At 38.3% G+C, this 288,358-nt stretch overlaps 1 protein-coding gene across 2 annotated transcripts; it reads right to left on the bottom strand.

The window, feature by feature from the left end:
- Window positions 1-98,024: 98,024 nt before the first annotated feature.
- Window positions 98,025-277,052, bottom strand: Ar (androgen receptor). 2 transcript variants are annotated; one of them, XM_070040231.1, is made up of 8 exons: window positions 274,360-277,052; window positions 179,887-180,038; window positions 142,710-142,826; window positions 117,925-118,212; window positions 111,358-111,502; window positions 106,761-106,891; window positions 105,734-105,891; window positions 98,025-104,921 (listed from the first exon to the last, which is right to left on the bottom strand). In XM_070040231.1, exons 1-8 carry the CDS (start codon window positions 275,886-275,888, stop codon window positions 104,766-104,768), a joined length of 2,676 nt encoding a protein of 891 aa, XP_069896332.1. In that variant the 5' UTR covers window positions 275,889-277,052; the 3' UTR covers window positions 98,025-104,765. The 2 variants fall into 2 exon arrangements, with proteins under 2 accessions (XP_069896332.1, XP_069896333.1); XM_070040232.1 differs by lacking the exon at window positions 105,734-105,891.
- Window positions 277,053-288,358: the final 11,306 nt, after the last annotated feature.

The following is a 288,358-nucleotide window of genomic DNA, read 5'->3' as shown; positions in this document are numbered from 1 at the left end:
GTTAAATTCACTCTTTCCTTTTACCTCTTTACATCCCTCTAATACTATTTTTCCCCACAATTCTCCCTAAAACTATTAGTTTCTGGTCTGCTGAATCTCTCTTTGATATTCTTAGCCCATCAATCCATAGTTGTTTGATGTTGAATAGATTGTATCTGTTGAACTAGATTTATCTGCAGCCATTTTGATTGTGCAACTACAGGACTCTGGTTGATGCTTGCCTAAAATAGTGTTCTAGCGCATAATTGGTGTGCAGAACAAGCCAGAGAAACACAAGAAAAATGGCAAATTCAGGTATATCAACTCCCACTTATGATAATCATGTGACAGAACAGTTAATGAATAACCCAGAGGAGAATTTCAAAAAACTTCAACAAATGCTACTGGCAAACAGTGAATGAAAACATTGAAAACCTACAAAGGACTCAATGTGAGCATGATAGGGAGCGAGAGGAGGCTAGCAAAAGATTAATACAGGAACTTCATGTGCATGATGAGGCTAACCAAAAATTAATACAGGAATCTCATGAGCTTGAGGAAGCTGATCAAAGATTATTACAGAAATTGTGTGAGCAGGCTGAGAATATTCAAACAATAATACAGGAATTGCATTAGCAGGCTGAGAACAGTCAAACAGAAATACAGGAATTGTGTGTGTGTGTGAGGAAGCTAATAAAAAAGTAATACAGGAATTGCGTGAGCAGGATGACAACAGACAAAGATCAATAGAGGCATTCATGGAATCCATAAACAGACAGTTAAAGGAATCCAGGGAGACCACAAAGGGAATGCTGAATATAGTCCATTAGAAGGAAAAGGTGTCCAAGGAAAATATAACCAATAACTAAGTGATTTGAAAATAAACACTGAACACCAAATTAAGGAAGTAAGTAAGTCCATACAAGATCTAAATCAATACTCTAACAAAGAATTTGAAGCCATCAAAGCCGACCAATTACAAGGAAAAGAAATGAAAAACAAAGTAGAAAGATTAGACAGTAGGATAGACCATTCAGAAGATGGAATCTCTGGGATTGCAGACAGCCTACATATTATAGAGAAAGAACATACAACTATCCAAGACAAATCCAACAAATATGATAGATCTATTCATCATTTGGAAGATACCATGAGAAGGCCTAATCTGAGGATAATGGGTGTAGAGGAGCACCTAGAGACATAGGTTAATGGTTTAGGAAATTTATTTGCCAGGATCTTAGCAGAGAACTTCCAAAACATGCAAAAAGATAAGCCTATTCGGATACAAGAAGCTTTTAGAACCCCAAATAGACCAGACCAGAACAGGGCATCCCACAGTCACATTATAACCTGCATAGGAACAATTCAGAATAAACAAAGGATCCTTAAAGCTATCCAGGATAAAAGATAAACCACCTATGGAGGGAAGCTAATTAGAATAACCTTAGATTTCTCAGCAGAGACAATTAAAGCAAGTAGAGCCTGGAATAATGTATGCCCACTCTAAAGACAAACAACTATCAACCAAGAATACTGTACCCAGCTAAACTCTCCTTCATGATGGAAGGTCAAATAAAAAACTTCCATAACAAAGAAAAAAATGAAACAATACATCTCCATCAAACCAGCCCTGAAAATGATACTTAAAGATGTCCTACATATAGAAAACCAACAAGAGCATAATAAAGGCCAAAACACAGCAACCAACCTGAGAATCCAAGAAATAGTGAGAACCCAGTGGTTGCAGCCCCCAAGAAGGTGGATAACATGGCAGGAACTACTAACTCTCAATATTAATGGACTTAACTCTCCAATTAAGTGACATAAACTGTCTAGTTGGATTAAAAAGCAAGATCCTTCTAATTGTTGCCTTCAAGAGTCACACCTTGCCCATAAAAACAAACATATTCTGAAAGTAAAAGGTTGAATAAAATCTACCAAGCAAACGGCCCCCATAAACAGACGGAAGTTGCAATCCTAATATCAGATAAAATAGTGAGAAGAGATAAAGAAGGTCGCTACATACTAATTAAGGGATCTCTCTTTCAGGAAGATATTAAAATTCTAAATATCTTTTCAACAAACAATGGACAAGCCAAATTTATCCAAGAAACACTACTTTCCTTCAAATCTCACATAGATCCAAAAACATTAATTGTTGGGGTCTTTAACACACCACTTTCCCCACTACATAGCTAAACTCAGTAAAAACTCACCAGAGAAATCACAGATCTAAACAACTGCATAGATCAACTAGATTGAACAGACATCTACCAAATATTTCCCCAGGCAGCATCAGAATACACGTTCTTCTCAGCAGCACACAGAACTTTCTCCAAAATAGACCACATTTCAGGTCACAAAGCAAACTTGTCCAAATTCAGAAACATTGAAGTTATGCCTTGCATTTTCTCAGACCACAAGGGAATAAAATTAGAACTCAACACCAAAAGCCACCAAAGAAAGTCCTGTAACACATGGAGGCTGAACAACACACTGCTGAATCATGAGTGGGTCATGGAAGAGATTAGAAAGGAAATTCAAATATTCATGATATTCAACAAAAATGAACACACAAATTACCAGCTCCTCTGGGATACAGCAAAGGCAGTACTCAGAAGCAAGTTTATAGCTCTGAGTTCCTACATCAACAAATTGGAGACATCTGAAACCAACAATTTAATGAGATATCTGAGCCTCCTTGAAAAAGAGCAGCAAGATAAACCCCAATCCAGTAGATGGAAAGAAATAATTAAAAGTAAATCAGAATTAAATGAATTAGAATCCAAAAAAATCATAGAAAGAATCAACAAAACAAAGAGTTGGTTCTTTGAAAAAATTAACAAAATTGACAGACCCTTAGCAAATCTTATCAGAAAAAGAAGAGAACACACCCAAATAAACTCAGAGATGAGAATGGAAACATCACCACAGAAAAAACCAAGATTCAGAACATTATAAGGGAATACTTCTCAAACCTTTATGCTAATAAGTTTGAGAACCTGGCAGAAATGGACCTTTTCCTAGCAAATATCGACATGCCAAAACTAAACCAAGATGAGTTAAATCATCTTAACAGGCCCATATCAAGCATTGATATAGAAACAGCAATAAGAGACCTCCCATCTAAGAAAAGCCCAGGACCAGATGGTTTTACAGTGGAATTCTACAATGCCTTCAAAGCAGAGTTCACACCAATAGTCCTCCAACTCTTCAATGAACTTGAAAGAGAAAGTTCACTACCAAACTCATTCTATGAAGCCATCATAACCCTCATCCCCAAACCAGGCAGGGACTCATCAAAGAAAGAAAACTATAGACCCATTTCTTTGATGAACATTGATGCAAAACTTCTCAACAAAATTTTGGCCAATCGACTTCAGCAATTCATCCAAAAAAATCATACACCACGATCAAACAGGATTCATTTCAGGGATGCAAAGCTGGTTCAATATATGGAAATCAATTAATATAATTCATCACATCAACAAGAGCAAGGATAAGAACCACATGGTTATCTCAATAGATGCAGAAAAAGCATTTGACAAGATCCAACACTCCTTTTCTTTTTTTTCTTTTTTTTTGCGGGGGGTCCAGTTTTGGGGCCTGAACTCTGGGCCTGGGCGCTGTCCCTCAGCTCTTCAGCTCAAGGCTAGCACTCTACGACTTGAGCCACAGCACCACTTCCGGCTTTTTTCTTTTTGCTTATGTGGTGCTGAGGAATCGAACCCAGGGCCTCAGGCATGCAAGGCAAGCACTCTACCACTGAGCCACCTTCCCAGCCCTCAACACTCCTTTATGATGAAGGTTCTGGAAAAATTAGGAATCCATGGAACATTCCTTAATACAATAAAGGCTGTATATGACAAACTTACAGACAGCATTATACTTAATGGTGAAAAACTAAAGCCATTTCCTCAACTCAGGAATGAGACAAGGCTGTCCACTCTCTCCACTGCTCTTCAATCTAGTATTAAAATGCCTAGCTACAGCAATAAGACAAGATGCAAACATAAAGGGGATCCAAATAGGGAAAGAAGAAGTAAAACTCTCCCTCTTTGCAGATGACATGATCTTGTATTTAAAGAATCCCACAGACTCCACTCCCAAATTACTGAAGCTGATTCAAAACTTTGGCAAAGTAGCAGAGTATAAAATTAACCCCCCAAATCAATGGCTTTTCTGTATGCCAACAATGAGAAAAGCGTGGCTGAAATTAGGAAAGCAACTTCATTTGTAATAGCCCCACAAAAAATAAAATACCTAGGAAATAACTTAACCAAAGAAATGAAGGACCTCTATGATGAAAACTTAGAAACTTGAAAATAAAATCAAAGCAGAACTTAGAAAGTGTCAAACCCTCCCATGCTCCTGGATTGGAAGGATCAACATCATGAAAATGGCAATACTTCCCAAGGGTATCTACAAATTCAATGCGATGCCTATTAAAATTCCAACCTCAGTCTTCAAAGGAATAGAAGAGGCAATACAAAAATTCATATGGAACAATAAAAGACCCCAAATAGCAAAAACAAACCTCAACAGAAAGAACAGTGCTGGAGGAATATCAATACCAAATTTCAAACTCTACTATAAAGCCATAGTAATCAAAACAGCTTGGTACTGACACAAGAACAGACCTCAGGACCAATGAAATAGAATTGAAAACCCAGAAATGAACCTACAGACCTATAGCCATCTAATCTTCGATAAGGGAGCTAAAAATATAGAACAGAAGAAAGACAGCCTCTTCAGTAAATGGTGCTCACAAAATTGGTTAACTACTTGCAGAAAACTAAAGCTAGATCCTTATATCTCACCCTGCACCAGAATCAACTCCAAGTGGATCAAAGACCTCGGAGTCAAAGTAGACACTCTGAACACATTACAGGATGGAATAGGAGAAACCCTAGGTCTACTTGGCACAGGTTGAAATTTTCTTTATAGACACTCAGAAACACAACAAATCAAAGAAAAGTTGGACAAATGGGATTGCATGAAATTGCAGAGCTTCTGCATGGCAAAGGACATAGCCAGCAAGATCAATAGAAAGCCCATGTATTGGGAGAAGATCTTCACTAGCCATACAATGGACAAGGGTCTCATATCTAAAATATACTTGTAACTCAAAAAATTAAATCCCCCAAAAACAAATCCTCAAAAAACAACTGCCCGATAATTAAGTGGGCTAAAGACTTAGAGACTTCTAGGAAGAGGAAATAAGAATATCCTTTTGACACATGAAGAAATGCTCAACATCTCTAGCCAAAAAAGAAATGCATATTAAAACAACAATGAGATTCCACCTCACCCTAGTTAGAATGGCTATAATCAAGAAATCTAATAACAACAGATGCTGGAGGGGATGTAGACAGAAGGAATCCCTACTGCATTGTTGGTGGGAGTGTAAATTTGTTCAACCACTTTGGAAAGCAGTATGGAGTTTCCTCAAAATTCTCCAAATAGAGCTTGCCTATTTCCCACCAGTTCTACTTTTGGGCATTTACGCAGATGATCACAAACAAGACCATACTAAAGTTACTAGCACAACTATGTTTATTGCAGCATTATTTACCATAGCTAACATATGAAACCAACCCAGATGCCTCTCCTCAGTAGATTAACGTATCAAGAACATGTGATATATATATATATATATATATATATATATATAGATAGATAGATAGATAGATAGATAGATAGATAGATAGATAGATAGATAGATAGATAGATAATGAAATTCTATGCCCCCTTCAGAAAGAATGACCTTGCCCTATTTGTTAGGAAATGGAAAGACTTGGGAAAAAATATATTAGGGGAAGTAAGCCAGGCCCAGAGAAACATAGGTCCCATGGTTTCCCTTATTTGCCATAACTAGTATATGTCTGGGACAAGCAGAAAAGGTAAAAAGCTATGTACATATTACCAGATAAGATGATGTTAAGTGAAATGAACCCCAAGATAGGGACACAAGTGATTTTTTTCTTGCTATTGTTTGTAACATATTTATAATGTACCATGTGAATTTTTGTTGCTTTTTATGTTCTTCCCCCATGGTATAACCCCTGTTTTCACTGTATTTGATGTCATTCTAATTTGGGGAGACGAAGGGAAACAACAAAATGTTTAAATAGGGATACATGTTGACCCACTGTAACAATGAGATGTGCAAGACACTATGTTGAAAAATGAACTTTACAGTTTAGTTGGGGGGCGGGGACGGGAGTGTAGTTGTGGTGGTGGGAGGGAAGAGATGGTAGGGGAAAAACAAAGGGTGAGGCAACAATGCTTGATAGGAAATGTACTCATTACCTTACTTATGTAACTGTAACCCATCTGTATAGTATTTTTACAATAAAATTTTATTTTATTTTTAAAAAGTCAAGTATTGAGTACATTTCTTTTTATACAGTGTCATCCCCTTCCTAATTTTCTCCCAATTGTCCCCTTTCCCCAAAGTTTTATAGTTTTTTTCCAACATAGTGTCTAGTGAGTATCACTGCTGAATTGGTTTACCCTTTGTCCCATCATTTGTGTGCCTCCCCTTCCCCTCCTCAAATCAGATAAACTTACATACTATACAAAGTGTAAAGAAATAAAAAAACAGTGATAAAGGGAATAAACTGAAGAAAAGTACTGTATGCAGTAAAATCGAAAAAAAATCTGTCCGTTTTTTGGAGTTCATTTCTATGAGCACCATTTTTTTATTTAATTTTATTTTATTTGAGAACATACTGTACAGAGGGGCTACAATTACATGGGCAGGATAATGCATACATTTCTTACCAAGCATTGCAGCCTCTATGAGCACCATTTTATATGATAATAGGCACATAGCTATTGAACCCTTGCGATCCACTCCTAAACATATCCTTCTTTGTTCTCATTGTGTGAATGTGTAGAGTGCTGTTTAATTAATCATGCCCTAGTATAATTATTTGTTTTTATTATCCATTGGTTTTACTTGTAAATTTATAGTCAAATTCTAATGATTACAAGTGAGGGATATGATACAACTTATGTTTCTTTGGTTCTGGCTTAGTTTCCTTAATATAATTTTTCCAAGTTATTCTATTTCCTTATAAATGGCACAATGTCATTCTTTCTGATAAAGCATAGAGTTCCATTGCGTATTCATCCACTGAGGGTCATCTGGGTTGGTTTCACATCTTGGTAATAGTAAACAATGCTGCACCAAACATGTTTGTGTTGCTCATTTTGGTGTGGTTTAGTTTGTGTTCATTTGGATATATGCCCTGGAGTGTATTGCTGGATCATAAGGGAGCTCTATGTTTAGTTCTTTGAGGAACCTCCATACTTCTCTCTAGAGTGATTGAACAAGTTTACGCTCCTACCAACAGTGGGAGCATTCCCTTTTGGCCAAATCTCCACCAGCATCTGCTATTGTTAATTTTCTCAATAATGGCCATTCTATCTGGAGTGAGGTAGAATCTCAATGTTCTTTTGATTTGCCTTTCTTTTATGGCTAGAGATGTTGAACATCTTTTCATGTGTCTATTGGCCATTCTTATTTCTTATTCAGAGAAGTCTCTCTTTAAGTCTTTGGCCCACTTATTAATGGAGTGGTTGTTTCTTTGAGGATTTGTTTTTTTGGGGGGTTAATTTTTTGAGCTCTTAGTATATTTTAAGTATGAGTCTCTTTTCTCATGTATAGCTAGTAAAGATCTTCTCCCATCCTTGGGCTTTCTATTTATCTTGCTAGCTATGTCCTTTGCCATGCAAAAACTCTTCAGTTTGATGCAATCTCATTCATCCAGTCTTTCTTTGATTTGTTGTGATTCTGGATCTTTATGCATGACGTTTTAACCCATAACTTGGAGTGCTAATGTTTCCCCTGTTCCTTCCTGTAATATTTTCAAGGTATGTGGTCTTACATTGAGGTCTTTGATCCATTTGGAATTTATTCTGGTGCAGAGTGATATATGAGGTTCTAGCTTCAGTTTTCTGCACGTGCATAAAAGCAAATTCTGCCAGCACCATTTATTGAAAAGGCTGTCTTTCTTCTTTCCTGTGTTTTTGGCTCCCTTATCAAATATTAGGTGGCCATAGATCTGTGGGTTCACTTCTGTGTCTTCTATTCCATTGATCCTCAGGCCTATTCTTGTGCCAGTACTAAGCTGTTTTTATTACTATGGCTTTGTTTATCAGTATTTTCTAGTAGATCACTGGACTTAACTTCTTTGAGACAGGATCACAGTATGTGACCTTGGCTGACCTTGAACTTGCAATCCTTTGCTTCAGGCTTCTAAATGCTAGAATGATGGTGTGTCCTGTTCTTCAATAAGCTTTTTGAAGACAATTAGTTTGAATTGCTAGGAAGTTCATAATATTCAGTTTTATAGCTAGTGATGCTGTATGTTGTTCCCTTATTGGTGTCATATTTCCTTGATATTCATTACTCATGTCCCTATATATTTGGGTCTGTACATTAGAAAATTTAAGCTTATGTTCCCATGTTTACATACTGGCTTTGGTCATAAAAACCATTCACCATTTAACTGGGCTAGGGTTTCTGTGTATACCATGCTACTGAGTCCATATGCTGGCTTTCTGTCAAAGTTTGTGAATATTTTCCTTGTCCCTGGGTCACCAATGTTATTGAGCATGGTATCTGGGCTTACATGGTTATGCCTTTGGTCTGCATCCATTGGGATGATCCTGGTGCTAGGAGCTACTGAGAAGATTCTAAATTATGAGCTCTTGGGGACTAGCCTCAAGCCTAGGTTTCCACATAGACTTGATGTCTATGCTACTCAGTTCCTTGAGTATGCAAAGACAGGCTTATACCTTGGGTCAACTGTGGCTATCTTGAAATCTGAAGGGAAAGTCTTGGAATCTGGGTATACAGGCGTCTACCTGGCATCAAGCTATAGGAGTGAGCATGGATTCTGAGTCTATTAGGTCTGAAAGCCAGGAAAACCATCCTAGAGACGGTGTCAAATTTTTACAGTGAGGAAAACCTGGATTTGAGGTATTCAGGGTCAGTTTAGGAGTATGGGTTCATAGATGTCAATCTGGTGTTTAGATCCACAGGGGCTGGCTTGGAGTTTGATTCTATGGGGACCACCTAAAGGCTATGTCTATGGGTGCTGGCATCAGGATAGGTCCCAAGCATCATACTGTAGCCTTGGTCCATGAAGGTAAGCCTGGAATATTGGAATTGCACAGATGGTAACCTTGTTCTGGGTCAAAAATAGAAGTTAGGTCTGCTGGTGGTATCCTAGAATTCAGGACTTCATTGCCTGTCTTGATGATGGATTGAACCAGATGTTTGATACCAGAAGAGATAGTCTTGTGCTGGGATAGCGTTGAAACCCTGGGCCTATGAGATACTGTTTGGGACCTGGAACAATGGGAAATGGCATAGTTTCTGGGGCAATGTAGGGTAGCCTGACTCTAAGCTGGGTCTGAAGCCTCGGGCTATGGAATATCCTATAGTCCAAGGTTACAGGAAATGACTTTAAGAATGGTTTTGTGAGGCTATCCCAGATAGAGATTTATAGGGATGGTCTGACATTAGGGCAATGAGTAGAGACTGGGCTGTCTATTTCATTGGGTGGTATGACTATCTTTGTGCCAATACTACATGTGAAAATGTCACAATAAAACTTTCTGTGTACAAAATAATGTATTCTAATAAACATATAAGAAATAAATTAAAAAAAACATTTAAAAAAGTTTGGAAATTTGATAATAAATTCTAACAGGAAATTTGGGAGTTTTAAATTTCTGAATATACAGGACATTGGGATTTTGATAAGAATTGTACTACTTGGTAAATCATACTGCAGGTATTTGTTACCATATGTCCATCCCTAAATATTTTATTATTTTGGATGGTATTATAAAATTATTTTTTAGTTCATTATCAAAAATTTTCTTGTTAGTGTAAAGAAAATGTACTGATTTTGTATTCTGTAAGTTCACTAAATTCATTTGAATTAATCAGCACAGGCTTTCATAACAACAACAAAAACACAGAGAGAGTGGATTACACAACAAATTTATTTTATCATTGTCTCAAAATCTAAGATCAAGATTCCAGATTAATTTCTTTCTGGTAAGGTTCTCTTCCTGGCTGGAGGATACCTTTCTTCTTGTGTGTCCTTACATGGCCTTTTCCCAATGCCTGTTCAGGGGTGGGGACTTGTGGAAGAAGGAAAGGAAGAGGCAGAGGGAGAGGAGAGGAAAACAGAAAGAGAGAGTGAGAGAGAGAGAGAAAGAGAGAGAGAGAGAGAGAGAGAGAGAGAGAGAGAGAGAGAGAGAGAGAGAGAGAGAGAGAGAGAGAGAGAGAGAGAACACTGTCAGGTGTGTCTCATCTTTTCATAAGAACATTAATCCTTTCAGATCAATGATCCACCATTAAGAACTCAATTTTTTTCTCTTCCTATTTGCTGATATTATTTGTACAGAAGGGATTATTGTGATATTTCTATACATGTACACAATGTACTTATTATTCTTTCCTGTCCTCTTCTTCTAAAACACCCATTTTAAACAATTTTAATGAGTTTCATTATGTTGTTTTTGTGCATGCATATAATGTACTTCAATCTTTAAATGCAGCCACACTGGTAATTAGGTCTTCAACATATGAATGGGAAGGAATAGGCACATGATTCAGTCACATCATTCATTACTTAGAACAGTTTTTAAAGGAAAGATTAGAGTTTTGTACACAAAATCACATCATGTTCAAATAGAGATAATTTTACTACTTCCTTTACAAATCTGATGCCTTGTTACCCCTTGCCTAATTACATTGCCTAGGACTTCCAGTACTATGTTGAAAAGAAGTGATGAAAACAGGAATCCTTGACTTCTTCCTTATGTTAGAAGGAGAAACTTCAGTCTTTGGCCATTTAACATGATATTAGCTGTGTCGTTTTTCACATATGGTGTTTATCACATTGAGCGAGTGCCCTTTGGTTCCTGCTCCTTAAGTATTTTTTTTGGCAGTTGTGGGGCTTGAACTCTGGGCCTGGGCGCTGTCCCTCAGCTCATCAGGTCAAGGCTGGTGCTCTACCACTTGAGCCACAGCACCACTTGTGGTTCCTGGTGGTTTATTGGAGATAAGAGTCTCACAGACTTTCCTGCCCAAGCTGGCTTTGAACCATGATCCTCAGATCTCAGTCTCCTGAGCACCTAGGATTATAGGTATGAGCCACTGGTACCCGGCTCCTTTAGTATTTTTACCATGAAAGGCTATTGAATTTTATCCTGTACTGTGTCTATTGAAATAATAAAGTATTTTCCCTCTTTATTATTTTACTCTAATTTTTTACATTGGCTGGTTTTAAATTATCATTATTAATGCATGTTAATTATATAAATTAATGGGCTTTACTGTAACATTATCATACATGTATATTTCATGTTTTTGATCATGTACTCCCTCCTTTCTACCCTCTCTTACCCTCCCATCTCTTCAGCCTCCCCCAGTTTTCTTACATTATAGTATCTCTTTTATTTTCAAATCATCTTTTTCATGAGTTTCCGCATAATAGAGAATATATGCAATAATAATCTTTTTATATATAGCTTGTTCCATTTAACTTTTTCCTCTACTTCCATTAAGTTTCCTTTGAATAACATAATTTCACTCATCTTTATGGCTAATATTCCATTGCATATATGTGCCATATATTCACCAATCATCTGTTGGTAGTCACTTTGACTTATTCTGTAGTTTGACTATTGTGTCTAGTGCAAGAGTAACATGTATGCAGGTATCTTATTATATCGTGACCTTGATTCCTTTAGAATATATACAGGAATGAAATATTAGAATCATAGCATAGCACCTTTTTAAGTTTTGGAGGATCCTTTATACTAATTTCCTTTATGGCTAGACTAATTTATAAGAATTCTTCCTGCTTCACATCCTTGGCAATGTTTGCTAGTGGTTTTTTTCTGTACTTTTTTTTATTGTAAAAATGCTGTACAGAGGGCTTACAGTTACATGAGCAAGGTGATGAGTACATGTCTTATTGAGCATTGTTGCCTCCTCCTTTGTTTTCCCCTTATCATCCCTTCCTTCCCACCTCCACAATGACCCCCCCCACCAAAGTTGTAAAGTCTGTTTTCAACATAGTGTTTTGTATTGCTAGTGCTTTTCTATTTCATTGAATCATGCATTATTTGGGTATTTGATTTATGAAAATCTCTATATATTCTGGATATGAATCCAGACTCATATGAATAACTATCCCTGTGGAAGATGACATGATAATATACAGAAAATTGTTGAAATAGGTAGCAAATTTTATAACATTTCAACATAGGCCAGGCATCAATGGCTCACACATGTAATCCTAGCAAGTCACGAGGATAAGCTCTGAGGATTGTGCTTAGAAGTCAGCCTGGGCTGGAAAGTCTGTGAGACTATTATCTCCAATAAACTACCAAAAAAGTGGGAAGTGGGATTGTGGCTCAAGTGGTAGAGAGCCAGCCTTGAGCAAAAAAGCTCACGGACAGCACCCAGGCCCGGAGTTCAAACCCCAGGACTGTTACAAAATAAGAAAAAAGACATTTCAGGACAAATGATCAATCTACATGGACAATGAACAAAAAATAAATCAAGAAAATTATTGAATTTGCCTTAGCTATAAAAAATAGAATGAGTTTAAGCAAGTAGGTAAGAGACCTCTACAATGAAAACTATAACATATGAAGGAAAAAATTGATTTGTAACCTTTTGAACATCATCCAGTGTGTTTACTTGTAGATTTGTAGGCACAGTCTAGCTACCACAAATGAGAGAAACCATGCAACCTTGTTTCTCTGTTTAGCTTACTCCAGTTAATATAATTTTTTCTAAGTCTTTCTATTTCCATATGAATGTTACAATATCATTCTTTCTAATGGATGAGTAAAATCCCATTGTAAAATCCCATTTACCACATTTTATTGATCCATTTGTCCATTTAGGGACATCTGGGATGATTCCATGTCTTCACTATGGTAAATAGTGCTGCAGTGAATATGGTTGTGCTACTTGCTTTAGTGTGTCTTTATTTGTGTTCTGTTGTACTCATGCCCAGGAGTGGAATTGCTGGGTCATAGGGTAGTTTTATGTTTAGTTTTTGAGGAATGTCCATAATGCATTCCAGAGTGATTAAACAAGCTTACATTCCCACTAACAGTACATTAGAGTTCTCTCTTGGCCACATCTTCACCAACATTTGTTGTTTGTTTTCTTGATGATGGACATTCTAATTGGGTAAAGTGAAATCTCAGTGTTTTGATTTCCATTTCCTGTATGTCCAGAGATGTTAAGCCTTTTAATGTGACTCTTGGCCATTTTTAGTTCTTCTTCTGAAAAGTCTCTCTTTAATTCATTAGCTCATTTATTAATTGGGCTGTGGTTTCTTTGAGGGTTTGATTTTTGAGTTCTAAGTATATTCTCGATACTAGGCCCCTGTCCAATATGTATCTGGTAAAAATCTTCTCCAAGTCTGTGAGCTATTTAGCTTGTTAGCTATGGAGAGGTCAAATAATATTATCTTTTAGAAAGACTAGGAGAAAGTCTAATAACATCAACCACCAGGAAATGGGTATATCCAAGATTGAGGGTGGGGCCAAGGAGAGAGGGGAAGATAAATGAAAAGGGGGAAGAGAGGGATAATGCAGTCTAGAGTTCATTATATATACCATGAAACTAAGAAAAGTAAGGGCAGGAAGTTGAAAGGGGGGGTAAGATTATTGAAATGGTAACACTGATCAAGATGCATTTTATTCATAAACTGCTTTGTTATATGGCACTTCCTTTGTACAACTACCTAAAGATAATTTAAAAATAAATAAAAGAAAAATAAAAAAATTGAACAACGCATTAAAACAGAAGATTACATGTTCTTGGACTGGAGGAATGAATATTATTAATGCATCTGTATTACCCTAAACAGTTTACAGATTCAATACAATCCCAATTAAAATATGAATGACATATAAGTTATGTGGTACTATGAAGGACCTAAATAGAAAAAGAAACTCTTAGGAAAAACAATCAAGTGGGAGGCATTGTGTTACCCAACTTCAAAACATACTACAACACTAGAGTAACACAATGGCATGGAACTGGCATAAATACAGAAATAGTATCCAATGAAACAGCAGGAAAAAAACAAAATCAATCCTCTAATTTACAATTGACTGAATTTTTATATTATTATGAATAATATATGCTGGAGAAAGGACAGTCTTTATAATAAGTGGTTCAACTGGGCATCTATTACAGAACATGAAACTAGTCTCACTATATACAAGAATCAATCCAAAATGAATGTATGACCCTAAATGTAATACCTAAAGTTATGGAATTACCTAAAGAGAATATACAAACTGCTATGGACCGAGACTTTGGATATGATTCCAAAAGTACCAGACAACAGAAGAAAAAAATCTACAAACCAGAAGCAACACACACAGTACTATGTATCAACAGAGTATGCACCATGGAGGAAAATATTTTCAAACTATAAATATGACAAGGGATTAATGTATACAGCACTTAAGGAACTTAAACTAAAACCAAACCAAGACAAAACAAAACAAAAAAAACCTGAGCCTCAAATAATTTAATTAATAATGGGCTAATTACCTTAATATGTATTTCTCAAAAGACAAGAATAACAAACAGGTATATAACAATAATACTCATTATTACTAATATCAGGGAAATACAAAGCAAAACCATAATAAGCTATCTTATCTAAGTAACAAAATTATCTAAAAGAGAAAAACAAAACAAAACAAAACAAAACCAAATTAAAAATATAAGAAAACAAATAACAATAATAACAAAATATAGGTCCTTTAGTAATCAACTACTTAGTATATATTAAAAAGAAACGAAATCAGCATGTCAATGATTTTGGTAGGCCCATGGATATTGATGCCCTTTTTACAATTGCCACATATAGAATCACGTATCCATCTGTGGATGAATGCATAAAGAACATATAGCATAAATACACAAAATAATTCAAAGGTAAAAAAGTTAATAAAAATTATTTTCAAAATATTTGTAGTAGCATAGATGAGTGTGGATAGCAAAAATGTTCACTGAAATAGCTCAAGCACAAAAAGATAAATCTCATCTGTCTTTATTGAAGGAGTTAAAAAAAAGTTGATCTCATAGGCATAGAGAGTATATAGTGAGGGTTATCAGAAAAAAGGCAGTGGGAAGCAGGGATGAAGAAACTATTTTTAATAGATAATGAGCACAGTGAAACAAATAATACCTAATGACCCACAATACAGTAACTATAATGAGTAAAATTGCTTGTATATTCCAAATAGCTGGGAGAGATAATATTGAATGTTCCAAATACAAATAAATGAAAATGCTTGAGGTAATATGCCAATTACATGGATTTGATCATTATATATTGTATATATTTATTAAACTATACCCAATAAAATGTTGAATAATTACATGTTGAGTAAAAGTAAGCAATACACTAAAACAAATAATTATGATAAGAAATTGTTTACCATAACATTCCTTTAGGGCTCAAGTCATTTAATTAATGCTTTATTTTCTCTAACTTATTTTAGTGAATAGTATTTTCCTTTAGAAGTTAATTATAATAAATGGATTTCATTGTGACATTTTCATACATGCATACAACCTACTTCAACCATACTTACCCTCCAAGACCCTCTCTAATCTCTCTTCCTTTCTCACTTGTTCCCCCTAAATAGTTCCCTTTTGACTTTTATATGTTGAGTCTGTAGGTGGAAGATCTAGGATTTTCTAACTAAATTGCAGCACTACTATATAGAAATATTTAAAAACCCTAAATATGAAGCCACAGATAACTTGCCTTCTTTCTCATGTTTATCACTTTCATTTCATTTTGCTCTGGCAACTTGTCTGCTGATGACAGAGTTTATGTCATTTTTATTCTGATAACGTTTTTATTTCATTTTCTTTGTTGAAAGCTAATTTCACTGGGTATAGGTTTCTCTATTTAGTTTGGTACTTAAATAAACCATACCATTTTTTCTTAGTTTCCATGATTTCAGATGAAAACTCTGCTGTCATTTCTATTTCACTCGTCAATTGATAGGGGATTGTTTCTTCATGCTCTTAAATTTTGTTCTTTATTTTTATCTTGAAAAAATGAAATCATATTGTGTATCATAATTCTTTTTTTCTTATTTGAATTGTTCAGCTTTATTGGAATTTTTAAAAAGAAGTTTGCTCATTGTTTGAATATTTTTTTTCTGGTGCACCTACTTATGAGCTTCTCCTTATGAGCTTCTGGATGTTTCTTTTCTTTTTTTGGGGGGGAGGGGGTCCGGTCGTGGGGCCTGAACGCTGTCCCTCAGCTCTTCAGCTCAAGGCTAGCACTCTACCACTTGTGCATCAGTGCCACTTCCGGCTTTTTTCTTTTTGCTTATGTGGTGCATGCAAGGCAAGCGCTCTAAAACTGAGCCACCTTCCCAACCCCCTCCTTATGAGCTTCTAATGATATAGAAGTTAGATCTGCTGTAGCCTCATATATCTCTCCAACTCTGTTCACTATCAGTTCAGTATTTTTTCTGTTGGAAAGTGTCTGATATCAATTTTCCATTTCACTGATTATTTCCTTCTCTTTCTCATGTAACGTGTGTCTTCTCTTTCATCATGTAATATGAGGAAATGTCTGAGATACAATTCCATTCCTTCTACATTACTTTATCTAAGATTGAATCTGAGCTTTTTTAATGTTCTTTATTTTGTCATTTAAATCTCTTTATTGATGCATATTAGGAGCATTTAAATTAATCCAGTCATTGTGGAAATCAGTAGGATGTTTCCCCAAAAATTAAAAATAGAACTAATATATGCTTTAGTCATACCACTTCTGCCTATATAACCAAAACAATCAAAATCGGCTGGATATAGAGGTATCTACATACTCATGTTTATTATGGTACTATTCATAAGGACCAAATTATGGAACCAGAATAAGTGTCTATCAACACATAACAAAATAAAGAAAATGTAATGTGTATGGACTTTACCCTGTTCTTTCCTATGAGTGGATGACATAATAAATGAAAATTAGGCTTTTTTTTAGATATTACTCTGATTTATGAAGGCACAACCCCAAACTGCACAGTTTCAACACTACCTGCCTTTTCAGGAACACATTTTTAGGAGAGTGAAGGAAAACTCCCTTACTGTTTAGTATTTCTAGACCTACATAATGTTCATTAACTTTCCTTGGAAGGAGAAATGGCCACATATATGATTGCTCATTGGATATGGACAATAGTTTAGCTAGATGACCAGGGCCTGGTTAGAAATTGATAACAAGGAAAATGGTAAAGCAAATATGAAGGTATTTGTGATCCATGTGGATGCTTTCAAAGGGTAGCTACAAATGAGAATTTTAATAAGTGGCTAGGCTGACTCAAATTTGTGGTTAGACCCTTGTCTTGTAGCAAGAAGATGGCATATTTTCCATTATGAAATGAACAGTATTTTTCTTCTTGAGTAGATATTTACTCTAGATATAGATTGTTTTCCATACTTAGAGTGCTTCTCCTAAAATTATCATACAATGGCTTATCTATTATTATGGTATTTTTATTGTCATCTCTGGTTGTTATAACAAAACATTTTATGTTGGTTGTCTTCAATAATATAATTTCTCATGATTCTGAGGACTGCTAGGTTCAGTTTTTAATTAGGGGTTTTCTCTGGGCTTGTAAGTGGTTATCACCTCACTGTGTGCTATTCATCGTGTGCAAGTGAAAGACAGAGAGCTATGGATGGTTTCCTATAAAGACATTAATTGTATCAGATTAGAGCTCTATCTTTACGATGTTGTTTAACTTAATTACTTTATTATTCCAAATATAGGCATATTGGACTTTGGGGGCATCAATGTATTAATTAGGAGAGGTACAGTTAAGCCTAGAGCACTATTCTAAAGATTTTAATTAAAGAATTCACTTCAAAAAAAGGATGTTCAGCAATGCCTCAATGCTTGGGAAATTTACTATTATTTTCCACACTCTATTTACCAAATAAGGAAACAGTCTTTTAGAGAAATTCAGCATCCTTTATAGTTAACCTTTTTCTTGTAGCCAAGATTTGTGGGTTCAGGAATAAACACGTGGGAATTGAACAGATACCACTCACTATTACCCTTTGGGGTGGGGTAGGAAAGAAAAGGGAATAAAAGGGAAAGTTTGCTTCCTATCTCTGCATCTTTATGCATTACTGGTATAGAATCTAGTCTTAGTTTCAAGGTAAGGAATGGTTCTAGAGGAGATACAATTATAATTTCATTTGATTGGACAACCACTTCGCCTAAGAATCCTTAGACAGGGATGTGAGTTACTGTACTGGATGGGATCACTGATTTTGATTACCAAGGTAAAATTCTATCAGGTAAACAACCACTACCAGCTGTGTTTGGGAATGAAGATGAGCTAGTTAAGTAGTTAAAAATACCAGCTATGACCACAGTGATCAGTTATAGAGAATACAATAGCAATTTCTTCTTTAGGTAGATGTATAGAGATGCTAAGTCAACTCTGATTTTTTTAAATGGCCAGCTCAGCTAGATTATGATGCCAAGTCATTTGGTCAAACATCTGTCTAGATGGGACTATGAAGGAATTTTAAAATATTATGATTAACATTTAATCAGAAGATTGACCCCGTATGTGTAGTTCTCATTTAATAGCCTTAAAAGAGATGATTAAGTTATTCTGAGGACTAAGGCATTTTGTGTTAAGTTTATCTTCAGATTTGAGACTCTACCATCAGCCTAACAGCTTGTTTGCAATGTTTAAACTTACCTTCCCCCATGAGGACATGAGTCAATTATTTAATATAAAAATCTAGAGGTTTGACTATATCTGTGTGCATGTATAAATATATACATATATTATACACTATACTACAACATACTACTACATATGTACATATACTTTTGTAAGGAAACTCAGTCATGAGAAACAAAGAAGCCACTACTGAAGAAGCCAAATGGTGATCATGGAGAGAAGGAAGATGGCAGAAGAGAAGCTGGAGGTTAAACAAGCTCTCGCTTGGAAACAAGTTTTAGTGTTCCATTGAAAATTCCAAGGCAAGCAAATCACACCAAATTTGCCATCATAGTACAGAGACTTGGGCCAGAGAGGAAAAATTCAGGGAGTTTGGTTCAGGAGGCAGATTTGAGTACTCACCGGTGTCTGCGGTGGCTGTGGTGGTGGCAGCTACCAGGGCTGCCAATAGAGAGAGCCTGGGACTAAGGCACCAGAGGTGGTGTGCAAGCAGATTCTACTCACTGCCAGCAAGAACTGACAAGGAGTAGAAATCTTCATCCTGTTGACCAAGACAGTCAAAGACTGTGGATGGCCCAGGGAAAGGTGTGAGTACCCCCAAGCCATCATCACTACTTCTCACGGAGCAGCAGAGGGAAGGTAGCTCCTTCCCTACCACCAGAAAAGAACTCCATCTTTGACACTGACATTGACTGGGCCAGAGAGGCTAATACCTAACTCAGGCCTTGGAAGAATACAATAGGAGCCATTTAACAGGTAAAAGGAACCAGACCTGTGAGGCTGAACCCCACCCAGGGGAAAGTTGCCTTTCCAAGGCAGAGGAACCTCCATCAACAGAGGAGTGACTCTCTTCACTGGGTAAACAGAGCCAGGAGCTTCCCCTCAACACTGCAGCACAAGCAGCAGATTCAGCTGAAAGAAGGGTAGAAGAAAAACAATTGGAAACTGAGTAAACATAAATCTTGAGAATGGCTCAAGGCTGGGTTAGCCCCTCAGGAGTTAGCCCCTCAGTGAAAAGCTACTATCCACAACCTAGACCCATTACAGCAACTCCAAGCTAGAGAAAACAGCCAACTCTCTCTTCTGTGATACTGAAAGCAGATCTCCCTCCCACTGGACTAGCCTGGGAGGAGGGTCATAAAGTCCCTGGTAAGGGAGAACTTCATTCTCCCTGCTCAAAAAAAAAAAAAAAAGATTTAAGAAACCAATTAAGCCAAAGGAAAAACAAACACCACAAGCAAACCAGAAATTCCACCAAGAGACTGCTTACAGACAGAGGGGAGACACAAGACCCCCTCCCCCCAAAAAAATATAATTTGAAGAACTCTTTTTTCTACCTAATTAAAAAAATTGTTTTCTATTTTTTCATCATTTTTATTTTAGGTGTGTGTGTGTGTGTGTGTGTGTGTGTGTGTGTGTGTGTGTGTGTGTGTGTGTGTGTTTAATTCTCTTTTTGTTCTTTTCCCTTTTGGTCTTTTCAGGTTTTTTTTTTTTTTTTTTTTTTTTTTTTTTTTTTGCATTACTTAACTTATGTTCTGTTCATCTCCACATATATACCCGTCTTCAATCATTATACTTTCTCCTTCATTGTGTGCATACTTAATTCAGATATTGTTTACCCAATTCACAAATTCAGCTTTAACTCCTTTAATAATATTATTATTTCTTTATACTTGTATAGTTTTTAAACAAAGCTCCAACAAGGAATTTGGAGCCATCAAATCTGACCTATTAGAAGGAAAAAAAGTAAAATCAAAGTAGAAAGTCTTGACAGTAGGTTAGGATCAAATTTCTGTGACTGAAGACAGCCTAGATTCTATAGAGAAAGAACATACAAGTATTCAAGACAAATCCAAGATATATGATAGATCTATTCAATATTTAGAAGACATCATGAGAAGGCCTAATTTAAGGCTAATTGGGTGGAGAAGAAGGCCTAAAGAAAGAAGTTAAAGGTCTAGGAAATTTATTTAACAGGATCTTAGGAGAGAACTTCCCAAATATGCAAAAAGATAGGCCCATTCAGATACAAGAAGCCTTTAGAACCTCAAATAGACCAGACCAGAATAGGGCATCCCACCTTCACATTGTAATCGGCACAGGATCAAATGAGACCACGGAAAGGATTCTTAAAGCTATCAGGGAGAAAATATCAATCACCTATAAAAGGAAACCAATCAAAATAACTTCCCATTTCTCTGCAGAGACAATGAAAGCGAGAAGAGCCTGGAATGATATATGCCACATCCTAAAGCCAAACAACTATCAATCAAGAATATTGGACCCAGGTAAACTCTCCTTCATAATGGAAGGACAAATTAAAATCTTCCACAGCAAAGAAAAATTGAAACAATATATCTTCACCAAATCAGCCCTTCAAATAATACTTAAAGATGTATTACACATAGAAAACCATCAAGAACACAATAAAGGCCAAGAAACTGCACCCAAACACAGAACCCAAGAATCATAAGAAGAACCGAGTTGGCACAGCCCCCAAGAAAGTGGATAACAGGAAAGGAACTACCAAGCACCTCTCAGTCCTAACTCTCAATATTAGTGGACTTAACTTTCAATTAAGCAACATAGATTGTTTAGTTGGATCAAAAAGCAAGATCCTTCTGCCTGTTGCTTTCAAGAGACACACCTTGCCCACAAAAACAAACATACTTTGAAAGTGAAAGGCTGGAATAAAATCTACCAAGCAAACGGCCCCCATAAACAGGCAGGAGTTGAAATCCTAATATCAGATAAAATAGACTTCAAATTAAAATTAGCGAGAAGAGATTAAGAAGTTCACTACATACAAATTAAGGGATGTGTCCAATAGGCGGATATTATACTTCTAAATATCTATTCATCAAACAACAGAACACCCAAATTCCTCCTAGAAGCACTACTTTCTCTAAAATATCACATAGGTTCAAAGACATTAATTGTTGGGGACTTTAACACACCACTATACCCTTTGGATAGATCAACCTGGCCAAAAAACAATGGAGAAACCTCGGATCTAAACAACTGCATAAATCAACTAGACTTAACAGACATCTACAGAATATTTCACCCAGAAACATCAGAATACACGTTCTTAGCAGCATATGGAAAATTCTATAAAATAGAGCACATTTTAGGTCACAAAGCAAAATTGTCCAAATTCAGAAACATTGAAATTATGCCCTGCATTTTCTCAGACCACAAGGGAATAAAATTAGAACTCAACACCAAAAGCCACCAAAGAAAATCCTGTAACAAATGGAGGCTGAACCACACACTGTTGAACCACTAGTGGGTCACAGAAGAAATTAGAAAGGAAATTCAGATGTTCATGATATATAACAAAAATGAACACACAAATTACCAGCTCCTCTGGGACACAGTAAAGGCAGTACTCAGAGGCAAGTTTATAGCTTTGAGTTCCTACATCAACAAGTTGGAAAAATCTGATGAGGCACCAGAAACTCCTTGAAAAAGAGCAGCAAGCTAAACCCCAATCCAGTAGATGTAAATAAATAATTTAAATTAAATAAGAATTAAATGACTTACAGTCCAAAAAATAGAAAGAATCAACAAAACAAAGAGTTGGCTTTTCATAAAATTCAACAAATCTTAGCAAGTCTTGGCAGGAAAAGAAGAGCACACACCCAAATAAACAAACTCTGAGATGAGAATGGAAACATCACCACAGAAACATCCAAGATTCAGAATATTATAAGGGCATATTTCTAAAACGTTTACACCAATAAGTCTGAAAATTTGAAAGAAATGGACACATTTCTAGCAAATGTTGACATGCCTAAGCTAAACCAAGATGATTTAGACAACTTAAGAGACCCACATCAAGCATCAAAATAGAAACAGCAGTAAGAGAACTCCCACTCCATCAGTCCAGGACCTGATGAATTTACAGCTGAATTCTACAAGGTCTTCAAAGCAGAACTCACACCAATACTCCACCAACTCTTCAATGAAATTGAAAGTGAAAGTTCACTGCCAAACTCTTCCTATGAAGCCATCATAACCCTTATCCCCAAGCCAGGCAGGGACTCATCAAAGAAAGAGAACTATAGACCCATTTCTTTGATGAACATCGATACAAAACTTCTCAACAAAATTTTGGCCAATTGACTTCAACAAATCATTAAAAAAGTTATACACCATGATCAAACAGGATTCATTTTAGGGGTACAAAGCTGGCTCAGTATACACAAATCAATATAAATCATCACATCAACTAGAGGAAGGATAAGAACCATGTTTATCTCAATAGATGCAGAAAAAGCACTTGACAAGATCCAAAACTGCTTTATAATGAAAGCTGTGGAATAACTAGGAATCCCTGGAGCATTCCTCAATATAATAAAGGCTGTGTATGACAAACCTACAGCCAGCATTATACTTAAAGGAGAAAAGCTAAAGCCATTTCCTCTAAATTTAGGAAGGAGACAAGGATGTCCACTCTTTCCACTTCTCTTAAATTTAATATTAAAATGCCTAGCTACAGCAAGAAGACAAGATGCAAATATAAAGGGGATCCAAATAGGGAAAGATGAAGTAAAACTCTTCTTCTTTGCAGATGACATGATCTTCTATTTAAAGAACCCCATGGACTGCACTCCCAACTTACTCGAGGTGACCTGAAACTCTGGCCAAGTAGCAGGGTATAAAATTAACCCGCAAAAATCAATGGCTTTTCTGTATGCCAACAATGAGAAGAGCACGGCTGAAATCAGAAAAGCAACTCCGTTTGTAATAGCCCCACAAAATATAAAATACCTAGGAATTAACTAAAGAAGTGAAGGACCTCTCTGATGAAACCTTGAGAAACCTGAAAAAGGAAATTAAATCAGAACTAAGAAAGTGGAAAAACTACACATGGTCCTGGATTGGGAGGATTAACATTGTGAAACTGGCAATACTTCCCAAGGCTATCTACAAATTCGATACCTATCAATATTCCAACCTCATTCTTCAAGGAAATAGAAGAGGCAATCCAAAAATTCATATGGAACAATAAAAGACCCCATAGCAAAAACAATCCTTAATAGAAAGAACAGTGCTGGAGGACTATCAATACCAAACTTCAAACTCTACTACAAAGCCATAGTTATCAAAACAGCTTGGTACTGGCACAAGAACAGAACTGAGGACCAATGAAATAGAACTGAAGACCCAGAAATGAGCCCACAGACCTATTGCAACCTAATCTTTGACAAGGGAGCTATAAAGATAGAATGGAAGAAAGACAGCCTCTTCGGTAAATGGTGCTGGCAAAATTGGTTAATCACCTGTAGAAAACTAAAGCTAGATCTCCATATATCACCCTGCACCTAAATCAACTCCAAATGGATCAAAGACCTCGAAGTCAAAGCAGACACCCCAAAAACATTACAGGATGGAACAGGAGAAACTCTAGGGCTCCTTGGCACAGGCTGATATTTTCTTAATAAAGACCCAGAAGCACAACAAATCAAAGAAAGTTTGGACAAATGGGATTGCATGAAACTGCAGAGCTTCTGCATGGCAAAGGACATAGCTAGCAAGATCAATATAAAGCCCATGGATTAGGGGAAGATCTTCACTAGCCATACAACGGATAAGGGTCTCATATCTAAGATATACTTAGAACTCAAAAAATTAAATCCCCCAACAACAAATCCTCAAAGAAACAACTGCCCAGTAAGTAAGTGGGCTAAAGACTTAGAGACTTCTCTGAAGAGGAAATAAGAATGTCCATTAGACACATGAAGAAATGTTCAACATCTCTAGCCATAAAAGAAATACATATTAAAACAACAATGAGATTTCACCTCACCCCAGTTAGAATGGTTATAATCAAGAAATCTAATAACAACAGATGCTGGAGGGGATGTGGCCAGAAGGGAACCTTACTGCATTGTTGGTGGGAGTATAAACTTGTTCAACTACTCTGGAAAGAAGTATGGAGTTTCCTTAAATGACTCCACATAGAGCTCCCCTATGACCCAGCAATCCCATTTTTGGGCATTTGCCCAAATGATCCCAAACAAAACCATACTAAAGCTACCAGCACAACTATGTTTATTGCAGCATTATTTACCATAGCTAAGATATGGAACCAACCCAGATGCCCCTCAGTAGATCAAGAAAATGTGATAGATAGATAGATAGATAGATAGATAGATAGATAGATAGATAGATAGATAGATAGAGGAATTCTGTGTCTCCATCAGAAAGAATGATACCTCCCCATTTGTTAGGAAATGGAAAGACTTGGAAAAAATTAAAATAAGTGAAGTAAGCCAGACCTAAAGAAACATAGGTTCCATGGTTTTCCTTATCTGCAATAACTAGTATATGTCTTGGACAAGCAGAAAAGGTCAGAAGATATGTAGATGTGACCATATAAGATGATGCTAAGTGAAAGAGCCTCAAGATAGGGACACAAGAGGCTTTACCTTTGTTGCCGTTGTTTCTAATATATTTATAATGTGCTATGTGATTTATTTTGTTTCTTTTGTATGCTTTTTCCTCCTGTTTTCATTGTATTTGATTCTGGTGCCCTGCATCTTGTATATACATATTTCTAATTTGGAGATGGGAAGGGAAATAACAAAATGCTGTAGCAATGATACAGGATGACCGATTGTAAAAATGAGATGTACAAGACACTATGTTGCAAACAAACTTTACAACCTCCCGGGGTAGGGGGGAGGGAGGAGTTGGGGAGGTGGTGTGGGAAGGGATGTTAGGAGAAAACCAAAGGAGGAGCTAACAATATTCGACAGGAAATGTACTCATTACCTTACTCATGTAACTGTGACCTCTCTGTACAGTGTCTTTACAAAAAAATATATATATACTAAAAAAATAAACTAAATGATGAGTATTTTAGAGCTGAAGGACTGCTAGTAGACTCTTAACTCAAAGACCAGCAGCCCTGAATGCAAATAGAATGCAAATAAGGTCTGTGGAATAAACCTAACAAAAGTGTTATACATATGCAAAGCAAACCAGATGAGTACACTTAAACCTAACAGAAGTATTAAAAAAAACCCATCTAGGGAAACAATCCGGGGAAATTAAGGACCAATTATCTAGGGAAAGCATAGACCCAGTCTCCTCACTTCAGTACAAATCATATATATTTTTGTATATAATTTAGTGTAATACATATATATATACTGTACATTACTACATTTTATTTATATATAATATATCTAAAATACAGTGTAACAGACATATTACTATACTACTACATATGTGCACACATACATAATACATTAATTTGTGTTCCCCCCCGAGAATCAATATTAATACAAAAACGTCAATGTAAGCTCATATTTTTCTGTATTTTTTAACTGGAGTAGCTGATTGTTATCTAAAAACTCCTGTCTTGCTAGGATGCTCTTTTTCTGGTCTTTTGATAAGAGTCAGCAATTTTTTAATACAACCATTTTTTGTTGTATTTGCTCATGGGTATTTCTGAGTTAATGGCTGCTTCTTGGAATATATGAGCAGTGAATGAAAGGAAAACATAGGAAAATCATTCTGATGTTTTCTTCAGTTTCCATTTAGGATTTTCTCTGCATTTCAGTCTTTTTTATTTGTTTTATATACAACTTCTAGGGTTAGGCTGGGACTGTAGCTCAGCAATAGCGTTCTTGCCTATCATGAAAAAATACTCAGGTTAGATTCCCGACATTGAGCAAACATAGAAAGTAAACAAAAATATTCAGGATTATTGTCTTTACCATGATGAATGGAGGAAAATATTTTAAATATTTTCTTCACTTGTCAAAATACAGTGAAACAACCCATCCCCTTTTGAAGCATGTGTCCTAAAGACAACTCTTTTAAACATTAGTAAAAACAGAGGGGAAAACCAGGGCTAGATATCAGGAAAAGTGAGTGTTAGTTGTAGTTTGACTACTGTATAAATTTGGAAGTATTATTAATTTCCTTCAGTCTCTATTACTTCATATCATAGATAAGAATATTAACAGCTTGATTATGTCTCAGGGTTATGAGATAAATATATGAAAAGAATATAAAATGCTATACACATATTCATAATGGTTAGAAATCCAAGGGGGAATAGCAATATATACTTTTTGCAAGGGATATTTTGCTTAGGAACTCCTGGGGATATCAAAAAAAGGTAGAGAAGAGGTTAAGTGAGGTGGTACACATCTGTGATGACAAGACTCAGGAGGCTGAGGTAAGAAGATGATGAGTTTGAGGCTAGCCTGGGTTACAAAGTGAAACCTTGACTCTAAACAAAACAAACAGAAGGAGTGGAAAAGAGTGTGGAAGAATGTGATATTTAAAATACTAGGTTCAAAGAAAACCTCCACGGGGAAAAGACAATGGCATTAGTTCTATATGCAGGCTTTATATGGTGCTTTGCTTTTTTGTCAAGTATAGAGAATTTATTTTAAACCTTGTGCCCAGGAACCCTGGAAAAGAAACCATCTAATACTCAATTTTTTTTTTTTACCAAAAGGAACCATGACCAGGATGCTGGTGGCTCTGGTCTGCAGGAGGCTGAGATCTGAGGATCGTGGTTTGAAGTCAGCCCAGGCCGGACAGTCTGTGAGATTCTTTTCTTCAATTAACCACCAGAAAACCAAAAGCGGCACTGTGGCTCAAAGTGATAGAGTGCTACCCTTGAGCAAAAAAACCCCCAAAACTCAGGGACAGTGCCCAGGCCCCAAGTTCAAGCCCTATGAGTGAAAAATAGAACCGTGAAAAAAGAAACATCTGATACTCAGTAATTTTGTTTAAAGGACCAAAAAATGGATTAAAGAAGTTCCAGGGACATTAGCAAGGGTATGACTCCTCACCCTTTGGGTTTTCCGCAAGTGGAACTCAGCTTTACTATAATTTATCTTGTTTTGTCATAAGCCAATTTCATCTCCCATTTCTCTGTCTTCTTGCTTCTGTTTATTTGTGGTTCTGTTTCCACATAGCATAGGCTTAAAACAAGTTTAACAGGGTTGTCTTTGCTTCTTTTTATCTGATAACCTTTCAGATCCCAGTCCTATTGAAATTACCTCTGCTATTTCTTAGTTTTGATTTTCAAGCATTGGAATTTCTCCAGTACATTTTTTTTTCTGAAACAGATAATGTTATAGCTGACTGTCGAGTCTATGGCTAGGTGAACATTTCAGTAAGTTTACACCCCCAGTGTAATTGCTCTCTGCACAAGAGCTAAATCACATGTTCCTTTAGAACGATCTGAAGGGGTGGCCAGCTTTTTAAAGGAAACCACAGGTGGTCAGGCAACAGAATTGACATTTAGTATACAGTTAATAAGGTAGAGATCAAGGTATATAAATTATTAGTTAGTATTTCATAATATGAAGTCAGAAGATATTTGGAGAGAAGGCAACGTCAAACACTCAGCAGTTAAGAACAAAAAGAGAATAACCCATTTTGTCTCCTAGAAAATAAGTACAGCCTTGAGTCACTCTTCTTTCTGGGCTTCTTTATGACTAAGTGCCTGGGCTTAATCCATGGGATCTGGGATTTGTGCCCTCTCAGTCCTTGTCCTGCTGGCTCAATAAGTGACTCCTTTATGGCCATGCTTGATATTTTACTGTTTGTTATTATCCAAGTGTCATCTTCTATTTTTCCTTGCTAACGATCAAGCTGAGTAATGAGCTTTGTCTCTCAAGTAGTTTTGAGCTAACATTAATTTCATGCCTCATTATTAATGAGTTGATTTTGTCTAGAGCAATTTTTTTTCCTTGAGCTATCCAGAGAAAGCTGTTAACCCCTTTTGCCAAATGCTTTTTCCTGCCTGTCACCAGCTTGCCTTCCTCTTTCAGTATATTCAGTATATTCGATTATGTTAATATCCTACTTTCTTCATCCTAGTGTCTGTACATGAACTCACAGCTAAGAAGTCTTTCAGATAAACTAATAACTATTCAGTCAGACATTTGCACATTCAGTCATCTTTGTCTATCAGTCAGCCTGAAGACCATCAGTTGGAAACAGAGCTGTTAGCCATCATGACTATCAGCCAGAATGTCAGTCAGGCAGACTGATGGAGTCACAAAACCTATCCATCATTCAATCAGTCCATCATATAGCATAGCAATCATTTATAAGATAGAAAACAGTAACTACACATTCAGCTTGCCTGTCCACTAATCAGACAGATAAGCAGAAAGCCTTTCCAATAGATCAGTAATAAATCAGTCAGCCAAACATTCAAGAAGAGAATCAGCCTACTGATTCTCAAACTGCCTAAGACAGTTTGTCTCTCATGCTGTCGGTTTGTAAGCCAGCAAACCAGAAATCTAGTTATTTCACCAGCTGGCCAGAAAATCAGTAACCCTCAGCAACCAAACTTTTTAATCAGCCAACCAGCCAGCCTACTCACATAGGGAAAAAGTAATATATGGATTGATTTTTTTTAACCTTAAGATGCTTACTACAGGCAAAATGAGACAGACCTATAATATCACAACTCAGGTCACTTCTCACATCTTGATTATTACTTTCAAAGAGAGTAGGGCATTGCCAGATCATATCGTGCATTTTTGTAAATTGTAAAATTGTATCTTTTCCACTCAAGATAATCTGTAAAAAGGAGAAATTTCAGGGATTGATAACAAAAAGACACTCCATTTTCTGACACAGCCTTATGCCAGGCCCAAGTCTTGGCTATCTGTCTGGGATAAATTTCAGGCCCTCTGTTCCTGAGCTGAGTGCCTTTGTAATACAACTATTAATGAAGATGTTTTTTTTTTTTGTTGTTGTTGGTGGTGTGGGGCTTGAACTCTGGGCTTGGGCACTATCCCTCAGCTCTTCAGCTCAAGGCTAGCCCTCTATCACTTGAACCACAGCACCACTTCCAGTTTTCTGAATGGTTTATTGGAGATAAGAGTCTCACAGACTTTCCTGCCAGGGCTGGCTCTGAACCATGATCATCATATCTCAGTCTCCTGAGTATCTAGGATTACAGGCATGAGCCACCGGTGCCCAGCAAGAATTACCTTTATCTCTTTTTTTTTTGGTCAATTGCGGGGGGGGGGGTGGGAGGGCCTTGAACTCTGGGCCTGGGTGCTGTCGCTCAACTCTTCAGCTCAAGGCTAGCGCTCTACCACTTGAGCCACAGCACCACTTGCAGCCTTTTCTGTTTATGTGGTGCGGAGGAACAAACCCAGGGCCTCATGCATAGGAGGCAAGCACTGGAGTGATCTTCCCAGCCCTGATGAAGTTCTTATTAGAAAAAAGTTTCATGCCCAAAGTGGGATTGCTGGGTCATAGGGGAGCCCTATGTGGAGGCTTTTGAGGAACTTCCATACTACTTTCCAAGTGGTTGAACAAGTTTACACTCCCACCAACAATGCAGTAAGGTTCCCTTCTGTCCACATCCCCTCCAGCATCTGTTGTTATTAGAGTTCTTGATGATAGCCATTCTAACTGGGGTGAGGTGCTATCTCAGTGTTGTTTTGATTTGCATTTTTTTGTGGCTAGGGAGGGTGAGAATTTCTATTGGCCATCCTTCTTTCCTCTTCAGAGAAGTTTCTTTGTAAGGCTTTAGCCCACTTATTTTTTGGGCAGTTGTTTCTTTGGGGATCCCACTTTTGGGCATTTACCCAAATGATGACAAACAAGACCATACTAACGTTACCAGCACAACTATGTTTATTGCAACATTATTTACCATAGCTAAGATATGGAACTAACCCAGATGCCCCTCAGTAGATGAATGGATCAAGAATATGTGGTGTATATACACAATGGAATTCTATGCCTCCATCAGAAAGAATGACATGGCCTCATTTGTTTGGAAATGGAAAAAATTATATTAAGTGAAGTAAGCCAGGCCCAAAGAAACGTAGGCCCCATGGTTTCCCTTATTTGCAGTAACTAGTATATGTCTGAGACAAGCAGCAACGGTCAGATAATTTGATGTTAGGTAAAATGAACCCCAAGATAAGAACTCAAATGGTTTTTCTTTCTTGCTATTGTTTCTAACATATTTATAAGAGGATTTTTTTTGTTGCTTTGTATGTCCCTCACCCACAACATAACCCCTGTTTTCCCTGTATTTGATGTTGGTATAATTTATGGAGGAGAAGGGAAAAAATTGTTTAAATAGGGATACATGTGGACCCATTGCAGCAATTAAATATACAAGACATTATGTTGAAAAACGAACTTTACAACTTTGGCGGGGGGTGGTGGCAGGGGGAAGGGACGGGAGGGGGAGGGGAGGGGAAAAGATGGGAAGGGGAAACAAAGGAGGAGGCAACAAATGTACACATTACCTTGCTCATGTAATTGTAACTCCTTTGTATGGTACTTTCACAATTAAAAAAAACTTATCAATAAAAAAAGAAAAAAAGAAAGAAAAAAAGAAGTTTTATGACATAGCCGAAATTAATTCCTAGCATTCTGGATTATCTCTGTTACTTCAGTAGTACCAAATTCAAATTTATTGAAATCTCTTTCTTTTGGTTTTAACTTTATGTTAACGTTTTCTAACAAGAAGCAATCACATGAAATTTGGACAAAGACATTGTTCTGTGAAGGCAATTGTATTCAGACACACAGGGAAGTGTGAGATTTCCAGTACCTTTCCCATGAGTACTTTAGATCTACTTGTGTTATTGAGACAACATTATAGATGGGAACTTCCCAAAGATCTAGAGAATTATAGCAGCTCCCTCATGAGCTTGGGATACCACCCACATCTGTACTTCAGAAGAAAACCAAACCATTGTTAGAAGCCTACATTTCTTATGCTCCCCCAGTTTATATGACAGTTGTATTTCCCTTAATGCTTATATTAAAACTCTTCATTCTTGGAGTACTATTTGCCTTTGCATAGCTGTGACAAAATTGTATAATAGAACAACTTATGAGAAGAGATTTAGTTTGGCTCATGATCATTTTGCCCCATGCCCTTGGGCAGAGCATCATGGCAGCCATAGTATATGGTGGAGGATTGATGTTTATCTTACATGAAACAGGAAGGAGAGAAAGATAAAGGAGTGGCCAGAGATGATACCTCTAATGACCCACTCTAGTGATTTGCTTCCCCCAGCTAGGTGTTACTTCTTGAAGTTTCCAGAAGCTTCATATATAGTGTCCACAGCTGAGCACCAAGCCTATCATGAATATTTCATATTCAAATCATAACATTTGGAAGGCATGGCACTGTCTTTCTTTTCTTGACCAAATATTAATTGATAACCTCAAGCATATCAATTATATATCCACCATGCACTTATTTACTATTAACTAATCATTCCTTCTTTATTTTCAGTTCACCTATCAGAATTACACTTTTAAGAAAATAAGGATCTTGTTTATTTTCTACAGCATAGAATCCTCTATAACAGAATAGATTCCCAAAGAATATGGTCCCAATAAATGTTTTGAATGACTGAATGAATAATAGATAAGTCTAGAAAACAATTTCTTACCATTTTTACATTTTATTTTATTTTGTGCCAGTACTGAGGCTAGTACTCAGGACTTCACACTCTCCCTCAGCTTTTCTACTCAGGGATAGCACTCTATTACTTAAGCCACAACTCTTACTTCCAGCTTTTTTCTGGTTAATTGGAGATGAGAGTCTCATGAACTTTCTTGTCTGGGCTGGCTTCAAACCATGATACTCAGATCTCAACCTCCTGAGTAGCTATTACAGACATGAGTCACTGGTGTTCAGCTAATTATATATATATATATATATATATATATATATATATATATATATATATATATATATACGTGCATGATATACAGATACTATAATATTATATATATATATATATATATATATATATATATTGCATTAGACGTCATTATCTTCAATGCAATTTCTTCCAGTTGTCTGATTTCATCCATCCAATAGTTCTATGAGGTAAGCAATGATTCCTATCATCATTTTATAGGTGGGACAATAAATCTTTGCAATGTTTTCTCTAAACAGTTTCTTTATGGTATGGAAATTAGACACAGACTTCCTGAATCCTATTCAAGTCTTCCTTTTCCAAATAAAAAGAAATACTTGTTGCTCAAATGAGGTTTCATTGTGGTATTTCACACATGCACATATAACCCATTAATCACATTGACCCCTTACTCTTACTTTCCCCACCTCACTACAGCATTGTTCCACAACTGCCAGTGAGACTGACTATCTTCATTTACTGATGCAATGAATTGGTATGATTCACCATATAACATTCTTTTCCTTTCCCTACAATCCCCTCAACTAGTTCCACAAATCTATCTATCTATGTATCTATGTATCTATGTATCTATGTATCTATGTATCTATGTATCTATGTATCTATGTATCTATCTATCTATCTATCTATCTATCTATCTATCTATCTATCTATCTATGGATTATTTCAATTAACATGATGATCTCCAATGTGTGGAATACAACAGTGAAACCTCTTTGAACAATTAGCATACACTAAAAAACTGAATGACAGGAATGTAAAATAGGCCCTATGAGGGGTATGGGTACTAGTTCCATGGGGCAGGATGAACAGAGGCAGAATGAACAGAAGGAGAATGTATATGGTCGAAGTACTTTGTGTACAGGTGTAAAAATGGAACAACGAAGCCGGGTGCCAGTGGCTCACGTCGGTAATCCTAGCTACTCAAGAGGCTGAGATCTGAGGATCGTGGTTTAAATACAGGCGGGGCAGGAAAGTCCGTGAGTCTCTTATCTCCAATAAACCGTTAGAAAACCAGAAGTGGTGCTGTGGCTCAAGTGGTAGAGTGCTCGCCTTGAGCTGAAGAGCTGAGGGACAGTGCCCAGGCCGGAGTTCAAGCCCCACGACCGACACCCCCCTCCAAAAAAAAGGAACAACATAGTGTGTTGAGATTTGTTTGGAAAGCAGAGAACGATGGGTGAGAATGATGGAGGGATTGGATTGTAAGAGGAAACAAAAAAGTTGTTTTTGCTAGGCCCATGAACCTACCTAAAAGTATGAGGTTTCTCCTCATACTTGTATCTGTCGCTTTTTACCTTAGCCATTCCTTTGTGCAGTCACTTGAGATCCAGGAAAAACAGTATTCCTTATTACCATCTTGGGACAAAGGCAACCTGCCTCCCAAGACAGGCAAATGTCTTTGTTTTTTTTTTTTTTTTAGTGTGGGGGGGGGGTCCGGTCGTGGGGTCTGAACTCTGGGCGTGGGCGCTGTCCCTCAGCTCTTCAGCTCAAGGCTAGCGCTCTACCACTTGAGCCACAGCACCACTTCCGGCTTTTTTCTTTTTGTTTATGTGGTGCTGAGGAAGTGAACCCAGGGCCTCAGGCATGCAAGGCAAGTGCTCTACCACTGAGCCACCTTCCTAGCCCAATGTCTTTGTCTTATCTGTGGCAAAAGGCAATACTGTCCCAAAGGAAGAGAACAGCCAAAAGCTACAGATCACCTTCTAGGCTTCCAGAAACAAAGATGGAGTTAATGGCCAGCCATGCTACACTTGTGACTGTCAACTGTTACAACTATACATATCTTCCTCATTCCCTTCCCCCATTTCTCTCTAATCTAAGAAATGTGTATACTCCTGAAGACAGCTGAAGATGGCTGAAAATGAACAAAAGTACTGTCTTTCCATGACTGGCCATATAATTAATGTCTTTTCTCCACCTTTCACCATGTCTCTTTATTTGGTGCATAGGGGAGAAGAGCCAAGTATAACATATAAAGAAAATTCCTTGAGTTGGGGCTTAATGTCTATAATCCAGTTATGGGATAAGTCTGATTAAGGCACATTATATGTACATACGGATATGTCAAAATAAAACCCTTTTGTACAACTAATTGATGCTAATAAAAGTGTGCCATCCTAAAAAGAAACAAATCTCTTAAAACATTTGTAGAGGTGAAGGGAAAAAAATACCAATCATAATAAAAGGAAGAAGAGTGAGGCAAAGCTTTGTTAGTAGATCTGAAGTAAGGAGGTCAGGCCTGGCAAGCACCATATTGGGCACATGGCAGATGGTAGGGTCTGACATCTGTCTTCATGCTGGAGGAAGGAAATGTCCCTGCCTCCCAGATGATGGGTATGCCTAGACCCCTAGAAGCAGGGGCAGGCACTTGGCTGATAGTTTACTGAACCTGTCAGTACAGTGCCTGGGACTAGGAATTTCCTGTGGATCTGTCCCCTGCCCTGACCCTATTTAGGCTCAGACAAGCACTGGCGCCATGGTACCATGCCATGTGTCTCCTGTGATCATGTCCTGTGTCCTGTGTCCTGGCTTATCTCTAGTCATCATGGTGTCCCATTTCAGCTCTTCATCCACTGGAGCTGAATTGGTTTGTTGATATTGTTTTTGTTCTTTTCTCTCTGGCCTGTTTCCTAGCTGTGTTGTGTTTTGGGGAGCTGTAGTCCTTTGTAACAATGGACTGCATGCACACTGATGTGCAATAAAGACTCCAAAATTCCATCTTCCAAAACGTGGTTTCTTTTATAATTTACCTTATAACATATTGAAGAGCAGGATAAAAGACCTGGGTCTGAGAAACATTCTGGGGCTCCTATGTCCTCAAATTGGCCCAAAGTAAGACTTCAAGTGGATTCAGCTGGTCCATTCAGAAGCAGGAGAATAATGTAGATGGTATTCTATATTGTCCTTTTGGGTTCCTTGTAGTCAACATTTGCCTCAACCATAGGTTGCTTGCCTCTAAAGAGCTATTTTAGGCTTGAATTTCCCATTCTCTGCTTCCACCTAGTCATAGTTGCCCTACTCCATTCTTCCAGGAACACCTGCTAGCTCATATTTTCCATTGTGCTGACATGTAAAGAGCTTTGTGAGATCAAAGTGTTATCCACCCCAAGGTGGTATGTTGTTGTTAACCCAGAAACAATGCTCAAGAGACTAAGCTGACTGGTTACATTGCAGAAACTGTTCTAGACTACTAGAAAATAAACTTCAAATGTGAGTTTTTATTCTCTCTCATAGTGTTTAGGAATTTATGAGCACTTTACCAATTCCTTAAGAATTGACATGTAGGCAGATATCATGTCAGAGACTTTCAGTCTGGGCCTGGAGCTCTTTAATATCCCCCATTGGGTCAGATTGACTTGAACTTTGTCTATCAACTACACCATCAGACTCAAAAGTTAATTCCTCATATTTATTGAACATGTCTTATATGCTAAATTGACCTTATGTCTAAACCCTTTCACGTACACAGTAATGATGGATGCTGCAAGTTGTCTGATCTCTATCTATTGTTTCTTCTTTATATAATTCTGATTTTGTTTGGGGAAAAATGTACTGACTTAAAATTCCTCTGCAGACTTTTGACAACCACAAGTGGCTATGAAACTTATTGTGGTGAATGAAGTAAAAGTGGGGTTTCTAGGCCTTTTATCTCTTTCTCTTCATGTTTAGAATGTGATGCCATAAAAAAGGAATATACACATGAAGCAGGATGGTGGAGCAAAATCACAACTGGATGAGATTTGTAATCCTACCTACTCAAGCAGCTGAGATCTGAGGATCCCAATTTGAAGCTAGACTGGGTAGGAAAATCTGTGAGATTCATCTCCAATTAACCACTAAAAGCAAAATGTGGAGATATGGTTCAAGTAGTAGAGTACCAGTCTTGAAGGGAAAGAGCTGAGAGATTGGGTTCAAGCCAAGTACTGACACAAACAAACAAACAAACACAAAAACCTCAACCCACACTTGTTTCATGATGTTTTGGTGGGACCACTGTCTCAGTTTTTTGTTTTTGTTGGTCATGAGGCCTGAACTCTGGGCCTGGGCAATGTCCCTCAGCTCTTCAGCTCAAGGCTAGCGCTCTACCACTTGAGCCACAGTGACACTTCTGGCATTTTTTTTGTTTGCTTATGTGGTGCTGAGGTATCTACCCCAGGGCCTCACGAATGCCAGTAAGCCACATTCCCAGCCCCACTGTCTCTTTGATGGTCTCTTTCCAGGTCTTTTGTTAATGATACAGATAAAAATCTCATATGTTTAAGTCACTGGAGCTGAATTTCTTTTAAACAAAAGCAACATAATCTTACCCAATAATGTGATGTCTTTTAATCTTCTCAACAGTAATGTGCGGTATTTGTTATTCCCATTAGTCAGATGAGGAAGCAGAAGCTAAAAAAGATTAAGAGATGGGTCTAAGCCATACAGATTGTCAATGCAAGCTTAGATCCAAATCTAGACCTGCCTGACTTAAGTTCTACTAACTTTCTTCTGTACCACGGTGTGCCAACAACGTTCTTATATGAGTTTCTTAGGGAAAGATTGTGTGTGTGTGTGTGTGTGTGTGTGTGTGTGTGTGTGTGAGAGAGAGAGAGAGAGAGAGACAGAGACAGAGACAGAGACAGAGACAGAGACAGAGAGAAAGAGGTAGAGAGACAGGCAGTGACACAGAGAAGAGAGAGTGGGGATGTATATAGGAAGAGACCAGAAAACCATATTCTTTTTATTGTTTTTATTGTTTATTTTTATAAGTAGTTGTACAAAGAAGTTCCCATTTAACAAAGCAGTTTATGAATACAATGCATCTTGATTGATCTTACCCTTTTTGACATTCTCACTCATCCCTCCTAACACACCCTTCCCTCACTTCTCTTAAGGGTATGTATTGATTTTTTTTTTTTACTGCATTCTATCCCTTTTCTCTTCGTTCATCTACCCTTCTCCCCTTGACCCTACTCCACCCCTTTCAAGTACCTGTTTCCTGTCTAGAAAACCTTGTTCCTAACTTACTTTTTGTGTAAGTGGTCCAGTTCTGAATCTTGAACTCAGCTGAAGCTCAGCTTTCATGGCTGGTGCTCTACCACCTGAGCCACACATCTCACTTCTGGCTTGTTGCTTGTTAATTAGAGATAAAACTCTGTTTCCTGCCTTCAAACCTCAACAACTTCAAACTTCAATCCTCAAATCTTAGCCTCTTGACTAGCTAGGAGTATAGGTGTGAGCCACTGTGCCTGGATCTTGGTTTTGCATTCTAAGCATTTCTTGTCTGAGGTCAATATTCCTGCTCTATGCATGTCTCTTCATTCTCACATGGTCAGAACCATTTGTCGTTATTTAGTTGTAACATTTATCTAGATCTATGTACACATGTATATCTCTCTCTATTCACTTAATGAATATTGGGCACATTTTCCCAGCCTGGATCACTAGGAATACATTTTTAGACTGAGCCTAAGACTTAAATTCTAGTTGTGCTACCAGCACTAATTTAATGTAGGTGTTCTAGGTCTTAGTTTCCTCATTAGTACAGAAAGACATTAGACTAGGTGGTCTCTTTGAAATCTTTCACCCTAACAGACTAGTCTCCATTTAATTGACAAAGGTTTTGAAAAAAAGTCTTTTAGGGCCACAGCATAATAAATTTTATAGACCCTGAATGTATTCAGAAATATCAGGATATTTTCTGATAGACAATAAGAAGCTGTGGGAATTGTACACATATATGGAAAGTTCCTCATGAAACCAACATGAAAATCTTACAAGAAAAAAAGCCTCATCCTCTTCCTCCTTTTCCTTCATTGTTCTCCTCCTCCTCCTCCTCCTCCTCCTCCTCCTCCTCCTCCTCCTCCTCCTCCTCCTCCTCCTCCTCCTCCTCCTCCTCCTCCTTCTTCTCCTTCTCCTTCTTCTTCTCCTTCTCCTTCTCCTTCTCTTCCTCCTCCTCTTCCTCTCCTCCTCCTTCTTCTTCCCCTTCTTCCCCTTCCCTTTTCCCTTCCTCTTCCCTAGTTCCTTCCCTTTTCCTTCCCTTTTCGCCTTCCCTTTCCCCTTTCCTCCTCGTCCTCCTCCTCCTCCTCGTCCTCCTCCTCCTCCTCCTCCTCCTCCTCCTCCTCCTCCTCCTCCTCCATCTTATTATTATTATTATATTTTAACATGTTTAAGTAGTATACATAGGAGCTACCATTCAACATGTCAGTTTATAAGCAATGCATCTTGACTGATATCATCCCTTTCATCATTCTTCCCCATTTCTCCCAACCCAAACTTCTTCCCCAGTTTTCCCACTTTGATGGAATAGACATTGAATATGATTGCATTTCCTCATTTCCTCTCTTCATTTGTCTGGTCCCTCTCTCCTTGACTTGTTCCTCCATATCTCAAGTACCAGAGTTCTGCTCTTCATTTTGTTGGACAGTGGATTTATATTTCTAGTAGTTACACCATTTGAATTCTTCTAAGCATATACCACACTTCAGTTAATATGCTTTGTACACTTGCATATGTGTCTACTTGCATGTTTATAAGTTAGATCTAACTTCCACAAACAAGGGAAAACATTTCCCAAGGCTTTAACTCTGTGCCTGAGTGCTGTCCCTTAGCTTTTTCACTGAAGACTCATATACTACCACTTGATCCACAGCTCTGTTTCTGGCTTTCTGATCATTAATTGGAGATAAGAGACTTTCAGACTTTCCTGTTGAGGCTGGCTTTGGACTGTGAGCCTTGGACCTCAGACTCTTAAAGAGCTAGAATTGCAGGCATGAGCCACCAATGCCCAGCTGTACAAAAAATTTTCAAAGAGGCAGCTGGGTGGAAGGGAGATTTAAAGAAAGAAAGCAATACAAGAGTGAATATGATCAAAGTACATTTCATACATTCTAGGCATGTATTGAAATATCACAGAGATCCCATGCTTTGTACACTTAATATACACTAGAAAAAGAAACCATAGAAGCTTTTCTGAAATACACTGGAGTAACCAGAGTTAAATCTGCAGCTGCAGCTTCTTAGTTTGGTGATTTGAGAAAAGTCCTTTAACCTTGCTCAGTCAGTTTCTATCAAATGTGATTACCAGTTGTCCCTATGGCAGAACATTTTTAGTAGGTTTAGTGAAGAATGAACATAAAAAGTCCACATCATAGTGCCTGGGAAATAGAAAATGATTAATCATTTGGGCACTGGTGGCTCACCCCTGGAATCCTTGCTACTCAGGTGGCTAAGATCTGAGGATCATATTTCAAAGCTTGCAGGGGGTAGATAAGTCTAAATCACTCCATCTCAAACATAACCAGCCAAAAGCCAGTCTGGAAGCATGTCACAAGTGGTAAATGCCATCTGAGCAAGCAAGCTAAGTGAGCATGTGAAGGCTTGAGTTCAAGTCACAGCACTGATCCAAGAAAAAAAAACAATTTATGGCAATTAGTACTATTATTTTTAGTAGATTTCTGCCTTCTGCCTTGTAGAGATGGCCTGTTTTCTGGTCAGGTTACTGGACTTGCTCACTTGCTGTGAGACAAAGGAAATGATCTTATTTGTTAAAAGAGGGCCAGTGTTGGCAAAAAAAGAGTTCTTATTTGGATTAAGAACACCTTCTAGCCAGGAAAAATTAAGCCAATGCTAACAGCAACCACTTTTCCTTCCAGTCCTCTCACTCCTTCTGCAATGCCCAGGGCAGGGGCTGTAGGGGAGGTAAAAGGAATTGGGGCTAGACTGGGAGCCAGCCAGTGGAGTGCCCAGGTACCAGTCTCCTCTTTTTGACTTATTGTCAGTGGCATCTGAGACTCACCTCAAGATGGCTACTTGGCCCACATTCATTTCCTGTTGGATGACTTTTAACTTTCATTGTCTTTTCTGTCTGTTTTATTAGCTTCTTACCAGCTGCTTTCCTGAGATCTTCCATTATACAAAAGTGCATTGAACAAGCAACATCCAAATCATTGAGCTAGACCTCTATTTAATATGCTCCATTGATGCCAAGACCTTCACCGAATGTCTACGTTCTTTCTGAAAAACATCATACCTGATTTTGTGATATTTAAACTTTATAAAAATCAAACTGCTCCTGAATCTAGTCGGGCAAAAAGCTTTAGTATATCCTATACAAATTACTTCCAGATCTTTTCAGAAATGAGATGAGAAGGGCTTTTATGCAGCTCGTCTTTTGGCTGTTACTGCCAATGGCTCTAATGAAAATAGAGAAGTTGCAGATGAAGATAATTACAACTGATGACATTAGACTTACACACTGAATCTTTTGACCAGACAGTTTACATAGGGAAGTAAACAAATAGAAATCCAAGAAGGAGGTGAATGATAACAGATACTTAGGATTTTCAACAGCAATAACTGTGATGTCATTAAGGAAGTTTCTCAAAAGTAAAACTGACAGACTGAATACTTTCCAGATTGATGTCATACAGGAAGAGGAATTTTTAAAGTATATATGTACACACATTCCCTTGCTTAAAATGAACTTACATCCTTGTAAACTCATTGCAAATTGAAAGTATTGTGTTGAATGCACTTAGTACACTTAAGCTACAAATACTCTGGCTTATAATATGGTATATGATAGTGTTGGAAGTATCCCTTTGTACTCACATGGCTGAGAGGATTGGGGGCTGCAACTCACTGTCTCTACCCACATCCTGAGAGTATTATACTGATATACCTTCCAGCTTTTACTGATTGAATATTATTTTGATATAAACCTAAAAATGTGTATTGCTTTTGCATGAATTTCAATTTTATTTTATAGGATAGACACCATTTAACAAAGCAGCTTCTGTATGCAATGCATTTATATCATATCCTAAAAAAATTTAGAAACATGAGAAAAGGGATGGGTTGTGGGTAAGACTGTTGGAAGGGATGATATTGATAAAGATGTACTGTATTCATAAACTGCTTTCTAGAATGGCATCTCCTTTGTACAATGACTTAAAGATAATCCAAATACTTTAAAGTTTCAATTTTAAGTTGAAAAAATTGTAAGTAGATACCCAACTGTCCACTAATGGGTACCTCTTGCTTTTGTACTTGATAAAGGAAGAAAATCTTCCTTTAAAATAAAATTTGATTTGCTTGTAAAAGAATGAAGATTAGTCATCAGAGAGAAGCACTGCCAAATGCTAGGGAACTGGAATGTGACTCTGGAAACCACAAGGCCAGTGGTCCAGGAAGTTATTTTCTCTCCCTCTTGATTGTCTAGCATCATTCACTACTCCAGTGTCTTCATTTTCCATTTACTCATGTTCCAGTATTATGAATGAAAGAAGCTATAGTCCCATTGGTAACTACCATCTGTCCTTTGTCAATGCACATCAAAACTGGGTTCTGAGTTATCAGCCACTTCATCTGCCTGATACCTGAGACAGTTAAGGAAGAAAATATTTAATTCTTGATACATATAGATATTTGTATGCCATAAGGGCTTTGTAAGGGCTAATGCATGTGGCTCTGGTCCAATTTGCCTTCTTTTATAGTGCTATTGAATTATATTGCAGCTGTGTGACATTCTCCTATATGTTTATTTATCAAGAGCTCTTTTTGAAAAATTGAGGAAGTTAACTGTATTTTTTCTATGTGAAAGTTTCTGTAGCCATTGTTCAGATTTGGGAATATTTTACCATGGATATTAAGTACTGGGTGATAGTTTATTAAGATCAATCAACTTATACCTCATAGTACAGGCTTGTGCATTGTTCTTGGTATTATGCTATTAAGAACCTATAGGAGGGGCTGGGAAGGTGGCTCAGTGGTAGAGCTCTTGCCTTGCATGCTTGAGGCCCTGGATTTGGTTCCTCAGCACCACATAAGCAAAAAGAAAAAACCCGGAAGTGGCTCTATGGCTCAAGTGGTAGAGCACTAGCCTTGAGCTGAAGAGCTGAGGGACAGCGCCCAGGCCCAGAGTTCAGGCCCCATGACCGGACCTAAAAAAAAAAAAAAGAACCTATAGGAAACAAGTACTTTTCTTATTGAAATAAAATACAAATAATATGTATGTAATATTGCTATATAATTAGCAGTAGTGATCTTTTGCTTATTTAGCCATTTTGATCTTTTTGTTTCATTTTTACTTCTCTTGTGCTGCATAAAATCATTCATAAGAGCACAACCTCAGTTATGCTTTTTAATTTTCTGGTACTGAGGTTTGAAATCAAGGTCTCATACTTGCTCTATTGCTTACTTGGCTTGCTTTATACTACTTGAAGCATTCCTCCAGCCAGTATTCTTGCTTTTAAGAGACAGAGTATCATGAACTTTTCTGAACAGGCTGGCTTTGAGCCACAATCCCTTAGATCTCAGCTTCATAAGTAGCTAGGATTATAAGCATGAGCCATTTGTGCCCAGCTCAGTTTTACAATTTTTATTTTTAAAAGTGGCTATTATTATTTATTTTACTGACTTGCTTGAGTGAGTCTATTTTGTAAGAATCCTGACACTATGCCTGTTATACAGCATGTATTGGCCCCAAACCAGTAGTGTATATTTATAAGTATTATAATAAGAATGTTATTTCATTTTCTAAAATTTCCCAAGTTAGTTCTACCTTCAAAAATACCCTACGTTTGAACTTATCATCATGTAATATTTTCATGTTGGTATACAATTATAAATTACTTCCCATTGAAAGATACTAACAAATCTGTGTGTGTGTGTGTGTGTGTGTGTGTGTGTGTGTGTGTGTGTGTGTGTGTTTCTGTGCCAGTACCAGGGCTTGAACTCAGGGCCATGGTACTTGTTCTTAGTTTTTCGATCAAGGCTGCTTCTCTACCACTTGAGGTAAAACTCCAGTTCTGGCATTTTGGTAGTTAACGAGATAAGTCTCAAGGATTTGTCTTACCAGGCTGGCTTTAAAATGCTATCCTCAGATCTCAGCCATCTGAGTATCTAGGAGTACAGGTGTGAGCCACCAACGCTCTACCTTGTCAACTTATTTTTGATGGTGAAAATTTTCCAGTAAATGCTTTTCTAAAATTTTTAAATTTAACTTTGCAATAAACTCTTAAAAAGAAAAGTTTAGATTTTTCCTGTTAATTCTGGTAGAATTAGTATGTTTCTAAAATTTACATTTATAAATATATTTATATTCAAATTTAAAAATAAAATGGTTTGAATGTTAAACCAGCAAGTTTTTGTTTTGCAATTCTAATGTGCAGCATAGCATTGTGTTCAAATGAATAGTTAATAGTTATTTTAATAGTCAACAATTATTTTAACAGCTATAAACAATAGAGTTTATCTACTCTGAAATGTCTGAAAATAGAAATAATTTATTACTGTCTTCTTCAGGTATTAATTTTTAAATAGGACAAGCATGTTGATTCAAAGTATAAATATTTCTAATAATTTTCAGTGTATGATCTGTTTTCATAAACTCTGTGTGTTTGTCATCCATTTAGCTATATCTGAAATGGTTTGCATGGAAAAATTGTAGCTAAACATTTCATTGTCCTCTGTCTATAAAAGAAGTATAATTCTACCACTTTGTCTTGCTTATCATCATTAAATCATTACATTTGCATACTAAAAAAACTCGACTGGGAACATCTTAGATTTTGCCAGAGAAGAGTTTAAAGCACAGGGATGTGGGAGGGAAGGTACAGCTTGTATTAGATGCCCATATTTTATCTCCTGGGTATCACCCTCCCTTGAAGGCTCTGGTTCTCACTGCCACCCCTTGTAAGGGAACAGCCTTCCTGATTTAATCAGCACACAGAAATTCCCAGGTTTGGACAAAGACAAGCTTAGACATGGAAGGAGATGTTGCCCTCATTTCACCTCTCAGGATCACGTTTCTCAGTGGACTACACAGCCCCACTAATCTTGTGTTCAATTTTTATAGCATAAAATGGATGTGGAAAAGGGCTTCACTTTGATTATTTACAACATGCATGTAATGTAGCTTGAGCGGGTTCACTCCCTATATGCTATTCTATCTTAACCTCTCTCCCTCCTCCCCACTCCTATTGCCACAAATGTATAAGCTCTAGATTCAGAAGTTATGCAAGCCATATTAAATTGAGATCTCGTTTGGCTACATCGAAATCTAGAGGTTTAAAATGTATGGGCTTGGGCGGGGAAGGTGGCTCAGTGGTAGAGTGCTTGCTTTGCATGCGTGAGGCCCTGGGTTCAATTCCTTAGCACCACATAAGCAGAAAAAGCTGGAAGTGGTGCTGTGGTTCTAGTGGTAGAGCGCTAGCTTTGACCTGAGGAGCTCAGGTGCAGTGCCCAGGCCCAGAGTTCAGGCCCCATGACCGACCAAAAAAAAAATGCATGGGCTTCATTTTTGTTCTTTGACCAAAAAAAATGGGGTTAGAGATTCCAGGATCTACTAGGAGTCTAGGCCCTTGGGCCTTCTTTTGTGGTCTGTCATTCTTATCTGTGCTCTAATGTTCATAGTACAACTATTGATGTGTAAGAAAGGCCCTGTAAGTTCAGGAATTCGATTTGCAATGTAAGACTAAAAAAGGGGCCAAAGGAGACACTTTAAAGCACTTCTTTAGAATCCACTTGCAGTCACACTTGCTTCCATCTCATTGGTCAGTTGTAAGTCAGCCGACCAGCTCTCTGCAAGGGAAACTGAGAAGAGCAGTTTCCTCATCAAACAAAATGAATTCTGTGAAGAAGAGATTGGATATTGGGTAAGGAAAAGCAATGCTTGCCATATGCATGTTCTACATCTTTGAAACAGAAGTGAAAGCAGCTACCATTTGAAAAGTGATTTTATTAAATATTACAACAGAACAGACATTAGGAAAATATTTCATGAGAAAAAAATCTTCTTCACAAGGGATCCTCAGCACTTCAGTGATGCTTTCACTATCACCACACCTCAAAAAACCTTATCTCTACCTTCTCAATTTCTTTTTCAACTATAAATTCCATGTCTTTTGGACTTCCCAATCTCTTCAGTACAGTTTGCAGCCTGCCTCATTGATCCAGAGCCCATTGCCTGGGATTGGATAACAAGAATGAGAAGCTGGAGATTTAAAGGCCCTTAATGCTATTTCATTGAACACTATATAACCCTCCGGAATTCTGGTGCAAACTTGGGAAGTAATAGTAATGGCTTATGGGGAGCTGAACAAAGAAAATATTGTATGCAGAATTGAATTTGTGCCTGAGCATCATACTGATGCACAGGTCTTTTGTATTCCAGAGGCTCCATGTTCCTCATATGGACTTTTTTTTGTCGGTTGTGGGACTTGAACGATGGGCCTAGGCACTGTCCCTCAGCTCTTCAGCTCAAAGCTAGCGCTCTACCACTTGAGCCAGAGCACCACTTCCAGCCTTTTCTGTTTATGTGGTGCTGGGGAATCAAACCCAGGGCCCCATGCATGTGAGGCAAGCACTCTACCACAGAGCCACCTTCCCAGCCCCATATGGACTTTTGAAGCTGAGCTTTCCAACTTACTTTTTCTTATGCTTACTTTATAGTACTATCATTCCAACTTCACCTGGCAGGCATTGACATCTGAAAGGGCCACCACTAATGCACTGGTTAATGATTTCAGCTCTGAAGTCCAGCTAGTTGGACACATATATTGTCTTTCCTATTTTCTAGTTAAGATAGTAACTCATTTGACCTCTATGCCCCAATGACCCACCTACAAATCTCATAATATTCAACTTGTCTCATATTGTTGCTGTCACATTCAATGACAATGCAGAAAGTTTCTGGTCATGTGTTAAGTGCTGAGTAAATATGATTTGTTATAATTTAGCCCCTGTCTTTTGATACTGCTCTCTCTCTCTGCTTAGAGCATCCTTTCTCATCACTCTACAGATTCCTATTGTTCCTTCCAAAATCATTTCCAAATCATATTTTTGGGGAAATGTTGCTTGACTCTTCCTAAGAAAAATTAAGGATTCACTTTCATTTCCTTGACATTTTGTACTTAGCCCTGATCTATCACTTATTACTGCATGCTACAATTTTGCATCTATTACTCCCATGAATCTGGGAGCTTTTTGAGGGCAAGGAGCTTTACTCTTTTATCTCAAGCATCTTGCATGGAGCCTGACTCATAGTAGATATGTGGTGGCTGTTTGAGAATGAATAAATTAATGAATATAAAATTCAATAGTGGAGAACATCATATACCTTCTCTAGACTTCCCAAAGATAAGAGTTTTTAAATCCTTGTACATATATATCCTTTTGCAGAATTTAATTTCACAGTGTCTTAAAATGTATCATGACACCTCTGTTTCATTTAGGACAACCTATGGGTGCTAAAATGGGCTAGCACCCATAACTGTCAGTGAAGGAGAGTGGTGGGAAAGACAGGAATTGGGTGAGAGAAAGCTAAACCACCAAGATTTCAAAGGTAGACAGATCACATTCCATGATTTTTCCATTAGGGTATATTATTAGAAGTGTTTCTTGGGAAGAAGTGGATCTCTTTGGAACTACAACAGTTTATATTTGTGGAAAGGATAGGCATTTGCCATTACTTACAGAGAAAATGTCTAAGAGCTTAGCTAGTGAAGTAATAAAAGTATACCAGAAGCTGGTAATGATCTTATGCTGTCTGATAACAATGGTTTCAGGAGAGTGAGGTACAATTGGCTTTGATCCAGGATGAAAGAATACATAGGGTCCTCTATCTGATAGTTACCCTTGTATTCAAAACTTGGTACCTACAAGAACCAAGAATAATGAACTTGGAGACTAGAATATTGAGTGATAAAGAGTGAAGAGAAAGCTGGGCACTTGATGGCTCAGACCTGTAATCATAGCTAGTCAGGAGGCTGAAGCCAGGTGTTGAAGCCAGCTCAGGCAGAAGAATCCACGAGACACTTACCTCTAATTAACCAGCAAAAATCCAGAAGTGGAGTTGTGATTCAAGTGGTAGAGTTCTAGCCTTATGTAAAAAAAGAGAAAGAAAAGCTAAAGGACAGCTCCACGGCTCTTAGTTCAAGCCCTGGTACTATCACCAGAAAAAATAAAAAAGAATGAGGGCAGAGGTATGGAAAATTTGCAAACTCAAACTAAAAATATTATGATTTACTATTGATTCACTATATCACATTGGGCAAGTCTTTTTTTCCTTCTCTTGACCTAAATCTCTGCAACAAAGCAACAACATGATCTCAAAACTTCATACAGCTGTATAAATTCTGGCACTAAAAAGTAGGACGAACAAAGACCTTTGCAACCAGAAATCTCATGGCTGTCTTAGAAAGGCTGCTAATGTGAGGGCAGAAGCTGTCTAGAATGATTCCCGGGAGGGCTCAAACAATCTTTGAATATCTGTGTTTCCAAGGAGGGCTGATGGAGTATGTGTGAGCTCACCCAATTCCTCCAGCCTTGCACTTCTCTGAGTTACACACCCAGGGCAAGGCCTTAGCTTGGAAGAGTCAGAGAGAGGCCCTCGTTAATGTAGGCATTCCTTCCCTGGAGAGACTGAAGTGCTTTTTCCAGCCTGAGAGGGTGATGATTTTCTCACTTAAATCACATCTATCATAAAGTTAAGTAAGGTTTATTTGTATAATTTAGTTTCTTTAGACAACTAAAAACACCCCACAAACCTATCAGCAGTGAGAGACTGCTCTCTATTAGCTCTTTGTAGCTGTATAATGTGGTCAAAAGGGGAACATTCTCCTTACCTCTGGAGCAGGACATGAGAATTTTCATGCTTCTTTTGGGGAGTTATAACAACATCCTTAACCCACAGAAAAAAAATGGATGAAAGGATAATAATGATACAAGAAAACCCTAGAATCTGACTAAGCGAGAATGGCCTATGGTCATCTGGCCTGCATAGTTGTGGAAAGGGCCTTAAGAGAAGAAACTGAAGCTTTAGTGGCACAGATTGTCAAAATTCTTCTACATATAAACATATATAAATATTCCAATGAAACCTGGAGTTCAGCCCTTGTAAAACATCCCTTCCTTATGTTACAAAATGGGAACCACAGGCCAAGGGAGGAGAAACTATCTACCCCACTTCACATTCAGTCAGTAAGCTAGAGTACTGAGATACAGAGAAAGAGACATTTGGAAAATCCTTAAGGTATAACGTTGGGAAGGAAGCAAAGGGTAAGTAGATTTGACTACGGGTTTATCGAACATATCACCTACAAAATATGTGCTCATCTTCCATAAGGGATCGTTGCCTTGGATCATGGATTTCATGTACTAAGATTGCTACAGAATGAAGGCTCATACCCTAAAGGCATCAGAGGTATTGTTATAGTCTCCAGACTTTCTTAATTCCTCTTTTCTCATGTCTTTATGCTTCTCCTGCTCACTCACTCCTATCATCCCTGTACCTTTGGGTTGATTTCTGCCCTGTGCTTTATATTTTGTCATTGTTACCTGTAAGCCTCACCTTAACTGTGTAGGTTGTATATATGCCTAGCTTAGTTGAGTGGTGCACCTCTGAGCTGCAGTATAATGCTACACAGAATTCCTGATCCACAACACAATGCTATTAACTTTATCACAGGGAAACACAAGGAAAGAAGTGATAAGTGTATTATACTTTCAAAGGGAGAACTCAATGGCCTTCTTATTGATGAATAATTATTGATGAATATAACATGTGAAAAGAGGTGAGGGAAGCAATTTGGAGGGGTATAACTACTCTTAATATAACCCCTATCAGATATGTCAATCTATTTAAAGCTAGAGATTCTTTCAGGATAACATTTATTATTGAGCACTTTGTGCCAGGTTCTGTGTTACATAGGAAAAGGGTATGAGAGTGAGAAGAGGATGGTAAAGATTATACAAGAATGTTCACAGGGAGTGGGGCAAGTGACTCCTAAAGAAACTAATTATAACAATGCTAAAGGAAGTGTGAGCTAAACAGTTTCTCACAGAAGCAAAAAGGAGGGACATGATATCTTCTAGCTGGGGAGAAGTGTAGGCAATCAAGAGAGGCTGCAGAATAGAGCTTTATGTGTGTTCTTCCTAGACTGAAAATGATTTTACCCCAAGAAAGAGAGTAAAAGGAACAGAAGGAGGAATAAAAGTTTAGGGGTCTGAAAGCACAGAACATATTTGAGCCTGTAATTGTAGAATACCATGGAGGACAGGCAATATGGTTTTCCAGATACCTGGGGCATAGAAAGGAGGCCTCCTCTTGGCAGATTAAAAGATCTGATATTTTGAGGGTCATTGAAAAGTTTTAAACAGAGTTGTTCCATAATCAGATTCTTTTTTTGGGGGGTGTGTCCGATCGTGGGGTCTGAACTATGGGCCTGGGCACTGTCCCGCAGCTCTTCAGCTCAAGGCTAGCGCTCTACCACTTGAGCCACAGCACCACTTCCAGCTTTTTTCTTTTTTCTTATGTGGTGCTGAGGAATTGAACCCAGGGCCTCAGGCATGCAAGGCAAGCACTCTACCACTGAGCCACCTTCCCAGCCCTCAGATTCTTTTTGACTGTTTAACTTTGTTTCTTCAGATCATAATTATGGAAGCGATGTGAGAACTGGCTGAAATCAGGGGAGAAATCTAAAAATAGAGATATATATGAGAACACTCTGAGGGTCAAAACTCAGTGGAACAGACAGGAAATATATTTTGGCAATAGGATGAAACTAATTTAAGTACTAGTAAATTAAGTGATTTATCAATCAGCTATCAGCATACTAATACTACTCAACAACTATAGAATCTCAAGGCCATGCAGGCTCGCGTGGGTTCTGCTCATATTAAGTTGGGATTGCTATGCATGGTGATAGGGATGAGAGAACACACACACACACACACACACACACACACACACACACTACTTCTCAATATCTAGCACTAAGAATGGATATGCTGTCATTTATTCTAATGGCTGTGGTTTGAATATGGTTCATCTGCTGGGTGCTTGTGGCTCATGCCTGTAATCCTAGCTACTCAGGAGGCTGAGATCTGAGGATCACAGTTCAAAGCCAGCCTGGGCATGAAAGTCTATGAGACTCTGACCTTCAATAAACCATTCAGAAAACCAGAAGTGGCGCTGTGGCTCAAGTGGTAGAGCCCTTGCCTTGAGCTGAAGAGCTGAGGGACAGTGCCCAGGCCCAGAGTTCAAGCCCCATGACCGACCCCACGCATATATATATATATATATATATATATATATATATATATATATATATATATATGATTCATCTTCTTCATAACTCCTCATAAGGCTTGGGCCCCAGTGTAATGGTTTCTACCTTTTCAGGTGCCAATTGTATTATGTCTCCTAAATTATGATAACTAAATATGTCTTTGGATAGCTAAATATGTCTCTTGGGACCCAAATCACTCCTGGTGGAGCATTAATCATGGCAATTTCAATTTTTAAATAAATGTTAGTGGTTGATTATAAGTGTTATAGAATGTTAGACATCCTAAAATCAACATTTGGCTTTCTTTTTAGGAATAAAAAAAACCAGTATTTGGCTGGGCACATTGCTACTAGAGTCTCTTGCCATGAAATGAACCAATCACATGATGTGTGACCAATGAGATTTTAAGTGGAGATGTTGCATGAGATTTCTGAGAAAGCTTCTTCAAATGTACAGGGTTTTTCCAACATCTTTCTTTTTGAATGTATGGGTCACAATTAGAGTGTCAACAACCATCAGGGTCCTGATAAATATGGGAAGTTTCTTAACAATGACAAAGCTGAAGGTTGGAAGGATCTTAAGTCACAGAGGACTTTGTGAAGCTACCATACAATTCCTAGGCTGCCTGCTTCTGGGATTCTATATAAAAACGATCACATTTAGGTCACCTATTTTATTTAGGTCACTTATTTTTTTTCTGCTGTATTGCTGCAGAATCTAATCCTAACCACAAAAGCATAAAGTATATGGTGTAATTCTTACCTGTCATGCATGAGGAGAAGTCATTTGAGAAGCCTCTGGAAGATTATTCTCTCTAAATGTAGTCTGAAAGGAAAGAACTCTTCCTCTTTCAGCTTTTGAGCATTAATGAAAACTTGATGCCAGCCCCTTCAGCAACCATCTTTTCAATGCAAGAGGAGAACTTCATATGCTGAAGGTAATACAGCAAACAGATGTCACTGAGACACGGAGTTGACCAACTATAGAACATAGCATCTCCAGTGTTAAAGACAACTTTTTTTTTTATCATAACTGGATACATTTTTATTAAGTTCTCATTACTTGTTTTTTTTATAATCTTTCAAATGATGAAAAAAGAATGGAAAATCAGATTTGTCAAGGTACTTTGAATTTGAAAAATCTTTAAGACATCCAAGTTTTTGATGTTATGTAGGTAGTAGGCAGAAACAGGTTTAAGATCAAAAGAAGACATAAGATTAATCTCAGTACTGGAGAAAGAAAACTGAAGGCCTAGACCAACTGTAACCTGCCCTTGCAAATTCTTCATGGCTTAATGTATTAGAAGAAACAAAATAAAAGACTTCCACTTCAGGGTCACAGGTTATTAGTGACAGGGAGCTGCAAAAGAGAAGACACAGATCTCCTGAGAATCAGTGATGATGCATATGAGGCTGAAGGCCACAGTTTATTCAGGCTGACCTAAGAATATTTTACAATTTTAAGTTGGAACTCAAGAAGTCTCAGGAAAGATGTTCAGAGGCACTGGACTTTGATGGAAGTTCTCATGCCTTGTTTTTTTCCTTAATTACTCAGTTTCAGTCTTTGTGGAGTATCAAAAACACCTCATAGTCTCAGAGTACCATGTTATGACCCAAGGGAGTTGAAAGCACAGGACAGGGGATATATTTGTATGCTAGATTTCTCCTCCTCTTCCTCTGGAAGAGACAGACAGGTTTTAGATCCACTGCCAGAACATAAAACCATGGTGTCAGAGCTGAAATAACCCTTAAACATCAGGCAATATTCAAATCCTGCAAGACCATGAGTGGTCTGAAATGATACAATAATTTGGAGCTTCTGCATTTGCAGATTTTTTCCAGATTCTCAAAAGTCTAAGATGCCACAAAACTCCAAGAAGAATACAAACCTTTTATGTTACAGATGAGGCTCTGAGAGGAGAAACATTCCCAGGGCTGTCCTAGAGTGAGGCAGGAATAGAGCTGGGACTCAAAATCAGGCCAATGATATTACAGTAGACACTCAACATTTTGCAATAACTTTACAAATTTTGGAGTGAACTATAATTCCATGGGCACATAGAAGAATAAGAACAGAAGAGAATGGCAGAAATTAGGCAGATGTGGCAGTAATTCTCACTCAGAATTCATGTGTATGTGGGGGTCTGGGATAGAAGAGAGGCTAGAAGGAGTGTCATGAAATCCAGAATGACTTCCTTGTGTCTAGCTGAGACTAAACTTTCCTCCTTCTGTCTTCCTCTAGGATTATAGTTGCTTGCTTCTTTTTACAACACGATCACTAAATTGCCTCAGGTTCCACCTCCATATGCCCAAATGGAGTTTAATTGTAGATTTAGACACTATCTCCACAGTTACTGTTTTTTACTTAACACAGATGTGAATCTTGGTGCTACTCATTTCTGGGTTATGGGAAAACCAACCCAGCCACAACAACAATAATGAAATAATTAAGAGAACGTATCATTTTCTAAGTTACCAGCCTGATTCTAGTACTAATATCAGTGACCTGTAGAGCATCAACGTGAGGAAGAGATCTTGGAAACTCCAACAAGTCCAAATTCTGCTTTTAAAAAATTTGAATGGGCTTTTTTTTTATTGTTTTACACATATGTTGGTTATTTTCAATGACATAAAATACATTTGAATTCTAATGAAATGTATGTGGAAATCATCTTTGCTATTATATGTAAGAAATCCATGTTAATATCTTTGCTTTAAAAAGCACATGTTGGAAATGATCTGTACAATGGGGGGCTGGGGAGGAGGGAAAGTGGGAGAAAAATCGAGAGGGGGTAACAAGTTCGACAAGACATGTACTCACTACCTTATGTAACTGTAACCCCTCTATATATCACCTTGACAATACTGTTTTTACAAAAAGCTGGTGCTGTAGTCTTGCAAATCCAAATTTTTGGTCATCGCACAGAATCTAAAGATCTGGAATTGGAGTCCAAGTATATCTGAATCCTAGATCTCTAGCATGATACTCTTCTGAATTACTTTTTGGGCTCAGTTGGTTAGTCCTGGGAAGTCTTTCTGAAGGCTTCCCTGTAGGTAAAGGCCTTAGAACCCTGTGGATTGTTTAGGCTCTACCAGAAACTTCTTTAATCTTGCACCTAAGAGAAGATGCCATTCAAACATGTCAGCAAGCCAACCTCCTTAGTTATGTGTCCCTGGAGGCAATACCAAAAAATGGATTGTTCATCTTTTAATGGAGGACAGTACCCCACTGGACATTCTATTTTGCCAGTTACTTTTGTTTGTTTGAGATAGGATTTTATTCTGAAGCCCAGATTGATCTCAAATTCGTGATTCTCCTGCCTTGGCTTCTGTATAAGTGTTGGGCTTAAAGTCATATGACACCATATCCAGTTCAATGACTATACTTCATTTCCTTTATTAAGGAAATACATAAAGGCCTATGTATTATCTATTTTCTTTATCTTTTCATAGATTTTTTTTAGTTTCTTGCACAGTTCCTACTTCATTTTGCTTATTGTTCTCCTAATTGAAATGTCAGTTCCAGGAGAGTAAGAGCTTTTGTTCCTTTATTGACTCTGGCCTGCCCAGTGATTAGAACAGTGCTTGACCTATAGTGTACATTCATTCATTTCACTAAATTATGAGCAGCTACTGAATGAATGACTGAGGTTTACATAGGTAATGAGTAGGAACATACCCAGAATTTGGTAAACTGTCACCTTGAGAGTTTGCTTGGTCTTCTCATGTGCTAACCCTGGCAAATATATCAGGTGCTGACAAGTGTATCCCTTTGTCAGGCTTCCTTTATACCTCTGATTGTTCCCTGAATCCCATATCAAGGTCAGTTTCTCATGTTCCTAGTTGCAGTATTGGAGCTCATGTCATGAGGCAGGGAGCTCAGGAAGCTGTGTCAGTTTAGATGGTAAGATGTTTGCATGGGTGGTGGTAAGGGCATTCTGTGCTCTCTCTTCCTACAAAACAATTGCCTAAACCCCACAAAGTCTACATGATTTATTTACTGGGCTTCTTGGTGGAATTAATTCAAAAGTAGTTATGGACTCTGAGATATTAAAGGCTACTTAACTGTCAAGTTAATGATGGTGAGAGCTTTGTCACTATAACAAGAATTCAGTGAGTGTATAATTAAAGCAGCCTGGCCTCTTCAGTTCACTTCCCACACCTCTTCTCATCTGCCACCTGCCAGTTGCATGTACATTGTCTGTCTGCCCATCTGCCTGTCTCCAAGATAGCCCCCATGTATTTTTTTCCCAGCCTGCCTTTACTAGGTGACCCGAGCACATCTCTCCCACCCCTTCTCTTTCTGATTTTCAGACCCTAGTCTAAGAAGTTAGCTCTAGAAGACACTCTCAATAATCAGGAGTGACAAAGCAACTTAGTAGGAGAAACAACACACGTTTCTGAGCTCCCAGAGGAATAGCCAAGGGAACACCCAAAAGGCTACCTGAAACAACCCTCGGGTTTTAAATATCTATAAGCTATTATTAGACACTTTTATCTTTGGGATCTTCCCAACTGCACAAAGCCCAGAAACTCAGTTAAGTAGTTAAGAAGCCACCTAGACTTCCTCATGCTCACAAATTGACACATGGTTCTCCTCTGCAATATTTTAGAAAGGCGCTTGCCTAAGCCTTCTCCTACCAACTTCCTATGATAAGGAGCTCACTCCAGGTAGTGACAGTCTGTTCCATCCATATTCCCTTCTATCAGAAAGTTCTCCTTTGTGATAAAATCAGTCTTTTGTGGCTTCCACTCATGGATCTCTGTTCTGCCTCTTGGTGACCACCCCTCATTTGCAATGTTAGTCCCCTGACAGTTCATTAGAAGTCTAAAGACAGGAACAGCACCCAGGCCCTGAGTTCAAGCCCAGGACAGGCACAATTTTTGGGGTTTTTTGTTTTTGTTTTTTGGTCTGGTCGTGGGGACTGGACTCTGGGCCTGGGTGCTGTCCCTCAGCTCTTCAGCTCAAGGCTAGCGCTGTACCACTAGAGCCACAGCGCCACTTCCGGCTTTTTTCTTTTTGCTTATGTAGTGCTGAGGAATCGAACCCAGGGCCTCAGGCATGCAAGGCAAGCGCTCTACCACTGAGCTACCCGTATGAGTCAAGCGGAAAAGGTCAGATAATGTGATGTTAGGAAATGAACCTTTAGATATGTATTTTAATGTTTTTTTCTTTCATGCATGTGTTTCTAACGCATTTATAAGATTATTTCTTTGTTGCTTTGTATGTCCCTCCCCCACAGTATAACCCCCGCTTTCACTATATTTGATGTCAGTATAACTTGTGGAGGAGATGGGGAAAAATAAGTTTTAAGAATTCAGGTGGACCTGTTGCAACAATGAGAAGTACAAATTGTCATGTCAAAAACGAGCTTTACAATGTCGGTGGGGGGGGGAAGGATAGGGTGGGGGGGAGGGGGGAGGCTGGGAAGGTAGGTGAAGGGTAAACAAAGGAGGAGGCTGCAATGCTTGGTAAGAAATGTATGCATTATCCTGCCCATGTAATTGTAACCCCTCTGTACAGTATGTTCACAAATAAAATTAAAAATATTTTTTAAAAAGTCTAAAGACAGATATCACTTCCCCCCCTAAATTTTTTCATGAACAAATTGCCACAGCTTCAAAATTATCAATCTCTTTCCCTGCCTGATCATTTCCTTTTTGACACATCCCATAGATGACCCCTCTTTTTTTTGTGCCTGTCCTGAGGCTTGAACTCAGGCCATGGACACAGTCCTTGAGCTGTTTTCTCATGGCTAGTCCTCTACTACTTGAGCTACAGCTCCATTTCCAACTGTTTGGCCATTCATTAGAGATGAGTCTCATGGACTTTCTGCTAGGGTTGGCTACAAATCAGAATCCTCAGATCTCAGCCTCCTGAGTAGCTACGATTTTAAGCATAAGCCATCACAGCCTGAAGGTGCTTCTTAATATAAGGTACTTGGAACCAAATAGAACTTCTTAGTGATTCCCTAGATCTGGACAATAAAGTCTAAATCCCAATCATATGTTTTGGCTTTAATATAACAGTGATGGTGTTTATTAGGCAAAATGTCAAGTCCATTTTCTATTAACTATGCAGGGCACTCAATTTTAGCCTGTGAACAGCCAGTTGATTTTCTGCATCCAAATGCAGATCTCTCCATTTGTAACTGTCAATCATATAGTCAGTTCCAACCACTTATTTCAGCCTGTTGACATCTTTTGGAAGTCTAACACTATGACCTGAAACATTTCCCTTCTCCTTTTTAGCTTTCAATTTTTAGCAGTAATTGTCCCTTCTTTCTTTTGGTGAGCCCGCTTTGTTATTCTATTAAGACATCCAGTCCCTCCATCTCTTCAGAAAGGTGGGGGCTGCTTTCTCCAAGTGCTTCTGGGGACAATTCTCAAAGTCTGCACTATGAGAATGACCCTGATCAGTGAGCCCCAGCACAGACTTAGCTGAGAAAACTGCTCCAACATCTCTCCTTTAGCCTAACTGGGCCTGTATTAGGGGAAACCTCATACATCGGTGGGTCTTTCAGTTCTGGATAGGGATATCATGGTCAGGTAAGGACAGACCAATACACTGACATGATGTCACCATGGTTCAGGAGTTGTCAGATTCAGTGGACCTATATTCTTTGGCCAGGACCTTTATTGTATCCCAGACAGGCTGGCCTGACTCCACTATCAGTCTGAACACATAGTTTGTTTCTTTCTACTTTTAAGGAGCCTCATTCCTGTTGTACTTAGAGAAAAAACCCAAAGGCCAAAAGGACTGCAGTACTCTCAATACCTTCTCATTTGCTTCATAAATAGCCTATTTCTCATATTAATTCTTTCTTTTCATTTGTTTTGCTGGTACCAAAGTTTGAAATCAGATAGTCAGAACCTCAAACAAGCTAGGCTTGCTTGCTCAGGTGGTATTCTACCACTTGAGTCAAACGTCCAGTCCTGCTTTTATGCTGATTAATTGGAGATGAAATCTTGAAGACTTTTTTGCCCAGTTAGCTTCGAATCATGGTCCTTCAGATCTCAGCCTCCTGACTAGCTAGAACCACACTGTGAGCCACAAAGGTCTAGTTAATTCTTTTAAACATAGTCTTTCACTTATTCTAGTGCTTTTTTTCATTAGCATATTTTGGTTGTACAGAGGCTTTATTTTAAAATAATGTATATACAATGGAAGTCATTAAAAAGAGAAGACCAAGATTATAACCATCCCACAACCTAAACACAGCTCACCATTTGATTATGTTTTGTCAGTTGTGAGGCTTGAAATCCTGAGTGCTGTCCCTGAGTTCTTTTGCTCAAGGTTAGTAGCACTCTACCACTTTGAGCCACAACTCCACTTTCAGTTTTTGAGTGGGTAATTGGAGATAAGAGTCTCATAGGGACTTTTCTGCTCAGGCTGGCTCTGAACTGGGATTCTCAGGTCTCAGCCTCCTGAGTAGATAGGATTACAGGTGTGAGCCACTGGTGCCCAGCTTACTATTTAATATTGTGATAGAAAGTTCCTCAGATACAATAATACACACACACAATCAGTTCCACACAAATAATTTCATACAAAGTAGATCATATTATACAGAACTTACTTTCCCTTTAAAGCAATTTCAAGACCAAGAACTCACAGGCTACTCCTCTCAGGGAATTGGCCAGAGTAGGCCTCTGACACTCAATATTGGAGCTAATCATGACATTAGTGTTAGAACCCCCATGGTGTGCATAGGGAATGGTTCAAGCTTGTTTTTTGCCTGTGGACAGTGGTCAAAATAAGAAAGACTATCTGAGAAAATAACTTTGGCAAGTACATGTAGAATAATTGCATTGATGAATCCATACAGAATTTAGAAAGACAGTAGCCCTTCCAAATGACATCTTCCAAATGACATGTTTGATAGTTTGCCATAGACATTCCTTCCCTGGCCCTGCCTCAGCATTCTTCCCAATACTTTTATCAATTGTTTTGAGGATTAGAGAAACTGGTAATCAAAGTTACAAAAGTCAAGAAGCAAGGAATGAATGCAGCTAAGGGGCATGAGCTCAGGAGGGTGTTCTCATCCGGTAAAAGGTGTGTGTATACTTGGGCCTCGATCCACAGCTGTACCAATTTTGAAGCCTTGCACCTTAGATTCAAAGACCACCTATAAGTCTAATAGATATTGACTCTATGAAAACTCTGTAGGAAGATCCATAATTGGTGGGGAGAGACTTCTGACAAGGAGTTAGAAAATTATTGCCCAGTATAATAACTGATACGATAGGAGTAAATATATGACCTTGTGGGAGTACAGCATTGAGATAGGGAAAACTTCATCTGGATAAGAAAAATAAAAGAATGTTCAGAATATGACCAATGAACAACAAATACTTCTATATTGCTTGTGTTCTGGTATAGGATCACAGGGAGAAAATTCAAAACTAGTACATATTAAATGTTAGGGTAGAAATTAAAGTTCTTGTGCCTAGCAACATTGTGGTGGTGGCTTTCTACTACTGCCATAGTGTAGCACATGTTTTATTCATATGTTTGTGGTGATGATGTTGTAAACAAACCTATTGTGCTTCCAAATGTATAAACATGTAACAACTATGATTAATTATAGTACAGAATACTTGAGAATGATAATAAATGCCTATGGTACCAGTTCATCTATTTATCTGTACTTGTAACTTTAAAAGTAGCAATAGTCTCCAAGTTATTTAAAAAACAGTTTACTACTCACAGCAGCCTCACACATCTTATGTTTATTGAGTATATTAGCATTCCCTCACTGTGACAAAATTCCTGAGATAAACAACTTTAAAAAGAGAAAGGTTTTCATTTTGGCTCATAGTTTCAGAGCTTTCATTCCATTGTTGACTCATTGTCTCTTTTTTGGGGGGGTGAGGAGTCTGAGATCAGGCAGTATATATGGCAGGAGTACATAGCAGAGAAAACTGATTGCCTCATGGCAGCTGGAAAGCAAAGAGATAGGAAGGCAATAGGGTCCCTTTCATATGATTAAAAATTAAAAGAAAAAATACTATGGTAGAATGGAGGTTGACAATGTTAATTCAAATGGACGAAGCAAATTTTATCAGCTGAGGTAGAACTTGGAACATAAACGATAGGGAGTGAAGGTTCAAGTTTCAGAGTCAGGGCACCAAGGCACTGATGTTATGATTTGCTAGAACAAACGATTTCCTTTATGCACCTGGAACTCCGTGATAAGAATCAAATAATAACATTCAGTGAACAGTAGGAGGAATGTAAACTTATTGGTTATTACTCTTCGTTAGGCCAGTGTTACAAATCAGGCATCTGGGATTTGATTAATTTTATTGTCCTCAGAGATTCTGTCTTTGAAAAGTATTGGGAAGGGTGGCAGATTTACTGCCAGAAAGGCCCTGTATTTCCACCAGTGGCCAATGTATCTCCACATGAGGAGACCAAGAAGGGAAATGGCTGCCAATGAACCAGGTCCTGAGTGGATTAGGAACTTCAACAACTAGCTGGTCATTTCTACTTGTGACATGTAGGCAAGGCTTGCAGGCCAGATATTCTTTATTCTTACTTTGTACTCATGTTCCTAGCACTCTGCAACTACTGTAGTGCTGATGAACTCTCCAATGCATAGAACAACAGGGAAAAATCTTGATGTTTTAGGGCTCTCCAGAGACTTCAAGAATATTTCCTTCTGTCCAAGAAATAATAAGAATCCATGGAAAGACCTGTCTGGTGCATACAAACTTTTGGTATGGCACAATGGGCTTAGTGATGCCTACTAGCCCAGTAAACACTGAAGACAAAAGCCCTAGCTCACCAGTCTAAGAAACCCTAGTTGCCCCTTTTCCCTTTAAGGTATAGTTCTGCAAAAAAAAATCCCCTGTATACATTCTATTCTTCAGTCAGGAAGCACAGGACTATCTAAAAACCAACAGAATTGGTGTATAACACTCAGAAGACTCTGCCCATAAAAAGGAGATTGCTGCTTACATTAAAGAATTAATAGTTTCTGAAAGGCCTTGCTCAAAGTTTTCCCCTTACCCCATAATCTGCCTGTCACTCACTATTTATCATCTCATCTGGTACCAGAGTTTGAATCAGGGCCCCATGCTTGCTAGGCAGACTCTCTACCACTGATTCACACCTCTAAATCAAGCATTTTTTTCACTATAACTCATAGTAAAGAATGAATTTTCTAGTATAAACCATTTATGCACACATGTGTATATATTTTCACATATATATATCCCTCTCTATATAAAAATTTTAGTTTTATATATCAAAATTGCTGAATATTGTTCAGCCTATAAAAAGGTTTCCGTACACTATACTTTAGTATTTACTTTATTTATTTATTTGTTTATTTTTGTAGCACTAGGCATTGAACCCAGGGCTTTGAGGTTAGTAGGTGCAATCTCTGTGTTATTTTCTCTATTTTACTGTATTTCATTTTTTAACAGTGCTAGTTATTACCCAGGAAAATGGTTTTGCAGTTTGCCAGTATAAAGTTGTTTTAAGGTATGCCTTTTAAAGCTTTTCTTGAAATACTGGAGTTTTCTCTGGGACAGTTAATGCTATGTGTTGAGGTTAGAAGATCCTGTAGTGACTGTGGAGATGAAAGAAGAGAAGGAGAGAGACATCAGACAGAAATTACTAACATGAAATTGATAAGCCGGGTCAGGATTGTGCAGACACCAAGTAATAGAATTTAGAAGAGTCCAAGTACATACTAAAGGAGTAGATTTTCCACAGTCATGTTTTAGGTACATTACGGTATCACAAATAAAGTCTGAGGATCCTGACATGCAGTATTGGAAGTCTCACATCTTTATTGCCAAGAAGAATTGTGGTAACACCAAACTTATACCAACTGGCATAGTAAACACCCTAAGTGAGAGCTGGCACTAAAGTATCTACCAGGACTTGAGGTTTAGGGGATGGAATGATGGTTACAATTTTTTATCTGCCTTCTGTTGGATAGTGTCCAATCAGCCCTAGCCTATTTGACATGCTTGTCATCAAGAATTTATTCTGCTGCTGACAGCTCCGGCGGGCAAATCTAGTGTCCAGTTACATGCTCAGCTCATCTTAGCTAAACAAGGGTGAGAAGAAGCATGCAACCCATGTGCATAGCTGTTCCACAAGCTGTCTCTCTTGCTTAGACAGGAAGAAGTAGCTTGTGGATTGATAGGAACAGCTATAGAAATAAGGCATTATGGTCTTCTCTTATCAAAGCCTATTTGGATTCCAGATTGCCTCTCAGTAATATCCAGGGCTCCCTGACTTGACCAGCAATACTAACCTTCTGTAGACTAAGGATTTAGCCTCAGTTCCAAATAAGAGTCAATTGAGTTCCCTTTGCTAATGCTGGGGTACCAGCCTGGGGCTGAAATTTGGTCACCTATTTTTTTTGCCTGAGGTATACTTAGTAATTATGTGAGCAGCAGATTTTAAGATCTGGATCTAGGTAAACTGCCTTCATCTCTGAGCAGTTGGATTTCTGAGTTGCAATGAGGTTCTCTTCCCCAGCCACAAAAGGTTGAGGGAGAGTGATAAGAATCAGAGGACTAGTACTGGAACCTTCACAGTAGAGGAACAATTCTTAGAATAAGATTTCAAATCAACAATCTATGTTTAATTTTTCCATAGTTATGTCATGAAAACTTCTCCCTGGTGAAGTCCCTCAACTATTAAAGCTTTTGGTCTTGGGATAAGGACCATATAGATTCTTGAGAAATCATCCATTTGTTTCTAGCCTAAGCAGAGAGCTTGAGGTCCTGTTATTTGTTAGAGAATCTAGGTAGTTTCCCCCAGGAAAGACCAGACTAGGACCCGAGGACCTTCTCTACCTACATCCAACCTCTTTGTAATAGTACTGAAGACCACATGACAAGATTGACTATTTATGTTCTACACCACAAAGATACTCAGCTGAGAGGGCAAGCAAAGACTGAGAGGCAGTTTTGCCCTGTTTGTCCAATGACTGCTCACAGTTTTGAACTCAACACAAGGAAAACCTTTGTGTGTTAATGTACCCATCGAAGGTGTCTCATTCTAATTCACATTGTATAGGCCAGGGTAGCAATGATCAGACTCTTAAGAGCTCCTTTTTTATTATTTATTTTTCTTTTTTTATTGTGAAAATACTGTACAGAGAGGTTACAATTACATGGGCAAGATAATGAGTACATTTCTTATCAAGCATTGTAGCCTCCTCCTTTGTTTGCCTTTCCCATCCCTTCCCATGCCCCACCACCTCCCCCCCCCCCGCCCCGCACCAAAGTTGTAAAGTTTGTTTTTGACATAAGGACTTGTACATCTCATTGTTGCAATGGGTCCACCTGTATCCCTATTTAAATGATTTGTTTTTCCCCTTCCCCTCCACAAATTATACCGACATCAAATACAGTGAAAGCGGGGGTTATACTGTGGGGGAGGGACATACAAAGCAACAAAGAAATCATCTTATAAATGTGTTAGAAACAATCGCATGAAAGAAAAAAAATTGAATACATATCTTAAGGTTCATTTCCCTAACATCACCTTATCGGACCTTTTCTGCTTGACTCAGACATATACTAGATATTGCAAATAAGAGAAACCATGGGACCTATGTTTCTTTGGGCCTGGCTTACCTCACTTAATATAATTTTTTCCAAGTCTTTCCACTTCCTAACAAATGGGGCAATATCATTCTTTCTGATGGAGGCATAGAATTCCATTTTGTATATATACCACATTTTTAAGAGCTCCTTTTTTAAGAGATCCTTAATCCTATAGCTGCTCAGGAGGCTGAGATACAAGGGCTGTGGTTCAGAGCCAGTCTGGACAGAAAAGTCTGCAAGACTCTTATCTCCAATTAACCAGCAAAAAGCCAGAAGTGGAGCTGTGGCTCCGGTGATAGAGTACCATCCTTGCATGAAAAAGCCAGGTGTGAACTATGGAGCCTGGTCTACTTTTGCTTTCTTTTTAAGTGTTCTTTGACTTTTTTTTGAAGAACAAATTCATCCCTGAGGACTTCAGGGTAGAAACAATGATGTCAATGCATTCAACTACCTCCTGGCTTCACAGAGGATGACTGTGATGTCAATGCTCAATAAATGCTTTCTGTTAATGATGTTATCACTATGTTAGTTAAAGAATAATTGAGCACAGAAATGGAGGGACAAAGAGTGAACAAATGCAGCAATGGTACTCACTGGATACTATGTTGAAAATGAGCTATACAACTTGTGGATGGGGATGGGAGGAAAAAACTGGGGGAGAATGAGGGAAAGGGTGATATCGTCCAAAAGAAATGCATTCATTAGCCAACTTACATAACTGTAACCCCCTATGTACATCACCTTTATAAGAACAATGAAAAATTTAAAAAGAATAATAAAAAAGATATCTGAAACACAGTCAAGGCCCCCAAAGAAGGGGCTTCTGAAGATGGTTCCTTCCCTGCTCACTCACTTTAAATATTTTTTAAGTTTGACATCAAGCTTTTACCAAGAATTCAAGCTTTTCTATGTCCATCTGTCCTTAATCTGGTTCTTCATTTCTAACTTCATTCTTTTTTTGTTTTGGTCGGTTGTGGGGCTTGAACTCTGAGCTTGGGCACTTTCCCTGCACTCTTCAGCCCAAGGTTCTGCCACTTGAGCCACAGCATCACTTCCGGTTTTCTAGTGGTTTATTGGAGATAAGAGTCTCACAGATTTTCCTGCCCAAGCTGGTTTTGAACTATGATCCTCAGATCTCAGCCTTCTTAGTAGCTAGGATTACAGGCATGTGCCACCGGCGCCCTGCTCTAACTTCATTCTTTATGGGGCATGTGGGGGGGGAGTGTGTATGCTGCTACAGTGCCTTTTCTACCTACATGGCTTTTTCCCTCAAGGCTGGCACTCTACCACTTTTTGGTGGTTAATTGGAAATAAGAGTCTCATGAACTTTCCTGTTCAAGGTTGTCTTCAAATCATGATCCTCAGATCTCAGCCTCCTGACTAGATAGAATTACAGTGTAAACCACCAGCACCTGGCCTAACTTCACTGCTGAACTCCAGGAAAATATTTTTTTATCTACTATTTTCTTTTTTAATTTTTATTTATTTATTATTGTGAAAATACTGTACAGAGGGGTTACAATTACATGGGCAAGGTAATGAGTACATTTCTTATCAAGCATTGTAGCCTCCTCCTTTGTTTCCCCTTCCCTTCCCTTCCCATCTTCCCCCCCCCCCATTTCTCCATTGCATGTGGGTACCTTCCAAATCTTCCTGCCTGGCTATTTTCTATTTGTCTTACAGATGACCTCTGTACTCTTCTCTGCTTTGCTGAGTTCTATCTTACTCTGAGTTGTGCCTTTTTACTGCACTCCCTGATTCTCTTCCTTGGGGTCAGAATGCCTGCTTTCTTTGTCTTAGTTCTTATAACACTTTGGGTATGAGATGAACAGGTTGTATATGAGTCTTTCCTCCCATAGAAAGTGTTTTTTAGAGGTAAATCAAATGTTGTTTACACTTCTGTAGTCCCAGAGTCTCTCACAGGGCCTACCACACAAGAAGTACTAAAAGAATACAGAATTGAAGCTGCTTTTTTTCTAGATGTGTGTGTGTGTGTGTGTGTGTGTGTGTGTGTGTGTGTGTGTGTGTGTGCGCGCGCGCACGCGTGCACATGTTCATGTGCACACACATGCCTACACATAAAGGTAAAGATGGGGCAATGGAGAGTTAATGCACTGCAGATCACAGGAAATGAGAAGAAGGAATTTGATGCCAATGGTCTGGAATGGAGGGCACTAAGGAAGAAAGAAAAGAGGTAGAAGGACATTGCTATCTGGGGATCACTATTTTATATGCCAATTTTCTCATTCACACAAAGCTATTTCATAACATACCGAAAGACACAGGACAGGTAAGTAGCTAGGACAAAGTTGAAGTGAGTATTAAAGGAGACCAACAGGTTTAGGTGAGCTTTGGAGGGAAGAGACTAGTTAATGGCTAGACTGGTAAAATGGTGTAGTTATAGGGTATGAATGAGCTCATAAAGTGGGCACAAATGAACCATAGAAGCCTGAGAAGTGGTTAGTCATTCCTATTTTTGGATCTTATTTTTTTATTTTTATTTATTTTTTTGAATTTTTAAAAAATATTTTAGTAAGTTTTTTTTATTGTGAAAATACCATACAGAGGGTTTACAATTACATGGACAAGGTAATGAGTACATTTCTTATCAAGTATTGTTGCCGCCTCCTTTGTTTCTCCCTTACCATCGCTGCCCTCCCATCTCCACGACTACACTCCCTTCCCCCTCGCCAAAGTTGTAAAGTTCATTTTTCGACATAGCATCTTGTTCATCTCATTGTTGCAATGGGTCCACCTGTATCCCTATTTAAACAATTAGTTTTTTCCCTTCCCCTCCACAAATTTTACCAACATCAAATACAGTGAAAACAGGGGTTATACTGTTGGGGAGGGACATACAAAGCGACAAAAAAATCACTTTATAAAAATGTTAGAAACAATAGCAAGAAAGAAAAAAAAACACTTGTGTCTTAATCTTGGGGTTCATTTCACCTAACATCAACTTATCTGACCATTTCTGCTGGTCTCAGACATATACTAGTTATTGCAAATAAGGGAAACCATGGGGCCTATGTTTCTTTAGACCTGGCTTATTTCACTTAATATAATTTTTTCCAAGTCTTTCCATTTCCTAACAAATGGGGCAATGACATTCTTTCTGATGAAGGCATAGAATTCCATTGTGTATATACCACATTTTCTTGACCTATTCATCTACTGAGGTGCATTTATTTGGGTTGGTTCCATATCTTAGCTATGGTAAATAATGCTGCAATAAACATAGTTGTGCTGGTAGCTTTAGTATGGTCTTGTTTGTGATCATTTGGGTACATGCCCAAAAGTGGGATTGCTGGGTCATAGGGGAGCTCTATGTGGAGTCTTTTGAGGCACCTCCATACTACTTTCAAAAGTGGTTGAACAAGTTTACACTCCCTCCAGCATCTGTTGTTATTAGAGTTCTTGATGATAGCCATTCTAACTTGGGTGAGGTGGTATCTCAGTGTTGTTTTGATTTGCATTTCTTTTATGGCTAGGGAGTTTGAGCATTTCTTCATGTGTTTATTGGCCATCCTTCTTTCCTCTTCAGAGAAGTTTCTCTTTAAGTCTTTAGCCCACTTATTTATTGGGCAGTTGTTTCTTTGTGGATTTGCTATTGGGGGATTTAATTTTTTGAGTTCCAGGTATATTTTAGATATGAGACCCTTGTCCGTTGAATGACTAGTGAAGATCTTCTCCCAATCCGTGGTCTTTCTATTGATCTTGCTAGCTATGTCCTTTGCCATGCAGAAGCTCTGCAACTTCATGCAATCCCATTTGTTGGACCTTATTTTCTGGTGATTTTGAGTCCGTAGGTGTAGCATTTGGCCATGAACCTAAAGCACCTCACATGCTTCTAATATAGATGATTCTGAACCACACTTTGAGAAACTCTGAATTGAGTAATGGGGTTTACTGAAGACTTTTTGAGTTAAATTACTTAGTAATTGGATCTCAGGGTCAAAAGGGGCAAATATATCCCCTTAAAGGGCAATATAGCACCTATTCTCTCACCACTAGAGCGGGATCATTACCATCTTGTAATATAGTCTAGTTAGTCTGGTATTAGACTGACAATCCAAATTATTTAAAGAATCTATGTTAAATTTAAATTTAACAATAGTTCACTTCTCTGTAGTTCTTACTCCTTTGTCTATAACTCTGCTTTCTGGAGTAATTTGAAATAAGCAAGCTCTATATTACATGGAAGACAGTCTTTCAGAAAGGGACATATTTTTCTGCCCCTACCTCCAAAACCCTGGGCACTTTAGAATCTGACGTGTTTCCTGAGTGTGAGTAGGCAGAGGCGCTTGAAGGAGAAGTGTGGGAAAGAAGGTACTCAGAGGGAACTTTTTAAGAAGAGGTCCTTCTTGATTTTTTTTACCTTCTTGTATTTCCCAGTTATCCCCAAAGAGATCATTTCTATGACCCATGATCACAGCATACTGGGTTAGGCAGTTCCATTTAATGTGAATAATAATGACATAATACTGTGTGTTTTGTATGTACTAAAGGCTTTTTGATAACAGCCAATGATAGTTTACCATCAGCTTGTAGTAATTTGAGTGGTAAAAATTGAATGAGCCTTACAGATTTCCAATGAGGTAAGCAGTATTAATGTCCTCATTTTATGTACAAAGAAACTGAATTTGATGTTACCACAGCTAGGAAGTGTCAGAGCTAAGACTCAAATTTATGAACTCTGATTTTGTCTGAGGACCCAAAGGATTATAATTAAGCCTTAGTTATGCCTGTCCCTGTGTAGCCTTCCACTGTCTTGATCCCAAGTTCCATAATTATAGTAAAATATGTAGCAAAATATGGGCCAAAGACATCAATTAGTCAACTCTTAAAAGTTATCTCAGCTAATTCATTCAGCATGTACAAATATGGTCACTAATTTCAATGTTATGCCTTCTGTGAGGAAGATGACATTTCTTCTTTACAGATTTCCTCATATGGAGATCACCTGCTCTGAATCTGCTGCTGTGTATGTATGTGTATGTATACGTGTATATGTATGCATGCACACATGTATATGTAAGTCCAGAACACACTAGAGTAAAATATGCTTGGTGCACATTCAGCTTACTGACCTGTGCAGGCCTTTTGTGTACTCTCTTTGTCCCATATATGCTTTCCATGATCTTACTGAAAAGATTTCCAAATGGAAACCACAATTGCAGCTCAAATTTTCCAGCCTTAGTGGAAAAATTGCTTCTGTGCAATGGCTAATCATGTGACATCTGTAAACAGTAAATATTACTGAACCAAGTCTCCTAAAAGGGGTCTAGGGAGAAGAAGGTAGCTGGACATCCACTGATGGCACAGCTGGGGATTTTGGCAGGAAGCAACACAAGAAGTGTTGGGGAGGAGAGCTGGAGACAGAAAGAGGTGAGATGCTCTGGAAAGCAGAATGGAGGTTCCTCAAAAGACTCTACATAGAGCTCCCCTATGACCCAGCAATCCCACTTTTGGGCATTTACCCAAATGATTACAAACAAGGACATAATAAAGGTACCAACACAATTATGTTTATCGCAGCATTATTCACCATAGCTAAGATATGGAATCAACCCAGATACCCCTAAATAGATGAATGGATAAAGAAAATGTGATCGATCTCTCTCTCTCTCTCTCTCTCTCTCTCTCTCTCTCTCTCTCTCTCTCTCTCTCTCTCTCTCTCATGGAATTCTATCCTTCCATCAGAAAGAATGACACTGGAAAGACTTGGAAAAAATAATATATATTAAGGGAAGTTACCCAGTCTCAAAGAAATTTAGGTCCCATGGTTTCCCTTATTTGCAATAGCTAGTATACATATAGGATAATCTTATCAAATGAGCTGAAAAGCTAAAAAACCATGCAAAAATGACCATATAAGATGATGCTAAGTGAAATGAACTCCAAGATATGGACACAAGAGGTCTGTCTCCATTGTTACTGTTTTAAATGTAAAGTGTGATTTTATTTTTTTCTTGTTGTTTCCTTTGTATGTTCTTCTCCCTATGGCATATCCCCTGTTGTCACTGTACTTCGTTTTGATTCCCCAGCATCTTGTATATACGTATGTCTAGTCTGGGGAGGGGAAGGGGAATAACAAAACTCTGAAACAAGGACACAGGATGATCCATTGCAACAAGGATACCCACAGGACAGAATATTGGAACTTTACATCTTTGGGTGGTGGAGGTGGGAGCGTAGGGGATGTAGAAGAGGGTGTAGGAGTGTTGGAGGTGGGGTAGGGAAGGGATAGTGGGACAACAACAAGGAAGGGAAGAGGTAATAATGATCGACAAGTAATGTACTCATTGCCTTACTCCTGTAACTGTAAACTCTCTGTACAGCACCTTTACAATAAAATAAAATTTAAAAAAAGAAAGAGGTGAGATGGAAGGGAGGGAGGAAAGGAAAGGATACAGAGGAAGGTTAAGGGGAAAAGAGATGGCTAAGTCTTCCTACCTGGCCTACAGAAACTGACATAATTTATATTTCTTTATAGCCTTTTGGTGTCCCAGGTCTACAGATCTTACGTGACTTGTCTAAGAACACACAATTTAAAGTATCAAAATGAAGGTCTATTTGAGATTTATCACTTCTAAAGTGTGCATGTGTGTGTATGTGCACGCACGCGCACGCACACACACACACACACACACACACACACACACGTGCACGCAGGGAAGAGTTCTTCCTTTTTTTATTGTGAAAATACCGTTCAGAGGGGTTACAATTACATGGACAAGGTAATGAGTACATTTCTTATCAAGCATTGTTGCCTCCTCCTTTGTTTTTCCTTACCATCCCTTCCCATCTCCCCCTCTTCCTCCTTTCCCTCTCCCCTCACCCCCCTGGCCAAAATTGTAAAGTTCGTTTTTTGATATAACGACTTGTACATCTCATTGTTGCAATGGGTCCACCTGTATCCCTATCTAAACAATTTGTTTTTTCCCTTCCCCTCCACAAATTATACCAAGATCAAATACAGTGAAAACAGGGGTTATACTGTGGGGGAGGGACATACAAAGCAACAAAGAAATCATCTTATAAATATGTTAGAAGCAATCACAAGAAAGAAAAAACATTTGAGTCCTTATCTTGCGGTTCATTTCACCTAACATCAACTTATCCTCTGAATACAACGTGCAACTAGGAAGCTTCATTTCATTTCATTTCTATGTGAAAGTCCAGCAATCAGTGTCATCCTATGTGATAGTACTCTCAGGCTCCAGTTAGCTCTCAATTAGCTCTTGCTAGGATGCCTACTGCTAAGTCTCAAACTGTTCTCTAGGACCTTTCCAGAACTATGAAATACTGATGGTGGAGTTCCAAGCGTTGGGTTGGGTGATAGGGAGACATATTCTAAGATCTGCAGTAGTAACTGTATAGTAAACTTGTTACCATTGCCGAATCCTATGGCTGGGTAGAAATACTGTACCTCCTTCTTATTCAGAACTTAGACAGTGCTTCAGAATCATTCTCTAACAATTAATAAGCGTGGAATGAAAACTCTTATCTTTTTGCAATCTCAGTTATGTTTATGGATTATATAAATTAGGCAATTGGCTATTTCATGCATACAATTTCATCATTGAATGCAGCCTTCAGTCTCTAAGGCCTTACTCAGTATTGGCCTTCCTACCAGTCCTGAGCACTTCCTCAGAAAAAAAGCCAAAGCAGGCAGCCCCTAAAGGATCCTTAGAGATCACTTAATATTAATGAAATACTTCCACTGCTTGTTGAACTTTCTAGGTGTTAGAATAAAGAGAAATTATGGAGGTAAATATTACTTTTAAATTTTTATTTATTTTTTATTGTGAAAATTCTGTACAGAGGGGTTACAATTACATGGGCAAGATAATGAGTACATTTCTTATCAAGCATTGTAGCCTCCTCCTTTGTTTCCCCTTCCCAAAAGGGGTTCTTAACATCAATATCAGTTGGTATTCTGTTACTATGAAAAGTCTCTGAGAAAAACAAAAGAGAAAGGATTGATTTGGTCTCATAGTGTCAGAGAATTCAATCCTTGATCATCTGGCTTCATTACTATTGGTTTTTAGTGAGGCAGAACTTAGTAACAAGAGTGTATGACAATGACAGAAGACAGCCACTTAATGGTAGTCAAAGAAGAGAGAAAGAGACAGACACACAGAAAGAAATGCTGAAAGAAACTCAAAAGAAAATGTACCCAGTGATCTCTTTCAACTCGACCTTACTTCTGATGGTTCCCATCACCTCATAATGCTATCAAATTACAAATCTGCCAGTGGATTAAGCCATCAATTAAATTAGAACCTCCAGGATCCCATTACCGATTATATGATTGGATCTATCAGCTGGGGATCAAGCATAAAACACATGAGCCTTTAGAGAGACACTTCATATCCAAATCATAATAAACAACATAGATTCACTTGAATTAAATGGAAAGCCAGTTTATTACACAAAATATTTACTGTATGCTTTAAAATTTTCAGTATAATGTTAGACCCCTTTCTGGATTTGTTTTGTAATATGGATTAAACACAGAGCTACACACTTTTCAGGCAAGTGTCCTACTACTTGAACCACTTTCCAGTTCTCTTGCTTTTAGTGTCCTTTTCCAGATAAGAGCTCTAATTTTTCCCAGGCCAACAATGGATCCAGATCTTTCTCACTCACCTTCTGGGATTATAGGCATGACCCACCATGTTCAGTTTGTCTTTGAGATAGTGTCTTGTTAACTTCTGCCTGGGCTACCCTCAAACTGCAATCTTTAAATCTGTCTACTTAGTATCCAGGATCACCCCATTTGTCATCATGCCTGCCTGTGATAGAAAACTTGACATGAATTACTACCTTTCAACTTGTGGCAACATTTGAGATAAGAATGATTAGCCCACCTGGCTTCAGACAAAATTTCTGTACATTTTGAGCTACATAGTGAGACCTTGCCTCAAATAAAAGGACCTATAGAATGAAATAACAATTCCATTCCACCCATCTATACATATATATGGAGTTCTTTCTGTGTACCAAGTATTGTTTTAGGCTGTCCATATAATAAGACAGATAAATCATGTGCTCATAAAGCTATTGATGTAGAGGCGTAGAAATCCAATGTATGACAGAATAGATTTGCTATAGTCTAGGAGTTTTCAGCTGGAGTCTTTAGTGAAGGGAGTTAAGGAGAACAGCATAACACTACAGGCTGTTAAACATTTTTTCATGCATTTATTGACCAGTTGTGTTTCTTCTTATGTAAACTGTTCAGTTATTTGCCCATTTATTCATTAAATTATTTATTTTGTTGTTAAGTGTTTTTTAAGCTTTTTGTATATCCTAGATATTAATCTGTTATCTGTTGAATAGCAAGTAAAGATTTTCTTCCATCCTGTGGGTTGTCTTTTCATTCTGGTCATTTATTCTTTTGATGTACAGAAACTTTTTCATTTGATACAGTCCAATTTGTTGATTCTTGCTTTAATTTCTGGGCAATTAAATTAAATTCATGAAATAAGTACCTATGTTTATATCTTCCAGTATTTCCCCTATGTTTTCCTGTAGTACTTTCAAAATTCCAGTTGTTACATTAAAGTCTTCTATTTGGGAAGCTGATTTTTGTACAGAAAAAGAGATACAGGTCTATTTCAGTCCTCTGCATGTAGGTAACTGGTTTTGTTAGCATCATTTGTTGAAGAGGACATTTTTTATTGTGTGTGTTTTTCATCCTTTGTCAAAGATCAAAAGATGGCTGTAGCTATGTGGTTTTATCTCTGGGTCTTCTATTCCATTGGTCTTCATTTCTGTTTTTGTGCCAATATCACTGTTTCTGTGACTATAGATCTGAAGTATAATTTGAAATCTGGTGTTATAATACCTGAAGTTTTGAGGAAAAAAACTAAAAATGGACCTATCTTGTGAACCTACCCGTGTGTGTGTGTGTGTGTGTGTGTGTGTGTGTGTGTGAGAGAGAGAGAGAGAGAGAGAGAGAGAGAGAGAGAGAGAGAGAGAGAGAGAGAGAGAGAGAGAGAGAGACAGACAGACAGACAGACAGACAGACAGACAGAGAGAGAGACAGAGAGAGAGAGACAGAGAGAGAGACAGAGATAGAGACAGAGAGAGAGAGAGAGTATAAATCAATATATAAGAAAGATACCTGATTTTTCATGTTTATAGAATCTCTGTCACAATGGCCACACTCTGGAATCAGTCAAGTTTTCTAACAACTGACTGTATAAAGACAATATGGAACATATATACCATGAAGTATTACTCATAAAGAAAAATGAAAATAAGGAGATCATCATGTGTGAGATTAGCCATGCTCAAAAGGCCAAATATAATTTTCATTCATTTGTGGAACACAAATCTAAGATGATGATGATGATGATGATGATGATGATGATGATGATGATGACGATGATGACTACGATGATGATGATAGGACATTAATATAATAGGACTTTTAGAGTGTAAATCAATGAGAAGGGAAAGAAGGAAATGAAAGGACACTGAAGTGCCAGAGAGGATTGAAGTTTTGTGTGTGTGTGTGTGTACAGTATAATGAGATCCACCAAACACTGTCTGGAAAAGAGTAAATGGAAATGTAAAGGAAATGGTAAGCTTCTTCAAAGTATACTGAACACAAAATAAACTCCTTTTTTTGTCTTTTCTTTTTTGGTACTGGATATCGAACCCAGGACATTGCACTTGCTAGGCAAGCACTTTGCCACTGAGTTACATCCCAGCCTTCTCTTGTTTTTTTTAAATGTATGACATTTCAAAATAAAATATAATATTTTAGCTGAATGGAAAACTTGTGTAAAATGCATGTGGTAGAATACCTGAAAAAAAGACCAGCATGAAAGATGTCAGATTAGAAGCTTCTTCCATATGATTCTTTCAGTTAAAAGAGTTATGATAACAGAAGAAAAACTGTATTTTGAAAATAGAAAGAGGAAAAGTATCAGAAACCGCAAAAGAGGTGAGGGGATACTAAAGATCATGGAGAAACAGCAGTGACAGATTAAAGGTAGAAAAGAGTTTGTAGCTTTATCACTGTTTCCTTAGGAATGTAGTACTTTGAAACTACAACTACATGGTAAGCCAGCCAGCTATAGCAACAGACAGCAGGATCAACCCACACTTCTAACTTCAGGATCAACCCACACTTCATGTATGACAGTGACTGGCTCCTGTGTGGCCTGTTAGTTTAGAAGACATTTTGTTGTTCCATGTAGCTTGGAGAGTTATATACAGGTACTATCTTGAGAGGCATCCGATTCTTTGAGACAGCATTCTGGAGACTTGAAAACAAGGAACAATCTTGACTCCGTAAGTCTGGGAACATCTTATCACAGTTCACAGTGTCTTTCTTGGTGGGAGATGGCCACAGAAGTATTAGAAGAGAGGGAATGGATCTAACATGAACTAACTGAGAAGTTTTAGCTGTAGAGTTAGAGGAACAAAGGTCCTGGTTGTCAGTGACTGTGCCTTTCAAAAAGAGGAGGGACTACCATTGTCTGAGGGTTGCTGTGGTAACAGAACTCCAAACCTGTAGCTGGCAGACTGCTTAGCATTTGGGAGCTGCCTCCAGATTCTGTGTGTTTCCTGCAAGGAAGGATTCAGTTTCTAAGACCAGGTCCTATGAATCATACAATTTCCTTAGCCTTTTCCCTTCCACAAGGCTGGGTGGGGTCTGGATGTGTTGAGACTGGCATTCTGGGGCTGCCTTTTGGCTGTATGCTATCTTCTGCCCTTTTTATTGGGTAACACTGAGAGCTCTTAGCACAGGTCCTGTGGATCATGTGATCACCCCAGTCTTCCCATGCTCTTCCTCACACAGGATGACTAACTGCTAGGTGGAAGCTGAAAGCATCAAAGCTAGCAAGGAAAGTGTCGTAGTCTCTGAGTTCTACCTATCAAAGCAGAATTCAGTGGTCTGTTTGCTTTCCCACTTTCTAGAGTCTGCCTTAAACATGGATATATACTGCCTTTGCAGAAAAACCCCAGGAGACTTGTGGAGTAAATTGTGCTACCCTTTTCAGCCACAGGCTGCAAAGCTCCTTGTACATAACACTGATGGCTATTACATAAAGAAGAGATATTTCTAAAATGAAAGCCCCCTAGAAGGAGACAGCTGACCTTGACCAGTCCCACACTCAACTCACATGGAGTCTCAAACTATGCACTAAAAAATACACAAGACTCCTCAAGTATTTTTCATGTTGGTGTATGGTGTTGGTAATCAGGCCAGGTGCTCTGAGCTTATGGTGAATATTAGCTACTAAGCTATAACTATAGTCAAGTGATGGGCTACTACCATCTGAACCCTGCCACAATGTAGTTCTTTCTGAATATTGAAAATATTGCTTCTGAAAGAATGAACTTCCAATAAATGACTTGACCTCAGATGTACAAATCTCAATACAGAAAAACAAGACAGCATTACTCCTCCAAAATTCAACAATTCCACAGTACTGAACTCTAATAATAGCGAACTGGATGAAAAACCAGACAAAGAGTTCAAAATAGTGAGTATAAGAAAGATCAAATAATGAAAGTAGATACGTATAAAAACTTGAATAAATTCAAAAGGAATGCAAATTAATGGTCAAATCAATTCAAAGACAATACAAGTACACAGGTTAATAAAGAAGACAATAAAATAAGGAAGATAAAGGATACAAATTTTAATTCAATAAACAGCAAGACTGAAAAAAAACCTCTCAAACTCTAATTACAGAAATGAAAATTTCATTAAGTTAAAAACTCAGTTGAAAGCCTTTCCATAAACTGGATCAAGTTAAAAACAGAATATCATACCTTGAAGATGAGAGATAAATTAGAATATTTAAATAAGATAAAGAAAAATTTAATGACATAAGCAGGACATCCAAGATACCTGGGATACCATTAAAAGATCTAATCTTTGAATCTGCACTAGATGATGGCTAATTCAACTTGCTATGTTGATTTGCGGTGGAAGCACTGCTTTATTTGCAGACACAAAAAGAGTTGCGAAGAGGAAAAGAAGTAGCTACTAATCATGCATTGCATTATTTCTTAAAGATTCATTGCTGCTGATTGTGTCTGGTGGTTCAATCTTGGCCCCACTGAAGCTGCACTACCTTGGCAGAACCAGAAGTATGTCTTTTTAAATTTATGTTTTATTATTTTTATTTTTTGCCTTCAAAAATTTCTTTTTGATTTTGGAATATTTTATTATCTTTAAATAGTTGTGTCTTTTTAAAGGATAGCTTTATACTTGCACAAACTTTACAGCAATGAAATCATAGAGTGTACATTCTTATATTTCTTTTGTTCAACATTATGGTTATAATATCAATATATATTTTTGCCTCTAAATATATTTCTTTGTTTCTATTGTCATATAGTGTTCCATTTTGCAAATGCACTATGCTGTATCCATTCTATTGTTTATAAATTTTGAAACTTTCAAATTTGGTACAATTATGAATAATACAGATGGTTCTCAAATTGTAACGCAGATAAATGTTGATAAACCCATTATAAGTTGAAAGTTCTTGAAGTTACAATACACTTAATATATCTCCCCTCCCAAACTTCATAGCTTAGCAACACAGAGCTCAGTAGAGTATCAGTTATCTCCACTTGTGATCATTTTGCTGAGAGCTGCAACTTACTGCCACTCTTCAGCATCATGAAATGGTATTATACTGTATATTGCTACTATGGCAAATGATACAAATTCAAAAAATATGTTTTATAGCTGGGTGCCCATTGCACACACCTGTAACCTAGCTACTCAGGAGGCTGACATCTGAGGATTGCAGCTCAAAGCCAGACCTGGCAGGAATATCCATGAGGCTCTTACCTTCAATTAATTAGCAAAAGTCCAGAAGTGGTGTTGTGCCTCAAGTGATAGAGCACTAGCCTTGATCAGAAAAACTGAGAAAGTACCCAGGCTCTGAGTTCAAGCCCCAGGACCAGCACAGAGAGAGAGAGAGAGAGAGAGAGAGAGAGAGAGAGAGAGAGAGAGAGAGAGAGAGAGAGAGAGAGAGAGAGAGAGAGAGAGAGAGAGAGAGAGAGAGAGAGAGAGAGAGAGAGAGAGAGAGAGAGAGAGAGAGAGAGCACCATTGTAAATAAAAAAACAATTGTAAATTGCTGATTACCCATAGTAGGTTTGGTATCATCTGTACCATCACAACCATCCTGGAATGTATTATAGTACACAGATATGCTAGTTTTTAGATCATAAAAATTATTGTGGCATATGTAGTGTACATATATATCTAATTTTAACAGATAACAGACATCTTTAAAAAGTGATTGTATCAATTCATATTGCTACCAGTAATACATGAGAACTCCAACTGATCTATATTTTCACCACCACTTACTTTCATCAGTGTTGTAACTGTTTTCCAGTCCAATGGATATGTTAGATGTGCACTTCTAAAAAGATGTCCTCAGCTATAAAGTGAAGTACACTTTGTGAGGGCAAAGAGTAGAATATACCTTCAGTAGCTATTTTGTGGATGATCTGGAATGCTCTTAGTGTTATCTCAGATTGCTATTACAGAAAAGGCCATGTTGGGAAAATGGAACTAAGGGAAACATATTTCAGCCAGTGAAGGGAGGAATTTATTTCTAATAATGTCCAGGAATCTGTCTTTCCAGAAACGAAGATCAGGTTCCTCCAAGCAAGAACAATAAACTCACAGGGGCATTTTGGATATTTAAAATTTTTTGAGGGAAACACAGTGATACTCAGCATCTTTCAAACATCCCGTAACTTACTAGCTTGAGGTAGTAGTTCACAGTTTCGACATTACATTGTGCTACATTCCTTTTGATAACTGTTGTGATAAAAATCAAGTACTGTGTGAAAAATCCACGTGGCATAAGAAATAAGTATGTCAGTGTCCAATCTGATTCCAAGATCTGAAAAGTTATGTGTTGTCTATTTAAGATATTAATAAAAAAGCTATTGAAGATAAAATAAAAATATTTTTCCTTAGGACAAACCTGTCATTTTCTGGGAAATGGATAGATCTGGAAAAATCATACCAAGTGACATAAGTCAGGCACAGAAAGAAAAAAAGGCCCATATTTTCTCTCATATGTGGATATTCAACCTAAAATACAACCTCCCATGTAAGCTCACACACAGGGGCATATGCATACCTACATAGTTAAGTAAACTAAAGCATAGTATATGCAAGAGTTTTACCATGGAGTATAACTCCATATAAAACAGTTTAACAAAATGAGTATCAGGAAGTTGAAATGAACTTGTAAGACGGCCTAGTAGGAGGGAGTGAATGAATGAAAAGGCAAATGGGACAAATACAATCTATCTATCTATCTTTCTATCTATCTATCTATCTATCTATCTATCTATCTATCTATCTATCTATCTATCTATCTATCTATAGCTATCTATCTATCTATACACACACACACATACTGTGTTTGTGAAAAGAGAAGTGGAAATAAAGTGACTGCTGGAGGAAGGGGTAGGTGAAAGCGGGAGAAAGATGGAAGGGTTGACTCTGATCAAGATGCACTGTACACATAAATGTAACCCCTTTGTAAAACCATTTATATATAAAAATAAATTTAAAAATATTTTCCTTTACCATTAATATGTATATTAATATTCTCTCAATATATACATATGTATATCTCATTTTTAAGTGGCTACTAACTCACTGGGTCATAAATACTGTGTTGTGTGAACTTAATTACTTAATAAAATGGAACTATCAATTTCTTGGCCTATAGATACTGTCAAAAATAATGAGATGGGGGGCTGGGAGGGTGTCTCAAGTGGTAGAGCGCTAGTCTTGAGCTGAAGAGCTGAGGGACAGTGCCCCAGGCCCAGAGTTCAGGCCCCATGACTGGACCCCCCCCCCAAAAAAAAATAATGAGATGGTAAAGGCATTAGCAACCAAGAAAAAATGGAAGTTCTGATATAAACTGATAAACCAAGACAAAACACTAGGGAAAATAATGTAAATGTTTCCCCTCTTACTTATCCCACAGTTCAGCAATAGAGGCTCTAAGTCAAGCCTGGAGTTCTTTTCTAGTATTTATTCCTTATGGCTAGTCTTTCACTCTTAAAAGAGGAGTTGTTAAGGAGGACAAAGTTGGACAAAGATTTGACACCATGAGCTCTCTGCAGAAGAAGAATTATCGTTGACTGGATCCATTGTACTTTCTGATTTGGGGGTGAATTTTTTCATAGATCATAATAAAACTGTTATCTATTGTAGTATTAGTAATAGTTCTTTATTTGAAAGAGATGTTAATTTTCTGTTTCTGATACCAATGGATGAGGTGAACTCATTAACTTACATTTTGAGTTCATTTTTTTTTAAATTTTATTTTATTTTATTTGAGAACATACTGTACAGAGGGGTTACAATTACATTGGCAGGATAATGCATACATTTCTTACCAAGCATTGCAGCCTCCTCCTTTGTTTACCCTTGAGTTCATTTTTTTTTAAAGACAAAAGGGGGCCACAAAGAGAGAGATTCTAAGCAGGAGAGAAATTACCATCTAATTAATTGATCTGAGAACTCTCCTGCACTAAATCCTAGGCAGATAGGTAAGTGGATAAATAGACAGGTATAGATAAGTATAGAATATTATAGTATAGAATAGTAGAGGAAGAGAGCTACATTCCATATAGGGATTTTTAAAGTTTTAAATTTTTATTGTTATTGTGTTGTGCAAAAGGGTTACAGTTACAGAAGTCAGGTAATGAGTACCTTTCTTTTTGGACAATGTCACCCCTTCCCTCACTCCCGATATCGGTTCTAAAGTCAAAATTATCCATTGACAAAAATTAAACTTTTACTTGTTTTCATAAAGTTGGGCAGGAAAACTCTCAGAGGCATAATAATATAAAATAAACAGTTTACCATTCTAGAGTTGTAGGGTATGTAGTGACACCCTGGTTGCATTACACAGGAAGATCCCAGAGATCTGGCTAGATTTTTTTTTTCATGTACTTATACAAAGACGAACTCAGGGCCTCATGAGCTCCCAAAACAAGCTAAGTTTTCTGATTCTCTACTGCTTGTGACATATTTCCATTTCTAATTTTTTGCTGGTTAAGTGGAAATGAGAATCTCTGAGATTTTTCTGCCCAGGTTAACTTTGAACCTTGATCTTCAGATCTCAGCCTCCTGAGTAATTAGGATTGCAGGCATGAGCCTCCAGTAGCCAGCCTGGAATCTTGGCTAGATTTAAACAAAAGGAATTAGGTTGGAGAAACAGTGGCTGCACCAGGGCCTGAGCTCTTGTTTGCTAAGGAACAAGCACATAACAAAAGTTCAAGCATTATTTTCCCGTTGTCACAGTGTCTTGCTTTCATAGTGCCACCACTAAAATCTCTTTATTAATATCTTAGAAACTAAAAAAGTCGTTATTAACAATATATGTATATGTATATGTATATATATATATATATATATATATATATATATATATATATATATATATATATATATTACTTGTAGCCATCTGCCATATCGGGAGAATGTGTTTGGGAAAGTTGAGGAAACGGATGTTTCAGTGACATATGGTCAGGGTTAGAAACTACTGGAAGGCCAAGGCTCTGCCTAGTTTATACTACAGCCCTGCCTCCCAGCACTGTGAGTCAGGAAAGCTATAATCCAAACTGGTTTGCTGACTTTCCCTGGACTAGGAAACTCCTTCAGCTCAGGCAGCTTGGCTCCTTCATTTGGTCTCAGGCCCTGTGCCGAGCATGCAGTGCTGGGAAACTTCCCAAACTGGTCTGAGGCTCTTGGCTTCTCTACCTAAGAGCTCAAGGGAAGGGGGCTGATAAATCCCCTGGGGTAGTTAGGATTTGCAGCCCATCTGGGAGACCTGCTAGAATCGTTGTTCCTAGCTGGCAATGGAAGGAAATAAGGAAGGAAAGATAAAGGAATAAGGGAGGAGGGAAGAGGTAGAGAGGCAGAGAATTGGTTCGTTCAACTGTCTCTCCTCACAGGCACTGGCTAGCACCATTTCGGCTCAGCTCTTTCAGCTTCAGGGAGGCAGAGATCTGAAGATTGCTTGCTGGCGGTGTTTTCTTCCCCCTCCCCTTTTCCTCCTTCTGCTCCTTGGGTTATGGTGACCTGAAACGTCTCTCACAGAGAGTTCTGAGGAAGCAGTGCCTGAGAATAGCTCACAGAGCAGCAGTCTTCCTCCAACCTCTAAAAAGACAGGGGGAAACTGTGGTGTGCGGCTCCACCTTACCCCACCTCTAAGTGAGTTGGGGGATTGAGTGCTGGGGGGTGGGGAAGTCGTGACCTTGTGTTCCTTGATGTTATTTGATGTTGGTTTTGGCTGCATTCAGGGATCTAAGAAGCACATAAAAAATGAAGCTAATAAAACTGCAGGGGTAAAGAATGGGCCAGGCACAAGCTGTGGACTCCCAGAGCAGCTGTGGCTGAGTTTTTGAGCCTGGCTGGCGCATTTTCCTTCCAAGGTGGAGATTTGTACCAGGCCACAGCCAAATGACAAAAATGATCTGATTTTGGTAGTCTAAAAGGGAAGACAGGAAGGGCACTAGAAGTGAACCTTAGGCTACATTTGTGGTTTCTGCAGCTTTAAGACTAATGGTTGATTTCTTTCCAGGAAAAATTTATTCCAAGTAGGAGTTAGGGAGATCAGAGTGCTTCTATAATTTTTGTCTATCAGGAGACTCTGGCCTAAGAATAACATTAGAGCTGGACGTACCAGGGAATTGTAGCATTAGGATGGGAATAAGGAGAAAGAAGTCTTGTCTTTGTCTTGTGGTATGGGCCATGGGATACATAACTCAGATGATGCTGAGAATTCTTAGAGATCCAGACTGTGCATGATAAACAGAGTAATCATTGCCTGTTTTGTCATCTGTGAGTGACAATCAAAAGTATCCTGTGTGAATGTGAGTGAAGGTTGTCTGTAAATAGCTCCTTACCTGTCCCACACATGGTAGTCTATGTATATGAAGCTATAGAGGGGGACTCTGTCATATAGGCCTGATTTAAAGTAGAGGCCAAGGGCCAAGTTAATGACAAGAACATCTGATTTGGGATCAGAAAGGCATAGTCCTGACTGATGCTTCTTAGTTATGTTACACTGAATAACTTTATCCCCTTTTATTCAGCTTCAGTTTTCTCACCCTTAAAGTGGTTATCAGCTCTTTGCTCTGGTTAAATGACAAAACAAAATATAATGTGCATTATGATATGTCCAGAATATATTCAGTAATCCACAAATTACTTGTGCCCCCAAGATTTGTTTTAAAGTTTAAGCTGAAAAGATGAATGAACAGACTGGGAGCCATACATTTGCTCCAACATAGTCATAAATGTTGCTACAGAGCATGGAAATGTGGAAATCCTGACAAAGAAACCTAAAAAAGGTGATTAGTCATTGCTACCAGAGGTAGTAGAGGTAAGCAAAAGGAAGGGGAAAGGAAATGGACAGTGTAGGAATTTGAACCCGAAAATTCAGATCACACAGAAATGACAGCTTTGTCTTTATAGAGGTCAAGGACATGTTTGGTTTTAGTGTTTGAAGTGAGGGAGATAGGCAGCTGGTGATAGGTAACTCATTATCCTGCCTAAAAATAGCCTATTCTGACATACATATTATCTTCAATTTTGTAAAAGTCACTAGACTCTGGCCCCAGTCATCCCACAAAGAAAGCAGTCCACTCAGATGCAAGGGTTAAGTAGTGATTATTGATTAATATTGTCTTCAGTTATCTTACTAAGTTTACAGAAGTGAGAAATGAATCATATAGAGATAAAGTGACTCTCCTACAGCCCCAGATTTGGATCCAGAAGTAGAACTCAGGTATGTAAACTTCAGGGATAGTCACTCAAAAGAAGATTGCATAGCATATCACCATGAAAGGCAAGACAGCCCCAGCATATTACTCCTCAGCACCTAGATTACTAAGCCTTCTGCATGACCTCCTCCTGGCCAGACTTTTTATATACATGGGTGTCTTATGCTGAGAATGTAGAATTTTCTTCTTGTAGTGACCCACATGTATGCCCTCTCTTTGAAAGTTCATGTCAAACTTCTGGCTATAATAGATCAGTCTCAGGCAATTCTGTATCTTCATACCCTCAATTTCTACTCCATTGTTGTGGCAAGCTTAATATTCCTCTAGTGTGCTCAAGGAACATAATTCATTCTGGTAGGTTCTGCTGCCCTCATCAGAGTTCTGGTTTCATCTACTCCTCTGGCAACTCCCTGACTTCTGAATTGGATACTATTTTCTACTGTTGCCAGTGCCCAATTGTTTCTAACAACTCATTTCTTTTCCAGATACAAACACCACACTAGGCCCCAATCCTTTTTCATTTCATTCCTGCTTTAATCAATGTAAGCATTTTCCAGTGACTCAGTCTTTAGCTTTTTTTTTTTTTTTTTGCTAAAGCACTACCCACTGGCTCTCTTGGGATTCCCATTACTCTTTTCTTAACTCTTTTAATACAAAAGTATGTGCTGTGATTGTCAGTCTCTATTTTTTGGCTTCCAGGAAGCCTTTATTCCATCTAAGTGCTAATGATCAAGATGCTTTTGGTAGCCTGCCCTCCAAGGGATTCTGGGCTGGAAATAAGTATCACTAGCTCTATCATATTTGTAAGGATGTTCCTAAGTTTATACTGCAAATATACTAACATACTAAATTTGTAGTCAAATGTCTCCCCCCACACTTGATATAATATAGCAAGGAGATACTCTATAAAACATTGAGGGAGAGAGGAAAGCCTCTTTTGCTTTCTTGGGACCCCAAACAAAGACACAGCAGGGAGTTAGGCCCTCCTGTGGCAGAGTCTCAGATTATGGTACAAGTGTGCAGGTGGCAATTACTGCAGTAAGAGGTGTGGTGTTGGAATCATTATGCTGTGAAATGAAATATTTGTATGACATTTTTTCTCCTATTTCCAATAAAATTAAGAGCTTTGGGGTCTAAATGCTATAACCTTCAAAAGATACAGTATGAGCATGGCAGTGTTTGTCTATGTACCAGAATAAAGCTTATAAATTAGAATCTGTCAGTCAGAGTTCTCCATGGAAAGGTTATGCTGTACCTGAGAAACGTGTACTACCTAATTAATTCTAGTCTGGATTGTAGGTGCAGAAGTAAGATAATGTAATGGGGGAGGAGAAACAGCCTCAAGTCTTTGTTTGAGGTTAAGCTCTCCTTTCTCTATTACTCAGCTTCAGGAATTCAGGGCTTCCAAGTTCTTAGTGACATGGGTCTGGTGGGGAGAAAATAGCCCAGGAGAATAATATTGTAACTATAGTGATAGAGTCCAGTAAGATGCAGCAGTCTAGGGCAGGGCAAGCAGGGTAGAATTTCAGGTCACTGTATCAGTTGTATGGCAAGTGATGCGTCATCTAGCATGGTTAATGGATGAGAAGAGCACAGGTGTGGAACTTATCCTGGGAAGATGAAGACTGAAGTGAGAGGTGGTTGTGATTGTTGAGAGCCCAAAGCCTATAACCATATGGTATTGGATAATCAAGAAGAAGGCTAAGCTTATGCATTGGACAAACATAATTAAAATTGAGAATTACATCATTCCTCACCCACAAGGAATCAGATTCAATAATGAACAACAAAGCAGACTAGAGGAAAGTAGGACACACTGCATAGTTATCAAGTGCCACCTCAGGTCTGACAAAAACAACTTTCTAGACTGTATTGATTAGAGAGAATAAAATCTCCAAATTCTCTTCGCCATGGTCATTGAGGAAGAAGGTCCGAGGTCATCAGTCTGGCAAATTTTAGGGTAGGAAATTGGAAGAAGAGAAGTTGGGACTTGTACCACTGGGTCATTTCTTCACCTCCTCACACATGCCTTCCAGTTCTACTCTCTGTTTCAGCTCTTGGGTTAGGTATTAATCATACTGAATTAGAAAGTAAGGATAACATGGGTTTGGGATCAGATATGTCTTAATCCTGTATCCGCCTAATATCTCATTTTAGTCATGCTCTTTTTCTTCTCTGAACAACACATCCTAGGTCTCTTCCTTGATTGTAAAACAGAAATGACAGTTCCTTCTTGATTTACAAGGTTGTTGTGAAGAGCAATGAAATTACATTTGTAGCTTGACCCATAGAGGTTGCTGTATCAATATTTATAAATATTTGTCACATTGTTAAATGAGCATGTGTTGAGGCAAATTTTGGATCTATTTGAGGGAAAGGTTGGCCTTTGCATAACTCAGAATTAACTGCATTTTCAAATAGTTCCTAGGCACCTAGGAGGAATTGGTCAAAGCTTAAAAGCAGGACCTGGGAGAGCTCAGATTTAGGATTAAGACAAAAGAGAGAAAGACTGAAACTACGGAGACGGTAAAAGATAATGAGTTGCCAGAAAGGGATGTGTAGAAATGAGAAAAACAAGGCCACTGAATGAGGCAATGATAGATATAGAGATAGAAAATATTGATTGAAAGGGAGATTAGGGAAGAAATAAGAGGGAAGAGAAAGGGAGAAAGGGTAAGCAAGGATGAAAGGAACTGAGACAGGAAATAACACTGAGGCAGAAACAGAATGAGAGAAAAGGAAATGAAATAGAAAGGAGAAAGAAAATAAAGGACAGCTCGCAACCAGCCAAAACCCAGTTGCCTGTTGCACATACCCTGCCCTGAGATCTGAAGAAGAATAGGCAGGAAAGTGAGTCATAGAAGATTTTGACAGAATGTAGGTTGTAGAGTTCTTGTCTGTCTGGTGGAATAAAAGAATGTTAAGAAAATTTCTCCCTCAAGCCCTTAGCCCTCCCTGTCTAGTACTAATCTAACTAGGAAACCAAAAGTTGCAGGGATCCTCATGATCCTGCCTGCTTTTCATACCAGTCCTTCTAAGGACCTTTTGTCCCATCGGGTTGTGCTCCCAAATATTCCCTCCTCCTCTCTCCCTAAAACCTCATTGCCTGCTGTTTCTGAATGGAGGTATTCTTTCTTCTTCTTAATATTCCAAAGAGGAATGTCATGCTTTTTTAAATCAGTGTCAATAAACTCCTTTAGGGCCAAGAGGGATGAGTTGCAGTAGGCTTGGCACCAGTCTCCTCCCCCGCAACATGGAGGAAGAAAACAGAATTTGTCATTTGCAATGTGCCTTCTACTGACATCTCAAAAAATCCAAGCCTTGTCTTTCTTATATATTACTAGATATTAAATAGAGAAGTCAAGATGACCAGGCCCTGGAGATAAAGACATCATTGAGTAGCTCTTCCTATGTGATTACGAGATAAACTGGCAGATTATTCTCTACACAGATAGATATTTTCCCTCTTCAGTAACTTGAGAGCATGTAGGCCTCACACCTTTTGTTGCTTCTGGCCTACTAAGCATTTTATCTTCTGGAGTCAACTGTCTGTGAACTCTAAGTCAGAAGGCCTCAGTGAGACACATCATTAGGATCCTCCTCCTCTTACTTTGGTGATTCCTCCTTCCAAATGCCTTTATACAGCACATTGTGAATTCCTCTGTCACAGCCCCAACTGTATAGCACTGTTGTTGCCTGCGTATTAGGACCACAGACTTCTCAAGGCTATTTCTCATATGCCCACTCTTCTCAGCACCTATCCCCAAAGCCTGATACACACCTGATCTTGATGAGGAATTCTTGAAAGTATGAATAAGGAAAGGGATGTTCTAATTTTGGTTGTATACCTTAAATACTTAATGCAGTAGTGCACAACTGTTAAGGTAAAGAATTATATAATTAACACTGATTTTATCACTGGGGGTTATTTAATTTTATTTTGTACAGGTACTGGGACTTGAACTCTGGGCCTCTCACTTTTGCTGAGCTTTCTTCCTGATTAGTGATATTGTATCCTTTGAGCCACCATTCTCCTTTCAGCTTTTTGCTGCTTCTTTGGTGATAAGAGTCTCATGATTTGCCTACTTGGGCTGGCAGGCTAGCTTTGAATCAGGCTCCTCAGATCTCAGCTTTCTGAGTAGCTAGAATTATAGATGAGAGCCTATAATTTATTAAATTTATTAATAACCTATTACATGGAGTGAATAAATATTCATAGGCACTAAACAGTGAAGGCAACAAAACTTGCCAATAGATGCCTCATAGGCATTACTAATGACATCTATCTAGATTGCTAGGGCTTCCATTTCTTATCTTGAAGTAGGCAGTCCCAATACACATCTGTTAAATGAATATGTGGATTCATGAAGACTTTTTTTTTGCTCTGCTCTGGGTAAAAACCAATCATGAAGAATGCAGAGTGGAATAAGTAGCAGAGATAAACCTATTTTCTATGAACACATGGATTAGAAAAAGAAAGGATATAGAAGTTAGAGGCTTTGGTTTCAGTCTTAGAAGTCAGTTACTGACTTTTTTGTGGCTTTAAACAAGTACAAATTTTCTTCTGTTGATAATCCAAGTATTCTACTTGAATGTCCTCCAATTCTTTCAGCCTGTGGGAAGTAATCATTTCCTTTAACATTTGTATTTAAGAACAGTGCTTTCCTACACAAACTGTCCCATTGAATAATCAGATATTTACATTAAGATTTTTTTACAGAAGTATTGCAGCAAGTAAATGAAAAATGATGGAACTGGAATATTATTATTCTTTTTGAAATAGGGTCTCACTATGTAACTCAAGCTGGACTTACTCCTCAGTTTCCCAAGTATTAGGATTACAAGCATGTGCCACCACACTTATCTGGATTATTACAATTTTGCAGCCACCAATTAACTAGTAAGTTTAGGGAATGATCATTCAGGGTCAGAGCAGCAAGATAACCAGGTATTTTGTACTTTAAATAAGCACTTCTATTAACTTATTTTGCAGAAAAATCAAACCTGAATTTGGTTAAGATATTTCCTCCAACTACTAATTTGCAGAAGATCCAAAGGACAAAAAAACCTTGTTATACTATTCCATAAGAAGGAAAAAAGAAAAATGCAAAATAGTAATATTTACAATAGCATAAGAAAGAATAAAAAACACAGGAAGAAATTTAAACATGTAGGTTCAAGAAGTATACATTGAAAACCATAATACACTGCTGAAAATAAAAACTTAAATAAATGGAAAAATGTTGGATTGCAATAATGTGAAGACAATGTTAAGATGACTATACTTCCCAAACCAAAATACAGAACTAAGAAAATACCTATAAAAAATTTGTCCAGGGCTGGGAAGGTGGCTTAGTGGTAGAATGCTTGCCTTGCATGCCTGAGGCCCTGGGTTGGATTCCTCAGCACCACATAAGCAGAAAAAAAAAGCCAGAAGTGGCGCTGTGGCTCAAGTGGTAGAGCGCTAGCCTTGAGGTGAAGAGCTGAGGGACAGCACCCAGGCCCAGAGTTCAGGCCCACGACCAACCCCCCCCCCCAAAAAAAAGGTTGGCCATTGTGGAAAGCAGTATGGAGACTCCTCAAAAGACTTCACATAGAGTTCCCCTATGACCCAGCAATCCCACTTCTGGGCATTTACCCAAATGATCACAAACAAGGCCATACTAAAGCTACCAGCACAACTATGATTATCACAGCATTATTCACTATAGTTAAGCTATGGAACCAACCCAAATGTCCCTTAGTAGATGAATGGATCAAGAAAATATGCTCTCTCTCTCTCTCTCTCTCTCTCTCGATATCTATAGATATCTATAGATAGATAGATAGATAGATAGATAGATAGATAGATAGATAGATAGATAGATAGATAGATAGATAGACAGATAGATAGATAGATAGATAATGGAATTCTATGTTTCCTTCAGAAAGAATGACATTGCCCCATTTGTTAGGAAATGGAAAGCCTTGGAAAAAAATCATATTAAGTGAAGTAAGCCAGACTCAAAGAAATATAGGTCCCATGGATTCCCTCATTTGCAATAATTAGTACACATCTAGGACAATTTTATCATATGAGCAGAAAAAAGCTATATACCTATGACCATATAAGATGATGCTAAGTGAAATGAACCCTAAGACATGGACAAAACAGGTCTTTCTTTGTTGTTGTTGCTTTTAATGTACTACGTGATATTTTTGTTTCCTTCATATGCTCTTCCCTATTGTCAGTGTACTTGGTTTTGGTACCCTATATCTTGTGTATACATTTGTCTAGCTTTGGGAGAAGGTAAATAACAAAAAGCTGAAACAAGGATACAGAATGACCCATTGTAACAATGATACCCACAAGACAGTATATTGGAAATGAAGTTTACAACTTCAGGTTGTGGGGGAGGAGTGAGGGAGGTGGGGGAGGGAAGGGATAGTGGGAGAACAACAAAAGAGGGGGTAACAATGCTTAACAAGAAATGTACTCATTGCCTTATTCATGTAACTGTAACCCCATCTTTACAATAAAATAAAAATTAAAACAAATTTTGGCTGTAATTTTTCTTAAAATTGGCAAGCTGATTCTAAAATTCATATGGAATTTCAAGGGATCCTCTGATAGCCAAAACAATACTGAAAAAAGACAAACTTGGAAGACATACACTTCCAAATTTCAAAACCTTGTATAAATGTACAGCAATTGAGAGAATTAGCACTGGTGTAAAGATAGACATTCAGAGCAATGAAACTAACTGAAAGTCCAGAAATAAAGACTTTTATCTAGTAATAATGTCTTTGACAAGAGTGGTATGTAGTTCTGAGACAACCATATATTAGCATAGGAATATAGTTGGGCCTCTATCTCATATAATATATAAAATGTAAGTAAAAAATGAATCGGAGACTAACTACAGTAGCTGAAATTATAAAAAATGTACAAAAAATAAAAGTATAAATCATTTTGACCTTGGATTAGGCAATGGGTTTGTAGAAATGGCTCTAAAGGCAAGAGCAGAAAAATAAATACTAAAGAAATGGACATCATAACAGTCAAAAGCTTTTGTAGTTCAAAGGGCATCATGAACAAAAGTGAAAAGACATTCCTCAGAATGGGAGAACTTTTTTTTTTTTTTTTGTCGATTATAGGGCTTGAATTGTGGGCCTGGGCACTATCCCTAAGCTGTTCAGCTCAAGGCAAGTGCTCTGCCACTTGAGCCACAGCGCCACTTCTGGTTTTCTGGTGGTTTATTGAAGATAAGTGTTTTACGGACTTTGCTGCCCGGGTTGGCTTTGAGCCAGGATCCTCAGATCTCAGCCTCCTGAGTAGCTAGGATTACAGGCATGAGCCACCAATGCCTGGCTAGAATGGGGGAATTTTTTGAAAATTATGTAAGTGCTTTATTTCTAGAATATATAAATATAGTGAAACTCAATAGTGAAAAGGTTAAGAAAAACAGATTAGAAACAGGAAAATTATGTAATGGTTATTTTTCCAAAGAAAATATATAATTGAACAATAAAATGACACACAAAAATGATACTCAATGTATTTATCAAAGGAATGAAATGAAATCTGCAATGTGATACTGCTTTATATCCACTGAGATAGTATTGAATAAAAAATATTAATGAGTGTATGGATAAAATGTACCACAAATACACTGTTGGTTGGAACGTAGCATTTCAGGCACTGTGGAGAACAAGCTTGCAGCTCCTCAACCTGTTAATCTTAGATCCAACAATGTGTTCAGACTATGTGACCCAACAATTCCACTCCCAAGTGTGTACTTAAAATGAAAACAAATGTCCACACAGAATCCTGCACATGAATGTTCAGAATAGCCTAATTTATAAGAGGTAAAACTTGAAAACAATGGAGATATCCATCAATAAACTGGTGAATAGTAATAATATAATATATCCACATGACAGTTGTCAATTGAGTCAGGAACGCAAAAGGGAACCAGCAGGGGTGGGGAAGGCAAAATGAGGTGGTGGTGGTGGTGGTGGTGGTAGTGTGTGTGTGTGTGTGTGTGTGTGTGTGTGTGAATATGACTGAAGTACTTTATATGCATATACAAAAATTAATTAAACCCATTAAAAATCTAGAGAAGTCAGGTACCAGTGGCTCACACCCATAATCGTAGCTACTCAGGAGGCTGAGATATGAGGATAGAGGTTTGAAACTAACTTGGGCAGAAAAATCCATGAGACTCTAATGTCCAATTAGCCAGCAAAAAGCCAGAAGTAGAGGTGTGGCTCAAGTGGTAGAATGCAAATCATGAGCAAAAAAGCTAAGGCAGAACATGAAGCCCTGACTTCAAGCCCTAGTACTTGCAAGCGTGTGTGTGTACGTGCATGCGTGCACACACACACACACACACACACACACACACACACACACACACACACACACACACACACATAAAGGGGAGAGGGAGAACAAGAAACAGAGGTTGAATTTGATCAAGGCACAGTATGTGTATGTATGAGCATATCACAATAATGTTCATTTTTAATAAATGTACTGTAATTTAAAAAATAATATACTACTACATCCTACAACATGGATGGACCTTGAAAACAGGCTAAGTGCAAGAAACAAGTCGCAGAGCATGTAATTTCATCACTATATAATGTTCAAAATAGGCAATTATGTAGGGACTGAAAGTAGATTAGTAGCTTCCTTGGGCTGCAGGGCAGGAGTATGTAGAGAAATGTTGAAGGCTGGTAAGAAGGAGGTGGGGAGATTTTGTTTGGGTCATGAAAATGTTTTATAATTGGTTATGGCAGTGAATACACAAATGAGTGAATACACTAGAAGCCACTGAATTACACACTGAGTAAAATATATGGTGCATGAAATATATATCTCAATGAAGCTGTCCAAAAGGGAATATGAAAACCAGTCAACAAGCTAGATTTCACCCAAGGCTAATATTTTTTTATTTTCAATCTAGTGTATAGAATATTTGCAAAAAATGTCTTACATACATTTGAGAAGAATATACATTCTCTAGCATTGAATTTAAGTCTATGTACAAGCATTTTTCTGTTCAAATCATATATACCCTTATTCAGTTTTGGCTTCTCTTCTTAATCTATTATTTCTGGAATGAAAATTGCTAGTCTCTCACTATTTTCGAGTATAGTAATTTTATTATGTTATATCACATTTCAAGGCCCTTTTATGGTATGCATATAAGTTAAAATGGAATTAGATTATTATCAAGCTGAACTTTTTAATCATTAAGTACTTATTCTTTACTTTTAGTAACACTTAACCACAAAAGTTTATCTATTATTAATGTAAACACATAAATTTTATAAATTAGTAGTTTCCTAGTTTGTGTTTTTCTACTATTGTTGACCTTCAAACCTTCTGGTAATCTTAGCAATTTTAATGTAGACTTAAAGCCTAAAGTTAATGAGTATCTAAAATACCTTAAGGTCTATAGCAGTTTCACTTTTATTTCATTTAAAAATTTTATTATTTTAATTGAATTACATAAAAACAAAGTTGTGTATCTTAATGGATCATCGTGTAATGACTGACCATGTACATTTTGTGCAATGTTTAAATCAGGGGAAATACATTTATTTCCATTTCTTGGAACCTCCATATTGTTTCCCATAATGGCAATTTTGATGTACATACCCACTGAGGGTGTAGAGTTGTCTTTTCTCCACATCCTCAGCAGCACTTGTTGTCTTTAGTTTTTATTTTTAATAACATCCATTCTTACTGGGTGAGGTTTCCCAAAACATTAAAAAATAGAATTACCATTTAATCCAGCAATCGCACTACTGAGTATATCCAAGGAAATTAAAGAAATATCTGCAACCTTGTGTGTTGTAGCACTATTTGAAATAACAAATATGTGGAAATAACCAATATGATGAATGGATAAAGATTTGTTATACATAAACAAAATGGAATGTTATTCAGCCATGAAAAAGAATGACAGCTTGTCATTTTTGTCAGGCAATATGGACAGAAGTGGAGATCATTATGTTAATTTAAACCAGGCACAGAATGACATATAACACATGAACTCACTCACATGCGGCATTTAGAAAAGTTGACCTCATGGAAGTTGAGAGCAAACTGCTGTTACCAGAGGCCAGTGACAGTATAAGGAAGAGAGAGATTGGGAAAATTCTGTCAGTGGGTACTGAATTACAGTTAGAGAGATGTAAGGCAATGCTGCTATTGTCCATGTATAGTGACTAAAGCTAATAACAACCATGTATGTACAGGTATGTATTAGTTATTTTTCATACAGTATCTGTTTTGTTCTCCTTTTTCTTTATTCTCACTACTGCTATTAACCTCTTTTTCTTTAGTGTCAATAAAAGCTCTATGACATGCTTACTGGGGATCTCATTTTTTCTGCCTAGCTTGGGATTTGTCAGGTTTCTAGATGTTAAAAACATAACAATGTCAAAAACACTCAGTTACTTTGGTTTTGAATATTGTTTATATCATATTCTATGATTTCTCTGAAATTTTTAGGTGGATGGATATTTAGGTCTGGCTTTTCTATCATCATTTCCCTTAATCTCATATTTTTTTACTTCATTAACTTTTGTTATTTCCCTGTGAATAATTTATTTGCATATGTGTTCAATTTCCTGCTTTTCGGTTGTATATAATCTGTTCTTTAATCTATCGATGTATTTTTGGTTCTATTACTCTACCTGTTATTTCTAGACATAATATTTTGTTCTTTTTTTCAGATCTAATTGGTTGGTCTTAATAGTCTCCTGTTCCTTACTGATATTAAAATCATTTTTATAGTCTCCATAACCATTTCCAAGGAAATCTAGCTCATATTCTATGTGTTATAGTTGCATATTGTGAAATCTATATTTCTGCTTCTGATGATTCTTATTTCTGTGGGATTTTATTAGAAGTATCTTTTTCTGTATGTATTTTATAACTTCTGATTGTGAGTTGTTCGCTCACTTTGGACTTGTAGGAATTGAGACAGTTTGAAAGTTGCATTCTTCCATAGGGGATTGATTATTCATGGAAACTCCTGATTTGGAGATGTCTGCCTTGGTTTTTTTCAGGACTATAACTTTATCATATACAAAACTATAGGACTACCTGCTACTACAAGTTTTCATGAAAAGTTTATTGTACATCTTCACTCAGTACAAAAGGCAAGCCAGTCAAGTTTCTTTTCTATCTCTCTCTGTATTTAAGATTTAATTTTTTATTTACCCCTTTAATGTGGTATACCCCTTTAGCCTTCTACAAGGCTCCATGAAATAGGCATATCCTTAATTCCAAGTTTATTCATTTCTTATAGCCATCAAAATAGAAATTCAGAATCTCCTAGGATGTGATAAAATTCACAGAGGAATATCTGGCTTTGACACATTCTGCTAGGGCTTCTGTCTCATTTCCTTTTTTGCTTTTATGGATTCCTCACATTTCTATTAGGTCAGTAATGATTTTAAAATATTATTTTTATATTTTACTTAAAGGTTCAGATGTTTTGACGGAAGGGCCATTCAGGATATCAAGAAATATTGCTAGTAATAGGACCTCTACAGCCAACTTCTAAAATAACAATACTTCCTTCCTGTCACATATTTAACGGGGATATGAATATTTTCTGTCCTGATTTCCTTACTGGAATCCTGTGAGTTTTCAGTGACATAGCAACTATCAAAGTACTACAAAGATAGAAAACATTCTTTAGATAATAAAGCAGCATGTTGCTATTATGACAAGCTGCAAACCCAAGTAGTGGTTTAAGGTAAGAGTGGGAAATTTGAAAGATTAAAGGATCAAGAGCTATTTACAGTTGTGAAAATTAGGGAAAATATTATGGAGTTGGATTTTGAATGGAGTGCTAATATGTAGGTAGGATTTGCCCAGGTAGAAATGAATAAGAGCATGTCATATGGAGAGAACCACATGAACAAAAACTAGTGTGATGTGTTGTACTATCAAAAGGAAAGTTTGGTCTGTTTTCTGACCCATGAATGGTTGTCCAATGGCAATGCCCATACTCTAGTTCTTTAAGGTCCATACCTCCTTCATTTCAAACATTCTTCAAGAAGCTGCAATTGCTCACAGAGAGTCTAGATGCAATATTTGTTTGGCAAGGTCTTTGCTAGATGTTAGTATAGTCTGTGTGCAGAGTGGCCAATAGAACATTGGTAGAGGTACATTTCCACCAAGATCGACAAGTCTTGAATGAGAGGCATATATGATTATGTGCTATAGGGTTGAGACTGTTGTGGGACAATAAGCATAATGTTACTAGATAACATAGAAAGGAGGCTGGTGGGTAACATTTGCAATAGAGCAAGACATCACATTTTTCTAAAATACAGGATTTGAAAATATACGCATAATAGGCACATAAGATTATGGGGGAGAATATACGGGGAAATTGTGGCCTGAAAAACTTGGTGGCAGACAGAAGTACCTGAGGATTTGAATCATTCACATCTGCCTGCTATTCATACAGCTGATTACATACCTTAGTGTCTGTAATGTCTTTGATTGCTTTTGCAATCCCAATTCCAGCTCACTCCACACTTCTCTCATTCTATCATTCCCCTGCTCAACGACATGAAGATATCTTCTGGGAAAGGGTGGAAGTTGAAGCAGGTTCTGTAGTTGGGCTTCTTAGTCTGTATATGGAAGCCACACAAAAAGGTTCTCTCTCACCAGGCTCTAAACTAGCATGCAATGTAAGAATGATAGGTGTCCTCAGACCCTCATTGCAATGGCATGATGCCTGACTGCTCATAAAAAGGCCAGGATCTGGGTTCTAGAACTAGCCCCTTGTCACAGGCTGTAGTTCACAACAGCATCCACAAATTATTTTGGCCCAGCCTTTTCATGTAAAGTATAAGCAGTTTAGACTAGATAGTATCTACAATCCCTTCTACTACTCAAGAAAGCAATTATAAATTAATGGTTAGCCCAACTCCTGTGGAGGGAAGAATATGGAGGAATAATAATTAGTATGATGGTTTGCAGTCCAGATTGGTCTGACCTAAGACATTTAATAGACTTTAAACTCACTGAAGGCACAGATGATACATGGACTGGGGCTTAAGTGACTTCTACTTAGATCTGCTATTTATCTGAGCACCTCAATGGGAAACACATTATTTCACCTTTAAGCCTTTTTCCCATACATCATGGGGTTGATAGCATCTGTTATACAGGACTTGATTGCTGTTTTGACCCGCTGACTCCCATTTGTTCTGAAAATGTTTGTTGAGTACAGATATGGGGATTCTATCTCCAAAATTGTGTTCTGAGAATAGTGAAAGTTAGTTTCTTTTCTCTCTTAGGTCACAATTAAGGAAAGTATTGCTGCCAGGCACCGGTGGCTCATGCCTATAATCCTAGCTATTCAGGAGGCTGAGATCAAAACATCATACTTCAAAGACAGCCTGGGAAGTCCATGAGACTCCGATCTCCAATCACTTACTAAAAAGCTGAAAGTGGAGCTACGGCTCAAGTGGTAATGTGCCAGGCTTGAGCACAAAATCTCAGAGACAGCATTTAGGCCCTGAGTTCAAGCCCCAGTATCCACACAAAATAAAGATAATGGTTTGGAGAAACCATAGTATCCATACTGGAAGGGACTTCTCACTTCATTTAACTCCCCACACCTAGTACACATTCATTTTAGAAACCTTTTGTCCAGGGCAGTGCAAGTCCCAGTGCCATATAGTGAATCAGTGGGCTAAGATCTTAACTGTATACTAGGTGTATAATCATAAGCAAGTCAAACACAGTATTCATGTTTCCACGATCTTTACAACCTATTATGTGTCCTGTACCCTTGATCTCTATGCTTTTCTATCTGGGAGATCTGTAGTGAATGATAACCACTTTGCCTCTTTAGGTAGAAGATGAGTGATGAGTGAATCCAAATAGAGTGGTTTCTAGTCATTCTCTGCAGAGGCGAAAGAGGCCTTCAGCAATGATGGCCAGGGGCTAGTCTACGGGTAGGTTTTGACTTACAAACATAGCCCAACCCCATTCTTTCTTTTATGCAGACCCTCAGTGAAACATCTCAAGAATCACTGATTTTCTTCTCCTCTCCATGGAACATCAATCTCAGGACTTTGAGAACTCTCTAGTTTGTTGTGGTCAGTGATAAACATGGCTCAACATGGGATTCCTTTTAGGAGTTTTGGAATTTTAACAAGGAGGATAGCCAGAGCAAATTGCCCACCAGCTGTGTCACATATGTTCTCTGAATCCCTACTCTAGACCAGGAGGGAGGCATTATAACAACTCCTAACACAGGTGAATACATAGAAGCACAGACAAGTTTCTTATTATTCTCATGACTCCAGTGACACCTCATTGATGGCCTTTATCACAAGCCTAGAAATCTAGTTTGAGATGTCATATTGGCAGGTAACAAGAACTGAAGGATCCAAAAAGAGCTGGCTCAGATTTCCCCTGAGTGGTTGAAGACAGTATGGCACTGGAAAGCAAAAACTCAGTGAGTATGTGATTATGCCCATTCCTTAACTAAAAGCTTGGTTTCATCTGGGCATTGATGCCACCATTTTATGGTACTACAAGGATGAGGGTGAGCAGCTGGGATTTGTGTGCCTTTCTCAAGAAAAGCATGTTTGCTTTACTTTTTAAATGAAAAACTGTGATGGGCTGCCAGATCCTTTGTTATTTTGGTGGTCTCAGGTCAACCAATGCTAAGGCCAATATGGGACAAATTTATAACCACTGTGCTAAGATTTTTAAAAGTGGATGAAAATCAAAGTAGCATAAAAGGCCACTGGGCATGATACCAATTCTTGACTTCAATAAAGAAGACAGCCAATAAAAGGGGCTAATTAAAAGAACTCTGATGACATTTGCCTGAAATTTTAGATTGTTTTATGTTTTAACAAATTAACATCAATGATAAGAGGATCTTAGCAGCTTTTCTTAGGTCTCTTTGTTAACAATAACTTGAGCCTGCAGCCACAACAGGGGCTGGGGCCAAGTTGTAGCTGGCGGACCAGCAAGCCAGTGTTTTACACAATAGATGACATGAGACGCAGAAACAAACCCAGAGTCACACATGTATTCCAACAAACAAGTTTCTGCCATTTTTAATTGTATTTAGAGCAACAAAAGCTTTCAAGATTACAAAAAGAGAACAGAAACATTAGCGCTTGGGGCTGGTCCTGCTGCCCAGTGGAGGCCGACTGCTGCTGTGAGAACTGAAGCCCCATCAAAAGAAGTTTCTAGCAAAATTAATTGGTTTATTTTAATAAGATTTTGAATAATACTTTCTCTCTCTCTCTCTCCCCCTCTCTTTATTTTTCCCTCTCAATATCCAAAAATTTAATTTTTATCTCTGGTTACAGTCTGCTCCCTTCCACTGCTAAATGAATTTCAAGGCCTGCATAAGAATGTCATATCTGAGCCACTCCCAAATCAATGTCCAACCTAAGGGAAAGCAGAAAGTTGTCACAGGGTAGAAGAGGTCAGTGGGAGTAGGGGCTCTTATTATCTATTGTTGCTTTGTTTGTTTATTTAGCATGTCCAAGTGGTAGCTGCTCTCAGCACTCAAGTGGCTTAGGAAATAATAGGCCAAACCCCATAGGCACTTCACTGCCAGGCAGTTAGCACCAAGGGCTGTAAGAGATTGCAAACCTGGCCCATCTGTTCTGAAGAGTGCAGGGTAACACACTGTCAGGCAACAGCTAGAGAAGACACCATAAGAGAAGCATCATCATTTCAGAATTGTCTCTCCATTGTGTGTGTGTGTGTGTGTGTGTGTGTGTGTGTGTGTGTGTGTGTGTGTGTGTGTGTGTGTGTGTGTGTGTGTGTGTGTGTGTGTCCCAGTCTTTTGGTGGTTAATGAAATGTTTTAACTACATGACACTCTTGCAGAGTAGCTTATATAGGAAGGATCTCAGGCCACAAGAGCTACCCATCCTATAGCTTCTCATTTAATTCCATAAAAGGTTAAAAGACAAATGAAACAAGGAAAGGAAGCAATCATCCCTGCTCCCATCTTCTGCAATGAATTGGGACTGGAAACCAATCAACACATAGAATCCACTTTCTTGCCAAATTATATAGTGGCTGTTTTACACTCAAGAACTCCATCTGTTAAATTCAAATACTCCTTTTGGGGACAAGAGAAGTCCAAGTGATAGTGTAGCTGAACTGTCTGAAGTGACAAATGTGGGGGTTTTCTGCCTTCACCTAGAATGGTTGAAGGTTGGGTGGCTCTGGGCAACAGACCCCAGTGTCAAATTCTTAATTGAAGAAAGACACATCTACTGAGTAGAGTTGGACTTGTACCTACAGAGATACAACTTCTAGCATACTGACAAAGTTTTAACAGAGGAAAAACACATTTTTCAATTATCACAATCTTTTACAGACATATCCAAAACCAGAGTTAGAGCACATAGACACCCAGTAGCAAGAGCACCTCAGTCGCAGGGGAGAGAATTGATGTGAAAGATGGAGCACTTGCTCCGGGTTCCCAAATGCAGGCAATTGCCCTTCTCTCACAAGAATTGTGAAGACCAAGGAATATCCTTCTGTCTCCCAATGGCTCAGGTCCCATGATGGGGTTTACTGGCCAATCTTTTGCAGTGAGCAATTTGGCCCCATGTCTGGGTGTTCTCTATGGTAAATCCCAGCCAGTTCCAATGAGTCTTCAGTACCTTTCCACATTCATCTGTCTTAGGCTAGTAAAGTGCAATACATCCCGTACCCTACCCTTTCCTCTCTCCTCCCCTTTGCGAAGCCTGTGTGTCAGGCCCAGCAAAGGCAAAGATCTCTAAGTTATGTAATCAATCCAGGTGTCTTGTCTATTCTAAGAGAGCTTCCAAAATAAAACTATGTCCTCTCTCATAGGTGCATGGCATCAGATAGGACCTGGAACCAAATACAAAGGTGCAGAGAAAGGTAAAGCTATCAGAACACATGACATCTCTATATATAATTCAGTTTTGAAACATGGATACAAATACTCATTTACAATATATTTCAACTTTTCTGCCTTAAACTGCAGAGAACTTTTTGTGCTGTCCAAAGCTGGGCAGAAATGAGGGTTTCTGCCTGCTGGCCTTCTAGTGCAAAATCTAGTCATTACAATGCTCCCCTTCTCATCAAGGGCTTCACATCTTCAGATAAGCTAATATGGGCAACTAGCAAACACAGTGGCCAAGACCAGCTCCATGTTCAACCATGCAATGATGGAGCTTCAAGAATTTGCTCAGCAACTATGAAAAAAGGAAAACTAGTTCTGTTTAAAAAATCAGTTAATGAAGGACCCCAGAATCCCATTTTTTCCATTTATCTTCCAACTCCTCTAAATATGTAAATGGTGAGTGAGAACCTCACACACAAAACTCTAAGTCAGTCACCAGCACAGTTCTTTAGTCTGTCTTTGGATAGTTTACCAAAGAGGCATCAATGTTTATTCCCTCTCTGCCCTTAAAAATTTTGGTGTCTTAGCAGATACAATGTAATCTTTGGTTACATAATGTGATGCTTTCATCACTTTTTGTTCTCTCTCTCTCTCTCTCTCTCTCTCTCTCTCTCTCTCTCTCTCTCTCTCTCTCTCTCTCTCTCTCTCTCTCTCTCTCTCTCTCTCTCTCTCTCTCTCTCTCCCCTTACTTTTAAAAGATTTTCAAAGAGATAGGGAGGAGAACAAATCTGCCTAGAAAGCAATAGGGGTAGAAACTTTCTTTTGCAAGAAATTTCATATGCAAACAAATGGCTTCTTTTAACTTTAAGTTTGGGATTTGAGCTGGTGCTGAAGCATTCCTAGTTCTCAAGATCCCTTATGATGTGTCAAGCATAAAGAAGACCATGCTTTAGCCCAGTGCCATCTCATCTATGCAAGTGGCACAAGATAATTCAGTAGTCAGCCTCTTGTTTTTCTTGGGTTCATACAGGGATGGTTACTGGACTATCTGGAGAGAGTCTCCTGAAGAGCAGCAGAGCTGGCATAGGTAGGGCTGGCAATGAGTAGAGATGGGGGTGGGTTGGGCCTTTGTGTCTGTCAAATGTCAAGGCAGAGAAGGGAGCAATGACACATGTGTGCTGTGCCTAGTGGAACAAACAAAAGCTACTTGATGCTCAAAGTCAGGTCATTGTGTAGTGTCATTATCATGTGGATGGTAGACATATTTTTCTCTTAAGGTACAAGTTGAATACATCTTATTATATATGTCTATATGTACTGAGAAGTAGCGTATGGACAGAAAGGGACTAGAGCATCAGCATGTTATTTTTTTAGCCTGGACAATTAACCCTAGGAACTACCCAAAGTACAGAGTGAAGCTCTTTTTTTTTTTCCTTTTTTTCTTTTTTTAAGTGCCAGTGAACATACATGAAAATATAATAAGTATTACCGATTTTCATTTTTTTCAAAGATATATGACAGTATCCTTCAAAAAATCCCTTTCTCAAGAGTAATTTAAAAAAATAATGAACTTTCTGAGAACAGCAATATTGCCTGTGGCATAGAAAATCTACAGAACAAAGAATCCAAACCACCATGTCAGCTCAGAGGCCGGAACCCAATGAGCTGCCCAATGAATGAGAGCTGAAACTAACACACGACTCCTATTCCATTGACCAGAGTTCGTGATCTTGACAGCCATCTGCTGCTCAGAAGAGATGGGGCCCTTCTTCATGGTATTCCTTCTTTTGCTCTTCATCACTCTCTCTCCTCTTCAAACCTCTTTAGAGATGATCACTTTGACTTGTCTGTTGAGTGAACCCTATCTTGCAGCTCCCCAGGTGAGTAGGTCTGGGTAGTCAGTCCTTCACAGGTGAGCATGGTATAGCAACCGTATCATCTCTGTAGCGCAGGGTGCTTGTAATGAGGGACCTCTGTTAATCACACCAGCTAGTATCTTATTGGCCACAAGAGAAATAAAACAATCCTCCTCTTTTTGGCTGTGGGATAACACAGCCAAACTAAAACCTCCTTTGCTTATGGAAACCCTAGTGCAGAAACAGTAGTGGCAAGCCTCATCTTCGCTCTTTTCCCCTCTTTTTGCCATTTGGAAATTTTTTGGCATAATCCAGTTCTTGTTGCATTTAATTGCACTGCTGTTTCATTGATTTTTTTTGGCTTTTACAAATGAAAAACATACATTCATAAAGACAAGAGTCACAATTGGGAAATCCATAAAGATGGAAAATTTGATAAATGGAAAGGAAAGCCTCAAATATTTACAAAGAGGTATTAGAATGATATAATCGAACCCACATACCACAAAATGATAAAAATCACTTCCAAACAGATGTAAAGGAATTATTAAGATGTAACCTAGTTTTAACTGAAAAGAGTGCTGGAAATTTTTTTTTCTGTTTAAGATAGCTAAAAGTGATTCTGTATATGAGCCAGATGGTTTCATCACAAAGAAAACCAGAATCTATCCTACCCTAGAAAGAGAAACTGTCAGCATCAATTTTGTCCAGCAGGTTTGGATTGGCATATCACCCATACTAGAGTCCCCTCTCTTGTTATTCCAAGAAGCTGTTCTGCAAGTTTGTTTGGCTAGTAATACCAACACAGGAATCATGGAAGAAACCTTATGTGCATTGTATCATGTCACTTGCAAACTATATTCTCAACACAGAGAACACCAACTCAAATGGGCAGCTTGGTGACTGGCCTTTCATTTCTTCAGTTGAATAGATTTAAGAGCTAAGTGAGGAGGCAGTGGCCAAGATGAGAAAGTAGGTGGATGTTCCCCGCCCCTTGAACTCAGGGCTAGGAAACAAGATCCGTTGGAAAGAGGTGTGCCAAAAAACTATATGAAACTTGTGACCCAGGGGCAAGCCCTAAGTTAATGGGTGGCAACCTATGGCAGCCACATTAGTTAGATCTTTTCAAAGGAATCTGTGGTTCTGTTGAAAGTCTCAGTGGTCCAGTACCCCCTTTAATTGAGAGGCAATAACAGGAGTATGGAAATCTGAGTGAGGATGGCCAATGTCAACCCCAAATCAGCAGCAGCTGAGGAGGAGGAGGAGGAGTAAGAGGAGGAGGAGAAAGAGGAGAAGATGGAAGAGGAATACACTGGTATTCATCTAACAGATGGTACACATCTGGCTTTAAAGTTTGCCTCTGAAGACTTCAGTAGTTCAAGTTTTCTCTTGGAGCTTTTTCTCCTCTCCCTATATCTTGTGCAGGTGGTGATGCTGGGTGGAGAGTATTTCAGTGTTTCTGGTTCAAGAACCTTCATTCCTCCCACCCTAGTTACTGAGTTTCTCATTCATCCTGATCTGGTTAGCCCCTTTAGCTGCGTTGAGAAAGAAAATTATTTCTGCACTCGATGAGAAGATAGCATCTTTGGGGGACAGGGCAAGACGCTCAGTTTGTCGAATCCCTTTGATGCCTTCTTTCCAGTTTGTCTAAGGGCTCCAGCGATCTGACTGTTTGTGAGAAACATTTTGTAAGCTGTCTCTACAGACATCTAGAGATAGATGTCAGGGCTCTGGGCATTCTAGCCCTCATGATAGTGGAGCATGGGAGATGTTAGCAGAAACTTCGACCATGCCCAAAGAAGTGAACTTTGCCACCATGGCTGAAATGCACAATGGTGAAGTCCAGGCCCACCAAACACTGAAGGGAGGGTGGAAGAGCTTGCTGCTGCATGGAGTCTGTTGGTCTTTCCAAGGAGGAGGAAAAGGTGGTGGCAGTGAGAGATCAACTATTCAGTGCCCAAAGCGAGAGAACAGCCAAGCTATCACCTCCTTTTCCTCTGACTCCAGCTACAAGCTTCTTGCTGGTTCACACATGGAAAAGTAGACCTAGATCTGAATGGAGCTTTCCAAAGGGTTAGAGGTCTCCTCTTCTTCTCACTGATCTGATTCTTCAGTGAAAGTGGCCAAGTTTTGGCTAAAGAGAACATTTCATTCAAAAGTCTTAGAAACACTATTGAAAGTTAGTTTAAGGGTGGACACAGAGGCTGTAAGAAAAAGGTTTGAAGGGGGGCGGTGTTCACATGCACACAAGATGTCAAACAACACACACTGTCAGTACAGTGAATTGCACTGCAGTTGAGAGGTCTCACCCTCAGGACCCAAAGGTGTGGCCAAGTACTGATGACCCATCTGTCCTCCTTGTCCTCTCTTCTCTCTATCCCACCTCCCAACTAAGCTCTGGGGTCATTCTGCCCTCCGATGGCACTAGCCATTGGCAAAAATCAAAGTCTCCCAGAGAGGGAGGGAATGACAAAACCAGTGACTCCAGCAATCATATTGGGTTCTTTGGGGAGTTCTATTTGTTTGTTTTTGAGGAAACAGACCTAACATGGTTTTTGGCATTTTTTGTTTTTTGTTTTTATCCATGTGGTGTGTGTGTGTGTGTGTGTGTGTGTGTGTGTGTGTGTGTGTGTATGTGTGTGTGTGTGTGTGCACATATTTGATATTTTTCCTCAGATACTTTTAGCTCTCTAAACTTCCCGTGGCTTAATGTAAGTAAACGTTTGTGTGGTTGGCACACAGTGCTGTGCTCTAAACAAGCACAACTTGACACTGGGCCACATGGAGATCAACACAGATTCAAAAAATACAACAACATTCAAAACACAGATAGAAGCCACAACAAGGAGCAGAGTCTGAGGGTGCCAAGGAAGGGTGAGATATGGAAGGAGGAGGGAAAAGAGAAGAGGAAAAGAGAAACAAAGCCCAGCAAATAGAAACATATTCATGACAAGACTGTACATTAATAGAGGAATTTCCCCAAGGCACTGCAGAGAAGTAGTGCAGAGTTAGAACAGGCAGAAGACATCTGAAAAGGGCAGTGGGGTAGGCAAGGGAAATAAGGGTTTCCAAAGCTTCACTGTGTGTGGAAATAGATGGGCTTGACTTTTCCAGAAAGGATCTTGGGCACTTGCACAGAGATGATCTCTGCCATCATTTCTGGAAAGTCCACGCTCACCATATGGGACTTGATTAGCAGGTCGAAAGTGAACTGATGTAGCTCTCTTGCAATCTGTAGGGGACAATAAAAGAAAGAGAAATTACAATTGACAAAGAGTTTGCCGTCTGCCAGATTCCCCCCACCCCTGCTGCTGGCCTGTTTTGATTTCTAGTCCTTCTAGTATGTTATCCTTTGCATATCCTTGGTCCTGTTTCATGAGATCATGTGTGTGTGTGTGCGTGTGTATATATGTGAGAAATAGTCTCCAGGGACATCACTTGAGGGCTCCCAAGCGACCTTTTACACCATTGCAAGTTTTCTGATTCAGGACTGGGTGTGCTTTTTCCATAGTACCCTCCCCTTCTCTTTTCCTCTCCCTCTTATCTTTCCCCTCTCTCTCTCTTTCTCTGTCGGTCTCTCTGTCTCTCTGTCTGTCTCTCTGTCTCTGTCTCTGTCTGTCTCTGTCTGTCTGTCTGTCTCTGTCTCTCTCTTTCTCTCTCTCTCTCTCTCTCTCTCTCTCTCTCTCTCTCTCACACACACACATCCCACAGGAGAGAAAAGAGAGAGAGGAAGACAATGGAAGCTCACATGTACATGAGTCAAGGAAGAGAGAGTGAAAAAAAAAATCTAAGTCTGTTTTGTCTGCTTTAAGCTTCTTCCTTGAGTCCCAACTTCTCTGTTCTCAACTCTTCCACCCTTTTCACAACATCTAGTGGGGACATTGTGACCTGTCTTCCTTTCTTCTCCATTGCATTTTCTTCCTGGACATACTCAAAGCCAGAGGCAAATGGAAACACCTCCCAACACGTGGTGTCAGACCCTACTGGAGCTTATGATCACTTGGCTCTATCAGTCTGATAAAGCACCCTCCATCATTTGCTTACAGGCTGCACAGAATCCAGGAGCTTGGTGAGCTGGTAGAAGCGCCGTGAGCAGGATGTGGGATTTTTTCTTTTGCATGCAATAATACGATCGAGTTCCTTGATGTAGTTCATTCGAAGTTCATCAAAGAATTTTTGATTTTTCAGCCCATCCACTGGAACTGATGTGGAATGAAGACAGAATGGGGAGGGGAAGCATGCCCACGAAGGAGCATTAGACAAAGCACCAAGTTTCCTGACCACAAATGTGACCCCCACCCCCACAGGGAGGAAACTATCTACTCTGCTTCCTGTCAGTTGGAGCCCATGTGCCTGGAGCTTTTAGTCTGCCAAAGAGATATTAGGGGTAAGTATGCTGTTCAAAAAGAAAGAAAATCTATTCAATCTTTCCTTTTACTGGTCTTTTCATAGACCTATTGCTTAGGACTCGAAGTTTTACATGATTCATCATCCATCTGTGATTTAGACAATTAACATGTCTGGGTTTTTTAAGCTGATGGTTTCCCACTTGAGCCACACCATCAGTCTTTAATGCATGACTTTGAACATCATGTTGCCTCTTATCTCCCACACAGAGGCTAAGAAAGCACTCTGCTTAGAGGAGACATTAAAGAAAGCTTTCTTGGCTGCCCAGAAGATGCTGCCTGTGTCATTTGAATAGACCTCAAACTATTGGCAGAAGAGAAACTACCTTCCAACAGATGATCCTTCTTGCTTTACTGCTCTACAATGACTATAAGGTAGTTCATTCCTGTTTGTGCAGAATTTTTGCACAGAAAAATTTCAGGGGCCTGCTACAAGTTCAGAAGGAGAGACTTGGAAGTAGATGAGGATCTGGTAAGGGTTGGATTCTCCCAAAGAAATGGATCTCTAGCCATGAAATTGGTCTTTGTTAGAACAAAGGATGCTGAGGGAGAATGAAAAGGGAGGAGAAAAGAAGGAGGAAAATGTCCAGGATCTGGCTTCTCCTTAATAATCTTTTAATGGAATAAGTGGCCCCTAGCGAGCTTCTGTACTTCCATGTACTTACTAATGCTGAAGAGTAACAGTGCTTTCATGCACAGGAATTCCTGGGGGGTGATTTGGAGCCATCCAAACTCTTGAGAGAGGTGTCTCATTCGGACACATTGGCTGTACATCCGGGACTTGTGCATACGGTACCTAGATAGGAGACACACAGAAAAAAGAGGACTGAGGAGAGGCTTCAACAAGTTGTGAGGAAATGTTTCTCACTGCCCTCCTTTCCCAGATTCTCCAAGAAAAGCTTGCATCTTCTCCTGCTGATACTTCAGTGACAAGAAACAAGGTTGTTCTTTTTTTTCCCTAAACTCCCAAAATCCTGATAACTACTCATCTTTCCTGGCCAGGATATGGGTTAGCACATGGAATTTCCAGGTCTACATGCCCCTTCTGTTTCCTGAGGCAGGAAAGCATAACCAAATGAACACAATAGGGCAGGCACATGTCTCTCTGACTTCACTTCTGATATCCATGCTACAGTCACAGCCAGAGCCTGTGTTCTAGGCAGCCTAACTTAGAGGATTTGTAGAAGGGAAGACCCAGCAATCAGCACTTATAAGAAGGACACCAAGATTTTCAAGTGACCATATTTGTTGCTCCTGTCAACACCCCTGCCTGTCATTTTCCATAATAGAAATTTAATCATGTCTTTAAAATCTCTTAGCAATGGAGATTTCACATTGTCCCTTTGAAATGAGTTCTACTGCTTTTAAGTCTTCCAGGGAGCATTTTTTCAATTTCTAATCTAAATGTCCCTGCCAAAGGGATCCCACTCCAGTATAGATCAGCGGTTCCTTTCCTATTTGGGAGCTGTAAACATTATAAGCTGCTTCTGCATAGTGACTTGTGAACAAATCATCACATTATCACCTATAAATTATTCGGGGAAGTGGTAAAGGCTTGGACATCTTCTGGGCAGGAGGGCAACCTCTCTGATCCATAACTGGTCACGGGATTCTTCTAACATGAGATACAACCTTTTTCTACTTTCTGAGTTTTAGTACTGCAGAAATGAAGGGTGTGTGTGTGTGTGTGTGTGTGTGTGTGTGTGTGTGTGTGTGTGTGTGTGTGTGTGTGTGTGTGTGTGTGTGTGTGTGTGTATGACAATAATTGATTTTTGTAGCATATAAAAAAAGGAAAGAGAAGTTGACACCCACTTATGTGGTGAGAACAAAGATCTCCCAGATGGGAAGTTTGTGCTTTGACATTTTGATTTTCAAGCCACTAGCCTGGTCAATAGTGTTAACATGGCTGGCATTGCCTGGTGGCAGGGGGTGTTAGCTCAGCAACCTTGCTCAAAGAGATCTTGACTGTCCTAGTAAAAGAAAAAGGGGGAAGATAATGTAGAAGTATTCAATTCAGGCTGAGATCCAACTAGAAAAGGGAAGTGTTTAGATAGTTTCACAAGTCAATTGACCATAACAATATTGTTTTAACCTCTTTCACACTGAAGAATGTTTTCATGGTAGTATTAGGATTTGAACACCGAGCTTTATTCTTGCTAGGTAAGTCCTCTACCACTTGAGCCATAGCCCCAGAGAAATTTTTTTGCTATAGTTATTTTTCAGGTAGGGTCTCAAGCTTTGCCTAAGGCTGGATTCAGATTGCAATCTTCATTTTTTTAAAGTATGATCTGCTGTCCTTGGAACCTGTTCTTACTCTGGTCCCATGGTATGTCCATGTCTTTGTTGATGAAAGATTGCAGTCTTTTTAACCTTGGAAATCATGGTCCTGGCATGGGGATTCTTAGAATACTGCTGCAGGCTCTAGAGATAAAGTGGGGAATGGAGAGGAGAGGAGGAGAAAAGGCAAGGCAAATAATTCAGATAGGAAAGGAAACAGAAGTGAGGAAAAAAGCCAAAAAGAATCAGGAGAGAGTTAAAGGAGGAAAAGGAAAGATTAGTAGAGATTAGAAAAAAAGGGCTGGGGAAAAGGTCAGATAATGTGATGTCAGGAAAATGAACCCTTAGATATGTATTTTAATGTTTTTTTTCTTTCATGCCTGTGTTTCTAACGCATTTATAAGATTATCTCTTTGTTGCTTTGTATGTCCCTCCCCCACAGTATAACCCCTGCTTTCACTATATTTGATGTCAGTATAACTTGAGGAGGAGATGGGAAAAACCAGTTGTTTAAGGATACAGGTGGACCTGTTGCAACAATGAGAAGTACAAGTTGTCATGTCCAAAACGAGCTTTACAACGTCGGTGCGGGGGGGGGGGAAATGGGGGGGAAGGAGAAGGATTGGGATTGGGGGGGAGGGGGGAGGCTGGGAAGGGACGTGAAGGGTAAACAAAAGGAGGAGGCTGCAATGCTTGGTAAGAAATGTATGCATTATCCTGCCCATGTAATTGTAACCCCTCTGTACAGTATGTTCACAAATAAAATAAAATAAATAAATAAATAAATAAAAGAAAAAAAGGGCTGGGAATGTGGCTTAGTGGTAGAGTGCTTGCTTAGCATGCATGAAGCCCTGGGTTCGATTCTTCAGTACCACATAAACAGAAAAAACCATAAGTGGCACTGTGGCTCAAGTGGTAGAGCGCTAGCCTTGAGCACAGAGAGGCTCAAGGACAGTGCTTAGGCCTTGAGTTCAAACTCCAGGACTGGCAAAAAAAGAAAAGAAGAGGAGGGATTGAAATTCAGGAGAGCAGAAGTGAGGGGAATAAAAATGAGTGAATATGAGGGGACGTGAAGATTGGAAAACACTGGTATACTTTAAGTGCTCAATAAATGAAGCATAAGAAGGTGCTATTATGGTAGTAATCATAATTTTATAGATGAGATTTTAAGCTCAGAGAAGTTCAGTGTTTTTTCTCGTGGTCATATAGCTGGCTTTACATCCATTAACTACACACCATGAACAGGGAAGGAAAGAAGAAAACTAGCCTTGGTATCAGAGAGAATGGCACATGGTTATAGCCTAGGTTGTACAAGACCCTTTCTTTCTCTTTAGGTCTCCCATCAGTAACTTAGAGAGGCTGGAAGTGGCTCTCAACTGGGAACTGCTGGTGTCAGAAATGGGTGGGGGCAGTTTGGGCTGTTAGCATGAGTGGAATATTATTTAATATTTAGTGCACAGGTCCCAGGGATGTTAAATATAGTCAGATATGCAGAATGTCTTGCACAATGAAAAGTATCAACAGCATTCATGTTGAGAAACACTGGTCTGGGTGTTGATCGGGATCCCCAAACTCTAATATAGTGGGTTCTACAAGAGGAAGGGACCTGTTGTTTCAAAAGCCCTGTGGTGTGGGATAATCTAGGTCTCTGACTCTGTGGGAATCTCTGTGATGAGATGAAAGAGACTCAGCTAGAAATCTGAGATGGGATATCACATTCATACTTGAGGGCAGAGAAGGAAATGGGGATTTAGAAAAGAACCAATTTTCACTTTGTCTCAGATCTTCACAATGGTCTCAAGGCTCTGGTGAAGGTGGAACAGGTGCTGAGAAAGTTGATTCAATAATTCAAGGGTGGCAGGGGCTTGATCATAGGAAAGGAATAGTTAAGAGCCTTTTCAAGGTCTGCACCAGAAGATGGCATCATAGGTAACTCTTCAGAGGTTTGGAAATCACAGAGCAGCTCATGCCAAAATCCCAATGACTATTCATAGCTCTGGCTACCAGGGTTGGCAAGGTTGACTGAGGGCAACTAGGGACATCTGCATGGCACTGTTGTACTATAAGGAATCACTGGCCTGTAGATTTTATTTTAAGGCTCTTCTGGGTTAAAGGGCTGAAAGAGAGGGAAACTCAATTCCAGCTATGACTGAAAAATTCTCTATGGCAAAAGTAGTTCAAGGTTCTTGGGAATATTCTTGTCAGCTCCATTCACAGTGTCACTAAGGGACCTCAGATAGAAGACACAGGGGACTATTATTCATAAGGAAAGAGGGAATCACAAAGAGATTTTTTTTGTCGGTCGTAGGGTTTTAATGCTGGGCCTGGTACTGTCCCTGAGCTCTTCAGATCAAGGTGAGCACTCTACCACTTGAACCACAGCACCACTTCCAGTTTTCTGGTGGTTTATTGGAGATAAGACTCTCATGGACTTTCCTGCCTGGGCTGGCTTTGAACCTCAATCCTTACAACTCAGCCTCCTGAGTAGCTAGGCAAGATTTTTTTTTAACTCTTGGCCAGGCACTGTACATCCCTCAGTTCTTGTTTAACAAGGTTCTGTTATTATTAGCTAATTAAGAAACAGAGTCATGGAATTAAGGATCTTTTCCAAAGATGATAAATATGGGAAATAGTCAAACCAATATTTTCAATTTTTAGGTGAGCAAAATGTAACTTCAAAATGAGAGCCCTTGGACAAATTGATGACAGAAAAATAGAGCTGCTACTAGAACAGGTATGATTAAGAAGAGGAAAATGCTAGAGTCAAGGTGACTTTATTTGGCTGTACCCAACCTCACCATTCATATGTAAACACATGGATTAGCTATAAAAAGAGAAGATAAGGATATCAAGAAAATTCAAAGACGTAAGATTTAGGTAGTAACCAGCATAGTCCTTGGATGAAGTGTCTGAACAACAAATGATGACCAACAATAGCCTTCAGCAGTAGTGAAATGATCAAAGTCTGGTATCAGGAACACTTACTCATTGAAAACCAGGTCAGGGGCGAAGTAGAGCATCCTGGAGTTGACATTGGTGAAGGACCGCCAGCCCATAGCAAATACCATGAGTCCCATCCAAGAGTACTGAATGACTGCCATCTGGTCATCCACGTGCAAGTTTCGGAAGCCTGGAGCAAAAAAGGGGTAGATACATAGTCATCCAAGATGTTGATGGGCTGAGTTACATTGAGGCTTCTACTGAACTGAGAATTTTTGGCACTAGAGCAGCCCCAGAGAAGCCCGGAGACATCAGTGTTGGTAGTTAGGGAAGGGGAGGAGAGCAAAAGACTATATGACAGAGCTAATATTTCTTGCTTCCATACTTCACGGAGCTGCTCCAAAAAGATCATGATGAAGGGGAAATGGGGCATTTTCTTTTGGCAGAGAGTAATAATCTAACACTGACATTTTTTTCTAAGCCTTTTACTTACATCAGCTTATCTAATTATCCCTGGTCTGTGAATCAGGAAAAGTGAGCCACAGAGAGGTCAAGAAACATATACATGATCATTTAGCTAGTAACTGGTAGATCAAGTACCATAGCCAAGGAGTATGCCTTCAAACTATATGCTCTGGATCATTAGACCTTTGGAAAGATGCAGTATAATTATGTTTGCCCACAAAGACAGCCCATTATCACTTTACAAAGGTCTTTTATACCTGTAACCTTGTGTGTGTGTGTGTGTGTGTGTGTGTGTGTGTGTGTGTGTGTGTGTGTGTGTGTGTGTGTGTGAGTGAGGGGTGGGGGCAGTGCTTGAACTGAGGGCTTGGGTGCTATCCTTTAGATTTTTTTTGACCGGGGCTAAAGCTCTCACTTGAGTTACAGCCTCACTTTTGGCTTTCTGCTTGTTGACTGGAGATAAAAGTCTCATGGACTTTCCTACCTAGGCTAGCTTTGAACTGCAATCCTCAGATTTCAGTCTTTTGAATAGCTTGGAGTACAGGCATAAGCCACCAGTGCCCAGTTTCTACCTTTAATCTTATTTGACCCTGATAACCATCCTAAGAGAGGGACAATATACTATATTAGCAAATGCATGTGGGGCTTAACAGCCACTGCCTTAACACCACCACCTGTCTTTTCTCTGGTCCTCTTTCTGCACCATACTTTCTCTCCATTCCTTTTCTACTTAACAGGTAACTCTGGCCCTGATGCTTTCCTATCCTTCTAACCTGCTGTTCTCAGACATAAAGGTCCTGTATTACTTGCCTTTTTAGACTGATTTCTTGTTCCTTGCCTTCTGACAATTAGGTCTCAAGCATTCTGAAAAACTTACAATTTGCTGAACACTTCATGTTTTCCCTTGCTTCTGCAGCTTTGCTATCTGTACATAGCAGTTGCTTTCTACTAGGATGTACTCCATCTTTCCAGGTTTTCTATATGATAAACATTTCATCATTTTCAAATCTTGACTCAAAAACCACCTCCTCTTTGAAGCCTTTTCCAACCTGTCCAAGCAGAAGGCTTAGTGAATGTGCTTTTGCTTTTACACTGTGCCTTGGATAGTCCTAGCCAATTACAAAGTTCATTTCAAAGAACTGAAATTTATGTATACATCTGCCTCTCCCACAAGAGTCAGACCTTCTTGAAATAAGGGACTATCTCTTATTTGTTTTGTTTTTCTTATACATAGTAAGTTCTAGTTATCTGATTGCACATGTAAGAAATATTACTTAACAAATAGGTTAAGGATCTCCAATTTTTGTACTTTATGATATGGGAATTAGCTGGTTTCCAAATGACTTCCCTAAAAGTCAGAGAACAGAGCTGCCCAGATGTTACCTTTGCAAGAGCACACAGCCATAGATAGCCAGATTCTCCTGGACATTATAAATGTAGCCAAATCAGAACACATCCCTACCAGCACCCTTTCTTCTTCCAAATCTGGATTTCTGTGTTTTGTCTTGCTATATTGCATTAAGAATGCTTCTCTGAATTTAGATCAAGCTTCTCACTTTCCCATTGATGACCTCATTTAACCCTCACCATAACCTCAGAGGTTATGTGACACTTATTTTTATCAACAGGGAACCTGAGGATTAGAACAGTGAGCTGCCTTGTCTGATGTCATAAAATCAACATGCACTAAAGTGGTTCTTGAATCCAGGTATTTTGATTCTTTGCTTTAGCACCTTTTTAATTTCACCACTGAAAGTCACAGTTCAGGAGCAACAAAGTCACAAGCTTTCCTTCGGACATAGGCTCAGATCTAAAAGTTGCCACTATCTAATGATCTGCTTTGTTGGTCCCTGTCTACCTACATATATGTATTCCCCTTTGCTTTTAGATCTCAAGTCTCCCAGTCATCAAAGTTCTAAAATCTCCCATTGCACTATCCTTAGCTGAAGTCCCAAGCCTCTGCAACCCACCTTCACTATACTGACATGTTAACAGACTGGCTGGAGCCTCAGACCCCAGAATATTTCCTTCCTGTAGCCTTTTTATAGTACAGGATGTCTGGAACTGACCCTTCCTAGTAGGACATAAGAAATAGGGTCCACATGAGTAGTATCCAAAGATCACCTGAGGAATAGGCCTGCAAGTTTGAAAAATGGATCTCTGTACTGGGAGACAGTGGGTAGAAAAGAAAAAAATGCCTTCGATGATAAGCCTTGGTTTTCTAATGGAGTATGTCAATATAAAGGTATACTGATACATCTAGGATAATCTTAGCAGATGAGCAGAATAGCTCAATATCTATGTACATATGACCATATAAGATGATGCTCAGCAAAATGAACTCCAAGACATTAATACAAGAGGTTTTTCTTTGTTGTTGTTTTTTTTAACGTATTATGTGATTTCTTGTTTCTTTTGTGTTTTCTTCCCCCTATGGTATGTCCCCTGTTGTCACTGTATTTGATTTTGGTACCCTGGTATTGTATATACATTTATTTGAATTAGGGAAGGGAAGGGGAACAACAGAATGGTGAGACAAAAGACAGGAGGGAATCAATGCAACAGCAATATACACAAGACAATATGTTGGAAATGATCTGTACAACTTGGGGGGGGCTGGGGGAGGGAAAATAGAAAAATGAGGGAAGGAGTAACAAGTTTGACAAAAATATACTTATTACCTTACTTATGTAACTGTAATCCCTCTGTACATCACCTTGACAATAAAAAATAAAGGTATACTGAGGAAACAGGATGCAACTGAACAGGAATAGAGATGCTTCCTCAACTTTGACGTACCAGAGAACTAACACAGAGGTGAAAAAAGGGAAATATTAGTCTTGTTGTGGTACTAATGGACAGTCCTTAGTGGTGCTTAACACTCAAGCCTAAGAAGTGCACATATGGCTAGTATATATAACTGGCTTATTCACAGAGTAGATATGTCTAATCTGATTGTAATACATAACTGCTTTTGAATATCCAGCTTTTTGGATAGCATGGTTAGCAAGGGATAACTAGACGAAATAGCAGCCTCAGTACTACAGATTTCCTCAGGAATTCACTCATTAACGATTTATCTGTCACTGAAGTCATTCTAAGATTTTGAAACACATCCAACAGGTTAGAGGGAGCAGAAGTATTTTTTTTTTGCTTTCTTACTACAATCTAATCAACATCCTATTAGTAATTTGCTATGGAAACTTGTAGTTTCATGTCTGGGAGAGAAGGCTCAACGCAAGGTTAGTTTGAAAATTTTTGTTGCTCTAGTGAGCCTGCTACCCAAAGTCTTTAAAGAACACAAGTCAACGTTGGGATCTATTTGTGAACTCTAGGATTAGTTTGAGATTTGTGAGAGTGGTAATTTAGAATTCATTTCATTATAGGAACCTAACATTCACCTACCATGCATCAGATACAATACTGGGTACTCTATACATAATTTCTGTATTGATTACAACAAATGAAGAAAGACAGGCACAAAGAAGACGTGATTTATCTAAGGTAACATAACCATTTGTTGAGTGAGGACACCAAATTAGATACATGTGATTCTAAATACACTGTGTACATGCCATCTGCTCATCTGCCTCCAATTATTGGTTATAATTTATTAATGTGCCAGATACCCTGAGGCAATTTTCAGATATTATTACCATTATGGAAAACTTACAACAAAATTTATCTGACTAGGTTCTTGGCGCAGTGCCTTGGACAGGACAGTCACTCAAGTCTTTCAAATGAGCAAAATCACTTGAGCTAGTTGGTGATTATTGATGGTATGAATACTAGTTTTTATAAATGCACTAATCAACTTTTTTACTCAGTCAGAAATCATTTATTCTGGCAAGCTAGATGGTGAACTAATTTTAACTTGTGGATTTGTTAATATAAAAAAATGAATTCCCATTTTGGGGGGTAGGCCAGTGATTCTCCAGTCATATAAATTCTGCCATGATGATTGGTAAAACCACCCAATTAAATATAAAAGGTTCTGAGTTTGAGTGCCATTTCCATTTGTTGAATCACCAATGGATCAAGTTCATTAATTTTTTTGAGCTGTGTTATGGAAACAGAAATAATAATCCTTACAATTCACAGGACTTCTTTGAGATCTATGTATATATAAAGGTCGGTATCCAAAAAGAGGTCTGTTAAGTATTTGGAAACTGCTTGGGAAAATTAAACTTTGAATCTCTATCCAGCACATTGCACCAAACCATCCAGCTGAAGAAGTGATAAGAATTACAACAGGTTTTTATTCCTTTTTGTGTGAACTCTGTTTTGGCACAGTACATGTGCAGCCAGAGTCCTTGGGCCTTCTTCCCAGTGATCTTACTGGCTAGTCAACCTCAGCTCCCTAAGCTGGAAAAATATTTGGGATGGTCTAGTAGCAGCCATGGGACCTTGTGAATTTGAAATAACAACAACAAAAGGCTTGATAATCAGCATGAATATCTTCAAAAGCAGCAAACCTACCATATGGCCCAAGTGATCCTCAATGAATTTTTCAGCCCTTAAAGTAGGCAAGCTAGGAGTTACAGAACTCAACATCACAATAGACTATAGTGAGAGTAGAAAGAGGATGGGATTTGGAATCAGGAGGGGGCCTGGGCTCAGATTCTAGAAATGCTACTTTCTGGCTGTGCCATGGTGAACCAATCATACCTCTTCTGAGAATGTCAATAGCTTTGTAAAATAAGAGAAAAGAGCTTGTACTTCATAGGATTCTCATGAGAATGAACTAAGGTAATATCTAGAAAGCTGCTCTTTTTACTATGAATAAAAATATCCATCTGAATAGCAATTATTATTAGAAGGCAGGTTAATCTGTGACTCAACAGAAGGAGATTTAGGTTGTCGATCTTTCAAAAGACTCTTTGAATCATATAATCTCAGGATTAGGAGACTCTTTAAAGAGCATATGCTTCACTGGTTTTCAAACTGCATTCCCTAGAACCACATGACTATGCAAAAGTGACCTGGGACTTACCTGGGGTGGTGAGGAAGAGGCTGAGCTGATGATGCCCAGACCAAACACTCTGGCTTTAAATCAATCAGTTCCACTTGTACCTGTGTACAATGCTTTTAAGAAACAAAAGCATTTGGCTACTAAAAGAAAGTTTGTGCATCTGTAGAGGATCTCTAAAGCTGTTCTGTTTTAATAAGCACACATGCGTAAACAACAGATGACTAAGGAAGGAAGTTCTCTATCATTGCAGGTAGCCAAGAAGATGTTAGATAATCAGTCAGTTGCCATCTAACTTTTGCTCCCATTATGATTCCTAAGGTTGTTTAAAGAACAATGGAGCAAAATTGAAAAAACTGTCTAGTCCAAAACATCCTTCACATATATAGATGAAGAAACAGACACAGAGGGTAAAGTGCTTACATAATGAGTTACCAGTAGAACTAAGACTAGAACTCAATTGTGATCACTCCCAGCTCATGTTCTTTCCACCATACTATATTGTAAGTATTCCTGTAGTACAGCTTCTAAAGTGATAGTGAAGACAGAATGTCAATCAGGCTCAGGATTATTTTAGGGATAACCCTTTGTGTACACATGTAGAACAATATCCTAAGGCACATGTCTATAGGTATGTGATTATGGGGAAATTTGCTCAGCAGGAAGTTGAATGAGACTGTATCAATCAATGTACTTGGTATAGTCTGGTACAAAATAAATGCTGATAAACAACTTTAGGCATGGTAGCAGTGGCTCATGCCTGTAATCTTAGTTTCTCAGGAGTCTGAGGTCTGAGGATCAGAGTTCGAAGCCAGCCTGAGCAGGAAAGTCTATGACATCTTCAATTAACCAGTAGAAACATCCACAACTGGCACTGTGGCTCAAGTGGTAAAAAAAAGATGTTCAGGGACAGGTCCTAGGCCTTGAGTTCAAGCACCAGGACTGGCACACAAAATTTTTTTAGAAAATGCTGTGTATCAATGTGTGCCATCGCAGATACTATCCTGCTGTTTTTCCTTATTCTCTGTATCTCAAAGCCCCTCGGCATTTAAAGATGATAGTAATTATTTCCCCATAAGGTTATAGTGAAGACTGCATAAGCTAATGAGTACCTGGGTACATAGGAGCATTTACTAAATATGACATCCTTTATCCCACACCCTCTTTTTCCTTTTCCTTACCTGGCAAGGCCTTGGCCCACTTGACTACATGTACAAGTTGTCTTTCTCCCAGCTCATTCAGGCTAGAGAGCAAGGCTGCAAAGGAGTCGGGCTGGTTATTGTCATGTCCGGCACACACCACGCCTGGCTCAATGGCTTCCAAGACATTCAGAAAGATAGGCTGACACTCATAGCCTTCAATGTGTGACACTGTCATCTTCTGGGATGGGTCTTCTGTGGGGCTGCTGGCGCTGGAACTCTCTCCTTCTTCCTGTAGTTTTAGATTGCCAAGTTTCTTCAGTTTACGGGCTATTGAGAGAGAAGAGAATCTTGAATTTATCATCAGTGGCCCCAAACACACAGAAACAGCAGGTTAGGAAAATGGTTTGCCTGGTCATGGGCTGTAAGATCCTTAAATGCAAATGCTTATTCAGATTCAACATCCCAAATCTCTGCTAAGCCCAAAGTTTCAAACCTGTTTTCTTCCCTTATACTCATGCCAGAGTAACTGGTATACACTTGGATTATATTATGTCTCAATGAAGCCTTCAGAACGAATATCTGGGACACTTAATTCATTTATAAAGATCTTCATAATTCATTAAGTAGTGCAACAGACCCTTTGTTTGAGCTATATTTAAGAGTGAAGAAAGGACATAGTCTGGTACAAGATAAATGATCATAAATTTCTATAAAATGACAACTTGGTAGATGTTAGACTAGAAGCATCAAACAAAGATGGAGGGTGGGTCCATAATCACTCTGCATAGGTGGAGTTAGAAGATGCTTTACATCAAAGGGACAATTTGCCCTACTTTTTTGCAGATTGATGAGGATTTCACAAAGTAGAGATGGGTAGAAAGGATATTAACATAAGCACTGAGAAGTGTTCTGGGGATCAATCAGAGATCAATGTGAATGAAGTGCACATTGTATATAAGGAGTAATTTATTGTTTTTTTATTGAGGTTTAAAAAAGATGAAGTCTGATTTTAAATGGACAGATATATCGTAGTAAGAAGTTAAGGCTCTATCTTACAAGTGGCAGACAAACATTGATATCAAGAATGTGATGTAAATGTGCTCATGTCTAGTAGATTGTTAGGAAAAGAGATCAGAGAAAGACTAGATTTACTTTCAGAGCACCAAAGAAGTACCAAAACGTATAGGTACTTAGAATACTTGGATTTTTAATAGTTACATCTCTCACATTACTGTGGATGATATAAAAGTAGCCACACAACAGTTGAGAAAGTAAGCATGAGATGGGAATGAGGTTTAAACAAATGGCCTTGAATGCACTTTGTATCCCCGTACTATCATCCCACTTTTGGGCACAATTAACAGGGATTTTCTTATATTGTATTTCCTACTGAGCACTATCAAGAGTTTTATATGTTGGGGCTGGGAAGGTGGCTCAGTGGTAGAGTGCTTGCCTTGCATGCCTGAGGTCCTGGGTCCAATTCCTCAGCACCACATAAGCAAAAAGAAAAAAAGCTGGAAGTGGCACTGTGGCTCAAGTGGTAGAGTGCTAGCCTTGAGTTGAAGAGCTGAGGGACAGCGCCCAGGTCCAGGGTGCAGGCCCTGTGACCGGACCCCCCCCCAAAAAAAAGAGTTTTATATGTTGTCAGGATTATACCCATAGTTAAACATGCACTAAAACACATTTTTTCCATTGGAAAGGGTATAGGGGGAATGTGAAGAGGGGCTGCAACCTATAATAGTATCAAAGACATGACAGAGTGTCTTTACCACTACCATTTGTCTATAAAATGAAAATGATGCAAAAAAGGCAGCCATTAGAAAGGTTACTAGAAATAACATCACAAGAATTCCCAAATCAAACAGTATTATCTTCCTAAAATATAATGTTTGTGTTTGTTTTAATCTGCCTATCTTTCCCTCTTCTTTGTCTCTGTCTCTGTCTCTATTTCTATCACACACACAGAATTTTGAGGTCTTTGGGCATTCCAATGTCTACTTCATAGTATTTTCCCTTAGCATTTATATCAACAGAAATATAAATAATTGAAATGGTCATATGCTGATGTCTAGAATAGGCACAGGCATGGGGTCTAGATCATACACTATTTTTTCCTTTATCCTCTTAAAAAGTAATAAGAAATAAAAGAGCTATAAAACAAAGAGCAATTGATTTTTCAATTTCAATAGATGAATATAACTAAATGTACAGATCATCTGTTTCTGGCTCTTGTAGAAAAAGTTACATATCTGAACCTACCTTTCAGCTCCAAATGGAAAAAAGAAGCCCCACAGTGCAAACTCCAATCATAGTCATCACTCAGTTAATCAATGCAACAATGAATGAGGAAAATGGTGGAATTGGGGGGGGGTACAAGAGGAGCACAGAGGAGGAACTAAGGGGAAAATAACAAGAAAGCCCGAGAAAGCAACCCTGAAGACAAGACTTTCTCCATTGATCATTTCTGTAGGGGCTGGCTGGTCAGTATCAATAGTTGCACACTCACTGCTAACTTCAATCTCCCACCAAGGACTTAGGCTGGGAGGCATGGTATGGGGAGAGTTCCACCTTTTCCTAGAGCTAGAGGCTTGGGGTATACCATCAGCTTGTTATCTGGTAAATTCATTCATTTCTTGAATGCAGCTTCACAATCTTGTAATGGCTATCAGATCTGGCTCTAAGGCCATTCCTACAGATAAGACCTCAACCTCTCTACCACTAGTACTTTCTTGTCTTGAGCATAGGAGTTGCCAGACCATGCAAGTACCCCTTATAACCAAGTATGCGACAGAGTTGTAATTACCCTTGTGCCTGAGTAACTGAGACAGGTAAGAGTAACTATCATTTTTTCAGGGCTACCTATGGCTCTCCATTCAAAAGCACCTTACATTATTTAATTCTACTGCACTCTCTCAGGGGCTAGGGATCTTTCCTATCTCTGGTTTGCAAATGAGCAGACATAACACAGTTATCAGAAAAGAGAAGCCAATAAGCACAGCCTGCTGTACATACTACAAGGTCCATGTTCTATTTTATGATGCCTTATCAAAGTGTCTAAAGCACTAAATCTTACAGTTTTAGCCTTAAAGCAGAATTAAGAGGAGATGGGTGAAGTTGGAGCATTATCCCACTTGCCATCTTTACTCTAGACTCTAAACTTTAGTTGTTGGTACCTCATCCAGAAAGGAATAGACAAGAAGCTATAATACAATTGTCACTTGCCTAAATAGTAACAGATTTAGTGTACTGCTATGGCATAAAGACTAACAGCATGAGAAAACAGGAAGAATCTGTAGAAATCTTTTTTTTGTGTTCACCTGAGGGTCCTAGCCAGGTTGAAATACCTTTAGGGGCTACACAGGTAACAAAGAATGAAGATGTTTGTGTTGTTGTTGTTGGTGGTAGGTGATTCATCCCAGAAGCCACATTTTGGAATATGAAATATTGGAGTCTTTATTATACAGTTAGCAGGCTGCAGGCACAGCTAGGAAACATGCTGGAGAAGAACGAAAGAACAAAAACAGTACCAACAAGCCAATTCAGCTCTGATGGAGAGCTGAATTGGGACGCCATGATGACCAGAAACAAGCCAGGAGACAGGACACAGGACTCCATCAAGGAGACATGGCGCCCCAGCACCTAGGCTGTTCCATGCCTAAATAGGGTCTGGGCAGGGGGGCAGGGTCACAGGACACTCCCAGTCCCAGTCCCAGGTTCAGCAACCTATCAGCTAAGTGCCCACCCCTGTCTCCAGGGATGCAGGAATGCCTGAGGGGGCATTCACCTGAAGGGGGTAATCACCCTTCCCCTACCATGAAGACAAGATTTCAGACCTACTCAGACATACTCAGGTACTAGCAGAACTTTTCCATCTAGGGAAGATAAGCCTTAACCTTCCATATAGGGTATACTTAGAGGCTACTCAGAGGCTGGTGATTCAAGCCATTTAGGGAGCTAATCAATGCAGCACCAGAGCATTCAGCTTTCCTAAGGCTATGACATCTGCATTTCTCTAAAGCAGAGCCTTCCTAGCTCACCCCATTGAACCAGGCATCTATACTTCAAAGGATGGCTTGCCTTACCTCGAGGCCTTGGGGCTGAGTGGGCAACTCCCATCTCCTGCCTAGGCACCAGGATGGTGGCTAGGTATCTGCATTTCAAAGGATGGCTTGTCTCACCTCTAGGCCTTTGAGCTAGGTGAAGACCCACCCCCCCACCATCTTCTGCATAAGCACCAGTGTGGCTGCAAGAAAGTATTTAGGCTCAGGCACCTTACTTGTGTGTGTGTGTGTGTGTGTGTGTGTGTGTGTGTGTGTGTGTGTGTGTGTGTGTGTGTGTGTGTGTGTGTGTGTGTGTGTATACTGTGTATCTGTGTAGATGGTTAGTACTCTGTGTAGTGAATTGGAATGAGTGTCTTATTGCCTTCCTACCGCTTCTGAAACTCATATTCTAAAGTTGAATCCAATCCTTAGTCACCATTTTGGGACTTGTGAGGTGACCCCAACCTTTCAAATATAAAATGAAAAGATGTATCGGGGCTGAACTCAGAGAGGGTGAAGTAACCTAGTGTCAGAACTGGGATTACAATCAGAGTACTTATTTTAACTTCATTAGTTCTCTCTTTAACTTATTCCTGTCCTAACCCAGTTATATGGCTTTCTGAGCTCCTTTTCAAACTTGCACTGTCCAATTATACAATAGCCACTAAGCCATGTGTGGCTATTTAAATTTAAATGATTTGAGCTGGGAATGTGACTTAGTGGTAGAGTGCTTGCCTAGTATGCATGAAGTCCTGGGTTCTATTCCTCAGTACCACATAAACAGAAAAAGCTGGAAGTCTTGCTGTGGCTTAAGTGGTAGAGTGCTAGCCTTGAGCCTAGGACCTGGGTTCAAGCCCCAGGAAGTCCCCCAAAAAACAAAAGAAAAAAATTAAATGATTTAAAACATAAAGTTAAAAACAGACTCTCTTAGTTCACTGGACATATTGCTAGTATTCACGAGCCACATGCAGCCAGTGGCTGCTAAATTAGACAACAAAGATAAAAAACATTTTAATCATCTCACAAAGTTCTATGCTTTGAATATAGACTGCTCTCTGGGGCAGCTGTTTCATTTGCCATACCATTCTCAAGCTATTGATGAAGAAGAAAAGAACCCCAAATGAATTATATACAGATGAATCAATTGGCTTTTTTTCAAAAGGTGGAAGAACACACAGAGCAATTGGTGGTGCTGGCTAGATCTGTGAAATCTAGATAGATCCATCTATCACTTCTACTCTCCCACCAATGACTCCGATCTCTGTGGGGTGATGATTTGTGGACCTAAGCAAACTCATTATAAGTAAGATCAATGTGTGCAGAGACTGTGGGGAGAATCTTTCAAGATGTAATAATCCCTCCCTCTTTCTGTACAGTGACAATGAGAATTTACCTAGCTATTTCACCTTTTCCCAGACCTACAAGACATCAGCTTGCCTCCAGGGCTTGGGTAATGTGCTGTCCCTGTGGCCACAGGGGCCTAAGCCGCACCAGGTGTTCTGGCCTCTGCCTAAAGAGGGTGACTGTACTGAACATAATTGAAATTAGATTCCATTCATTCTGTCGAGGATCCTCTGTTCTGTCTCTGTGGCAGAGGGCAGCATATAGCTAGACGACTTAGAATGCTGGAAAATGAGACTTGCTAGTCTCAGCTGTTACTCAATGCCCAAGGCCTTGTTTTCATCCATGAAGACTTCCCCCATTCTCCTCCCTTCCCCTGCACCTGAGCCCCAGAGTCAAATGTAACTCTTCTGTGTGAAGTACAGGCCACTATGTCAAGGCAGAAGCTCATGGCTTACTTAAACAGAGGAATGAAGCTATAGGAGAGGGCGGTAGTGCAGGTGGATGGTTATCTAATGATGTGTTAGCTACCTTTCATCTCTTCCGTGCCTTTTCATCTTTGGTCAGAGCAGAAAAGACCTTTGAAGATACTTCCCCATTCTTAGCTGCTCTTCAGGGGCCCAATCTACCTAGATCCTAAAGGAAACTCATTTCTCAGTCCTGGGGCACTAGACTTCTGTGGAGGCTCTCTCTATAGCTCCAGGGAGTCTTCAAATTGGGATTCATGGTGTGTTCTTAAGGAACAGATGTGATTAATCTGTAACTCCTCTTGGCCCTGTGACTGTCTGGCACTGTCCCAACCTCATTCTTCCTTCCTACTCAAGATGTATGCCTTCTCATCCATGGGTAAGGAAGAGGTGTAGATCAGTTGTGAAGTTTTCAGAGCTTTAGAAAGTTTGAGTCTTTCTGCTAAAGGTCAAAGGTGTTTCTTTTCTTCATATGTTATCATGGGATCACATCCTGGGGGAGAATGATTTCGAAGCTGGCCCTCAATATTTCTCAGATCCTCAACTATATAGAATTTCTTCCAGTTATGCAATCAAGCATTAATGTAGATGTTGTGAAAGACTGGGGCAGATATAATTAAGTCCCAATTCAGATGAATTTTAAGGCTAATTAGCCTTGATAGACCTGGCTTAATCAGAAGAGCTGGGGTCTTTCCACAAAGACATTCATCTAGTGAGAAAATCATCATAAGGAAGAGTCTCTTTTTGATAGCTTTGGAGGTGTTAGGATTCACATAACAAAGAAAGGACATCCTCCAGGAGTTGAGAGGAGCTATTAGCTGATAACCAGGAAACAAGAATGGGAAAATTAATTCGAAAACCACAGAGAACTGAATCCTGCCATAATCATGCAAAGGAAGGTTGTGTGGATTAAAGACAGTCTGGCCAATGTGTTGATTTCGTCCTTATGAATTGCTGAATAGAGAATCTAGTTCACTATGCTAGACTTCTATCTAGCAGATCTATAAGCTAATTCTTAGATATAGCTGGAAACTTGATTGATTTCATTCAATGTGTTGATTTTATTCTTTTTTTTTTTTTTTTGGGTCTGGTCGTGGGGCCTGAACTCTGGGCCTGGGCGCTGTCCCTCAGCTCTTCAGCTCAAGGCTAGCGCTCTACCACTTGAGCCACAGCGCCACTTCCAGTTTTTCTTTTTGCTTATGTGGTGCTGAGGAATCGAACCCAGGGCCTCGAGCATGAAAGGCAAGTGCTCTACCACTGAGCCACCTTCCCAGCCCCTGATTTTATTCTTATGAGATGCGGAATTGAGAATCTAGTTCACTATGGTAGACTTCTAACTAGCAGATCTGATTCTTGGATATGGTTGGAAATTTCTAAATTTATGAGATATGTTATATAGCAATAGAACAACAATATACTTTCTTTACAGAAGGTGGTACAGGGAATAAGTTAGGTTTTAGTCAGGAGGCTGAGATCTGAAAATTGTGGTTTAAAATCATCTCTGGCACATCTCTAATTTATCACCAAAGAGTCAGAAGTAAAGCTGTGGCTCAAGTAGTAGAACACTGGCTTTGAGCAAAAAGCTAATAAGAGAGAGCAACCTGGCTCTGGCTCTGAGTTCACACCCCAGTCCTGGCACAGGGGGAGGGGAGAGAAAGAGAGAGAGAGAGAGAGAGAGAGAGAGAGAGAGAGAGAGAGAGAGAGAGAGAGAGAGAGAGAGAGAGAGAGAGAGAGAGAGACAGACAGACAGACAGACAGACAGACAGACAGACAGACAGACAGACAGACAGACAGACAGACAGAGACAGACAGAGACAGAGACAGAGACAGAGACAGAGACAGACAGAGAGACAGAGACAGAGACAGAGACAGAGAGAGATAGAGAGAGACAGAGACAGAGACAAAGAGACAGAGACAGAGAGACAGAGACAGAGAGACAGAGAGACAGAGAGAGACAGAGAGAGACAGAGAGACACAGAGACACACAGAGAGAGACACAGAGACACAGAGAGAGACAGAGAAAGAGAGGAGAGAGAGAGAGAGAGAGAGAGAGAGAGAGAGAGAGAGAGAGAGAGAGAGAGAGAGAGAGAGAGAGAGAAAGAGAGACGAGAGAGAGAGAAGGAGGTTTCAGAATCAGGCAATCTTGGGTTTAAATCCCAGCTCTGCCAATTATTAGCTTAGTAACTTTGCTTCCCTACATTCAGTTTTCTCATTTATAAAAGGAGGGTGCTGCCATCTATTTATTAGGTTACTCCTGAGGTCTAAATCAAAGAATTACTGGCACAAATTAGTTCTCCTAATGGTTTCTTCAGTCTCCATCCATTCCTAAAGAGTAAAGAATATATTGGCAGCAAACAATCTAACCCAGCAGGTGATAGCAGGATTGCTAGGGGATGAGGATACAGCAGGGGATGAAAAGATAAGAAATTATGACATTAATAACTGAGTTACATTGGCACATGGTTACCTGAAGAACTAAAGTCAGGTCTTAGATGTAATTTTATGTGTGAATTATTTTTACTGGTATGTATTAAATTGATCACAGAAGAGGTTATATCATGGTAGTTAAATGTAATTTTAAATGCTAAGTAAACATAAAGGTATGTTTGGTGCAAGACTACAAGTTATTTGTGAAGCCAGACTAGGCTAGAGTTATGGGAATGCATATGTGTTTATGTGTGTGTGTGTGTATGTGTGTGTGTGTGCACATGCAATGTTTCCAATATTATAATGCTTAAATCTAAAGGTCATGAACTCATATATCTTTCTAAGTCAGGGACCGAGATTAATGAGTAAAAATAAAAAAACAAAAACAGAAACAGAAAAAAAAATTCTTGACTAATGTAAAAAAGAAGAGCCAGAAAAATGATTGTGATTGATTTCCTGCCCAGGGCATGACTATGTAAATCCTTCCCCTTCCCCTCCCCTGTCCCACAATAGTGGTATGGACAAACAGAATCATACATTTTAATTTTGACCTGGGAACCAAATGTCTGGTCCCTAGCTTCAATTAGGACAACTGTATTTCTTTCTACTAGGAAGATTCCCTAGCTAGAGTTAGGGAATGTCACTTTATAGTTTTAGAATTAAAATGTCAGAGTACTAAATTATGAGTCAGGGTTGCTTCTAATGAATCATGGGAATGTCCCTTTCCTTTCCAGATGTTAATTTCTTCACACATGTGGAAAAATTAGCAATTATAAGCAGTGTTCTGGAGTTAGATTGTCTTATTTATAATCCTGGCTCTATCATTGACTAGCTGTTTGATTTTAGACAATGTTCAACCTTCCTGTACCTCAATTAATTCATTTGTAAATGAGAATATCAGTTCCTGATTCATCAGATTGTTTCAAGGACTATAGATACTGCAGTGTTGTAGAATAAAAGGCAAATTCTACACTATCAAAGAATTCTTAATTATGGTGAAAAGTGCACTCAATTCTAGGAATCAAAATTCATTAATGAAGTTCTAAAACATTCTTCACAAAAAGGGCCTGTGATGTTTCATCACCATGGTTTTATGTGATGGGTGACCTTCCTTGATTTCTTCTATACATCAGTTTTCTCATTGGTATAATGGTGATGATATGACCTAATTACTATACAAGACTGTTTTTAGGAAGAAGTAAGGTAAGAGATAGTGAATCTTGTGCAAGTGGATGCTAATGGGAAGGTTGTGATATTCTCCATGGACTATCTAGGCAAATAAACATTCTGAAAAACTCCATATTGTGGTAAAGTATGGCCTTTCATTTTGGACATCTGGCATGAAGCCAAATATTGAAGGTCAAATAAACAAGTTTCAGAAATCCTAAGATAATAACAGGATTTACTTCACAGGGTGGTTGTGATTTTTCCCAACAGAAATGTCTGTAAAAATACTCAGCACAGAATAAGTTCTGTAGACCAATCAATAATAGCTTTCACTATTGCTAATTACTAATTGACCTTGTTGCTCCACTTTCAAGCTCTTTATGTCAAGTATGTGGATTTTTTTATGCCAAACCTAATTAATAAAATAGCATTTACACCAGAACTAATAGGAGAATCAAGAGTGAGGAAGATGTCCCAAACAATCTCATAGAAGGCCCTACAAATTCTTTCAAGGGCCTCTGTGGGAAGGCAAAGGGGGCCCAAAGACATGACTCCAACCATGCTATGTCCTTTCAAACCAGAGCAGCAGTGGTTGATTCTATACCTACAGCTGGGATTCTGGCAGATTTTGTTGAAGATTCTACTTTCAGAAAAAATAAAAGTTGGGGCTGGGAAGGTGGCTCAGTGGTAGAGCGCTTGCCTTGCATGCTCAAGGCCCTGGGTTCGATTCCTCAGCACCACGTAAGCAAAAAGAAAAAGCCGGAAGTGGAGCTGTGGCTCAAGTGGTAGAGCGCTAGCCTTGAGCTGAAGAGCTCAGGGACAGCGCCCAGGCCCAGAGTTCAAGGCCCCACGACCGGACCCAAAAAAAAAAAAAAAAAAAAAAAAAAAAAAGAAAAAATAAAAGTTTTGGAGGCCTAAGATCATCTATCTCCTTTCCTCTCCAAACCAATCCTTATTTTATGGATGAGGAGATTGAAGGCCAAAAATAATCCTGCCCAAGGCCACATAGCTAGAAAGTGGCAGGCATCCTTACTTCTAGGGTGGTAGTACTCTGTTTTTCATGTGGTTAACTAGCATGTTAATGAAGAGCAGGGTCAGTGGTGGGAGTTAGAGTTGGGTGGGGAAGGACTAGACCTGAGACAAAAGACAGGGAGCAGAGCCAGTCCTTGGCAGACATAAAATGAGACATGGGGCGGGGAGTGTGCAATCAAGTGGGATTAATAAGTACACTAAATTCCCTCAGGCAAGACGGCTCTTTGGTCCTCTCCCCTCCCCCCCCTGCCCATCCCCATTCTCCTCCCAATCCCCATTCTAGGTCAGAGGACTAGCCGTGGGGAAGAATATCAAATTTTATCTTTCAAGGTTTATGTGGGACTATTTAGTCTAATGGTTTTTAGTTCATGGAGGAGTAAAAATAATTAATAATAGAAGGATATGCAATTTTGTGTTTCCTTGACAAAGCACAGGACCTGTCAGACATGATTTCCAAGTCTTCTTTCTTTGACTAAAGAGCCAGAAGAAATGGGTTCACTGTCTAAATGCCATTGTGAGTAAGGGGTGAAAGCCACTACCCAAACTGCTCCTATGAAATGGCAAAGCCTGGAAATGCTTTTGCATACCAAGCTTTTCCACTGGAAAAAGTAACTACACGAATTTAGAGCATACGTGCTTTTACAATTACATTTAAAGTGACATTAAAAACAAATGTGAAACAGTCTATGCTGAACAGGTCAGCATGACCTGGAAAGCAAATGAGAGAAAGAAGAAGAGGAAGAGGAAGAGTAAGAAGAGGAGGAGGAGGAGGAAGAAGAAGAAGAAGAAGGGGAGGAGAAGAAGGGGAGGAGAAGGAAAAATAAAGAAAAAAAGGAAAAGAAAAAAGGCCTGAGGTTAACAACATGAATTCTGTTAGTCTGTTGTAAATAAGAAAATACCATTGGTGTATTTATGGTTTTATTAAAGGAAAATTCACTAGCACAAATAACCAACATTTAAGCAAATAGAAAGCAGTTAAAAAATAAATTACATTAACCTTTCCAGCCACATTAGGGAACTTCTTGTTGGCCTAGAGATTAAAATTTTTCCTCAAGGAGGGGGAAATCCCCCTGATGAATTCCTTCCCTTTGGTGTTTTCCCAAACATTTCTGAATCAAGGGAAAGAGAAAGATGGTATGTATGTTTGCACATGTGTGTGTGTGTGCATGCACATGCGCGAGAGTGTATGTAGAGAGAATGGACAAGGAATACAGTGGGAAAACCAGGCCCCAGGCAAGGCACAGATAACACTTTCCTATTTTTCTGCCATTGGCTTCACATACTGAACCTGCAGCAGAAGGAAACTGCTTTCAGTACAGAAGCCCTGAGGCAGAGGCAAAGTAGTACACTACAAATTCCAAGTGCCTCTTCTTTGACATCAGTGCAATTTTTGAAGCTAACTCAGGATGTGGCAGAGTGTGGGAGCACTAAGGCCAAAAGTAAGAGACAAAGTCAGATCCACTTTTGTCCACTATCCTAACTCCACAAGATAATAAGAAAAGTAGGCACTGTGTCCCAGATTTTACTTTCTTCCTTGTGAAAAGCTGAAATGTGTGAGTTCCTGAAAACAGAGTCACTTTGACTTTGGAAAGAAGAGAACTGTCTGCTTCTCATCTCCTGTGTTTTAAGAGAGAGGCTGGCTGGTATCTCCTCCAGGAGAGGAAGAAAGCTGCTTCTTGTTTACTGAATAACTTCAGATCAGCTACTACTTCAGGTCAGTGATGAGGCCTGAGGCCAAGTGCTAGATCCTTGGCAGAGGTACTGAAGGATGGAAATTAGGTGAAAGATATCTATGAATTGTCTAATAAACCAGTAAAAATGGCCACAAGAACCTCAGACAGATATAGTGACTGCTTGTCCAGGACAGCACCTCAAGTCTCATTGGCAAAGTTTTTTTTTCAGCAGCTCACTGTGAAAAGCAAACAACCTAGCCCATGCTTCTGTGTTTCTACCTGTCAGTGTCTTGCTGCATCACATATGATCACAAACAATCAACAACTATTCTGCCAAAGCCAAGCTACATTACAGGAAACAATAACTATATTATGTACAACCATATGCATGGTCACTTCTCTGCTTCTACAGTTAGCTTTCATAACATCTTTGTGTGGTAGGGAGGGAACCACTGTTGGCCCCATTGGGAGAGAGTCATCAACCAAGGGAGTATTCTTCAACTCCAAGGTCAGAGTATGTGCTGAATTGCATAAGCTCTTAAGCTTCAGACTCAGAATTCTACAGTCTATGCACTATAGCCCTGATTTGTTTTGTACCAATACTGGAGCTTGGACTCCAGGCCTGAGTGCTGTCTGTGAGTTTTTATACTCAAGGCTAGTGCTCAATAACTTGAGCCACAGTTCCACTTCTTTTTTTTTTTTTACTGGTTAATTGGAGATGTGAGTCTCACATAATTTCCTGCCTGGCCTGGCTTAGAACCATGATCCTTAGATTTCCATATCCTGAGTAGCTAGGATTATAGATGTGAGCCATGAGTATCCAGCTAGATTCTTTTTCTTCTTAGTTCCAAATGCTAGCTCAAGTTTTGTATAGATGCTTGGTGCTTACAAGGTTTTAATTACAGACTGCTAGAAGGTACCACAATATTTTTCAACAATTAATTCTCACTTCAGCTATGAAAGCTAATGGATTATTAAGTTAAGAAAAGAAGGCACTGGTATGACTGGGTTAATACATCAAATAATTAGCATGGATTAATTGGACTCAGAGAATCAAATCTGATTCCAAAAGAAGTGATGCAAGGTAGTAATTTAATTTCCAGTTTGCTTCCTAGGTATCAGTTGTCATGGAGATATTATCTATAGCAGATAACCTGAAAGCTCGACTGGCATTTTTTTAATGGCCATGTAGTTTTCTTTTAGTTTTACTTCTAAGCACTATGATCTCAAAAGATATTCAAAAGTCATTATATGGGTATCTCACTCAAGTAAACTGTCTATATATAAGTTCAGTAAAATAGAAAACTATTTCTAACTTTTATGGTTTTGTCATTTGTTTTATTTTTTGTGGTTCTAGGGATGCATCCAAAGGCCTTAAACATGCTTGACAAGTGCTCTACCACGGAGGTCCATCCCTAGCTTGCTTTTTGTGTGCATAAAAAAAAACACCCTGTGATTTATAACAACAGGTAGTATTCTTCTTAAATTAAATCCAAAGTAGAGGGCTGGGAAAGTGGCTCAGTGGTAGAGAACTTGCCTTGCATGCATGTGGCCCTGGGTTTGATTCCTCAGCACCACATAAGCAGGAAAAAAAAAGCCGGAAGTGGCGCTGTAGCTCAAGTGGTAGAGTGCTAGTCTTGAGCTGAAGAGCTGAGGGACAGTGCCCAGGCCCAGAGTTCAGGCCCAAGACCGGACCCAAAAAATAAAAAAATAAAAATAAAATAAATCCAAAGTAGAAGGTTTACAAACAAGCAGCTATGTTATAATAAAAATGACACTTTTTCCAGAATTATTATATTTATAAAACACTTGCTTTTTAAAAAAATAGGTTTTTTATTGTAAAAATACTGAACAGAGGGGTTACAGTTACCTGAGCAAGGTAATGAGTACATTTCGTATCATGCATTGTTACCTCTTCCTTTGTTTTTCCCCTACCATCCCTTCCCTCCCACTTCCACAACTATACTCCACCTCTCCCCTATCCCCTCCCGCCTGAATTGTAAAGCTCGTTTTTCAACATAGTGTCTTGTACATCTCCTTGTTACAATGGGTCAACCTGTATCCCTATTTAGGCATTTGTTTTTTTTCCCTTCCCTTCCCCAAGTTAGAGAAGTGTATATACAAGATGCAGGACACCAACATCACATACATGTGATGTGTGTGTGTGTGTGTGTGTGTGTGTGTGTGTGTGTGTGTGTGTGTGTGTGTGTGTTAGATGGAATTTCATGCCTCCATCAGAAAGAATGATATCGCCCCATTTGTTAGGAAATGGAAAGACTTCGAAAAATTATAATGTGAAGTAAGCCAGGCCCAAAGAAACATAAGTCCTATGGTTTCCCTTATTTGCAATAACTAGTATATGTCTGGGACAAGCAGAAAAGGTCAAAATCTATGTACATATGATCAGATAAGATGATGTTTAGTGAAATGAATCCCAAGATAGGGACACAAGTGGTTTTTTCTTTCTTGCTATTGTTCTTAATGTATTTATAATGTATCATGTGATTTTCTGTTTCTTTGTACATTCCTCCCCCACAGTATAACCCCTGTTTATACTTGTTTTTATGTACACACACACACACACACACACACACACACACACACACACACACACACACACACACACACACTTTGTTTATTTTTGTCTGTCCTGGGGCATGAAATCTGGGCCTTGGTGTTGTCCCTCAGCTCTTCAGTTCAAGGCAAGTGCTCTACCACTTGAGCCACAGCGCCACTTCCCGTTTTCTGGTTTTTAATTGGAGATAAAAATCTCAAGGACGTTCCTGCCTGGGCTAGCTTTGAACCTCTATCCTCAGATCTCAGCCTCCTTAGTAGCTAGGATTATAGGCATCAGCTTCCCCCCATACACAATTTTTATGTGCTGTGTATGCTTATTATTTTGCTTATTACTTTAAAAAATGTTGTCCATTACATGGTTTTGCTCTATCAAGGGCAAGACAAGGATTTTGGAGTGCTTACAATAAAAGTAAACAACAATACAATCCTTCTAATGCTATTACATTTTTAAAACTCAAAGATTTGAAGAAATTTTCCAAGAGAGACACTCATTTAAGAATTAGCTATAAAATACCATCAATTTTGATGATTGGAAAAGATTACTTACCTCTAATTATAGTTCCCCAAAACCAAATGCTTAAATTTGGAGTACAGAATATATGTACTTTCCAAGATAATTTAGTTTGGAGGAATTAGAAGTATGTGGTCTCTCAATATATAAGTTCCATTGAAAACCACAACATGCATGTAGCTAGCAGGAGAGGCTATGTAGACCATGGAAAAAAGTATTTCAAGGGTTAATTCAAGGATGATTCAAAGACCAAAGAACCAAGGATCAAGAACTAAAAGCCATACTGTTACATCATAAAAAGGACCATCTGCCTTGGTGCCCTGTAACTCAAAGGAAAACCAATGCTCATCCCTAGAATAAGTAGAGGGGACCGTGATTATTTATTGTGTGCCTACTATGCATCAGCTTCCATGTACACTTACAGCAATTCTATAAGAAAGAGTTCATCATTCTCACAATATAGTTGGGTAAACAGTTTCGGAGATATGTAGGATTTGCCTGAGGTCAAGACAGTAAGTGACAGAGTCAGGACTAGAAACACATCTTCTCTGTATGTGAACTCATCATGTTATTTACACTATGCACCAAAACATTGTTTGAAAAAGAAAAGGGGGCTGGATGTATGGTCCAGTAGCAGAATGCTTGCCTGGCATGCATGTGGCCCTATTTCTATCACCATCATCATCATCATCATCATCATCATCATCATCAAGAACAACAACAACTATAAAATCCTAAGTACTAGGTCATGCATTGTGAATGTTGATGCCAAAATTCAATGCTGCTTCTCTGAGCACTTCGTAGTTAAGCAGAGCTGTGTGAACATTCAGATACCTGTGTGAACAGGTATCTGACAACTGTGTGGAAATGACACTTCCCAGAACTGAGACTGATTGCTTGCATCTGCAACCTGAAAACCTTTATGACTCCAGTCTAAAGAGTCAAAGGAGAAACACACACACAAAAATCACATAGTACATTACAAGTACATTAAAAAGAACAAGAAAGATAAAATCTCGTGTCCCTATCTTGGGCTTTATTTTGCTTAGCATCAGGTAATATGGCCATATGTACATAGCTTTTGACCTCTTTTGTTTGTCCTAGACATATACTAGTTATTGCAGATAAGGGAAACCATGGGACCTATGTTTATTTGAGTTTGGCTTACTTCACTTAATATAATTCTTTCCCCTTGGTAGAGTTGTACCAAGAGTTGTCACTGTATTTGATTCTGGTGTCCTGCATCTTGTATATACATTTTTCTAATTTGGGGAGGGGAAGGGAAATAACAAAATAAGGATACAGGATGGATGCCCATTGTAACAATGAGTTGTACAGGACAGTATGTTGGAAATGAACTTTACAACTTTGTAGGGGGTGGGGGAGAGGGAGGAGTTAGGGAAGTGGGGAGGAAAAGGATGGTAGGGGAAAAATAAAGGAAGTGGTAAAAACACTCGATAGGAAATCGACTCATTACCTTGCTCATGTAACTGTAATCCCTCTGTATAGTATCTTTACAATAAAATATATATATTAAGACAAAAAAGAGTCAAAGGAAAAGAAATGAAATCCTAGTAACTAACCTAAACATTTTTATTTCTTTATAACATTTTGCTTCCTGTAAAGTAGGAAGTAGAGGGGATGAAATTACTGTATGGTTTCTAGATCTCCTACTTTAGCAGTATGATTATGTGGTTGCATCATGTTGGGGGTGTAGGTAGATTTGACGATGCAATAAGATGGTTAAAGTCTAGAGTAGAATTCCTAGATACCCATTTTTAATGGTCATTTTATGTGATGCTGACAATATGTGTTAGAAATATACTCATTAATGCATCTTATCTAATTCTCCTAAATAGTGATGTACACATTTGCAAAATAAATGATCTGGATGAGGCATATTTTCTGCCTACAAGATAAAGTATTTAATTGTATCTAAATTTTTTAAAGGTTATTATGCAAAACAGTGTTTTGGTAGAATGTACGCAGGTAACTGTGGAAATCCTGGGTTATAAAGTTCCTCTGTTCACTTTTTTTTTTTTTTGGTCGTGGGGCTTGAACTCTGGGCTTGGGCAATAACCCTGGGCTCTTCAGCTCAAGGCAAGCGCTCTATTGCTTGAGCCACAGCACCACTTCCCATTTTCTAGTGGTTTATTGGAGATAAGAGTCTCATGGACTTTATTGCCAGGGCTGTCTTTGAAATGTGATCCTTAGATCTCAGCCTCCTGAGTAGCTAGGATTATAGGTGTGAACCACTGGTGCCCAACCCTCAGTTCACTTTATGTCAGAACTTGTCAGGCCCTGTACTATGATATCAAGCATTGCATATCTTCCCCCAAAAGATTATAATATTCAAGTTTCCTTCTTTTATTTGATTATGGAAATTATTTTTCAGCTGGGAATATGGCTCAGTGGTAGAGTGCTTACCTAGCATGTATGAAGCCCTGAGTTTGATTCCTCAGTACCACATAAATAGAAAAAGGAGAAATGGCACTGTGGCTTAAATGGTAGAGTGCTAGCCTTAAAAAGCTCAGGGACAGTGCCCAGGCCCTGAGTTCAAGCCCCATGACTGGCAAAAAGGAAATTATTTTTCTTTCTTTTTGTGGGCTAAATTCTGTGCTTTAAACTCTAGGCAGGTACGCTCACATTTGAGCCAAGAAATCATTTTATATAGAACATAATGGAAACATTTTTTTTCAGAAGCCACATTGGGAAATGGTGTCCTAGACAAAGACAACTGGCTTTGGGGATTGAGATGGGCTCTTTATACAAGCCAGCTACCTTGGTCGAGGTAAGAATTTCCTCATGTACATTATTAGTCCTATAAGGATCAGTGGAAACAACTAAATTCAGGAACCAGTGTTACATATTTAGCAAAACCTGATGTGAGAATTCTCTCTATTAAAAAACAAACAATCCCCCCCCCCAAACCAAATTGTTTAAATAGAGATACAGATGGACCAATTGCAACAATGAGATGTACAAGATGTTATGTTGAAAAACGAACTTTGGCGGGCGGGGGGGGGGGGGTGGCGGAGGATAGGAAGGGATGGTAAGGGGGAACAAAGGAGGAGGCAACAATGCTTGATAAGAATTGTATTCATTACCTTGCTCATGTAATTGTAACCCCTCTGTGTGGTATTTTCACAATAAAAATAAATAAATAAAAATTTAAGCCTTTCCAAAGTGCAACCTTCATGCTGCCATGAATTCTCTTTTAAAAAACCAAATATGAAAATGAACAAGATGCTGGGTGGCTGTGTTTGTCTAGGGGTCATAAATCTTCAATTGCCTGAAGCCCAAACTTTTAAACTTAATAACCAATTACACTTTCAATGAGGATACAACTTTCCTTCCCAATTTTTCTCTCTCTGGCTATATTAAATTACTTGTTGTTCCTCAAATTTCATAGCATTTCTTTATGTCTCTGTACCTTTAATCAAACCGTGCTCTTTGCCTGGCATATGCTTTCCTTTCATATTACTTCCCATTAATTTCCTATTTGGTCGTTAAGGTTAAGATACTCATGATCACTGTCTTTTTTTTTTCGTTAGTATTAGGGCTTGAACTCAGGGCCTGGGCACTGTTGCTTAGCGTTATTTATTTATTCATTCATTCATTTATCATTCATTTCCATTTCTGGCTTTTTGGTTGTTAATTAGATATGAGACTCATGGACTTTTCCCTCCACAGGCTGTCTTCAGATCTCAGCTTCCTGAGAAGCTAGAATGACAGGCATGAGCTGTTGGATTCCAGCCCCCTTATATAACTTGTAAAGCAAAGATTATGTCTTATTTGTCTTTGCTTTCTCTAAATGCATAGATAGCGTCTGCTAAATAGTTGGAACTCAACAAATACTTGCTAGATGAGAGAGGATTTCAATGAAGGGAAAGATGAAAGCAACTGTTTCTTGAATGACTGAAAGAATGTATGGGTATATGAATGAAAAATGCTGTAAAGAGCCAGGGTATAAATTATATTATAGCATTGGAATCACTTTCTTGCATCCAGGATATAAGATCTAGAAGTAGCAATGCTGAGATTCTCTTGAGCATGGTGAATGATTAGACACCTAGTATCAGGACTGGCTTCAACACTAGAAACTGCAAAGATAATCATATAGTCCATGATGGCATCAGACCATGAACAGAAGCTTCTGAGCTATCATCCCAACTAGAGAAGTCATAGAGGCTATCAAAACTGCGACATGTTTTTATTCTTGATATACAGAGTCCAGTCTCCATTAGGAAAGAGACTTCTCAAATAATCTTTGAAGAAAATGCTTCACAGCTCAGATTTTCACATATCCTGGTGACCCATGCTTATTCCCCTCTTATGCAGACTGTCTGCCACTTTAATGTTGCGAAAGGCCTATAACATTTAATGATTCAGGAAGTGAAGGAGTTAACAGAGCAGTACTATTTACTAAAAGTAGAGAAATCGAGAATTGTAAAATACAAAAAGAAAGAAGATCTTAACTAGGGGAGAATAGCCAGGCAAGTGGGAAGAAGAAAAGGATCAGGAAGAAAATGACAGGATTGGTGATTCTTCTTCATTCTATCTTAGAAACTGGGACTATATCCTTGGAAAGGGCAGGTAAAAAAGAGATTTGATTTTTCATTCATTCTAATTGTGCACTGTGAAAAAGCTATTCATGGCAGGGCAGGGGGAGGTCCTTTTCTGGACAGTTATATTTATGTTTTCTTAAATAAAAAGTAGGCAAGGTATTTAAATTCTTGAAGCAATTAGCAATATGTGATTTTCAAAAACAGCTAGAAATGAATCACATAAAAAAAAGACCTAACTTTTCCCTGGACATACAGTTGAGAGCCAGCAAGTGGTCTTTAGAGGCCCATCCTGAGAGACTCACTACCCATTAGACCCTTTCAGAAGATCTGCTAAGGAAAGAAGGAAGGAATTGGGTAGGTAGGTAGGTATGGAAAGAAGAAGGAAAAGACATGGGATTGCATGAAATTTCAGAGCTTCTGCGTGGCAGAGGACATAGCTAGCAAGATCAATAGAAAACCCACGGATTGGGAGAAGATCTTAACTAGACATACAACGGACAAGGGTCTCATATCTAAAATATACCTGGAACTCAAAAAATTAAATCCCCCAACAACAAATCTTCAAAGAAACAACTGCCCAATAAATAAGTGAGCTAAAGACTTAAAGAGAAACTTCTCTGAAGAGGAAAGAAGGATGGCCAATAGACACATGAAGAAATGCTCAACCTCCCTAGCCATAAAAGAAATGCAAATCAAAACAACATTGAGATACCACCTCACTCCAGTTAGAATGGCTAAAATCAAGAACTCTAATAACAACAGATGCTGGACAGAAGGGAACCTTACCTCATTGTTGGTGGGAGTGTAAACTTGTTCAACCACTTTGGAAAGCAATATGGAGGTTCCTCAAAAGACTCCACATAGAGCTCCCCTATGACCCAGCATTCCCACTTTTGGGCATTTACCCAAATGTTTACAAACAACACCACACTAAAGCTACCAGCACAACTATGTTTATTGCAGCATTATTTACTATAGCTAAGATATGGAACCAACCCAGGTGCCCCTCAGTAGATGAATGGATCAAGAAAATGTGGTATATATACACAGAGGAATTCTATGCCTCCATCAGAAAGAATGACATTGCCCCATTTGTTAGGAAATGGAAAGGCTTGGAAAAAATTATATTGACTGAAGTAAGCCAGGCCCAAAGAAACATAGGTCCCATGGTTTCCTTTATTTGCAATATCTAGTGTATGTCTGAGTCAAGCAGAAAAGGTCAGATAAGGTGATGTTAGGGAAATGAACCCTAAGATATGTGTTCAAATGTTTTTTTTCTTTCATGCTATTGTTTCTAACACATTTATAAGATTATTTCTTTGTTGCTTTGTATGTCCCTCCCCCACAGTATAACCCCTGCTTTTACTGTATTTGATGTCAGTATAATTTGTGGAGGGGAAGGGGAAAAAGAAATCGTTTAAATAGGGATACAGGTGGACCCATTGCAACAATAAGATGTACAAGTCGTTATGTAGAAAAACGAACTTTACAACTTTGGTGGGGGGGAGGAGGATTGGGTGGTGGGAGGATGGGAAGGGATGGGAAGGGGAAACAAAGGAAGGGGCTACAATGCTTGATAAGAAATGTACTCATTATCTTGCCCATGTAATTGTAACCCCTCTGTACAGTATTTTCACAATAAAAAATATATAAAAAAAGGAAGGAGGAAAAGGCAATAATGTACCACGCATCTCTTAGTTGCGGAGCTCCCATCACCAGAGAATGCAATAAAATAGAGCCAGTGTGTTGGGCCTTGATTTCAGATCCTTAGCTTTGTTTTGCTCAGGGCTAGCACTCTACCATTCAAACCATAGATCCATTCTACTTCCAGATTATTATTTAAGTGGTTAATTGGAGATTAAGTCTCACAGACTTTTCCTGCTAGGAGTAACTTCTAAATATTAGCTTCCTGAGTAGCTAGGAGTACAAACACGAGCCATCAGTGCTCAGACCAGATTAGAGATCTTGAGACTGAGCAACCAAGCAACCATAAGTTGCAGAGTGCCATGTTTGTTAAGGTTCCCAGAAAACCTTTCTGCACTCCACTCCCTCAGCAGCCTATCTATTCAGTCTACTTTTAGACATCTAATATATCTTATGTAGGTGTGAATTGAGCAAGGTAGCTAAAATTATTATGCAAATCAAAGCATTTAAGTCTCAAGTATTTGTATTTCTAGGAGCAAAGCAAGAAAGAACTGATGAATGTTCCCAACTTTATGATGGGAAAACTGAGCCTTAGTGGAGAAAGGGGACTTGCGATGGCCATATTCCAAGTTGCTGTTTTGGGACATGTTAGATGGTTTTGATTGGAGTGATGAGAAGGAAATGATATGAATTCCTCTGCAAGATGATCAATCTGTCTATGCTACACCAAATGTTTTGACAATGGAAGTTCATTGTTACAGTATGCACAGGGCTACTATGTATACACGCTTGCCTTCTTTTCTTGGTTGTTTGAAGAAGGAGGTGATATACTAAGTTTGCAAGTTAACAAACAAACTTTGGAGATATCTGGGCAAGAAGGCAGGGAATATGGTAATATATTTAGTGAAATGCACAAAATTATTTTTCAAGCAGTAGCTTAGGAGAACAAACGTTAGGGTTCTTTTTACTGACAAAGTACTTGTATAACATATTATTTACTTAATTTAAAATCACCTTCCATACAGGATACAGGTGTTGCTTTTCAGTTTGAGGTGATCAAGGGTGATTTCTGGTTAAACCCACTGCCTGTTGCAGCTGTTGTGTGTTATAGAGCAAGCCAGATACTCAGGTAAAATTCTTCAGGATGAAGTATGAAGATCCTGGCTCAAGTAAAGTACCTATAAATGCTCTATATTTATTGAACACATTGTCATTTATCAAAGATGTTCATATTCATCTTGTTACCTGATCCTCATCATAATTCTTCAAGGATGTCTCAGGATTACAGGTGAACAAATGGAGGGTCAGGGGGAGCAAACAATAAATAATGGAGCTGATTTTTAACTTATGTCTGTCTGACTCCAATGGCAAAGTTATCAAGAATCTGGGGAACCAATGTGGAAACTTATTGTGCCACATCTTTTCCAATAAATTAATGTACAAATTTATGTTTGACTGTTATATAGTACAGTGAAAATGTCTTTTATACATAGGCTCCTTTTGTAAAGTAACATTACTATAGTAAGTTCATAAGTCCCTTCCTTCCTTCCTTCCTTCCCTCTCCCATCCCTCCATTCCTCCCTTTCTGAAGCATTACTATACAGCCCAGACTTGCCTCAAATTGCTCTGTCGTCTAGGCTGTTATCAAACTCTTGATCCTCCTACTTTAGCCTCCTGAGGATTGGGATTACAAGTGTGTACCACCACACCTTTATATTCGAGGATATGATCCAAAACATGGAAGTAATGTATTAAGATTTGTACCTAAATGTAATAAGGACTTTTGTGACTGAGAAACTTTACCTGTAGCAAAGTGGGCTTAAAATTCATTTCAGCAGGCGGCAAACCATAGGGTTCTTCTTCTGAAATCCAGTACCTTACATATCATTCATATGAAGCTAGATAATTGAGAGGTGAGTATATTAGAACCTTTCCCTAGACTTGCAACTTTATATGGAGAAAACTCCTCTTTGCTGTCCCATCTTGTCTTCTTCCCTACTACAAAACAGTTGTGGGATTTCTTTGGAGTACAATGAACAAGCAAAATCAAAGGTGATTTATCTCAAATATTTGAGTGTCAATGTGGTTGTTTGGGAAGGCCTTCCTAGGGCATCTGCCCATGATAGGTAACATTACTAGACAATGCTCGAGATGCTGCTGTTGAAACGCAGTCAGATTGAGCCCAGGTCAATCCATTTGTGGTAATTTCATGTGCATAAAGAATACTACCAGCCTGTGGGGAGGGGAGGATATAATTATCTACATAAAAATCTAGGTGGCCTTACTCCAGACTTAGAAAATAAGTTGGTGTCTTTAAATGCACACATAGGCAGATGAGGTATTAAATACTCCATAGAAAACCAAAGGTAAACAATTGCTTTAAATTAGAGTTTAGAGATTGGAGAAGGGGTTGGATTTATTCCAGGTACTTGGGTTTTCCAAGCTGATAATGAATATTCAGGTATGAGACTACAGTTTTCAGGCACTCAGAAATGGATTTGCTTTTTCTTCAAGTTCCATTTCTAAATCAAAGTAGACTAATGAGCTTGCTTTTCTAATGAAAGATGTGTCTTTTAGGAAGCAGCAGGCACAGGGAGGCCCCTGGCACTGGACCGATATAAATATGAACAGATGAGGAGTTTGGAGAGGGAAAATTAAGTGTCAGTCAACTGGTGTTAAGCCATTCTGGAATGGTGACAGTGTTCATGGTAGACACAGGCTCAGGGTATAGAGAGCCTTATGATAGAGGGTCATGCTTGAAAGAGATATATCTTCCTTCTATTGAGTGACAGCACTACTAAAATGCTTTTGGAAATGATCAATAGGTTTGTAAATAAAAGGAAATGATTAAAAGGTCTGCACATCCCTGGAAGATGTAGGATAGGAAATTATCTCTGTTTGGCAATTTAGTAGGCTGAAAGGAGAGGTAGTTTTTCATTCCAGGTGGCTCGCTCTACAACATACACAACAGTTAGCCGTAGGATACTCCTGGTTATTCACGGCCTGCCTGTGCCTGGGTCATCCTGCACCTGTTACTGATCTCAAGTCCTTAGGTAGTTTATTTTAGCTTCCATTAAACAGCATCAGGCCAGTACCATTATACCCGCTGGAGAGCTCTGTTCCTCATATCCAATCTTACCCTCTGTTGGCTTGTGTTTCCTGCTTCTATGCTGCTCCTGCTTCTATGCTGAAGCCAAGAATAAGGAGTGGTATGTTTAAGGATAAAAAGGCACAAGCTCTCTGATAGCCACATTGTATTTGAAAAGCTCAGCCTGCATTGCTGGTCCTATTGGCTGAATCATAGAGGGAAATCAGGTTTAAACATTCAGATGGTGGGGTGGGGGAGGGGGAGACTACGAGAAAGGAAAGTATCATACCTCCCAAAGTCATTCCTGCTTCATAGCATTTCCGAAGACGGCAAGATGGACAATTTTTCCTTCGAAATTTATCAATGGTACAATCATTTCTGCTGGCACACAGGTACTTCTGTTTTCCTAGATAAAGAATAAGAATAACAGACTTGTTAATGTGTTTCCAAATTCTTTGAGATTTTCTAGACGAGAAGACATGGAGGTGTGTGTGTGTGTGTGTGTGTGTGTGTGTGTGTGTGTGTGTGTGTGTGTGTGTGTGTGTGTGTGTGTGTATTTATGGTAGAAATGGATGGACAATGGCATTAAACAATTTGATCACACAGGATCTATTAAAACAGTCATTTAATTCTCTACTATATACTCAGATTTCATAGGTGCTTTTTTTTGTCTAGGGAAACAATTCAGATTCTTCTGATACTTACATTATTAGGACAACTCACTACTTTTTTTCACAGTAGGATGCTCAATCTTGAGTAAAAGATGAAAATTCTCAAGAGAAAACAATCAGGTGAGGAAATTATCACTCTTTTTACCATGGTCCAGATGTATCCTTCTACCGACACTTGTAATCATGCATAAAATTGTACTTTTTTTCTCAACACCTGTGCAGACAAAACTTCCATAGAAAGAAATCTTTGATATCCTTGGGACTGTTTAAATTGCTAGTGAACACACTCCCAATCCTGTGAGTTACAAAATTCAAACAGAGATAAAGTCTACTTTTTTATGGTGAGTCATAGCAGCAAAAGGAAGTATTGCAAATCCAGTAGGAGAACAAAGATCACCATTGTGCACAGCTGGAGTTATCACAGATAACTCAGACAAAAATACATACATGTTGGGCTGGGAAGGTGGCTCAGTGGTAGAGTTCTTGCCTTGCATGCATGAGGCCCTGAGTTCGATTCCTTACCACTACATAAACAGAAAAAGCTGGAAGTGGTGCTGGGGCTCTAGTGGTAGAGCACTAGCCTTGAGCTGAAGAGCTCAGGGACAGTACCCAGGCCCAGAGTTCAGGCCCCACGATTGACAAAAACTAAAAAGGCATACATACACATGCATGTACATACACATGCATGCAAGCATGAAAGTCCTTAGGGTATCAGGATGATAGCTACTCAAAGAAAGACATGGAGGTCCACCCAGAAACAGATGATTTGCTCAATATTTTGTTCTTTTGCATCCTATACAATCCTGGTATGGAGTATGCTCTCAATAAACAGGGACACACACTGAACACACACATGGAACAGAGGAATATGTAAGCAAACAAGAGTTACCAACATTTATAGACAAAAAATATCTTTAGCTTCTCTGAAACAGCTGAACTTCTCATGTGCATAGCCCTGTTCTGGCCTGAGCTTCTATATTCTCCTCTGCCTTTTCATTCTTCAAGACCTTGGCATTTTCCTTTCATATATACTACTATAGATAGATTGAGATTTGGGGGAAGTTTATTCTGGCTGAGGAGGAATGTTTATGGTGGGAAAAATACAAGCAAAAAAAATGAAAGAGTGCTTGCTACTTGGTAGAGGAAAAACATTTCCACAACCAAATAAATTGAGTTATAGCTCAGTTTTTCTCCCTTCACTGTGTTCAAATGTATAGACTAGTTGCAGAAATGCATCCATTATAGGAGGTTGTTTTATGTGGGAGATTCAGGAGTAAACATGTCAGCAAAGCACTGCTTTCAAAAGCTACTTGCAGAAACACAGGGTTACCTTTACTCTCATAAAAGACTTTTTTTTCCTTCTCTCCCTTTTTTGTTTTCTACCCTCATTCCTTGTCTTTCCATATCTTCTTTCTTTCCTCCTTTTGTCAAAGGATTCCAAAATAGTGGGTATAAAGGCATTGTTAAAAATTACACTGATAGTCCTTTCATTCCAAGGATGAATTTGGGGACAGTGACTTGTATAAAGAATCTTACCAAATTAAATGCCTTTGAAGAGAATACTGTCATTCACTGGGCACCTATTACAAACTAGGCCCGTGTAAGGGGTTTACATACCCTCTGAGTAAAATGCGCCAGAGCTCTGAGCTAGAGACTCTGATCACATTCATTTATCAAATGAGAACACCATGGCCTCCTGACCAGCTGTCTTTCTTTTTGCTTTTCTTTTCTTTTGTGCTGGTACCAGAACTTGAACTAAGGGCCTTACATTTGATTGGCTTGCTCACAGAATGTGTTCTACCACTTGAGCCTTGCCTCCAATCCAGCATTTTGCTGGTTAGCTGGAGTTGGAGTTTCAAGAACTTTTCTGCCTTGGCTGATATTCAACAGTAGTCCTTCAGGTCTCTGGCTCCTGTGTAGCTAGGATTACAAGCATGACCCACTGATGCCTGGCTATGGCCAGTACTCTTTCTACCTAAATGGATACTCTTTCTACCAAAGGATTGGATACTCTTTCTACCAAAGGATTCCATTTATATAGACAGAACACCCAATATGCTAATAGGTTTGTTTCTGTTATTGAATAGAAGTGCTGAAAGTGGATATCTTCATGTCTTTACTGATCTTAGAGGAAGTACTGAAAGCTTGTCACGGTTTATTATGATTCAACTATAGGTTTATCATATATGGTCTTTATTTTGTGTTGCAGAACATTCCTTTTATATATAACTTGTTGAAAGTTTTTATCATGAGAAGATGTTGAATATTGTCAAGGGCTTTTTTCTGACTCTACTAAGATGATCATCTGTTTTTGTCTTTCATTCTGTTGATGTGATATATTAAATTTACTGAGCTGCAGATGTTGAACTATTCTTGCATCCCAAGAATAAATCCCATTTGATAATGGTGAATTGTCTTTTTAGTATGCTGTTGAATTTGGTTTACCAGTATTTTGTTAAAGAATTTTTTGAAATCTATGTTCATCAGGACTATTGACCAGACTGGCATAATATCCTTGGTTTTCTCTAAATCACAATCTATAATATGGCTATGAATCTAAGACTTTAGAAAGAATTTTAAGCACTGATTATATCACTCATACTCCTCCACATAAGGCTTGAATCATCTCTGTAGCACCATTGCAAGGTAGTTGCTCTGTCTTTCTCAACCCATTACATCTCTAGATTCTAAGACTCTTCCTTCTAGAAACTCATTTTTTGTCTACAATCTCTGACCCATCAGATCTTAGTAGAAACACAGAACCTCTGAGTTCTATAGAGCTTCAATATGTTATTTGATTCTTCAGTTGTAAAGTGGACACAAATTATTGAGATTCATCAATTCAGAGCAAGTTGGTGGTAGAGCCAGTTCCAAATCTGGCAGCTGCATCCAATGGAGACATGATTGTGGGTGGTTATAGTCTTAAGATAAAGCATTCTGAGGTGTCAAAGCATGGTTTTTAAATGCAATATTAATGTTACAAAATGATTTAATTGTGATATTCCACACATGCATTATATACTTTGATCAAATTCAAACCCCTATTACCCTTTTTATTCCCCTTCACAGGTACCATGGCCCTGTAAGTACCTTCTCTATACATAGTTGTCAGTGAAGTGTGTAATTGGGACCTGAGATTGCTCCAAGGTAGTTCTAGAAGGTCCCATGTTTCCACGCTGTCATATAGGTTACTGAATAATAGTACAGAGGATACAAAGTCCTATACAGCTCTCCTACATCAAATACTATAAGAAATTAACTCAGTTCTTTGACATGATTGAATTTCAACTGTAACATACTATCAACAACCTATAATCAAGATTCACAAAATGGTATTGTGTAATGGCTGGCAAAATACAAACACCTTCCCTTATGCTAAAATATTCTAGGCCACAGAAGAGTTCTAAACTCAGTTAAATTCTTTGTAACCACCTTAAATATTTGACTATTTTAAGTGATCACAGAATAGGCTGGCATAAGATATGGTGCATTCAGGTTGGCTCTGAAAATTCTTGACTGCCTGATGGTGCTCTGTGTCTTTCTTCATGGTCCTGTTCCTTCATCATAAACCTTAAGGACCCTTCAAAACCCCAGCATGAACTGAGACTATAGGATTTCTTTTTTAATCTACAGACTTTGCAAGTTGTCTAATTGTGTGTGTGTGTGTGTGTGTGTGTGTGTGTGTGTGTGTGTGTGTGTGTGTGTGTGTGTGTGTGATGGGGGGAGGTCATCCCCTAGTGTTTCTATGCAGTAGAAGTTGAAGTCAATGTTGGGCTAAGGTTCTTTTCATTTGTTCATTCTAAAAAACATTTGGAGGGCCAGAGGTAAGGCAAGGGAGTTACACACTCTTCATCAGATAAATGAAGAAATAGTCACTCTATCATTTCCACTATTAACCTAGAGAGAACGTAGAACTTCTTTTCATGTGCAAGTTCTGGAGCTGAAGCTCAAGGCTGGAGCTCTACTAATTGAGCCACAGCTACGTCTAGCTTTTTTCTGGTTAACTGGAAATAAGAGGCCCTCAGACTTTCCTTATAGGACTGGCTTGAAATAGCAATCCAGATCTCAACTGTCCTGAGTAGGAGAATGTAGAAGTTTTTACACTTTATATAGCAAGGATTGAGGAATCTATATGAACAAAATAAAGAATCCTTTGAGGTATGTTAGAGAAGACTTGCATCAAATGAAAATATGTTCCAGGCTCCTAAATGAGGTTTAATATTACAAAATTTCAGTTTTCCCCCAATGAATTCCATAAATTTACAATCTAAACAAAGTATTGATAAAATAATCCTAAAGTTTATCTGGAGGAATAAAATGTGTTACAAGGCCAAGCTATTTGTGAAAAGAAGTGTGGTAAGACTTTTTCTACTAGGCATTTAAAGTATTATTAAGCCATAAAATTATAATAGTTTGATACTGACTTCAGTATAGGTCAATTAACAGAAGAAAGCAGAAAAGCCTAAAACACACATAGTATAAGAAATATATCATTTCAGTTCAGTGAAGAAAGAATGGATTATTCACTAAATGGTGTCAGAACAATTGGTTGATCATTTGGAAAAAAATATTACTACTTAAAATCAAAATAAATTTCAGGTGTTTATAAAAAAACAAGTAAGTCACTGAAGTACTTTTAGAATACAGGTGAAAATAAATAAAAATTTTAAGGTGCAAATGGATTTTTAAAGGCAAAATAATGAAAAATACATACATAAAAATAATGACAGATTTCATTAGAAAATATTTGAATTACTTATGTTGCATAGGCATCATAATAAATACATAGACAAACCACATACTAAGAAAAATTGATACCATCATGTATGGGAAATCAATGGTCAATATCTTTGATATCACAAGATATCAGTACAAGAATAGGGAATTAAATGAATAGGCAATTACATGAAGAAATACAAATGACTGATAAACATAAGAAAATAGATCATTCTCCCCAGAAATCACTTTTTTTTTTTTTTAACAGTCATGGGGCTTGAACTCTGGGCCTGGGCGCTGTCCCTCATCTCTTCAGCTCAAGGCAAGCACTCTACCACTTGAGCCACAGTCCCACTTCTGTTTTTCTGTGGTTTATTGAATATAAGAGTCTCACGGACTTTCCTGCTAAGGCTGGCTTTGAACTGCGATCCTCAGATCTCAGCCTCCTAAGTAGCTAGGATTACAGGTGTGAGCCACCTATGCCAGGCTAAATGAGCACTTTTAACAAGTCCAATTGATAAAGATTAAATATTATGTATTGTCAAAAAGATTTTGTTGATGGGAATATAAATTCTTCAGAGAGCAATTTTGTAATACTATTCAAGTAATTAAAAATGCATATAATCTTTCACTAGAAATTCCACTTCTAGGAATATTTCATAAGAAAATAGAGAAGTACAAAAGAAATTCATTGTAGTATTATTTAAAGAGGGAACTTTTGAAGCATTTAAATGTCTAACATCAGGGAAATGATCAAATAAATTATTCCATATTCATGCAAGGGAACACTGTGCAGTTATTATTGATGATCTCAATGTCTTTTTTGTAATTTGCAGTATATTTTTAGTATACTGGTTTATAAAATAACAAAAAATAAAGCTCTTAAACAATACACTTGGTTGGATTTTATTTCTAATATGTAAGGCCTTACAAATCATCAAGTTGAGTTTTTTAAACATTTTGAATTGAGAAATAATTGTAAAGATTGTATAGATGATAATTGTATAGATGTGATATTCAGATATACGTATTGTAGAAAGATTAAGTGTAGTTAACATCCACAGCTTGACCAAATTATTTTTTGTTGTGAGAATGTTCAAAAGCTACTTTTAAAATCAGTTTTACAATATACATTATTATTAATTATGATTACATGTTGCACAGCAAATTACTAGTTTGTTCTTCCTGTCTAACTGCAATTTTGGACTCTGACCAATATGACCATTTTCTCCCATCTACTCCCATCCTTTCTACTCTCAGCCTCTGTTAGTCCGACCTCTTTTTAGCATTACTTTTAATTGCTATAATATGGAAAGAACCAAAATGCCATACTAGATGAATGGGTAAATTCAATGTAGTACATATTCAGATTGGAATGCCATCTAGCTTTTCAAAAGAAGGAAATCCTTTCATTTGTGACATTATGAGTAAACATGGAGTACATTGTTAAGTGAAATAAGCCAGGCATATGACAAATGCTGTATGGTGCCACTTATATATGTGATGTAAAAACAATTAGAACTAACCAAGGGTACTTTTTTCTTTTGTACTGAACCCTTTGTACAAATCAAATATGACATAGAGGGCTATATATAAAACAGATAAAAGTAAGTCTAATCTGCCTGAAGCAAAGGAAATTTGAAACTTCTGCAAAACCACCCCATTTTCCCTTTTTGTGATGATACAGACTCATAGAACACCTTAGAAAAATTCTGAAAGATGTATTCCCTCAAGACTGTGTATCAGCATAAAGACCTACTGATTTATTCCAACATTAATATCCCCTATTTTACAGATTGATAAACTGAGATTTAAAAAATGGAAGAAGCTTCTTAAGGTCACATATCAATATCCAATATCAAAACAAGATCAAGAATCTAGATGTACTCATTCTCAATACCAGCAGTCTGATGTTAATCTCATGTATGATAATAGATGGGAAAATGTATAAGATAAAAAGCATCACGCAGACCTTATCTTAAATAGTAAACTCCTTGGATGGCAGATCAAACAAGGAACTCTTCAGAGAGCATCTAACCAACATTTTCACTTTCCAGATGGGGAAACACATCCAGGGAGCAGGATGGACCCGAATTATATGAATCAATGACAGTGATGAAACAAAAATTCCACTCTCCTACCCACCATATTTTCTGCAGATGTGCTTTATTATCTTGAAATTATCTTCATATTAATTATCTCACTAAGTCATTCTTCACAGTAGAGAGGATACATACCTTATTCTTAATTCATCTATCAGGAAACATGGGATACTGAGTACTTATTAATACCAGCTCAGTTTCAATCCAGGGTCCATATGCTTTCTACTTAACCACTGAGAAAATACTTGCTTCTCTCCTCATGTATCTGTCCTGTTTACACTAAACCTACCAATTGTCTCTTCAAAATGAGTAGGAGTAACATTTCAATTGCTTAAGGAGAACAATGGAGAGAGGTAAACCTGCTGTTTTCATTCTTCAAGATGATTACAAAGATGTTGCCTATTTCCTTTGGAAATTTTTCCATGCAGATACTATTCTTATTTTAGAGACGAGAAAAATAACACTCAGAGACACAGAATGACTCAGTAAGTAGCAGATGCAAGAAAGGAAGTCAAGTGTATATGACCGGGGTGTGAGGTTGAGTTCAGTGAAATGGGGCCTGGCTATATGCTTCAAAGACAGAGCAAAATTGATTGAAAAAAAAAGAGTACAGAGCTAGAAGGCAGAAGATCTGAGGACTAGTCTTGCAAAGTCATTTTGTGACTTTATGTATATCTCTACTTCTCTTTTACCCTCAGTTCCCTTAATCTATGACAAGAAAGGAGTGTGGGCCATACTAATAAAACAATAGTGATCCATGAAAGGTAGGCTCAAATATTTTCTATTCACAGAACTTTTCTGGGAGTCTCAGTCTACTGAATATGACTCCAGGAGAACAGAAGCCAGTTTGTGCTCCTAGCATGATCTAAAGATTTTTTTTCTCAAAGAATCAATATACTTCCCTGTAGGGAGTACTTCCCCTCCAGAGTGATCAGATTTGATTGATAAGAATCAGCCTAATAGTTACATAGGGTCTTGTAGATGGACATAATATTCTCAGGATGAGGTGGCCAGTGTGGCTAGTATATAATAAAACAGGGAAGGAAGCAGAAGAAGTGGAATAAATGACAAGACCAGGTTGTGTAAGGCAAAAATTATCAAACTTGGCTGACAATAAGAATGAGAGGAGAGTTTACAGAATATTGATGCGTGATCTTATTTCTGGTAGTTCTAAGTGATTGGGGGTAAAGTGTCAGAAAGATGATTTTAACAAAGTTCCTCTGGTGCTTTTCTAATGCTTAGCTTGGCAGTAGGGGACTGCTGCTGCTGGACTCTGTAACTAGTCAATATTCATGGAGGTTTGCAGCTGACACTAGATTAATACCATGATGAATATATGACACTGAAGCATATCTGACATTTCTCTTCTGTGGACTGGTGAGTCACTAGGTTAAAGGGGATGGGAACACCAAACAGATAATATTCTTCAGCTGAGATCTGGATAGACTGCACGGGAGACGTAGAGGATCCAGTCTCATGAAGGAAAGAAAGCACCAAGAGGAATGGCTCAGCCTTTCTGTGAGGATCATCTGACATTAGAGAAGACCAAGATTTATGTTCTCAAGCTACATTGGAGCTGGCTTGTACTGACTTGTAAAAATGATTGTGAATACCTCTTCCCCAATTTATACTGTGTCATCACATTCATAGTAGTTTAAAACTAGCCAGGGTAATAACACTTACATCATAGAAATGAGTAAACACTGAAAATTAACTCAACCCATAGAATGCAAACTTAAGAGTTCTGCTCTTGGGTAGGTTTAATCCTTTTGTTGCTGGACCTCCTGGTTCATTTTCCCCTACACTTCCAGCCAAGCATATCTCTAAGACTTAGTGAATCACAGCCCATATAGACTCAGTTGCATTTTAAAATACATTACCAACCTCATATGTGTTATGTAATAGATGTCTCCTGAACAGCAGTGTACAAATTTTCTTAAGCTGAAATATCATTTAAATATATAGTAAGGATTAATCATTTAGAGAATTTCTTTATAGAACACTTTAGGAAGACTAAGATAATAATCCTTTTGTAAAATGAATAGTTACTAACACAGTGATCAATTTTGTTAAACCTAAATTTTGTGTGATAGCCTCACAACTTTGGTAGAGGATAAGTGGGCAAAACCTCTCCCCCCCACACATGCACACATATACACACACTCATATATACACATATACATCCATACTTTGACCCAATGTATATTTGCTTTGGTATACACACACATACACACACACACACACACACACACACACACACACACAAATTCATGGCAGCTCTGTCTGCACAATACTTGAAACAACCTGAGTATCCATCAATAGAGGAGTAATTAAATTATGATACAGCCACACACTATAGCCATTAAAATGTTCCATTTATACTAATATAGAATGATCTATGAGGTATACTGTAAATTTAAAACAAGGTACAAAACAATATTGAACACTAGTGTGATGAAGAAAAATGTTTATAAATGTTTATATTGTATCTGTAAGCATAAATGGAAACAAATATATTAAATACAAATAATTAATTTTATAAATTAAATCTTTACAATAATAGTTATTTTGCCTGTGAGTAAGATAACTAAATGTTTAGTCCTAGCTCTATTTCCAATGTGCCTGGACCCAGGAACAAATTCTGTCCTTTTCTCTGGACTTTTGTAGTTACTTCCATCTACATAATCAGAAGTTTAGATTTAGTAATACTTCAGTGAAAACTAAAATAGGTTGTTCCCAGCACATCCTAGTTTCCAAATTTTAGTCAGCATTCATAGGAAATATACTGACTATTCACTCCACTATGTAATCTGGGAAGTTGGTCTCCTAAAAGGATCAGAAAGATGGTCTCTGTTGCTGCCTTAAACATCAACTAGTTAGTTAAATGCTTATTAAAAAGCCCAATGATCTAGCTTTCTGCAGAAGTCTGTAAAGGAGGAAGAGAAATTATAGTTCCTACCTTTTAGGAGTTTGCAATCTAGAAGGAGCTAACATTAATTAATTAATTAATTAATTAATTAATCAATAAATTTATATTTGGTCTAGCGATTAAGAAGCCCACTGGCATTCATGGTAAGTTAGACTAGTGGTCTTTAGTGTCTGTTCATTAGCAAGCCCAGATTTAGGAGTCAAAAAACTGGCTTCTAACTGCCAGTAATGTCATTTGCTAGGAGTAAACAAAATAACTTGGCAAGCTGTGAAACTTCTCAGATACTGCTTCTTATTTAATAACATGCATTTACCTTTGCACAGCTGTAGTGTTTAAATGAAAGTATGTGTGAAGGATCTGGCAAATTGTAGGTACCTGATAAACCAGACCTATAGAATGATGAGCATTCTTTTGGGAATCACATGGAATTTGGAGGGGCTGATCAAGACAGAAATGTCTGCTGAAATGTTTATTGTATAACACTCAAGTACTGCATTTAATGTTGTTTACTTATCAAGTGTTCCACAACAAAGGAACTGTCATCAAATTATTCAGTTTTTTTCTTCTTATAGAGTTTTAAAAGTATGTAGTCATTGGTGATCGAATTTGAAAACTGAAATGCAATCTTCAGCTTAGAGCTCTGCTTCTGGGTGCTGTTCTGATTTGGTTTCTTAAATATTCACAATGATTACAGTGTGCCTCTTAAAAGACCTAGATGCTACTTGATGAGGATGGAGAGAGAAAGGAAGAGGGAGAGGGAGAGGACAAAAGGAGGGAGATTGCGAGGGAGAGAGGAAAGACAAGGGAAGTTTGTAAGGGAGGAAGAGAAATTGTAGTTCCTACCTTTTCAGAGTTTGCAATCTAGTGGGAGCTAACATGAATACACCCATGGCTGAAAATAAGAAAGAGAAGCAGGAGTTGAAGAAGAGGGGTATGAGAAAAAGAAAGCAAATAGGAAGGAGAGAAGGGGGATGGATGGGAGAGGAGAAGTAAGAAGAGAGGAGAGGAGAAGAAGGAAAGTCCAAGCCTTGACCTCACTAAGGAACTACTGGACTTCAAGAAAAGCTAAAGAATCCTTTACATTATTAGTATTATTAGTACAATTAGCATTATTAGTATTCTCTTGGATAAATGTCCAGAAGTGGAATTGCTAGGTCATAGGTTAGTTCTGTGTTTAGTTTTTTGGCCTTTTTTTGAACCTCCATAATGTGTTCCAGAGTGGTTGATCAAGTTTACATTCCCACCAACAGTGTAATAGAGTTCCTCTTCTGGCTGCATCCTCAACAGCATTTGCTACGATTACTTTTCATGATAATAGCCATTTTAACTGGAGTGAGGTGTAATCTCAGGGTTGTTTTGAGTTGCGTTTCCTTTTTTTTTTAACCGTACAGAGGAGTTACAATTACATGGGCAAGGTAATGAGTATGTTTCTTATCAAGCATTGTTGCCTCCTCCTTTGTTTCCCCTTCCCCGCCTCCTGCCAAAGTTATAAAATTCTTTTTTTTTTGACATAATGTCTTGTACATCTCATTGTTGCAATGGGTCCACCTGAATCCCTATTTAAACAATTTGTTTTTTCCCTTCCCCTCCACATATTATACCAACTTCAAGTACAGTGAAAGCAGGGGTTATACCGTGGGGGAGGGATATACAAAGAAATCATCTTATAAATATGTTAAAAACAATCGCAAGAAAGAAAAAAACATTAAACAATGTGTCTATAGGCCATTTTTACTACTTCTGAGAAGTCTCTGAAATCAGCCCACTTACTAACTAGTTTAATTTTTGGGGTTTAATTTTTGGAGCTCTCAGTGTATTTCAGGTATTTAGGCCCTGTCTGATCTATAGCTGGTAAAAATCTTCTCCCATTCTCCCATTCTGTGGGCTTTCTATTTAGCTTGTTAGCTGTGTCCTTTTCCATGCAGAAACTTCTAAGTTTGATGCAATCCCATTTATCCAGTCTATTTTTGATTTATTGTGGTTTTGGCTTCTGGATCTTTGCCTATAAAGTTTTGACCTGTACCTAGGAGCCCTAGTGTTTCCCTTACCCACCCTTTCCTGTAAAAGTTTCATGGTTTACCATCTTACATTGAGGTATTTGATCAATTTTGAATTGATACTGGTGCAAGGTGATATATATGGATCTAGTTTCAGTTTTCTGCATGTGGCTATGCAATTTTCATGGCACCATTTGTTAAAAAAGATTTTTCTTCCAGCCTATGTTTTTTTGCTCCCTTATTAAATATTAGATATTTATAGGTCTGTGGGTTCATTTCTGGGTCTTCTATTCTACCAGGACATGGGTACTTGCAAGAGGGGGGCAAGGGAAGTAGAAGGGAGGAATGAAGGGGAGAAGGGGGGGAAATGCAGTCAAGAATTCAACATATATACCACAAAATTAAGAAAATTAATGTAAGGGGTGGGATGGTTAGATGGAGGTGAAAATATCAAGAATATGACACAGATTAAGATGCATTGTATACATAAACTTATTTCTTAGATGGCAAAAACATTCAATACATATCCTACAAAATTAGGAAAAGTAAGGGAAGGGTGGGTTGGGAGGGATGAATGAGAATGTTGAAAGAAGTGACATTGAACAAGATGCATTAATTCATAAACTGCTTTGTTGAATGCCAACTCTTTCATATAACTACTTAAACATAATACAAATATTTTAAAAAGAAGCCAAGTGGGAGAAAACAAGGGAGGGATAACACTGAAAAGATGTACTCATTCCCTTAGTTATGTGACTGTAACCTCTCTGTACATTACCATTACAATAAAAAATAAAATAAAATAAAACACATAAAAAAAGAGGCCAGTACTTATCCGAAGGTAATGCTGCATCACTGGGTTCAGCTTCGTCTAACATGTGACTGCCATCTCTATTGAGAATGTAAGCACTTCTGACTGAGGGAGCAGGAAGGAAGCCTTTATCCATCATTTTCTCCAAGTTTTTACTAAGGACTCTTTTGAGTGATTTTCCTTTAGGAAGTTATACCCCGATGGACCTAAAGCACTAAGAAGCCTAAATTCTTTTTTTTTTATTCTAGGAAAACCCCACATAAGTACCAAAAGATTAAGAAAGGACACCTCTTTTACAAAAAAAAAAAAGGTCAAGGTATGATTCTTCTGTAAGAATCAATGGGAACTACAAAAAGAGAGAAGATCCTGTGTAGTATATACAAAGAAATGTTACATGATGGTAGTGTGATAGATGTGTATTCAAGTTCTTGTCCTGCTTCTTACTAGCTGCATTAGTAGACTTGAGTTTAGCCTACTATACAATAGAGTTAATAATGCATACATTTGTCACAATATTTACATGAAATAATATATGTGAAGCAATTTAATACATCTAGAACACATAGGCATTTACTAAAGATTGTGCCAGAGACACAAATAAAGTGAGTTTTTAAAGATGAGACCTAATGAAGATGTAAAAAACATTGGACAAAAGAGGATAGCAGTTGTTATCAAATGTTATAAGACGATAAACTATCAGGATAATAATCTGTATAGAAAGAGAATACTAATGGCACGTGTTACATTCTTGAGAGGAAAAATGAGGTAAAATTTGCATTTCACAGAAGGCCTATTCTTGATGAAATATAGAATTTTCACAGTAAACAAAGCCTTGGTATTCGAAGCACACAAGATGCTGTATTTGAATGAGAATGATGGTTAGAAAGAGCCAAGATTGACACGTAAAACAGGTTGTTATTTGTTAGTTCTCAAAACTGGAAAATATTCAGTCAACCTTGGGCAAGTACACTGACACTTTTTGCTTACTACTAAAAACATCTGTTTCTCTTATAAATCAATCCCATTTTTTTGTATGGGTACAGGGTCTTGATCTCAGGGCCTAGTTCCTCAGCTTTTTCATCTCAAGGCTAGCATTGAGCCATAGCTCCACTTTCATCTTTTTACTGGTTAACTAGAGATAAGAGTCTCACAAACTTTCCTGCCTGGACTGGATTTGAACTTCTTGGATTTCAGCCCCCTGAGTAGCTAGAATTACAAGCATGAGCCAATGCACCCAGGCCCAAACCATTTTTTTTGTTGATTGTGGGCTTGAACTCTGGGCCTGGGCACTGTCCTTGAACTCTTCACCTCAAGGCTAGTGCTCTACCACTTGAGCCACAGCACCAATTCCAGTTTTCTGGTGTTTAATTGGAGATAAGAATTTCACAGACTTTCCTCCTAGGCTGGCTTTGAACCGTGATCCTCAGATCTCAGCCTCCTGAGTAACTAGGATTACAGGCATGAGTCACCAGCACCCAGCTCCAAAACCATCTTTTAAAGCAAGGTATTTTAAAGTTGCCTAGGATAGCTTCCAACTCACTATGCAGTTGAGGATGGTATCCAACTCATTATCCTCCTACCTCAGCCTCCTGAATGCAGGTGTAACATGAAAATATTTTCTTCTTATAACTATCTTAAAACAGACAAATTTGATTCTTTCCTTAATGTGTATTTTGTCCTGTATCTGGGTGATTAAAACCTGTTAGATCAGTTACAAGAACTGACCAACGAGCATGATCCCAAAAATATATGGAAACTAGTGGGGCATTTTGGCATTTTGAGTACTAAAGTACTTTTTCTTTGCCTCCCAACTTAACAAAGGAAGAAAAGTCAACCTACAACATCCACATTTTTTGCAATATATTTGAGTTCCCTTAAAGAATTCCATATGGAGAATTAGTTTGCATTTCCTGTGGCACAGTAGGGCAACTTGTCTAAAACAATCCATGAAAAATTTCAAATTAGTAGAAAAGAGCATTAATGTTTCCAAAATATGCACTTAATATTTAAGGAGATAAAAGTTCTTATTACTATTGAGTTGGTCATTACACACTGTATGTATCAAATTATCATACTTCATAAATACCAACATTTATTTGTATATATTTTTGCATTATTTTATGGCCCCCAAATGTTGATATCAACTTGTTTATTAACAAAATAATGGCTAATGTCAAAATGAGAAACCTCTCATGGCTAATAGATTAAGTTCCTTTATAACATAGAATGAATGTTGCTCTTTTTCATTTATGATTTGGAAGGTCAGAGGACTCAAAGGTAAATGCCAGTAAGATTTCCTTGATGGAAAAATATAACCCTCCATCACATCATAGCCATCTTGAATAGCATCAGCTGAGATCTGACTTCACCTGTTATTTTTTTCTCACTGTCCTCAGAGTACCTAGGTATCTGAATGTATTCTACATTATATTTTCAACACCAAAAGTGTACCAGAGATTTCCCTGGAGATTAGAAGAGTCATCTTTGGCTTTAAAACATCATAATTATTAACAATCCAGAGCAAGGAAACTTGTGAAATTTCATTTTAAAAGATACTTGCAAATATCAGGAATGGAAAATTACATTCTACTAATGTCAATAATAATGGAATTATTGAAGCTGAGCCACTATCACATTGAGTGTGTCCCTTCTCTGTTACCTAAGCACCAGACAAGTTCTCTTGTGAATCATAAACATTTATATCACTTGCATTTATAGGTAACTTTACTACTTTCAGATAATGTTCCTATGAATTATCTTCCTTGGGCCTTATACAAATTTAATCAAGGTAGTTATAATTATGATCAAACTTGTCTAACTGCCATGTTCAGACAGTTAAGTAAGAGATGAAGCTGAAGAGAGGAAGTCATTATTATGACCAAGTATTCTGACTCTCATTCCTATCATGTTTCATAACTTAAATATCAATGAAAATGTTAAATTGCAGTTACTCTGCTGTGCTCTGCAAGGCATGAGAAGTAATTTACGTATTTCATTAAGAGATATATAAAATTATTAAAATGGATCATTTTAGAGATTTTTTTTTGAAAATTCACTTTTGGTAGAACATCTGATTTGCCTGACAATACTGACTAAATAAAGTGTTGGAAATGGCAAAATGCTTATTATATTATTCAATGAAAAATTACTAAACACCTACTAAATGCCAGGATCTATGTTAGATACTGTTTTTATACAAACAAAAAACAGACAAGACTTTAAGAAAAAATATCATATATGCTTAAGAAATTCATTCACTCATGCATTCATGAATTTATTCATTATTTGTTCAATAAATACCTACAAAAACCCACTCTGTGCCTAGCAATTCTATGCAAAATTGGACAAAGAACTAAATACATCTGCCTTGAATAATATTCATTTTAATGCATGTATGGAAGGAGAAGGTCCAGGAGAAGAGGCAAGTCCAGAAGAGGACCGGCTAATAAAAAACAAATTGAAGCTGTGCACCTTGTCTCATGCCTATAATTTTAGCTACTCAAGAGGGCTTGGATCTGGGATAGGAAGCGGGCTCAGTGGTAGAGTGCTTGCCTTGCATTCATGAGGCTCTGAGTTCGATTCCTCAGCACCACATAAGCAGAAAATGCCAGAAGTGGTGCTGTGGCTCAAGTGGTAGAGTGCTAACCTTGAGCTGAAGAGCTGAGGGACAGTGCCCAGGCCCAGAGCTCAGGCCCCACAACGGACAAAAACAAAAGAGGCTTGGATCTGAGTATGCTGATTCAAAATTAGCTTGAGCAGAAAAGTCAGATAAGAACAAATAACTCCTATCTAATCTTAACCAGCAAAAAGCCAGAAGAAGAGATATAGCTAGAGTGGTGGAATGCTAGCTTTGAGCTCTCTAAAAGCCAATTAAGAGTACAAAGCCTTCTGTTCAAGCACCAGTATATGCACCAAAAAAAGAATAAATTAGAAAATTAAATTGCATGCTACAAAGTAACAAGTGCTATGTAAAAAAAACATGGGCTGGGCACCCGTGGCTCATGCCAGTAATCCTGGCTACTCAGGAGGCTAAGATCTGAGTATTGTGGTTTGAAGCTACCTTGGGCAAGAAAGTATGTGAAACTCTTAACAATTAAACACAAAAAAGACAGAAATGGAAGTGTGGATCACATGTTAGAGCACCAGCCTTATATGTGTGTGCTGGTACTGGGGCTTGAACTCTGGGCCTGAATGCGGTATCTTAGCTTTTACATTCAAGGCTGGCACTCTACCACTTGAGCCACAGCTCCGCTTTTGGCTTTTTGGTGATTTATTGGAGATGAGTGTAAAGGACTTTACTGACTGAACTGGCTTCAAACTCTGATCCCCAGTAGCTAGGATTATAGAAATGAGCCAGTGGCAGCAGTAGAAAACACAGTTTTAAAGCAGGTAATTTTCTGTTGATTCCCTGGAAAACTCCACTCTGGAGGATGTGTTTAACTGCATTTAGAACTTTCTAATTGTGAATAACTTTTTTTGGGAGAGAGTTTACAAAAATAAAAAAGAGACAGCACCCAAACCCTGAGTTCAAACCCCAGCACACACACACACACACACACACACACACACACACACACACACACACACACACACACACACAGAGATCTAAAATAATAACCCAACAGTAAAAGGTCAGCAAACTAAAGAGAAAGCACCAGGTTGTAAGAAAGAGTACTTAGAAATAAGTGAAATGAAGGATTTAAAACGAATATGCAACTTACAGAATGGGAGGAAAAGTTTGTAAATCATGTATTTGATAAAGACTTGTAGAAACAGATAATGTACACACACACGCACACACACACACACACACACACACACACACACACACACACACACAGATGCCACAATAATAAAAGCCAAACATCCAATGTTTTAACATTGGCAAGTGAAATATTAATAGAAACATTATTCATGATAGGCAAAATAGAAATGGCTTAAAATGACATCTACCAAAGAATACATAAACAAAATTTTGTATAGCCATATAATGAAATATTATTCAGCCAGAGAAATGAAATACTGATACAAGTTATAACAATGAACCTTGAAAATGTTATGCTAGATACAAAAGGCCATGTATTACATGTATTCATTTATATGAAATTTCTAGAATGTAGGACAGAGTTTAGATTACTTGCTGTCAGGGGCTGGGAGGACGGAGATTTGTGAGTAAGCACTTATGAACACAAGATGTCTTTTTGTGGTCATGAAAACCCCCTGGAAGTAGACAGTGGTGATGTTTAGAAAACTCCTTGAACATAATTTTAAAAAGCTGTACACTTTAAAAGAGTGAATATTATGGCATATAAATTATTTCTTAAATTAAAACCATCCTAGAGTGCCTTTCTTGTGCCAGTAATTCTTAATCTCTGGGAGAGAAGTCAGAAAAAGAAATCAAGAGAACCTTGTAAGCTAGAATAACTGGCCTCATTTAAAAGAATCCAGAGGTCTTTAAGGTCATTCCAGTCATTAATGAAGGTGTTCTACCTTTTCAAAGTCCTATTTTGTAAGGTAGGCTGCCATTGACAAATTCTTCCATATATATCACCTCTCAATACGTTCATGAAGTAGAAAGGACAAAACCCATTAATGGCTTTGTGGATGCGGAAGCAGAAGTCCAAAGATGCTCCATTATTTGCCTGGAGTCACATGACTGCCTTTCTTTGTGTCTCCTTTGTGACTTTATTCTGCCATTGTTCATAAAGTAGTCTCTTTGCTAAAAGAAAATGAACTCTAACTCTTCTGGATTTCTCATCTCATTCATTTCATTCTATTACTCACTTGGTCGCATCTACTGACAGGAAGATTCTATTATCTGCAGTGCAATGGGGTGGGATTTCAAAATAGCCATTTGAAACTGCAATCCTGGTATTTCAAAATGGAGCCTTGAGAATGGCTATATCCACATTCAATCCTTCTTCCTCTGGCCTCAGTCCACTATTCAGTCATTACTTTGTGCCATTACCATGTGAGGATATCCAGCGGTGTATGAAATGCTACAGGTCACTATATACTGCAGGAATGGCCCTTTTCCTCATTACATTTTGAAGAAAGACAAGTGTATGGCAGATTCTTTTCCATCACCCACTGTTGTGCATACTGAAAATTATCAATACAAGCTGCATATTATTTTCTAGCTGTTTTCTTTTCTTCAGTCTAAATGAAGTAATTGCTGTACTTTCTCCTTTGCTGACCAAGGAATATTTGCCAGCACATGTAAAATTTTATGTTCCTTGGATATTTAAGAATTGACTTGTACTTTACAAGAGGCCTCTCAACTACACGTGTGTTGTTTATGCTTTAATCTGAGATCTATTTCAGCCAAATTTTTGATATATTTATAGGTAAAAGAATCAATTATCATATACTCAAAATTTTCCTTTTGTCTATCTGTCATGACTGTTCACTGAAATTACCCTTTTAAAAGAGTAATTTCTTTGTTGAGGTTGAGAGAGATGATTGTATCATTTGGGAAATGAATATCTACCCATAATGTTGTGATAATCACTTGTAATAATGGCTGTCTTTGCTGGATGCCACTGTCTCACACCTGTACTCTAATTATTTGAGGGTCTGTGATGGGGAGGATCATAGTTTAAGGACATGTTGGGCAAAAATGATTGGGGTGTGCTGACAAGTGTCATTCTAGTTTCTTAGGAATTGCAAATAGGCACACACCCTGGAAGAAAGTATGAATGTTATCTCAAAATCAGTGAGTGTAGAAAAAGGACTGGAGGTGTGGCATAATAGCAGAGCACTAGCTTAGCAAGACAAGGCCTGAGCTCAAATCCCAGTACTGCCATAAATAAAAACATGAAACACTCTCCTAATAATCACAGTATACTTCATGGTATAACTTTTGAGTAGTATTTTAGAATATGGAATTGCTTCAAAAAGAGACAAGTTTGATTCATCTTTTATGTAAAAAGCGATTAGGTTCAACTTTTTAAGCTCCCTAAAGAACATAGTATTTACTTTTATACTTTCAAGACCTAAAATTTTATTGAATTGTTGCTTAAAATGACATTTTCACTGAGATTTTGGTTTAATATAAAGTTATTTAACTAACACTATCAAGAGTCTGTTTCAGTTATAAAATACTCTAAAAGAAAAATACTCGAAAATAAATTCCTCAATGTGTACTATCAAAATTTAGTGATTGATGGATTAATATTTCAATAGGTTTTTGGCCGAGAGAGTATGCTTCTTAAGCAGTAGCCCAGGCCCTGCCAGATCATGAGGCTTTAGTATTTTCCTATAGTATCTTTCTGGGGTGAAAATAACCAATATAGGCAGTACCTGGATTTGTAAAATTTTAAGTCTCATCCCTTTGCCCTATGATGGCTGTTTGAAAGCCTCCCTTTCAGTCAGTCTTAAAGTTTAATAAATTCCACTGCATGTAATACTAGGTGTCCCTGGAATGAAGGATGGAATAGGTCAAGGGAGATGAGAGGACAAATGTCAGTTTGCTGTCTTCTTGTCAGTCCACTACCACCACTACTGCTCCAAGCCACTTGGGCAGCAAGAGCAAACAAAGAAAAAGACCTTCAAAACAATTTCACAAGATCCATGTGTCTGCCAGTAGGGATATCTATCCATGAAGTCAAAACAGGCACATTAAAGGCTGAGAAGCATTCTCACTGTGGAGCACAGATAAAGTTTTAAGGGTGATGGGATTTGAAAAGCCCATGTATTTATAAGTAGAACAAATAAATTAATTCCAGTAAGATGACCACTGTAACTTCAATTGTACACAGCAACTTGGGAAACTATGCTGTTGCCAAATGTCAGATCAAAGTAATGTGTGCTGGAATTTAAAACACTACACAATGAAACAAAGACTTGCTCTTGGAGAAAGTTTTGCTTCTGTCATAAATCCTGTAACTGATCTGCACAAGCTTCTCTAGTAACCTTTCAGCTAAGATGGAAAGCTGAGCCTCCATGGGAAGGCACTCCTTATGATTTCCTGGCCATTTTCTGACCACTGTTTACTTTCTGAGAGACAGTAATTATCTCTATAATGAATTTATGTATCTGTCTAGTCCTGCATTATGCACAAGAGATTGGCTATACTGTCATTCCATTTGGAGGTTATCTTTGCAGTATACTATTGGGTGGAGGGTTATGCAAAATTCACTCTGAAGAGCATTGGGAGGTATATCAAAGATATAATCATGATGCATATACAAAGCAAAGATGCATCCAAGGGAGAATGAAAAGCCCTTCCTAATCACCTGCTCACTATACAGCAGGGCCTGCTAGCTTTTACAGAGGAACTTATAATCCTGTCTGATGACTGGTGTGCACTGATTACTTTGTGTGTTGAGCATGCCACAGTGCCCTTCTCCTGCAAGTTTTTCTCATTTCCAAATCTCTCATGGTTTTTTAATGTCTCAAAGAGGATGATTTATACCAAAATGTCCCCTTAGGCCACGACTCCTACCAATGTTGCCAAATATACACTGCCTTATTTAAAGTAATCTCCATGCTTCTGTTGTGCTCATAATCCAAGCATAATTCCAAGTCAAGTGGGTGAAACTTAATCATCTCTTCTCCTTAACCTTCCCTTTACTTCCCTCTTTTTCTTTTTTAAATCTTACCAAGTGCTTGATGTGTTCATTTGAGCCTTGGTTCCTCAGTGCTTATACCTGTACCTTCCTAGTGCAGGTAAACATCTAATGTTCAGAACTTACTTTGAATCCTATTCATTTCAAAATAGGAGATGAATACCCCATTCTTCCAGAAGCATGCTTAGAAACCTATGGATAGTCTGATTCCCCATAATATGTCCTGATGATGGCTAAGTATATCCTAAGAACTAAGGTCTTCCAAAACAATTCCATGTTAAGGGATTTGACAGTATAGGATAGAAGTTTCCAAAACTATGACAGATCATGGTTGTTAACATACTTTTAAGAAGAGAGAGCATACTGGTCTTAAGGCCTAATGTCTGTAATCTTAGCTATTTAGGGGATTGAGTTCTGAGGATCATAGTTCAAAACCAACCTAGTAAGAAAAATCCATGAGACTCTTTTATTCAATTAATCACCAAAAGGTTGGGCATGGAGGTGTGTCTCAAGTGGTAGAGTGCTACCCTTGAACAAACAAAAAGCCAGGGAGATGGCAAGGCCCTGAGTTCAAATCTCAGTTCTTAAGTCATAACCTGATTACATGTTCCCACCTACAGCATCTTTTGATTATTGTTTTTATCAACCTATGACCTAGTATTTCCACTGATGGAAATGGGGCCTAAGGAAAATTTCACAATAAAAGGAAAAATATAAGAATAGAACTTAAGTGGATGGAAACAACCGAAATTTCCAAAAATACAGGCACTATCAAAACGAAAAATAACAATGACTGCACACATTCTGCAAGGGGGTGGGGTCAGACCTAGAGGAAATGAAGGTAGCTTTACTTGTGTTAGAGTGGTGAACTTTTCAAAAAGCCACTAGTAGAAAGTGTGTATCTCTAACCAAGTGATAAAATTGCACATATTAAAGAATGAAAGGTGAAGCTTACCAGGGTCAATGCACTCCAGAAGCTACTTTTGATGCATTTGAAATAAAATTACGGTTTCAAAAAAGGAGTTTTCCTCTAAGGAGCTCAGAGTATTGGAGGCAAAAGATCAGTTAGTGTATTACTGAAAGATAAAACAGGAAGTGGTAACAACCACGAAAGACACCCAGGAACGGCTGTAGTATGGGAAAGGAAGGGGCACCTTTCTATGGGGTAGAGGCTTAATGGAGGAGGAGACATGTGAATGTGGTGTAGAAGAAAGATAAGACTGGTATAGAGTTGTGGAGAGTAAGCACTTTAGACAGATGATTAGAGCTGGAGTACAGATGAGGAATGGGGAGGGGAAAGATTGCATTGAGGGAGCAGAATAGATTTGACTATCTTGTTGTACAGTTTCTCATAGTAGCCTTATAAAGCTAACGGGAAATGAATAGTGATCCTCCATGCCAAAATAAAAACCAGTAGTTCCCGCTTGTAATACTAGCTACTCAGGAGGCTGAGATCTGAGGATTGAGGTTCAAAGATAGCCAGCCTGGGCAGAAAAGTCCATGAGATTCATTTTTTTTTTTTTGGTCTGTTGTGAGGCTTGAACTCTTGGCCTGGGCGTTGTCCCTTAGCTCTTCAGCTCAAGGCAAGTGTTCTACCGCTTGAGCCACAGCACCACGTCTGGTTTTCTCATTGTTTATTGGAGATAAGAGTTTCACGGACTTTCTTGCCCAGGCTGGCTTTGAACCTCGATCCTCAGATCTCAGCCTCCTGAGTAGCTAGGATTACAGGTGTGAGCCACCGGTGCCCGGCTCCGAGATTCTTATGTCCAAATAACCAGCAAAGGAAGTGGTACTGTGGCTCAAGGAGTAGAGCGCTTGCCTTGAGCGGAAGAGCACAGGGACAGGGCCCAAGACCAGAGTTCAAGCCCCACGACTAACAAAAAAACAAAAACAAAAAACAAATAACCAGCAAAAAGCCAGAATAAAAAACCCCTATCAAGCACACTGAAATAAAATTTGAAAATGCAGTTTATGTTGAGTTTATGTAAATCAATTAGTTGCTGTCTAATTCTAAATACTCCAACTAATTAGTGCTGCATAATCTCTCATTTTGTACTTATCTCTATCATGGCACTTATCAAAATGGTATTTAATCTTTGTTTCCACATCAATATGTCACATTAAAATTTGAGATCTTTGGGCTGGGAAGGTGGCTTAGTGGTAGAGCGCTTGCCTTGCATGCATGAGGCCCTGGGTTCGATTCCTCAGCACCACAAAAGCAAAAAGAGAAAAGCCGGAAGTGGCGCTGTGGTTCAAGTGGTAGAGCACTAGCCTTGAGCTGAAGAGCTGAGGGACAGCGCCCAGGCCCAGAGTTAGGTAGGCCCCACGATTGGACCAAAAAAAAAATGAGACTCTGTGTCTCATTCATCACTGAGTTCCCACCTTTGTTGTGCTGTCTTGTTTTGTTTCCTGTCAACTCTTTACCCATCTCTTTCTCCCCAAAGAGATGAGGTCTGACACAAAACAGATGCATAATATTTATTGAACTGAGGTGAATTGGGTGCCTTTCACTTCGCTTAAGTCCTCATTGCTTTAGTATTCCTCGTTTGTAAGGTAAGAAGAGTTAAATTGAGCTACCACACAGGACTGTTGTGAAAATTAAGTAAGCAAGTAACATAGTACCTCAACTACAGAAAATGTTTTGGTAACATTGGGTACTGTTTTAAATTTATTTTTGTTTTGGCCTAGAACTCAGTACATAGCTCAGGATAGCCTCAAGTTTCTGACCCTCCTGTCTCTGCCTTCTGAGTGCTGCCATAAGCCATTACATCTAACTGGGTGCTGTATGATTATCACCATCATTACTGTTTGTTGGTAAGGCTTCCAGACCCACTGATGGGAAGAGACCTTTCAAATTGTGTCACCTTGTCATGGTCAAGATTGTCCCTGGGCCAGGGCAGAGGTTCTGGGCCTGGAGATTTTTGTCTCATATCTTATCACATTGCTTCTGGTGTACTTCAATACACTTTTCAGTATGAAAGTTGCAGCGTGTCTTGGAGGTCAGGTGCACTGGACTGGTAGCTCCCTGAGGACATGATTAGTTCATCCTGATCTGGGATCTGTCATAAAACATGCTTTTTGAGAAAATGATGAGTAGAAGCTATTGTCTTGATTTCTTTCCCCCTGCTATGAACTATGACAATACAAATGAGTTTAGAGTTTCTGCTAGTAAGAGCCTAAGGGCCTAGGATCCAAGAAGCACAGTGCTACCCACTTTGTTATGTTCTAGTCAATCTCCTTAGTTTTTGGTACTTGGGAGAAGAGTTACCTATTAAACTGCAAAAGTGTACATGCCTGGAAATAATCACTATCCATGTGAATGGCCACAGGAGAATTACTCCACTGTAAAAATTTCTATAATAACATTGGAGACCTAGAAAAGTGTTGTAATTTACTGGGGGACTGATTTTTTCTTCATGCACTAGGAGGCACTGGCAGCAGTGTTTAGTTTACTTCATTCTTAAAAGTCTGAATTTCTAGTGTTACCTTATATCATTTGGGTAACTTCTCTGACAGTGCTCATCATTATCACAATTTTACAGGTGAGAAAACTAGGCCTAGGTTATGATTTCTCATGATGTTGGTTAATGGCAGCAAGCCCTAGCTCCTAGTCAGCTATTGGATCATCAACACATCCTTGACATGTACTATAAGTTTTGATGCTTAAGAGATTAGGTGTAGTAAATGCATTTTAACTTAAGACAGGTTCTGGATATAATACCATCATGAGCTGAGGTATTGAACTGAAGACAAAATCTGTTCCCCCTACATCAAAAAAACTCTAGGATAGAAAACTAATGTAAAATCTCACTAGCTAGGCGAGAAGTTGTTCTACATTTCCTCACCATACCCCTTTCTATTTGTTTGCTACATCTCTCTCTGCTCCTGTATAATTTATACATAAACTTGTTTCCTTGTTCTTGTCAAGTTGCTAAAGAACTCGTGTGTGTGTGTGTGTGTGTGTGTGTGTGTGTGTGTGTGTGTGTGTGTGTGTGTGTGTGTGTGTGTGTGTGTGTGTGTGTGTGTGTGTGTATACACGCACGGAAGTAAAGTAAGGGTTTTCACTCAAGGCTGGTGCTCTGCCACATTAGCCACAGCTGCACTTCTGGATTTTAGGTGGGTAATTGGAAACGAGTCTCTCAAACTTTCCTGCCTAATCTAGCTTTGAACCATGATTCTCAGATCTTAGCTTCCTGAGTAGCTAGGATTACAGGAATGAGCCACTGGTTTTAAGCTCAAGAGAACAATCTTTTCAACTGATTTGAGCTACAGAGCATTTTCTGGGGAGTTGACAGTACATAATGGTCATGTGGCAGAAGAGGCTAGCCGTGCAAGAGAGTAAAAAGTAGAAGATTTAGTCTTAAGTAATAAAAAGGAAGGACCAACCCCATTTTATTCTGAAGCTGAACAGAGCTAAGGGAGCCCCAAGTACTAGATACCAGCTTATTAATGAGCCCTGATGGCCTTAGGCAGAATGCTAACCTCTTCTCTTCGCATGGGGTATTGAAGAAGATTTGAAAGTGATTCAGGTAGGAGTCAGAGATCAGCAGTATGTACTTGCTGGTTTTGGTCGGCTGCTTTTGAATAGCATTAAAATTTGAGAGTGGGTGGTGGCAGAGGGATATCAAGACAATCTATGAGAAATATGATAAATTCTAATGTATCAATAAAGTTTCATTTTAAATGTAGTAGACATCATAGGCCATATACTATATATTTAAAAGAAATGTTCCCTCTTCACCCCCCACACAAAAAAGGCAAACAAAAGAATATATAACTAAACCACATTCCTCCAAGAGGTCCAAAGCACTAGGAATGTGGGAGATGGCACTCCAGATAAAAGATAATCTGGTTGGGTTTTTTTTTTTTAACTCATCCGGCTGCAGGAAAAGAAGCCTTGAAAATTATTTACACAGGTGCTGGCTCAGGTTTCTATTGAATCTGGCCTCAGCTTACTTTCAGACACGCCTCTGGCCCAACAAGGGAAACCAATGGCTGAACAACATGGGGGATAATTTATGACCTTGGTCTGATATTTGAATTTTCTAGAGGAGACTAGACCTATGCTTTTGGGGCCAAAGATAGCATTCTGACACATTCAAATCCAAAATGTAGAAACTAGGAGAGTTAATAAACATGGGCCAGCTGGGGAAATGCTACTCACAGTGTTCTGGGACACTTTCTCTTTCTGACTTTTGCTATATTCCAATACAAATACTATTGGCTCTTCAGCTCACTAATTCATACTGAAGGAAAGTAATTGACTATAAATCTTATGCCAATATTGGCTTCATTTATCAAGAATATACCACAGATACCAACTCCCAATTTTACTTTCTATTTTTTGTCTGCCCTGGGAGACTGCCTTCTAGAAGAAAGAAGCAACAACTTACTGGAAACTATATTACACATTGTTTTCTTCTTCCAACAGCTCTGTGGGCTATTATTACAATCACAGAGGTAAAGAGAAATTAAGTGATTTTCTTAACAACACATATCTATTTAGTCTTGGAGGTAAGGACTGAACTCAGGTCTGCCTGTTTCCCAAGTGTTATACGTTCAAATTAAATAGTCTACTAGTCAATGGGCCTATGTCTTAACAATTTAGAGATTTATTATAAAAATAGTGTTAAAGATTGAGATTTAGATTGTTCATATGTATATGTATATATGTACATATACATATACATATACATATACATATATTTGTTAAAGTATTCAAGATCATTCAGTTCAACTATTTTACATGTCAGATAGAGATTTTGTTTTTGGTCAGTTGTGGGGATTGAATTCTTGGTCAGGGTGCTATCCCTGAGCTCTTCAGCTCAAGGCTAGTGCTCTACCACATTGAGCCACAATACTACTTCCAATTTTCTGGTGGTTAATTGGAGATAAGAGTCTCATGGACTTTCCTGCCTGGGCTGGCTTTAGATGGTAATTTTCAGATCTCAGCCTCCTGAGTAGCCAGGATTATAGGCATGAGCCATTGGTAACCACCCAGATAGAGATTTTTAATGTGCTAAGAGGGAACAAATCATGCCTAAGGTCACATGTAAATCAGTGGCAGAACCCCTGACTTAAGATGCTCTTACACTGCATATCATATCACTACCTAGATAATATAGTCTGCTTTGAAAAAACTCAGAGACTAGACTAGGGAGCTATAGACAGCTCAGCATGGAAAGGGAACCAGGCATAAAAAGGTCAATCACAGGCCTATGGACAAGTTTGCTGTATCTGGTGAGAATCTCCATAAGCCCTTCTCAATTCTACCAGGTTCCTCAAACTAGCCACTTGCTTTCATAGTACGTTGTCCTTATCTCAGTCTTTTCCCTGTTACTGAAGTTCTCTCCCTACATTTTTACACTTGTCAAACTCTTATGCTTCTTTTGTGACATCTTCATAAACTTTTATGGCAAAATAAGTAATTTTTTCATTCTGTTCAGAGAATTTTCTACCTGAATTCTAGTATATGACTGTTCTCATTCCATAATAGATAGCTAGATGTCACATTTACTTCACAGTGGCTATTTGTATGACTTTGGGTATGCTGTTACTTAACTCTTCTGTGTCTTACTGTCCTCATTTTAAAATTTAAGTTGAGGTTAATAATAATATGTTCACTGTAGGGTTGTGAGAATTGAATGGGAAAATGTTTATAAAGCATCTAATGTATTGAGTGCTCAGTAAATGGGTTTTGTAGTTATAGTTATATCTCTTTGTTAGTGCCTAGTATAGATCCAGTATATACAATAAGCACTAACTGTTGAATAAAAATGCATACACTATGTGAGGAAACTGTCAGTTACTTTCTAGCCTTGTTGGATGTCACTGTTGTCAGGATATTCTCTTATGAATATATAGAGTCCATATCAAAAAGTAGACCAATGTTCTGTATCTTCTCTGAGTAATATATCCTGTTAAAATCACTTGAATGCCATGGAAAATTTCCCTAAAAATTCATACATGCACTTACTCAAAAAGACCTAGTAAAAATCTTCCAACCATTAACTACCATTATCATACATTCTTCTGCTAGGTGTAAAGATGTACAGTTACAGAAGATGATGTCACACAAATTGCAGAAGATAAGATTAACAAGGATTGAACATGGTGAATACTTACTATGCTTCCTCATAACTCCTGAAGTTTCCAAGGTAACAATCGCTATGGCTCTGTTGATTAGCTATTGAGATGGGAAAACCCCTCAGACAAGAAGCATTTAATGAAGGTAGATGGTCTGTTTCTGCTGTTATGGAGTTAAATAACATTAGGTATTATTTCACTCTCTAGGCTTTAGTTTTCATTTTTTTGAAATGGCTTGGCCAGATTTTAGATTCCTAAGTGTCCTTTCTTCAAGATTTAATAGTGTATAAAACTCTTGTGATTCTGAGAACTTTACATCTTTGACGAACTCTCATCAAACAACTTTTAACTGGGTGAAGTATCTTGGAAATGAACAAGCCTGTTTGTGATGTGGAGGGATGCATTTTTCTCCTTTAAGGACTAGAAGAAGAGCTCTACTCTCCAGAGTCTACATGCAGATACCAGAGTGAAGGTAAGGTCTATGTACAAAATGAGTTATCCCAAGAGTACAAGGAGGAATAAAATTTTAAGACACTGATGGAAAGAATAAGGTTTTGTCTCTATAATCTTTTAGCTTCCTCTATGGAAGGAACCTCTGTTTAATGCTGCCCAAGAGGAGTGAAATAGATTTTTCTTGTCCTTGGTCCTGTGGAAAACACAAGGCATGCTTCTCTAGGAGGGCTCAAGAGCAAATGGCCAAGGAATCATTGGTCAGCCATTTCTATCCATATATCCTGTCTTGGGGATCTTTTACCTTAGCTTAGCAATAAGGAGCACAATGCTCATGAGCACATAGGTTAACTTTGTTTCCTGTTTTGTGGTTATGTCAAGAGAGTAAATTAAGAGCTAGCAGGCCTAGTGTCATCAGAATCAGATCCTTGTCTTCTGAAGAGGATGAATCAGTAGAAGATGATGACTCTTATGTCTCTGGCCCCAGATAATTAGATAGAGCTGGTGAATTGCTGTTTCTAGTATGAAGTACTATGTTAGTAATACAGGCTCCTTGTGATGTCAGTGCTATTTGATAGCTCTTCGGTTCCTCCCAATTATACTTAAGCATTTCTTGAATTCTTTCGTTCTTAGCTGACTCTGTTGTTCCACTTCACTGTTGTCTTTCTTGTTTATCTAGGCATAATATTTTCTTTCTATTTGGAGTTAGTATATTTTTATATTTGAGGGGTAAACTATGTTGTAGCAAAGTGAATGCTGCAATTGGCCCAGGAAGACCCAAGTTCAAATTCCAGCTGTACCACTTGCTCCATATCTGTTTACTAATTGACAAAGCCTCACTAGGCCCTTATAGAAAACCAAGAGAAGGATCTTTCCCTCTGAGCTGCCCAGAGAGTGGACAGTATAGTCTTTCATCCACTGAAGAATGTTAAATATCGCCAGAATTATCATCACTAAATTCTAAGCTCCTCAAAGCATTCTCTGTGGCTTGAGTGTGTGAGTCGATTACTCTATGTGTAATAAATGCTTACTGACTGATTGAATGGTGTTACAATCAGGCTTACTTATATGAGGTATTTGACAGGGACCAGCATTGACTCTACAAGGAGCTATAGCCATTTTACTCAGTAGTCACAGCAGACTGGAAGCAAAGGGATTGAGAATTTTTTAAATCCTGGCTCCCTTTATTCGCTTCCTAATTTCACCTATGCAGTTTATAGTTACAAAACTCACCTGCCTCCTTGGAAAGCTGAATGCATTTACATAGCTAAGAAAGGGTAGAGAGGAAGCAGGAGCACTTGACTAACAGGTTCTAGAGTACGCACACATATTCATTATAATAGGGAGATCTTTTGGACAATGAGTTCTTACAGAGTTCGGGTGTCTTGTGGAGTAGTATGTTTGTTGCTGCAGGAATAGAGTACAAAGAAGACACATCCTACCTGTTATCTCTGAACAAAAAGTGGGTCTAGAACTTATACTTGTAAAACCAGCTGACTACAAAAATGAACCACCCTGAATTTGACAGTCACCATAGATTTTCTTGGCAGATTGAAGAAGCTTCTGACTTAAGTTTATACACATGTCCACATACATACATACAAAGATGATAAGAGACTGGGAAATCAGTAAGACATGACAGAAGGAGGTCATATACTCAAGAGATTTTTGGAAGTGACAAAGGTCATGTAAATATTTCAGATATTTACATAATGGGGCAAGTGCTGTGGGAGTTTTTTGTTAATCACTGTTTAATAAAATGGGCATGCTATAAATAAGCAGGCATAGCTCTTGGCATAGCTCCCAAATTGGACTGTGACAGAGACTTGGGTGGGCACCAACTGCAATGAGTTATAGAGCTAAATTATTTATTCTGTAAGCCTGTGGTCTAGTCTTGTTGTGGGAAAGTCCAGAATGAGGCCAGTGTATGTGTGTGTGAAGTCAGATGACAGATCTATAACTCAGATGACCACCTGGCTTTACTCTGTATGAGACACTGAGTTTTTATATAACATTTGGTACCAGATAGTCCCTAATACCCTTCCTCATTGCCATCTGGAAGATAATGTGGTATTGAGAAAAATTCATTCATGAAAAATACCACATTCATTCATCAAAAAATTATTTATGAAAGTGTCTATGTATTATTTATGTTTGTATGTCATAGTTATGTATGTATGTATACATATATTTCATAGTTTAGAAGTTTAGGAAATGTGTGAAATGTTTTCCATTTCTCCTCTTAATATTGTAAATATAATATTTTATCATTACTAGATTTATGCTTTTTTCTCCTGTCTGGTTAAAAAAAGGCTGAGGAAGGCCACCAAACTAGGCATACTATGCAAACTGTGGCCAAATTGAGAAGAATTTTAAAAATTAGATAGAGAGTTCCGAAAATACCAAGAGGTTGGAAAGAATAAAATTTATTATGCAGATTTATAAGCACAAGAGAGACCATTGGAAACAAGAGTTAAGAAACACTAGAGCCATAAGCCAACTCCACCTGTTTAGGGCAGACTTAAGAGAATTTTTAATACCCTTAGTGGCTATAAAAGGTCAAAAGGAAAATAATACATAATGTCTTGTGAAAATCAAAGAAATTCAAATTTTGGCATCCATAAAGTTTTACTGGAACACAGGTATGCCATCACTTGATGTATTGTCTAGGGCTGCTTTCACACTACAAAGACAACGTTGAGTAGTTGAGATAGAGACAATGTGACCTATAAAGCCTGCAATATTTACTACCTGGCCCTTTATAGAAAAAGTTTATCAAGCTCTGATCTAAGGTTTGGCAGTAACATTTAAGAAAAAAGAGATTGAAAGATAAGAGGAGCTTTTGTGGCAAGATCTTTAAGATTCACAAAGCTAAGACTAGTCAATTTCTTGGCTAAAGTTAACTGATCAAGTCTTTGTTGAAGCTACAAGCAGATCCTCCGAGGCTGGGAAACAGTACTTAAAAAGTCAGGGAGTGAAGAGGGCAATAACATGTACCAAAAATTCTTTGCACATCAAGAAGTAATATTCAATTCCACATGAGTTGAAGTGGGAAAGAGTGGATTTAAAGGACAGAAAGAGTTCAATAAAGGTTCACTTACATTTCTTCCTTCCCCAAAAAACCCTGGGGCAAGAGACAGAATCAAAGCCATACTCATATAAAATTTGCCAAAGAAACTAAATTGGGACCTATCGTAAACATCAGTGAAGATGGTGTAATTCTTTGAATTCAGAATGTAAACTACAGTTTCAATTTTATGATGTGTACCAAACAGCGCTCCATGTGTACAAAACAAATGGATGTACAATCTCAAATGTTTTACTAGAAAATGTCTGAAAAATAGTAAATTCTTAAGCACATAGTGCACATGATGAATTAATTAACCCTCTTTGAAACATGATGAGCCAGAGATGGGATTCCATATCCTGGTATTCCAGATGAGAAAATGGAAAAGGAAGGAAGTTACCAAGCTAAGAGGGAGAATCTCGAGTCTTGCCTAGGTTTTAACACAGCCTGTTCATAGTCCACTCTCTCAGCTACTTCTAGCCCTGGCTGAAGGTTTATATTTTTATTCTAAGAACCTGTGATTTTCCATTTGCTAGGAAGAAAAAAATATCCATTTTATTTGATTTTTCCTCCCACAGGGTCTTGCTATATAGCCCAGGCTAGTCTTGATCTGGAGATCCTCATGCCTCAGCCTCTGATTGCTGAGAGATGGACACTACCATACTTGGCTTGGAAAGACATTTCAAAAACATCTGGTTCAACTCCCCTATTTTACAAACAAAAAACTGATTCCCAAAGAGGGGAAAATTTCTGTGTTTCAAAAAAATTATCTTTAGTTGTACAAAGGGGTTTCAATTCAGCATGTCAGTTTATGAGTACAATGCATCTTGATTAGTGCCATCCCTTCCATCTTTCTCCTAAAGGGTACATTTCTTATCTTAGACTATACAATTAAAGCCATTCAGAACCCTTGTGTATGACATAGTATCACCTATCCTTAGACTTTCTGATCTCTTTGTTTCCAACTTGAAAATGGTCCTTTACTTACCCATTTATCCTACCTACTCAACAAACACATTTTTTTTAAATGCCTGTATCTAAGTGACAAACCTTCCCCCCACAACCACACTTATATCCACACCCACATTTAAGTTTACTTCAACTAGATTTCAGTAAGCTTTGCCCCAGTATGGGTATACTCTCAACAATATGCAAATTCTTCCCTGCTCACTCTTATGCTTACTTCAATCCCAGGAGTAACTAACAAAGAGAAAATGTCAGACTTTCTCCCTCTGTTCCTCCCCAACAACAACCAAAAAATCTGGCCAGATTACAACCAACTCTGTGACAGCATGAAAGCTTCTGGCTTTATGAACCACCAAAGCTAGAAATGAATTTCTGTCTGACATGTTAGGCTTTTAAATCTTGTATCTGTGCCCAGTCCAGAGATTTCTGAAAACTATGAATGAAGTGATAATCAACACTGACTATTCCATCTGTGTTAAGTACAATAAATGAGGACGAGAAAGATTTGTATTTCTACTCTTTCAAAGGCAGGTACAATTTCAAGTTTCAGCAAGGTAAATTCAGAACCATCTTCAGAAAGGCCATTTGGGCCATAAAATAAAATTGAGGGGATTAAAGACAGGAGAAAAAAAGAGAATGTTAGAACATTAACCATACCAAAATGAATTGATTGCATCTGTAAATGAAGATAGGAAAATGAAACTAAAACTGTTGTTGGGGGTGGTGGGGAAGAGAGTAAATGAGAGAGTTAATCTGATTAAGGTGCTGTATATACACGTGTGAGATACCTGGTGAAACCTCTTTGAACAATTAGCATCCACAAAAAATGAATGCCAGGAATGTAAAACAGGCCCTGGGCGGGGTGGGGGAAGGGTAGGTACTAGTGTGAGGGAGGAGTGCAAATGGAGAGGGAGAATGGTGAATATGGTAAAAAAAAAAAAAAAACTTTATATACATGTGTGGAAATGGAACAATAAAGCTTGTTGAGACTGGTTTGGTTAAAGGGTATGGAGGATGTGAAAGAGGGAGGGAGGGATTGACTCTGTCTAGGTTCATTGTATGCATATATGGGAATGTTAAACATGAAACTCCCTTGGACATCTAATTGATGCTACCATAAAATTAAGAAAAGTGAGGGAAGGGTTGGGTAGAAGAGTGAGAATGGTGAAGGAGGTGACTGATCAAGATGCATTGCAGTCATAAACTGCTTTGTTAAATGGTACTTCTTTTGTAAAACTACTTAAAAGATAATAAATTTTTTAATGTGAGGGAAAAGATATGTTGTAAAAATTAGAAAAGACCCAAGTTGGTAATTGTTCTTTTGGGGTAATAAGGCAGCAGTAAACTCAAGCTACCTGGATTCACTCATGGGAAATGACAGAAACACCAATAGTGTTTCCGCCCCACCTCCACCGCCTGACCCCTCCCTCCCCCCCCCCCCGCCCCCGCCCCGCCAAAACCACCTTTCCACTGTCTTTCAAAGGGCTCAAAACTACAATCTGGGATACATATTCCAAAGTAACCAAGAAATTCAGGTTTCTTCTCCATGGCTTTGTAAGGTCTCCGTTGGTAGTTTTGGTCCCATGAGCTCACTAAGGGTAATTTTCTCAAAGAAAATATGTATTAGCATTTTCCTAACTTAAGTGGCTCTAGAACTGGAAGCATTTTGAAACCTTGTTGGATTTCTCAGTGATCTGTATGTTGGGTGATCCCTCTACCCCACTTCCTTATTTCCTCCCGTCTCCCAGGCAACACTGCCAGCTGTCTTTCTGCCCACTTTCTTTCAGCTCTTAACTTCCACAAAGATCTCCCTGCTGAATGTATAACACGACAGCAAAGTGTTCCCTTTCATGATACAGTTGATCATTTACCATATTTTCTGAAAACAGTTTGGTGACCCAGATTTTAAAACCCAGAGTCAGCATCAAATCTAATCTAATCTATGTGGCTATTGAATTCGTTTGCTAACTTGGTCACTTCAACTAATTTCTCATCTGATATGGCTACTACCCTGGTGCCGGGCTTGCTGACACACTAGCTCTAGATGGTTGCTTAGAGTTATTCCCCTTCTAGAGGAAGTCCCTGTTAGGTGACTGAGTTTGTGGAGGCAGGAGAGGATTAATGGGAAGTTGTGGTGATCTAGAACATTCCATTATTTCTTTTTCTTACAGTCATCCTTTCCTAGGGAGGAAAGGCACTGCTTTCAAGCTCTTTCTTTTCTTTCATTTACCCCTTTAGCAGTTCCGGAGTTTGAAAACTAAAGACTTCATGCCTGTTAGGGAAACACTTAACATTTTACCATTTGAATAATAAAGCTAGGCATTTTACTTTCATTATTTTTTCAGATGAGCTCTCACATATTTGACATAGGCCAGCTTTGGACTAAAATCCTTCTACCTATGCATCTAGCTAGGATTACAGACACCTATCAGTCCTGCCCAGCTTATTTATTGAGATAGGATGTTTTTACCTTTTTGCTGTGGCTGGGCTTGAACTGCAATCCTTGATTTTTGCCTCTCAAGTAGCTGAGATTTCAGGTGTGTGCTATAGAGATGGGACCCATCTTCTCAGGTTGTTTTTATACTGTCTAAGACTAGACACTGGTGTCCTGAACTGCATACTATTCTAGCATAAATTGCAATAGTGGGTTACTTGGAGCCATAGGTAAAACCTGCAATGTAAGATTTCAGTAACATCGGATAGTAGAAAAACAAAGGAGGGGGTAACAATGTTCAACAAGAAATGTACTCATTATCTTACTCATGTAACAGTAACCACTCTGTACAGCATCTTTACTATAAAATAAAAATTTTTTAAAAAGATAAAAAAGATTTCAGTAACATCATTGCTATGATTGGCTTTTAATGAGGAGATCAGTGAAAGGGCACCCACATTCTACTTTTCACCCTCAATGTCAAGAGGTTACCAGTGCTATGTCATCCTCTGGTGAGTAAGTGTACATTCCCCATGAAAGGTGTGACCTAAATACCATCTTTCCAGACTTTTCTCAGAGTTTATAGCCCTTATTTAAAGGTAGAGCCCTCTGTTTTGGTTTTACTTAGAGCTTAACTTTTCCTAGCTGAAACATAATAGGATAAAGGCCCATACATGACAGCAAGTGCATCCTTTGCAAGAGAGAAGTGGGGGTGGGAAGTTAAACAACTCAGTCTATTCCCACAGCATCCCCACAGCTTCTTATCTAGGTTCTGCTCACCAGTGTCCCTTTGAAAAGGAAACAGTAGTACAGGAATGGAAGGGAAGTAGATGAATAGGAGGCTTAAGTCTAGGGTGATTCAGTTCAGAAAGAAGGAATCACTAGAATATATGAAGTCTGGCAATGCTGAGATCCTGCTAGAGGATATAGGTTGTACATCTCTGGGGCTAGCACCTATGGGTTAGTCTATGCTAAATATGACTAAAGGGCTGAGGCTTCTGCCCACTTAGGCAGGTAGCAAATACTACTTTGCTTAGGACTAAGGACCAATGGGGAGCCCCTGAGGGTAGCTTTCTGGAGAGGAGAATAAATGTGCTGCTCCTCCAAGACTCTTAACCTGCCTAGGAGCTATTAATGCAAAGAGAGGTCCCAAGGCAGCAGCAGTATCAGGAGGGAGCAGGTGCAGAGACTGATGATTTGCTGAACAGTGAGAACACTTCCTTTCTGGGGCTGAGGCCAGGAAACCTTTGCTAAGGAACAGTCTTGTATTCACCAAAGAGAACAGCCTGGGGACTCAGTTGGGGTTTCTCCATTTCTAACCTCTCTAATAGGCACAATATTTTTCCCTCACTGGACAGCACAGCGGAAAACAAAAAGGTAGGAAATTAAATTTTTCAAATCATTAATTCTTCTTTTCTTCTTAGAATCCACCAAACACCAAACACCAGCTGGGACCATCTTCATTGCCTACATTGCCTGTATAACCAAGGCAAGTCAAAGGCGGGAGACTGACATGTATGAAAATTTGCTTCCTTATGTTTGTTAGGTCATTTAGAAGGCACTGCCAATGCCGCTGACCTTGGGATGAACATTTGGCCCTGAAATGACATCTTTCTCTGAGAGGTGAAAGAGAAAGTGATAGAGAAGTGAACATAGAAGTTGTTTACCTTCAGCAGCTCTTTTAAAGAAGACTTTGCAGCTGCCACAAGTGAGAGCTCCATAGTGACAGCCAGAAGCTTCATCTCCACAGATCAGGCAGGTCTTCTGAGGTGGAAAGTAGTAATCGATGGGCAAAACATGGTCCCGGGCACTCTCCAAACTGGAAAGACACACACACACAAACAACAATAACAATAAGTAACATATGTCAATGTATAGCAGAAATAGGCAAGCAGAATTTTATGGACTTTGGGAATAACTATGCATCCATTATAATTCATTGCTTAAGTGAGTCCACATAAAACTATTTCCTGGGACTTCTTCTTATGGTGTGAACAGAAAGATTTTTGGATCCTATCCAGTGATTACAGAAGTTATGTACAATTAGCCAATGGCCTGGGCCCTGTCTCTATGAAATAAAGAATAGGGTTAAGGTATCTAAATTAACATGGCAGTAAGATAACATTTTTTCAGAATAATAAAATGATGTGGGACCACCTCCGTCACCTTACCACAGTTATGTGGGACATTTTGGGGGCTGTTATCCAAACACTTGGGTTCATAGTTTCCTAGGCCATGAATGGTACTTCAGAAAGTATCTAGTATAACTATGTATTTTCTCAGGAGATAGGTGAATAAATTCTCTAAGTGGATGAAAAGGAGAAAAGCCAGAATGCCAATTTGAAAACCTTCATGGAATGGTAATTCTTAATATCTCAAAGTAATTAATTCAATTTGGAACAAATGTAACATGGCTCTTTCTAACCAAAGGTCAACTTTTAGCATAAACAAAAGTCATATAGATGAAAATTGCTCACACACTCAAAGGAATGCAAACTCTGCACTTATGATTACTTCTTTATCAAGGGAAATGAATAAGACCAGATGAGAGTCTATTTGCTGTGTTGGGTGATATTAGCACCCCAAAATAACTCAATGAGACAAGAATATTTTCTCATTAGCATATCTATTGAATAAATAAACTAGACTGAGCGAGAATAAGCCCAGAATGGGCTGACTCCAAGTCAAACAGTTTCTGTACCTATAGAAGTTTCTAGTACTCACCTTTACTTTCTATGGCTCTTTGATTTATCATGCTAAGCATAGTTCCCAGAATCCAAAAATGCATCAAAGAAAACTGCTCTTAAAGTTCAAGAGAAAAGAAAGCCTTCACTTAGACAAGGCTTTACAAGTATTTTATCTCCAAAAGCCAAGTTATCACTCCCAAGTTCAAGAGAAAGCACTCAGAATGTTCTGATGATAGGTAAACTTGGAGGCAGGCTATGGTGGCTTGTCTCACTGCCCCCTCTGATAGGCTTTTCTCCTTCTTTCCCTAACTAGAAAGCCAGCAAGAGTCGGTCCATTAAATCAAGGCTATTAGGGCCATACATTTCACAGGAAAGGAACTATACAATTCAGCCAAATGTGAAGAGTCTCACTCTTCAGTCATTTCCTTGCAATTTGTGTCCCATCCTCAGTCCTGAAGCAGTAGCAGCCAAAAATTCACAAGTTTTGTTCCATCTTTTTTGGCTTTTTAAGAAGAACGCAAATAGTACACATAAAATCTGAAGGACAGGTATTTAGGCAATCTAGATATCATTCAATTTTCACAGCAATCCTGCCTGGTGTCCAATATTTATTGCAGAATAGAAAATTGATGCTGCGAATAATTTAAGTAACTTGTCTACGACTACACACCTTGGTAAACTGCAATGCCAGGATTGCATCTTGAGTATGTCTAACTCCAAAATGCAGGTTCTTCATTTCTTGACCACAGAGAAATTTTGTTATGAGATTGAAGGTTGAGATTAGGTAGTTTCATTGAACTGAATTCCTGCCATCTAGTCCTAGATTCTACAGGATATAGTGATGATCAAGATATGTTCTTTCCTCTCAGTAAGTCATCATCTAATTCAGATGTAAGACAGGAAGGCCAAATTGTAAAATGACACAGCAAATAATGTGCAGATTGCTGCATGATGAGGAAGCACCTCAAAGACAGGGCAATTTTTCAAAAGGCATAAAAGATATGTTTGAAAAAGATAATGATGATAATGATAATTATCACATAGTTACAAAATAAATAGCAGATATACAAAATGGATGCTTGCAGTAAATAAGAAGTCCTTTGATAAAGGGCTTTGAAAAAATAGGATTGGCTAGTTGATGTTTAATTGGATATAAAGTTTCAGTTAAGCAAGATGAATGGGTTCTAGAAATCTGCTCTGCACATTATACCTATACAAAATAGTATCGTGCAGTAAAATTTTGTTATAAGGGTATATTTCATGGTAAATATATATTTAAATGTTAAAGAAATATAAATAATGACCTCTATGAAAATTTTTGTGCAGCAAAATTATTGTAAACATTGTAATCAAATATGTGACCCATATACCTTATACAAATATACCTTAATCAAATTGACTTTTACTAATTAAAAGTTTTGTTTTACTTAGAGACTGTCCCATAGCTTTTTCATTCAAGGCTTGTCTTCTAACACTTCTAACATAACTCCACTTCCAGACTGGGGGTAGTTAATTGTTGATAAGAGATGCATAGACTTTCTTACACAGTCTGGCTTTGAACCTTGATGCTCAGATCTTAGCCTCCTGACTAACTAGGATTGCAAGTGTGAGGTGTGAGCTACAGGTGCCCAGATTACAATTAATTCTGACTAGTGGTCTGAGGAAATTCCGGGTCTCATTGGATAAGCTTTCATGTCTCTCTTTTTCCTTCTTCCTCTTCCCTCTCCTCTCCCCTACCTCCTGTTTTCCTTTTTCCATTTCTCCATTCAGCCTCTTTTCAATATTTTGAGCAGCACTCTCATTAACCCTGACTTAGTGTGGGCAAAAAGCATTATGAGGTTTTTGAGTCATGGATTAACCATTTGAATTAGAAATGAAAATTCCAACCTAGAGAAACTAACTCATATATATGTGTACCATATGTAGAAATGTTAATAGCAGTTGTTCATAAAAGTAGAAATGGTAAATGTCCACTAATGAGAATAGGAAATATAAATTATGGAATATTCATTCAATAAAATATAATTCAGCAATGACAAACAAGTGAGAAAACCTATGGATCGTTCATGGTAATGTTTTGTAGTACATCTAACATCTTATAATTCTATGAAAAAAGTTCAAAAATAAGTGAAAGCAAGCAATATGTTATTAGGAACTTATTTTTTTAATCAGCAATGCAAGAGAATAATAAACTCCAAACAGAATAGACTGGTGAACTCTTGAGTGGCAGCTGAAAGCCCTGAACTAAAGCAAGATTCATGTGTATTTATACGTTTTTGTATGCTGGTACTGGGGCTTGAACTCAAGGCTTCTCACTCTTCCTTAGCTTATTCACTCTAGGCTGGCTCTCTACCAATTAAGCCATACCTCCACTCCTAGTATTTTGCTGTTTAATTGGAGATCATTGGTCTCATGGACTTTTATGCCCGCTCTGGCTTCAATCCACGATCCTCAGATCTCAGACTCATGAGTAGCTAGGATTACAGATGTGGTCACTGGCTATCCATTCTTTTTTTAAATCACTAGGCCCTTTATACATAGCAGGCACCCTTCTAGATCCTGAATAAGTATAGTAGGGAACAAAACATTAAAATTTCAAGCCTTAGGGGCTGGGAAGGTGGCTCAGTGGTAGAGCACTTGCCTTGTATGCCTGAGGCCCTGGGTTCCATTCCTCAGCACCACATAAGCAAAAAGAAAAAAGCCGGAAGTGGCGCTGTGGCTCAAGTGGTAGAGCGCTAGCCTTGAGCTGAAGAGCTGAGGGACAGCTCCCAGGCCCAGAGTTCAGGCCCCACGACAATTGATGTAGTATAATAAAAAGACCATTTCACAACTATCAGAACAACTACAGTAAAAAAGACAAAAAAAGTTCATTTTCTACATATGGTCTTGTACATCTCATTGTTACTATGGGTCATCCTGTATCCTTATTTCAGCATTTTATTTCCCTTCCCCTCCCAAAAATTAGAAAAATGTATATACAAGATGCAGGACACTGGAATCAAATGCAGTGACAACAGGGGACCTATGTTTCTTTGATTCTGGATTACTTAATATAATTTTTTCCAAGTTTTTCCATTTCCTAACAAATGGAGCAATGTCATTCTTTCTGATGGAGGCATAGAATTCATATATATAATTTTCTTGATCCATTCATTTACTGAGGGGCATCTGAGTTGGTTCCATATCTTAGCTATGGTGAATAATGTTGCAATAAACATAGTTGTGCTGGTAGCTTTAGTATGGCCTTTTTTTGTGATCTTTGGGTAAATGCCTAAAAGTGGGGTTGCTGGGTCATAGGGGAGTTCTATGTGGAGTCTTTTGAGGAACCTCTATATTGCCTTCCAAAGTGGTTGAACAAATTTACATTCCCACCAACAATGCAGTAGGTTTCCCTTTTGGCCACATCCCCTCCAGAATATGTTGTTATTAGATTTCTTGATTATAGACATTCTAACTTGGGTGAGGTAGAATCTCAATGTTGTTTTGATTTGCATTTCGTTTGTGGATAGAGAAGTTGAGCATTTTTTCATGTGTCTATTGGCCATTCTTATTTCCTCTTCAGAGAAGTCTCTTTTTAAGTCTTTAGCCCACTTATTAATCGGGCAGATGTTTCTTTCAAGATTTGTTGTTGGGGGATTTAATTTTTGAGTTCTAAGCATATTTTAGATATGAGACCCTTGTCTCTTATATGGCTAAGGATGATCTTCTCCCAGTCTGTGGGCTTTCTGTTGATCTTGCTTGCCATGCAGAAGCTCTGCAATTTCATGCAATCCCATTTGTTTAATCTTTCTTTAATATGTTGTGTTTCTGTGTCTTTATTAAGAAAATTTCGGCCTGTGCCAAGGAGCCCTAGAGTTTCTCCTATTCCTCCCTGTAATGTATTCAGAGTGTTTGCTTTGACTCCAAGGTCTTTGATCCATTTGGAGTTGGTGCAGGGTTCTATATGGAGATCTAGATTTAGTTTTCTACAGGTGTTTAACCAAGATTCATTGTCTTAGCCTTAATACTTTGATCTATCATTTGAAATTATTTTTGTGTAGGTGAGAAGTGGTCTAAATTCATTTATTTGCACTTGGCTATTCAATTGTTCCAGCATAATTTGTTGAAATACTACTTTCTTTGTTGAATGATTTGGATAATATTGCTGAAAATCAATTGACCATAAATGAGTTTATTTTGGGATTCTCTATTGTATTCCATTTTATCTATGTTCCCCTTTTGTGCCAACACCACACATTCTTGATTACTGTAGCTTTTTAGTAAGGTCTGCAGTTAGAAAATTTGAATCCACTAACTTTGTTCTCTCTGAAGATTGTTTTGCCTCTTCTAGGTTCTTTGTATCTCAATAGAAATTTCAGGGTCAAGTTTTTCATTTCTGTTAAGAAGTCAGCTAGGAGTTCTACAACTAACATTATTAACACAGTTTTACAAATTAGTTTCATTCTGTTGTGCTTTGTTTGGGTCCACCCTCCCTTCTACCCATGCTTTCCCTACTTTCTTAAGCCAATGTTTTTACTGACATTTCCTTTAGTTTTTGGGAAGTATTGCCATCTTAATTAACAGTATTAAGTCACCTAACATATGAAAACGGGGTGATAATTTTACTTATCTGGATTGGAAATCTTTCTATAATGTTTCTAAGAGCTTTCAGTGAATTAGCCTTGCACTTCTTTAGTTTAATGTATTTGAAGTGTTCTGGCATTTTGGTGATATGTAGTACTTTCCTAATTCTGTTTTCAGATTACTCACTGCCAGTGTATACAAAACAACTGAATTCTGCATGTTGGTTTTGTATTCTGCAACCTTGCTAAACTCATTTTTATTACTTCTAATGGTTTGTTGTAGATTCTTTAAAATTAGCTGAAGTATGAGCATATCATCTATAAAGATCTGTTTTAAAAGAATTTCCTTTCAGTATGGATGACTTTCATTTCTTTTACTTGCCTTGTTCCCTTCCTAGAAGCCCCAATACAATAGTGAGCATAAATGCTGAGGAAAGTCACCTGTGTGTTCCTGATATTACAGGGAAAGATCTCAGCCATTCATTGCTAAGTATGATGCTAGCTCTTTTTATAGATGTCCATCAGGTTAGGGAAATTCTCTCCTAAGCCTAGCTTTCCCAATGTTTAATCGTAAATTGGTGTTGGATTTTTATTTTTATGTTTTTCCTTTATCTGATTCCTTACTCTTAACATAGTGTATCAATTAACAAACTTTTAGATGTTGAGTAAATCCCACTTGGACCACCCTTAAAGCACTGTGATAAATACTTCTTGGCTACTGTTTCTAATACTTTGAATTTTGTTGAGCTTAAAAAATACCTAAGTGCAAAAGTTATATTGGCCTGTATTTTTTTTCTTTTTATGAGACAGATACCTTAGGTTTTGGTGTCAGAATAATATTGAGCTCCTAGAATTAGTTAGAAAGTGTTCTTGCCCCTTCTATTTTGGGGGATAATTTCTGAAGGATTGCTAGTAAATCTTTTTTTAAACATTTTATATAGTTTACTGGTGGAGGTGTTTGGATCTGGACTTTCATTGGAGGCTTACTAATCCACTTTCATTACTGTCATGAGACAATTCAGATTTTCTCTTTATTCACGAGTCAGTTTAGTTTGAATCTTTATTTTTCCACTTCTTCCAGGTTACCTAATTCTTTGGCATAGAGTCAATCATAGTATTGCCTTTTAGTCTTTCAGAAACTTTTTTCTGTGGTAAGAATTGAATTTTCCACTTTCATTGTTCACTTCAGTAATCTAAATCCTTTCTCTTCTTTTCTAATTCAGCCTGACTAGAGGTTTGTTAAGTTGGTTGATCTTTGCAAAGAAACAATTTATTTCATTAATTTTATTCTTTATTCTTTTAATTATTTTAATTTTGATCTTTATTAATCTTTTTCTTCCTGCTTTCTTTGTTTTAATTTGCCATTCTTTTTCTAGCTTCCCATGGTGGATAATTAGTTACTTATTTGAGATCTTCTGTCTTTGTTGTTAATATTGGCATTTTGCAGCTATAAATTTCCCTAATATGTAAAACTCCTTCTGTTACTGATTTCTACTTATTTCCATTATGAACACAGAACTTAAAGTAGTTTTTCTCAAAAAAATGCTTCTTATATTTTTGTAAGTCTTTATTTCCTTTCCAGAGTTCTGAAATCATTGAGTTAAAAAATACCTTTGCTAGCATTTTTATTGCTTTTATGAAATGGTGGATGTAAGAAAGTCTTTGTCACTCTTGTAATCTCTCAAGTCATATTGTAGTTTATGTGATAGAAAACACAGCAACCCCCCAATATATTCAGTAACGCTTTTCAGGAAAGAAGAAAAAACACAGACTTCATTCATTTATTCATCCAGTAATTCTTTCATTCAAAAATTCTTTCTTTATAAAGAGACAAATCAGTAAATGATAGGTATGTAAAGATGAGGAAGACATTGTCTCTGCTCTCAGGGAACTTCCTTAAGCTCTTCTAGGGATAAGTCAAGCACAAAATTAATTAATGGGAAGTATGGCAACAGAAATGCTGAAAAGGGGGCCAAATTGGTGATTACTGTTGAAAGAGGAAATTTGTTTTGCCTGCAGGTATTAGTGGAGAATTTTCTCCATGTATGGAACCCCCCTTTTTTTTTTGGTCGGTTGTGGGGCCTGAATTCTGGGTTTTGGTGCTCAAGGCTAGCACTCTACCACTTGAGCCACAGTGTCACTTCCAGCTTTTTCTGCTTATGTGGAGCTGAGGAATCGAACCCAGGGCCTCATGCATGCAAGGCAATCACTTTACCACTGAGCCACCTTTCCAGCCCTGGAACCCTATTTTTTTTTTTATAAAGCTAGGCATTTTAATGCTTGCCAAATATTTAATCTAGAATTTAGATATCAGATGGTGATGTTTATATCATAGTAAATCCTCAAACTTGGTACACAGTAACTGCTTTGTACAACATACAAACATAATTTAGAAAAATGATTTCTTTCTATGCATCAGGCAGTTATAGTCTTACTGGTATTTTCCATTTTTCAAAGTATTTTATCACTGACAAGCACACCAAGACAGTTGGTAGGGTGATCACAAGAGCTTTTCTTAAATCAGTATCTAATCAACATGACAAATCTGTTCTTTACTCATGGTATCATTCTTAGAAATGGAGCTGAACAGACATATCATTATTATTGTCAACCCTTTCATTTCCCAAGCCACATCTGCTATCTCCTATGTGCCAAAAATTTTCCAATAGCATGCTAGCCATCACAGCCAATAAGCTATGGAAGAATTAGCCAGATTGTTTCCTGTAGTGTCATCAAATCTTAAGGCAAGAGCTGTTTCTACATTCTGTTTCCGGAATCCATTGTCAAGGAAACAGGATATTAAAAGTAAATAACTTAGTTTCGATTTACATGTTAAATCTTACTGTACCACTCGTATCCTCATATCCTGCATTTGATCCTTTGATACTAAAGAGACTATTTACTAAAGACTATTTTCTAGACACTGGTAAAAGTCCTTAATCTCCACAATTCTTACTATAGGAGTACATAGTATATGTCTACTTACCAAATGAAGGACTCGAAGATATAGAAACATTTGTGATGGTTTCAAGATTGCCCAACTAGTAGGTAGCAGAGCCAGGATCTGAATACCTCCCTATCTTCACCATGTATATAACATTACCCCTATTGACTGTCAGAACTGAGAAGCCCTTGAAAAGATCATCTAATCCAGTAGATTTCATTTTAGGCTCCATAATGAAGTCACAAGGGACTCTATTTTCCCTCCATTTTTCCTATTTTGACTTAATTGAACTTCTGTGGTGATTGGGCATCCATTTATTTAGAAGTTACTCAAATGATTTAATGTTTCATAGGGTTGGAACTCAATGGCTTATTCTGCCCTTACATTTTCCAGGGTTTAAATTTCAGCTCCAGAGAGAGTCAAAGGACCAGGCAGGAGAAAATTATTCAGAAGCAGGACCAACATTAGAACCAGGTATTATGATTCCTATGCCAGGATTCTGTTGTAGAATGATATTTCTAGCCCTATTTTTCTTATTACATTCTCTGAGCTTGGATTCAGAAACAGGCAAATTGAAAAAAAACGTCTATAAAAACTTTTATCAGTCAACTCTATTCCAAAATCCTTTCAAAAGTCACTGAAAGAATTGAACAATAGAACAAACATCAAAACATGCTTCATTAATTCTGGTCCAACTCTATTACTGGATGAAATTAACACTTAGAATATACCAAAGGAACAAACATACAAATAGTCTTCTTTCTTATCCTCAGTCAGCTCTGAAGATACATATTCAGACCAAGTGCTAAAAGAGTGAGGTGAATGAAGTTTACATTTTCTAGTAAGCTGTATCATCCAAAGAGGAAAAAAGCAAAGTCTTCTAGGGACAGAGAGACCTGAGTTCTAATCCTACTACGACTGATTATGTAATGTTGGGCCCAATTGTCCCAATCTTCCCGCTTTCTTTTTTTTTTTCCAACTATAAAATGAGGAGTATATTATTTCAGGCTCAAAGGGATATTGTAACAAGAACACTAGACAATACATGGGAAAAAGCCTGGCACACTAAAAAGAAATGATAATTTCCCCTAACTATCCTAATTTCCCCTCGAAATTACAATCTAGGGTATTTGAATTTTATTTCAGTGAACTTTACAATCTTCATGCTGACTTGTATGTCAAATAGTACTGTGTATGGCAGAAAAGAGCAGCCACTATAAACTCCATTACCCAAACTTGGGAAAACAGTCTATCTTTAAAGTCCTTTTGTGACTTTGAGATAGAGAAAATACAGATGATATAGCTTTAAGAAATGTGAAAAATGTCAGACAAGTGTCTGTGGGCTTTAGAAACCCAAAGAAGGAAGATAGCACATCTGAGCAGACACAACTTGGGTAGCAATGAAATGCTGATGAGATTCCAAGCTCAATCTACAACCAGGAAACCAAGGTTAGATAATTCACATTGGCCCAGAGGCCCTCCAGTAGCCAGGAAAACAGTCCCATTTTGTTACTCATCAACAACGCTGATTCTATAAACTGATGTCCAGTGAAGCCTTGTCTAGGACCAAAACAAAGGCAAATATTAACTGGAAACTTGGAAAAAATGTGTCATCCTTAATAAAAGACTAATTGTGATTGTGGTGAATGGACCTTTGGCAGACTCCATTTCACCCCAATATATATTACAACATATAGCACAATAATTATAGCTGGTAATGGCTGCTTATGTTTCCCAACTTCTCTATTATACATTATATATTAATCTTTATACCAAATGAATGAGCTATAGATATCTTCATCATTTTATAAAAGGGAGCACTGAGGTCCTGAAATTTTATACATAAGCATAAAATTGGATTTAATTTTTCTGAATTTAAGATTAATTATTAGATAATAATTGTAGTATATTTTTAATGGTCAGACTATATTTTGTTACAGCAATCATAATAACTCAATGTGGAAAACCTGACCTATTGTAGAATTAATGTAATATGCTTCCTCAATGCAACCCACCTATCATTATGCATGTATCAACCACTTAATCAACAGAAACATTTTAAATGTTTATTTCTAGTTTTACACCTCCCTCCTGCATTCCCTTTCCCATATTATCTGCTGCAGTCCCCAGTCTAGTCCCACTGTGACTCACTACATTTTGAGTTTCTTCACTCTGCCTCCAACTATCTATATCTTTTGCCACATGTACAGGTCATAATTTAGGACTCAATGCAAGTAGTCACTGTTTAGTTCATGAAGCCATTCCTAAGTATGCATTCCCTAGACAGAATATGATCACACCCCTACTTGTGCAGTCTACTTTCAAAGAACTGATGGTGTTTGTAATCACAAATAGTCTATGCACATTTCTTCTTCCCATCCACCACATGGCCTTCATTGATTCATGTATAGACACTGTCTGGAAAGTTCCTTTTCAGATCTCTTCATTTTAACTTGTCCTTCCCTCACTGAAGCCACAAAACAGAATTTGAAAAGTTACCTTACTTCCCAAGCAACTTGAACCCTAAATTGGAGCATTCTTAAATTATATCAGACAAATAACAGTATTTGTTTTTTCTACAAGTGCAAAAGGTTTCACAATATCCAGGGCTCAATACTTAGATGTTCTTCCTTATAGCTAATTCCAATTGCAACCACTTTCTTTATTATTACTATTATTTTGTTGGTCATGGGGTTTGATCTCTGGGCTTGGGTGCAAGGCTAGTGCTCTACCATTTTGAGCCACAGTGCCACTTCTGGTTTTCCGGTGGTTAAATGGAGATAAGAGTCTCATGGACTTTCCTGCCTTGGCTGGCTTTGAACCGTGATCCTTAGATCTCAGCCTCCCGAGTAGCAAGGCTTAAAGCCATGAGCCACTGGCTCCTGGCACATTCTTTATTTTTACCTAACCCATTTCTCCTGAAAATTTCTCTTTCTTGGCATCTTTTTGAGCTAGGTAAAGTGATGCAGTGAAAGTCATCATTGTTAAACTGCTTAATTTGATGAAATACATCTTTTCATTCTGCAAAATGATCTTTAGGTACTTGTCATGGCACCTTCTTCTTTCCTTTATGCCAGTATGAATGAGGTTACAAACTGCAGCCAGAAAGGCCCCAATTCCTCTTAACCCTAGCCAATACCTACTTCTTTTCATTGTTTCTTTTCTAGAATTTACCTTAGTATACTAGATTGAGAAATGGAAGCCTGAGATTTCCATTTTGAATTCTTACACCAACCCTTTGCATGTCTTTGTGCCCACAACCTTGTTTTCTTTACACTCTTCTTGTTTTTATTTCACGGTACTGGGGTTTTAATTCAGAGGTGAACATTTATAGACTGGGCACTCCACCACTCGAACCATACACCCACTCCTGTTTTGTTGGTTTTTGAAATTAATATATATATATATATATATATATAGTAAAAATACTGTACAGAGGGGTTACAGTTACATGAGTAAGGTAATGAGTACATTTCTTATGGAGCATTATTACCTCCTCCTACTCCTTTGTTTTTCCCCTACCATCCTTTCCCTCGCCACCTCCCCAACTCCCCCCCCCCCCCGAAAGCTGTAAAGTTTGTTTTCAACATAGTGTCTTGTGTATCTCATTGTTACAATGGGTCAACCTGTACCTTATTTCAGAATTTTGTTATTCCCCTTCCCCTCCCCAAATTAGAAGAATGCATATATAAGATGCAAGATACCGGAATCAAATATAGTGACAACAGGGGTTATATCGTGGGGGAAGAACATACAAATTTGCAAGTTATTTTTGGGTTAGGGTCCTACTTCCCATCTGAGCATGCTTGAGCTACATCATTGATGGGATTATAGGAGTTACCATGTCCAACTTCTCTCCATGGAGACAGTCTCTTAAGACTTTTCTGCCTAGCTGAACTGGAAAAATGATCCTCCCAATCACCGCATTTCCTTTAGCTTAGGATAACAGGTATGCACCACTGTACCCAGCTATGGGTTTAGAAGAGTCTTACAAATTTTTCTACCTGGGATGGCCTCAAACCATGATTCTCCCCATCTCAACCTCCCAGGTGGCTAGGATTACAAGTATAAGCCACCAATGCTTGGTTTCAGTAACCTTGTTTTTTTTTTAATTTAATTTTATTTTATTTGTGAACATACTGTACAGAGGAGTTACAATTACATGGGCAGGATAATGCGTACATTTCTTACCAAGCATTGCAGCCTCCTCCTTTGTTTACCCTTCACATCCCTTCCCAGCCTCCCCCCTACCCCCCAATCCCAATCCTTCTCCTTCCCCCCCTTTTCCCCCCCCCACCCCCGCACCGACGTTGTAAAGCTCGTTTTGGACATGACAGCTTGTACTTCTCATTGTTGCAACAGGTCCACCTGTATCCTTAAACAACTGGTTTTTCCCCATCTCCTCCACAAGTTATACTGACATCAAATATAGTGAAAGCAGGGGTTATACTGTGGGGGAGGGACATACAAAGCAACAAAGAGATAACCTTGTTTCTTGAGTGCCAGCTTTTTCATCTCCTAAAATTTGTATTTGTAGGGCACTACAAACACATAGCTTATTCACATATTTTTATCTCATGATATCTGTGAGGCAAAATGAGTCAGAAAAAGCTTGAGGAGGATAAATAACCTCTTTAATGTAGACTGGGTTAAAAGAAATAAGATTGTAATTTGAACTTTTCCTACTATATTGAACTATCTTTTGTTATTGTTTGATTAAAGAATCTTTAACCTGGAAATTTTACCAGCCATGGAAACAATGCGTACAACATTTTGTAAGTTCAAAAATGTCTGCACATTCATCATCATCCATTATATCAGTAAAGATTTGTTCAGAGCCAAGAGACAGTGGCTCACACCTGTAATCCTAGCTAATCAGGAGGCTGAAGTATAAGGGTCACGGTTCAAAGCCAGCCCAAGGCAGGAAGGTCTGTAAGACTCTTACCTCCAATTAACCTTGAAAAAGGTAAAAGTGCAGCTGTAGCTCAAGTGGTAGAGTGTTAGCATTCAGTGTAAAAGCTAAAGGACAGTGCCTTTGCTCTGAGTTCAGGCTCCAGTATTGGCAAACACATGTGTGCATGCGCACACACACACACACACACACACACACACACACACACACACACACACACACACACACACACACACACACACACACTGTATTAGATAGCTGCCACATTGCCAGAAGCCAGGCACCATTACACTGATGACAGACAAGTCACCAGTCAACAAGTAAGATAAAGTTTCTGTCTTAAGAAAGTTTCCATTTGTGGGGGATGATACATAAACAACATAGAAATAGAAAACCAATAATTTCACATACTATTAAGTATAGCAGTATAAAGGGATTCTGAATAACAGCAGTAGTATCTTATTTAATTCTCCCAACATGCTTATCACATAGAGATTTTTATTAGTCTCATTTCCAGACAAACAAAAGAAGACAGAGGAGTGAAGTGACTTAGCCTGCCAGTGAGCAACAGATCTGAGTCTACATAAGTTCTGGCCAGATATTCCATGCTCATTCTATTCTACTGACTTGTTCCAGTATTTAGATTCCAGTATTTAGTCTACACAAGGTTGACTCTGGAATACTTGATTCAATAAGGCCCTATCTCTGGAGGAAGATGAGATGTAAATGAAATGTTTTGTGATCATGAGTTTAGACCACCAGAAGTTTAGCCTTCAAACTAGGACTAGAGTGTCAGCTGATCTATTTGCCTCCACAGTTCCTTGATAGTAGCTAGGACTCATTTTCTTCACTGTTCTACCCCACTGGCAAACACATAAAATGGCTCCTAATTAGTATTTTGTTAAGGTTTATTTTCAGTTTATGAATGAATGAATGAACTGAGGGAATAAAGTAACACAACCTGCAGAAGTCTGGGTTGGTGTGTTTCTGGCAAAGCTTTAGCTGTTTTCTGGAAACAAATGGGCATACCAAAGAGTTAGGTGATAATGGGCAGCCAACAGGGAGGAGAACAGAACATTACCATATAAGAAACAAAACAGGCAAGAGAGGGAATAGCTACTCAGGAGACAGAAAATGGGAAGGTTACAGTTTGAGGGCAGCCTGAACAAAAAGTTAGCAAAATTTCTGTTCAACAACAACAAAAAGCTGAGCATTGAAACTCATGTCTGTAGTCCCAGATACATAGAAGACAGATAGGAAGACTACAGATCCTGGACAAAAATATGAGATCTTAAAAGAATTCATTAAAGTGAAAATTCACTAAGGCAAAAATACATTAAAACCAGGCTGGGGGGATGTTTCAAGTAGCAAATTTGAAGTACTTCATTCAAACCCCAGTATTGTCAATGATTTCTTTAAAAAGCAAAGCAAAACAGGCAAAGTAAAAATGAACTTCTTTTTCAAGGTATGCTTAGCAGAGAATTATGGTATACTTTTCTTCTCCACCCCTGGAAAGTTATACATTGTACCTTTCACATCTTAGGTAATGAAGAAATAACAGATCTGAAATGTGATGATTCTTGCCTTCTGTACAATTCAGAAGTCAAAAGAGCCAAATATTGCCACATGAGGACTAGAATTATCTGGAAACATTCCTCAGGGATAAGTAATGGTGAGCTGCCTGGGCCCATCTGCTTCACTGCCATTAGTGTCCTAATTACAGTTAATGAGATGAGGGTGCTATACACATATTTAAAGCAGAGAAGTCTGGACACCAGCAACTAAGAGAGAGAGAGAAAATAATTCTTTTGGAAAGAAAGTAAGTCAGTATTTACTCTTAATCCATACCACCAATGCAGTACTGACAAGCACATTTGCTGAGCAATGGCATCTTCTCATTTGGGAAATACGGCATTCCCAGTATCTATCCATCAGTTTTCTATGTAGATTAAATGACCTATCTATGTCTAGTGTTCAACACAGTGTCTGGCATGTAATATGTAGGCATTGCATAACTCAATAGCTTGTCACCACCACCATTCCTATCATTAACATGTATGTGCAATTAAAGGTCATATAACAATTATCATATGTATACTTCCTAACAATTATCATATGTATACTCCCCATGTATTGCATGGTACCCTCCCCAAGAATGTACAACTTACAAGAAACAGAAGATAGGTCCAAGAATTCAAAGACAGATGTTCTGACTAGCCCTACAGTGCATTATACAAGGCCAAAATAAAGCCCTACTACTAACAACTAGTGGTAGATGGTCAGAAATTCTGATTGATTTACAACTTTCATTTGCCTACAAATATTTGAAGCAAAAGTACTTAAATCAAATACCCTGAAATTTGATTATTTTTACTAGTTGATAAGCTAGAGTAATTGCTGATGTTGAAAAATTCATCAAAGGTATTCTTTAGATCTTGGAAGGAAAAAGCATACTCATAAAGGCATAAAGCAAAGCAGAATCAAGATGAACTGTACCTAACCTCCCACATGCTAATGTGTGTAGCAGATTTTCTACAATGAGTCCTAACAATGGAGTTGATCCTGTATTTGCTCATTGTCTTTACCAGTCATTCAAAAGGTGGCAACTAAATAATCCTTCCATTGGCTAAAAAGGAGAATTCTTAGTGTCTTTACAAAGTTGTTTATCATATTACCACTATCTAATTCCAACTCTGTTACTACTAAACTGTTTCCCTCTTCATGTACTTTAGGGCTCCTTAGGTATATGTATGTTTGTAATTGTCCAAGCTTTATTGGGTGATTTGTTTTATTTATTTTTTTTTATGGTGGTGGGGCTTGAAAAGGCTTGGGCTCTGTTGTCTGAACATTCTTCCTCAAGGCTAGTACTCTACCATTTTGAGCCACAGCACCACTTCTGGTTTTCTGGAGGCTAATTGGAGATAAGATTATCACAGACTTTCCTACCCAGGCTGGCTTTGAACCACGATCCTGAGCCTCCTGAGTATCTAGGTTTACAATTGTGAGCCACCAGCACCTGGCTTGGGTGGTAGTTTTATTCTTATTTTCTAAGCCCTTATCATTTTTATTTTGCTGAATTAAAAATTCTCTCTATTGGCTTTCAATATCTGTAACAAAATTTGAGTGCTGATCTCTTTTTCCTGCATATAATTTCTGTTTTTACATTCTTCATTTGCTATTAAATGTTTTCATTAAATTTCTGAGGATTTTGGCTACTAGTTCTTCAAGTAGTCCTCTTGACTTGTCTTCTCATTCTCCCATTACAGACTAGTGACATTGCCTAAGTGTCCCACATTTCTTTGAGGCTCTTTATTTTTCTTTCTTTTCTGTACACTTCATAATCTTTATTGATCTTTGATCAAATTTGTTTCATTATGATCTTTGATCAAATTTGTTTCTAACAACTTAAATTTACTTTTGAGCCCCTCTTGTAAAATTTTCATTTCAGTTACTGTACATGTTCCATTTTCTTTTAGTTTATAATTTTTCTTTACTGGTATTCTCTATTTGGCAAGAAATATACTTTCATATTTTTTCAATTCTTTGAACATATTTTAAATCATTGACTTAAAGTATTTCTCTAGTAAGCCCAATATCTAGGTTTCCTCATGATCATTTAAAAAAATGTGTCTAGTGATAGAATGAGGGAGGGGGACAACACTGTTCAAAAGGAAATGTACTCATCTGATTCATGTAACTATAACCCCTCTGTACATCACTTTTACAATAAAATTTAAAAATATGATGTCTAGAGCATACTCTTTCTTTGTATGTTTAATAAATTTTGGTTGAAACTGCATATATTATTTTATCTAAATAACTATAGACACTGATTAATTCCTCTCTGGGATTTGTGCTTGTCTTTTTTTTCATTTTTTTTATTTTTTGCTTTGTCATTTGGTTAGCTGAACCACTTTTATGAAGTCTCTTTGACATGATGAGATTGCTGATGTTTCTGTTCACATGATTCCTTGTTTTTAATCTTTTAGACTAATTTACTATTCATCAAGTCTGAATTTACATGAACAAATTTTACATCAAAAGTTACTTTTAAGTTCTTTAAGTCATTTAGATTTTTGCCTTTTGCCATTAGATACTACCTTCATAGTTTGGAGAATTTTGGATTTTGTCCCAATTTAGCAAGGGAAAAATGGTTCACAAGTTCTTCCTCTAGATACTTTTCAGAAGGCACTTTCTTCTATTACACTAGAGAGAAAGAGGTGAGTTAATTATTAGGCCTGGCATTGTAGGAGATGCCCTTAGGTTCAAGTTTCATATCATTTAGGAAATATTTGGCTAGAGAATGAGTCTTTTCAGCCTTGTACCCTCTATATATTGCTAATGGATCCATGACTATCTTGAACAATGCTTTAGAAATAGACCTATATTCTGCTCATATTGCTTCTGAGTAGATACCATTTAACATATGTGTGCAGCTTTCTACACATACAACAATGAATGTAGAGTCTTATCTTTAGCCATCTTGTTCCCTATAACTCTTTTTTTTGGGGGGGGGGTCCGGTCGTGGGGCCTGAACTCTGGGCCTGGATACTGTCCCTCAGCTCTTCAGCTCAAGGCTAGCATTCTACCACTTGAGCCACAGCGCCACTTCTGGCTTTTTTTTCTGCTTATGTGGTGCTGAGGAATCGAACCCAGGGCCTGAAGCATGCAAGGCGAGCACTCTACCACTGAGCCACCTTCCCAGCCCCCCTATGACTCTTATGACCTACTGGTTGTTTGTTTGTGTTGTTACCAGTATCAAGATGCTATGATATAGCCTTTTTGTGTGTGTGTGTTTTGGTCCTGGAACTTGAACTTGGGGCTTGAGTGCTGTCCCTAAACTTTGTTGTTCAAAGTTAGTTCTCTACTGTTTGAGCCACAGCTCCACTTCCTACTTTTTGCTGGCTACTTGGAGATCATAAACAAACAAACAAAAAACAAACAAACTAAATAAACAAAGTCTCAGGGACTTTCTTGCCCAGAATGTATGGCTTTGAACTGAGATCCTCGGATCTCAGCTTCCTGAGTAACTAGGATTATAGGCGTGAGCCACCAGTATCTAGTAGTTCAGTGATGTTTTACTGGGTAAAGGGCCCACTATAATTCTTAATGTGTTATTCTTAAATATTTCCAAAAGAATTAGATTTGATCCCAGACTTTGGCACGTAGGGAAAAGGTTAGAATATACTAGGCAGCCAGTCCAAAGCTTTCCAGTTCTCACATCTATCAGATCAGAAATCTATATAATTTGTAATGATACATACACATGTCGGATTTATAATTAAAAGAGTAAAGAAAATGAAGAATGGATTGCTGCTTTGGTTAGACTATTTGCATCTCAAGCATGTTTGTGATTTATGTTGAGACAGTATATATGCTGTTTCTCTAAATTAAAAATAAACTGAAATGTAAAATTAAACACTCATTTTCAAATTGTCATGTACTTTCTTCAGAATAAATCCTGTCATTGAGTCACTTAAGTATGTATTTTTAAGGAAGCTCTTTTTTGTTGTTAAACTAAATGATCACTGGAATATGAATTGAGTGTGGAGAGTGTAGTCAATGTATCATCAGCTAACTGTGGAACCATTAGAGTTCATTCTCTTCCTTGAGATGAAATTTATTTTCTTGTGTAAAGAAAAATTGAAAATATATGAGGAAAGGTTCAATAAGTATTTTGACAAAATACTTTCAAAATTACTTTCAGTATAATTTAAATCAAATTAACCTAGAAATAGAGCCTTTGAAATATGACCTCCCAAAGAAAAAGATGAACTTAAGTATATAATTTAAGAACACTGGGCAGGGAAACACAAGAACAGAGTTGAAAAATAAATAGGGGAAAGTGTTTGTAAAGCATATGACAAGGAGCCAAATTCCTTTATATACAAAGAGCCTCATAAGTCAATAAGAGCCAGATGAAGAGCCAAATAACAAAAACAACAACAATTGACAAAGGCCAAGAACAGGCAGTTACATTGAAACAAATATAAATGCCCAATAAATGTGAAAAATGCTTATTTTTGCTCATAATTGAATAAAAGCAACATAAAATAATGATGAACTGTTGCTTTACCTATCAGATTTTCAAAGATTAAAGAGTTCAATAACATTCAGTGTTTGTTGTTTTGGCAGAAAAAGAAGTAATATTAACCAGGATTTAGAATGTATTCACTCTTTTAGCCCAAAATAGTGGTGTATGCCTGTAATTCCAGCTACCCCAGAGACAGAGGAAGGAGGCTAAAGAACTTGGGACCAGCCCAGGCAAAGTTAGCAAGACTCAAAAGCAAACTAAAAACATACTTTTATTCAACTATTTAATATCTCGTATTTATTTGATGTTGAAGAGCATGCTAATAAAAGTATTCAGATGTATTAACTGATAATTACACAGTACTTAACAATGCTTCTTAATGTATAAATATCTCAGATCTTAATGTATGTCATTAACTCATTAAAGACTCATACCATACTACAGGGTAGAGACTGTCATTATCTTTACTTTCAATACAAGGACACTTAGGAAAAGAGAAATAAAGTTATTTCCCAAAGGTCATGAAGTAAGGCAGCAGTGGCACCTTTAGATGAGCCAAACTAGGCTGGCTCCAGAGCTATTTCTCTAAGTATCATATATACTGCCTCTTGAGAATGCTGATCACAGCACTTTTTTTTGTCAGTACCAAGGTTTCAATTCAGGGCATTCTGCCCTTGCTCAAATTACTTGCTCACAGCTAATGCTCTACCTGTTGAGCCCCACATCCAGAGTGGATTTTTGCTGATTAATTGGAGATAGAGCCTTACAGTCTTTTATTCTCTAGCTGTTTTCAAACTCTGCTCCTCCAGATCTTAGCCTTTTGAGTAGTTAGTTTTACACAGGTTAGCCACTGGCAAATGGTTTATTTTTGTTCTGTGTGTGTGTGTGTGTGTGTGTGTGTGTGTGTGTGTGTGTGTGTGTGCGTGCGTGCACATGCACGCATTTCTTTTCTTCCTTTCTTTCCCCTGGTAATGTAGCTTGAGATCAGGGTCTCCATCATAATTTTTGGACAGAACTATTTTTAATATCTAAGAATTTGGAGGGCTGGGAAGGTGGCTCAGTGGTAGAGCGCTTGCCTTGCATGACTGAGGCCCTGGGTTCGATTCCTCAGCACCACATAAGCAAAAAGAAAAAGCCAGAAGGGGCACTGTGGCTCAAGTGGTAGAGCGCTAGCCTTGAGCTGAAGAGCTGAGGGACAGCGCCCAGGCCCAGAGTTCAGGCCCCACGACCGGACCAAAAAAAAAAAAAAAAAAAGAAAGAAAAAAAAAAAGAATTTGGAAAAAGTGACTAAATAGTCACCAGCAGAGGAAATGACAAAAGAAAATAGTTTATTAATGCATCTTTAAGAAAAGTATCATAGATTTCTATATACTATATAGAAAAATACCTATATACTGATATCTACTGATCTATAGAAACTGACATATACAGTTACACTGATATAAGTGAAGAAATCAAAGTGGAGAAGAGTAATTATAATAAAATAGCATTTGTGAAAATGCATATATTTAACTACATAAGCATCTTTGGAGGTATTGGAGCTTGAACTCAGGGACTTACTCTCTGCTTTGGCTTTTTCACTCAAGGCTGGTACTCTACCACTTGAGCAATGCTTCCACTTTCAGCTTTTTGCTGGTTATTTAGAGATAAGAGGCTCGAATTTGTCTTCCCTAGGCTGTCTTCAAACCATCACCCTCAGATCATAGTCTCCTGAGTAGCTAGGATTACAGGAATAAGCTATCAGCATATGACTATAAGCATATTTTTAACCCCCCAGAAAAATGTCTGCATGGCCCCCAAAAATATGGTCACTGTGGTCAACTCTATAAAGTGAAATTTATCAAGGACAGAACAGGGGAGTTCAGGAGTAGACCGCTCATAATTTAATACCCTTTTACTCCGTTTAAACTTGTATTACTTTTATTAGTTAAAAACAAATAAATAAAAAAATCATGGGGCAGGGGGCGTGGCTCATGTGGTAAAGTGCCAGCTGAACAAGCAAGCCCAGTGAGCAAGGCTTTGAGTGCAAACCCTGATACTGCCAAAAAAATCATACATTAAAAGCAACTCTAATCACCTTACTCAAAGGTCCCTTTTGCAGCCTTTCCTCCTATTGAAAAGAATCTTGGGCATAGCAGTTCATTAGTTTGAAATGAAATGCTCTAATGCTGCAGTTGTACTGAGTTCCTCTTTGGATTCTGAACACTATTGAGCAGGCCCCTATGTATGAACATTAAGTGTGGTCTCTTGGGTCACTGCCACAAAATTAAATGTTCTTTGAAAAAAATGGTTAAATAGGTGTATAGAAAAATGAGTTCTGATAGGATGGTTAGATAGCTAGTGACATACTTGTCTTTGTACACTATTTTTCAATTTTGAATCTATTTTGTATTATAAATTATACAAAAGAACTTCATTATGATGTTACTACCTATGAATAATGTATTTTGATCAAATTCATCTCCCCTATTACTCTTTCTTAATGCTCTTCTCTACTCCCCCCTCACTTTAAACAGTTTTTAGTGGGTTTTGTAATGCTATTTTCTTTTTTTTTTTGGTCGGTTGTAAGGCTTGAACTCTGGGCCTGGGCGCTGTCCCTCAGCTTTTCAGCTCAAGGCGAGCGCTCTACCGCTTGAGCCATAGCGCCACTTCTGGTTTTCTCATTGTTTATTGGAGCAAAGAGTCTCACGGAGTTCCTGTCCGGCCTGGCTTTGAACCTCCATCCTCAGATCTCAGCCTCCTGAGTAGCTAGGATTACAGGTGTGAGCCACCGGCGCCAAGCTAACAATCTGCCTTTTATACCCATGTGATTTTTTAAATGTTTTTTTTTTATTGTAAAAATACTGCACAGAGGGGTTACAGTTACACGAGCAAGGTAATGAGTACATTTCCTATCAAGCATTGTTACCTCCTCCTTTGTTTTCCCCCTACCAGCCCTTCCCTCTCAACTCCACAACTCCACTCCTCCCCCCACCTAAATTGTAAAGTTCATTTTTCTTTTCTTTTCTTTTTTTTTGGGGGGGGTCCGGTAGTGGGGCCTGAACTCTGGGCTTGGGTGTTGTCCCTCAGCACTTCAGTTCAAGGCTAGCACTCTACCACTTGAGCCACAGCGCCACTTCTGGCTTTTTTCTTTTTGCTTATGTGGTACTGAGGAATTGAACCCAGGGCCTCAGGCATGCAAGGCAAGCGCTCTACCACTGAGCCACCTTTCCAGCCCCATAAAGTTTATTTTTCAACATAGTGTCTTGTATATCTCATTGCTACAATGGGTCAACCTGTATCCCTATTTAAGCATTTTGTCTTTTCCCTTCCCCTCCCAAAGCTAGAGAAGTGTATATACAAGATGCAGGGCACCAACATCAAATACAGTGAAAACAGGGGTTTTACTCACATGGTACATTATAAATACATTAGGAACAATAGCAAGAAAGAAAAAAACCACTTGTGTCCATATCTTGGGGTTCATTTCACTTTATAATATAAATTCCACTGATGCATGAACATGGGAAGTCTTTCCATCTTGTGTTTTGCATTCCAATTTGTTATTTGATGTTTTATAGTTTGCATTCTAGAGATCTTTAACCTCTGGTTCCTACTTGTTCCATAGTTCTCATAGTTTGTAACACCAGGGATAGAAAGAATGCAAGCAGGGGGAATGGGTTGTCTCCTCAATGTATTCGAGAATGGGCATAACAGAGTGCTGAATTCTACTCTGGCAAGGGAGAATTGAGAGATTCAGGTACTTGCTTGCCAGGCTCAATATTTTTTTGATGCTGACCATCAGTTCACTACTCTATGGGATGGATAAGGCTGGGAAAAGGTCGTAATCTGTTCTCAGTCCTGCCTGGCAGCAGATATGTTTAGCCAGGACTCAGTTTTTGGACGCTGATTTCAATGGTATAGGTATAGGGCCTCACTCTGCAGTAAGCCACCATAAGGAAAGGAGAAATCTGAAGAAATGGCATGCTCAGAAAGACCTGTATTCAAGATCTCAGTCTCATAAGGCAGCATACACACATAGCTGGTGACAGCTCCTAGAGGATGACCACTCCACCTGTGATGGGCTCAGTCTCCACAGTGATGGAGATTGCTCCTTGCAATGGTACTGCACTACTCAGGCTCTCCACTACTTAAATTTCTCAGTTGGTCCTTGTCAGATCCTCACCTTTTCTATGACTACCTATTCAGTGGCTGTCTCTCACCCAGACACTGTGGTACATTGTCATCAGAATCTTTGAACCACAACTATCCTTTGTTTGGAAGTCTCCAGAGTATCTTAGCCACAAGCAGTAGGTCCATTCTAAAGAGAGCGTCTTGGGATAGCTCTCCACAGTGTGAAGGGTGACATGCCTTTCTTCTACATAGCCAGCCTACAATGCCAAACTCACTGTCACATCAAATCCCTACACTGGGTATAAGGCTTACAGGAAGTGCAGACTTATCCTGCAGCTAGAAATGCATATTTGTTGCCTGAGCCACCTAGCTTTAGTTGTGGTCCTAGTTTCAGCTTCGCCTTAACTCTTGGGAGCTGAGGTTCCATCTAAATACTGTTTTCTACTTTTGTCTGCTGCTTTTCTGATTTTCCATGCTTTTTACCTGTCCTGACACCTTTTTCATAATTTGATATGCTCTTCCTTTTTCTTCAGAAGGTAGTCTCTATTACCCCAGTTCTTCTAAATTACAGAGTAAAGATTGAGAATCCTTTTAATTTGGAATCTTGCCCCTTACCTCTAGTCAATTTTTAATATTTTAAAGAGTTACAGTGTAGGTTTGAATTTCAACTCTTAGGACACAATTCTCAAGTGAGTTTAATTCACTATTCTTGTTTTAGCATGCCAACAAATATGGCATTTCTTTAGACAATTCTAATCTCTTATTTTGCCAAGAGCAGAGAGATATGGAACTAGACTCTCCCCAGCCTTCTTGTACTTAAAAGTAACAGTTTAAAAACATGACATGGTTCATGGAAGCCAAAGCCAGAGCATCTTACACTGGCTTCACTAAAATAAAAATAAAGGAGAATGGACAAAGGATGACTATGTGCTAGGAATATACTTGTGTTACTAAACAAAGGATAGAAGGCTACTCAAGGTCTCTTTATCTTGGAATTTGGGGGGTAGGAGTGGGAACAGCACTGATTTCTCACCTTTATCTTCCATCTCATAGATACCAAGGGCAAAGTTTTTATGTAGTCATTAACTCCAATGAAATAGCGAAGTGTGGTGGAGTTTGCCTGCTAGGGTATTTCCACTGACCACAAGCAGCATGAAACTAGTTTTACAGATCACATCTGGTTTCATACTGATTGTTGGCCTGTAAAAAACCTGTGGCATTGCTGGGCGTTGAACTTGAAGACTGGTGTGTTTGGCCAATTTGAGGAAACTTGGGATTTCTGTTAGATTGGGGACTTGGGCCCAAATTCAGCATGTACAATGGGCAATGGGTAACAAAATTTGATGTGAGTATAAGTTGGCAGCAGCTTCACACAAAATGGGTGTCTTATCAGTCCCACAGCCAAAATTTGACATGGGAGAAGCCAATGCACAGCACATCTTTTGGTTCTGTTTGATTCAGTTCCATGTGCAACTCTACACTGCAGAAATGGAATAGAGGGTTCCATCTGCACAGCTCTGAATGAGCCTATGAGTCATAGTGAAGATAGAACATCTGGATGGAGGATTGGATTGTTCTCTTTTATTATTTTTACTAATTCCTAACATTTGAATCATAGTTTAAAGTTAGCAAAATGCTTTCAACCCATTATCCCATTTGATACTCACAAAAACCCTCTGAGGTAAGCACAATACTCAGTCCATTAACAACAGCTGCCTCACAAACCAATCTTTGTAAAAGCACATTGTCTTTCAAGGGTATTAGCTCACTTGTTCCTCCGAACTCAAGGAAGTAACCAGAAAGTTTCAATTTCCCAATTTATAACTGAGGAAAATAAAGGCAAGGAAATTGAAGGGCAAAAAGATTTTGATCAATTCACAACTAGTTCTTCAATATTACCAGGGCTCAAAAATCATTCCTCCTCTAACTCCATGCTCAAAGTTCTTCCAAAAACACCATGTCTCTATATTTAAGTATGTTGTTGATACACAGAGAAAATGGAAGTTTTAGACTCACTAAAATTCCATGCATTTGCAATCCCTAAACTATCCAACTCACAGTTCAGTTCAGTTCAAGCAACAGCCTCCTGAATGGTCTCTCTCACATTTGTTTCATCATGCTGCTAGTAATAGTTACAAACTGCAAACTGCAAATCTTACCAAGGTACACTGTTTGAAAACTTTAAAAGAAATTGCATTTTAAATAACTCAGTAAGAAGCCAACTGACTTAACCTTTATAAACATTCCCCCTTGCCAATAAAGATGTCAAAACAAAGACAAACCAGTGATTACTAATATTCAATGAAGAAAACTAATATTCCAAATGGAAAGTCATTTCAGTGCAAGTGTACATTTTGTGCAATAAACAGTTAAATCTTTAAGAAAAATCCTTTGAAAATGATGAGACAAAGTTTAAATCTTTTAAGAGGTCAAGTGCAGAAACTGAGATTTGAGGATCATGGTTTGAAGCCAGCCTAATCTGTGAGATTCTTATCTTGAATTAACCAGCAAAAAGCTGTAACTAGAGTTGTGGCTTAAGTAGTAGAGTGTTAACCTTGGGCAAAAAAGCTATCTGGCAGTGTCCAGGCCTTGAATTTAAGCCCCAATAGCAGTTTGAATAGAAGAAAAAGTTTTGAGGTCAACTTTAAAGCCTGAGAATTCTAGTCAGTAATAATGTATATTTTAAAATTGCCAAGAGGGAATTTGAATTACTCTCACTGCAAACAAATTAAATTAAATTAAATGTATGAGGCAACAGATATATTAATTAGCTTGATGCAGTCATTTCAGGATGTATGTATATATGAAGACATCACATTGTACCCCCATATATATATACATATATATACATATATAATTTGATTTATTTAGTAGAATAGAAAACCTAACAGAATATTACTAACTTTTTGTGGAAGCAACACTAGACACCATTTCCTGAAATTTAATGTCTCTGGTATCTTTACTTTTTTAACTTGGCTTCTTCTGAGAACCTTCCCTTCTCACTCTTTCCCTCACAATTAATCATATATTCAGAAAACCATACTCATACAAATGATAATATTTGCTTGTCTCTCCTGTGAGACTATACGCTCCTAAATGAGATTTATGAACTGTGTGAACTGAATACCTAGCACTGTGCTCAGAATGTTCAACACACATTATAACACATGCTTATTGTATTAATTCACTTCAATGAAGCAGTAATAATAATCTGTCTATGATGTTACCAAACAAACAATATTATATATCTACTTTGGGTCAAATTTTTAAAAAAAACAGTAAACCTCACATTTGATAAAAGGTCAAGGCTAACCCATCAGCATTATAAGACAGAAAGGTGGAAGGATAGCTTCTCTGAGTTACACCTTCTGTTGTTTGGTAGCCATGAAGATAAGAAATAGAAAACTGCTTTTCTCAGACAAATGGCAACCACTCAGCAAATGCTTTCTCATATAAAGTGTTCTGGGTTGAATGAATACATAAGTGCATGCCAAGCTGGTACTCTAGAAAATCTGTCCACAATGAAAGTAGAATCATTTAAGCAAATAGAGTGAATCATTCCATAACCATGTGCAAATCTCCTCTCAAAACTAGAAGGCAATTCTAACTGTGCTCTCTGTAATGCAGGCCATTGGGAGAATCTTCGGGGAATGACTGAGAGAGAGATCTTGGTGCTTTATAATGCATATAGATTACTACCAAATTCATTCCCAGGAAAGGCAATGACTTGCTAATTATTTCTGGACATCACTTAACCAGCTCCAGGCCATACAGTTCTCTTATTACATGGGTCACTGAGATTATTTCAGAGATGCCATGACCATCAAATCTATGAAAGAAACTGGGAGAAACAGTTATTATGAGCATGTCAAGGTCCTTCCTCTTAAGGCAAAGGTGATCCACATTCAAAATTACTTTACTTGTCAGGTGCTGGTGGATTATGCCTGCAATCCTAGGTACTCAGGAGGCTGAGTTCTGAGGATTGTGGTTCAAAGTCAGCCTGGGAAGGAAAGTCAAATAGACTTTGATCTCCAAATAACCAGCAAAAAAGCCATAACTAGTGCTATGGGTCAAGTGGTAGAGTGCTATCCTTGAGCAAAAAAGCTCAGAGAAAGTGCCCAGGCCCTGAGTTCAAGCCGCAAGATAGGCACACACACACACACACACACACACACACACACACACACACACACACACACAAAACAACAACAACAATAGCAGCAGCAGCAACAACAATAAGAGAGAAAAGAAAGTACTACAATCATAAAAAGTCTTAAAAAAAAGAGGAAGTGGTGCTGTGGCTCAAGTGGTAGAATGCTCACCTTGAGCTGAAGAGCTCAGGGATGGTGCTCAGGCCCAGAGTTCAAGCCCCATGACTGACCAAAAAAAAAAAAAAAAAAAAAAGCCTTACCAATGAAATTGAAATGTAAACGCCTTGTTGGAATCCCTCAATTTCATCATCCAATGATTAAATATACTAGTATTATTAGATGTTTACAAGATATGAACTTATTTCATTTCCACATAAGTTGTTGGGAATGCAAAGAAAGATTTTTCAATAATAATAGAGTCTTACCTATATTTTTCAGGTGTGCTCATGTACTGTAATAGAGTTGGTACAGAAGGATTTAAGCCATAATCTTTGAACAAGGTATCATTCAGAGACATTTAATTCTGATATTCTGGCACAAGAAATAATTTATTTGGGGATTTCAAACATTAAAAGACGGCATGAAACTTTCATGTTTATTGAAGAGAGATCAGTGTTTATTATAAATGTTGGCAACTATTCATAATAATGGACAGCCAGAAATGAGGTCCATAAATACGCATCTGTAACAAGTTCCAGGCCACAAGACTCTGTACATTCAAAATATTATTGGGGGTACATGTTTCAAATCCTGCCATCCTGTAAATGGTACACACTTCCCAACAGATCTGTTTATAAGTGCTTTGAGTCAAAAGGAGTGATCAGAAGAAAATTGGTAAATCTTTAGAATAAAATTAGGAACACAAATGTAGATTCTTAATGTAAACTTGGGACGTAGGGAAATGAAATCTCTCAAAGGACAACAATGATTTGGCCAGGTGCTGGTTGCTCATGCCTGAAATCTTAGCTACTCAGAAGGCTGAGATCTAAAGATCGTGGTTCAAAGCCAGCCTGGGTAGAAAATTCCATGAGGCTCCAGTCCAGTTAACAACAAAGAGCTGGAAGTGTAGGTATGGTTCAAGTGGCAGAACACCAGCCTTGAGAAAAACAGTTAAGGGATAATACTCAGAACCTGAGTTCAAGCCCTAGTACCAGCATACACAAAAAAGTCAGCGATTTTCTCAGACAATACTCAAGGGAATTTATCCATGCATTTGAAGTGTTCCCTGAAAGCAGGTGAGTGTTAGCATCTTGTAGGACCCACTGCAACACCTTTGTCTAATCCGAGTCCCATACTCATTTCCAGTCTCTCTGTCTCTGTCTCAGTCTGTCTGTCTGTCTGTCTGTCTGTCTGTCTGTCTGTCTGTCTGTCTGTCTGTCTGTCTGTCTGTCTGTCTCTCTTTCTCTCTCCCCACCCCAATTCCTAGTCTATCAACAGTTGCAGGGTTAGGTGGGAGTGTAAGCTGTGATATTACATACAAAGACCTCTTTCCTGACTATTGTTGTCTACCTCTTAGCATTATTCCATAATTCTTCAGCCTGATTTCTAGAGCCAAGTTGTCCCAACTCTTACATTTCCTAGTTTTTAACTCACATCTGTCTCAGCATCTTACAAAAACCCTTATGCCACACTTTGATTTATCTCTGTGACTTTCCTGAAACATTTCCTTTTCCCCAACCTCCGCTCTTATAATTATGCCTTTATCATGTCTCACTTTCTGTCTATCTTAACTGGTTTCTTTGTCTCCAATTTCTACCTTACCACTTTCTGTACTTCACTACCAACCCTTATCTACATTGCTACCAGTATTCATTCTCTAACTCACAGGTCTAACCAATTCCCCTCTGTTCAAAAAGGCATGACATTGTTAGAACTCTTAAGACTAGCAAGCATGGCTTTTTATGGTTAGCCCAGATCTAGACTTTTCAAAATTATTTCCTATTACATTTATTTTCAGGTACCCTAAAATTCCCATTGTAATGAACTAATCATGTCATCACATGACTTTCAAAGTTAACTTACCTTTAGCTCTTCCCTCTGACTTGAATGCTTTCATTCTCCATCTCTTATTAATCAAATCTTAACTATTCTTAAAGGCTCAGTTCACAGACAACCTCTAACTCGAGGCACCAAGCACATTCTATTTTATAGTACAGTTAGTGTGAACTACAATGCCAATATCCTATTCCATTAAGAGATACTTGAGGGTACAGACCATGTCTAATTCCATTCTTCTTTGTGTCACAAAGCTTACTACAGTGACAAGTACAGAGTGAGCTTTCAGAATGCATAAAAGACAAACCGACAGTTTCCCAGGCTCCAAACAGCACAAGGATAGGTAAATGAGCTGAGCATATTAACATCCCACTGTGAGAAATTCTACCTAGTTGATAGTCTTACTCAATACTTAAGTAACAAAACAATTTTATAGGCCTGCTAGAATCTCAACCATTATTAACAGCACAAAATATAATAATCCAAGTCACCTTCTACTTTGAACATGTTTTATAACCACAATTTCAAACTAGTACTGATTATTTCTAAAATAGGCTAAAACAAACCTCTCATGTCAAAGCACAAGAGAATAAATGACTTGCTTTGTATAGTACGTGTATTGTTTTGACTCCTGTATAAAAGTGATCACAACATTACCAGCCTAATATAATACTCATTTATTATCTCACAGTTCTATAGGCCAGAAGTCCTGGAAGGTTTCAGCTAAGTTCTTTTTTTTTTTGGGTCCGGTCGTGGGGTCTGAACTCTGGGCCTGGGCGCTGTCCCTCAGCTCTTTAGCTCAAGGCTAGCGCTCTACCACTTGAGCCACAGTGCCACTTCTGGCTTTTTTTCTTTTTGCTTATATGGTGCTGAGGAATCGAACCCAGGGCCTCAGGCTTGCAAGGCAAGCGCTCTACCACTGAGCCACCTTCCCAGCCCCCTTCAGCTAAGCTCTATCCTCAGAATCTCACAAAGCCAAAACCAAGGTCGAAATCAAATCCAGGCTGGATTCTTACATGCAAGTTCTGGAAGAAGACTCTATTTCCAAGATTGTTAACAGAGTTCACTTCTTTAGTGCTATAGGTCTAAGGACCCCATTTTCTTGCTTGTCAGTGAACATGTCTATCCATGTTCCCATATCCATCTTTAAACTAGTTGTGTCACATTAATCTCACCCCCAGTTTCAAAAATCTCACTTTCTTTTCTATTACCAGGTAAGAAATTTTGCTTTTATAAAGCTTAAATAATTAGTTATTTCTTAAATACAGTCAACTATGCGACATAATATAACCTACTCATAGAAGTGATATCATACCCCTACTTAAAGGGGAAGAAATCAAACAAGATCAAGGCTAAGGAGGTTATATTAGAATTTTTCCTACCACACTAGTCTATTATAGTTTATTACTGCAACTAGCATTTTAACCACATGAATAAGAGAAAAGTGTTTTTGAAAAAAGTTTAATCTGAGAGAAAAAATATTTTATACTACAATGAACTAGGTAGATTGTTGTTATTCTAAAATAATAAGGTAAATACAAAAAATATTATCCATGTTAAGTATATATAATTTGTGGCTATTTAAACTTTCTAGCAAAAATTTCATAGAAAGGTCATGGCCCTGCCTCCAACTTAATTTACTGATGTATTTTTAGGACAAGTTACTCTGGTTGTTATAATTGTGGAAGGAGTTTTGGCACTGGTGTGAATATCAACATAAGAATTTCACTAAAATGGATGACTGGGTGCCCAATCAGGTCCCCTTCTAACTTGCTGGCTCTGAGGAAGCATTTTCCCCCTCTCAGGCTTTCGTTTCTACATCTGCAAAATAAGGGGATTCGATTGAATGATTCAGATTCACCCTTCTATACTATTCTTTGAGTTAAAGATGAATCTTGTAAGAATGTATCTCTCATGCAAGAGATCAAATACTAAAACCAATGGTAAAGTTAATTACATTAATTTGTGTGTTTGTGTGTGTGTGTTTGTGTGCGCGTGCGCATGTGTGATAGAAATGGATTTTAACTCAGGACTTGGGTGCTATTAGCTTTTTCACTCAAGACTGGTGCCCTACCACCTCAGCCACAGCTCCACTTATGACTTTTCTATGGTTAATTGGAGATAAGAGGCACATGGACTTTTCTGCCAGGGCTGGCTTCAAACCATAATCCTTAGATCTAAGCCTCCTGAGTAGTTAAGCTTACAAACATGAACCACTGGCAACTGGCTAAATAAATGCTTGGAAAAAAACCCTTGTGATTTTTTTTGCAGGTTTGAAAAGGACAAAATAATCAATGTAAAAGTACTTACTGTAGGCTCAAAAGACTTTCCTGCATAACTGAGTGCCTCTTCCATGCTTAATGTTTCTCACTGAGAGGAAGGCTTCAAGCATCAGCAGTCTATACTACATAATTGGTGTTTAAGACTTAGGGCCCTGAGTTCCTAAAGCATATATTCTAAGATATGAGATATATAGCATGTACTATCAGTCAAATTCCAAGTCTACTAAAGAAACAGGGAATTATTTGTGAAGTAAACGGTTCTAAAACATGTTTGTCTTCTCCAGTTTATAAATAAACAAGTAAAAAGTACATATTATTAACAATCAATTATCACAGGACTTTTCATTATGATCTCAATGAGACCATTTATTTCATTTACTTTAAAAAGAGATACACAGAACTTACATTTGAAACGAAGCTTACATAAATACATATACCTTTACCAAAAAAAAAAAAAATCATAGGTCCTGCCACAAAACAACTGCAGAAATAAGCAGTTTTTAAAAAGTTTTTTTCAAGGGAACCACTGATGAATAACACAAAAATATCTCTAAATAGTCAATTTAATTAAAGATGGTTTTCCTCCAGATTATGTTTGCTTTTGTTTAAAATTTGGAGTGAATCTCAATTTTTAGTATGAGAATTTCAAAAATAAGTGCGCTGAAATGTTATGAAAATAATTTATAAGCATTTTTTACATAAAAATATCCCAAACTAAACGGGTGTATAAACCAAAAATATCTCATTTCCATTCCCAGGGGATCTGCTTTTAACAACTTGAAGTACATTTCATACACACACACCTATATGTTCACTCAAATGTAGTAACTTTCTTCTTCAAGAGTGTACTAATAAAAATAATGAGTTAAAACTTACTTTTCTTACTTAATATCGTATGTAGATATATACATATTTGCTTCATTTGAGGACTGCATGGAATTCCATATTATAATTTTTGTACTAACTTCTCCAGGTAGTAATATGTAAAAATCATAAATTTAGATTAAAAAACTAAATAAGTATGACCAGTTTGTTCAGATTTTTCATCTAACCTCAAATTAATTTTCATATAAATTCAGTACTGTAAAATCTGTAAAACAACACTCTATGTGTAGTTCCAAGTGGTAAAATTGGACTTTAAATCAATTTTTTGTCAAATAGTAAACATTGTACACTCTTATTTATCCCATTAAATCAATATTAACTGAGCAACTACTTAGGGACAATCACAGGGCTAGTGTAGGTTCAGAAATTAATAAATTTCCTCCCTCTTTCATTTCAAGGAAGGAGTTTATATTACAGTGGAAGACAAGTATATATCTTAATATTCAAAACACAGGTGTTACTCACCTGTTTCAAAGATGAGTAACCCCAGGCTTATAGCACAAATTACTTGTCCAAGGCCAAAATCACTATAGTTAACCTGGTAGTAAAAGCAATTAGGACTTTGAAATTCCATGCAACTATTCCATCTTTGCAGCAAACTACTTTTCACTCAAAGTTTATTTGGTTTGCTAAAATTGGTTTTATACCAAAAGAAGTCTAGTTATAAAATGGCAGTTGGAGAATTCTAGTTTTCCTTTTCCAGTTGACCTTGTTGAACTTGATCTGATGTAAATACCTATGGTTTCTAGGTTCTGTTGAGAAGATTGAACATATACTCACCTGGAAAATAGTTAGAAGGGCAGTGAACAGATAATCAACAGGCCAGCATGAGACAACTGTTTTCCATTTGATATCATATGTCTCTCTAGAAAACCTACATGCAAGCTTACCAAGGGGTCTAAAGTTGAGTGGAGAACAGAGTCCTGGGGTGAAAAGTAAAGGAGATTAATGGGTAATGACTTGAGGATCCCAATGTCATAAATGTCCTTATTATAATATATCAAATGCAATTTTGAACTTTGGAGCCTCTGAGATAGTAATAAGAGGTACAAATGGAAATAGCAAGCTAGGGCCTGGAACTTTAGGAAATATTTAACTGCTACATCTGCAAACTATAGTCCTAAAGTCACATCTGATATACTGCCAGTTCTGTAATGTTATATTAGAACACATCTATACCCATTCAATTCGCTGTTGGTACAGTTGCTTTAGTACTACAAAAAGAAAAAAATTGAGGCCAAGTGGTAATGGCTCATGCCTGTAATCCTAGCTACTCAGGAGGCTGAGATCTGAGGATGGTGGTTCAAAGCCAGCCCAGGCAGGAAAGTCTGTGAGATTCTTATCTCCAGTTAACCACCAGAAAACTGGAAGTGGCACTGTGACTCAAGTGGTAGAGTTGCTAGTCTTGGGCAAAAGAGCTTTAGGACAGCGCCCAGGACCTGAGGCCCTGAGTTCAAGCCCCATGACCACCACGAACAAAATTAGAGCAGTTTTGACTGATACTATGTGGCCCACAAGGACTAAAATTTACTATCTAGGCCACTGCAGAAAAAAAGAAAAAAAGAAAAGGGAAAATGTTTATTGAATTTTGCTCAAAGGAAGCTTCAGAAGCTCTTCCAACATTTCAATGAAATGATTTTATGAACAAGTTTCCACACTGAGCAATCCACTTCCTAACTATGTAATTTTGGACAAACCACTTTGGCTTCCTATCCCTAAGAAATAGGTGTTCGGTCACAGGTGTCCCACACCTATAATCCTAGCCACTCAGGAGGCTTAGATCTGAGGATCATTGTTCGAAGCCAGCTGGACTGAAAAGTTCCCGTGAGACTCATCTCCAATTAACTACTCAAAAAACTGGAAGTAGCGCTGTGGCTCAAAGTGGCAGAGCACTAGCCTTGAACAAAAGAGCTCAGAGACAGTGCCCAGGCTCAGAATCCAAGCCCCATGACCAGCTACACAAAGAAATGGGTGTGACATGGTATGTAATGTCAAATTCAAAAGGTAGCTCTAGTTTCAGTGTGTCCAACCATATGTGGTATATGGCACCTAGAGAAACACAGAGAATTAGAACTGTTTCCCTTCGAAGAATCTTTACTTTCCTATACAAATAAGGGACTGCTATATGGCTTAAGCTCCCTGAAAAATCATCAACACATGTGGTCCTGAGGCCATGATGCAACCAGTTCCTCTGAAGAAACAACATGTGATGGTGATGCCTGCTAATCTACGTGTTCTTAAAATGAAGTGGTAAAGATCATGTGGCATAATAATCTACTTATCCATCTGACTACCTGAACACATCAAGGAAAAGAGAACTGCCAAAGCATATAGTATACTTGAGATATTTAAAAGAATTGAAGGGAAATATAAATCCCAACCTCTCTATATAATACAGAGTTTCCAATGTTTTTAAACTTATGTCTTAGCTATTTTAAAAAGTGAAAATTAATTGGAAAACAAAGTAAATGCATCCATCATCTATAAGAATGTGCAAAAGGGGCTGGGAAGGTGGCTCAGTGGTAGAGCGCTTGCCTTGCATGCCTGAGGCCCTGGGTTCAATTCCTCAGCACCACATAAGCAGAAAAAAAAGCCGGAAGTGGCGCTGTGGCTCAAGTGGTAGAGCGCTAGCCTTGAGTTGAAGAGCTGAGGGACAACGCCCAGGCCCAGAGTTCAGGCCCCACGACCGGACCCCCCAAAAAACTAAATTAATCTTCCTGACATAGGTTTATAAGCTTTTCATGGTTAAAGACACATTGAGACTATCACTTGCACATGAGGCCCATGAATATATTAAATGATTTGGTGGTCACTACTACTGAAATTTTGAATTGGGTAAATCTTTGTTGTGGGATCTGTCTTGTGCATTGTAGGATGTTTACCAGCATCCTTGACCTCTACTTTCTAGAGGTCATTAACACTGACCATTCCATGTGATAAATTTTGGCAAAAATATCCCCAGACACAGAAAAGTGTCCCAGAAGCAGGGAGACAGAATTCAAACCATTCAGCTACATTATTTTAGGAGTAACAATGTTTTCATTACCTTGTTTGAAGTGTTTTGACTCTGATTGTTTTTAAAATTTTATTGTAAAGATGCTGCACAGAGGAGTTACAGTTACATGAGTAAGGAAATGAGTAGATGTATTTAAAAAAATCTAACTAGCCAGGCAATGGTGGCTCATACCTGTAATCTTACCTAGTCAGTACACTGAGATCTGAGAATTATAGTTCACAGCCAGTCCAGGAAGTTAAGGCCCTGAGACTCTTATCTCCAATTAACCACCAGAAAACTGGAAGTGGCTATGTGGCTCAAAAAGCTCAACTGCTAGCCTTGAGCAAAACAGCTCAGGGACAGAGTTCAGAGTTCAAGCCTCATCAGTGACAAAAAACAACACTACTAGGAGCAAAACAAAGAAAAGAATGAAGATTGTCTAGATTGTACTAATCCTTAGTATAGCACAAAAAGTTTCTTCTGTAGTAATTAGAATAAACAAAAGCTTTGCTACTTGAATTTCTCTCTCCCTCCTTCCCCCCTCCCCCCCCCCTCTCTGTGGCTTTTTTTGCTCAAGGCTGACACTCTCCTACTTGAGCCATCCCTCCATTTCTGTTTTCTTGCTGCTTTGGACTGCAATCCTCACATCTCAACCTCCTGAGTAGCTAGGATTCCAAGTGTGAACCATTGGCACCCAGCAGCTTTTTAAATGTAAGTAAAACTCATTTCTCTTAAATCTCTTACTAAGTCTAAAATTTTATGATCTATGGAAGTAAAAAAATCTTTCTAATGGACTCTGTGATTTCCATAGAAAATATGGAATAAAATAATAATGAGATAAGAAACATTTAGATTTACTAAAATGTAAATATATCTTTATAAAGCTATATAATCTTCAGTGTGCAGTATGCACAGAAAATACAGAATCACAACTTTTAATAAAAAGGCTTAAAGATTAGGTCACAGCAAGCAATGATTCTTTTCAAGATCATTTTGTTGGCAAAGCTGTCAAAATTCATTGAAGGCTTTCAATTAGTAAATAAGAGTTAACCATAGCAAAGCACCCATTATGAATTCTTTCAATAGGATTCTCTCAAGTGGTCAAGCTAAACTTTTCAAAAAACTCATTTACTGTCAGTATTTTAGTATCAAGTCCAAGCTTTGTTGAGGTCAATTTTCAATGAGCAGACATTGTCTACATCAAAGTCACAATTTTGGTAGATTTGAAATGGTAACTCCCTTCCTTATGAGTCTATTTTACTGTATCCTAGAAAATTCTTGAGGAATTGAAAAGACAAGGGTTTCTATTTCTTGATTACCGATAGGTAAGCTGGAGACTGAGTTGGTCTTGAAGAGGAGGCTGAAGACCAACTTGGTCCAAACATTAATACTTTTAAAATTTCACACTGATTTGTAAGAAAACTTACATAGTGATTTTATTATTTTTTATTGTAATTGTATCTGTGTGTTTTAAAAAACACTATTGTAAGGCTTTAGTTTGGTTTGGTTTGTTAATGTTAATCTACAGATGCTTGCCTCATTAAAACATATTTATTTGTTGCAAGTTAAAGATAATCTTTTCATTTATTTAGAAGTAATACTATTATAAAGACCTTTTAATGGGGGTATGAGTTTCCACATTACACTATGCTAAACATGTGCAAAATATCCTTCATTTCTCTTCCACATTAGAAATTATTCTTTTCCCAAATTTTGACAGAACTCTGAAATAAACAAATCACCCTTCAGTGCTCTCTGATTAAAAGACCTGAGGTTAAATGAATAGACAGAAATACTAACTTTTCTGAAAAATTAATCTGAAAAAATTAAGTAGCCATTGTTTTAAATTTATAATGTACCCTTTTAACAATGAAAATTATACCTAATATCTGCAAAGACATATTTGTTACAAAGGTCATTGGTCTCCTGTTTTGAAAAAAATTTCTATCTAAGAAAAAATCCTTATAATTGACATGATTTTATAAAATTGCATAATGTTCTTCTGCCCATCTGAAAAATAAACAGTATGGATAAAAAAAAGGAAAGGTGGTAAAGGGGAAGAATGGGTGAGAATATTGAATGGGGTGACATTGACTACCATACATCATATTCATTAACTGCTTTGTTAAATGGCAACTCCTTTATATAACTACTTAAAAATAATAATAAAAAGAAAAAAGTGATTAAGGCATTACTTAAAAAAATTTTACTACCGGCACCAATTATGGAAGATTCAAAGCAATCTATTTAGGATAGGTCCAAAACTCCAGTGTGACAAGAATACCACAGAAACTTTATATGTAATTGATATTGCCATAAATTCAATTGTTTAATCTTCAGTCTTACCTATAATATCTAATAGACTTAAGGTCCTGGGAATGTGGCTTAGTGGTAGAGAGCTTGCCTAGCATGAATGAAGCCCTGGGTTTGACTCCTCAATACCACATAAGCAGAAAAAGCCAGAAGTGGCACTGTGGCTCAAGTGGTAGAGTGCTAGCCTTGAGCAAAAGCTCACGGACAGTGCCTAGACCCTGAGTGCAAGCCCCAGAACTTGCAAAAAATATCTAAAGACTTAAAATATTTTCCCTAGGAATATTGTTAAAAGTACAGAGCGGGTACATTATGGGTTACACCTGTAATCCTAACTATTCAGGAGGATAAAATTGGAAGATCACTGTTTGAAGCCATCCTGAGCAGCAAATCCCTGAGACTCTTGTTTTCAATTAAGTACCAAAAAGCCATAAGTGAAGATGTGGCTCAAGTAATAGAGCATCAGCCTTGAGCAAAAAAAGCTAAGAGATAGTGCCCAGACACTAAGTTCAAGCCCCAGTACAAGAAAAAAGAAAAGGAAAAGGAAAAAAAAGTCAACAGAGAATATTATATGAAATGTAGTAAATTCATTTTTCAATCTCTCAAGTCACAAATGTAAGAAATGCTCATTCTCTGTTTCTAAAAGTTGCAGAATTATATATTTTTATGCACTGGAGATACATCTAGAAAGGCAAGAGTACATAAAAAATTTAAATCCAAATATGTTTAACAAGCATTCAGGGTGTTTCTTCCTAGTTAGAACGGACCAAATTCAAAGATTTTCCAGGTTGTATTAGCCTTAGATGGCTGATTTCAGGGAATAGGTCTTTATTATTATTATTATTATTTATTATTATTTATTGCGAAAATACCGTACAGAGGGGTTACAATTACATGAGCATGGTAATGAGTACATTTCTTTATTAAAGAAGAGTAAGTAATCTAGTGGACTGCATATCAACACAGTATTGCACTTGAACATATTAGTTTCATATTTGGATATAATAATGCCTTCAGGGCCTTTTAAGTTTTGCTAGTTTTTTTCACTTACATCTGTCATTATATCACTTGAGCCATACATCCATGTCTAGCTTTTTCTGATTAAACAATTTCATAGACTTTTCTGCTTTGGCTGGCTCTGAACTGAGTCCTCAGGTCTCAGACTCTCAGAGAGTTAGGATTACAGGTGTGAACCAGCTATGCCTGGTCTGGATATATCTTTCAAATCTTGCATCACTCTCCTTGTTTGATTGTTTAAGTCTCTGCATGAACCACATCTCCCACTGCGGCCTCATTTATAGAATTCCTCTTGGGTCATGTACAGAACTGTACATCTTGCTTAATGAAGGGAAGAAATTAGTTTACAAGTGGTGTCAGTCAACACTGAGAACAAAGAAGGAAGCAATCATAACTCAGAGGGAAACTAAAGAATGGTAATGCTACAATATATTCTTTCCTGCTTAGGGTTTTCACCTCACAGACCCACCACTGGAACCTTCTTACCAAGTCTCTTGGAGGACTTTATGTTTGGACAATCGATCCTGAAATATATTTTTTCTTGCTTGCTTTCTTTAATAGAAATGTATCCTCAGGTGCTTGCCTCTCTTTTCTTGCTTTGTTTTATTTTATTTTGCTTTGTTTTTATTGGGATAGAGACTGAACCCCAGTTTCATGCAAACAAGGCAAGTGCTCTACCACTGAGGACCTTGCTTGCTTCTTTGGAGAGCCTTATTGAACCTTGCTGGGGAAAGTTTACTGGGAGCACACAGTACTCACAAGGGGCACAATATAGCTAGGGAAGATCATCTTCTATTTTTAAATTTTTTTATTGTGAAAATACTGTACAGAGGGTCTCATATCTAAAATATACCTGGAACTCAAAAAATTAAATCCCCCAACAACAAATCCTCAAAGAAACAACTGCCCAATAAATAAGTGAGCTAAAGACTTAAAGAGAAAGCTGTCTGAAGAGGAAAGAAGGATGGCCAATAGATCATCTTCTTTTTTATTCTTTGGTTTCCCAAAGGTTTCTTTTTAAAATTTTATTTTTATTGTCAAGGTGATGTACAGAGGGGTTACAGTTACATACATAAGGTAGTGAGTACATTTCTTGTTGAACTTGTTACCCCTTCCCTCATTTCCCCCCTTTTTCTCTTCCCTCCCAATCTCCCACCCAAGTTGTACAGATCATTTCCACATATTGTGTTGTGAAGATCACTGTTGCATTGGTTTGCCCTTTGTCCTTTGTCTCACCTTTTTGTTGTTCCCCTTCCCTTCCTTAATTCAGATAAATATATATACAATACTCTGGGTCCTAAAATCAAATACAGTGACAACAGGGGTTAAAACATAGGGAAAAAGGAAGTGGCGCTGTAGCTCAAGTGGTAGAGTGCTCGCCTTGAGCTGGAATGCTGAGGGACAGCGCCCAGGTCCAGAGTTCAAGCCCCACAACCGACCAAAGAAAAAAAAGTATAAAACATAGGGAAAAAAAGAAAAAGACAAATAACATAGTACATTAACAACAACAACAACAACAAAGAAAAAAACCTCTTGTTTCCATGCCTTGGATTACATTTCGCTTAGCATCATCTTATATGGTCATAGCTATTGAGCTATTCTGCTCATTTGCTACAACTATCCTAGACATCTCATAGGTTCAGTATTCATTTGCTTTGGGAGTGGGATAAGAAAATCAAGCTTATTGCATTTGGGAAAAAAAGAGTACTACATTAAACCTGTACTCAGGAATCAAAATCTCCAGTTTATTTCTCACACCCTAAATTGTGATATCCTGTTAACTCCAAGAGCTTATATTTTCCCCCTCCATGTGCTTTCTTTTCTTCTCAGCATCATATGAACTTTTGTTTTGACCTGATTCTATTTTATATAGTCAATCACTGAAATATTTTAACAATCCATGCTACTACTCTTTTCCAGTCCCACCTTCTGTCTTTGGTATTTAGTATCATGCATGTTTCTTTCCTACAAACTTGATCACTTCTTTTGGGTCACATCTAATGTACATATCCATGAATGATTTAAAATTTAATCAGATATCTGGAGAAACTCTGACAAAAAATATAAAAGCAGAAGAAAAATCCCAAGATACGTGTGAAACTGCAGAAATAGAAAAATCAAAGGTCACAGTGACCATTACAGTCTTATTGTTACCCCCAAGTAAAAATAGGATTCAAGACTGAGCCAATTTCCTGTCATTTGCATTTACTCTTTACTTGAACAATGGTCAGACACCAACATTTAAGGGAGGGACACTATCTCCGATTACATTTGAAGACACTTAATCAAAACTGAGGAGTTCTAGTTTTCTACTCTGATTTACAAAACTATTCTTTTACTCAGAATGGTCTGGGAGATGGAATGTGCAGTTTACAAAGTCTTAAAACTAGAAGAGACCTTAAGAGTTTACCCTGTCCATCTTGGAGTCACATTTAAATTATCCATGCTGCACAAAAGGCAACTATCTCTATTGATATAGCTATTCTCATCAACTTTTGTGAAGTAGTAATTAGTCATCATTTTTTAATTTACAGATTAAAGAAACTAAACTGGGAGCAGGTGGCTCATGCCTGTAATCCTAGCTGCTCAGGAGGCTAAGATCTGAGGATCAAGGTTCAAAGCCAGCCTGGGCAGGGAAATGAGACTGTTAACTCCAATTAACTAGCTATAAGCTAGAAGTAGAGCTATAGCTCAAGTGGTAGAGTGAAAAGCTAAAGGACAACACCCAGCCCCGAGTTCAATCTCCAGTACTGGCACTAACAAAAAACAAGTGTAAAGAGGTTATATTGTAGCCTTGAGATCATTAAATGACATAACCCGACTTTGCCCTCTAATATTCATATGAGAGAGTCTGAGCAATTGCTATCACAGCAAATAACTAGTAATATATGTGACAAGTCAAGGCTTTCACCCTGAGATCTAAATTCTTTCTGCTTAACCCTAAAAGAGAAAAGATCTCCCCTCTCCTGTCTGATCTTAGTCCTTGAGTTTTTATAATTTTTATAGTTATATAGTGTTTATATTTTTTATAATTTTTGTAGCCTAAAGCAAACTCTTCCAGCAATGAAGCTCATGCTGATCATCAAATACCTAGGAATATTAAGAAAAGAAGACAAAAAGTAAAGTTGAAGGAATAAATAATTTGTGTTCAGTAGTGAAATTGACACTTTTTTATTTTTTTATTTTATTTTATTTATTTTTGTCGGTCGTCGAGGCTGAACTCTGGGCCTGGGCACTGTCCCTCAACTCTTCAGCTCAAGGCTAGAGCCCTACCACTTGAGCCACAGCTCCACTTCTGGCTTTTTTCTGCTTATGTGATGCTGAGGAATTGAACCCAGGGCCTCATGCATGTGAGGCAAGCACTTTAACACTGAGCCACCTTCCCAGCCCCAACTCTTGACACTTTCATGAAAGCTCAAAAATCAACTTCAGGTTAAAGAAAAAAATTCTTCAATCTCCAAGATTCTCTTTTAGAAATATCAAACTTCAAATGATCATGGTAAACCAGAAGCTTTATAAGCACTCGACAAGGGCCAATAACCATTAGAGAGGCTTGAGGATCTAACTCCTCCTCCAGAGATTCAACTCTATCCGTCCGCTATGTAAGCAAATGAGGAGAGAGGAGAAACTGACTGCTTGTATCCCACCTGCATACCAGAAATACAGCTGCCATGTCTAATTTTAGGCCTCTCTGCCTTGAGAGTGTGTCTCTAATGGGCTTTTTAGCAGAGTGCAGGCAAAGATCTCTGGGAGCCAGATGGGGAAGGCTCAATCTATTCAAATCTACTTTGAGTCTGCTCTCAAATGTGTATCAAAGACACACTTGCTCTGAGGGACAAAGCAGTAAATTCAACAGGAATAAAAGAGAGTTCTGTTGACAGGCAGGACAAAGGCCAATGCAAGTATAGGCTCAAATCCACACCAGTTAGAAGGCCTGGAGAAGGGAAATTCAAATTTTTTGGGGGGGGAGTGGGGTTCCGGTCATGGGGCTTGAACTCTGGGCCTGGGCGCTGTCCCTCAGCTCTTCAGCTCAAGGCTAGCACTCTACCACTTGAGCCACAGCGTCACTTCCGGCTTTTTTCCTTTTGCTTATATGGTGCTGAGGAATCGAACCCAGGGCCTCATGCATGCAAGGCAAGCACTCTACTACTAAGCCACCTTCCCAGCCCCTTGTTTTGCTTTTATATTAGCATAAATTAATTTTACAAAATAATGGGCTTCATTGTGACATTTTCATACGTTAAGCATATATTCTTTTTTAATATAATTTGGTTGTTATTAATAAGTCAGATAATGAGTACATTTCTTTTTTTGGACAATGTCACTCCTTCCTTAGCTTTCCTCCATTTTTCCCCTCTAATAGTTTCCCCCTTGTCCAGTTTCTCCCTCTTGCCCACCAGTTACATAGTCCATTTTTCCACAGTTATATACTGAATCGTATGATTTCATTTTTTAAATCTACCATAAGACCCTTGTAAGAAATCATTCTCAAATGATTTTTAACTCAATCCATTTCTGTATATCAACAGCAGTCACAATCTGAAAAATCTTCTATCTCCCAAACTAGTCTCTCCATATTGTTTAATCCTATCACCACCACAGAAAATAAGGTGGGAAATTTATCTTCTGGCAGGATAATTTCTGCTTGGATTTAACTGAAGACAGAGTGTGGATTGGAACACACACACAGACATACACAGATACTAAAAGCATATATTCTTTATAAGGCCATTAGTTAAAGTTTGCTCTGGGGTATATGGAAATGAAAGCAAGGCAGACTATAAGTAAAATGTGTCAGTCTGGTTATAAGCAAGGCAAGCCAATAAGGTACTAGCTAGGGAGTTCTTAAATATTTGTTAATTTATAGTTAACAAACATTTTTGAGGACTTGTTTATATGCGCCTGACAAGAGAGAGTGAGCAAGACAGACATGGCCTTGATTTTATAAATATTAGTGGAATCAGAAAGACAAGTTTGCACTTGTTACAAGTATGTTAAGTGCTACTAGTAGGAACGAAGCCCAGAGTGCGACTGCAGTTTTATTGCCAAATTTCATCTTGATAAGAAAAATGTCACTGTATGCTTGTGACCAATGAGAAAAGGAGAAAGAATAAGGAACATTTTAAAATGACACACTGTCTACTCCTTGGCTGACCTCTACCTAAGAATACACCTCAGATAGGAAAGGGGGAAAAAAGAAACCAAAGAAGCTGCAAAAAATACAGAAGATTTAAACGGAAGTAAAGAAAAAAAACAATCACAAGGTTTAGCCTATGTAGACATTGTCCATTCTACTTTGGGATAATAAAAATTTTGTTTGAGCTGTTTATTCAGGTGACATTTGAAGAGCTAAGGGCACTTTCATAAGGGATATATGGGGAAAAGGCAACTGGCATTCCCTCCCTCTGTTGCTCTTCCAGTAAAAACAGGCTTGATGAACCCAGGCTTGGTATGACTAATTGTGATGTATTGGGTGGTGACTGTGGTACTAGCCTATATGGCCTCAGTTCTTGTCACATGGCCTTGCAAAGGAAATGCCTTGGGATTCCTCAAGGACAAAATGTTACACCAAGCAGTTGGATTCTAGTCTATATAGTCTGATAAATTTCAAGCATTTCTCTTCTATCAAATAAGTGTGTGAGGACAACCACAGTTTGGGAAATCTTCCTGGACAAGTCTGAGCCTGGTCTTTTCACCCTTAAGGTGGCTTTGGATGCAAAAAGCAATGGCACCTATGTGAGCTCCAAGACCTGGAGTGTGCCTTCACATGGAGTATGTGCAAAGAGCAATTGGGACTGCTGGCCAGGAGATTGAGTAACAGCCTCTGATGTGTCACACTATATCCTGTACCTGCCCACTCTGAAGCCCCCAGCATTGGATGAAGTGAAGAACCCAGGGTGGAAGAAAGAAAAAGAGAAAGAAAAAGAAAGAAAGAAAGAAAGAAAGAAAGAAAGAAAGAAAGAAAGAAAGAAAGAAAGAAAGAAAGAAAGAAAGAAAGAAAGAAAGACAGACAGACAGACAGACAGAAAGAAAGAAAGAAAGAAAGAAAGAAAGAAAGAAAGAAAGAAAGAAAGAAAGAAAGAAAGAAAGAAAAAGAAGAAAGAATCAGTCCTTATAGGAACTGTGAATCCTGGTAAAGAGCATTAAATATAAGTCTACTACCAATAGTGGGAACACAACTGGGGTAGGGAAGAAAGAGAAAAGTAATATTTTCGGAGTAGCTTCTATGTGCTTGGTTCTGAATCTCATTTTCATTCTCCTAACAATAGAGCAATATGACATTGTAAAATTTCACTTCAAAAGATAAGAAAAGTGAAGTTCTAAGAAGTTAAATCATTTGCCCTGGATCACATTGTAAAGTCCATTTTAAAGTTCATCCCTCTCCCTATTAAAACAGGTAGTCTTCCTTATAGCCTTCTGTTAGAGTTCCCTAATCATTCAAATGCAGTGATGATATTCAAGAAGTATATTCCAATCAGAAAATGTCCGAGAACCCGCACACATTTTCAATGATTCTCTGGAAAATATCCATCCATGTAGGTGCAGTATTGGAGAAAAAATTTGAGCACTAAGAAGTGTATTTTTTTTCAAACAACAGCAGCTCTGAAGGAAAACATCTAAACTTTACATCTATTTGTCTTTACTTGCTTTAGCTTGCCTTCCCCCTGGAAAGCATATGGGTAGCCAAATAAATGAAAGTAACATAACTGAATACTTACCCAGCATAAATTTGGCTGCTTTCCGGTAAGGATTCACTCATTTAAGCAAGCATCTCACTTGGCATCCCCTCCTCCACTGATTTGACTGTCTACTTGCTGATTCAGTGTTCCAGGAAACAGAACCACAGTTTGGGACTTGAGACCTGTGTTTGATTCCTGCCTCACTAATATTTCTAGCTATATTACTTACGATGAGCTATATATCTTCAATAAATAATGTTACCTAGGTGAGCCTCAGTTTTCTCTTCAGAAAAATGAGAATGTCTATTTAACAGAGTTGTTCTGATAAGTGACAGGGTTATCAGAAAATGAAATTATTATAAAATCAAATTAATATTCTCACCAGGAAGCTTAGGAAATTAACAAGCATACTGAAATTGACAGTGGTAAGTCCCCACCTTTTTAACAAGGTAAAAAAATAGGGAGTGTTGTTTGTTTTGCATGAGCCAGTATTGGATCTTGAGATCAGGGCCTGGACACTGGCACTTAGCTTTTTTTTGCTCAAAGCTCATGCTTTACCACTTAAGCCACAGCTCCTCTTTGCTGGTAAATTAGAGGTAAGATTCTACCAAAGTTTTCTATCTCTCATTCCCCTTGGCTTCAAACTATGACCTTGAGATCTCAGTATCTTGAGCAGCTGGGATTACAGGCATTAGCCACTCACTGGTGTCAAACCAAAGAGTGTCATTTTTAACCCTGTCTTTAAAGAGGAGTAATGTAGCTGGAATCTACTCTATGACAACTATTTTTGTAGTAGATTTTAACTCTGTAGGAAACCATTTTACCCAAATTTTTAATAGAAAAAATACATATATCCAAACTGCCTCAATAATAAATGGTCTCTGCACCTATCTATCAACTCTCATCCAAAATTAGGAGATTTTCCTGTATCTTTTTTTAACAGAGACAACTGGAAACCTGGAAAGTTGAACATCATTCATCACATCATATACTCAACCTTCTAATACTGACAAATACCTACTAATACCAGGGTTGTGAAGGGTTGTGAGATCTTGAGAGACAGAAGACATTTACTTCCCTCTTCGAAATACATCAGCAAGACAGGTCCAAAATCACTACAGAGGAAAGGGTAGTAAAGGATTTATGGACAAAGTAAAGCTATGGTAGGTTTCATCTGAATTATGACTTTTTCAGGGCAAACAGAAGAAAATCTCAGCAAAAAGAACAGAACATGCAAAGCTATGGAGACATGAAATACAACAATTTTAAGTGAGTAAAGTACAGTGTGTGTGCACACACATGTGTGTATGTGTACGTGTGTGTGTGTGTGTGTGTGTGTGTGTGTGTGTGTGTGTGTGTGTGTGTGTGTGTGTGTAATGAAGGAGGGGAAGTGACATACAATGTAATTCTATAAGGTTGGAAAAAGAGGTTATAATTTTCAGCAATAGTTTTAGATGCACATGGGAGATTATCCTTCCTCAAAATATCTATTCTCACACATTTGCTAATTCTTTTAATTCCATCCTAAATAATTCATGCCTTTGGATTTTGAAGGTTTTCTTTTTTCTTTTCTTTTCTTTTTTTTTTTAGTCGGTCGTGGGGCTTGAACTCTGGGCCTGGGCGCTGTCCCTCAGCTCTTCAGCTCAAGGCGAACGCTCTACCACTTGAGCTACAGCGCCGCTTCCGGTTTTCTGGTGGTTTATTGGAGATAGGAGTCTCACTGTCTCTCCTGCCCGGGCTGGCTTTGAACCGCGATCCTCAGATCTCAGCCTCCTGAGTAGCTAGGATTACAGGCGTGAGCCACCAGCGCCCGGCTTGGATTTTGAAGGTTTTCTGTATCAATCAGGAATCTTCTACAGTTATGCACAGAACCATGATATTTCAGGCAATCAGCAGCTGTATTTATGTGATGACGGTCTTACAAGATTGTAGTCATCTTAGTTTGCAAAATGCCCAAAGAACATAACAGTGTAGCTCTAACAGCATATACTTGTCTTCAAGTGATGTGCTACTGAATTAAAATACAAATACCTTTGGGACAACCACCTAGAATATAATATGAATCATAGTCAGGTGACAACAAGGAAAACTTTACAAGAATGGGACAAGAGAAATGGTATGAAGATATGGGAAGCAGTATGCTTAACAAGGATGCCTTTCACTAACTTTCTAGTTTTTGTCCTGTTTCTTATTTTTTACAGAAGACAAGTGATTACATAGAATTATAGAGCCAATATACTAATGGTGGTGATTCTTGATGTGGGTGCAGCAAAGCTCACTGGCTACAGCATGGGCTAGTTGCTACCATGAGTTACCTTGGCCCATTCACACACTCTCTACCATATACAAACACTTGTCCCCAATTCTAGCATGCTATTTCTAAAGCTGTTTACTGGTGCCAGGAATAGTCTACTATCACACAGAAAAGAGGGAATGAGAGGTCTCAGGCATGACTCAAAACCTTGAATTCCCTGGCTTCACTACTATACTGTAATCTCAGTACGCTAAGTATTTTAATCTCAGACTTCTTAGATAAAGATACACTTTACAAAAACAGTAAAAAGACCAGACCAATCATTTGAATCACAGTAATATTCCTCATGTATTTGCCAAGTGATGGATATAGTTCAGGTAATTGATAGTATTTAGCCAGTTATATTACAATATGATCCATTTGACTTTTCCCACCCACAAAACTCAATCCTTATTACTTACTGTTATTGTTAATAAGGCTGATATTGAATAAGAAAAAAATTCTGAGACCCATAATAAAGCTATTTTGTTATCAGTTCTTGTATTTTTAACACAAGAGGTAAGTTCTCACTAGGTGAATCCAATGAGACCCATGCCATAAAGTTGGCTAAGAACCAGAAAATAACGCCATTCACACTCTAACCTCCAGATGACTATTATAGTATAATATATAGTCTATTATAATATATATAAACATATATATACTATAGTGTAGTATATATGGCCATATATACCATATATAATATATCATATATTGTGTATAGGATGTATACTACACTGTGTATAACATATACTATGGTTGACATACTATACATATATATATAAATGATAATCAAAATGGTTATCAGATCAACCCGAGTCAAACAATATTCAAACCTAGTATCTTAATGCATAGTAGACATTTACCTCCCAAATCATTCCAGTAACAAAAATACAGATTCATCTATCAACAAGGAAAACATCAGGGACTCACACAGTCATGCAGCTCCATGGTAATGTTAATAACAAATATCAAAGAATTTTTGAGCTAGTACCATTTTCTTTCTACATATACTTGACTTTTGCAACAAACCTGGATATCACTGACTTATTAAGGAGTACCACTTGAGAAGGTTGGAAATTTTTCTAAGTCAAAATGAAACAGGGAAGACTATGGTTCTTCTGGAGGCACCTGGTACAGAGAAAAAAATGAATGAAGAAATAACTAATTCACTTACTTTTCACAAACTCTCTCTTGGAATACAGATTTCACAGTGACTTATGGTTCATAAATAAAACCACTCTTGTCATTAAGGAATTTCTTTGTAAGCAGAGAGATATATCAAAAGTTTTATATAAAAGTATTCAAAGTTGATGAGTACCACTTTTTTACTTTCCTTGTGTATGTGTGGTACTCCTATTTACAATAACTGAAGGTAAAGGTGTCATTTCTCTTATTAGAAAAAAATTCAAATTCAACCTGCTGTCATGTTTATGAAAGTTTTCCTTACAGACATTTTTTTTTTCATGTGGAAAGTTTCCATTTATGCTCACATTTTTTGTTTGGTTTACTTTGTTTATTTTTTTCATTAGTGCTGGCAACTAAATCCATGGTCTTGTACATGTTGAGCTACACTCCCAGCTCTGTCTCCATCTTTTCTAATTTTTTTTTCAAGATCAAGCTTAAATACCATCTTTGGGAATATTGTGTGGATGTGGGGTGGACACATTTGGTCATACGTTTTCAACTTTAGCTGTATATTAAAATCACTTGAGTACATTTTGCTTCTTTCATGAGTTTTAGGACAATGCGTCATTATGGTCAATAAGAGCAGATGATGTTACTATAAGGTGCATATTATGGATCAAAGAAGATGTTTCAGATGAATTGTCACTGCTATCTTTTCAAAATATAAATAAATTTACCTTTGCTTTTTTTCTAAATATCAGGATAATATATACTAACACAGCATTGAAGCAACATAGGATAGCATATTAAAGAAATCAATACTCTGCTCATCCTGAAAATATTTGAATTCTGAAAATGATCACTGTGAATATTTTTTGAAACAGCTTCTGATTATATAGTCCAGGCTAGTCTCAAATTTGTAATCTTGTTACTTCAGCCTCCTTAATGCTGGGATTACTGACAGGTATCACCATGTCCCACTAGTTAAGTGCAACTTTAAAATACAGATCCTTGGCCTTTATTCTTGATCAAATGAATTATAATTTCTTAGAATAAAAGCTAATATAAAACCAAGCCTTGTGATGTACATCTGCAATCCTAGCACTCAGGGCTGAGGCAAGAAGATTGTTATATATACAGCTGAGGTCAAAGGCAATTCTTCTTGTTGAGTCCAAAAGATTTACTTTGCCAAAACTGACACATATTAAACAGCATTTTCCTGTGGAGAAAATATCACCTGATCCTTGCTGATAATCAACAGCCAGAGTCCTTTCCTAGGGCTCTCTTGGGGATGCCAGGTCTCCTAATCAATGTGATGAAGAGATAACATTAGAACAAAAGAGTGCTATGTGGTGTTGCTGTGGCCATTGGCCAAAAAGAGGAATAACAAAGATGAGGAGACTTGATTCCTGAATTGGGAATATCTTGAACTTTTCCTTCAAAGAATCCGTCACATTTGCACAGCCAAAAACTTCATAGTTAAATTAATTTTACTAGAGCTCTCAAAACTGACTTGATCCTAAAATATTCTAAAGAAAGTAAAATGCCATAGGGAAAGTAAACTGTAACTGAACCTGACCTTACAAACATTTAAATAACAGCTCTGGAAATGTATTCCCATGTTTGAGAGATCTTTCAACAAATCACATGAAGATCTGAGGTAGCAAAGGGGTTAAGCCTAGTAGGACAGATACTGTCAACACTTGCTTCAGTAGCTGGGAAATCTATTTGCACTTCCTTCTTTTCTGGAGTCCTGTAAAATTACCTCTAACAAATCATCTCTATTACTTCTGTTGTAGGCTGTTTTGTTTTTCTCATCCCCATCCCACCCCTAGCCCTATCTTGGCTTAGCTATCCATTGGCTATGCAAACTAATCTCTTTAGATATTTTCTTGATTTGTAACTAAGCGAAGATTTATTATGAGGATTACTTCAAAATGTCTAGCACAATAGTTGGTACATATGTACTCAATAATCATAGCTAGGGCCATTATTATGTGTTCTGGTACATGAATGAAAATAGCAACAATCCTTTTCCTACAAAGAGAGTACCAGGATTGAGTCACATGGTGGAAACAAGAATTGAAAATGATATAACTATATAGGTGTTGCATAATGTTAAATTTTCTACTCACAATTTTATGAATATTCAGTCATGATTTTTTTTCTACATTGAAATTGTGTGTGTGTGTGTGTGTGTGTGTGTGTGTGTGTGTGTGTGTGTGTGTGTGTGTGTGTGTGTGTGTGTGTGTTGTGTTACTAGGGATTAAATTCAGGGCCTCAAGCTGGCTAGGCAAGTTTTCTACCTCTGGTGCCACATCACAAGACCTGAAATGTCTTTTTTAATTAGTATATACTAATTTTACCAAGGTGTTTCACTGTATTTTTTCCTTAAATGTACTTTGATAAAAATCAACCTTTCTAGTCAGTGCCAGGGGCTCAAGCCTATAATCCTAGCTACTCAGGCGTTTGAGATCTGAGGCTCATGGTTCAAAGCCACACTGGGCAGGAAAATCCCTAAGACTTTTATCTCCAATTATCCACCAAAAAAGGTGGAGCTGTGGCTTAAATGGTAGAGCATTAGCCTTGAGTAAAAAAGCCCTGAATTCAAACTCTAAGACTGGCACAAAAAGAAAATTACCTCTTCTATTAGTCCTTCTTGCCTCTTTCCCACTTTTCAAAACAATTCTTCTATTGAAATTCAGTATCATATTTCATATATGTATATGTAGTACTTCAATAATATTAATCCCCCCTTCACCCTCTCCTTTCACCCTAATCTCTCTTGCTGACTTTTACCCACAGTCTCCTTCTTTTACACTCCATTTGTTTATTTGCCTACAGATTTGTTTGCCCTAGATGCCACATATACAATAATCCTTCTCAGTCTATCTTATGTCTTTTAAAATGATCATCTCCAGTGCTATCCATTTTCTGGCAGAAAACATAATTTTATTCTTCTTTATGGCTGAATAATACTCTTCAAATTTCATACAATGAGTAATGCTTCTTAAAAGCTCACACTGTAGAAGAGATATCTGAAAGCCTCTTGAAGGAAATTTGGTTGATGTTCCATGAGAAACCTTAGCAATATGAATTAGTTTGCTGTTGAGTCATACTAATTTCACAATTGTGAAAGAGAAGAGGTGAGAAGAGAAGAGAGGCAACCGTGGAGAGGAAGGGCAGAGAACAGGACGAGGATTGATTCTGGTTGATCTGACTACTGCTAACAATGATTACTTGGTATATGCCAAACATTTTGTTTATTTGGATCGATGATAGTTCCTTTAACAACACAAGCCATACTGGCAGTACTGCCATTCACATTTTACATTTGAGGGAATTGGAAGAAGTGGAGGGAAGTGATTTGTTTAAAGCCATCCAGGAAGTAAGTTGGTTTCACAGTGTTTAATCAGGAGCTCTTAACCCTAGATATGCAACAAAATCAGTTACAGCACCTTTAAAAAATATACATGTTGGAGTCTAGGCCTCAGGATTATAAAAGAAAAGAGTAGGACAGTCTTGGCATTGTTTTCCAACTCCATTAAGGACTTAGATTTGTTCAAGTCAGAGATTAAATTATCTATTCTTTACCAAGCACCAGTGACTCATTCCTGCAATCCTAGCTACCCAGAGGGCTGAGAAATTAGTGTTCTGGGTTCAAAGATAGATCGCTTAGGCAGAAAAGTCCATGAAACTCTTATCTCCAATGAATCCAATGAACCAACAAAAATGCAGAAGTGGCATTGTGACTCAAGTCGTAGAGTTCCCACTGTGAGTGAAAAAGCCAAGCAGGAGTGTGAGGCTCTGAATTCATGTCTCAGTACTAGTACAAAAATATATGAACTCTCTTATAAGATTGATTCATTCCACAAATATTACTGAGTATCCTCTATGTTCCAAAGTGGCCGAATAGTGTTGGGAATACATACAGCAGTAACCAAATAATCGTGGTCTTCTGCCCTCATAAGGCTGACACGTAATTTGAAAAAAAAAAAAAGGCTGACATGTTAGTGGGGAAATGGGTAATAAATGAATAAACATACTTATAATGACAAATTGGAATAAATATTTCAAAGAAAATAAACCAAGTTTGATAACAGGGAAAAATAACAAAAGCAGCTTGAGATAGAAGAGTTAAACTGAAAACTAGAGAGTTTGAATGGCTATTTCATAAGTCTCCATGTTAGGGGTAAAATTATTACAAAATTAATCCTCAAAGCCATTCTTACACCATAGTTAAATGAATTGTTATATGGAAAATGTCCAAAACTTTGTATATTTTTGATAAGGGGTATTGTTACTATTATATGCAATAATTAATCTAAAAGGTAAATAGAAGGACTGGAAAGAATGAGTTTTAGTTAGTGGTGGGAGGATTCTGGTTGGGCCATGGGGTTGTTTTTTCCTTAGGGATCTGAATAAGATGAATTAAAAACTGCTGTGGAGTCAGGGACGCAGGCTTTGACCAACTATGTATGAAAACACCCATGAGGGGTACGAGGAGAGATAAATAAAAGACAAAAATGGCCATGGCATTAGTGTTTTGGGATCAGGATCTTGTGCCAACTGGGAGGAAGATGAATAAATTAAAAATCTATGCTGCCTCTTCCAGAAGGAACCAGTCCAACTCCTTCAACCACCAGGGTGCTGCCATTTTGTTTTGCAAGGGATGGCCTAACAGATGAAAAATTACAAATGTTTGCAATAATGAATACTGAAAGAAAACAAGCCTACTTAGTGCCTGAGTTTGAGAGAAGGAGGGAGAGAGAGAGAGAAGGGGGAACAAACCAGTGAAAGCTAACTTGAAGCAGACTCAATATGCTTTAATAAGTGCATAGAAACCTGAAGCTCATAAAATTTTCTTCATGTGCCTAGGATGACATGGAATTGCAGATTTATGAGCTTCATGATGGAAATCTATAACAGATTCTTTGACATTGGACTGCTTTCTTGACATTAATGAAAATAATGCAAAAGAATCATTTGCTACCTTTTCAGTCCTTGCACTCAGCCCTTATCTCATCCCAAAGTGCTTATTTTGACCTCACAACACTCTTCTGAAGTGGTGCTTTTATATAATACAAAGTAGCTTGTAAATAGCTGCAATAGAAAGTCAACTAGCCCTGAAAGTGATTGGTGGCTGCTTACCTAGTGTTACGCAGTTCTGAAGGAAAGAGTACTCTCCAAAGCCAGCAGGTGTATTATAATAGATGATGAAGACACACTAACAAACACTGATGTAAGGAAAACGTTGGATTTACACTCTAAGAGGACTTTCTTGTACCAGGTAGACCGGAGCAAACCTGTAAACCCAGCTATCCAAGAGGATGAAGCTAGGAGGATCATGAGCTTGAGGCCAACTAGGGCAATTTGACACAAGACCTAGTTTCCAAAAAAGAAAGAAAAGAAGGAGGAGGATGAAGACATTCTACATAAAAAGTTGGCAAAGGAATATATTTTCATTATGACTAATACAATAGGTAAAAATAAGTCTTGATTCTTGGTCAGACTTGTCAGTGAACTACTGTGTGAATTTAGACACATTATTAAAAACATCATTGGATCTTAGTTATTACACCTGAAAAGAAGAATTGCTTTAGCTGACAGTGAAATGAAGGATATTATAAACTCTTCTAAAGAATAAAACAGTACAAAAGAATATTATTTATAATAACTTTCTATTGGGTCATAGTTGTTTCAAAAAAGAGAAAAACTATCAATAATTACTAAGCATTAATGCCTAGAAAAGACAGAAAAGAAATAGTGGCTTTTATTTTCCTAGTCTATTCGATTTGTGTTCTCTCTAATACTACTCCAGAAGCAAATGCATCATTAGTGCCAATTCAAAGCCTACTTGTCCCTATCCTCAAACACAAAATAGAAACTAGTTTGTTGAGCATTTATTAGGTGCCAAGCACTTGACCATTATTTCAGTTTGTCCTCACAAGAATTTTGGGTAAGTCTTTATATTACTTCACCAGCAAAGAAATGGGGATCTAGAGAAGCAAAATAACCAGTACAAGAACACAGCTAGGCAAGAGCAAAAGCAATATTTAAAATGGAAATTTGTGTAATTGTAAAACCTATTTTCTTCTGATATAGGGTCCAATGACTTCACATGTTAGGGTTTTTGTTTTATGTTTTCTTTTGTGTTAGGGCTTGAACTCAGGGCCTGGGCTTATTTTTTTCACAATCCTTTGTGCACTACCACCTGAGTCACAAGTCCATTTCCAGCTGTTTGTGTGTATTTTATTGAAAATGAACAGCCTTACAGACTTTCCTGACTAGCCTGGCTTTGAACTGCAATCCTCAGATCTCAGCCTCCTGAGTAGCTAGAATTACTGGCCTAAGCCACTTGCACCTGGCAGTTAGTTATTTTTTTTACATAAAAAAACCCCTGCAATTTTCAGCCTATTGTATCACCCAGAAATACACTGAGGCCACACTTAATGTAAATACATGTAGGATCAGTCTTGTTGGTCCTTGAAGCATCCCAGAGACGAAGAAATGAGATTTCTTCAGCCAAATGAGCCATCACACAGACCAACATGAATATGCCAATTTCAATAAAACATCTTCACTTTTCCTCAAGGCAAAAGAGAAAAAAGGGTCTCTATATGCATACATATAGAGATTAGTGGAAATAGAAACAATAAGATAGCCCTTCACAACCATTATGTAGAAATTGGAATCCTTATACATTGTTGCTTGGCACTTAAAATGATATTGTCAGTTTGTTAAACATACTGGCAATCTTTGAGATATTACATATAGAGTAGCCTCTATGATCCAGCATTTTGAATCATAATTTTATATACAAAATAGATTTCAACATATGTCCAATGAGCCACATATACAAGAATATACATAGAAAAACCTTTACAATAACATTATAAATATTGAAATTCCCATTCAGGATGTTATTCCATTATACACATGCATACAAGACAATATGCTCTATCCACGAGAAAAATTTACATTTAAAGGTACAAACCTTTAAAATAAAATTCTCCTAGTCTTATACAAGGGTGGAGATGAGGCTTCAATGTTCAATTTTTAATTCTTTTTTGGTAGATTTTGTATCTAGGCGACATTCTCAGCAGAGAAGGTAAGATCACTCTAATTCTGCCAGCATTAATACCTGGCAAAGTGGCAAATACAACTAAAATATTTAACACCACTAGAGCCATACAATGTCTCTTCAATCATACATGACTTGAAAGCATCACCCTTAAAATGATAAACATATCCAATATAAATTTAAGCTACCTGCTGGTGGATCATGCCTGTAATCTTAGCTACTCAGGAGGCTGAGATCTGAGGATTGTGGTTCAAAGCCAGGCAGGGTAGGAAAATCTTTAAGAATCTATTTTTTGGGGGGTTGCCTGGGCACTGTCACTCAGCTCTTCAGCTCAAGGCGAGTGCTCTACCACTTGAGCCACAACACCACTTCCAGTTTTCTGGTGGTTTATTGGAGATAAGAGTCTCATGGTCCTTCCTGCTCGGGCTGGCTTTGAACCACAATCCTCAGATCTCAGCTTCCTCAGTAGCTAGGATTACAAGCATGAGCCACCAGTGACCAACTGTAAGAATCTTATCTCTATATCTTAGTTATGGTAAATAATGCTGCAATAAACATAGTTGTGCTGGTAGCTTTAGTATGGTCTTGTTTGTGATCATCTGGGTAAATGCCCAAAAGTGGGATAGCTGGAACATAGGGGAGTCTTTTGAGGAACCTCCATACTACTTTCCAAGTGGTTGAACAAGTTTATACTCCCACCAACAATGCAGTAGGGTTCCCTTATGTCCACATCCCCTCCAGCATCTGTTGTTATTACAGTTCTTGATTATAGCCATTCTAACTGGGTTGAGGTGGTATCTCAGTGTTGTTTTGATTTGCATTTCTTTTGTGGCTAGGGAGGTTGAGCATTTCTTCATGTGTCTATTGGCCATCCTTCCTTCCTCTTCACCAACCCAGATGTCCCTCAGTAGATTAATGGATCAAGAAAATGTGGTATATATGCACAATGGAATTCTATGCCTCTATCAGAAAGAATGGCATTGCCCCATTTGTTAGGAAATGGAAAGACTTGGAAAAAATTATATTAAGTGAAGTAAGCCAGGTCTAAAGAAACATAGGTCCCATGGTTTTCCTTATTTGCAATAACTAGTATATGTCTGAGACAAGCAGAAAAGGTCAGATAAGTTGATGTTAGGGAAATGAACCCCAAGATAAGGACTCAAATGGTTTTTCTTTCTTGCAATTGTTTCTAACATATTTATAAGATGATTTTTTGTTGCTTTGTATGTCCCTCCCCCATGGTATAACCCCTGTTTTCACTGTATTTGATGTTGGTATAATTTGGGGAGGGGAAAGGAAAAAACAAATTGTTTAAATAGGGATACAGGTGAACCCATTGCAACAATGAGATGTACAAGACATTATGTTGAAAAACAAAGTTTACAACTTTGGCACAGGGGCGGGGGGGGGGGAGAGGCAGGCGGGAGGGGGTGGTGATGGGAAGGGATGGTAAGGGGAAATAGAGGAGGAGGCAACAATGCTTGATAAGAAATGTACTCATTACTTTGCCCATGTAATTTTAACCCCTCTGTACGGTGTTTTCACAATAAAAAATAAGAAAGTGAAAAAAAAAAGAATCTTATCTCCATTTAACAGCAAAAAGCCGTAAATAAATTGTGACTCAAGTGATAGAGCGCTAGCATTGAGCAAAAATTTTCAGGGACTGAGCCCAGGCCCTGAGTTTAAACCTCAGTACTGCACCAAATATAAATAAATAAATAGGGAAATTATGACATTCCAGGTAAGTAAAAAGTGGGAATTGGAGGTCAAGATGTTCAGTTGATCAGGCTGAGAGCAAGTGACCCTAGATTTTCATTGAAATATACATATACATACACAAAAAATAAAGACAGCACTAGCAAAGATAACTATAATTATAAAATATAAATGTATATATTTCCTTTTTGCTTCACTTAAGTGATTTAACAAATGGTTATATAAAACTATTCACACAAATAAAATATAGTTTGATTTATATCATATAGGGCTGTAATATATTTGCTAATTGTAGCACAAAGGAGACAAGTAGTAGAGAATCAAGATTGAGCACAAAAGCGAAGTAAATGTAAGGCCCTGAGTTTGAGCCCCAGTACTACACAAAACATTTTCTTAATCTTCCAATTCAATCATCAAAAAGCTCAATTGGAATTGATCAAGGATCAAGCAGCCCACAAATATGTAAGAATGTGATCATCACTATTACTCACAGGGAATTACAAACCAAGAGCACAATGAGCTCCCACTTCACATCCACTAGGGTAGCTACTATTAAACACTTAAAAACGTTGAGGATGTGGAGAAACTGAACCTCTCATATACTGTTCTTGGGAATATACATAGTTCAACTACTTTACAAATATTGGGCAGCTCGTCAAAAGATAAAATGTTATCTTACTACTGACCAACTATTATTTTCCTAGCAATATACCCAAATATACACAAACAAGTGTTCACACAAAAAATTGCATGCAAATGCTCACAGAAGCATTATTTCTAATAGCAAAAAGTGCAAACAATCCAATGCCACCAACTGATGAATAGAAAATCAAATGTGTTACATTCAGGAAATGGTATAGCATTCAGCCATAAAGAAAAAAATGAATTATTAATACCTGCTATGAAATGTACGAATCTTGGCAATATTATGTTTATTGAAAGAAGCCAGATGCAAAAGACAACATCTTGCATTATTTCTTCTGTATGAAATGTTCAGAGCAGGCACATATGTCAAGACAACATGTAGATTAATGATTACCTAGGGCTGGAGGAATTGGAGCAAGGGGAAGGACATGGAGTATCTGCTAATGGGTAAAAGGTTTCTTCTCTGGGGTAATAAAAATGTTCTCAATTTGACTTTGGTAATGGTTTTCTATTAATATATTAAAGAAGCACTGAATAGTGCATTTTAAATGGTTAGCTTTATGGTATGCAAATTTGCTACCAATTAAACTATAAAAAGACAATATGCTCATATGAAAATGATCACCAATATTTACTCCCAGAGAGAGAAGAAAAATATGAAAGAAAGTAAGGGCTATTCAGTCAGGATGAATAAGGAGGAAATCAGCACAGAGGAAGAACTGTCACCACTATGAGCCTAACTCCTTTGACACATTTGCATGTGTGGAACCCTCTCTTTCAGCTTTCAGCACATCAGCTCCAAAGACCAAACTCTGAGAAATAAAATCTCTCCTGCTTGTGGACATCTTGCTGAAAACAAGAATTCAGAGACTGAGACAAGATGTTTATCCTTGGAAAAGTATATTCAAGAGGAGATTCATTCTTTGGTCATTTTCCCCCCTTCTATGGTTTTCTTTTCAAAGAAAATTTTCATTAAGTGTAAGCTGTAACTCCCAAGACACCAATTCATAATCAAAATCATGAGCAAAATCCCCTGGTCATGCTGTCTATGCATAGTTCCTCCTTCCCCATTGCCAAAAAAAAGCTAGGTGCTAATCAGTTACAAATTATATTTCACAGCTAGATGATGGAACTTTGTAAGGCCTGGTTGTATTCTCCACTGTGTTTTATCAGTTTGTTTAACATGTGCCCATACAGAGGCTTGAACTCAGTGCCTGGGCACTGTCCATAGGATTTTTCACTCAAGGCTGGTGCTCTAGAACTTGAGTCCACAGCTCCACTTCTGGCATTTTGCTGGTTAATCGAGGATAAGAGTCTCTTGAATTTGTCTACCTGGGCTAGCTTTTTTTTTTTTTAATTTTTTTTCTTTTTTTAATTTTTGGTCGGTCGTGAGGCTTGAACTCTGGGCCTGGGCCTTACCTGGGCTAGCTTTGAACCATGATTCTCAGATGTCAGTTTCCCAAGTAGGTAGGATTACTGGTGTGAGTCATCGTGCCTAGCCTTCTTCTCCACTCGTACTACCAAAAATCTCCAGGAAAATGGATATAACTCCTACTAAAAATAATGACTATGCCTGTTTCCTATGCACACGACAATAAAATACTCTAGTTAGGAATAAAACCCACCCCAAAGAGACATCTCAAATATGGGAGGTAAAGGAAAGGACATTTGAAGTTATTAGCAAGCCAAGAGCTTGGCAAATTAGATAGTTTTGAGATGCTTTTCAGTTTGACTTACAGGGAAGTGAAAGGTGAGTTGTTTTTCTTCAGATTAATTTTATTACCATTAGCAGTGTCTCAGTATAGCACTTAAGGTCTGCATCTTTCAAAGTCCTTAATTTCCTGCTTTAGTATTAGCCTGGCCACAAGCTCTACTGTGAGGCTGGAGGTATAGTATGGTGGTTAAATACTTACTTAGTATGCATGAGGTGCTGGGTTTGGTCCCAAGCAAGCAGAAAACAAACAGCAAGGCATTCACATGAACAAATAAACAACCAAAGACATCCCACCACTACTTACAATATTTATATTAATATTATTTAATTTATTAGACCACGAAGTTTGGGGTATCTGACAAATTGTGACAGACAATTCCAATTGCTAAAGTTCCCACCACATGTAAACCTAAGCTACCTACAATTATTTCTATGTGCTCTCCATATTTTACAGTAGAAAACTCTCTGACTTCTACAATTGTGGGAGCAAGAGCATACATACCCACAAGCAATCATCATTAAAGGTTTTTAAAGCTTTTTGGTTTCAATGGAAAAATTGTCCAGCTTCATTTTCTCATTTCCTCAGCTTTATAACAAATAAATTACACATAGGATTTTACTATCTCCACATTATCTCTATCTACAAGCTACTATTTTCTTTATGGAACTTATGAAATCTATTCATTCCTGGCCTAATCCTCCCACCCACATCAGAACTGTCTTATACTTGATACCTTCAAAGCATTTGAAAGCAGGCTTAATTACTATAAGAACAGCATGAATGCAATCAGCAGAGATCCTATGTGCCATCCATAATTTTTAGATTAAAAAGTGTTATCTTTCCTAATGCCAGTGGTCAGAAGTTGTCATACCTACATGAAGGATGTCCTATTGACCTCTCTTCCTTTGCTTGGATTAATCATAGAATTTCTCTACAATTTGCCTTTCTTTTTGTGTGTCAGTATTACAGCTTAAACTCAGGGCCCGGGTGCTTTCCCTTAGCTTTCTAGCTCAAGGGTGGTGCTCTACCACTTGAGCTATGGCTGCACATCTGAGTTTTGGCTGGTTATTTGGAGATAAGAGCCTCACAAACTTTCTTGCCTGGATTTGCTTCAAACCATGATTCTTTAAGTCTAAGCCACCTGAGTAGCTAGGATTACAGGAAGGAGCCACAGATGCCCAGCTAGAATTTGTCTTCTAAAGGCTATTGAAAAATCAGTGAGAATCACGACATTAGGCTCAGTGTTCTTTAATTCAACACTACTGCCAGAGTTCTGGGTATGTCAGACTAGGCTTAGGCTGCAAAGTTACTTAATGAAATCTGAGAGGCAACAGAGTAAGACATGATAGTAGTCATAGGCTCCATGGCTGAATGACACAAGTGTTTTCAACAAGTTAAGGAGCAGGCCTGAGCCAAAACTCCTAGCACAGAGCATGTGGACATTCAAACTAGCCCAATAAGATACTGGGATACTTGAGTATACTTCCATTTTGACAATGGGCATAGTTAGGACTCAGGGGAAACTATAAAAATACCTCTACTGTTTGAAAGGGTGGGTGGAGAAGGTGAATGATAGCTAACTCCAACTCTGACAAAAAAGCTGGGACTCATCACCTTCTAGAAGATATGTCAAAAAGAAGTACACTTAGTCATTAGAATTTTGTCAAACTACCCTGCATGGGTAGTGTCCCACAGGTTTTGTATAGGTGCAGACACCTATGTAAAGCCAATACTTGTCCTCTTGTGCAGGTAAGGGGCTTAGAGATCCTCAACTCCTGTCTTCTCTATACCCATTCTTGTCTCACAAATGGAGAAAAACTGGAGCCAAAGAGTAGGAGATTTGGGATAGGTTGAAGAGCCACAGCAATGCTAACTATTCGTGAAGTAACTACTGCTGAAAGGATGGTGAAATAAACTTTTAAAAATTAGTTGTGAATTTATTTTACTAGCCAGAAATTATAATTTTTATTTTTAAAATTTATATTTAAAACTTTTTTTTTTTTTACAATTTCAATGTTTGGTATAAAGCCATACGTTCTACAAACTGAAGCATGATATGCACTCTGATAATACTTACCTGTGTGACTCTAGGAAAGTACCAAAGGATCCTCAAAAGATCCTGTATATAATGACAGGAGTTCACACCATCCTCAAACTGTAAGTGAAAGGGGGCTGAGGCAGGAGCCTCAATCAAAGCTTTGGATCAGAGCTCCTGAGAAATGTCACAGATCTGTAGCCTGAACAAGACTTTAAAAAGTAAGTCAGAGGCCAGGTGCTGGTGGCTCATGCCTATAATCCTTGCTACTCAGGAGGATGAGATCTGAGGATCATGTTTTGAAGCCACTCTGGCCTATAATCCTAGCCACTCAGGGGGAAGAGATCTGAGGATCCCAGTCCAAAGCCAGCCGGAGGAATAAAAGTCTGTGAGATTCTTATTTCCAACTAACCAGCAAAAAATTATTAGTGAATCTGTGGCTCAGGTGGTAGAACACCAGCTTTGAGAGTAAAAAGGCTACATGACAGTTTGAAGCCTTGAGCTCAAGCCCCAGTACTGACACAACAAATAAAAAAATGTCAGTTAGCATAGCCTTTTAGATAATACCTTAGAAAATCAATCTATTTGTGCCAAATTTGCAATTCTCCAATTCAGAAATATTATGGGGGCATTCAGAACAAATATGACAGCTGGCTTCAAAGTCAGAAGAATATAATAAATACCATTCCAGAGAAGAACTGCTTCCTCCATGTTACACCTTCTTTCCATCGCAAAGCCAGATTATCTAAGGCTAAACATTTTCTGAGTACTTTCTGAAGTAAGTTAGTTGAAGTATTTCAGTTGGATTTGTTTGCTTTCCTTTTACTTGAGCATTGCTAATGGCTCTCTCAAAGTCTAGATAGTTGATCTTAATGATCTTCCAATTTCTGAGTTGTAGAATGGTTGCAGGTAGTAGACTAAGGAGATTTGCATATACTCAAAAAGCAAATGTCTTTAGGGAGATAAACATATACTAGATTCAAATCTTCACTTGATCATACTCCAGTGACAGAAGCCTAAATAAATTGATATCTCTAAGTTGAGGCTAAAGATTGCTACCTATCTCGTAGAGTTGTTGGGAGGATCAAAATATCAGAACATTTTGAATGAACATAAATAGCCTAGCCATTAAAAAACCGTTGAGGGTGGTCTTGGAAAGCACTTAGAGTACAAATGAACAAGTTTTAGAATGCTGACTTGGGTATTTAGGTATCTTTGATTAGGATATTAAGCTAGACAAATACACAGCAACTTCCTAGCTAAAAAGTGATAATAGACTGGTTGTATTACTTTCATTTCACAAGACTTTACCTTGCAGAATAATTATCTAGCTTTTAGACCTGTGTGAAACACCACTAAAACAGGAAAACAGAAAGTCATAGGAAATCACAATAATGTGCAAAAGGCTGTCTTTTCTTTCGGTATACTTGTATTTTTAAATCTAACTTTTTATCTATAAATAGGACAACACCTAAGACCTCCACTTGGAAAATATTAGAAATACTATATTAATAAAATAAGTGTGTCTGTGCCGGTACCGAGGTTTGAACTCAGGACTGCACACTCTCCCTTGCTGTTTTTTTCATGCAAAGCTGGTGCTCTAACATTTGAGCTATACCTGCACTTCCTGCTTTTTCTGGTTAATTGGAGATAAGAGTCTCTTGGATTCATCTGTCTGGGCTGGGTTTGAACTACAATCCTCAGATCTCAGACTCCTGAATAGCTAGCATTAAAGGTGTGATCCAGTGGCTCTTACCAAATATAATTATTTCATACAAGTATTGTAAAAGAAAATAAAGGTGTCAATACACACCTGAGGTCAGAAAAACTACCACATATGCTAAGCACACACACACACACACACACACACACACACACACACACACACACACACACACATACACACACACACCACCTCAGAAAAATTTTAACTACAGTATAAATCAATACTCACTCTTTCTCCCCCAAGGAGGCAGAAGCAGATCTGATTAATGCCTTCCTAATGAAAACAGAAAAGCAGGGGTCTGCTGCAAGAGACAATCTCAGAATACAATGTAGCTTAACTAAAAATATTTTGCATTATGAAAAATATACTTTTCTATTTTATTTTTCTTATATTCCCTTTGTGAGATCTTTGGTATATGAAAGTACTTGTAGTGCCTGAGACAAGTTTTGTTATTACCATCTATAGATAAGGAAATTATCTTTGAAGTTCTCATCTTCTAATTGGAATCCAGTACCATAGATTCCTCTGTATTTAAATCAGCATAATAAAATACTCAACTACCTGACTTATAAAATATGATAGATTCCCTCATGCCTAAATTAGAAAATATAATAGATTCTTCACCTCTACTCTTCCTGGTTTTGTTATTTGCATTATTTAACACTCAATAAATCCAACTAAGCTAAGAAAGCCTACTAAAAACAGATACGTTTGGTGTCATTTCAATTATAGGTAAATAGTATATCTAGAATACTTAACAATTTTTACATTTACATTTTTGAATATTTTAAATATCCCACCAATAATTTTATAGGTGGATCAAAGTACTCTTGAAATAACTATTCTCTTTATTAAGCATAAAGCAATTGATTTCTAGATAGATAGTTCTTTAGTAGAATATCAAATTAATTTATTCCATTATGATGACTTAGATGTTTCCATTGACCCTAATCTTCATTCATGACCACTTCCTTCTCAGCACTGCCAAGTTAAATTGTGCTCAGAAGAATTCTGCATCCATATAGATAAATGAAGAATTATGACTGCCTCTACCTTTGACAGATATTCTGTCAAAGGTACAGAACTGGCCCTAAGGGATCCCAGCCATATCAGTGGATAATTCTGTATGAAAGTCCCAGTGACATATAACAATCTCATCTCAATATCTTATAAAGTAATAAAGATGACATAGGGTGAGCCATGTATGGGAATGGGAATTTTCTTCTTGCCATGACAAAAAATAAACCTTACATACACAAGATAACTTTTCACCAGAAGGAAATGAGGGAGGTATTCTCATCTTCAACCTTGTCCCCTTCCCACCACCTTCCTCAGACAGACATAGGAGCCTAAAATAAGGAAAAGTGGGACTCTGCTAGGCCTCTTTATATAACCCTCATCTTTCCATTTCCTGTGAATGAGATCTAGGACCTTGGATGATTTCACACAGATAAGGAATATGACTATCTGTCTATAATATTTCATTTGTGTCTATACTCTGTGTGTGCTGTCAACCTCAAGTTTCCAAAGCCCTTTAAGAGGCCATCTGTGGTGACTCTTCAAAACCAACCAAATGAACAAACACAATCAGAAATGCAACACTTTCTAACCCAGTAATAAGGAACACAAGTAAGATGTCACAGTACAAACAAATGTTTTCTTTGCCATTATTATGATGAATTTTTGTAAGGGGATATTTTATCCATCTAGAAACATTTACTTATCCATTCAGATTACATTTACTGACATTGAAATTAACATGAAAAGACCTAATCTATACACCACTCACTTCCCAGTAAATTTCCATGTATAACTGTCCTGTTAATGAAGAGAACATATGTACAATTAAAAAAAAATTTTCCCCGGAGATGGTTGGTTACCATGGGAATGAGAGGCGCTGGCAGGAGGGGCCAGACAACTGCCCGGTCCCTCGGGATCTCTCACCTTGGGGTCTCTCATGCCTGGCTTCAGGGGTTCCAGGCTAAACTGGGGTTTCTGGTGCCCTGGGGGCCAGGGCTAGAACAATGGCCACCCTGGGTGATGATGTGGAGATCGGGGGAGCTGGGCCCCAGTGCCTCCCTCCCCAGTAAAGCCAGAAGGTGGCATCAGGGATCTGTGCCTCCTAAGGCAGCCCAGCCCCAGGGACCCCGGAGGCCCAGGGTGTGGAGCTGGCAACACTGGGCTCTGGGAGCCCCAGGAGAAGAGCTCCAGACTGCACAGTGGAAGTGGGGGGGGACACTGCTCCCCACTTCTCCTCCCCTTCCCAGTCTCTACCTGGGCCTAACCAGTGAGAAAGAAGGCAGCCTCTTCTTGAACCTGGGGATGTCCCATTCCCATTTGTCCCCTCTCAGTCCTGTGTGGGAAGGGAATGGCTCCTCCCATATGTACAATTTTAACAGACACTGTTGACATCATGAATGAACACCTGTGTACACCTTACTACTAAAACACCCTTATACCATGGTAGCTAGCAAATCAGATAAGCATGTAGGTGAAAAATAATCTAGTAGATGCCACTGAAATCAGGTAGCTTGCTTAGGAGGCCAATGAAATGTGCAGACTTGAACCAACAATCAGAAACAGCAAAATTTGACACATAGACACAGCTTCATGGAGATAATCTGGTCACAGAAACAAAGACTTGTGAAGGGATACACAATCAGATGAGCACATGCAACACACTTGGTGACAACCCACACAACTGATTATAAACAAAGACAATTCTATTTTGCCAAGTCAATCTAAAGAAGGAACATACACTGTTAACCCAAAACGTGAAGGGGTCAAGTCTAATTGATATATAGAAAGCATAAATGAGCTCCAAACTTCAAGAGCCCAGAATAGCAAGACAGAGATGCATGCCCTGAGAAATATGAACTAACATGACAAAATACACAGACACACATCAAAGTGTAAACACAGAGAAAGGTTACTACATTTCAAAAACAATCACCCAAAACAGGCTTGTACAGACATACAAATAAAGACCACACTGACCAAGTAAGAAATCCATACATAAGTATCCAGAAATATTATATTCTTAGACACAGTGGCACGAGGGTCTGCAGTGAGCCAACCATTTATCTAAACTGAGAAAAGCATAGAGATCCATGATCAGAAGAAGTGGTCAAGGGACAGAACACAATGACTTAGCATGACACATGATTATATAGAGACACTGAATTAAAAGAAGAAAAATGTTCCCACTAGCACAGCACACAGAATAACAATATTTCTAGAGCCCTGTATCACAACTGCTCAGAAATGGACTCACAATAACAGACACATGTATTCTGGTATATAATCATATATAAATAGCCAGGAGGTGTGTGTGTGTGTGTGTGTGTGTGTGTGTGTGTGTGTGTGTGTGTGTGTGTGTGCACTTGCGCGTGCGAGCGCAGGCGCACATGTGCGTGCACATAAGTGTTCCTTGAACACAAAGGTTGAAATCTGGAGCACACCAGGTAAATTGCTTACACTCTCTAGGGATTCTACCAGCAGGCAAATGCGCATGAAAAAGAGAGCCTTGGCCAAGGTGATTAAATGCTTTTCATGCAAATAATAATTGCTCAAGCCCCTCACAATCACTGACATGCAAAGTTGTCTGCCCCAAATTACTCATGCTAAAACAACCAAACTGCTCTAGTTGCTTAACAGATTACGCCAGGGCTGCAACCTACAAACCAAAGTCCAAATCTTAAAACATTCACTACCTTAGAAATCCAATCCTAAATTTTCAGCTGACAAACCTTCAACCTGCAAAACCAGAGTCTCATGGGGCAAAGTGACAGTGTCCAGAGCATTTTGCATACGTTTCCCTAGTGCTCTGTAAAAGTCCTGTACAAAGCTAGTCTCCAGCAGTGTGGAACAGACTTGGGAATAGGCAAGAAAACTGGTCAGTGCTCAGAAAGCCCCTCAGCTCTCAGCACCTGCAAGATAAATACTAGCGTGTCAGCACCTGCAAGATAAATACTAGCGTGTGAAATCAGAGATGATGAAATAGATTCTGGACATTTGGTCCCACTGTCCCCAGTATATAGTAGGGAGAGTCAAAATCATTGAGGTCAAAGAATGCCTGAGCTAAAAGGGGCATCCGGAACTGACCTGACAGCAGAAACCCTTATTTTTCAATCTGAGGGTGCCAGAGACATTCTTTGAAAACTTAGCCACTTTCCTTTCCTGTTTGGGTTTCCGTCGCCCAATTCATACAAAAGAGACTGAACTTTAGACACTGATCATCTCTACTTCTTTGGTCTGATCATCTCTGATTCTTTGGTCTAAGCTTGCCCTCTTTAGAGGAGAGACACAGTTAGTTCATGCAAAGAAAAGAATAATAATGCTTGTCTCCAAGTCAGCAAATGTTTGTCATATACAAAGAAGGCTGGGAAAAAATGAAAGATACAGACATGCATACCTTATATAAGCTTCAACTTTTATTTGGTTAAATAGGAGGGGCTATGGGACTATAAAGGGTGGAGAGAGTGGGAGGGAGACTTGAAAGACTTGAAGGTGCTGTTTTGCTTGCCATGTGTCCACCTCTCCTTTCACTCCTGCTCAATGCATCAATAGTACACTGTCCTCTGCCCACAGTTACTACAATTACAAAGCAGCAAAAACCTCCTTTTAAATCACGCATGCTCAGACTATTAGAGAAAAAAATAGGACAAGGTTTCATAACTGAAGTATGACATTAGTTTGTAATAGTAAAAACAGCTATACTTTAAATCTACAAAATCTCTCTGAGTTCAGAAAATACTTTTCAAAGCCAAGTGCTGGTGGCTCATGCTGATAATCTTAGCTACTTAGAAGGGTGAGATCTGAAGACTAGCAGTTCCAAGCCAGCCTTGCAGTTCCAAGTCCGTGAAACTATTATTTCCAGTTAACCAGCTAGAACTCTGGCAGAAGTGGTAGAGTACCAGCCTTGAGAGAAAGAGTCAAGTAAGTGTGAGACTCTGAGTTCAAGGTCCAGTACTTTCACGAGTGCGCATGCGTGCACACACACACACACACACACACACACACACACACACACACACACACACACACACGTATATTTCACCTTAAATTTTCGTATATAAGACTAAGATTTTTATCTCAATCTACAGATGAGGAATGCAGATAATGAGCCACAAAGTATGATCATGAACTCTGGTATTTAAAGTGTAGGGTCCACTTCTCTTACAAGGAACCTAGTCTTCTCTAGTCCTGATCTTGGTGCCATTTAATTTCTTCTCCTACTTTATTCAGTCCAGCCAAGGGGATAAGAAAGCCCTTGTATGAGCTCAGGGCTAAGAAGAGCTCCCATCTCCATCTTTGCACAAAGACTCGGGAAACAGGAGGAGGAGTGGCACTTGGCTAAAGGGTTCTTGGAAAGGAAGAGAAGGAAGCGATTCTCCATCATCCCCATTACTCCTAGTCCTCAGGGAACATTGTGGGTAAATTTATGAAGCTAAAGAAATAAAAACTAGATGACAAGTTGCCCAGGAAATTCACATCCCAAACTCATTTTTCCTGAATTAGCTGTGACTTTGATTTTCCATTTTACAGTTAACCAAGGCACTTAAGTGCCTGGATTAAGACTCTGGGCCACAGTACCCAAGAAGGCTGTAAAACCTTTTTTCAGAGGATTATTAAGAACATTCTAGAAAAGAGTTATGTTGAAGGAAGGCAAGAGGCTTTGGCTAATGGAGGGTAAGTTTAATGACCTCTATGAAAAATAAAACTAAAGTGGTTTCAAATAGTGAAAACAACATTGAGGCCAGAGGGCGAAAAATTGAAAACTCAAAATTCAAATCCCAAATCCACCAAGGTACTCATTGCATGACTTTGAATAAGTCATTGACCTCTGTGAAGTTCAGTCCCTAGTCCATAAACTAGAAATAATAAAAGCCACTTAGGATCCAAGAACGGATTAAACAAGAAAAAAGCAAACATCTAGTAGCATCTAATATTGACGAGGTAAATATAATCTTCAACAAGAAAGAGTTTATCAAATGTTACAAAAGATCCTCAAATATCAGAGCTGCAAACAGAATTTAGTTACTCCAAATTTGGTCTATGTTACCTTAGTCCTCTATCATATATAATCATACATACATGGTTTTGAACTCACATGGACTACCTAGGTTATATATAGTTCTTATCTAGTAATCTTCCACTTTCTGAGGGTCACACACACAAGACTCATGTTTTCTCTTTTTTTCTCTCTCACCATCTCATTTGCTCTCTCCCTCACTCTTCCCCATTCTCTCTCACACACAGATGCTGAGCCATTTTAGATTAAAATTCATTTAGTCATAAGGCTCCATCTTCATCTGTTCAAAATAAAGTACATACAACCACACTTACTTGCTACATGGGACTAAGTAAAATTTTGCTAATGTAATTTTATAAGCAGATGCTCATATGTTTACTACTGAAATGTCAGTCCCCAGCGAGATCTCTGAGTCCTGGGATGATAGTTACTTATTTTTCTTTGTATGGTAGGTCTACAGCACAAGATTTGGTACAGGCTTGACATTCAAGAAACGTATTGATGAATAAAAGAATTACTTAGTGATGTGAGTGAAATGTTTATTGTTTACCCAGACTAACATTGCTGATAATTAAAAATAAGATCCAGGCCAAGAGTGGTGGCTCTGGTGTCCTTCCAGGTCCAAGCATCTAGTGGCTCTGTAATCCTAACTACTGGGTTAGTAGAAATAAGAAAGATCATGGTTCGGGCTGGGAAGTTGGCTCAGTGGTAGAATGCTTGCCTTGCATGCCTGAGGCCCAGGGTTCCATTCCTCAGCACCACATAAGCAAAAAGAAAAAAGCCAGAAGTGGCATTGTGGCTCAAGTGGTAGAGCGCTAGCCTTGAGCTGAAGAGCTGAGGGACAGCGCCCAGGCCCAGAGTTCAGGCCCCACGACCGGACCCAAAGGTCATGGTTCAAAGTCAGCCTGGGCAAAAAGTAATTGAGTTTCTCCCCATCTCAATAAATAAGCTGGGCAGAGGAGGGATAGATAAGAGAATTTCTGTTTGGTTGGCCTCAGTTAAAAAAAATAAAAGAGAAGCCTTATCAGAAACAATAACTAAAGCATAAAAGGCTTGGGGTAGTTGTTAGGGCATAAGTGGTAGAGTGCCTGCCTAGCTAGCTTGAGGCCTTGAATTCAAATACCAGTACTACAGAAAAAATAAACAACCATAAAGGATATTCTACAAGGGTTAGAGCATATCCTTAACCAAAAATTTACAACAGTCTGAAATCATGTATGTCTTTATTCATTCATTTATTTGGTAGCAAATCTGCAGTTCAGTGATCATGTGTCTAGCATGTATGAGGTCTTGCTTGGGATTGAGCTTGAAATTTTCAATTGATCTCTATCAGAAATGCATGGTCCCTATCTTAGTTGTGCCATTTATTCCTTAAATTATCTGTAAGTGTCTCTTAATTGCCTCTGATGTCAGTCTCCTCATCTGTAAACTGGAAATGTTAATCTCTGTTTGTGCCTACTTCCAAATTGGTTTTGAGAAGCAAAAGATATAATGCAAGAGAATATCCACCAATGACAGTCACATGCATTATACTTCCTAGGGATTTTAATAATTCAGTCTCAAACATGTCCTATAATGGCACTCCCATCTTTCCAGACCAGCATCATTATATTTGTAACAGTTGGCTATGATAAAGCTACCCACTGGATCCTGTGAAAATTATCAACAAACAATGTAAATTGGAAAGGGAGGTAGAAAACTAGATGTCCTTCTACGTCCAAACTTTTAGCTTACTTGATTTCACTTAAATCTTTGGCATGATAACTTGGACAAACTGTCATTACCATCATTACAAAAGTATTAATACCAAGTTTTTTTCAAATTTATTTTGGTGTTGGGGTTTGAACGCCTGCTAACGTGGCTGGTGTTACCAATTCAGCCAAACCTGCAGCCTAGCTTTTTTGCTGGTTTTGTCTGCACAGGCTGGCCTCAAGCACAGATCCTTGGGATCTCAGCCTCATAAGTAGCTATGACTACAGGAATGAATCATCAGTGTCCAGAATTTACAGTAAACTTTTATTAAAGTCCTCCAAGAATCATGCTTTTGGAGTCCACTCTGACTCCTAGTCCCAGAGGTAATTCTAGCAAAAGGAGAAACTTTGGGGGAAGGTTTACACAGCAGGCAGATAGAGAGCATGGTGAAAGAAGAGTAGGAGTCTGTGTCATGTGTAGGAGACAGAGTGATACCCTAGAGATGGGAAAAGTATATGAAGCAACATGCAGTGAATAGCCAAAAATAGCAGATGTATCAAAAAAGAAAAGAGTATGAGGTCTATGTAACCCCGTCCAAATTGGCCAGGACCAAGGAGATGCCCTGAGCTTTCCTAAATTTCAAAATCACAGGTTTATAGGATACAAACCATGGACACCACTTACTCTAAGAAAAGCTCAATGTATGATCAACGAGCATGCTAGCTGTTGCTTTCTATACTAATTAAGTAATTCAGAAGTGAGGTGGGGAAAAGTTTAAAAAGAAGGACCAATGGAATAGAATTGAAAACCCAGAAATGAACCTACAGATCTATAGCCATCTATTCTTCAATAAGGGAGCTAAAAAATAGAATGGAAGAAAGACAGCCTCTTTAGTAAATGGTGTTGGCAAAATTGGTTAACTACTTGTAGAAGACTAAAGCTATATCCTTATATATCACCCTGCATCAGAATCAACTCCAAATGCTTCAAAGACCTCCGAGTCAAAGCAGACACTCTGAAAAAATTACAGGATGGAATAGGAGAAACCCTAGGTCTCCTTGGTGCAGGCCGAAATTTTCTTAATAGAGACCCAGAAACACAACAAATCAAAGAAAGGTTGGACAAATGGGATTGCATGAAGTTGCAGAGCTTCTGCATGGCAAAGGACATAGCTAGCAAGATCAATAGAAAGCCCATGGATTGGGAGAAGATCTTCACTAGCCATACAACAGACAAGGGTCTCATATCTAAAATATACTTGGAACTCAAAAAATTAAATCCCCAACAACAAATCCTCAAAGAAACAACTGCCCAATAAATAAGTGGGCTAAAGACTTAAAGAGAAACTTCTCTGAAGAAGAAAGAAGGATGGCCAAAAGACACATGAAGAAATGCTCAACCTCCCTAGCCATAAAAGAAATGCAAATCAAAACAACATTGAGATACCACTTCACTCCAGTTAGAACGGCAAAAATCAAGAACTCTAACAACAACAGATGCTGGAGGGGATGTGGACAGAAGGGAACCTTACCTCATTGTTGGTGGGAGTGTAAACTTGTTCAACCACTTTGGAAAGCAGTATGGAGGTTCCTCAAAACACTTCACATAGAGCTCCCCTATGACCCAGCAATCCCACTTTTGGGCATTTACCCAAATGTTTATAAACAAGACCACACTAAAGCTACCAGCACAACTATGTTTATTGCAGCATTATTTACCATAGCTAAGATATGGAACCAACCCAGATGCCCCTACGCAGATGAATGGATCAAGAAAATGTGGTATATATACACAATGAAATTCTATGCCTCCATCAGAAAGAATGACATTGCCCCATTTGTTAGGAAATGGAAAGACTTGGAAAAAATTATATTAAGTGAAGTAAGCCAAGCCCAAAGAAACATAGGTCCCATGGTTTCCCTTATTTGCAATATCTAGTATATGTATGAATCAAGCGGAAAAGGGCAGATAATGTGATGTTAGGAAAATGAACCCTTAGATATGTATTTTAATGTTTTTTCTTTACATGCATTTGTTTCTAACGCATTTATAAGATTATTTCTTTGTTGCTTTGTATGTCCCTCCCCCACAGTATAATCCCTACTTTCACTATATTTGATATCGGTATAATTTGTGGAGGAGATGGGGAAAAACAAGTCATTTAAGGATACAGGTGGACCTGTTGCAACAATGAGAAGTACAAGTTGTCATGTCGAAAACGAACTTTACAACTTTGGTGGGGAGGGGGAGGATTGGGTGTGGGGGGGTGGGGGGGAGGCTGGGAAGGGATGTGAAGGGTAAACAAAGGAGGATGTTAAGAAATGTACTCATTATCTTGCCCATGTAATTGTAACCCCTCTGTACAGTATGTTCACAAAAAATAAAAATTAAAATTAAAAAAAGTTTAAAAAGACATATGTATATGTGTATATAAGTATATGCATATGTGTATTGCATGAGTACGTATATGCATGTACACATATGCATACACATTTTCCAGAACTGGCATGCATTAGAACTTTAACTAATCTGAAACTGAAAGGGGAACGTGTTTTGGAAATGAATGCATCAACCTGACACTTCATATTAACACTTTTTTTGTCGATCATTGGGGCTTAAACTCTGGGCTTGGAAGCCATTCCTGAGCCCTTTTGCTCAAGGCTAGTCCTCTAGTACTTTGAGCCATAGTGCTACTTCCTGACATTTGATATTACAATTCCAGAAAGGAGATCCACTAATAGAAGTGCTCTCTCTTTCTTGATTATTACTTCTTTATAAACTGAAGAGTCTCAATGTGATAGAATAGGAAGTCTAACTAGATGCTTTCTAGAGTTGTGGGAGCTAGAATTGCATCATGTTGTTAGTCCCCATGGGAGAAAGTCAAAATGATTTCACCTCTCAAATTATTCATCCACAAACTAGGGTACGGCCTTCAGATCCTTGACTACATCCAGGAAAGGAGCTGTTCTGAGATGCAACTTGCCATAAAAATATTTTTTGTTTTCATCTGTGTGAAGTGTTGAGAAGTAGTGAGGAAGGTCCCTTGTTAACATGAGGTTCCCATGCAAATTTAGCACTGCTATGAAACTCACTTTATGTTTAAAGACTTATTTTTGTTCTACTATATGCCATTTGCCAGCTGTGTAGATCCAAGGATGAAAAGGGAGATGGTTCCAGGCCATAGAAGGAGTCAAGGAAATTCTTGACCAATGTGTGCACTTGAGTGACCATACAGGCCCAGACTCACTAAGGGCTCAGACTTTGCACTGGGTCATTCTGTTCCCTGTAGAAGACCATGACCTTTGGCTAAGAAGGTCTTTCTCTCTCTCTTTCTTTCTCTCTCTCTCTCTCTCTCTCTCTCTCTCTCTCTCTCTCTCTCTCTCTCTCTCTCTCTCTCTCTCTCTCTCTCTCTCTTCTCAGACAAATTCATGTCTGCACTTCAAAGCAAATATGCTGTAAAAATTTTTCAGCTGGGCTGAGGGAAGTAACTTAACTTGTATTTCCAAAGCAAATCAAACTCTTCTGCTATCTGTCTTGACTTCATATTTATACTTCGACCAATGCATTTTGGAAACTAGGAGCTTTGTGGAAGGGAAGGACAAGGAGCAGTGGCCTGGGAAGAGCTCATATACTTCTGTTGGAGTTGTATTCCCAAGCTCTGCTTATCTGGTAGTATAATAATAATAATAATAATAATAATAATAATAATAATAATAATAATAATAATAATAGGTACAATTTGTCAAGCCTTTATCATGGGCCACACATTGACAAAATTTCACTCATCTCCACAAAAACCCAGTGAAGAAAGAATTAAGATTTTCCTTGTAGAAACAAGGAAATAAGTCTCCCAGAACATACATCTCATAAGAATTAGAACCTTGATTTAAATCAAAGGCTGTTAGATACCAAAGCCTATGTCAGTCAATTCATTTATTTTAGTCTCAACTTTTTTCTCACGGGCCCTTCAGTTTCTTGGCTTTATTTATTTATTTATTTATTTATTTATTTAATGGTTTTTATTGTAAAAATAGTGTCCAGAGGGGTTACAGTTACATGAATGAGTAAGGTAATGAGAACATTTCCTATGGAGCAGTGTTATATCCTCCTTCCTTTTTCCCTTATCATCCCTTCCCTCCCCAGCTGTCCAACTCCATTTTGTCAGTTGTGGGGCTTGAACTCTGGGCCCACACACTGTCCCTGAGCTCTTCAGCTCAAGGCAATCGCTCTACCACCTGAGCCACAGGGCCATTTCCGTTTTCTGGTGGTTAATTGGAGATAAGAATCTCAAGGACGTTCCTGAACAAGTTGGCTTTGAACTAGGAACCTCAAATCTCAGCCTCCTGAGTAGCTAGGATTACAGGTGTGAGCCACCAGTGCCTGGCATTTCAGTTTCTTTTATGCAAAATATGCCTCAAATCATCTAGGCATGCATTGGAAGGGCATTTATAGGCTTTGGATTTGTTAGGAAGTGAGTGCAGAAATTATGTACCTTACATTCTGCCCTCTACATGATTCACACTAGTCCAGTTCCTTGTTTTGAGAGGTACTGAGGCTTGAACTCAGGTCCTGTGTGCTGTCCCTTAGGGTTTTTGTTCAGGCTGTCACGTTAGCATTTGATCCACAGCTCCACTTTCAGCTCTTTGCTGGTTAATTGGAGATAAGAATCTCACACATTTCTACCAGCTTCAAACAGGGATCCTCAGATATCAACCTCCTGAGTAGATAGTACTACAGGCATAAGAAGCTGACATCCAGCTCTTCAGACTCTTTCTGAATGCCTACAGTGAGGGTGAATTTAATATCTATTTCAGCCTTCCAATAGACAAGGTGTGAGGAATAAGAAGGGAATTAATAGTTCAGCACTTACTGAAGTGCCATGCTCTTTAGTCTTAGTCCTTACAATAAAAATGTAAAGAGAGATTCTACAGATAAAGTCTCTGAGGATCAGAGAAGTTAGGTTGTTCACCTGAGGTCAGATAGCTGGTAACTGATGGTATCAGAATTGAGAAAGTCAGATCTGATATGAAAGAAGACCCCTTCCTTGGACTGCTCTTTAGCCTCTCTTCTGCAAAGCAAAAGCTTCTTGAGATTTGCCCATGTCCTAGATCTGACAGGGATGGCATTTCCAAAGGCTTGTAAGGGTCAAGTAGCTGACTTAGATAAGTAAAATATGTTGGTGCCTGGGCAAACAGGAAAGCGCAAGCTCCATCTAGAGGAGCAGCTGCTTTTCACCTCTAGCTGCTAACTGCCAGGCATCCATGAAGGCTCCATATTGCCACATCTTCATTCCCAAAGGTGGAAATCTGAATATGCAGGTGAAATGTTAGCAAGTAATTCAGTGAACACCCACACACGCACACTCTGCTTAGAATAAACAAAATTCATCTGGCCCTAGTTGACAAGTTTTCATTAAGGCAAAGCCATTGTAAGATAAGTTTTATCTTTTACTAAATTATAACCTTTCCTCAGTATTCTTTTGCTTGCCTTTGCTTATGCCCCCCCCACCCTGCCACCCCCTCACACACACTGGGGTTTAAATGTTGAAGCTCAAGGCCTTGAGCTTACTAGGCTGATTTTCTACCACTTGGAACATGTCTTCTGCCCAGACTTTTGCTAACTGGAAATGTAGTCTCCTGGACTTTTTTGCCCAGGCTGACGTCAAACCATTATTCCCTAGGTCTCATCTTCCTGTGTAGTTAGAATTATAGGTATGAATCACTTATGCCTGGCTCCTTACTGACTTTGATCTTTGTGTAATACAAAAAACATCTTCCAATTTCTTTATTTCAGGACATTCCCTCATATGTATTGAGACAATAATTGTGTTCAATACTACTGTGTGATTTACAAGTGCACTGTCTATAAATACTGGGGCAGAATACCATATTGTCAATGTTAGAATTTAACAGAGCAAGAAAATGACTTCTTGTATCCAGAATATTGTATTCCCATTAATGGAACTAAGATCCATCAGTTAATTTGGGTTGTCTCTGAATTCTACACAATCAGAATCACTTAATAAAGGAATACTTGTGAAATACCAGCTGTGTGCCACACTTTAAACTATGTGTTTCAGAAATGTTATATAGAGCTATCCAAGAAACAGTCAGTATCATACAAAAGATGGATATTTAAGCTGGGCTCCAATGACTCATGCTGGTAAATGTAGCTACTCAGGAGGCTGAGATCTAAGTATCATGGTTCGAAGCCAGCCCAGGCAGAAATGTCGATGAGACTCTTATCTCCAATAAACTACTCAGAGAAAGCCGGAAGTTGTGTTGTGGCTTAAGTGGTAGAGTGCTAGTCTTGAGCACAAAGAAGCTCAAGGATAGCACCTGTGCCCTGAGTTCAAGCCCCAGGATTGGCAAAAAAGGATGGATGTTTAGTAGGATATAATACCCATGACCAGATAACTGTAACTTAAAAGATTCACTGCCCTCATAATCTTATAGGCGAAACACCCTTCTATACATCACCTTTACAATATTTTTTTTAATTTACAGAATGTTGTAAGGGGTGCTGTTGATCAAGATATATTGTATTCATAAATTGCTTTGTTAAATGTCAACTTCTTTGTACAGCTACTTAGAGATAATAAAAAACGAACTAAAACGAACACCATTTTCAATCTTATTGTGTCAGAAATTGCTACTTCTTGGGTTGGGAAATGAGAAAATGTGTGTGTATGTGTATGTGTGTGTTTGTGTGTGTGAGAGAGAGAAAGAGAGAGAGAGGTGGATGGAGGGAGAGAGAGGAGAGAGAAAAGGGAGAGAGAGGAAGGGAGAGAGGGAGGGAGAAAGAGTCTAGTATTGGATCTTGACTCAGGGCTTGACTCAGGACTTGGGGCACTTCTGGCTTTTTGCTGATTAATTGAACATAAAAGTCTCATGGACTTTTCTGCTTGGGCTGGCTTCAAACTGTGCTCCTCAAATCTCATCCTTCTTAAGGAGTTGGCATTATAGGCATGAGCCACTGGCACCTGGAAAGAAATTTTATCTTGTAGGAAGCTGAATTGGGATAACATTCAAGGTCAAAGAGGTGAGAAAAAATGACAATTTTGAAGGACAAAAGAATGAGGACAGTTTAAGTGGCAAATACTAGATCCATTTGACTAGATCATAAAAATTATGTGTAAGGAACAACATGAATTCAAGTTGGAAAAATAATCCAGATCATGAAGAGACTTGAACTCCAGACTTATAGAATTTAGTCTTTGGCCTAAAAGTAAAAGGGGAGGAACTGATTTTTTTCTGGTTTTGTAGTGCTGAAGATTGAATCCAAGGTCTTCTCCAGGCTAGAGGAGCTCTTCTCTAAGGAGCTACACCCCCAGCACAAAGGAGCTAAAATTTTAATCATACAATACACGACTGCTCATCAAGGCTCACTTTATGTCAAGCATTAACAATAAGAAGATTAATCAGATGAGCTCTAACATTTTAGAAGCTTATAGAAATCATAGATGTTGTTTAAAGCAAGATATTTATAAGATTTGAGCTAAACTTTTGGGGACAGTGTGGTAGCAGGAATACAATATGACTTAGAGATTAGCAAAGAACTAGAGAGAAATGTCATGAGGTCTCTGCACTAATCCAGGTAAGAAGTGCTAAGGATCTGAACTAGGGTAGAGGGAAAGAGTAAGAAGGATTTAGGAAACAACATATCCTTTCAACACCGTAATTTCTCAAAGCCTCTAGTGTGGCTTTTATCACACAATGCACAGTCATCGCTGTTGGAAAGCTCTGAACTGGAAGGGTAAAGATGCCCTCAGAGAAGAGTCAATTTCACATCTGACCTGGCATATTTTGAGTCAATACAACACCTTGGTGAGGCCTAGTAAGCAATCCAAAACAAACAACATAGTATCTGAAAATGTGAGCATGGTTAACGTTTTTTGGTCTATTATTACACAGTTGGTAACTGAAATATCTCAGTCTAACTTGCTAATTTTTTATTTAAAAGGCTGATCAAACAGATGTCAGATGTACAATTGGAAATTCCCACAAACTACACACTTTCTAATCTTGTTAGCAGAGAGAAAAGGAAGCTGGGTGCTGGTGGCTCATGTCTGTTAATTCCATCTACCCAGGAGGTTGAGTTCAGAAGATAGTGGTTTAAAAGTAGGCCAAAGTAGTAAAGTCTATGATTCCTTTATCTCCAACTAACTATCAACAAGCCAGAAATAGAGATGTAGCTCAATAGGTAGAGTCACCAGCCTTGAGTGAAAATGCAAAGCAATACCAAGAGGCTCTGAGTTCAAACCCTAGTTTTGTTACCAAAGGGGGGAAAAGATGAAAGGGAAAGAGGAGTAGGCAGAGTAAAACAGACACAGCATGTGTTTTGGATTTCTTTTTTCACCCAAATATCAAACATCAAATATTTTCCATCTTTACTCCCAAACTCCAAAGTTTGAGTGATCTCATCTAATTAGAAGTTAGACAATGTTTGCTAGACATGGCACATTATGACAAGTTTGCAAAGATGTTTTCTCTGAGGCTCTGGCAATTTTCAAAAGGAATGCCTAAATTATTATCATTTATGAGAATGAAAAGATGGCACTTTCCTTTAAAGAAAACCTGGAGCAAGGCACATTTTTGCAGCAGCTGAATTCCATTTTTATAGTAACAAAAATGTTATGTGACATCCACATTCAGGACTTCCTACTGGATCCAGAATAACCCATTTGGACCTAGAAAAATGGAAGTAGCATTTTTTTGAAAGTACTGAAAAATTCTCCTTATTTGATGAAAAATCTCGTATTCTGATATGTTTTCCTGACTTTTATTTCCCTTTGTCTGGTCTATGAAAGGAGATGAACTCTCTCCAAACTCATTAATAACAATAGCTTGAGTTTTGTTTTAGACTTTTTTTTGTATCAGTAACAGGGCTTGGACTCAGTACTTCAAAGCTCTCACTGGGCTTATTCCTTATAGATGCCACTCTACCACTTGGGCCATGCCACCAGTCTAGCATTTTACTGGTTAATTGGAGATGGAGACTCAGACTTTTTTGCTTAGGCCGGCTTTGAACCATGATCCTTTAGGTCTCACCCTCCTGAGAACCTAGAATTACAGACCTGAGAGTCACTACACCAGCCCCATGAACAGTGTTTTGTGATTTTTAATAGACTGTACTATTAAAAAACCATTCAGCTTTATATTTTAAAGAATAGTTATTAAAAACCAAATGGAGTGGATGGCATGGCTCAAGTCATAGAGTGCTTGCCTAGGAAGTATGAGACTCTGAATTCAAATTCCAGTTCTGAAAAAAAGAAAGAAAGAAAAAGAAAATGAAAATTTGGGTCGTCAGGCACAGTGGCTCATGCTTGTTATCTCAAGATACATGGGAGGCTGCGACTAGGAAGATCTTAATTCAAAGTTAGCCCAGATAAAAAGCTAGAAATACCCCCATCTTAATTGATAACCCAGGTGTAATGGCATACATCTCTCATTCCATTTAAACAAGAGGCCATGGGCAGGTGGTGCAAGGCTGGAAACCAGCAAAAAGCACTGGAGGTTTGGCTCAAGTGGTAGAGCACTCACCTAGCAGGTGCAAAACTCTGAGTCCAAACCTCTTATATGTGAGCCACTGGTGCCCATCAAGATCTTTTTTTTTTTAATCTAGCAGAAGGAATGGAGGGAGGTAAGTGATTGTGAGAAAAAACCACAGTGAGAAAGAAGAGATCTGGTAGTCAAGAGCTACAAGTTTAAGTTCTGTTTCTGGTACTTACAGTAACCTTTCTCAGAGTCATTAAAGAAGCCATAAAAGAATCATTCGGGGTCTGAAATTCGGACAAAATGTCTTTGAATTTTAAAAAAACTACCGTACCTTCTATACTCTTTTCCCTAAATGTAATGGGAAAGAGTTTGAGGGTCTGGATTAGCTGTATCCTACTATAGGCTCTTCTGCTTACCTTTTCTAAGACCCTGGGTATATTATTCCATTGTTCAGTACCTGTTTCTTCACCTGTCACATAGGAATAGCAAAAGAACTTATCTCAGCAAGTGATTTTGAGGATCCAATGAATTAAGACATGTTAGCACTTAAGTCTGTTAGTGATTCAAAAGTACTTGGCTCCTTCCTTTTACTTACCTTGGTAGTTCTATTTAAGTAGACATTGAATAGTAGACTGAATTTTCAGCCACCTTAGCGTCAATAGCCCTTTTCCAGTAATTCTCATAATGGCTGTTTCTAATATTTCTTGTGGGTTATCTACTTTTTGTCATTTCTTTCAGTCTTGAAATTCCCATTCCAAATCTCTAGGCCACTCAGCTATTTGATGAGATGGAACAGGGACAGTGAAAAATGAAGTCACCTCAGCCACCAGTCTTTTTCGGAGGGAAAAGGTAAGCAGAGGCTGTTGGTATAGGACAGGTGTTAGAACCAAAAGCAGACTCCCTGGAAGTGCATACCGGTTCTGCTACTTCTTAGCTGTATGATACTTGTGCAAGTTGCTTAGCCTCTCTAGGCCAGCTTCTTAAGGTTGACATGCCAATTAAATGTTTTAGCCTGCGTAAGGTGCCAACATTTAGCACACAATAAATAGCAAGTGCTCTCCTTATCATTGCCATTATTTTAATTCATTATTCTAAGTATGCAATCTCCCTTCCTTCTTTCCTTCCTTCCTTCCTTCCTTCCTTCCTTCCTTCCTTCCTTCCTTCCTTCATCCCTCCCTCCCTCCCTTCCTTCCTTCTTTCCTTCTTTCCTTCCTTTCTTCCTTCTTTTTGTTGGTTGTGGGGCTTGAACTCAGGGCTTGGGAACTGTCTGAGAGTTCTTTTGGTCAAGGCTAACACTGTACCACTTTAAGCCACAGCTCCACTTCCGGTTTTCTGGTGGTTAATTGAAGATGAGTCTCATGGGCTTTCCTGACTGATCTGGCTTCGAACCACAATCTTTAGATCTCAGCCTCCTGAGTAGCTAGGATTATAGGCATGAGCCACCAGTACCCAGCTTCACTTTTCTAATGTAGACTTTTCTCCAAGCAAGTAATGTAAAGCTAACCCTTAAAAGAGGCTGTACCTAGGTTTTCGCACTAGTTTGCTGTGTCACATTGGCCAAGTCCCCTCCTATCTCTGTGACTTATACACCTCGTTCATAAAATGAGGTAGTTGGAAAAAATGGTCTCCAACATTCTATTAACTCTAACAATTGATGATTTTAGGCCATTTCCATTCAGGTTCCAACTTAGTCAAAGTTCACTCAATTAAATTATTTAGATATGCATTTCAGTAATAATATAATAATAACATTTTGGTTTGATTGAGTGGTAACAACCAACTTGTATGTTTAGGAGCAATTCAGATGGGGGTTTATTTCTTAGTTACAGGTTTGGGCAAGAAGCAAAGGCTTATCTTTTCCCCAAAGTGGGGCTTCAGAATGACAACAAGATAACTGAGTTTGTGCCCTCAGTCTAGTGGCAGCTTGTAATTTCATCTTGGGTAAGTCCCCACCTTTCTCTAGATCTCTATCAAATAAAAGAGAAGAGGTGGGTGTAGTGACAAATACCTGTTATCCCAATATTGGGAGGCTGAGACAGGAGGGTCATGAGTTTCAAAACCAGCCTAGGATGCACAATGAATTTGAGACTCTTTCTTAAAAACCAATACATGAAGGCTGGACATTACTGGCTCATGCCTGTAATCTTAGCTATTCAGGATGGTCAGAACTGAGGATCATGGTTTGAAGTCAACCCAGGCAGGAAATTGGTGAGACTCATTCCCAATTAATGACCTAAAAGACAGAATGGAGCTGTGGTTCAAAGTGGTAAAGTGCTAGCTTTGAGCAAAAAAATTCAGGGAGTTCCTAGGCCCTGAGGTCAAGCCCTAATACCAGCAAAAACAAAAATAGATGACAGATAGATCAACAGAGAGATGAGAGAGATGAAGATAAATATAACAGCATGAACAGCCAAGGTGATCTCCAAAATTCCTTCTGTTTTTCTTGAAGAACAGGAAGTTTGAGGACACTGTAGAAAACTCGAGAAGAAGCTAAGGGCCTTAGATAACTCAAATTTTACATATGTCTGATAAACAAACTCTTAATTACTATCCCATATAATGTACCTACCCTATATATAGTTTTCACCTTTCATAAATGGTGATTGTTTTGTCCAGTTGTTAAGACCAAAAGTTTGATAAGCATCATTGCCTTCTTTCATTTCTGCACAAGGAATATCCAATCTGTCAGTAAAATCTTTTTGTGCTTCCATCAAAACACATCCCATATCCAATCATTCTCACCTCTTCCACTACCTTATTAGCCTGAGCCACTGTCTCTCCAGTTGGATCACAGCAATAATTTTGTCTCCCTGCTTTGTCCTTGCTCCTACAATCCCTTCCTCAATCAGACCAGAAAGTTTAGCAAACAAATGGATAATATATCAGAGAGTGACAGATGTTGTGAAGAAAGATCCTGTAAATCAGGTCATCTTACTCTGCTCAAATCATCAGACTAAAATCTAAACTTCTAAAAAGCATGTGAAATGGCCTCCCTTAACTCTGATGCCATGTTGAATCACTTCTCTCACTTATGTAACCCAGCCATAACCCTGAGGTTGAATATCATACCAAGCATGCCCTGACCTCAGGACATATAAGCCTACAATATTCTAACCTTAAATATCCATATGGCTCACTTTGTCATTCTCTTTTGATCTTTGCTCAAATATCACCCTCTCAGTAAGATTTTCCCTGGCCAACAAAAGTAGAATACAACCTTCCTCAGCCCTATTATTCTTTGTGATACCTATTCCTCTGCTATACTCTTCATGATTCTCCTTACTGAACCATCAGTTCCAAGGAGAGATTCTTGTCTGCCTTTTCATTGCTATATCATCAGTGCTTACAACAGAATTTGTGTTTGGCATAGAGTAGATGGTCACAAACTATTTGATAGATAAATGCAGTCTTAAAGTATCAAGATTTTTAGTACCCAGAACTCCCATATAACCCTCTTCAGTCCAGTGGACAGTCAAAAGACGTAAAAACCTTAAGAGCTTCTAAATTTCCTTTATTCAGTTTTTATTACTGATACCAGTTGAGTTTCTTTGCTTCTCTGAATCATGTCTTTCCTACCTATGAAGTAAAAATAACTATGGGAATGAAGCATAAATGCATGACTTAAATAAGAAAAAGTGAGGCTGAAATTCCTTATCTGCTGCTATGAAGTTGTTTGGCTATAGGCATGCTATCTAACTTATGTGGACGTGCTTAGGAACAGTAGTCAATTGGCTTGAACCCTAGATACTTACACAAGTAGAAATGAGCATGAAAAGCAATAATACATTATGAAACTTCTTTGGAAACTCCATTGTTATTAGAATAGATCCAATGTCATTGTTCCTAGAGCTATACTCACAAAAAGATAATCAAGGTGTCATATGTTACTTTCAAAACTCTTTGGCACTTTGAGAAAGAACAGCCTAGATGAAATAATAAATATTGGGTAGCTTATATGCTATCTGATGCAATGTGGTTCTGGTGTAAGTCATCCTTTGACATAGTCTTAGTTGTGAATTGAAAGCACCAACATCAGTTCACCACCCCCAGGGAAATCCTACCAATTGACAATTAGTCCCCCTAATGGCCAGATAGTAGGACAACATTTCCACAAGCAAGAAATCCACTGGAATTGCAGAGATGATTGTGAAGGGGTGAGTCATTGGAAGGGGGGGGGACTCCATAATTTAATTCAGAAAAGTCTTTACTGGAAAAGATTGTCATGAGTCTTTGAAATGTTTTATTTGTGCTCATCATTTTCCTCCTTCAGCCAACATCCTAAAATCCCATTTTTGAGAACTTCAAATTAAGCCACCATGATCAATGAAAACTTGAAGAACAGAAGAATAATTCTTAAACTGATCATCACTGGGTATCTTGGCTCACATAGCAAACATATACTCATAAATAACCCTCAACTTTAATTCATTAGTCTTATTATTGTGAATTTGTCCAGTTGGATATATCACAAGTTCCCAACAATATGCAATGAGATAGCCAAAGAAACTAAACAAGCAGCTAGTACTTGAATTGGAGAGGCACTATTGAATTAGCAAATACATTTCAACCCCTTACTGGAGTTCACACTTCACTGTTATTCTAGAAGTAACATGTTATATTGCTTGACCTATCCATTAAACCTGTAACTTAATGTTGAGTTCAGTAAAGTCTTCACCTATTTTTATAAAGGATTAAACACAGCCAAGGGTAATAAATCTTGCTCATCATTTCAGCCTGCATGCAACCTTTTGTGAATGTCTATATTTTAAAAGTCCCTATATATACCATCTCATCATACTGTTATCATGGTGCTCCTTTATACCTTTTTGTTTTTTAATGGCCAAAATTTCATCAAAATTCTCTATCACATCCTTTTTCCTTCATCTGTGTCTCCTCTTAAAACACACTGGGCATCTAGCAAGTTCTTAATGCAAATTTGTTGACTGACAGGTTCTTCATAAAATGGCTTTATTAGGGTAATCTCTAAATCCAGCTATTCAGTCAAATAGGACATTTTTTTCTGGGTGACTTGCAGTTTGCTTGTCATTATCAGAATAGTACAATTGTTGATGATATCCTATGACCCTTTAGCCTAGACTGCTAATGAAGCCAAAGTTGGGTCTTTGGAGAGATGAATTTTAATCTTTGCTTTATGACTATAGAAGGCATCACTGAGGAGAAGTCTACACTATATGACAATATACAAACCATTTTTTCATACATACCCCCATAAAGAGTGGTAGTGTCTACTCAGACAAACCTAATATAACCAGTGATTTCTGTCGCCTAATTTACTTTTGCCACAATTTTTATATTAGTTTTGTAACTAGAAATCATAATTATTCCACATTCCCTTGCTGATAGGTCCTATTGCCATTTCTGTTATATAAAAAGCACAATTATATAAACTTCATTAGGATTTTTTCCCTTGCTGTTTCCCAAAGAGTTGAAGGTCCAGCAATATTTTTTCTTCATTCAAGAGAGGGATGGCATTACTAATTCCAATTCCCAATTGATTGAAACTGAGAGTGTTTTCCCTATAGAGCCTCACACAAGATAAAGTAAAATGTATTTTAATTTCAAAGGCAGTAGCAAAGAACTTCTTGCTACTGAAGTCTCAAAGGTATTCACAATTCAGTTTAAGTAAAGTTTCAAGATCCAACATCAGTATTTAAAAATCAATTCTATTTCTGTACATTAGCAATCCATAATCTGGAAAAAAACAGGAAATTTTATAAAATATTGTTGAAAAAGAAAATCTAAATAAATGATATGACATGTTATCCTCCTGCACCAAAGATATCACATTAAGATGGCCAAGCTCTTCAAACTGATGTAAAGATTCAACAAATTGCTGGGTGCCTGCTGGGGGCTCACGCCTCTAATCCTAGCTACTCAGATTTGAGGATTGCAGTTTAAAGCCAGCCCAGGCAAGACAATCTGTGAGACTCCTATCTCCAATTAACCACCAGAAAACTGGAAGTGGCGCTGTGGCTCAAGTGGTAGAGGGCTTGCCTTGAGCTGAAGAGCTCAAGGACAGCTTCCAGGGCAGATTTCAAGCCTCACAACCAACAGAAAAAAAAAGGTTCAACAAATCTCTATCAGAATACCAGTTGATTCTTTGTAGAAATTGACAAGTTGATCTCAAATAATATGAAAACTCAAGGGGCTCAAAAATACCAAAATATTCTTGCAAAAGAAAGAACACATATGGAGGACTCATATTTCTTCATTTGGAAGCACATTAAATATAATAATCAAGACAGTGTAGTTAACGGCATAAGAATAGACCTACAGATGAGTGAGATATAGTTGTAAGTCCAGAAAAAAATCCCTTATATCAATGGTCAATTGTGTTTATACACAAAGACTGCTGAGATAGTTAAAAGGAGAAAGATTCAACAATGATGCCAAATGACTAGATTAGTTATATAAAATAAAAGAAAACAAGTCTACATATGTTTTTGTCCATTATGGGGCTTGAAGTCAAGGCCTGGGTGCTGTCCCTGATCTTTTTCACTCAAGGCTAGCACTCTACCACTTTGAGCCACAGCACCACTTATGGATATAAGAGTCTTAAGGACCTTCTTGCCCAGGCTGGCTTTGAACTGTGATCCTCACATCTCAGCCTCCTGAGTAGCTAGGATCTGGATTTCTATTTTTATTATATCCAAATTGACCAAGGACCTAAATGTAAACATGTAAAATTAGGAAAAGTCTTTGAAATAAATAAGGGTGTAAGTCTTTGTTTAGGATTATACAAATCCTTTCTATATATGACACCCAAATCATAAGCCATAAAAGAAATGTTTAAATTGAACTTTATCAGACTTAAAAACTTTTGTGCTTCAATCAAGGAAGTGAAAACACAACCCACAGCATATAAGAAAATATTCATAAATCATAATCTGTTAAAGGACTTTTAAGATATATTTTTAATTCTTACAGCTCAATAATAAAAGAAGACAGTCCAACTAGAAATGAGCAAAAGATATGAATGAATATTTTGCCAAAGAAGACATACAAATTGGCAAATAACAATAAAAAGATGCTGATGGTTATTAGTCATTAGGAAAATGCAAATTAAAAACCACATTGAACTACTATTTCACACCTACTAGGCTAGCTATAATTAAAAATGAGACACAAAGTGTTGGCAAGAGTGAAGACAATGAAACTCTCAGCTATTATTGGTGCATTTGCAAAATGTTGCAGTCATTTTTTCAATGTTTTGTAAAAACGCAAAAAGCTAAATATAATTTTCCTATGACCTAAAATTTCCTTCCCAGGTATTTACTCAAAACAACAAAACATATGTCTACTAAAAAATAACCTGTACATGACTGTTTGAAACAGTATTAACAATAACACTGCCAAATAATAAAAAAGCAGCCTGAATATCCATCAACTGATGGACATACAAAATTTGGTATATTTACACAATGGAATATTATTTGTCTATAAAAAATGACTTGTGTTTCAAAATGAAAACATTATCCTGTGTGATATAAGCTAAATCAGTTGCAAAGGACCCTACATTGCATGATTTCATTTACATGAAATCTTAGAATAAGTAAATCCATAAAGTTAGAGAGTAGATTGGTGACAGTTCAAGGTTGGGAGTGGGTAGGAGGATGGCTGTTTTTTTATTATGATTAAAATGTTCTAAACTTCAATGTGGTAAATAATGCGGGTTGAGAATTATGTCTCAATAAAGCCATTAACAAATAGAACTCAGATACTACAGGATCTTAATTGACAGCATTCTTCAGTGAGCAGCACATTACTGCTATACATCTATGGGAAGTGATAGCTACTACCGGTTGGCAGCAGGAATCTGTGGAAGGACAGGGTTCTAGCATTATTATTTATGAGTGTGCAAACAGTAGGTGGTGGATCATTAGAGTTAAGTAAGAAGCTACCACAAGGAAAAGCTGTAAATTCTTCTCTAGAGAAGTTTCCTCGGATGGTAAACATACATCACAGAAAATATAGCTCTTCCAAATAACCTCAACTAATAAAGAAGTTATCAACAAGTCTCTTCCTGACATATTCTAACTTATGTTGATTACTCGTGAATAAACCAGAGAACATTGGATCTTTCCTTTAAAAAGAGTGCTATGTGTCAGCATCAGTGGCTCATGCCTATAATCCTAGCTGCTCAGGAAGTTGAGATCTGAAGATTGTGGTTCAAAGCCAGCTTAGGTAGGAAATTTTGAATGGTTATTATCTCTAATTAACCAGCAAAAAGCCAGAAGTAGACCTGTAGCTTGATTGGTAGAGTGCTAGACTTGAGCATAAAAGCTCAGGGACAGCACCCAGGCCCTGAGTTTAAACCCCAAGACTGGCACATACAAGAAAAAGAGGGCTACATAACTATAAGACTTAATAATTCTCTTCCCAACGATGAAGTAAAACTAATGCTGGTAACTGTACAGACCTTTACAAGCAATCAAAAGCAAGTAAACTCTGTATATAGAATGAAGATAGCTTACTGTGTATTAACATCTGGGAACCTGGTGGAATCAGGAAGGGCAAGTCTGAAGATCATCTCTTTAATAATGTCTTTTGTTTTCAAATGACTGATTTGCATAAAATGGAGCAGTTGGGCCTAGCTGAACCTACTTCTAGGAAGTACCACAATGTAGATTAGGTTCTATCGTGACAGCACTGCTTCAGTCTGAACTAGACAGAGCTTTCTGGAAAGGAAGAGAGTCCTATTATTCTCAGGGTCTTGAGAGGTGTTTTTGTTAGGGCTAGTAGATGGAAAGTGACAGAGACCAAGAGAGTGAGACAGAGACAGTAAATTGCCAAATATTTCATTAAATCGTAAAATTCTCAAACCATCTATAATTCCCTCAGCCACTGTTGAATTGGGCTCTCACTTCAAGGTAAAAAAGCCAGCTATTCATTTTGCAATCCCTTCATGTCATCTAGTCTTGAGAGGTGCTGGGGTTGATCTGATTTTTCCTCTCCAGATATTTTTTAAAGGAACTCTTTAGGAGCATGCCACAGGTGTAATGAGAAAAATGTTCTGAAAAGTAGAAAGAAGAGTCTATATTTCAATGTCAAAAGCATGAAAGGAGTAGAATAAAAGAAAATCGGGGATAGGCAGTACTGGAGGAGGGAGCTGCAGATAAAGTGAAAATGGTGAATGGGGGGGGGGAGAGAGGGAGCGTGGAGAGTGATTTCCTTTTCCCTCTCTAACCAACCTCATAAAACTTGACTTTTTTGTTTGATTTTTTAGAATCATGGTTTCAGATTTAACTGTAAAATAAGCCTTTTTCATTGCCACATCCAGTCTGAATTTCAGCAGTTTCATATAAAGCCATGCTCTCCATCTTACCATTAGTAACAGTTATAACAACAACAGCAACAACAATAATATTCTCTGTCCAATTCCCATGATCCCACCTGAAGCATCTATTATATGTGTGTGAGTAAGACACTAAAGAATATTTTATTTTAAATGTGTATATGTCCACCAGATGAGAGCATTTTTACAGTGTGTTAAAACCTTTAACAAAGAAAATTAAATGTGCCAGCAAACTCAATATGTTATTTCAAAGTTTACAGCTCAAAGAATGAATGTCTGATGAGGTAAAATTAGCACTAGCAAGAAAGCACCCTAAGCTGACCCTGCAATTGGAAGGCTGCAAGCTCTTTTGAAAACATCTCCCACTGATGTTAACCTTGAGCAGAGCTGAGAGAGATTAAGTCTATGAACAAGCAAGAGGGGCTTTCCATGACTACACTCTGTGGATACCTACAAATGGGGGTCTCCTAACATGGCTCTTCGGTCCTCAGGTTCTGATTACTGAGATTCAGACAGAACTGACCAGCCATTTGAGGATAGCAGAAAGAGAGACTGCCGATTTCCAACATCCTGATCCTCAAAGCCTATGGACAGAAAGTATCTCACTTGATCCCAAAGCAAAATTTTTGCTTTTCAAAAAAAACGGCTCCACGTAAGATTGTCATAAAAAGCTGCTAGAGAGAGGAGTGGAGATGAAAAGAATACTATATTTTGGAAAAAAAGACAATAGCTAAGAGGAGGTCTCGATTACTCAAATACTACCTATTATGGAGACTAGAACACTCTACCAAGAGAACAACTAAAATGTTCATAGTATAATATTATAAAACCCCCACTTAATTTCTACAGTGGGTCCCTGTTAAGACCCAACTGTCAATAAAAAATGTTTCCTATATTCTTGGGTCATCTGCTGAAATACAAAGGGGCTAGTGGTCAATTAATGTTGCAGTCTTGTTTGACTTAGGAGAGACGATAGCTCTACAAAATTATCACTAGAGCTGTAAACAATCCCAGGACTTTTCAGCTGTCCCTCTGTTCAAAACACAGGCTAAATGAAGGCAAAACAGATTCTCTCTTTTTTCTAGGTAGAAACATTGTTCATATATAAGAACATGGACTTAGCAGAAGTTACTAAAGTTAAATCAGTCCACTAAGTTAAGTGTGTAAACAAACACATAATTGTGAAATGAAGGAACACAATAGGTTACTGAAAGCTTCTGGAATTTTGAGATTTTTTTTTAAAACTCAAAGTTAGTATGTATTGCATACAATACACAGGGAGAGGATGCTCTGGCTTTCTCAGGAAAAATAAACTTATCTTTTGTCAAAATGTACCCCTAAAATAAGTGAGAGAAAAGAGAGTAAGAAAATACTTAAACTTTTATAGTGGGATTAGCTGTTCTGTTAAGTTGATTAATTTCTAATAAACAAACTCAACAATGTTCTATATTCTAGAAACGGAAACTATTTGTCAACCTACAAAACAGGAATGCCAGTTTTCCTTTTAACTAGAATCCTTAAAAGCAGTGAAGCAATCACAAAGCTGGCAAGATTAAATAATCTACTTCTTTTGGGTACTGGTAAATTCTTGCTAGTTGAGCCCATTCATTTGAAAGGAGTGAAGGAGTTATCAAGGGATAGTGGTCTTCCTAACAAAGATGTCAATTTTTCAATTAGCATCTGGTGTTAAAAATCAGCAAGCTAACCACACACTTGAGGAATGTAGCAATTTTAAGCTGCTCAAAGGAAGTATAGGTTGTATTTTCAGAAGCATATATCCCTAAACAAATACAAGGAACTATTAGTTGGCTTCCTGTTAAGTTAGAGAGAAAGACATAATGTGGATAACAAAGATAGAAGGTTCCAGTGAGTGGGTTTAGCATCATGATAGGTTAGGAAGCACCTTAGACATTTCCACTCCTGCCCCTGCAGAAAAGTTTACAGTAAAAGAGACACTCTGCTCTCTAGTGTCAAGCTTTGAAAAAAATTAATCCGAACCAAGTAAATCTGTTCTCATAAAATAAAGAAGATCGTATATCCAACAGTATAATCCATCACAAAAATAAACACTAACTAGAAATGATTTCAACGATTTCATAGGAATCCTTTGACAATCCTGTAGGACAAACCTTAAGAAACCAATGGAGTGGAAAAGTTGACCAGGAGCTGTTTCTTCAAGAACACTGAAGATATTTTATGAAATCCTATCCTTCTCTTTTATTCCCCTGACACTGTGCTTTGAAACTTCCTAGGACAGAAGCATCAGTAAAAGAGGCAAATTGTTAGATTGAAATCACCAAGCAAATACGTTGACGCTAACAGAAAAACAAATGGAGACATTAACAGCTCTAGAAACACAGAATAAGACATAAATCCATGGGGATGTCAACACCTGAACCACCTGGGGAATTAATTCCCAGGTCGGTCCCCCCTCCCCCTCCCCTTGTCACCAGATTAAGTGATATCTTAAGTGGCTGGAAGAAAACAAATATTCAATATAGTCTACAGGAAACTCAAATACTGCAGTGAGGGAGAATTTTTAATAAATAAGATGAAATTGTCCACCAGTTTTCCCATGTCTTAATTAAAACCCTGCAAGGAAGGACTATGGCTCACAGGTCACTAACACTTTTTATTCAACTTGTTAGCACTAACTATTTGTGTTTCAAAATATAAGCACAGGTCCTAAAAATGTAGGGCTATAATGAAGACTCCCACCTCTGCCTCCCCAGTAGAGATTTGTGAATACACTGAAACAGCAGGAAATGCTTTACAGAAATTCTTCCAACACTTTTATAAGTCAGCCTGAAACCTAGTTAAATTGTTCCTCTAAAGTACATTCTCCTCTTCACGGATCCCATGCAAAACTGAACTGGAGGCTGTGTATCTGTTTTAATCCACATTTGGGGGGGGAGGGAGGAGAATTTACAAGAGAAAACCGACCCAAACAATGACTTCCAATGTCACAATGACAAGAAACCTGCAAAGGCAAATCCTGCCTGTTTTTTTTTGTTTTGTTTTGTTTTGTTTTTACCAACACAGATGCCCCTGTACCTGCTCTAAAAGGGCACGAGCCTGGTGCAAGTAGTACTGCTTTATACAGGGACCCTGGACACTCACAAACCACTTTATTTCTTTCCAAATCAGGAATTACATTTTATCTCTTTGGAGGAGGCAGGCTGAGAAATGTTTGGGTCAGACTTTTTACGTCTATTTTTGCTCAGACCAGCCACAGTCTCTAAGGCGAAAACAGATGCAAGGAGGAGAAATTACCCATATTTCTATGTGAATTTCTAGGACTTCTAGGTGGGGAAAAAAAGCTCCAAAAGTTAACATGTGCAGTCGGATTTGTTTGGAGCCCCTGGGACAAGGAGTATTAGAAGGGAGCAAGAATTTTAGGCAGTTGGGGGAGTTTTCTAGCAAACAAAGTGGAAAGGCACAAATCAGCACGCAGGGCGCGCCTTGAGGACTGGGAGTGGGGTGGCTCAGGGGGCTCTCGGGTGTTAACTTGAACAGGCCAAAGTCCTCTAGAAAGGTTTCAGATTTAGGGCAGCCTTTCCTGTGCCACACAGTTGAGCGGTACTAGGGTCAGTGAGAAGATTCTGGCTGGGAAAAGTGGCTGGATACACCAGAACACCGAGCGACTCTGTGCCCCAGGTCAAAGGCAACATTTTTTGGGAGGAAAAACTTACCGCATGTCCCCATAATGTCCGGAATAGCTCTCCATCCAGGGTCCCATCTCGCTTTTCACACAACTGGGACCGGGATAGGGCATTCTGCTCACCACGCCGCTGGGATACCACACATCCGGGCCAGAGTAGTCCCCTTCTTGGCTCCCCAGCCCCTGGGGTGGTCGAGGGTAGCCATAAGGGGCGACAGTCCCTGGCTCGCCTGCGCTGCCGCTTCCGCTCCCGCCACAGGGCCCATATATTTGGCCTTCTTCGGCGGCAAAGAGAGTATGCCAGGAAGAGGAGGTGGAGGTCGAAGGCGATCCGGAGCTGGGTCCGGCTGTGCCCGCACTGTGCAAGTTCGCCAGGTCCCCATAGCGGCACTGCGCCGCCGCGGCAGCCCAGGCACTGCTGTAGTCCAGCGGGTTCTCCAGCTTGATGCGGGCGTGCGGATGGGGAGGCGGCGGTGGCCCGGGCAAAGCCAGCGGAAAGTTATAGTAGTCGCGATTCGGATAGGGTGCCCCCTCTTCCAGGGCTCCGGGCTTGTAGAGAGACAGTGTGGAGGGGAGCTCAAGTGTCCCAGAGTTCCCGGCTTCGCTGCTGCCAGAGCAACCCAGGCTTTCGCCGTCTAGCCCTTTGGCATAACCTCCCTTGAAAGAGGAATACTCAGCAGTCTCTTCAGTGCCCTTGCCTGGGCCCTCGTCCAGAAGAGGACCTTTGCATTCGGCCAGCGGGGCACAGGGACTGGGACGCACAGCGGGTGGACCTCCCAGGAGTGGCGCGTACATGCAATCTCCCCGAAGCTGCTCCCCGGGACTCAGATGCTCCAATGCTTCCACACCCAATCCCATGGACACAGACACTGCCTTACACAACTCTTTGGCGCTGTCAGATATGGTCGAGTTGCCCCCTAGGTAACTGTCCTTGGAGGAAGAGGATGCCCCAGCGGCCTCCCTAGCTCTCGCGCCGCTGTTGCCTTCAGATACCCCCTCCTGGTGCTGCTGCTGTTGCTGCTGCTGCTGCTGCTGCTGCTGCTGCTGTTGAAGGAGTTGCATGGTGCCCGCCTCGCTCAGGATGTCTTTAAGGTCTGCGGAGCAGCTGGTTAAGCCCGGGAAAGTGGGGCCCAGCAAGGACATCGTGGATGGGGCAGCTGAGTCATTCTCATCCGGAGGTTCTGGCGGCTGCTGTGGCAGCCCTTTGCCGGTAACCGTGGCGGCTCCAGGCTCTGACAGGCAGCTGCTTTCGGGGTGGCCCTCGGGGGCTGAGTGCTGTTGGGAAGGCTGCTGCTCCTCATCCAGGGCCAGGTAGCTTGTGGGGCCTCTGAGGTGGGATTGGGGAGAGCCATCCTCACCGTGTTGTTGCTGCCGCCGAGGGCTAGTGTCCTGCTGCTGTAAACGGGATCCGGGAGGTGCTGTGCCCGCTGCCTCAGGTTGCCGTGGGCCCGGGTTCTGGATCACTTCGCGCACGCTCTGAAATAGATTCTGGAAAGCTCCTCGATAGGTCTTGGACGGTGGCCTGGGGTAGACCCTCCCCAGTCCTAACTGGACCTCCATCCTGGAGCTTGACTGAATCTTCCACTTAATTCCCTTATTCTGCCTCCCTTTCTGTAGCTCAGAAGAGTTCAACAGGCTGCAGTGATGCGTTAGTGCCTGCAGCAAACTGCCCACCTGCGGGAAGCTCCAGGAAAGAAAACTTACTGTGTGTGGAGGGGGTGTGTGGAGGGGGTGGAGGACCCAACCGCCACCGCCAAGCAAAAGGCTCTCTGGCGGCCTCAAAGTCTTCTGCACAAGAAGACACCAGCTGGACACGCACTGGCTAGACTTCCAGTCAGTCTTTGAATACTTGAAGGGGACTATTTGAAAGATGCTCAAATCTTGACGTGGGTGGGGGAGGGGAAAGGAAAGTCTGTTGTCCTCCAAATTCAATGTCCAGGGAAGCAGGTTTAAATAAGAACCAAGATCCCTGTCTCTGTATCTCTGCGTCTCTGTCTCTGTCTCCGTCTCTCTTTCCTGTTTTGGCTTTTTTTGGTAGTTGGTTTTGCTTTTGCCTACTGAAGCTGGAACTGCGTTTTCATCTTCAGATCTCTGGCTCCTCACTTAAAGGTGAGGGTGGTGCAGAGGGAGATAGGAAGAAGTGCGGGCACTGTGGGGAACCAGGGGGACCCCTAGGGCGTGCTGCTTTTTGAGCCAGATCCCTGGCTACTAGTGCTGGAACCCTCTTACCAGTCACCGGGGCTCCTAAGAGCCTTCTTTGCAATGTGCCTGGCTTAGCTTAGTCTAGCCCTCTCTCAGCCAAAGGGAGTTACCTCTCTGCAGATTGACTGGCAGCGTTGGGCCGACCGGGACTGGAGGGGAGGGGGGCTGACGGCGAATAGCTTGCCAAAGCAGCTGCAGCAGTGGAGACCCAAGAGAAGGCAAGGGAGGTAAAGGGGATAAGGAGACAAACGAAGAGGACAGTCCTACCCCGCACTTTCCAGGCTTCCTCCAAGTCTAGCAGCTTTTACAAACTTCCTCGTAGAGGAAAGGGCAGCTCGGGGCGGCGGCTTCGAAGCCGCCGCGCTGCAACAGGCGTTGGCTGTCGCCCCGGCCGGAGCCGGCGTCGTGCGTCCCTTCTGCTCCTGGACTGCACCAAAGCGCTAACCCAATCCTTTTTCCCTCCGTCGCCTCCTCTGCCTCTAGGTTTTCTCCGGACCCTCCGGGCTCTCCCAGCAGGCTGGCTGGCCAGGATCTCGGAGGGGGCGCTGGGCGGTGGAAAGCGAATGCAACAGTTAGCGACTCGGTCCCGCCCCCACGGGCCGGCCTCCTTGCCTTCCCACCTCCTTTCTCCCTCCCCTCCCCTTTCTCTTCTCCCCTCCCCTCACCGCAAGCTCTCGCCGGGGTGGCTTTGGGGAAAGGAGCGTTGGCGCAGCATGGGTGAGGGCAGGAGGGGCTCCTCTAGTCCCAGAGAACTCCATGCTTTGCAAACCCACTTTCCTAGACCAGGGGGGAAACTCCCACTGCGGAAGCTCTAACCTGGAGCTTTATTTTGAGGACAAGGCCGTTGGATGGCACTCATCACATTTGGTTCCATAATCCAATCCCCAAACAGACCCTGGGCTGTGAGGGTTGAGGGGGCCAGACGAGGGGGGGGTGACTGAGTGATAGAAATACCAGTTAATAGCTACCAGGGGTTCTTTTTCGGGGCCAAAAGGAACAAGCAGAAGACAGAGACTCCTAAACAAATTAAGCTACAGCCAAACCCATGGCCGATACTTGCAGAAACCTTTGAGATTCCTCCATAGGGGTGGATTAGGCCTGGTGGCACCATGCCATTTGCTCTGGGAACTCTCAGCCCCAGGAACCTGAAGTCATTTCTAATCCTCCTTTCTACCCATCTTCTTGTTTGGAATTGCTTCTAACCAGCCTTTCTTATCTATCCACACTTTGCAAAGTCACAATAATCCCACAAGCAGGCAAACATACAAACACCACAAACACCAAGAGGATGAGGCCCATGATTTTATCTAGAGCTCTGCAAACAGCTGCTCTTCTAAGAGCCTGTGAGATTCAAAGTTTTCTTTGCATGTTTTTCAGCTCTGGAATTTAAGCACTATCCACAAAGTAGATTCTGTGTAGGGATAGGAATACTATGTGAGGTACATATACTACTTTTCTGCAAAGTTCCTGTGTAGACACATAGGCAGGCAGGAGGGTAAGGAAAAGTACAGAAAATGGAAGGACAGGCCTATCAGCATAATATCGTGATATAAACATACTTGACCTGTCTAGGGATAAAATTCCTTAGACCTCTGTCTAAGGCAATTTGACTATCTGTGCCAGAAAGCAGATGGAGATTTTCACCTGAAACTCTTTCACAGTACAGAGAGGGATTGAAGCTTTGTTTTATGTACAGCAAAATATGATGTGCATTTACTTACCTTGAGCAAAGGAAGCAACTCAAAACTAAATACAAAAAAAAAGAATGTGCATGAGCAGCTCTACTTTGCACATAAGCAAATTGAAGCAAGGATGTAATTTATTCTATGTTCCACTTTAGTAGAACCTAAATATTTCTTCCATTGTATTGCTGTTTTAGCCATACTTACTAATATCATTGACACTTGGTAAATGGCTATCAATGAACCTTCCCAAACACAAAGGCCTTAAAACACTTTCACTAGAGGAGATGAAAAATTATTTTCTGAAATTTTATTGGCCGCAGCCCTGTATGGTCTTACTCCTATAATAAACTCATTCCCCTTTTTTAGGTGACAAAGCTTGCTATAGTAAAACAATTTCTTTTTTTTCCTCCTTCTCCTTCCTTCCTTCCTTCCTTCCTTCCTCTTTCTTTCTTTCTTTCTTTCTTTCTTTCTTTCTTTCTTTCTTTCTTTCTTTCTTTCTTCCTCTCTCTTTCTTTTCTTTCTTCCTCTCTCTCTTTTCTCTTTTTCTTTTCTTTTCTTTCTGTGGTACTGGGCTTTTAATTCAAGGCCTCATACTTGTAAGTCAGGTACTCTACAATTATGTCTTGTGAGCCACATTCCTAGCCCTTTTAGTTTTTTTATTTTTAAAATAAGATCTCACATCTATGTCCAGGCTGACCTGGATGATGTTCTTATTTATTTATGTTCATGTGTAGTTGGAATGATCCACACACAACACTGCTCCCAGATTTTATTGCTTGAGATGAAGTCTCATGAACTTTCCACTCATGCATGCCTTGAACAGAGATCCTCATGATCTCTGCCTTCCAAGTAGCTGAGATTGCATCAGCCATTAAGCTTCAGCCTGAACCTGACTCTAAACACACATACTCTCTTCTCTCTCTCTCTCTCTCTCTCTCTCTCTCTCTCTCTCTCTCTCTCTCTCTCTCTCTCTCTCTCTCTCTCTCTCTCTCTCTGTCTCTCTCTCGCTCTTGTTCTCATTTTCTCTCATTTTCTCTTTTTCAATATCAGGGTTTTGAACTCTGAGCCTCTTGATTGGCCTGCTGGTTCACGGCTGGCACTCTACCACTTGAGTAACAGCCCTAGCCTAGCTTTTTGGTTATTTTTGAGAAGGAGTGTCACAGTTGTAGCTACCTGGGATTGGCCTTGAATGAAAATCCTTTGGATCTCAGAATTCTGAGTAGCTAGGATTATGGGTGTAAGCCACTACTACATGGCAACAAACAGTCTTATTCATACAGTGTCAAACTGCAATATAGCTAATACTCAATACTCTATTGTAATGGAAAACAAGAATAAATACACTGTACAGATACATTGAAAATCGTATTTGAGTAGTCATCATGACCTCAAATCCATCAAAGATTATAACTACCATTGCTCAACAGATTGAGTCAGCTGGAAAGATGATAGAATGGAAGCAACATAGATTTCAAAGCCAATTTGCCTAGAAACTGACAATAAAAGGAGTGTTAATGACACTGAATAAACAATGGTGGAAGGGAAGAGAAAGGTTCACAGAAAAGAGGCATAAATATTTTAAGGCACTGGTGACTCATGTCTGTTAATCCTACCTACTCAGGAGGCTGAGATTTGAGGATGGCAGTTTGAAGCTAGCAAGGGCATGAAAGTCTGTGAGACTCCAATTAACCAGCAGAAAGCTGATTCAAATGGTAAAGTGCTAGCCTTGAGCAAAAAGTTCAGGGGAAACACTCAGGCCCTGAGGTCAAACCCCAGACTGGCACACAAAAAATGAAGGCTAAAAATAATGTTCCAGCTGCGTGCTGGTGGCTCACATCTAAAATCATAGCTCAAGAGGCTAAGATTTGAGGATCCTGGCTTTAAACCAGCCATGGAACAAAAGTTCATAAGGCATTTAACCTGCAAAAAGTCGGAAGAAAGGGGAAGGTGTAGCTTCTTTGGTAGAGCACCGGTCTTGAACAGAAAAAGACCATGGGGCTTTGAGTTCAAATTTCAGACACACAAATAACATGCTTTCTAAAAGTAACAGGCTAAGAGGTATTAAAACCCATGTCTACAGGACTCCAAAGCACAGCACCCAAATTGTCAGTTAAAAAGATAATGTTTATAAAACACATTTCTTAAATAGCAAAACAATCTGGAAGACTCACTTATAAAATAGTGGAATAAACTGTCAACAATTAAAACACTATCAGGGAAGCTAATTACTGTTCTACTCTACTGCAGCACATTTACTTTGAATTTTGAACTTGGAGGCTTATTGAGAGAGTGATATCAAGGGACTATTGACTATGAAATAAGTTCAGTGGTAACATCTTTCTTCTTTGTCCTTCTGCTCTTTCTCTTGTTTACAATTTGTTAGCAGTTCAATAGAATCAGTGGTAGTCTATCAGGTCAGTGGAGTTGTGGGATAGGTTCTTCTGCAACATTAAGGGGGCTTTAGGGATGGAACTGCCCCTAACTGTTTTCTCTGAAATGACACAGAGGGCTGATGTTTGGAAAACAATAGGCATTTATCAAATCTGTTGAGTTTTACTTCCTAAATATCTCACAAATCTACTTCTCATCCTGTTGCTGCAAACTTAGTTCAAGGCACTGTCATTCCCTGTCTGGACTTTTGAAAATGATTTGTTCGTATCACTCTTACTTCATCACAGTCAGTTCTGAATTAAGTGGGCAAATTGTTTTTTTTGTTTTTTGTTTTTCGGTGTGATGTTACTGGGGCTCAAACTCAGGGCCTGAGTACTATCCCAGTTTTTTGTTTTGTTTTGTTTTGTTCAAGGCTGACACTCTACCAGTTGAACCACAGCTCAACTTCTGGCCTTTTGTTCTTAATTGGAGCTAAGAGTTTCTTTGACTTTCCTGCCTGGGTTGGCTTTGGATTGTGATCTTCATACATCTACCTCCTGAAGACAGCTAGGATTACACATGTGAGCCACCAGTGCACAGCAAAAAAATATTTTTAAAAAAGTCTTATCAAGGTATAATTGACATGTCATAAACTGTAAAATTTTGCTATTTTTTAAAAAAAATGTTGAAACATTTGTTCATATGTTGTCTTAAATGTATATTATGGATGGTCCAGAGGCTTTAACTACTCCCCAGAGTCCTGGAAATTATATGTGATCCAAGCAACTTCTGAAGATCAAACATTCAAAATCGTCACCAAGGACATCACGAAATCACCTTTACATAATACATGGTATTCAAGTAGAGCAAACTTCCCCAAGCATTCATCTTTCACAATTGCTTATGCAGCTCTAGCACCAAAGATACTATTTTTTAAATAAAAATTATTGTCAAGGTGATATACAGAGGGGTTACAGTTACATAAGTAAGGTAGTGATTACATATCCTGTCTAACTTGTTGCCCCTTCCCTCATTTTTCTCCCTCTTTCCCTCCTTCTCAGTCAACCCCCCCCCAAGTTGTACAGATAATTTTTAACATATTTAAGGGCAGGAAAAGCTTGTGAAGCATTAGTTTGCGCCTTTTGACATCACATTCACTAGTTTCCAAAAGTCAATGAGCAAAGCAAAGGTTATAATGATTAATTAAAAAAAAATCCAAACCGGGCGCCGGTGGCTCATACCTGTAATTCAAGCTACTCAGGAGGCTGAGATCTGAGGACCATGGTTCAAAGCCAGCCCAGGCAGGAAAGTCTGTGACACTCTTATCTCCAATAAAACCACTAGAAAAGCAGAAGTGGCGCTGTGGCTCAAGCGGTAGAGCACTGGCCTTGAGCTGAAGAGCTGAGGGACAACGCCCAAGCCCAGAGTTCAAGCCCCACGATTGACAAAAAAAAATCCATAAAATATTCATAGACAGATGAAATTATCACATAATAAAGGCAGTAAACATAATTCTTATCTCCAAAGTTTTCTTTGGTGCTTCTTTGTATTCCTTCCATCTCCACTCACTCACTCTCCTACAGGAGGTTCCCCTCAGACAGCCAATAATCTGATATATCTTTTACTTTCCAGAATATTATAGCAATGAAATTATACTTGTGACATTATGTCTTTTATCTTTTGCTTAACACAATGCCTTCATAACTATCAAAGGTATTAAAAGTGGATCACTGTGGTGGCCCAATTTCATTCATTCACTTGTTGATTCATATTTCTATTCTTTTCACTTTGGAGCTGTTACAAATGAAGCTTCTATGGATATATATTTTAATTTCTTTTGAATATATACTTAGCAGTGCAGTAGATAACTGACAAAATAAGTGTATATTTACTTCTTTGAGAAGGTGCCAGCGTGGGCTGGAGTGTGGCTCAGATCGTAGGATGTTTGTCTTACAATGATAAGGTCCTGAGTTCAAGTCCTAAAACTACCAAAAAAGAAAGAAACTATATTTTACATTTTCACCCTATAAGAGATGAGAACAGTTTCTTTACATCTTCATCAACATTTTAAATAGCCAATTATTTTAGTATTGTATGTATATAAATAAAGCTTTTACATTTAATTTGTATTTATTCAATGAATAATTACTTATGTAAAACATTTTCCCTGTGCTAATTTTTCACTGGCATTTTTTTCAGATGAAAGCAGGCTCTGACAAAAATTTTCCTTCTTTTAAAAATTGTGCTGCAGGGCTGGGGGTTTAGCCCAGTGGAAGGGTGCCCGCCCGGCACGCGCAAGGCCCTGGGTTAGGTCCTCAGCCCTGGAAAAAAAATAAAAAAAATAAAAATTGTGCTGCTTAAATGTTATTATGGAGTTTTTAGAAATATTTATCTACAGTAAAAATAAATTCTGTATCCTATTAACAATACTTTCCCTGTCTATATTTAGCTTTCATTGTCTTTCTTACTATTGTATCTTCACAAGCAAAAATTTTAAATTTGAAGTCTAATGCATCAATTTGTTTGCTGATGGAATATTTTGCTATCAAATGTAAGAAATGATTTTCTAACTCAAGATCACAAGTATTGTGCTCCATGTTTTTTTCCCCTAGAAACTGTATATATTTAAATTTTTCATTTAGGCCAATGATACATTTTTGGGTCTATTTCTCTACATAAATATTCATTCTTGTATGTAGAAGTCCTCACCCTTCAGCAATATTTATTGGAAAGATTATCCTTTCTCTGTATAATTGCCTTTAGACATTTGTCCCAATTGTCACTGTATGTTTGTGTGGCCTATGGTTCTTTTAGGATGTTGAATGTGATCCTATCATTTCCCTACTTAAATCCTCTTTGACTTTTTGTTCATAGTATGAAAGTCCAAATTTTAACCACACCCACATGACCTGGCCCCTCTCCAAACTCTCTGACCTCATCTCATATAACTTTCCTTTCTGCTTTCTGGCCTTCAATCACCCTGCCCTTTATCCAGTTCCTCAAATGCCCTATAGTCCTTCCTGCCTCTGTACACACTAATCCTTCTACTTGAATGTTACCTTATCCTTCTCCCTACTTACCTAGTGCCTACCTAGAGGCCTTGCCAGTTCCTGGAAGACTTCCTGCATCTTCTAAGCTTGCTTAAGTCCCCTTCCCCCACACCTTTGAATGTGTTTTGATAACATCCAGTATTTCTCCTTCACAAAACTCCTCCTAATACTTGCCTCATTGAACTACAGGTTTCCTAAAGGCAGATTCAGCTTTCCAACAGAATCTTAAATGAAAACGCATGTCGTCAATTGGGAATTGACAAATAAATTTCCAAAAGCAATTTATAGAGAAAGGATTGATTTTTTAAGAAATGGTTCTGAAAGAAGACATTAACCCTTCTCTTTCTTTTTTAAGTGACTAATGTTAGTTGTACAAAGGGAATTCATTGGGATATTGACTATATTGACTATTATCAAATACTGGAGTAAGTGACTCATACCTATTATCTTAACTACTCAGGAGGCTGAGATCCTAGGATTAAGGTTCAAAGTCAGCTTGGGCAGACAAAGATGAGAAACTCTTATTTCTAATTTCAACAAAAAGCCAGAAGTAGAAGCTTTGAACACAAAAACAATGCTGGAGTACAAGGCCCTTAGTTCAAGCCCCATTACCGTCATGTGGCTCTCTCTCTCTCTCTCTCTCTCTCTCTCTCTCTCTCTCTCTCTCTCTCTCTCTCTCTCTCTCTCTCTCTCTCTCTCTCTCTCTCACACACACACACACACACACAGAAATAGAAAACCAAACATGTACATGGAAAATTTATTTAAAATGATTCTTAATTCAAAATTAGTTCAAATGGATCAAAATGGTTTGTGTCCACCATTGTGTCCTTAAGATTCAACTCATGTTCATTGTTTGTGTTACTACAATCTTTCCTCATTATAACAAAATATCTGACAGCACAGCATAAAAGATGGAAGTATTTTAAGATTTTGCTTCATGCTCAAACAAGTCTGCTGTTTCTGGGAAGTGATGAGACAGAACATCATGTCAGGAAGGGTAGGGAGGAGCAAGGGAGCAAAGGAACAAATTTGGCTACCTCAAGGTAGCCAGGAAGAAGGAGAGAGAGAGAGAGAGAGAGAGAGAGAGAGAGACAGAGAGACAGAGAGACAGAGAGACAGAGAGACAGAGAGACAGAGAGACAGAGACAGAGACAGAGACAGATAGACAGAGAGACATACAGAGATAGAGACAGAGACAGAGACACAGAGACACAGAGACACAGAGAGACACAGAGAGAGACAGAGAGAGACAGAGAGACAGAGACAGAGATAGAGATACAGAGAGATACAGAGTTATACAGAGAGATACAGAGAGAAAAGAAGAGAGCATGAGAAAGGGAGAGAGATATTTGAGAACAGAAGGGATGAGGGAGGGAGGAAGGAAGAAAGGAAGGAAGGAAAGATAAAAAGAAGGAAGAAAGGACAGGATAAACATTCCTAGTAACACACTTTTTCCATCTGGGTCTCATTTCCTAAAGTTTCCAGAACCCCCAAAATAACACTGCCATTGGGAAGAATACTTTTTATCAAAACTTTAAGGTGGTATCTATTGATCAAAAGCATATATTTTTATGCAATTAAAATATTAACCTTTTAAAAAACCATTTTATGCCAGGTGCTGGAGGCTCACATCTATAATTCTAGCTACTGAAGAGGCCAAAATCTGAAATTATGGTTTGGAGCCAGCCTAGGCAGACAAATCTGAGAGATTCTTATCTCAAAACAATCAACAAAAAGCTGTATGTGGAGATGTGGTTTTTTGTGGTGGAGTACCAGTAATGAGTAAAAAGCTGAGTGAAAATTTGAAGCCCTGATTGCTGCCAAAAAATTATAAGCAAAGTAGAGAATCTTTCTAATTTATGCATTGATTAAATATTTATTAATTATCTATTATTTGCCAGGCTATGAGGTAGGCCCTTCAGATTGACTGGTACATACTGTACACCAGATATCAAAGACTCATATCTATAATTCTAGCTACTGGAGTAGCACATATCAGGAGGATAATGATCCAAAGCCATCCCCTGCAAAACAAATGAGAAACATGAGATACCTTCCTAAGCATTAGCTGGATGTGATGGAGTATGCCAGCCATTCCAAACCAGCCTCACACAAAGTGTGATCCTATCTGAAAAATAACCAGAGTAAGTGGGGGCTGGTGGTTCATGCCTATAATTCTAGCTATTCAGGATACCAAAACCTGGAGTATAGAGCTTTATAGCTAGCCTGGCCAGAAAAGTCTGTGAACCTCCATCTCCAAGTAACCAGTAAAATGCTGGACTTAAGGTATGACTTAAATGGTAGAGTGCAAGCAAGCAGAGTAAGCATGAGGCCCTGATCTCAAGTCTCAGTACTAGAAAAAAAAACTAGAGCAAAAAGTCTAGAAGTGCTCAAGTGGTAGAGCACCTGCTTATTAAGCAAGAAACCCTGAGTTCAAACCCCAGTCCTGCTGAGATAAAAAGATACCATGAAACCCACCTTTGAAGAGCTCTTTCAGGGTCAGGAGAGTTCAAAGTCATTTAAATAAGTATATGTGAGCTGAACAGGAGATAAGGATTGGGCTATATGGAAACACCCTCAAGTTCTATGCTCTTCTGATTTGTGGGCATCTGTTACTTCCTTCTGCTTAAAGGGTTATGAAAGAACACTCTTTTCTCCGATTTTCTTTCCACTCCTAATTGTCAGAACCCACATCTTATCCTTTTCTTGATCTCCAGCTTTAACTTGCTTCCTGGTTCCCCTCTGGTATGCTATTTTCAGCTAAATTAGAATCAGAGTTATTTTTTTCCAAAATATAAATTTAATAACTTTATAACCTCCAATTGCCTATTCCAAGGGTTTCAACTCAAATACTTCCTATGTAATAACAGCCACAACAACAAATTGAATGAAGAAAGCCTGGTGTTAAAGAGATAGTTGGTTATCTTAGAGGCTGTGGCCAATGAGAAAGTAAATACTCTATCTAGAATGAGCAGCCACCTCTTAGCAATGTTTGCTGCCAGGCAAGAATGTAATTTCAATGTTCCAGATGTTCCATCATTCTCAAGAATAACAGCATTCCAGAATTTCAAACATCGTTTAGGCCAACCCTCTGCAAGCCAAAGAAAACACATCTATGGACAAGAATCAGTTTGTGGGCTACTAAGCTGCTACTCTGTGGCCTGTAGCTGCAAGTCTGTCACAGTTACAAATCAGAATCTCTCTCCACAAACACTTTTCCTAATTCTTCCTCCTGCCAACTATCTACCTTTCGAGTCACATCAGATTTCTTGGGCTTTCTCTGAACATATCTTATACTCTTAATACCTACCTGTCTTTGGGCCATGATGTATGCTCCTTTTTGCTGAAAATTTATTCATTTCTTTCATGATCAAATATAACTTATCTTTCAAAGCACAACTCAATGTGGAGTTCTCTGGGAAGCTTTTGTGGATTTCAAAACCTTAGTTAATTTACATTGAACTTTATTTGTTTATTTCATTTTTTTGTGTGCCAGTACTGAGGATTGAACTCAGCCTGAGCACCATCCCTTAGCTTCTTTTGCTCAAGACTTGGCACTTGCTTTTCACTGATTAACTGGAGATAAGAGTCTCAGTTTCTTGCCTAAATGGCTTTAACACTAGTTCTCAGATCACAGCCTCCTGAGTAGCTGGGATAACAGACATGAGCCATTACTGTACAGCTCACACATTATTCTTATGTCTTTTAAAGTACTTAATGTAGTAAGATATATATTTAATTTCCTAGGTATAGCTATAGTTCTTACTCCTCCACCAGACAATATTTCCCACTTTTATTCAATATCATGTTTTGATTTGTTCAAGAAATGGGTGGAAACTTCACTGGGCCAGGGAGGACTTGGCTAGACACTGAGACTAAGAGGTCTAATTGTTCATTTGACCGAATTATAAGCATGAAGTGGTAAAATATAAGCATATCATAAAAGTGATATATGATAGTGACAAGCTTGTCCACACCTCTGCTATTTGACTGCTAGTGATGATTCACTAGGAATCCACAGGTTATACTGGAATTGCAGTATTTATGCATGAAACCAGGAGAGTAATTTTGCCTCTTTTTAATAAGTGGGGCAAGTGACGCTCAGAAATACTAAGGATTTGCCCAAGTTCAGCAAGCTTATAAGAGGTAGGACCTCTACTCTGAAATTAGATATCTTATTAAAAGGTAGTCTGTTATAATTCAATATATTTTGATTGCTCCCTGAAGCTATTGTGAGGTATTTTGTCCATTCATAATATATATATCTATATATATACCAGACATTTGAGCAGAGTACATTAGTGAATCTCTGATAAAACAAGGCTTTCATTTGGTAATAGAGTTTTACATTGATGGGTTGAGTTTATATTTAATAAATAATACAAATACTTCTTGCATCATTTAATATGCATATGACTTCTGGCTTAATCACTATAGATCTTACTGTACTTTTAGGAAAATGGAGACAGTCATAACTTCCTTTCTTGATGATTTGATGTGAAAAGCAAAATGCAATGATGACTATAAAGGAAATTTATAATAAAGATTATTATCATTGTTTTCCATTGTGTGATTATATGTAGATTTTTTGTAACTTTTATAATAGCTAACCAAGGAAAATATTATTGTTTTATTATTTCCATTCTTTTCAGTGTTGGGAATTGAACCCAGGGCTTTGTACATGCTAGACATGTACTCTACCAATGAACCACATCTCCCA

The sequence above is a fragment of the Dipodomys merriami genome, unplaced genomic scaffold (assembly GCF_024711535.1).
Source record: "Dipodomys merriami isolate MVZ:Mamm:240054 unplaced genomic scaffold, mDipMer1.0.p SCAF_3, whole genome shotgun sequence".
Lineage (NCBI taxonomy): Eukaryota > Metazoa > Chordata > Mammalia > Rodentia > Heteromyidae > Dipodomys > Dipodomys merriami.
Note: the sequence above shows the minus strand (reverse complement) of the source record. Positions and strands in the feature narration are given on the sequence as shown.

Coding starts and splice junctions, on each gene's coding strand:
- Ar (XM_070040231.1), bottom strand. CDS start 275,888: ATGGAGGTCCAGTTAGGACTGGGGAGGGTCTACCCCAGGCCACCGTCC. Junction 142,827..179,886: donor CTTTAAAAGAGCTGCTGAAG/GTAAACAACTTC, acceptor TTCTTTATCTAG/GAAAACAGAAGTACCTGTGT. Junction 105,892..106,760: donor ACTGTTACTCTTCAGCATTA/GTAAGTACATGG, acceptor ATTCCACATCAG/TTCCAGTGGATGGGCTGAAA.